The sequence below is a fragment of the Paramisgurnus dabryanus genome, chromosome 19 (genome assembly GCF_030506205.2).
Source record: "Paramisgurnus dabryanus chromosome 19, PD_genome_1.1, whole genome shotgun sequence".
In the NCBI taxonomy this organism is placed as follows: domain Eukaryota; kingdom Metazoa; phylum Chordata; class Actinopteri; order Cypriniformes; family Cobitidae; genus Paramisgurnus; species Paramisgurnus dabryanus.
Genome location: NC_133355.1, coordinates 31,074,268 through 31,310,510, shown reverse-complemented (window position 1 = coordinate 31,310,510; position 236,243 = coordinate 31,074,268). Strand labels below are relative to the sequence as shown.

Genomic DNA, 236,243 nt, shown 5'->3' with positions numbered 1-236,243 from the left:
AGGGAGTCGGCCATTTTAAGGGCTCTCTCAATCGCAAAATCCTTCCAGTACACTGAAACGTTCGTTCCCTAAAAATTCCAACAAACCAACGAAAAAACCAGTGAGCATTGATGGTCCCTATGTTCCCTTACTGGAAACACGTGACCTTTTCTGAAGCTCTCCAACTGAAAATCGTGCGAGACAACTCAGTAAACTTCATGAAATCCTTTATAAAGACAAAAATTTGTTTTAATTTTAAAATAAACACACATCAATAGACATGAAGGGACCACAATCAACTTAATATTTAAATGTAATATTCCTCCAAATTTAAGCCAATATACTTTAACACGTGTTTAAAAATTAAGTCAGAGAGATGTTGGTTTTTGCCGGTTGTTGATGAATAACAGCTGTGAATGATCACAACGTGCTAAAGCAGACATGTCACAGAAAAAAAAAACAAGTGAACAGTGTCCCAATGTGAAGTAAGCAAGGGTCCTTACCAGTGCCTGAACCTGTGTACACAAAATACTGATTCATGACCTAGGGAGCTAGGGAACAGGGAATTGAGACACAGGATGTGAAAGTAGGTACTAAATTAGAAGATGAATTTGGATGTACTACATCCGCCATGTCTTAATGAGGCAATATGTGTGTTCGAGTTCATGCGGCACTGCACAGACCGATCAGGGAGGTTTGCCGCTTGCAGTTGAGGGAGGAGTTGAAGACCATCGACAATTGCCCTGTCCCAAATGGCAAACTTCATGTGGAGTTTCGGTCTCATGGCGCCTTAAATTGGGCATGCTCCCTTAGTCTATGAGTCCGTAGGTTGTCCTATCTGTCATTTTTACGCTCCGAAGTGTGCTCGGTAGTGCCCCCTTTGCACCCTTGATGCGGTCTTCGGTGAAGGTCTGCACTACCTGATGTCATCACATTGTGAACTCCGAGAAATATAGGTAGACGCCTCATAGACTGATGCTGCCTATTGGATAAGGTATCAACGCGGCCGCCATCTTGGATGGGTCCCCAATCCCCCCCTGCATTTATTTCTACTGAGGAAGGTGTATCCCAACCACAATAATCATAACTCCCTGAATTTTTACCGGATTTTCACACGGTTTGGTTACACGTAAGTAATGTTAGTTACAATGACATAATGTTATAAATGGTAAAATAACCAAAATTATTATCCAATCTTGTGAAAGGTAATCCCATGCGATCTGGTATCAATACTGTGCCGTTATTGCAACCATAAACTGCACAAAATACAGGCATAGTTGCTCACTCTCCATGGACTTCTATTGACTCAGCACGTCATGAGGCGTCTATGTATATAAAGGCCCTGTCCCAAATGGCAAACTCCACAGAATCCACACTTTGATGACATCATGTAGTGCAGACCTAAGGGACCCTTTACGCGAGTCCACGAAGGTGCACCTGAGTCGTATTTTTCAGACAGACTCGAGTGTCACGCCTTAAATAGGAAGAGAAGTTGCCCATCAGTTTGAACTCCTCCCTTCCGTCATCTGATTGGTCTGATTGCTCTTTTGCTAGGACTTCTGGGTTGGTAGAGTGCACGAAGTCTGTTGCAGTGCAACCTTTGCTGAAGACCGCATCAAGAGTTAAAAGGGGCACTGATGAGCACACTTCGGAGCGTAAAAATTACAAATGGGACACCTTACGGACTCGTAGACTAAGCGAGCACGCGCAATTTAAGGCCGCGAGAACGAAAGTTCACATGAAGTGCACCATTTGGGACAGAGCCAACATCTATGTTGAAGACGGAGACGTCAAGTCGGACACCTGCTGCTTGCCGTAGTGAGGCGACCAATCACAAAGAGCTGTGTTGTCATCAAATTTCTGTGCAGCCGCTAGGGAAAAGATGCACCGGCTGAGGCAGTTATTGCCGCCAGCTCAAGTCGGACAAAATTTCTAACCTGCATGTAACTGCTTCAAGCCCGTTGCTGATAGGTCTGCACAGCGCGACATTAAGGCAAACACATCTAACGACTTCGGCAGCATAATGGCAGCTATGTGAAACACACAAAAGAGAGCACCTTTAATGACAAATTTGAAAACTGCAATACTAATTTCTGGCTAAAAATGCAATCAAAAGATGTAAAAAGTGAAAATATAAATTTATTTACACTAAATTTGTGCCTCAGCCGCTTTGTTGGCCACCATTTCATTTCTTCTATCTTGACCAGACTCGACCAATCACATTCTCCGCGCACACACACACACACATAAAATTGTGGGACAAGACGATAAAGGTATCTCAGTGGTCAGGAAGTAGGCAGTATTTTAGAGCTTTTGGACGCAGCCTTTAGGATCTTGCCGGAAGTAGTAGGTCATTTGGGTACTTTTTGGCTACTGTTTTTGGAATACTATAAATTCGGACTTACTACTCACCTCGCCTACTGTATTGTATGGAAGAAGGCGGTTACGGATGCATCGATGACTCTTCTTAGCAGCGGATATTTGGCACGATGGCTCCACTTAGTGGAGCAATGTTGAAGTTTTATGTCTTTTTACAAAAATAAAGCTCTATAATCTTGTATAATCAATTTGCCCATTGCATATCACAATGTTTAACTTCCTCTGTGCTGTTCTAGGTCAGTATGCTTATCTTATATTGTTTCGCAGTGTTTCATATAAATGCATTTATCGAATGCAAGGCGCTTTTAAAAGATAATGTAAAAAGCTGTCAAAAATTGGATATAGTCAACAAGTTGGAATTCGGCATCAAGATCTGCAGAGTAAATCCAGACTTAGTTGTTCAGTTGAGTCTTGTTTATGTAGCTGCATGGTTGAACGTTTTGAGCAGTAAAGAGTGTTATTGCTAAGAACAGTTGTGGTTATTAAGTCAATATTGGTAGCAAAGGATGGCTGCTGCCATTTGACGAGAAGACGATGTACAAAAATTGAAAAAATAGGTTCAAACTTGGAGATGTGTCACTGACCTGGACTAAAAGAAACAATCCTTGGCAGTTACCTTGTCACTTATGGGCAAAGCACACTTATAGCAAAATTGGACTCTGTGTTTTTATAAGAAGAAACAAATTGACAGTACAAGATGTACACAGAGTTTGACCGGACCACAAGAGAAAGCAGTGTTTCTATGGTGGAATACATTGTTGAGTTCGAACATCGATACAACAGACTATGTAAGTTCAAAATGGAACTCCCAAACGGGGTACTAGCCTTCAAGCTACTAGCTACTGCCGGACTTACCGTTGAAGAGTTGTAACTGTTAGGGTGGCAGTGCACTGCAGAGCGAGGTTCACAAGATACTCAGGAAAACAGGGGACTAAGTCATACACCACACAACAACCCCAAACCGTGGCTCAAGGCACAAACCCCTTTGATAAATATGGAAGAAGAATGAAATGTGCAATTTGCCAAAGCACTTATCAATGGGCAAAGGACTGTCCAAACAAAAAGAAACATGTGAGACTAACAAAAGATGAAGAACTAAAAGATGATGTTGAAGAATGTAACATCACTTTGTTTTCAAATGAATCTTTGTCTAACTCAGAAATCTTCATGGTGGAGGCTTTAGGATCAGCTGTGATTTACACAGTCTGTACAAGAACAGTGTGTGGAGAAAAAGTTTTTGAGGATTACAAAAGTGGGCTGACACAGTGTTACTGAAAATAGATTACAAAGTTTAAGACTTTCCAGATTTGGTGACGGCAAAGCTGTTCACTCTACAAGTAAAGTTACCATTCAAACTAATATAGGACAAACAAGATGCAAAAAGATGCACAGACCCTAACTAAAATGTTGCTAAAAGTTAAGAGAGACAACAACTGGTACTGAAAGACAGTCCTAGATTGGGCACTAATGGCAAAGAACTATATACACAATGTCCATGATTATAGTCCCTACCAGTTAGTGCCCCACAGTAACACCAGTAGCAGATCTTATTAACACTGAAAGTAAAAATGAGGAAGTGATGCCAGCAAACGGTTGACCTCAGTGAATTTAGATAAATTGCAGTACAGTGAGCCTGAGGTAATTGCTGGGACTACTGGATCAGTCGATCCTGGACAAGTGGACAGTGTTCAAGTGATTTCATCCGAACATGCTAAGTTGAGCACTGACTACAATGAGGAAAAAATACTGATAGTACATGATGATCTCTTCATGACTGCAAAAAAATACAGAACTCATTTTTATGAAGAAGTGGAACATGAAGGGCAGAAATGCATCTCCACAACAAGGGTGTGCACATTAAAAGAAACAACTGCTGGAGTTCTTTACAGATGCATTCTCCACAACTATCATTCCTCAATTGAAAGATGCCTTTCAAGTTGGACGAGCATGTCAGTTTTAGCTATATTGGAATTGAAGTACATTCTCTGAAGGAAGAAATGCACGTACAAGGAACCTACATTAAAAAAATGTAACCGATTCTAGTGGACTTCACCAGAGCAACACAAGCGTGAAGCTTGACAGACTAAGATCAAAGATTGGACAAATATTGTGGGTTGCAAGGCAAAGCAGACCTCACATAATGTGTGACATATCCATCTTGGCATCTAACACAAAACATGCTATTGTTCAGATTCTGCATTGTGCAAATAAACTATGGGACACGTGGTGGACATTTCATCATGATTATAAGAGAAAAAACATGGATCCTGGCAGTCAAAACGCATTAGGGGAGTTGTACAGAGTACCTCAGCAGGAAAAACTTTGGCTCTTTCAGATGGGATTGACCGTGCAGTTTTTTTCGCTATACTCTACTCTGAGATTATCACTAATGGCTGCTCATGCAACAACTTCCCCATTGTGTGTATAACAGACAATCATTCCCTTCTCAATGCTCTCAAATCTACATAATCTGTCACCAAAAAGAGATTGCGCCTAGAAATCAGCAGTATGAAGGAGCTTATACACTATGAAACTCTTCAGCAGATCTTGTGGTCAGCCACGAAAGCTAGCCAACTGCTGGACAAAAAAAGGGGGCATCTGCACTTAATAATAAGAATAATTTGTAGCGCTTTTCTGCAGACCTCTAAACACTTTACATATGAAAGGGGGAATCTTCTCAACAACCACCAATGTGCAGCATCCACCTGGATGATGCGAAGACAACCATATTGCACCAGAACGAACACCACACACCAGCTTATAAGTGGCCTACTAAAAGCTCTCAGCACAGGCATTTGTCATCTTAAAGACTTAAAAGATTTTATAATGATATATAATAAAAAAATGGGAGATTGTTAAGTTGTATTTTCTGCGCATGTGCAAAGAGGTCTGTAAGGGTGGTTCAACAGGTCTGAACCATAGACTGTAAAAAAAAGATGGACGACGCCCGTTCGCTCTCTTCCATTGGTGAAAAGTGAAGCCGTCAGTGTCGGCGCTGACATGATCTTGGGTGTTGAGTCTGCGCAGTAGCGATTTCGGGACCAGTCCTGCGCAGTAATGAGCAGATGGTAAAGCCGCGAAATCAAGGCCCTGCCCTCGCTCTCGCAGAATGCGCATATCACAGCTGTCAATCATGACGTGACACCACTGTTTTTATATAATTAAATAACTAACTAAAACCAAACTTATTTAAAAAAAACAAACACTTGAATTTACACCAGCATGATAAAAACTACAGTAAATGACAGAAACCAGCTTCGGAAAAAAGATAATTAAAGTGTAATTAAATTGTTTAGTTGGTCTCAAGTCCCAATGAATAACATGGGGGAGGCGGGGTTTATGACCTATACTTGGACCAGTCCCTTGGGGGCGATCAAGACATTTTGGCTTCACTTTTCAGGGCTTGTGCAGCACACTTGGTCTGAACTTTCTGAATGCATTGTATATTGGAAATTCACTGAAATGACATGGTCTGAATGGAATGGGAAACAGTTTGAAGTAGCCTTCTTAAAATCCCCTTATTGGTTGGGTAACACTTATATTTTAGAATTTGATATATTTTTATATTTTGTAATTATATACTGTATAAAGTGTATAAACTCTGACACCCCTCTGGCTCCATTGTTCACTTCACTTTTTGCTTTGCATTCACATATGAATGCACATTAAGATGTCTATTATCTTGAATACCAAAATACTAAAAACCTTCAATCAGTTACAGACAAAAAGTGAAATTTTTTATCTTGAATTAAGCATCCTTAAGATTTGAAAAGCGCCAGCATGTCTTTGAGTGACTTATGAAAATTAACAATGGTTTTATTGTGGTAAAAGTGTAGTAACCATGGTTTTGATGTATTGGTTACTATAAGCAAAACCATGGTTTTACTACTCTAACCATGTTTTTTTGGTTTTACCTGTAGTAAAACCATGGTTAATTTTTTAAGGGGTTGGTTTTAAAGGAAAGTCTTATGGTCTCTACTGGTTATGTGTTAGGTTTTACTAGTGAAGTGTTTTATGTGGTGGATGGAAACCAATTCAACAGCATTAAAGCCTGCTGAATTAGCTGTTTCTTGACAACAGTGCCACCTGCTGGTCCAAACAGCACTGTACTGTTTAACAACACCACACATAAAGATTAGCTTCATATCACACCTGTTTTTCTTCTTTCTTTCTTTCTTCTTTCTTTCTTTATTCTTCACGCCATTCCAGCCTCTATATTATATCATATTCATGTCAACAACCGGTTAATCTATACACAAGTTGATCCATACACAGGTTAGGGGAGGGGCAATTTGGTATCTCCAGTTGACCTAACCTGCATGTTTTTGGCGTGTGGGAGGAAATCTATGCTGATATAAGGAGAACATGCAAACTCCACACAGTATCTGGGGCTCGAACCAGGGACCTTCTTTGCTGTAAGTGCCACTGGGCCAGTGTGCCGTCACCCACACCTGTTTTTAGCGGATTAAACAACGAGTGAAATGTGCGGTTATTTACCACAGGCAGATAAAATATGTTGTGCTGGGAAACACATTAGTATTGCTACTAATCCAATCTATTTAATATGTAAAGTAAAACTTTTCTGATCAAACAGATTAGAGGCTTAGCCCCCTCACACCACTGCATAAGGGTAACATCATTTATTTGTACAATTATACAAATACAATTTTAAAAACTAAATTTAAAAGCTGTCATAAATGCTCTATTACAAGGGCTTCCACCTGGATGTCTGCATTTCATTGGTGTTTGCTCATCCTTTACTCATGTTAATTATTGACATGTTTTTTCTGCAGAATCAAGTAGGAAATTATGTACCACTCTCTGTAGTCTCACTAAGAAATTGATGTACATTGGAAGGACATTGCTAATACTGGATAATCAAGATAATGATGTTATTACATTATATGGGGTAAGATGTCAAATTAAAATCAGGAATTATGCTTTAGTTAAAAACATTGAAACAATTATGAAACGCATATCTATTCATACAGCAATAATAATAATATTAATAACCCAACAAACACTAATAGCCTATTTATACATTTCATATACATTTATAACATCGCTGACACTGACTTAAAATAACTACAGAAACTTTAAAAACTAGGCTACAGAAAAATGTGACTTTATAATGGACCCTTGCCTGGATGCTGGTGTAGTTTGTTTAACAGCTATTATTGTAGTTTGAAGAATTCACAACAATTGAAAACTTCCTTTTTTAACCAGATGTTTAAAGCCAACAAGCAAATTGCAAAACCTATGTATTCATAAAAAAGTTGACTTTAGTAAGTTTATTTCTTAGTCTGCTTTACTTAATCTGAATTACGTTGGTATTTAAATCATGATACAAATGTTTGACGGTAAGATATCATCACACATCAGTTTAAAAAGCAGCACTTCCTTTATTTGACTGTTAGATGCTGAAGCGCCGAACACAAACCACATTCAGCTCGGGAGGAATGGAGCAGCTGAAGATCATGAGAATCCTGCAAATCATCTGTCTCTCTCTCTGGCTGGGTAATACAATATTTTGCAAACATGTTTTTAAATTACTTTTATCTAATTAATAACTATGCAACAAAACAGACAAACTATTAATTTAGTTTCATTATTTTGGTATCAGTTGATGTTGTAGTAATGTCAGTCTTAAAATATAAATGTATAACATGTTATATTACACATATATTTAAATGAATGTACATGTACTGTTTTATGTTCATCAATTACTAAGTTAATATTTCGAAAATATTTAACAAATGAGGGGTCACATCCACAGGTTATATCTGGAACATTCGGGTTTAAATCAAAAGTACAAATCCAAAAATGTTTGTTGTATATCAGTGGTCTTTGGATTCAATCTCATGTTTCCAAATATTTTTAAATTGAGACATTTTTGTACATTTTATGCTGCAGACTAAAATTCCAGTGTGATTTTATTTGTAATAGTTGTTGGACAAATACAGGAAAATCATTAAACTACACTGACAAAAATAAAACAAGAGTTAATAAGATATAAAGGTAGATGCTAACTAGTGGGTTGTTATTATTTTTATAAATTTGATATAATTTTTATAATATATAATCTGTTGTGTATGAGTCTTTTAATTGTCTTCAATGTGAAAAGATGCATCTCAACATCATACAGTCACTATTAAGGGTTCAAATATGCATAAGAGGCTGAAAAGCTAAGATTCTGCTGGACCTGAAGGATTTTTCTGAAGATCAGTGGACAGTTTAATGGCTCAGGACAAACAAGAAACCTTTAAACAACCTTCACAAAACATAAATACTTTCATCGATTGTCTGTAAACTTGGGTTCTTTTTTAAGAAACTTGGTGTTGCAAACTTTCTAGAAACTTTTCCCATGTGAAATAACTTCTTTAGGGCAGGACTAAATTAAAAACAAATCATATTTATCAATATAAGACAAATGTATCGGTGACAACAAAATCATGTCCAGCACACTGTGTAATGAAATGTAAAACATGCAATGTTAATATTACCATTGTTTCAGTACCAATAAAAACAACAGCCTAGAAAACAGTTAAATAATTATTATTGTCTTTGTTTTTCAGGATATAACAGCGTAATCTCTGCAAAGGATCCAAATGTTACAGTCAATGTAAAATGTAAGGATTTTCTTTTAGTAAACTGCATTTCAAACCCTTTTTAAAAGAAAAATGTATGGCGTATACATAAACATTTAAATCACTAACAGAAAACCTCTTTTCACATAAAGGATATTTTCACATTTTGAACTTCTGAGTAACAGGATGTGGCGGCACTGCAGCGGCGTTATGCACTCATTGTACAAACCACGCAAATGTGCACACTTCCATTGTTATGCACCATAACAGGTGTCCCACCAAAAAGCATGCAGATGTTAATCCTGTTTCTAGCTAAATATTGCAAGGACATTGCAGTTATTGTGTTCATTGTAAATACATGGTTTGTTGTGTTGAAATGTTACACATCTGCTTATTTTGCATTTTGTAAGTGGCTTTGGTTAAAAGCATGGTTTGTTGTGTTGAAATGTTACACGTCTGCTGATTTTGCGTTTTCGCTTTGGTTAAGAGCGTCTGCTAAACGCATAAATGTAAAAGAAAAAAGTAGTATTTTTTAAGTTTCATTTGAATTTCATATTAAGTTTAATTTAATACTTAATTACAAGTTTCTTTAAATGTAAGTAAAAGTTTTATTTGAGTGTAAGAAACTGCTAGGTTCTGATGTATTTAAGTATTAAAATTTATTTTTTAAACATTGTAGAGTAAAAAGTATGATTTTGTTTTGGAATGAAATGAAGCTTTGCCAAAGAAAAAAGCACAAATACACAATTCACTACTTTCTAACTCTGTATTTAAAAACACTTTTTGAACATGGAATATTTTTAACCTATAATTTGAAATTATTTGATTTGTTTTATCTTTCTCGTCTTAGTTGTGTCTGAATTAAATGAGCATTCTGGATCGTGCTCCTGGACGCTGAGCAGCTCTGAAAACAGGACCACACTTATAGTGATGGATGACATTAGCAGGCTGTCCTCTGACATCTGTCTGTCTCTGGGATGTGGGGATGAGTTTAAAATCACAGCAGCTGATCATGCATATAACAGTACCTGTCTCACAGGCTGTTCGTACAATAACTCTAAACTCAGCTGCAGTGAAAGTGTGGGAAATGTCTGCAAGGCGCTCACCAAGGTTGTTTGTGGTAAGAACATGAAACGAAATATATTGACGATCCTTTTGCTTTTTACTATGACTTTTGTGAAGAGTGAAATGAAAAAGCACAACATGTATACAACAGACTTAACCTATTTTATATAGGTCACTGATGAGGTCTTAAAAAAATGATTTGGAAAGATTACTGCTGAACTTACAGAATAACGAGAATAAAGAGTTTAGAGGGGCAGGAAGTCACAACATTAGGAAAAACTACTACACATTGATGTTAAAAGCATGATATTCTTATTTTGAAAACCTAATAACAAACTTTAATGAACAATAATTAAAATAACTGCATGCATAGACTAATATTCTGATTAATTTCAAAAGGAAATTATTTTTTGTATTTTAACATTTCTATTGTGTAAATACAGTAACAGGGTTTAAATATTAAATAGTCTGTCTAGTCGAGTGGGGGAGAGCGGGGCACAACCTAACGCTTTTTGACTTTGGTTCTATCATAAAAAAATATTTAAGTTAGATTAATAATTTTTTACACAATCAACACACACCTCTCTGCTACAAATGAACACATAAAGTTTGTTTGTGGGACCCACCGTTATCGTACAATTACACCGAAAGTGACCCATAGGTGGGTTAACTTAATTGTAACAAATGGTTTGTTGTAATACCTGCTAGAAAATTTGGTTTAAAAAAAAAACAAATAATTCAATAAAATTCTGTCTATATCTTAAAGGTGGATATTGTTTATATATCTGCCTATAATAGATAGATATCCACACATTCATCCATCAATGATCCTTCATCTAACCATCCTTGTATTATATTTTTTAAGACAAACATCATAATTGTGAGTTATTTCCCCTGATATTGTATTAACAGTTATCATCTTGATGAATAATATTTACATTGTTTCCATTCCATTATTGTATATTGGAGGCTTAGTTGTAACGCTGTGTTACAACTAACCCCACTGTATAAAAATGTTTTCAATCCCAGCTATCAGTTATTAAGAGTTGTTGACATGTTTCGAAATGGTGTTATGTTTTAGGTAACAAGACCGTGATTAAAATAATATAAGGTTGGATTTGGTGACTTACACCCAACTCAGAAATCGAAAAAAAAAACATAAGATGAAGAAATTTACTTTTATGCGTTCAAAAAAGAGTTAGTTGGGGTTATTTGTTCTATATCTTAACCAAAACACATCAAAACTTTTCACAAATTCACAGTAAGAGAAAAAGACCAAAAGCACAGATTGCTCGGCCTTGTATAAATATGTAAAGTAGTTGTGCCCCACTCACCCCTACATTGTAAAAAATGCTGGCTTATTTTCAACACAGAGCTGGGTCAAAAAGGGACGAACTCAACCCGTTGTAATTTAACCTATGCTGGGTTGTTTTAGTTGTTGGGGCGGCAGTGGCTCAGTGGTTCGTGTAGGTTGTCTACATACCGGAAGGTTGGTGGTTCAATCCCGGGTTTCACCTGACCACATGTCGAGGTGTCCTTAAGCAAGACACCAAACCTCAACTGCTCCCGACGAGCTGGATGGTGCCTTGCATGGCTGACGCTGTTGGTGTATGAATATGTAAAGCGCTTTGGATGGCCATGGGTCTGTTGAAAGCGCTATATAAATGCAGTCCATTTACCATTAGTTTTAACCCATTGTTGGGTCGAACATATAAACATTCTTTTGGGTAAATTTAACTCAACGGCTGTGTTCGTCCATTTTGACCCAACCATGGGTTGAAAATAACCTAACATAATTTTTATAGTGTATGCTGATGACATATTTATCCTTTTGTTGTTGTGATTTGAATGTTTATTTTTCTATTTCACTTTAGGTTCACCATATCTGACTCAGACTCGTTCATGTTCATGGACTATCAAATCTCCTGGCAAGGACTCATCAGTGTTTGTGACTGAAGATGTGCTTCACAGTTTGTCCAATGACATATGCCATAAGCTGGGCTGTGGAGAGCTCTACAATCTCACAAAGAGCAGTGTGGGTTTCAGCGAGACCTGTTTAACAAACTGTGTTTATCACGACTATCATTTAAAGAACTGCACTGAGATTAAAAGCTCTAACTGCTCACTGCTTTCTGAACTTCAATGCGGTAAGTCAATCATGCATTTAAAGGCAATATTTATCTAAAGATATGGTGGTGAATTGTAAACTAGCCATAGGTGTAAGAGTGTGTTAGCTCTCTGATGAAAAGATCACCTGTCCAGAGCATTGTTTTGAATGATATAAAATCTTAAAATGTCTGAATTGTATAAATGATGAAATGTCCTAACTCAGGCAACGCTGCTGTCCGATTGGTTGGGGGTGGTCACCGCTGTGGGGGTCGTGTAGAGGTGTGGCGGGGATCCTGGGGCACAGTGTGTGATGATGGCTGGGATGAAAAAGATGCAGGTGTGGTGTGCGCACAGCTGGGCTGTGGGTACGCTGTGTCTGTCAGTGGAGAAGGTGTGCCGTATGGTCAGGGAATAGGCCCTATACACCTGGATGAATTAAACTGCACTGGAAAAGAGAGGAGCTTGTGGGAATGTCCGGCAGTTTCGCAAGGACACGACTGTGGACATAAAGAGGATGCAGGTGTGGTGTGCTCAGGTACGTGTCATTAGATGCACTGATGTTTTAGGCAGTATTGTTATACGGGGTTGTGAATCCCCGTAACACATTTTTAGAGAAAGTAAAGATGTTGAACATTACTAAAAACAATATTAATAACACTCATAATGTTTAGAATCTCTCTCTCTCTCTCTCTCTCTCTCACACTGACTGTTAGATGATTTGTATTAATTGAAATAATTTAGTTTTTTTTCTTTGCATGTGTTTTCTCCGCTCATTACTTGACTAATGAAGAGTACAAATCTCTAAGACTGACGGGAGGTCTGGACCGTTGCTCTGGGAGAGTTGAAATCCACCGCAATGGCACATGGGGGACAGTGTGTGACACATGCTGGCATAAGGATGAAGCTGCAATGGCCTGTGACATGCTGAGTTGCGGGGCGCTCAAACAATTTACAGCCTTTGATCCTCCTTTCACACATAACAATGAAACACACTGGTTTTTTTTGTGTAATCGTGGTACCAAAAGCCTGTGGGATTGTGGTGAATATAGAAACAACCCATATGCATGCAAAGATTCAAAGGCTGCTGGGTTGATTTGTAACAGTAAGTAAAGTTACTTTTTTAATCTTGCCATAATATGCTATTTTGCTTTCTAATTTGATTTCTGATAGGAAATAATATTTAGATTAGTGGTTTAAAAATGTTCTTATTCCCTATACATTAGCATCTTTCACCTTTAATCGTAAACGCAATATGTGCCTTGATAAGAATGAATCATCAACATATTTATTCTGTATAACCCTAAGTCTACGCTCTATTTAATTTCTAAACTGTCACAGTAGATATGGAATTATTTTTAAACTTTCAGGTGTCCTCACGCCTAACTTGTTTGTAGCATTTTTTTTCACAAGCTGGTGTGTTTTCTGTCATTATGTTCCTGTATAGCTCAGTGGTATAGCATTGCGTTTGCAGCACAAAAGGTCATGGGTTTGAACCCAGGAAACACACATACAGATAAAATGGTTACCTTGTAGTGCACTGCAAGTCGCTTTGGATAAAAGTGTTGGCCAAATGCATAAAAAAATTAACACAGCACACGTTGTTCACCACTGTGTTTTAAAAGGATCATTCACCCAAAAATGAAAATTCATAATTAACTCAGCCTCATGTTGTTCTAAACTTGAATTATTTATTTATTTATTTTGATGAACAAAAAAAAGGAGATAATTTGATAAATGATGGTAAGCACACAGTTGATGGTACCCATTGAATTACATAATATATGTTTTCATACTATGGAAGTCAATGGTTACAATCAGCTGTGTGCTTCATCATTTATCAAAATATCTTCATTTTTGGTTCATAAAAAAAAACTCATACAAGTTTAAAACAACATGAGGATGAGAAAATGATGACAGAGTTTTCAGTATTGGGTGAACAAACCCTTTAAGAATGAAAGATATAACATTGTTGCTTGTTATTTGCTCTGTTTGGCAGGTGCGAAAGTACCTTAGATCTGTTTTCTAAGATTTTTCTTTTATTTGTAGACTCAAGAGGTATGCCTGTTCCCAGTCCAGTGTCAACATCAGCACCAGCGACCACAGGTATATATATATGTAATGAGTTTCCATTAGACTAAATTTGAATAAACTGTAGACTGTGTTAAAGAGATAGTCATCTCAAAAATGAAAGTTCTGTTATCATTTACCTTCAAGTTGTTCCAAACTTGTATATATTTCTTGGTTTTGCTGAACACAAATGAGGCTATTTTTGTAATGAAAAAGAACTGGGGAAACATTGAATTCCATAGTATCATTTTTTCCTACTATGAAAGTTAATGGTGCCCCAGATCTGCTTGTTTGCATTTTCAAAATATCTTCATTTGTGTTTAGCAAATAAAGAAATGTATACAAGTTTGGGTGAGTAAATGATGACGTTTCATTTCCCTTTAAGTTTACCGCAAAATGAAAATCATGTCGTCATACCATCCAGACTTATATGACTTTGTCTTCTAAGCACAAAAGAAGATAAATCAAATACAATACAGCAGAAGTACATGCAATGACCAAATGTTCATTTTTTGGGTGATTGTTCCTTCTATGCATGAGATTTGTTATGGCAAAAGCAGATGTTAAAGGGGTCCAATTATGCTTTATTAAGTTAGTGTGTTACCTTACTGTTTAAGCAAAAAAAGACCTTCAAAAAGAAAGTTATCAAGCCCAAAGTCAACTCCAAAAGAAAAATTTTCTTTAACAGAAAACATTTTTAAGTGCTACAAAAAACGGCTCATAGCTTGTTTGCACATGACGTCATCGTCACTTGTGTTGCTGTGGCACAAAATGAAAATGGAGGGCAGGAAGTGTTTTGCATGATTTATGATTGCTCAGAACCAAGAAAGCAGGGAGCTTTTAAAGTGCACCAAAAGTTGTTCATAAGGAGGAAATATGCAAGAAATTGACTGAAAGGCGGGAAAAAGTGGTTTGTAAACATGCGATTGAAGTTGGGAAGGGGCCAATTCAGATATTATTGTTGTATTAACGTATAACATATAATAAAGATAAGATCAATTTTAAAAATTTCATCAAAGAGCATAATAGGACCCCTTTAAACCAAAGAAAATTGATAACACTCTTTAATCACTCCTGGGAATATTTGTTTTTTTTTTCTGCAGTGACAATGAAAATAGATGATTCACAAGGAGGATTCAACTATTTCCCATCTCCAGAACTTATTGCGTGTTTCGTTTTGGGATTGTTGCTTCTGATTGCAGTAATCACAAATATCATCCTGTGTCACCACTATCAAAAGAAGAAAGGTGCATTTAAACCTTCAGACCAACATAATTCACAACAAAACCCTTTCAGTTAGCCAACCAGAACACATTGGGGAACATTTTGTTATATCCTGATCTTTATTTGGGTGAATTCAATGTAACCTGTCAAGAATATGACGCATTACTATTATGCTGTTTTTATACAAATACTACCAAATCCTATGGATCTGTCCTCCTCTGAAAGATGTAAAAATAAAGCAGATCAAGGTGTATGATGGGCAAACAATTCATTGTAGTTTTTCCATCCAATAATGATAAGGTGGGAATGGGCCCCTGATCTTATTAAATTGTTTTAGAGGAAACAATCTTACAAAATCGCATCTTTTCAAACTTGAGGAAAGCAACCAATTTTGCCAGTTGTTACATTATTTTCATGGCAATTCACCAAGCATATTTTCCACTATTTAATTCCAATGACTGCAATGCTAATGCAATGTGACAAAAATCTTATTAGTATTTGATGCACTTTTAATGAGAATCATTCAGAATAATTACACATTAAGACATAATAATGAGATTTTTTCTTGTAAAGTCTTTAAAAATGTTGTTTTTTTAAACACCTGACATGCTTAAAAGTACTTGGTAGGCAATGTTATATAAGATTTTTAAGCATATCTCTATTCTGGAATGCCAATGACCTTTAGCATATTTAGCATATAGACGCTTTCATCAGACGCACGTGTTGTCACGGTTACGTGTCTGGATGGAACTTAACTTCCAGTCTCTGTTTGTTTAAGGGTCTGGCTAGTGCCTAAACTAAACTTTAAAACAAATACCTCGTCGAAAATAACAATGTTTTGATTTCTGAAAGACGAGGGGAGACGGCGATCATGGATCACCTCTATGTGAAGGGAGGTTTGGCAGCCAATCTGTAGTTAACATTGTATACAGTAATTTTACACAGTATTGTTAGCTCAATGTAGTTTTTGATATGCTTTAAAAAAATAAACTACTCTTAAAGGACTCTATTGTTATTGATTCTTTGCAGAATTTACCAGAAGTTACGTTTGTTTCACAAAAACAAAATTAGTCTATAGACGAGTAGTACATACTGAGATATAATGTTTGTTTCTTGTCACTCTCAGCCGTTGTGGTCCAGCAGAGATTTGTAAACCTTCAGGCTATTCAAGAAGCAGAGGAAAATAACTACAGAGATTCTGTCCATCTCACCAAAGTCACAAACAACTGCAGTGATTCTGAAGGTGAGCGAGTTTAACCCTGACTGAACTCATAGCATCTTTCAGGAATACAGTACACACAGGAACTGTTAAACACTTATTTCTGACTGGTCGAAAATATGTTATACATCTATGACATAGTTCCAGGTTTGTTAATTTCAACGTTTTTTATTTTTATTTCAATAGCCATAAATACAGCATGGTGTCCGTTCACACAAGGCCTCAACCACGTCTTGAACATTGGTGGGACCAAATATTTTGGGGTGCACATTATAATAATATATTTATTTATTATGAAAAATAATTAAATTACAACCGACAATATTCCACAAAATAAGTTTTTTTCACCTAATTTTATCTTTAAATTTTTCTTTCTATAGATCTATTTTTAAAATCTAATTCAAGGTTTCCGTAAGATCTTAAAAAATCTAAAATTTCAAATTCAAAATTTTAGGCCTTCAAAGGTCTTAAATTGACTGAAGTAGAAATCATCCTATCAGTAACTGACAAAATATGGATGATGGCTTCAGTCCCTTTGGTAGTCTTTTCCAAAAATTACTCATCGTTTGAATAAAAGAGGGTTTTCAACTTTGTCGCATCACTGGACACTGGACGCATTAAATGGCCAACTGAGAAATTAGAATCCAAAAATCCAGCAAACTACAGGAGAGATTTTTAAAGTAACTGGTGCCACCTCACCATCTGGGTCTTCCATTTTTCCCTGATCTCCACCACTAAATAATGGAAAAGTCCACTCCATTCTTTCATAACATGAGAAGTTTCTAAGGTTTGCTTTTGGGTGCAAAGCATATTGGGTGCTTTCTTTTGGCCTAGCTCTTTGTCCTCACATGTTCACAAAATGCATGGATTCAGTGCTTGCTCCAATAAGACTTCAGGGGATTTGCATACTAAATTATATAGATGACTGATTGATGTTAGCAAAGTATCAAAGTTTGGCAGTTCAGCATCGCCATGTGCAATGTCTGGGGTTACGGCTCAGTGCCAAGAACAACAACTTAACCCCCCAGCAAAGAACAACTTTTCTCAGTGTGGTTTGGAATTGACTGACGATGCAGGCACAACTTTCCCCTGTGCACATCAAGTGAAATCTAGCAACATTGTCCAGGATCATTTAGGCTGTGTTCACACTGTGAAGTTTTTTCAGAAAATATTAGGTCTGATGGTGCCAACATCCTACCTGATTCCTTTTGGCCTGCTGCACAAAATACCTTTTCAGTTGTGGCTCAAAAGCCAAGGGTTCTCCCCGAGAGGAAATGTATATTCAGGAGGATGTATATTCCAGGAGCCTAGATTGTGGGAGCAGACATTTTGTCAAGGCAGGGGCTGAGGTCCAGGGAATGGAGAGACCACTATTAGGTGATGGAGCCGATTTGGATAAAATATGGTAGAGCGCAGATAGACTTGTTCGCATCACAAAAGACAACTCTTTGCCCACTATGGTTTGCTCTGACACACCCAGCTCCATTAGGACTGGATGCTATGGTACAAACTTGGTCTAGGTGATACCTGTACGCTTTTCCCCCAATAGCTCTGCTCCCGGGTGTTCTAGAGAGTCAGAAGGGAGGGTATCCCCCCTTACTGATAGCCCCATTTTGGCCAGCCAAAGTTTGGTTCTCAGACCTTCTAGCTCTCCTAGCAGGTCAACCATGGGAGATTCCTTTGATGAGGAAGCTTCTTACCCAGGCCGGGGGTGTGATATTTCACCCGTGCCCAGAAATGAGGAAATTGTGGGTTTGGCCCGAGGGGGATCAGTTTGTGCAAAGGGTGTCTCAGCCGAGGTTGTTGAGACCATCTTTAATTCTAGAGCTTCCTCCATCATTAAACTATATAGTTTGAAGTGGAGACTTTTTTACTTTATGGTGTAATGAAAGGAATGCTGACCCGGTGAACTACCCAGTGGCTTCAATACTGGAGTTTCTGCAAGACCGATTTTCTTTAGGCCATGACCTTCTACTCTATACCGCAGCTATAGCTGCTTTTCACTCCTCTCTGAATGAGGGGTCTTTGGGAAGTCGACCAGCTGACATTCAATTTTTTTAAAGGCCCTGAACGTTTTTGCCATTATAAGATTTCCAGCAGAGCAAGTCAGGTTTTGACTTTATAATCCATGATGGCATATCCTAATAAGATGTCCAGAATCTCTGGTAAAAGGTAGTTTCATAATAGTAAAGTTCCAGTGGTATATTTAATTGTAGACATGGAGAACTTTTTAATCCCTGTGTGCACCAGAGCCGTCTTGTTTTCCTGCTGCCAAAAACAGCTTTCATATAGCCGCAGAACCCAGTCATGTTTAAAGTTCCAGTACAGCAAATTAATATTCTGGAGTTTGTTTTGCATGAGAGCAGATGATTTGTTTCTTTAAGGGCGCACTCACATTATCCAAACCAAACCATGCCCCAGCGCGATTGTCACCCCTCCCTACTCCCCCAGGTGCACGCACTCACACTGTACTTTTTATTGATCCGAGTCCGGGCGCACTTACGTCATTAAGATGCGATTGTTTTGAAAAAAGCAGGAAGTAAAGCGCTCTCTTACCACTGTAATGATTGATAAGTCTGTGTTTTTTATTCGGAGTCGTTTGGTCCGTGATTACAGACAGCCCTCTCACATGTCATCATATTGCTTAGTTGATCTGTCACGTGTGCAGCTCGGACATTTATGTAACCCCGCTGCTCGCATCAAAAGGTTTTTACAGAGGCAGATGAAGGTGAGTGGTCACGCAACTGACGTCTTCACCTTTTGAATCGGGCCCCGGCACGATTGCGCTCACACCACAGCCCAAGTGAACCGCGCTCCGGCCCACCTCTGCAACCCGGCCGCGGCGGTTTGGTTTGGATAGTGTGAGTGCGCCCTACAGTAACTGTGTCCCAAACCACTTGTGGTGATGAAGGGGCTGGCTTCCTTTATTTTTAAAAGCTTTCTGCCCCGAAGATTCAACTGATTTTTGAAGTTCTTCATCTGTTATCCTTGGAGAGTCTTTGGCCACTCAAATTATTCTCCCTGCTAAACATCAAGACAATATAGACACACATCCCCTTTTAGGCAGATTTTCAAAATCTCCAGTCCATTAAAACGTCTTCATTTTTGCATTGACTGTGGAAATTTATTTTATTTTTAAATATTGCTGTCTTTACTTGCAGTTCCCATAATCCCTCAGCAGCATATTTGGCCTCAGAGTAGCATTGAAAGTGGATCATATGATACAGACTATGAACAACATGACTTCAGTCCAGAAACAGCTTTTCCGTTATCTACTTTTCGAAGTAAGTAATTTTAAGTTTTATGTATGATACTGATGAAGAATACGCCATACTAGAATGGATTTCTGTGCAGGTCATCTGAGGTAGGAATTGACATCCTCAAAGTGAGTCAGATGGAAACTGAAAAACAGAATGTGATAAGCAGGATGTTTAACCATTCTTCCCTCTTCTGTTTAATATAGATTCAATGCGGCATAGTGCAGATGGCAAAACTTCCACTGTAAATGCCACAAACCTAAACATTGTGACTGAGGAGGGTAAGATCCTAAAATATATTTTGTAACCAGCATAGACTAGATTAATTGTTTTATAAAAATGTATTACTCCATTTAAAGTCCACCACTGCTCATTCACATTAAATGTTGGCTCGATTGTAGCATATGGTGCACCCCTAATTTGCACCATATAATAATCTTTAAAGATACAATCAACTCTTTATCTACCCATATTTATATTGTTAAAAACCCTGTTTCATGAAGAAATATGTCACATTACAATGGTAAACCTGGTTGTGACTTTAAACAAAGGCACAGTCTGCACATTAGACTGAAAAAAGGCCCATTATACTTCCACGTAAGAACTATGGTGTAGGATTGATTGCTGTAGGCTACATTCCGGTTTTCATTTATACATCTGCGTTGTTGTACGTCGACATACAATTGCACATGTGGATCGCTAGTAGGCAATGTCCACACCGGGCATTTCATGGTGTACACATAGTAACAGTGACTTTTATTGCAACATGAGTTAAATATTACTCCTTAACTTGGCCCATCTTTGTTTTACCATCGCAAGTGGAAATGCGTATGAGGAAATGCAACATGTTTTTTTTACCTGACAGAAGCGGACCAATCACAGCACTTGCGGCCCATGTGTACATACACATTGTTACATTTTTGGACAGCTGTGCATCAAGCTACGCACAGCATACATATAGACTACGCCATAGGTTTTAAGCGGAACCATGAATTACTCTTAAAGGGGTAGTTCTGCTGAAAATGAAAATTACCCCATGATTTAATCACCCGCCAACGAGTTACATATGTCCATCCTTTTTTATACAAACACATATTAAGATATTTTTAATAAAATGTCCTAGCTCTTCTAATCTTTACAATAAATGAATATGGGGTTCGCACCTCCAAGTCTAAATAATGTGCATCAATCCTTCGCAAAAGTAATCCACACAGCTCCAGAGGATAAATAAAGGCCTTCTAAGGGTAATCGATTAGATTTTGTAAGAGAAGTAAACAGTACATATTTAAAACTTTACAAACGAAAATAACTAGCTTCCGATAATGCTGCTATCTACACTCCTGTGCATTTAAGAGAGAGTATCAGCAGTGTACGCACTTTTCATATGTGGAGGTACAGAGCAGGGAGCAAAACAATGCTCCAAATTCGTCATAGGTCACTACGAAAAGTGCATACACTATGCTGATACTCTCTCTTGAATGTGGAGGGGTCTAAGATGGCGCCGTTATCGGAAGCTAGTTATTTTCGTTTGTAAAGTTTTAAATATGAAATTTTTTCTTTTCTTATTACTTTTGTGAAGGATTGATGCACATTCTTTGGACTTGAAAGAGCGGACCCCATATTAATTTGAACAAGGATTTTTGGCCAAACTATCCCTTTAAGTAATTATGACAAAGGTTTAGATACACATTTTTTTACAACAGAACATACAAAACAACAGCATTATACATCAGGGAAAGAAAGTATATCTATTAAAAATAATAGTATTTATACTGTTCTTAAAGCAACACTATGTAGTTTTTTTACCTTTAAATAATGTCTCTAAAATTATTTCAGTGATAGAACAACTTTTAACTGGACAAATTGTACTGTTGCTGCAACCTGAGCAGCCTCCTAGCTGCTACAAGCACACTCTGAAAGTGGCGGTGGAGGGTAGGAAACACAGCTCCGCCCCTTCCCCTGCCTGCAGAAGAGTGTCTGATATCAGGCACTGTTGCGCTTTTCAATCACATGGGGGAGCTGTAAGTCATTTTTACATGGAAACTACATAGTGTTGCTTTAATAGAGAAAATCAAGTTTATGTAATTATTTACATTTAAAATGTAAAGGTTAAAGTAATGTTTAATGTTATTAAAGTAATTTTGTCAGAAGAAAGAAAAAACTCCATCAGCCTCTTCTATTCTAATCTATGAAAGAAATGTGTGTTCAAATGTTAAAGAAATGCAAAGAATAATAGAAGCCTAAATATCAAATGTTTTTAAAGACATTACCAAACAAACAATTCAGTTATCAAAAGGCTAGGAATAATGATTTAACTAAATGATTTTAAGAGAAAAAAATTAAATATTTGAAAAAGTATATTATGTTTCATTTAAAACAACTCTGACACATAACTTTTTTAAATACAAATAAAGTCCTTCTTTAGGCTCTACAGTCAGTATTGTAAATCTTCTCGCATTATAATCTTCACACAGTGGACTCATTTGAGGCATCATCCACTTCATCAGAAGAATGTTGTGAGACAGGAATAAATGAAAAGGACATGGGCTCTCTGGATTCTACTGAATGCTATGAGAATACAGGACTAATACCTGCAGGTATGACACATCACAAAGCTATGAATGTATTAAGATAAAGAGGGGGCACACAAAGTTCCATGTTCTTCGGAATGGGTTTCTATGCAGAGATTTGAATTCTGTCTTAAGTTGATTTCAGTTCATTTGACTCGTGACTGCTCATCTGAGGGGCGCTAATTCAAAATATGTGTTCAGAGTGTCATGTGTGTTGCTTGCGTTTTCAAAATATGTGTTTGTTGCGTCATGTAAACCATGAGCAATCACGTGTTTTGTCAAAATAAGTGCATGCTGCGCAGGCGTCAAAACCGTTTATGATAAAAGAGACGCTCACGTTCACAAGATACATGCAAGGCACTCCCTTAACATTATACTCTAATTATACAACAGTTCTTTCTGGTTCTCGAATCTGATTGGCTAAGAGCTATGCGATATTGTGCTGATAACGGCACTGTAACCGCATCACCTTTCGTATTATTCCGCCACCTAGTGAATGGAGGTCCTAAGCAGGCTCATCTCTGAATGGAAAAACACAGACGCGCTGTTTTGAATCACTCTCCGTGTGTCTCATTAGTTTACTAGCTCATAAATCAGTCTGTGAATCCCCAATCGGAAGTAATTATTCCGTCAAAGATCAGCGCTCTTGGATGTTACGTTAAAGTTAATGGGAGAAATGTCTTGTCACATCGTGTGGACGATTAACACTTGGAAAGAGGAATATAAACACTCGTTTTTTTCTGGAGCTATATCTTTTATCAGAACGCGAAAACACCGTGGAACTGCAGGTAAGCACCGCAGCTTTTAAATGTGGACATTGATCATTTACTTTATCGTGATGTGACTATTAAAACATGTTATGAGATATCGCCACTGGTATATTTATAAGCAGCATGCAAAAACATCTCTCTGACACTTATAAAAAACCGTTTTGTATAGTACTGACAAGAACAAAGTTTAATAATAATAATCGAGTGCTCGTATCACGTTAAGAATAAATGAGAAAGCAATAGTAACGTTATACAAGTATAGTTTTATTAACTTTTACCTCGCGCCAAAACAATAACAACACAAAAGACACTAAATATGAATAAAAAAACAAGTAATCGTTTGATCATGACACCACATACTGCTGATTTGATCTCATTTTGACGATCATAAACAAACAAGGCCAACATGAGAGCCAGGGAATCCCTGTCAGAGATGTAGCCCAGAGAGGGCGGTGGTCAGCGGGGCGAGTGAACACTCACGTCCGCTCATGCTTTGGTTCTCATTCGTACCGAATCTCAGTAAGCACTCGTTCAAACAGGCGCTATCTTTACTAATCGACTGCAGATTTAAATATAATACATATACATTCTCGACTAAACTAATCTTAAAACTACACTTTGTGACCAAGAAACGGTAATATAAAGAAACGGCTTTTCCGTCCATTGAGTTGTTATGAGCTTCAAAGCAGCCGAAAGTTTTACCTGTCATTCTGGCCGCCCTCAAATCCGTGGCGGAAGAAGTAGTTCTCAAACAAAGAGGCTTTTAAAATGACTCCGTTGTTGTTTTTTAGTTTTCGTTTTTCAAACGTGTGCCGTCGAACTGTTGTATAAAAGCAATATCGCTCTCGGAGTCGTGTGATATAGCTCTATATCATCACGGCTGTGATTGCCTCCGGCACTCGGCCTACGGCCTCGTGCCTCTGGCCTAATCACAGCCGTGATGATATAGAGCTATATCACACTCCTACTCGAGCGATATTGCTTAATTACGCATGAGATTATTTGAGTATTTGGCAAAAGCGATAAACCCTTTAGACGCATCTGCAGCAGGCACTTATTTTGACAAGACAAAAAATGCACACACGATCTCTAAATGCGCATAACACATATTTTGAAAAAAGGAACCACACACATGACAGGCTACATACATGTTGTGATGAATTTTGCATTGAGCGCCCTAGAAAAAAAAATCACCGGCTGCCACTGTGAATGTGATTAAGATTTATAAATGGTGGCAAAACTATTTAGATCATTGTAAATTTATATTAGCTGACATGTTTACTAAAGTCAACAAATACAATCTTGGAAAGTGTTGCAAATGCTATTTACATAAACATAAGAAAATAGAGTTTACAAGCAAGAATTTACATGGGAAAAACTGTGTATTTCATTTGTTAAGGCTTTAAAAATAGCATTATGCAAATCTTTAACTGTAAGCCCTAGCCAAAATATTACATGCTAGTGATGATTATAACACATACAGAAATGCTTTCTTTTCTCATTGTCAGAACTGGATAATGGAGGCAGCACTAGAGAGGACTCCCCGCTTTACTCCCCCGTCTGCTATGATAATGAGCCTATCTCCTCCGAAAGTGAATATGATGACATTGGCAACTATCTACATCAACCTTTACAATGACATTAGCTGGAGCACCGTATAAACTATGATGCCATGAAAGCAACATAACAGTCTGAAATGTTTTCGAAATGACCATCCAGCACCTGAGAATCATTTTCATATTCTTTAGACATTTCAATGTCGTTTCTTTGTTCATGCAATCACACATGCATATAGTTCAAGCTTTATCATAATTGTTTCAGTAAGTTTAATAAGTTTACATACATAATGTACACATGTAAAGAAAGACAATTACATATAATTACACAAGTGCTTTACTTCATAATGTTGTAGTTTAACCAAAACACTGATGGATATGAATGTTGAGTATGTGTTTATGTTTAAAACTGTTAATATGAATGTTCAAAGTAAAAACTGATATTTTATTAAATACATTTGTGTTTTTTTTTGCAACTGGTGCAAGGAGCTGTTTATTGTACAGCTACAGTACTGCAAGTGAAAATGAATCTTTTTACATTTTTGAATTTAGAAATTTTAAACCAAAGCGAAATATAATTAATTCAGGCTATATATTTTATTACATTATTATTGTAGTAGAGAATGTTCCTTCCCTAGTAGTCAAACTTATGGCCTTGGTGCTATAATACAATGTTCTAAAATGTTACACAGTATGTTGTTTTTTGTTCATTACTATTTAGAAAGCCAGGTATCATTGTAAAACATGTTAACATCCCGTTAAAACATGCTAGCATCATTATAAAACATGTTAAAACATTATGTCTCATGCTAAAACCTACCCATTCTCATGTAGATGCGTATAAATAGCACAAAATGGGAAATTATGCAATACATACACCACATTCCACTTTGGCATGCATATGATACGCCAGTCCTTCCCATTCACTTAAACGACGCATCTTTTTTTGTAGTTTTATTTATTGCTTTTTTACTAATTTTTTTGTTTTTTCGTTATTTTTGAATGACATGCGCATAGCATTTTCAGATATATGAATAGAGAGAAGAAGAATAAAATAAGACAAAGGTCAGCATGCTAAGAAATATCATATATTGGTTTACAGTTGTATTAGTTAACATTAGTAGATGCACTAACATGAATCAGTTTTAATTTCGCTTCATTGGTTACCTGTCAAGTACAGGATTGATTTTAAAGTTTTGCTTTTTGTTTATAAGTCTTTGAGGAACCAGGCACCACAGTACTTATCAGAACTTCTGCACCGGCCATCTCAGTCTAGAGCTCTTAGATCTGGACATTCTGATTTATTGTTTGTCCCTAGAACTAGGCTTAAAAACAGGGGTGACCGCGCTTTCGCGGTCATTGGTCCGAAGTTATGGAACAGTCTCCCGGCCCACATAAAAGCTGCTCAAACACTCTCTGTTTTTAAATCTGCCCTGAAAACTTACTTTTTCTCGTTGGCATTTAATGTTATTTGATACTAGCTGTTGTGTTTTACCTTATTTTTAATTTTAAATTGTTTTATCTAATTTTGTTCTCGTCTCTGTAAAGCACTTTGGTCAATTTTAAATTGTTTTTAAATGTGCTATACAAATAAACTTGTATTGTATTGTATTGTAACAAACAATGAACAATAAAGTTTTTTTTTTCATTTATTAATTCTTGTTAATGTAGGTTAATGTCAATAAGCTACAGTTATTAAAATTCAGATTAGTTCATGGTACATTAATGTAAACAGTTTAAACGTTTGAATGTAATAATATATTAGTTAATGCTAAACTTAATATGAACCAAGATTAATAAAGGCCATAAAAGTATATTGTTTATTGATAGGTTACGTTAGTAATGGATTACATTTACTAGTTGTTAACAAATACAACCTTATTGTAAAGTGTTACAAAATATTATATAAAAGAATACCTGTACACTCTAAAACTTTGGTGCTAAATAGTACCAAATGGTTGTAACCATAGGGAACTATTTTTACCATTTTAGCACTACATAGCAACTATAGCACCTCTGTAGAGTGGTCCTAAGCTGTAAAGCATGACTATAGCACCACTTATGGGTTAACATAGCACATATGGTTCTACACAGGTGCTTCACAGGTTCTACATAGGTGCGGTTTAGCATTGAAAATGGTTCCCCTATTATTAAGAGCCATTGAACCACTTTTAGTGCTATTTAGAATCATTTTCTAAGAGTGTAGAATCAAAGCTTTCAGTTTCATTCTGGTACTTTACCATTGTGTATTAATTATTTTTAAAAACAGAGAAGCATGGTATCTTGCAAAAAACTCCAACTAACACCAACCAATGTTAGTGTTAGAATGTTTTCGATCTTATTATATTTTCATATTACAATTATATAATTTTTTAAGAAATATTTACCATATGATGCATTGCATGTGCTCTTGGTTCGCAACCGATCGTCAAGTAGGGAAAGTTAAGAAAGAGGGTGCGTAAAATGCAATGATACGAATATTTTGTCACAAATGTTTTATTTTTTGACGCAAATATTTATTTTCTTCAAAATTTAAAGGGCATGACGTCACACGACGTCGATCACATTATTATTGGTTGACACGCCGGTGCCTTATATTCTTATTGGTCGGGTGGAGCTGTGGGGGCGTGTCTCCGTGCAGATAGTGCAGCCGGACTGACGCCGCGGCTGTGCGTTATTGAATTAAATTCCTTTTTTATGTGGCATTAATTGTACTTCGCACACGACGAAATTAAGTTTATTTGTTTGTGTAACGTATTAACTTATTTTTTTCCTTTATTAGAATTTAATTAAGCCATTTTAACATTATTTAATATTTAAGAGCTAGTGAAAAATTCTAGGCCTTGAACAGGCGGCGGCGATCGATTTTAACAATAGCCGACAATCATTGAGACTAAAGCCGCACACTGCCTGCATGAGAGTCGGTATCAGAAGCTCGGCTTTGTTACAGCAGTAAATAAACAAAGGACAGAGGAACCGCAGCAGACCGGATGGTGGCGGGTGTTTGAGCGATTTGCAGATCACATATGGACGATTTCTGATTGTTTTTCTGGGCAGACTTAAACAATAGAAAATGTCTAACGGTGCAGCGGGAAGCGGGGGCTTAACATGGGTGGTAAGTCATAACTTGAATTTTAATGTGATAATTCATGCGTTATTACACACACATAAGCATTACGAGTGTGATTGTTAGCACACACACTGCGCTGTAGCGTTTTAACAGTGAGATTCATCCAGACATGAGCTCATAGACTGCGTCTGCATTCATTCATTTACTCTGCTTTAGAAAAGAATAACGTTGCATCCCATTATAAAACTCTTTATTTATCTATTTTAAGCACATTTACTCAACTTCTTTGTGTATGATTTGTGAAACACGCCGTTTAGAAAGTTATTTTCTATTGATTCACTCAATTGTGAATGACTCCTAAATTGTTACTTTTTCATCTTTGTTGAGTCAAACTCAAACTATTGGGATGTTTAAACAGAGAGGCCGTAGGTTTATTTTATTCAACACTGAAACCTACAACTAGTTAAACCTTAAAATTACTTAAGCCACAACAAAGGAGCAAATGCTGCTGAGAAATAGGGGGGTTTGTTGATGTTACTACTGATCCCAGAGCTGTGCAGATGAATTACAAATCATACCAGACAAATGTGCAGATGGTAGCATACTGTGTTGTTAAATAAAATACATAATTAACATGTACTAAACTAACTAAATAATTAAAATGAAATAACAATGAAAAACATAAATGCTTATACAGCATGTATTATTAGTGCATATTATTTTCAAATATTTTTAGTGCTAATGCAATTTTTTAAAACATTGTATCTCTTCAAAACAGTGGAAAAACACGAACAAATAATAAACAATTGTTGTATTAACTAACATTTAAAAGGTGTAATAAATACTGAAAAAATATAGGCCTATTTCTAAGTATACATACTTATTGTATTAGATAGGTAATGTTAAATGAACTCATATTGTAAAGTGACATATGGCAATTCACAGAAGTAGAAAACGTGAAGAGTCACATCTTTGGGCAACTTAAAAGAATAAAAATGTAACCATAATGTTTGACATTCTGTTTATTGCATTGCTAGAACTGTATATGCTATAATAAGAGTATTTTCTGATTTTTTTTTTTAAATCGCATATTATTTTTGTACTTTGAGTAGTTGAAACTGTAGTTGATTTATTTTAAATACTTTACCAACTATGAATAAATCATTAATTCACCATTTAACATTTTCTGTCATGTGATTTCCAAAGAATAATCTGAAAATTTAATATAAACAAAGAATACCACATCAACAAACTTGTGAGTGGTTTGATAGTTGTGTATAAGTTTAACAAAGCTGCATAAATGTATCTAACAACAGACCCTTTTTGACAAGAACAATGGTTCGAAGAAAGAGGAGGTGAATGGCCGAGGGGATTCGGGAAAGGGTGAGGCGGTGAAGAAAGAAAGTTCAAAGAAGATGTCAGTGGAGAGGATCTATCAGAAGAAGACTCAACTTGAACACATCCTCCTTCGTCCAGACACTTACATCGGTTCGGTGGAACCTGTCACTCAGGTAAGAGGGCACACACATTCATTATAACACTGATGTTTTATTAGGGATCTCTTCTGTAATATAGACCAACCTGTCATGAAAATCACTGCAGGATAGAAATGAGTTATTTGTCTGTAGTACTTGTTTTGCTGATGTATTTATTACATTGTTTTGTTTTAGTTTTATTCAATTGTCACAAGTGACATAGCTTCTGTAAATAATACTAAATGTTTATGTGTGTTCTTTAGCAAATGTGGGTTTTTGATGAGGACATTGGAATGAACTTGAGGGAAATTACGTACGTCCCTGGACTGTATAAAATCTTTGATGAGATTCTTGGTAAGATTATTTCTTCTCTTTTGCTCTCTATGCTTCATACTTTGTCTGGCAAATGTTTTATTTCCAGCCCAGTCTCACGAAATTACGTACCTATAGTCACGTAATTTTTTTGATTCTTTTTCGTGATACTGTCACTAATTTCCGCGTTTTTTTCGTAATCGTATCATGAATTTCTGTTTATGTCTCATTGTCACGTATTGTTTACTCAACTATTTTGTCCTAATTTCATACCATTTTCGCTTTGGTTTAGGGTTAGATTTAGGGATCGACCGATATGGATTTTTTTTTTTTAGTGCCGATACGGATTTTTGTTTCATCAGCCTTAGCCGATGACCGATACATCCTGCCGATTTTCTTGAGCCGATATTTGGAGCCGATACTGCTTTTACTCACTCAATTTACATCTTAAAAATGACACGATGATACCAAATGTTACAAATCTCAATTTAAAAAAAGTAACATTTATTAAACTTAATAAAACTATATTTAACAATAATATTGCCGGGCAATATATTGGTTTATCACTAGTAAGATGTACATAAAATAACATGCTTACCCAAACCCAACTCTAACCCTAACGCCAGGCGACAATGTTTTTAAAATTTAGAAAATATGACAAAAAAATCAGAAAAAATAGTATAAAACAATACTTCAAGTGACATCCTAATGCAAACACCAAATCTAACCCTAAACCGAAGCGAAAATGGTTTGAAAATAGTAAAAAGCAGTTGAGTAACCAATACGTGACAATGACACATAAACAGAAAAAACGCGGAAATTCGTAACAGTATCACGAAAAAGAATAAAAAATTACGTGACTAAAGGTACAAAATTTTGTGAGAATGGGTAGTTTATTTCACTTCACAGTAGTTTTTTTACCAAACTTAGTCAACATGAAAATGGAGCAACTAAAATCTAACCTTTATACGTTTTACAATTTACTTTATTAAAACAATGTTTCTGGTTTTATTATTTATAGTTTGTTACTTGCCATTTCCTAAGAAGAAACTTAAAGTATGTCTTTGTAATCTGTCATTAAAATGTTTGCCTCAAAGGCTTGACTTTGAAAACTGTTTACATGTAATATTTAGCAACTTATTCGTTTTATAATAATTTTATTATGATATATTTTTTGGCCATTGACTGCTATTGTAGGAAAGGAAAGTTTTTAATTTCACATCCAGATAAAAGACTGAACTGCTACCATAACAAAATTTGGGGTCTCTTTCACACAACCTTGTAGAAACACAAACATTGAAAGCTTTGCTATATATTTTTTTCAGTAAGCTAATAGGTCTGAATGATAATTTTCAAAATCTTTCATGCTGTAACAATTTGTTTTCTTTTTCAACAGTCAATGCAGCTGATAACAAACAAAGAGACAAGAACATGACCACCATCAAAATTAACCTCGACCCGTGAGTGATGCCATAACATCTTAATTCTTATCTGCTTACTTAGGGGTTGTATGCACACAGTTTTAAAATAAAACAAAAATGAAAGAGGCAGAGAGAGCAGCCTCATGAATTTTTTTTAAACGTGGGGTGCACAATTTTTGAAAAACGCTTTGGAAAAGGGAGTCGGGCTGAGTATCAGCCAATCAGCAGTTAGAGTCGTTGCCTTGGTTGTGTATGTGTGTGGTGGGTCTATCAAAGAAGGTCCAGATTCTATTGGGGTAGGGGCGTGTTTGTTTAGGTGATTTCAGATGTCAACATTGGCTTTCAGAGATCATGCACCCCACATTTAATGAAAGCCTAAAGAACACACTGAACACTGGGTTCGTGCTAAAAGTCCGGTACGATGTAAAAACATTGTGCTCGGAACATCACAATAGATCAATAGATGGAGAGCAGGCTGCCTTTGTTGCTGCTCGGACACATTCGACCACATGCATTTAGTGTCGTCCACTTGTGATCCTATTGACCAAACGCATCTTTATACCAGGTGTAAACATCCTCTTACAACAGTCGACACGATCTCATGTGCTAAATAAACATTAGTATTACGAGTTAACAGTGTTGCAATCAATAACTTTACTGATTCCTGTAACATCGCAATGAAAATAACAAAATTTTAAGTGTAGTAATGGGCTGGATTTTTATGCATGTCTATTTGGGTCGTGATTTAAAGTTTTCCCCATTCAAACAGAGATTCCAACACCATATCTGTGTGGAATAATGGGAAGGGCATTCCTGTGGTGGAACACAAAGATGAGAAGATGTTTGTGCCTGCACTGATCTTTGGACACCTGCTCACCTCCAGCAACTATGATGACAATGAAAAGAAAGTCACAGGTATGTAAAACAAGCATATATGCAAATCTCGAAAAGGAACTGCCAAATATAAATGGGGCAGTGTATGTCAATTAACTTGGAAATAGTAATTAGTTACTGATTACTTCTCCAAGAAAGTAATCCAGTTACTTTACTGATTACTTATTTTCAAACGTAATTAGTTAGTTTCTTTACTAGTTTCTTTACTAAGTTACTTTTCAAAAACATGATGCACAACCTGAATATGCTTCAAAGCAAGAGACCTTTCAGCCTAATTCTATTCTTTCTGCATATTCCATCATCTAAAATTGAATCAAATGAAACATTCTCTTTTTTAACCTCTCGACACGCACTAATTTGTGGGCATGATGATGTCGTTTTTTTTTTAATGTTGCAACAACATCTATATAGCCTACTGTTTACAAACATTAATAATATTAATATTACTATACATCGTTTAAAAGGTCTACGGGTTTAGCATCAGTGTATGGTCTCTGTTTTGAGATACAGATTCTCTATAATCATAAATGTAGTATTTTGTGACAGAAGTCCAGATGACAACATGCAAAATATAAACAGGACTTCTTCCCTTGTGTTGATATAACGATCGCGAGTCAAATCCAGTCTGTTTCAGATGTGTGAATATCCCATGAAATTCGTCTAATAGAATTTATCAAATGACCATTTTCATCCACAAATGCGTATAATCCATGAAATATAGATATATAGTCTGTTGTTTACATCAGATTTCACATGAACGTCTTATATAATATACAATCTGAGGACTATTTACATCTTAACACTGTATGAGATGGAGTCGCAGCGGTCACGTCAGCTGGGGGTTCAGGTTTTTTTCAGTAAGTTTCACATTCATGTGCCGGCTTGCTAGGTGTTTGCTCAGATTTTTTGCTGTAGATAAAAGTTTTATTCCAACGCAGAGTGTACAACGGACACTGATGTTTTTATCACCTTTAACTGAGTTAAACTCATAGGAATGTAGGTACTTTCAAGCATTAAACGCTGCATGATTGTTCTCTGCGCTTCGTTGTCTCTTCATCTTTAACACTACACTGACTGACGGCACCACGCTCATACGTCATTGTCACTCGACTTACGTCACGAGACAGTCTCACGAAACAAAATCAAGGTTAAATAACACAGTAACGCAGCCTGCTTATGGGGAAGTAACAGTAATCTATTTACTGTTTTTGCAATTGTAATCCCTTACTTTACCCGTTACTTTAAAAAAGTAATCCGATTACAGTGACGCGTTACTTCTAACGGGTTACTGCCCATCACTGACATTGGGCAAATTGTTATAGATATCATTTGTGTTTTTAGGGGTCTAAGCACAAAATTTTGGACCCCTAGTGTTAGGCTTGTTGCGATAGTCGGTGAAACGGTGATTACCGGTGCTTCAGCCTCTCACCGGTTAGATCACTTGCCCACCGCGACACCGTCTTTCACCGTCGTTTTGATATTTTCTTGTAATTAAATCATTTAGTTTCGTTAGAGAGAGCAAACACTTACAACTGTATGTCTGCTGTCTGAATCTAGCGGAGCTGAACGCGCGTCATCACAGAGCAGCGGCTGCGATTGTCAGATTTCATTCCTGTCAGACTGCGGCGAGCAGACAATGGCAGAAGCCGCGTGCTTACTCGTTTTTGTTATAAGATACATATGATGTTTAATATAGGCGAGATTGTTTTGTTGTTGTGTTTTTCATTAAGAATAATAATAAACCCATCATTCAAGCAGCGCTTTATGGAGGAATAGCCGGTTGCTCTGCTTGGGACTGGCGGGTTTCTGTCAGAAGTACCTGCGCACATTGACTCAAGCACTTAAACCAGCTGTTGCACTCACATTTGCACGCAAATTCATACGCGATTTAACGCAGCGTACGCAAGCGCTGGATTTAAACAACAGTTGCATCTAACTCAAAAGTGAAAGTAAAATGCGCACTTCTGTGCATTTGTAAGCCCCTCCCACCCAGTGAAACCGGTAAAACCGGGTTTGTCACGCGCTGATTAACCGGTGGGAAAATTCTGTCACCGCAACAACCCTACCTAGTGTACTTGTTCTCGTTTAGTGGGAGCTAAGGGTGGGTGGTATGACTAAAAACCTGTTTTTACCTGTTTTCACAATTTCACAGTACCAATATATACCACAACTGACTGATTACTTTAAATATTTTTATTGTGTGATAGGCTGTTTTATTTTATCCATATCATGTAAAAATGTCCAGTTTTTTGTTGTTATCAACATACATTTTATTGCAATCACTTTAGGAGTTTTATTGCAATCGTTTTATTGCCCAAGCCTTAGCCAATTCTGTTAAATGGTGATTAGTGCAACAGCCCTTGGAATGCGCCACTGGGCTATATACAGTATGAAGGCGATAACAAATTTTTCCTCCTTCAGGCTAGTTTTAAACTTTTAGCTGCAAAAATCACCACCCTCTTGCTGAACTCAGAGGTCTTGCTATGCAATGTGAATTGACACACAGCATTTCTGTTATTTTGAGAGTAGCTATGTACATACTGCACACCCAGACTTTACTCTTTAATCTTATACCTCCAGGTGGGAGAAATGGATATGGTGCTAAACTCTGCAACATATTTAGCACAAAGTTTACAGTGGAGACGGCCTGCAAAGAGTACAAACGCAGCTTCAAACAGGTACAGACATTTTGCTGAACAGCAATTTGAAACATATATAAGATCTATAAGGAGACTTAACTTTGAACACATGTCTTTCTCCCATAGACATGGCAGGAGAACATGGCAAAGACTAACGATGCAAAGATAAAGTTTTTTGACGGTGAAGATTTCACATGTGTTACATTCCAACCTGACCTGGCCAAATTTAAAATGGAGAAACTGGACAAGGACATTTTGGCCCTGCTGACCCGCAGGGCGTATGATGTTGCCGGCTCCTGCAGGGGTGTTAAAGTCATGCTCAATGGAAAGAAACTACCTGTAAGTCATCTGCAATTCAGTTCAAGTCACTAAGAAGTGTTTATCGACTTCTAATGTTGTGTTTTTATATTAAATTTTTTTATCTTTCACATATATTTCTAAACATTGATCATCTGTTTGTTTGTCACTGCAGGTAACTGGGTTCCGGAGTTATGTGGACCTGTATGTGAAGGATAAACTGGACGAGACAGGGGTCGCTCTGAAGGTGGTGAATGAAACTGTGAATGAGCGCTGGGAAGTTTGTCTCACCATGAGCGAGAAGGGATTTCAGCAGATTAGCTTTGTCAACAGCATTGCCACCACCAAGGTTTCTGAAATGCACTTTTATTTATTCTGTTTCAATAAGCCACATAAGGCCTCATACTCTCCAGAGACAGTGTTATGTTTATGAAACAAAATCACAAGATCATGCTACACATCAAAGCTAACTAAAACTAAACGTAATAATAACAGGGCTGCTAAATTGCTGCATTAATTAACTACGTTCTGCATATAATAGTTTTCTTGAATGTTACATCATTTAGATAAAAAAACAGTGGCTTCTGGTGACTTCTCTTCCGAGGGCGCAAATTTGGAATATGTGTTCATGTAAACTATGTGCATCATGTGTCTTGTCCAAATAAGTGCCTGCTCCACACAAAATACTCACAAGACACTTCAATGAGATTAAGGGACTATCTGGCAAACGCGAGTTTTAATTCTATCATAATCCCTTTAGACCAGGGGTGTCAAACATACGGCCCGCGGGCCGCATACGGCCCACAAAGGTGTCCAATCCGGCCCGCGTGATGATTTATACAGTATTATTAAATATTAAATACATATTTAAAAAACCCTTTCAGGCGGGTGTCTAGTTCGTTTTTAATATGAGAGACTTGCGGAAAGCAGCAAAACGCGGAACATAGACTAAACACGGTGCCCAAAATCTTGCTGTTACTGCTCCGCTAAAGATCCACTGATTCCAGTAATCCACTTCGTGTTTTCCCGCCCGCTCCGCAGCATCTCTGTGCACTCTCTGCCTGAAGAGCGAAGACAACAGTTTCCGAAGTTCGTTGCATTAACAGGTAGATTCAATACATTAAATCAGTTGTTAAACAACAGAATTAGTAATTTGGAAGTTTGTTTATGTATTTCTTCCGGTAATGATTTGCTGTCGGTGTTTTAAAAGTGCTAACAACTTAGCAAGCAAAATAGCCTCATTCTTAGTATTAACGTTACAATACTTGTCTAATCGATTTAATCTTCCCGATCAGATCTAAGTTAATATAAACACTAAATTTGCTGTTGTTGGCACACTTTGTAGACAAAAACACCAATGCCTTGACAAAATAACGACAGAGAACGGAAAGAGAGGCTTTTAGCAGCAATTCAACATTGCAAACATGGATTCAAAGCTCCATCAGGCAAGCAGGTAAATCATATATGAATATTTAGCAGATCGTCACATTTTAATTTTTGTTATTATATTTCCCATTATAATCACATGCTAGTAATATAACACATCATATTTATAATACTTTATTAAAACCATAATAATAGTACCACCCCCCTTAGTGCCCTTTTTGGTTTGGGCCACTGCCCCATCTAGCATTCTCATTTTCTAAATGACTGTTCTCATTACAAATATATTCCAAAGAAAAGTGAATGGTTTATAAATAATTTTGGCATTAAGGCAAAAGAAGTTAAATTAAGGCTTTTCAACCTAAGGCCAGTGGATTTTGTACAGTTGTAAATTTGTGTGTATAATATACAGTATGAGTGTGACCTTATGAAATGTAGTTTTCACAAAGCTGTGTGTTTCTCTAGTTTTCTTGCTAAACAAACTAATGAATTGGTTTGTTTAGTTAATATTAACACAATTATCAGCACACTAAGGTTTAAAAAAAATTATCCGGCCCTCACATCATGGCGTTATTAACCATCCGGCCCTCAGCCTAAAATGAGTTTGACACCCCTGCTTTAGACGCTTGTGCAGCAGGCACTTATTTTGAAAAAGACGCATGATGCACATGGTTCACACGTCATTTTGAAATGACGAACCACACATGATGGGCTACATGCATGTTGTGATGAGCTTCGCATCGTGCACCCTTGGAAAAGAAGTCAGTGGCCGCCACTGATAAAAAAAGCTCTTAATATTGATTGTTGCATAGAAATAAATGAAGAATATTTAGTATTGTTTTATTTTTGTCCAGTTTTTGGGTGCTACTTTACAAAAAGGTGATTATTTTATTGATTTGTAGTTTTTTCATATAATTAATACATTAAACAGAGTGGCCAATATATCTGTAGTAAAACCTTGATAGTAAAATAATTTGTATTAAGGTAGATACAAGTCAGTCCGCCAAAACATGGAACTAAAACTTTACTAAAATTAAACAAAATAATTTATTTTTATTTTATTGTTTGCATTGCACCTGCTTTCTGTACGTGACTCCTTTTCATTCATCTCATTCAGTAGACGAAATGAGAAATGTACTAAAGTTTACTAAGGTTTACTAACTAGATGTACTGTACCAGATATTCAGTTATTTTACAAACGTGATTTCTCTCGATCAATCTCAAAGCAGCGACTCGTTCAGTGAAGGCTGTATTCGTTCAGCACATTGAGCCAATCATATGCACTCTCACAGCTCATATAGACCATTTTGCAAGGTGTAAACAACACTGGTCCAGAAACACTTCCTGTTTCAGTTTGTAACTGTTTTTTTTTATTTCACATATATCTTAAAGATGTTTGTTGAACCTTTTGATTCAGTTATATATGTTCTGTTGATTGTATTTATCCTACCATGTATGTAGTGTTAAAAAACTGAAACAGGAAGTGCTTCTGGACCAGTGTTGTTTACATCTTGCAAAATGGTTTATTTGAACGCCATTGGCTTGTGCTATTGTCACTGTTTAAAGGCAGAAAGAAGCCTGCATGTCATTGTACACACTCCGCGAGAAGGGTGGGAGATTTCATATGGGTCAATAGATTGCGTGAATGAAAACAATTTGTTCACCTAAAAGATTTTTTTTTTAAAAATCGATTCGTTCACCAACATTATATCAATACGAACTAGTATATTTACAGATAAATTATGTTCATGTGATTAAACAGTCAAATATAATTTTGACTGAAAAAAGCAAACAATATACAGATAATTGACTGCTATTTAAAAATGCTGTTTTGTACTCATAAATGGGAAATTCTTTCTGCCGCTCTTTCTGTTTTCCTACAGTGGGACATTATGACCTTGCACTTGCTTGGCAGTCTTGCAGACAGTAGATAAAGTTTTTCCAAAACGTCGCTAGATTTGTCACCACCACGCGGTTTTAAAAATGACACTTAAGGGCTTTGAAAAGTCACTATATCTTAGATAAAATCTCAGTATAGAGCCCCTCCTCCAGACAGTTGTCAGTTTTTGATGATTGATTGCAAATTAGCGTTTATACTAAGTGTTGCATTCAAATATCCATTATTCTTGTTGCTGTCTCAGGGTGGAAGACATGTTGACTATGTTGTGGACCAAATAGTGGGAAAACTGATTGAAGTCGTGAAGAAGAAGAACAAAGCTGGAGTCTCAGTGAAACCATTCCAGGTGAGCATTGACTTGTCAGCAGATTTCTCTAATACAGGGTTTTTTAAACGTTTCTGTCAGCCAAACCCTTGACCTAAATTACTTCCTTTAAGTATACCATTGAGATTTTAAGTAAATATTTAAATAATTCAATTGCACATTTGTATGTTTAACTTCAAAAACATTTGTTTTAAAGTTTTTTATCAATATTATTTTACATTGTTAATGTAATTATTACCTGTTAATTTGGACCTTCATCCAGTAATTTGCACAGTTTGAAACCTGCACCTTGTCTTTTTCATTTTCAGGTTAAAAACCATGTGTGGGTATTTGTGAACGCCCTGATCGAAAACCCAACTTTTGATTCCCAGACCAAGGAAAACATGACCCTACAGACCAAAAGCTTTGGCTCCAAATGTCTTCTCTCTGAGAAATTCGTCAGAGCTGTAAGCATGTTAAAATCTCTCATACGTACTCTTATGTTACCGCTATTTTGCAGTTATTTAATCCATCATGGTTATCAAATGCTTTTGGTTTTTAAAATTGCTTTTGGCAAATTTTGAAGTGTGATTTGTCTCATTACAGGCCACAAACTGTGGGATTGTGGAGAGCATACTGAACTGGGTAAAGTTTAAGGCTCAGACACAGCTAAACAAGAAATGTTCCTCTGTCAAACACAGCAAGATTAAAGGAATCCCTAAACTGGACGACGCCAATGATGCTGGTGAGTCCATGACACCTGAAGTTATCTGCTGTCATCAGCTGTTACAGGTCTTACATGTTATCATGAGATCTTTATAACAGTATTTGGGCGTTTTTAATGTGCCCACATGCCTTGTTTGACTTATACTTTTTCAAATGCTCGATTTAGCAGTGCCATAACTCTTTCTCTGTGTTATGTAGGTGGTAAGCACTCTTCTGATTGTACCCTAATCCTGACTGAAGGAGATTCGGCCAAGTCTCTGGCTGTATCTGGATTAGGAGTGATTGGGCGAGATCGATACGGTGTGTTCCCTCTCAGGGGAAAGATTCTCAATGTGAGGGAGGCCACACACAAACAGGTAAGATCAAAATCAAAAGAAATTATATATTGCATAATGCATGTCAAACCTATTTTAAGACCATTAAGAATCTTCTGCTGTGGCATTATTTTTATGACATTTATTATAATGCATAAATGTCTAATTTTTGTTAATGTAATGAATAAAAAGTATATTTTTATACATCGTGATAATATTTGTTGTAATGCCTTTAATAAAGTTGCGGTAAATTGTTTGTTCACATTATGAAGAATAAATACATTTAAGAAAAACAAACATGAGTTTTAATTATATGGCTGTTTAAATATATTTCGATCCGTGTTTTGATCATAGATCATGGAGAATGCAGAAATCAACAACATCATTAAAATTGTGGGTCTTCAGTACAAGAAGAGCTACGAAGATCCAGAGTCTCTCAAGAGTTTACGCTATGGAAAAATTATGATCATGACCGATCAGGTACCATAATCTGATTTATCTATCTATTTATTTATTATACGTTATCTATTTAGTCAGGATGCAGACATGTTGTTTATGTTAGTGAACAGTGATTTCATTATCCATACTCAGGATCAAGATGGCTCTCACATCAAGGGTCTACTCATTAACTTCTTCCATCACAACTGGCCATCTCTGCTTAAGCACACCTTCCTGGAGGAGTTCATCACACCCATCGTAAAGGTACAACATGTTTTGTTTACAGTCGCAGAAGAAAACTCACTTGGCAAACGTATTTCCGTCCTGCTTTTTCAGCATTACTTCCCTTTATTTTTACCTTATTTAAGCAAAAATTACATGTCACCACAGAGGCTTATGGTGGGCATCAGCCTAAAGGGGGTCGCACACCGGACGTGCAGCTCAGCACCCCGGCGTTCTAAAAAACAGAACACATTGTTTTCTATGAGTGTACGCACACAGGCGCCACCTGGCGGCGTCTGTCCACTGTGACTCAGGACACTGCTCAAATCCCTGTCGCGCCACTCACATAGTTTAACATTAAATAACATCATTTTTGTCCCAAATCATTAGTGATTAACATTGGCTGCTAACGTATATTTTGCATTTTGAAGTAGACGCTATCTGACTAAGCTCGAGTTATTTAATGTGCACTTCCGGTGTCCGATACCTCCGAGTTGTCCTAGATGCGACTCGACGTGGTGCTGAGCTGTGCGTCTGGTGTGTGACCCCTGTAAATACAGTCTAGTCTTTCTTCCTGTTTGCTAAGGTGGAAGGAAAAGTGAATTATTAAAACTTAAAAAATCTAAACATTCACTAGGAAAGATATTACAGTAAGGTTCAACATTACTTAAAGGTGCAGTGTGTAGATTAAAGCTGCATCTAGCAGTGATATTGTGAATTGCAACCAACGGCTCAGTCCACTGTTCACCGAAAAGCATAAGAAGCTACGGTTGCCGCCACATGACAAACATGTTGTATACAGACAAAATACATTAGTGACAAAACACGCTCTGTAGAGCAGTTTGTCCGTTTAGGGCTACTGTAGAAACATGGCGGCACAAAATGGTGACTTCCATGTAAGGGGACCTGCAGTGTATGTAGAAAAAAAACACCTCATTATATGGTTTTAAATACATAACAGTTCATTATGTAGGGTCTTTATACACCACTGATTGTAATATAGTAATATAGTCACACTGCACCTTTAATGCAAAAGCTTATATAAACCAATGCAGTTCACCAATGATAAAAAACGTATTTGAGTCCAGGTACAATATATTTTGTCACATCTGGTAAGCTACATGTTTGCTTGTCACAAAATGTCATCAATCACATTTGTTACAATGTTATTATCATATTACTTCCTTTACAGGCCAATAAGAATAAGCAACAGGTGGCGTTTTACAGCATCCCAGAGTTCGAAGAATGGAAGAAACATACTGAAAATTATAAAACGTGGCACATAAAGTACTACAAAGGTTTGCGTTGTTTGGCTTTATTATTTGAAAGATACCGTCTCTTATAACTGGCATTTACAACTATATGCTTGTATCATATATTTAAGGTTTGGGTACCAGCACAAGCAAAGAAGCAAAGGAGTATTTTGCCGACATGGAGAGGCATCGAATTATGTTCAAGTACAATGGCACTGAAGATGATGCTGCCATAACGCTGGTTAGTTTTAAGCTTCCGCTCTATTTCCGTACAGCAGTACGCTTAAATTGACACAAGTTGCATTTTGTTTCCATATACAGCATTGCATTTATTAAGATGACTGTGTCTATGAAATTCAGGCCTAAGTCTAATAATAAAATTATGGAGATTGATTTCAGTCTTTGGCATGACCTTACGCAGTTAATAATAAAGATATCAAGCTTATATTTTCACAGAATGTTCTTTACATTATATAGGATGATTTTATGTAGAAACCACAAATAAAAGACTTAAGCTAAAGATAAAGCTTTTAATGAAATTATCAGACAGCTGGTTAAACTAATGTGTGGCCTGTGCTCAGGCGTTCAGCAAGAAGAAGACAGATGACAGGAAAGAGTGGCTTACTAATTTCATGGAGGACAGACGGCAGAGGAGAATGCACGGACTGCCAGAGGTACACAAACACAATTTATTCTGGACACACTGATAAAATGCACCTTGAATTTACTGTATGCTGCTTTGGATGAAAGGTCCTTTAAATGTATAGCAAAATGTAAATCAGAATTTTGTACCCAAACAATTTTCTGGATACATTAGGAACAATATCCTTGGGTAGATGTATGCATATATGATGTAATTTACTAATGTACAGTTTTTTAAATCTTTTATTCACATTGGTCATTTATTTCACAGCAATACCTGTATGGCACCATGACACATCACCTTTCCTACAATGACTTCATCAACAAAGAACTGATTCTTTTCTCAAACTCAGACAACGAGAGATCTATTCCTTCACTTGTTGATGGTGTGTATCTTCAGTCTTGCATCTACATCCTCTTTGCTCTGGAGTTGCAGCAACAAACTACTCTAAAACCGAACATGAACAAAACTATTTAAAACCAATGCAGTCCTGATAATGTTTAAAGGCTAATTCACACTCATCTGACAAACCTCAGAAAACACAGACGAACACCAGCAAACTTAACTAGAATTGCGGTGTTTGGTGGATCAGTGTGAATTAGCCTTAAACACAAAGGATAGTAAATTCAATATTAAGTTTGTGTAGTTAAGTGTTTGTTATTCTTTAAATTGTGCAGGTCTGAAGCCGGGTCAGAGGAAGGTCTTGTTCACTTGTATGAAGAGAAATGACAAGAGGGAAGTTAAGGTGGCCCAGCTTGCCGGATCCGTGGCTGAGATGTCTGCGTACCATCATGGCGAAGTTTGTAGCAACCATTTCATTACATTTGTTTACAATATTACAACAGTGCAATTTAATATTTCTTGTGTGGAGATATTGGGTCCGTAAGTGATAAAAACATGATGCAACATGACAGATCGATGTTAATGAGTCTGAGTAAGAATGCAAACATGGCAGAAGGTAAAGAAATATGTTGTTTAGATGATGAAGATAAAAGGACCCAGGATAAAACCCTGCTGTACCCCTGTTATACTTATTACAATGTCCTGATATTTTTCAAAAAGCTCTACAGATTTAGAAAATACACTGGGATACACTGAATTTACCCAAAGACACAATGATAAACACTATAAACTTATGAAATAAACTGCTCACCAGTTTAAAAAAAAAAATTGCCTAATGCAATTTTTAAGCAGACATTTATGACCTCCAGATGTGGCTTTTGTGACGTTTTGTATATATTGCAGGAGGGCGTAAGTATTATAGCTCTTATTAAGTCTTATAAACATTAAAATGTCACTTTCAATTTGCAGTGATGAAATAGTAAACTATTTATCTTTTGCTTTGGTGGCAGTGAAAAGTTTAGGCAGAGCAAAAAAATTCTGTTGAGCTTTGATGTTTTGAAGCTAAATGTATGTTTTCTTTCGGAAAAACGCATGATATTGTTATTTAAATTGGGAAAATTACGGAATTGTTTTTAAAGAGATGTTATGTTATCTGCAGCAAGCTCTGATGATGACCATCGTGAATCTAGCCCAGAATTTTGTGGGCAGCAACAACATCAATATTCTTCAGCCGCTTGGTCAGTTTGGTACTCGTATCAATGGTGGTAAAGATGCTGCCAGCCCACGTTACATTTTCACTATGCTCAGGTAAGACTTGGTTTCTTCATTGGCATTAGTGATCAAAGCAAGTATACTAGTGCATGCTGGTCCTTTTCTAAAGATATATTATAGTTCTAAGGTCTTCAGGTTGCCTTTATTTGTTTTAATCTTCTCTTAGCCCACTGGCCAAACTCCTGTTTTCCGCTGTGGACTCCAGTCTGCTGAAGTTCTTGTATGATGACAACCAGAAGGTGGAGCCAGAGTGGTACATACCCATAATACCTATGGTGCTGGTGAACGGAGCCGAGGGCATCGGAACTGGCTGGGCCTGCAAGATCCCCAACTATGACCCACGAGAGATTGTCAACAACATCAACCGTATGCTTAACCACCAGGAACCCCTGCCCATTGTAAAGTCTTTGACACATTTATACTTTTTGAACAAGCCTAATATTGTATGTCTGTAAAGACAATATTACATACATTAAAACATTAAGGAGAGTAATGTGTCTCACAATTCATTACGTCTTTACTTATTCTGTGCATCTCTATCTTTTCCTCAGCTGCCTAGCTACAAGAACTTTAAAGGCATTATTCATGAGCTGGGACAAAACCAATATTTGGTCAGTGGGGAAGTGTCCGTCCTGGACAAAAACACTATTGAGATTACTGAACTTCCTGTTCGTACCTGGACTCAGGTAATCTATGGAGATTCTATAGTCACTTAAAGATTTTGTTACTGCACTATTGTTGTACTCATGAGTTTTTTTTGTCTCTGACAGGCGTATAAGGAGTCTGTTCTAGAGCCCATGCTTCAGGGAACAGATAAAACACCTCCTTTGATCTCTGACTATAAAGAGTATCACACAGACAGCACAGTAAAGTTTGTGGTGCGTATGACAGAGGAGAAGTTGGCACAGGCCGAGGCAGCCGGTCTTCACAAGGTCTTCAAACTGCAGTCCTCTCTCACATGCAACTCCATGGTAAGTGTTGTGTTCTCGTTTAATCAATTTTTATTGACACTCTCCTGCATAGTTGGTCTGAAAGAGATGGCCTGTCATCAAATAAGGCACTGCTTAGTCCTGAAATCTGTGATATAAATGACACATTTCTGTTGCACATTTTAAAATTTAAAATCAAGACATTTAAGTACTTTTATATAATACCTTGCAGGTGCTGTTTGATCACATGGGCTGTCTGAAGCGCTATGATTCCGTGCAGGACATCTTGAAGGAGTTTTTTGAACTACGTCTGCACTATTATAAGCTAAGGAAAGACTGGCTGATAGGTAGTCTGGGTGCTGAAGCAGCCAAACTCTCTAACCAGGCTCGATTTGTGCTGGAAAAGATTGAAGGGAAAATTTCAATTGGTAAGATTTTTTTTTTTTACATTTTCATCCGCTTTTAAGATGCTTTTTTAAAGGCCCTTCCTGAAATGACCTGTGTCCCTTTCTTGTGTTTCTGGTTGTTGATTAGGATTTATTTTAAAGTATTAAAATAGTATTTATGCACTTAAAGTAAAGCCATTTTCAAACATTACAATGTATATCTTTCTGTATGTTTTAATGGTTTACATTATTTTTGCAGAGAACAAGTCAAAGAGAGATTTGATCCGAATGCTTGTGCAGAAGGGATATGAATCGGACCCTGTCGTGGCGTGGAATAAAGCCCAGGAGAAGGTAATTGTGGTAAAAGACTCAGTGATGAGTATGCAAATTTGGCATTTCCATTTGTTTACTTCAATGAAATTATGGGTGTGCCATATCATACCATTCACGATAATACCGGTATAATGCTTTACATGATTAAAAAAAAGTGATATCATGATTTCAATAATATAGCGACACGATGACGTATGTCCCATTTACGTAACGCGCAGAGCAACAACACCCACCTGAGAGCAAGAGCAGCGAGGGTGATGTGCGGCCAAAAAGTTAACTAATGACTCCACGAGCATCGCTGTGCAAATTACTTTAGTTACTGTTAAACTAAAGTGTTAAAGAGTTGTGTTATATACCATATTAGTTTTTCAAATAAACGCCGGGCCTCTGATAGTGGCTGGGGGCGTGGTCATCGCGGACAAATAAAGGCCGGTCTCAAATTAAGGCTGGGGAAAGATGAGTTCTATTCTTTTTCCATTAAATTATGTGATCTGATTAGTTTAAATCTCTATTTGTTTCTTCTGCGAGTGCTGCATCGTCCGCTACTGGGTCCTAAAGTACACCCGATTTCTCACAACATACAGACCATAGACAAAGATGACTTGCCGATTTCTCCTGTGTTTATATGAAAATCTGATTTATTCACTTGTGTTTTATCTGAACTGGATTAACATTTATCTTACGACCCCAAATGTGCCATGATTAATGTTATTTATTTAATGTTTATGCGAACAAAAGTGCACGTACATGTAAAATTATTTTAAAATTAAAATTTTAAATTGTTAGCTAATGACTAAGATTAAGTTTCTGGGATCTGTAGAAATCTTCGGTAGTGTCATAGTGATGTCAAATATTCATACCATTTCATCTCTAGTTTGTACTTTGTTTACATTTGACTCATGTGCGATCGTGTCACTACTTTTGCACTTTAATGTCACCTTAAGACAATGGATTTAAACTTCACATTAGGTATTCTGTCATCAACGACAGCTCATTGGATGGAAATTGCCCTTGCTTTTGCATAATTTTTTTAATACCATCATAAATATCATTACCACAAAAATTCTTAAAATATCATGAGTTTGTATTGCCCATCCCTAAATGAAATGTTCGATTTTTGAATGATCGATCAATAGGAGGAGCGACACAGATTTGTTGACAGCCTTCAATGTTCATATTTACCTCATATTTTTGATCAGGACTGTATTTACCTACTTAATCATTATTTTATTCATTACAAACCCACACTTAAAGCTACACTTAAAAAAAGGTTGGGAAGCAGATCATTAATAGACCATTTGTAGTCTTTTAATGATAAAAAGTTTTTGGTTGTTCATAGTTGTACCATTCGCTTATTGTTCATTTCTTTCTGATTGGTCGGGCAAATGATCTCAGTCATTGGAGGATGAGGATGGTGGTGGTAATGACAGTGACAGCTCAGTGGACTCTGGCTCGTCCTCCGGGCCTAATTTTAACTACATTCTGAACATGCCACTGTGGTGTTTGACCAAGGAGAAGGTGGATGAGCTTCTCAGACAGAGAGACCTTAAGGTACATCAATATAGTTATCACTTTTTCATTGTCAATAATATATAAAGTTATAGTCCAAGCCACTAAAGACACATTGATGGATGATTACAGCAGGTTCCAGTATTAACTGTGAGTGTGTGCTTTTTAATGTGTCATACAGAAAGGAGAATTGAATGAATTGCAGAGAAAGAATCCAGAGGATCTCTGGAGAGAAGATCTTGCCGTCTTCATAGAGGAGCTGGACGTGAGTTTCCTAAAAAGCACGAAAGAGAGGTTTTAAGAAAACGACACATGTGAGAGATCTCCATCTTTGTTTTTCAGCGTCTGGAGGAGCAGGAGAGGGAGAGCGCGAACTCTGGAAATGCCGTGAAGCTAGTGAAGGGGAAGGTGGGCAAACCTAAAGTGAAGAAAATGCATTTGGAGGAAACTCAGCCCTCTCCTTACGGCCGCAGGATAGAGCCACAGGTCACACAGGCCATGAAAGCTGACGCTTCCAAGAAACTCACCAAGAAAAAGAAGGGGGTAAATGTTAGTGTGTTTGTGTTTAACTTGATCCTTGTGTGAATTATTCAAGGACTTTCAGAGACATTGAATATAATTATGTCTTGATATGTGTTAATGTTTGTGTGTTTGTGTCAGGCTGAAGTGGATCCAGCAGTGAAGTTGGAGTTTGATGAGGACAGCGCGCTTGGCTCAAACGGAGGCACCACAGAAAATTCCCTAACTTCACCATCTGGCCTACCCAACCCAGCAACAAAACCCAAAGCCCCGCGGGTCAAGAGAGAGAACAAGGAACCAGGTAAGAACAAAACCACCATTTTACTGTGAAACTCTTTAGCATTAGCATCACATCATTATATATCACACAAATGTCAACCTGTCTGTGACAAAAGCCCCATTCGCACAGCGGGAACCTTTTCATAGTAGATATTTGTGGAGCTACCTACTTTTTGTAGCACTGCAAGTTATGGGAGATTTCATAAGCCTATAAGTTGTTTTTTTACATGTATGCAAACGTATGCTCACGGTCTAATGCACAGCTTTGCAAAGCATAGTTTATTTGACTTGTACGCGTAGACAGACGTTTGATGCATGAGCACTGCGTCAAAATCTGACCAAGCACACATCCACCTTTTACAAACAGTTGGTAAGTTTAGTCTTTAAGTTGTTATTTTGTGTCGAATTCTCCTTGCGCACCTTTCAGCTATAATCCAGTACTCTGTATATTGTCTTTCTTTTGTGACAACAGTGTGCATGTAATTGTGTATTATAAAAAAGCTTTTGTTTGGGGCAGATTGTTGTCTTTGTGCTGTATGTTCAGCCCATTCTTGAGTAACCATCCCAGTATTAGTTCCTATAAATAAGTACTGGATTTAAAGAGTAACTTAACCCTAAACCAACTTTTTTTAGTTAATGATCTGTAAGAATGATGCTTTATTAGTGTAATTTTTTTGACATTTGGATATAAAGTTTTTCAATACTACAATATATGGTGTAAAAACGTCTAAGTGCTGCCCTCTTCAGGTTGAACGGTGGGTACTGCAGTTGAATTTTCCTATTGGATGTTGGGTCCAAAAAATAACTCGTGACGTAAGCAGGTTCAAGCTCACCACGCCCTTGTTATGATCTCACCACACACTTGGTACGAGCTTAGTTCGTCCCCTCTATCTCTGTTGGGATCTGCCCACTTTTCTTGCATTTTTCAAATATTGCAGTGGGTGGAGTCAGGCTCTGACCAGGGGTTTAGTTACGCTTTGAGCAGTTCAAAAGCAGCTATAGGTGTTCTGTTTGTCTTTTCAGGTGCTCCAAGACAAAGGAAGCCTGCTGGTGTTAAAGGCTCAGCTAAGAAAGTGAAAAAGAGGAACCCATGGTCAGACGATAATGAAAGTGATGATGAAAAATCTGACATTGAGCCGGATGTAAACGAACCTGTCATTCCCAGAGATACCACATCCAGGAGAGCATCAGGTGTGTGGGAGTTTACCTATAAATATGTCCTAAAAAAATGATGTAATCATGAAATATCCTGAAATGGTGTGTGTTGTGTTGTCATCTTTTCAGCGGTGAAGGCCAAGTACACATTTGACTTCTCTGAGGAGGAAGATGCAGATGATGATGAGGAACAAGAAAATTATGCTTCAAGCTCTCCGGTTCAATCATACAGACCAACTCCCACAGAGCAAAACAATAATGTTGATGAAGATGATGATGATGATGATATATTCCCTCCAAAAACAACATTACCTTCGTATGTGCATCTATATCTGTTCTTTGACATATATACAGAATATATGCATATATCAAATTTTTAAAGACTATTCCTTACAGTTAAAGGGATACTCTGACATATAATGAAAATTACCTCATGATTTACTCACCCCAAGCCATCCAAGATACATATGCCCATCTTCTTTAAGACAAACATAATCAAAGTTATATTAAAAAATGTCCTTGCTCATCTTTATAACAGTGGTAAACAGGAACCAGTGAACCAAGTTCTGACTATAAAGCCCAAAAAAGTGCATTCATCCTTCACAAACATAATCCACATGGCCATATAAACAATAATAACTAGCATCCAATACGCATAGATAGTAGCATAGCGTATAATGCGGTAAGAACAGACTCTCATAAGAACCGTGCGTTGTGAGTCGTTTAAAGTACAGATGGGGATAACTCAATATCCTCTTATATTGAAATCCTCCGCAATTTTCTTTGCGTTCTTCACTATGCCACTACATCACTATAAAGCATATATACTAGGGTTGTTGCGGTGACAGAATTTTCCTACCGGTTAATCAGTGCGTGACAAACCCAGTGATACCGGTATCACCGGGTGGGAGGGGCTTATAAATGCGCATGCAGACGTTTAAAAGCAACGTTTGCGTACCCTGCGTTAAATCGCGTATGAATTCGCGTGCAATGCGTGGGCAACAGCTGGTTTTAATATAGTCAGTGTGCGCAGGCACTTGTGACGGAAATCCGCCAGTCCCAAGCAGAGCAACCGGCTACTCTTCCATAAAGCGCTGCTTGAATGATGGGTTTATTATTATTCTTAATGGGAAAACACAACAACAAAATATTGCTTATATTAAACATCATATATGTATATTATAACAAAAATGAGTAAAAACACGTCTTTTGTCATCGTCTGGTCAGTCAGCTTGCAACAGGAATAAATGAAAACTGACACCTGCTGCTCTGTGATGTGACGCGCGTTCAGCTCCGCTGAATTCAGGCAGAAGACACATTCAGTAGTTGTGTTTGCTCTCTCTAGCGAAACTAAATGATTTAATTACAAGAAAATATCAAAACAACAGTGAAAGACGGTGGGCAAATGATCTAACCGGTGAGAGGCTGAAGCACCGTGTATCACCAGTTATACCGACTATCGCAACAAGCCTAATATCTACATGGCAAAAATGACTTTCTTACTTTGTATTTTTGTCTTGTTTTAAGTACAAATATATAAAGATTCTTCAATCAAGATGCATTTTCTTAATTTGCAAAATGACCTAAGAAAATAAATCTAGTTTGTGGACAAAAAAAAATCACATTTAAGTGAATTTGTGCATGAAACAGATTAAACAAATCTCAAATTGAAGTGAATTTGTGCATAAAACAAGGAAAAATCCCATTGGAAAACAATCTGCCAATGGGGTAGGCAAAAAACTTGAACTTTTTTCTTAAACACTAAATTCAAGAAAAATTAAATGTAAAATTTCTTACCCCATTGGCAGATTTGTATGCCTGTTTTAAGCCCAAATTCACCTAAATTTAATATTTTTGTCTTAAAATTAGACTTATTTACTTAGGTAATTTTGCCCTTTAAGAAAATAAATGTTGATTTAAGAATTTTTAGACATCTGTACTACAAAAAGTAGGGATGCACCGAATATTCGGCCGCCGAAAATACGTTCAAAATGTTGAGATAACGCAAACCGCGACCTGCACGTGCTTGTCTGAAGCAATTTTTGCAGTGTATGGCAACATTAGCTCACTATGCTTAAACTCTCTCGCTAAAACATGACATAGACAAGATATGGATAGAAGTCCTTTATTAACCCCCTGGAGTCATGCTGTTTACATTAATCAAAATTGGATGCACTTTTTCTGGGCTTCAAAGTCAGAATTTGTTCTGAGATTGTTGTGTAATAATCTCGAATAATCTGCTTTGTAGGACTGCCTCACCAGTGAAAAAAGAAACAAAGAGTGTGTTCTCATCTAAAGCTGCCTATGCTGACAAGAGCAGCGGTGACGGTGCGTGCGTGTGTTTACAACAGGGGTCTCCAACCATGCTCCTGGTGAGCTACCGTCCTGCATATTTAAGTTCCAGACCCAGCTGAAGCAGCTGATCAAGGTGTTCAGGGTTGCTTGATAATTGGTTGGAACTGATGTCTGCAGGACGGTAGCTCACTTTATGAGCAGGGTTGGAGACATCTGGTTTACATTTCTAAAAACATGCTATTCAGGTATGGTTAGTATAGTAAATGTTGTTTATAATGGGTTCATTTGTTGATCAGATGTGAAGTCAGACAGCGATGATGACCCGGCTCCAGTCTTCTCATCATATTCCAGCAGTTCTGCATTTGAGAAACCATCACCTAAGAAAGGTAAATTCCTGACCTGTGATCAGTGAATATAAAATCTGTCATGTTTAATTTTCTCATTAATACATATTTTTTGTACCTTCAGCTAAGAAACCTACAGATGCAGCACCAAAACAGAAGAAATCTTCAGCAAAAGCCAAAAGGCCCAATCCAGCCACCTGGGACTCGGACTCAGAAGCAACTGCTAAAAAAGCACCAGCAACCCCAAAGGCAGGCAGCAAAGGGCGTGGCAGAAAGAGGAAACAGTCCAGCTCAGAGGAGGAGACTTATAATCCTGTGAAGAAGACAGGAAAATCTACCACAAGCAGGGTAAGTGGTATATCCTCTAATAATGAATCCTCAAGCCTTGTTTGTGTTACGTAATAGTTACGCCTACTGTCTTTTAGAAAATGAAGAAAGCATCTGACGATGAAGATGTCGATGCAGACACGAACACCTTCTCCCGATTAGACTCGAGCAGAGATCGGGCTGGTCGAGCTAAGAAGGAGGTTAAATACTTTGATGAATCTGATCATGGCGAAGACGATGACATGTTTGACTAGAAAACACCTTCGCACACTCAGTCCAGGGGCCTCATTTATAAAGCCTGCGTACGCACAGATTTAATCGTAGAGCAAAAATCCACAGCAACGTTCAGATTTGTAAAAACGGTCTTTGGCGTGGAAAAGTGCTTAGCGCAACGTCAGGGCCTGATTGTTTGTCCGATTGCTGCAGGTTTTTGAAAATATAAGATATTATTGCTCCTGGAAAAGGATTTAAACATTGACGGGTGCTCTTTTATATGTCAATGACATTAATTCGGCAACTGTTCAGCTGCGCACAATTTCAAGATCATTTGCGATTAACAGTTTCTCTTCTGTGCGTTCGTTCTATGAATCACACGTACACGCTTTTGAGAAATGATCAAATTTAAGACTGTTTCTACGCAGCATTTTATAAATAAGGCCCCAGAAACATGCTTGTTGAAGTTACCTGTCCTCTGCCCAGCAGAACTTTTGTACATTTCCTCTCCATTTTATTATTATTTTTTTTTATTGTGATGTTCAATTCTTTCTACTGTGTAGCTGTTTTAATCTTTTTCTTATTGTTATTATTATTGTTGGTATTATTGTTATGATACATTTACAGTTTTTTTATCATTGAAATGTATCTGTCTTGAGCAGCTTTTAGATGTGTAGGCCACTGTGCTTTAGCACCTTTTAATGATCTAAAAATAGAGGTGATTTACCTTTTTGAGACGACTTGGAAATAAACATGAAATGTAAATTACTTGTGGTGTCTGAAACATTTGTTCAGCAACTTAAGACTAGTGTGATAAAAAGTCACTTGCTTACCATGTAAGGTTATACACTAGTCAACAATTGAAGTGGATCAAAACATTTGTCTTAAAACCAATACCCAATACTTGTTTTTGTATTAGGACAACTTTGATCAACGTTTTCGATCCACTTCAAATGTTGACTAGTATATTTAAACCACATCATAGCCTAGGTTTCCTTTGATGAGCAAAAGGACTGTGAAGAGAAATTACTTTGCTAGAGAAAACTTTGTTCCCAGAAATACCACATCCACTTTTTTAATCCGTCAAAACAAGTTTCACAAGTTTACACGTACATGAAATCGCAAATGGGTAATTCGTATATGTTAATTTATGTGTATTTGGCGTACTGTCCGGGGAGGGCTCCGAGCTCAGAATATGACCCGAACCCAGAGAACCCTTCAGTTATCAGAAATCTTTTCATTTATCTCATGATTTCATATGAAGCTTTTAGTTTAAGTCAATGGTATGACCTCCTTTATTGTTTGGGAATTGCAAAAAACTAGAATAAACTACTTAATTTAGTGAGTATACAATGATTGACAACGTGTGATTTGATACTTTCCAGCAGAAATTTTGAAAAATGCAGTTTTCATGAAAATTGTCACTGGTGTTAATGTCACTGGTGTTACCTTTCTTATGGGTAACTGTTTTTTTTTCTTTCACATTAAATAAAATCTTTCACATGTGACATGATAAAGTTTAATTCATTGAATTCTGCTACATTTAAGAAATAAGCTTTCAAGCTGAAAAATTAAAATAATATTTCATAAACACCTTTAATATTGCTAAAGAAGTAAGGTAACACCAGTCACAAAAAACATGGTCTATGCAGTCTTCAAGTACATGCACACAAAAAATAAAAAATCATTAAGCTGTCATTTATGTGTACTTATAAAGTCAAAGAGTAATCTAATAATATGGTCTAAGTTTAAATGTTAGAAAAAGAAATACATTTTAAGACATCTTGCCATACCAAAAGTGGACTTTTCTGTAGAATTACCCATTTATATACATGACACAGACAAGATATTGAAAGTTAAATGTTGAAATACCTTCACACATCTTTATTTTAAAATAAATACATTTGTAATTGTTTTGCCAAAAGGTTTGGTGGTAAAGGTAGTTACATGAATAAAAGTACTGTTATTATACAAGACAGAAGCAAAACAGAAATGTACAAACACATGTTCAGAAATGACACAAACAATGCCATAAAATGTTCTTAAATTGTCATTATTTGAACCCTTCGGGTCCATAAATTCATTAACAAGCAGATTGCACACCTAAGAGCATGAACACTGTAAAAGGTTATTTGAAAAAAAAAAGGTTGGTGTTTCCAGACTCGTGTTTTCTGAATTTTGTTTAAATACTGTATTTTGTTTACTGAATTTTTCTATTAGAAATAATGATTTTTAAATGTTAAAGGAGTAATCCATCAGGTTAACGCAGAGCGAAATGACTGTTGCCATTATTTCATGCGATTGACAACTGACAGTTTTTCTGAATTGATAAACTAAATCCCAATTTCTAAACAAAAGTGTCAAATGTAAAAACGGCTTTATTGATAGAATTACACAGTTTGCACAATTTTAAACACTCCTCGTGTGGTTAAGACACAATTTACAAATCTGAATCACCCATTTTGCAAACCTGTAAATACATTCTAATTAAAAAAAAACACATTTAGCAGTGTGGTGCACTTCAACTCAGAATGGCACAACACAGGCCCCAAAAGTAACACAACTAACACATCGTTAACACACAACCATTCAAAAGTTAGCAGACATGTGTCCAATCAGCAATGTGTTGAACCTAATCAGTAATCAGAATATAAAGTCAGGTCAAATACAAATAGCATTGTGTGATTTCCAGAAGAATCAAATGAAATTAGAGCATCAATTATACACCCATGTTCTGGTTTATAAAATGAATATGAGAATGTAGTCCTGCTTCCCTCATATTCATTCAACCTACAGTGCAGTAATATAAACAGGTCCTCATTGGCATCCATAGTCGGGACATTCAGGAAACCCTTAGGAACATCTCCAATCAATGGATGCAGCATGTGACAACATACAGTAGGAGTGGAACCTGTTAAATGTTAGATTCGGCATGCTAAAGGATTCTTTCCCTTTCTTTAGCAGGAGCGATGATGGCCTATGATGTAGATGAGGTCCAGTGGCCTATCCATGCCCAGAGGCATGATGATGAGGCAGAATAAATGACAAATTGCTTGCTATATTTCTGCTGCAGATTTTCTTTGTGGTAGGTTTTGATAATTGCAGAAATGTGCAAGTACATTATAAAAAAAATATTTTTTCCCCTGCTCTGCCCAGAGTGTAGTGTTTTGCATTTATCCATGTAGTGTGTTGATGCGTAGTGTTTATGCATTGGCTGTGTGTGTTATTTGACAACAGTGTTTGGTTTTGTGTAAAGATAATATAATTTCGGAGCAACTGTTTGATTTAGCAAGTCAGGCCCAATGTTTTGACAGTCTGGCTTGAATTTTGTGGTTTGTGTTTACTGTTTTGCAAAAGCGAGAGTTAATTTCAAGAAATGTGTTTAAGCTATTCAGAAAAACTGTGACATGAAAATAAATAGTTGACAAATCTCTTTTTCTGACAGACTTTTGGATATTTGTTGGAATTTACTCACCCTGCTGTTTGATTAGTTTCAAATTTTTAATCTGTTTTTCTTATAAACAGATGAATTGGATTGATTGATATTGTCCTTTGCAGCGTTTGAAACCAGCAGGACAGTATGGCAACAGGAACAACATAATTAATAAATAAAGATATATTAGCACACTGTTGTGTGCCTGCTGTGACACTAATGACAAACATAAAACAACATCACATTCAACACAACAATAAAGGCAAGATGTACAGAGTTGACTATACAAGATCTATCTAAACAAGAAACATCAGATGACCAATTGTTTCCAATTAAGACTTTTCAAAAGCAAGTTTGAACATATGGAGTAAAACAAAATATTAATAAAAAATAATAATATTCTGCATGCACTCCCATATAATGTGTTCCTATAGTTCAATTGGTAATGCAGTTTGTGAGCAATGCAATCGGGTCATAGATTAGATCCCAAGAACACAGTGTATAACAAGATATACAGTATTTTATCAGCATGTTAGTCACTTTGGATAAAACGACACCAAATGCATGAATGTAAATGTAAAATATAAATTGCAACCAGTAAAATTACCAGTAAAAAAATTCTCCTTTTGTGTTCTACAAGAGAATGTCATACTGGTTTGTGGTACTGAAAATTATGATAATTGATGACTTTTTGTGAACTAAGTCTTTCTAAATGCCAATGGATAATGGTTCCATAACTTACAGCACTGATTGTATGCATACTATAATAGAACTATAATGGGTCATGTTTAAAAAGACATCCATGAGCTGCTTCATTTCACTGCAGCGTCAGAAAAAACAAAAAGCTTTCATTGTGAAAGACAAAATATGGATACAGAACTCCTTCCTAAAATACATGTGATGACGTACTGAGAGTACTGAGAGCCAGAAAGATAAATCATATCATATATATATATACTTAAACATTCACCTCTTCCACTTGTGTGAACATTAAGAACATTAAGTTCACCCCAAAATGGCATTTGCAAACCTATTTTAAGTGGAACCCAAAGTAGAACACAATATGAGATGTTCATGCTGATGTTTTCCATTAAATTAAAGCAGACAGTGAACACAGCTGTCATGCTCCAAAGAGGGAATAATGATAAACGAGATTTAATTTTGTTTTCTGAAAATCCATTTTGAAAAAAAAATTCTCAAATGACATTCACGTGGATACAGTTCTGATTAGAATTATTAGCAGCCTTTATGATCAGTGCCATCACAATTTCAAAGTGGAAAAGTAAAAGATAAAAAAAATAAACAATACAGATTTATTTTCACAGCCTTTTTTCTCATATCGAAGAGTGCCAAGTGATATTGATATCTAAAAGCAAAAGTGCTTTTTGTCTTTTTGTCAAATCTCCATTCCCATTACATAGAAAAGACACTGAACAAGTAAGCTAAACTATCTTTTAAATAAATTCAGTTATACAGGTTGTGAAAGAACAATGTCTCAGTTACAGATGTAACCCTATATATGTATAGATGTCATGTCGGTGACCAATGAATTGGGAACTCGCTTAAAGGGACCAATCTGCTTTGTGTGTTTAAAAAAAGCCAATGAATATTGGCATGCAGTATTTGCATCTGCTGGCAACGCCCCACTGTGCAGCAGGTGCAATGCATTAGTACTTTTTCGCTGAGGAGCCGAGCCTGGGAGCTCTGGCCAACTCAGCAATGGTACAACAACCGTGGTGACGGGACGTGACACCTCCGTTTCCTTTCCTTTAGGGAACTAGAGTTACATCCATAACCGAGACATTCCCTTTCAGTCGGTCACTCTGATGTCACGTCGGTGAGCGATGAATTGTGAATCTCTACCAAAGCACCATGGGGTACTTCCTCTTCCTTCTTTATCAAGGTCAATGCAAGCAGGATCAGAGTTTTCATAGGCAGAAACTTGATATGCGCTGAATGCAACAGCTCCAAGGGAAAGACTTCAGCACCATGGACAAGTCCCAAGAGGGTATAGAGGGGGGACAAGGTGGATTTAATCTCCACGCCCCTCTAATGGCGCTTTTCCATTGCATACTATCTCACGGTTTGGTTTGGGTCAGGTCGGATCACCTCACCTCACTTTGGCTTGGTTAGCTTTTCCATCGAGTTTAGTATCACTTTGGAGTGGGAGGGATTATAGGCGTGTCGTTATATTTGCGCTGCCTACTGCTGTGACATCATACAAGTGAGAGCGCTGTTGTACATTCCCATACATTTATGTATTTCTCAGTCCGCCACAAAATTAAAAGTGACCACTAAAAATAGATGTTTGAACATGGCGTTTATCCCTACCTCTGTCTCACATGAAAGTCTCTGTACAAACACCTGTAGCATCAGTCAACGGGCTCCACTGAGCCCTGTTTAAGTTGCATTTAAGCATATATGCAGACCTGCGGGTTGCGAATGTGCCAACGCAAACTGCAAGTCTGGAAAAAAATTTTTTATGGTGTCCCTGATTCTCAACATGTGGATGTTTTTCATCCCTAAAATGGAGTTTGGGAACTTACAGCAAAAAGCACAGATGACAACATGTTTGCTCGGGACAGCGCAACCTAGCATAAGGTAAAACTAATCTTTTACATTACAGCAATGACACTGTGTTTTAGCATCACGTTTTGGTATCAGCCGAGGTGGTACTAAAAAAGGTTGGGTACTACACACTGCACCCAGTGGAAAAGCCCCCAAAAGTAAGCAGACCCGACTCAAACAAAACCGTGGGGTACTATGCAATAAAAAGAGCCAAAAGAAACCTGATGACCAGGTTGTGCTGACGACCTACCTTCTATGGGGTCATGGTGGGTGGAGATTGCAGCGATGTAGACTTTAAGGGTGGAGGGGGACAGCCTCCTCTGCAACCGTTGCTGCAAAAAGAGCACAATACTGACCAGGCATCTTCTGGGGTCTCCTCGTAGAGAAGTACACCACTCAAAGAACAGGTTTCAATTTGGTGCATAAGCGTGTCTCATAGATGGTGCTCGTGCCGAAGTAATTGTGTTTACTACCTCCTGGGGTAAGCACTTAACCTTCCCATCCTGTCCAAGGACTAGGATGCGGGTGCCATATAGGGAATCATAGGGCTGTCGCGAGGAGTAGAAGTTCTGTTAACCAAGTCCTGGTTGGCCAGTAAGGAGCCACTAGTATGATGCGCTCCCCGTCTTCTCTGACTTTGCACAGCATCTGTGCAAACAGGCCCACTGGGGGAAACACATATTTGTGCAGACCAGCTGTGTGCCAGCGCATCTGTGCCAAGAGTTTCCTCAGTCAGAGAATGAAACCGGTGGCAGTGGGAAGTTTCTGTGGATGCAATCAGGTCTACCTGCGCTGTCCCAAAACATCTCCAGCTGGACTGCCTGGGGGGACAGCCTCTGCGAAGACACGGGGAGAGGGGGACAGCCCGGAATTTAAGACTGTGTCAGGGAAGAATTGAGACAATAAAGTATGCGTCCTTAAGGTCGATGGCTGCAAACCAATCTTGGGGATGGACGCATTGGAAAATACATTTTTGCAAAAGCATCTTGAACGGCATCTTGTGTAGTAAACGATTCAGACGAAGCAGATCCCAGATCCATGGAACCCACCACCTTTCTTGGGTACTATGAAGTAAGGGCTGTAAAACCCAGACCACATGTCGGCTAGAGGGACCGGCTCTATTACGCCCTACGCCAGTAAGGTCGCGACCTCCACCCACAAGATGTGGGCATCTGCAGCTTTCACTAAAGGGAAGTGGATGCTGGCAAACTGATGGGGACACCAGGCGAACTAAATCGCATAGCCGAGTTTGATGATGTGGATGAGCCATAGCGACGGGCTGGGTAGCTCTAACCAAGCTCCTACAAATTGTGCGAGCGGAACTAGGGGCACCACAGATGTACCCACATTTTGGCAGCCAAGCAGAGCAGGGGTGCTGGTCGCATGTGTTGTGTTGTAAGAGGCCCACCAAGAACTGTTGGAAGAGGCTGGCATGGGAGTTGCGTTCTCAGATCGGCAGTGGGCATCTTCCCCTATTGGGAACATGACCGTCCACGAAAGCCACCTCGGCGTGCTGAACTCGATTAACCGGCTGCACCCAGAAACACGTGGGTGGAAAGGCATCTTTAAAAAGACTGTGTACACAGGAGAAAAAGTCTTAAAAGGCTTAAATCAGACCGTGCAAGCTCTTTAGGGAAAGCTGTCTTTGTGATCACTGAGGCAGACAGTGGAAATGGCCACCGCAAACTTGATGTTAAAATCCGCCCGCAGTAGAGCCTAAGATCAGTTTTTTAGACAGCAGAGAAAAGCTTCCAGCTCACACGGTTCTACTTAGCAGAGACACTCGGCTCCGAAGCCAAAGAGAAGATGCATTGCACCTGCTGCTCAGTTTATACTCACCCGGCGGGGCGTTGCCAGCAGATGCCAATACTGCATGCCATTATATACTGCCTCTTTTTTTAGACACACGAAGCAGATTGGTCTCTCTAAGCAAGTTCCCAAAGAGTTCGCCGTGACATCGGAGTGACCGACTGAAAGGGAACAGAGAAAACATGTCAATCATTCACCCTTAGAAGGCAAAAGAAAGGTCAAATAAGGACAGAAATTTATGTTAAGTAATATTAAGTTACATGTCTCCTGTCCCCTCAAGAGTTCGGTTTAAGTGCAGTGAGAGATAAGAAACCAAATTGTCTTGATGCAGAAAAACAGGACGACCCATTCCAAAGCCTTTATATTATATATAAAGATGCTTTGCATTGACTCTAGTCATAAATCAGCCAATGATTGTAACCCAGAAACACTTGCATTTCATTAAGAGGTATTTTACAAACTCACAATCAGTTTAAATAAAGCTCTTTGGTTAAGAGCCACAGCTTACTGATCAGAGCTACAGTAAAGTCTGTCGTATCACCCTGTCAGAAAATGTCCCAAAAAATGATCCACTTAAGAATAAAATAAAAACATCTCTGTTCATGAAACCAGGTTCCCAACAGAATGAACACAGACGTTAATGTACAATCCGCTCGCCGGGTGGGTTTTTAGGCATGATGCAAATCACTGCAATGACCCGTTGATTTACTGCAAATAAAGACACTTATGTAAATGATATACAGTAGACGATTCTGGTCAAAGGACCCTGAATCCATGTGCGTTTAGAGTGATGAAATGAGCCTTAACCATTCCAAAATACTTAAATAAGACTTCCAGTATCCACTGCACTGGAATCATCTGAAAACACACATCAGACCATGACAAGTATTTCTTATCCAAACAAAAGGAACAATTTCACTTCTTGACATTCTTATTTAAAGGACAGTTCAAAATCTGAAATGTATTTGTATAGGTATAAATCTGGATTTACATGACCGTTTTCATTTTTAATAATAGTTATAGTTAATTCTTTAAATGAATAAAACTGTAAAACCAGAGTTTTTTCTACAGTAACACTGATTAAGTGTTTGGATTTGTTGCAGTGAAACAAAACCCAGACTTAAGAGTTAATCTACTACATGACTGGTTGGTTACAGTCTAAAGTCTTCTTCCATATAAAGGCCTAAAACCATTATAAATAAAAAAGAATAGAGTGCAATCTCAGCATTAAATATACAAACAAATGTGAAATATTAAGACTTGCCAATATGCAAGAAAATCTAAATAGTAGCATTTATATACGTGTATCAGTAAGTTTAAATTGAATGTATTGCAGTTTTAAAGATGATGCAAAAGCACCACCAAATTTATCATAAAAACAGAGACATGACTGCATGATGATATGTACAATGTACGCAGCAACAGCAAAAATCACTTATTTAAAGTAAGAGCTTATCATGCACATGAAGAAATCCATACAGGGGACCTGAGGAGCTTCACATTTGTCACAGCTGTTAAAACCAGTAGGTCATTATTTGTTCTCAAAGCAGGATAAAGGGTCAAATAATTCAATTAGAAAAACACTGAAGGCTTAAGAGGCACACCTCCAGTTCACCTGTACTGTGCAAAGTAATATCTCTGACAGTCTGAAGGGATGGTTCTAGTGTTCCTCATTAGAGGAAGCCGCATCGGAGCCGTCCGTGGGCTTTGGAAAAGGGGCGGAGGGCTTTGAGCTGCTTTTCCTCTTATCCGGGCCACTCCGCTCTGTGGAGTTCTGCCCATCCTGTTGTCCCTCGGAGTTCTCCAGCATCTCCTGAATCAGAGGAGGCATTGATCCAGGAATCTCCATCTTTAGAGAAATCACACGCTCTGCACCTAGAGGAAACAGTCATTGTTATATTGCTTTGTTTATTTAACTGTGAGTGGCTTATTCACAGCTTACGTTGACATTCCTTATACTACTAAACATGCCTTATTTAAACAATATGGTTTAGCACATACTCAGGTGCTTTCTTATATATTTACATTTACATTTTGTCATTTGGCAGACGCTTTTGTCCAAAGCGACATACAAGTGAGGTAAGCAATAGAAGCAATTATAGCAACATAAGAACAGCAATACATAAGTGCACTGGAAATCTTATCAAGTCCAACACAATATATATAGCCAAGGGTTTGTTAGTAATTGTGTTTTTTTTGAGAAATGTAGAGATAAAGAGAAAGGTAAATAGAGAAAGAGATAAAGAGAAAGGTAAATAGAGAAAGATAGTAAGTCCGTTATTAGGAAGTGAGGTAATGGCGGAAGAGATGGGTTTTTAACCGAGTCTTAAAGACAACTACAGTGTCAGCAGATCGTGTCACGACTGGCAGATCATTCCACAGTTGTGGAAAAGGCCCCCGAGATGGTACGGGCTATTGTTTTTTTATGGGGGTAATTTTAGGCCAATATTATTGAAAATGGACAGAGTAAAAGTCATAAATAAATATTACAATTTGTAAACACAAAACGCAATCTACAAATAGATTAAAAATCCACAAACACAGTCCTTGTGATCCGCAAATGTAAAACAAGATCTACGAATCGTCTTTGTGATCCACAAATATAAAGCATGATTTACAAAAAGAAATCAGTGACTTGTACTTGAAAACCAGAATTTGAATGAATGTAAAGTGACTTCTTTGCAGATGAATATCATTTTCTATTTGTAGATTGTGTCACATTTGTTTTCAGAATTCTGACACTATTGTTTCGCTTTGGTGACAAAATAATGCCATAATCGTTGAAAATGAAGAGACTACAATTTGTAAACACGAAACAAATCTGCAAATAGGTTCCAAATCTGCAAACAAACTCCTCATGATCCGCAAATGTAAAACGAGATCTACAAATATATAAAAATCCACGAACAGACTCTTCATGACATACAAATATAAAATGCGATTTACAAATAGATTTAAAATCCGCAAACCAACTCTTTATGATTCACAAATAGAAATCATCGACTTGTACTTGACAAACAGAATTTAAATGAATGCAAAGTGATTTGTCTGCGCATGAGGGTCATTATTTGGTTGTAGATTGTGTTGCATTTGTTTTCAGAATTTTGGCACAACTGTTTCGCTGTTTTCCATTAAAAAAATCTACAAATGCCCTCCTCACAATTTGCAAACAAACACAGTCTAACTTGTATTTTCCAACCATTGTAAAAAGACATTCTTACACATTCTGTGCAAAGTTCAGCATGCAAGTGTTGAATCTGTGTTTGCAGATCACAGGGCATTCACGAATCCTTCTGCACAAGTCTACAGATCTTTTTGGCACTATCTTTCCGCAGAGTTTGTCACTACGATCCACGCGTGTAGTCAGCCAATCAGGGGTATTGCTTCAAAGTAATGCCACGCCCCCTCAATAAGCTCTTTTCAAAATAAAAGCTGGGCTCACTGCCATTTACCGTTGCCGGTGTTACAGCGCTGAAAGGCGGCCAGACCGCGTTATCGATATTATATTAATGATATTAAAGCATTTATGTATAGCATGGCAAATATGTAGCATTAACGTGAACTAGAACAACCCCTCGTTTAAGTTATTATCAGTGCCTGACAATTCAGCCGAGGTCATTAAATCGTTAAAAACACTGCATGAAGCGGTTTTATCATTAAAGTCGCAATGAAATTGAAATGAAAAACTATATATGTATTTTTAATAGTGTGGTATTATTAACAAATGACTTATCTGTGAGCTTCATTATTTTTTAAAAATTCGTGTGTGCTCATAATCTTTAATCAAAAATGCAAATCTCCTCCCCTCCTCAAAACGATCTCTCTTCACTTCCGGTCAAAAGTATGGCAGGTGGGCGGGGTCCGGGAGAAGATCGCAGTGATTAGCAATTAGCAACACGACCCAACTTCAAACGATCCAATCAGATCTCGATGGACAAATTCAAATCCAGCCCTGCCTTATTTCATCTCAAAAGCCGTTTCATTCGGATATACGTCACCACGGGGAAAATAAGGCAATCGCTACTTCCGTTTCATGGCGACTTTAAAACATCAGTGTCTCTTCAACGAACATTTGCCGAATGTCAGCGAGCCAGCTGGATGGAGTGGAGCTGCTAAGGTGACGCAGCTAAAATAAAGCAAGCGGGTGCAACGATAATATTGGATGTAACTTGCCGTAATTAACAAAAACATGAGCCTTATTTGACAGCAGCACTAATTGAACTATTTGACCATATGCATTTGATATACATACCGTGACCGGAATGCACTTACAAATCGCGCTGTTATTAGAAACATTTAACTGTTTCCAGACTGAGCATGGAGACAAACAAGCGCAAGCCGTTTATAGAAGCAGCTGCCTGTCAGCGTGTACGGAATGAAGTCGTTACGGTCTCGGTTTTTAGACCGGCAGTCTGCCTGTGCCATTCCACCCTAATCCGGACTGCAAATTACATGTTAATATTATATCCACCATTTACAATCCTTCCTTTAAGGTCTGTTCTGCTTTTAACAGCTCAAAGCTATTACTCTCTGTAGCTTTCGAGTCCGTTGTAGGCTACAGGTAAATTTTGCAGTTGTTTTAGTTAACTTTGCAGAGCATTTTATTGTCGGAAATGGTCCTGGGCTGGGTTTTCCTATAACGATTGAACTTAGCACTCAAGAGCGCTTTCTACACGGTAAAACGATCGCTCGCAGCTGGGTTTTAAGTGCTACTAACGAGTCGCTGTAGTGGAGGATTTTATTATGCTTTTATTTTCATATTATTATGCTTTATTTTTCATCCTATTTTTCATTTTTTAATTACAAAGTTCATTGAGTGTGTTTCACATGAGAATCATGTTTTTCTGCTAACGTACAGAATTATGCTCTTTCTGTCTTTTCAGCAAGTACAAATGTCCAAGGACTTAAACATCATGTGCAGTCCTATATGATAAGATAACGAATGAATCATTAAGCTAGAAACCCAGTAAACGGTAGAGTTTACTGAGAACAAGACATATGTTTTATGATGTCATTAGATTTATGTTTAACTGTTTGTTTCTTAATCAGTGACGAATTGAAGGTTGTTTCTCTAAATGACGTGGTAACTGATGATTATACGTGTTTCAGCATCTTGCTATAAATATGTGTTCAGCCTTGTAATCGGGGCTCTTAGGTTTTTAAACTTCTTGCACCATGGGGGTGAGAGCCTATTCTGCAGAATATATAAAATTCAGACAAAGAAAATTCTGTCGACAGTGTGTCTGTGTGATCCTTGACTTTGACTCTTAGTGAGTATTATTTGATGCGGCTAAAATTCCACGACAATAATGGCGACGAGGATGCGGATTCCACAGCTGTAGACTCCAGGTTTGGGAGAGACTGACTGATCACCCCTGAGACAAGAGGTCTCGGGCTCCGTACCCCAGGCCTAAGGGAAGGGAGAGTCTCAACCATTTCTGAAGTCAAAGCTGACGGAATCTGGAAAAGAACCGTTGTGGTGGCATCTGAATAGATAATACGGTAAGCGTTATTTCGTTCGTGACCATGGGTCAGGGTAATTCGAAAGGGAGTACAAAGTCAATGGATCTGGAAAATGGCGTGTATGCTCGAGTGATCAAATCAAAGGGCACGGGGGCGTTGGAAAGCGTAAAATCTGGGAGAAAAGGTATGATTTTCCTCCTAAAGGAACACTGAGTGTAAAAGCACTCATTTTATTAAGGGAAAAGATCATTGCGGATGGCAGAGAAATGAGAGCACAGAGTAAGATAAGAACCAAGGACAAACTGACTCAGACTAAGTCAGAGCTAAACATTAAGCAAATGTTTTTCCTACATCAGATTCATTACATGATGAACCTAACTTTCTTTTTTTTTCCTCCTCCATATGCACCTGCACGTACCCCACCTGGGGTACATTTCTCTTATACAAAGGTACCTCTTCTAGACGGTGATCTCCAACCCCCTCCAAGAAGACTCCCACAACCACCCGCACAAGAAGCATTACCAAAAATACCAACTGCACCCCCGCCACCGCCAGCACAAGAACTATCACCTGGGCTAAACCCACCAATCCTCCTCAACAGCATCTTGGAAGAGGAAGAGGAGGAAGTCCAGATAAAAACATCAACACAGGAGAGGTAACATCCTGGGAATCCTACCTAAAGCAAATGTTCCTCGGGGAACTTCAACCTGTAATTTCAACAAAGGTGAAGCAAACCTGCATCGGATGGGAATCAGGAAAGCTGAGTGAGGTCATTACACATTCTCTACATGCTGAACGCCTGCATGAAGAAAAACGAAAGCAGCAGAGAAAGGCAAATCAACAACTATCTTCAGCTTTTGTCAAGATAAGCGAATGGGGCCAGCAACGACATAATCAGCACAGTTTCCTTTCACAAGGACAACGTTTCCAGGAGAACTGGCAACAAAGAGAAAGAGAGAAAAAGAGCGAAAGCAGTGGCAAGAAAATCAGAGAGAGAAGATTTGCTGGTTTTGTTGACAGAAAGAACACTTGAAAAACCAATGTTTTCATTTCCTAAATTCTCAAAAGCAACCAGAATCCCAGGCGGACGCGGGAAACTTTGCGGGGTGTAAAGAAAAAGGGGACTGAAGCCAGGAGGGGGAAAGAGAGAATCGGACGGAAGGGGGTAAGTCCAATCTTGTTTTTTCTGCGGTTCAAATGCCATATTATCTGCTTGCTGATTCTGTTTTTTTCTGATGTGTGTGAAAGGGAAAGAAACGCTCTATGCAATGAAGAACTTGCTTTGCTTGATGTTAATCGAGAGGCATACTTTAAACTGCCTCTCGAAGAAATAATGGTTGAGGGACAGGTATTGTTGTTTATGGTAGACTCTGGATGCAACTAACTCTGTCATACGCAAAGATGAATTCCCATTTGTCACCTTGAGTGGGCAGTTTAACTCATCTATTAGTGCTACGGGGCATATAGTGAGGGAAGAATTTACTGCTCCACTCTGTTGTATGCATGACGGTAATGAGTTTATGCATATGTTCCTTTTATCCGACGCGTGTCCGGTAAACCTCATGGGGAGGGATTTGATGTGTAAAATGAATGCTAGCATCTTATGTAACAACCAAGGCCTGAATATTTCTTGTTGGGATCCCAGAATGTCATCTATGTGTTTGTCTCTGTTGTATGTGTGTTGTATGTGTATGAATGCATCTTTCAGAGTGAAGAGTTGCATGCTGAAGGGAAGATAAGATTGCCACAAGCCAGCGAGGTCATTCCAGCTGATAACATGCATTGCACAGCTCATAGAAATGGTTCTCTGTAAAAACAGAAGGTTTGACTACAACCCATATATGTTGGAATGACTCATGGTGTGTGGCACTCGTTAAATTGACAGAAAAGCAAGAACAAATTTTTGATGTTGAAAATTCGGTACCCCATGTTTCTATTGCCAAAAATACCAGTCAGCCATGGGAAAAAGCAGGTGAATTTGCAAAAGCCTGCAGCGAGGCTGTTGATTGGGAAATGTTGTCAGATAACGTGCAGTTCTCAGAGCAGATAACGGCACACAGGAGAAGTTGTGTTTCTTTTTTCATTGCTGAGAGAGAGAGAGTTGTAATTCAGAAAGCTGTCTCTGTAGACTCAAATTCACAAAACATTTTGCCAGCGCACATGACGTGTGCTAGCATTGATTTACCGCAAGAGGTTTTTGACAATGTACCTGACCACCTGTGGGCTAAAGATAAATACGATGTGGGTTTGATTAAAGGGTGTGAACCAGTAGTTATCACCCCAAAAAGTGATTACAGACCATGTAAACCTCAATACCCTCTGAAAAGGGAGGCGCTTGAGGGAATAAGGCCAGTATTTGAGGCCTTATTGGAGAAAGGGATAATTGTTCCCTGCCCAAACTCACCAGTGAGAACACCCATTTTTCCTGTACAAAAGGTCAGGGATGCAGGTCAGCCCACAGAGTGGAGGTTTGTTCAAGATCTCCAAGCAGGAAATGCTGTGGTACAAGCAAGAGCACCTCACGTGCCAAACCCTTACACAATTCTCTCACAGATACCAGCTGATGGCCAGTGGTTTTCAGTGTAGTGGATATTTCAAGTGCATTCTTCAGAGTTCTCTGTCCATTCTGATAGCCAGTTTTGGTTTGATTTTACATTTAAGGGGTATAGCGAGAGACGCACTATTTACAAACTCTGCATTGCATTGTTCATTACAGACACTTGTGTTGGATGATGATGTTGCTTTATTGCAGTACGTGGATGACCTCTTGGTGGCGGCACCAACTCAGCAGTCGTGCACAGACAACACCATACGGCTGCTCACTCATCTATCTGAGGAGGGCCACAAGGTCAACCCCAAAAAGGTACAGTGCTCTGTCCAGAAAGTAACCTTTCTAGGACACGAAATTACACCTATGGGTAAGTCTCTCTCTCCAAAGAGAATAGAGGCAATAGCTGACATACCAAAACCCATTACAAAGAAACAGGTGATGTCATTCTTGGGTATGACATCATATTGCAGGACTTTTATTGCTAATTATTCTGAGATGCAACAACCATTGCATGACATGATTTATGAGAAACCTTTGGCACCATCAGAGAAGGTAGAATGGACAGAGACGGCTGAAAGGGCATTTGTGGAACTAAAACAGACATTACAACAGGCACCCACTTTGGGGCTGCCATATCCAAAAGACCCTTTTGTTCAAACTGTGGATGAAAGAAATGGCTGTATGACATCTGTTTTGTTACAAGAACATGGTGACAAGTTGAGACCAGTTGCATATTTTTCAGGAAGCCTTGATGCGGTGGCCAGGGGCCTACCAGGATGTCTCAGGGCAGTGGCAGCTGCAGAGAAAGCTGTGCAAGCGAGCAGTGAGTTTGTGGGGTATGCACAGCTACGACTGTTGGTCTCACATACTGCTCGAACAGCGCACATCTCACTTGTCTGCAGCAAGGTGGCTGCGTTATTCCTGTGCATTGTTACAAATGTCTAATGTCACAGTTGAAAGATGTACAGTTCTGAACCCGGCGACATTGTTACCTACACCTGATGAAGGTACACCACATTGCTGTTTGTCTGCCCTACGGGAAGTATGTACACCAAGGCCAGACCTTACTGACACACCCATACCTAATTGCACCCTGACATATTATGTGGATGGGTTCTCTTCCAGAGACGACAGAGGTATAAACAGGGTGGGGTGGGCGGTCGTGTCTGACTTTGAAGTAGTGAAATCCGGATGCTTACCACCTCATAATTCTGCAAAGGTGGCTAAATTGCATGCACTAACACAAGCTTGTCAACTTGCTACTAATCAATCTATAACCATTTACATTGACTGCTGATTTTACTGACAGTTTCTCTCCTATAACAAATTTTACTCCTTTCTCAAATAGCTGTGTGCAAATGCAAAGCACACACCAAGGAACAGGACGTGATCTCCAGAGGAAATGCACGCACATGCGGAAGCGTCTCTCATGACTACTAACGTAGAGTTTTCTCTTACACAGATTTCCCAGGAAAAGGAAGCTGAGACAGCCCAGGAGTAATTAATAAGAATGCAAACATTTTCTCTCCCAACAGAAATAGCTCTATGGAAATCGTGTGGAGCTACCAAGACTCCTGAAGGGATTTGGATGGGTCCAAATCAAAAACTTTGTTTACCTTAACACTTTTATTCCCATTTTGCTAGGTTAACACATGGCTTAGACCACGTGTCCAAAGGAGGAATGCTGACAGCCATGACACAAAATTGTTTCACAAAGGGTTTTTCCCCTGTAGCACAGAGACATTGTGAAAATTGTCATATATGTCTGGGTAATAATGTTGCAAGAGGGGTAAAAACTGCACCTGTGGGGCATCCCAATCCTGACCATTCACACATGTAATGATGGATTACATTGAATTGACACCAGCAGAAGGTAAACGTTATTGTTTGGTGATGACAGACATATTTTCGAAGTGGACTGAAGCCACGCCCACCAAACATGCAGACAGTGCTGGGGTGACAAAAAATGCTGTTGAAAGACATTATTCCTAGATGGGGAATCCCAAACAAAATTTTCAGAGATAATGGAGCACACTTCACTGCTCAGGTGGTGAAAGATGTGGGTAAATTTTTGCAAATCAATTTGACCAATCACTGCGTCTACCACCCACAAAGTAGAGGTGCAGTGGAAAAAGAGAATGGCACCATCAAGGCAAAACTAAGCAAAATGTGTGAAGAAACAAAATTGAATTGGGTTCAGTGCTTACCACTGGTACTCATGTACATGAGAATGAGGGTCAGAGAGTATTTTTTTTTAAATACTTTTTGGAAGACCTCCACATATGGGGTGGGAACCACACAGGGTGACAGGTGATACCCTTCGAAATGAAAATGACATGTTGCAGTATTGTATTTCTATGCCTTCTATCCTTCAAAATATCTCAAAACAGGTTAAAGCAGCACTACCACGTCCAGTAGAAGAACCATTACACAACATCAAACCAGGGGATTACGTGGTGGTAAAGAACCTCAGGAGGAAATCCTGGAAAGCCAGACGGTGGGAGGGGCCATTTCAGGTTCTGCTGACGACTCACACCGCTGTGAAGGTCGCGGAGCGTGCCACCTGGGTGCACGCTGCCCATTGCCGGAGGGTTGGTCCTGGACTGCAAGGTGCAAACCAAAGGGAGGACGGCTAGTCGACTGCTACGGACCACTTTTTCGTATTGGTGGGAACCACAGATACCTGTATACTGCAAGTTTATACGAAGAACGACACGAGAGAACTGCAACAGCTCACAAGGTATTGGAGGACGACTCCAGTATTCTGGGTTTGGTTTGGACACGACACACACGACATCTTTAATTTCTTGGAGGTGCACGACGTATGCAGTTTGATATATGTAATAACAACACCGGCTCTGAGACCAAAAATCAACTTAGACACTAAGCTAATTTCATTCGAACAAGAAAGCAGGATAGCTTGGAACAATTGCACCGTGTGGTCATACCAAACCCGAACCTACACAGCAAATTGATCAACAAGGGCTCACGACCCCAACTCTAACTGTGCTCAGGGCTCACGACCCCAACTCTAACTGTGCTCAATCCGAAGTCATCAAGGGCTCACGACCCCAACTCTAACTGTGCTCAAATTTCTTCAAAGATATGAACTATTTTCCTTTTTCAACAATGAGGTTCATAGTAATGTTATGCATGTGCATTTTTGCTTTCGCAACTGCACAACATCCTGTATACACTATGCTTAAGGGTAATACTTCTTTCATAGACATCATATGTGACCCAATATCAGCACCGGGGCCAGAATACAATCCTGAAGGTATCCCTAAGTGGGGAAAACGAATGTATTTTTGCATAGCTCCATGTAGAGACTATACACATGTCATCACGGGTAACATAGACTACAAGGAAGGGAGTGAATACGAACATGTAAAAAGCTGGGATAGCAGGGAACCGTTATATCCACATAAAATGCTTGGTCCATTTGTTGATGTTTATGACATAGTTGAAGAGGGAAGACAAAAACTGAAGTTGACTATTAAAGGGGGGTGGAACAAATACTGGAATGCAGCTATAGATTGGAAAGGGACATTTTATTGTGCTTGGGAAATAACTGGGAAAGACATTTTTACTGAACCTTTTGAGATCCAAATTGTAGAACCATTGCCTAACCTTTTAACTTCAGTTATAGAGGACAATGAGCAGGAGGAAGAGAGAGAGTGGTTCTCTGACAGAGTAAGAGCAGGGAAGAAGCCTGAAGATATTCATGAAGCAGAGGTGGCTTGTGAAGGGAACAAAGCATGCATGTTAGCATTGTTGCAATGACAGACGCTGAATGTGACTAAGCCATGTTGGTGGTGTCTACAAATGAGCAGGGTATGGCAAGTGACCCCCTTGACAAAGCAACTCACAAAGGCCCTGGAAGGGGAAATTCCATGCGATATGACAGACCTCATAAATATCCAAGTAAGTAAGGCAGTTACAGGTTCCAACGCCACGTGCATACATCCTACGCAATACAGAGCAGAAGGAAGCACCAAGATGTGGTTAGTAAAGCCCCGGAAAGGAGAGATATGTGTGTGTAGACTTGAAGAGAACGATAGCATTGTAAATGTAGGTCATTCCCATTGTAATACCGAGGTCGAGTTTGATGACACAGAAAGCGTGTGTTGGCAGGATGACAGAGAGATAGCATGCCCTGTTGACGTAACCACACTACATACAACAACAGCTGCCACAGTATGGTTGTGTGGATCAGTAGCGTATCATGTTTTGCCCGCAGATTGGAGAGGTTGTTGTTATCCAGCCATTCTTGATGTAGGAACAACGATTTATGTCGAGGATGAGACAAGTCCGATGGAACACCACAGACAGAGACGAGAGCTTGGTGAAGGGATGCCTTATACATATCAGGGAGCAAAATTATGGAGTCCGTGGACTTCCAAGCCTGCAACGGTGGGGTGGGCACTGTTTCCAAGTGGAGGAACGGGTGCTGCACTTATGAAAATTAACGGTTTGGCTTGAGAAGTGCTACGTTTAGCAAATGAAACTGAGGATGCATTGGCATTGGTAAATAAAGAATTAAAGGCAATTAGAGAGATGGTGTTACAGAACAGATTGGCTTTGGATATGTTAACTGCGGAGAAAGGAGGTGTATGCAAATTATTGAAAACTTCTTGTTGTTTTAGCTTGCCAGATGTAAGCCAAAACGTATCTAACATCATTGAACATATGAAAAGAGCAGTAAAGACACCTGGATACATGACTAACCCCATTACAGAATGGTTTTCAGGATTAAACGACATGTGGCAATGGCTAGTTTCTACCGTATTGCCTGTTGGTGTGGGAATACTTCTAATCTTAATGCTAGTCCCATGTCTGATTAAGTGTGTAGGGGGGACCGTAAATAACACCGTTAGGTCGGTAGGAGATTTGTCTCACACGTTGGCAAGGATTGACACCACGCTTATAGAAATAATGACTTTAAACAACAGATTAAGTGATGATGAGGAAGATGATGATGATGACGAACCAGCAATTTATGAGTAATTCCATGCAAAATGACTTACGTGGGGAAAAGGTAAAAACCACAGCTACGTAATGATGACAGTAAATGGAGTTATGAATAAATCATAAAAAGGGAGGAGTGTAGTGGAGGATTTTATTATGCTTTTATTTTCATATTATTATGCTTTATTTTTCATCCTATTTTTCATTTTTTAATTACAAAGTTCATTGAGTGTGTTTCACATGAGAATCATGTTTTTCTGCTAACGTACAGAATTATGCTCTTTCTGTCTTTTCAGCAAGTACAAATGTCCAAGGACTTAAACATCATGTGCAGTCCTATATGATAAGATAACGAATGAATCATTAAGCTAGAAACCCAGTAAACGGTAGAGTTTACTGAGAACAAGACATATGTTTTATGATGTCATTAGATTTATGTTTAACTGTTTGTTTCTTAATCAGTGACGAATTGAAGGTTGTTTCTCTAAATGACGTGGTAACTGATGATTATACGTGTTTCAGCATCTTGCTATAAATATGTGTTCAGCCTTGTAATCGGGGCTCTTAGGTTTTTAAACTTCTTGCACCATGGGGGTGAGAGCCTATTCTGCAGAATATATAAAATTCAGACAAAGAAAATTCTGTCGACAGTGTGTCTGTGTGATCCTTGACTTTGACTCTTAGTGAGTATTATTTGATGCGGCTAAAATTCCACGACATCGCTATCCCTTTGTCAAGTGCTGAAATGTCACTTACTGAATGACTCGTAATTGTAGCAGAAGCTTGTTTAGGCTAATGATCTTCAGCCGATGTGCACTAATATTTTTTAAAATATTATTAATTATTTTTCAATGACTTATTAAATGTTTTAATAATTTGTGCATCATGAAATATTCTGTTTTCATATTTAGTTAGGACTCGTCCCACTGCGCAATGCCTTCTGCATTTTATAATATAGTTTAGATTTTTCTTTTTATTTGTTGTTTATTATCTATGTTTATTTATTATTAAGGATTATTGCATTGTACCGTAAATATTTATTTGGTTTCTTTAATCAGATGCCATACCCTTCAAAAAAATATTTTTTTACTGTAGCCTAGATGAATTATAGCAGCAATTGGTAGGAACCATTTATCAATTTGCTAGTACCAACTTTTACCAAAATTGTACCAAATACGTTTTCCTTCTTAATTAATTTATGTTTAGTCATTTAAATTTCATTTCTCGTTTGAATTTTAAATATATTATATTAAAGTATTTTAAACAAATAAACAAAGAAAAAAAAACAATAAATAAATATAGCCTACATTTAAAACATTACATTATCGTTATTGCAGGAGTGCAATTTGCTGGTTGTCCTGCAGGTGACCTTGTAACACTGCTGTCTTACGATGCACTTATAAATTAACGATTACTCCAGAGCACTCGTAGATCTACGATGATTTTCGAGTGCTACTTAAGCTACAAAGCTTTTGGGAAACGGCCCATAATTCTAAGATGAATTTTAAGATTGTTTTTACGATCTACTTAGCGATGCTTTTGGGAAACCCAGCCCTGCTCGTTTGGAATTTGCCTGGCGCACAGCTCTAGTCAGAAAGATTAAAAGGCGGGCTTTGTTTTTAAAAAATGTAATGCATTTCTTGATACTACAATAATGAACAAGTCACCCATTTATCAAGTATCGATTCATTATTTTCACTTAATCCTTTTTGCTTTTTACAAAAAGTAGAATAGGCACGCATATTCTGCATTTAGCCAAAATTATGACTGTGGCATGAAGAAACTTTCCTATTTTAGTGAAAAATAAATAAGTTCTTTTGCTATTATTACGTAGCATATATTGATGATTTTTAATAACAAATATGACCGTTTTAAACAAACTAAGTACACTGATAAAAATAATATGAAAAAAATTATACGCTGGATTTACTAAAAAAAAAAATACAGTGCATCATTTTTACATACACTTTTTAAAAGTAAGTTTTACATTGAATTTAAGCCTTTGCAATTTAAGCAATTGCAATGTTTAAGTAAGTTTTACATGGAGAAGCAATTAGGCCTACTAAAAATTCCATGTAAAATTTACTTTAAAAAGTGGATGCAAAAATGATGCACTATATTTTTAAGTTAATACAGCCTATTATTTTTTTATAATTATTTAATTTCCTTCTCACAAATTTTACATGATAAAATTTAGGAATTAACTAAATAATGTGTTAATCTAGAATTACTCACATTTTTGCATAATTTTCTACTCAAAAATAGTTTTTCTTTTAACCTATTTTTTATATAATTGACTAATTTTATTTAGTTAAATTTACTAAGCCACAAAACATTTTTTACGAAGTAGATAAAACCGCATACCCAGCTAGACACTCAAATCGAGCTAGGCACTCAAATCGAGTCAAAACAGTCTTGGCTTTTAGACCCGCAGTCTGCAATCCACCCTCACCCGGACTGCAGGTGACATGTTAAAATTATTCCACCCGTTACATCAAATTATTCCCCCCCTCCCCACTCATTGTCCCCCAACCCTACCACCAGTGAATAAATAAATACATTAAATAAAAACAAGCACTTTAAACAAAAAGCACACAGAATTCTTTTTTTGGTTTTTAACTGAATTCTAAACACTAAAGTTAATTCCTTAAAGTTAATTAAGGGTTAATCCCTAGTCCTCCCCTCGCGAGTTGTTTTTTGTTCAGGGCCTAAATGTGCATTGAAATATAGTTGATGTATTTCATAAAATTAATAAAAGATATACAATTATAAATTATTGTTGAATTATCCCTTTTTCCAAGTATGTCATTATGCACAATGTATCAAACTTTGAAAATGAAACAAAAACAATAAAAGTCCTTTTAAAAGCAGTAGTTATTAATGACATAACTGCATATACTGTACATTGTATATTTTGCACGTTTCTCATCCTCTTTTTAATCCTGCTTGACTGAAGGCTTCCGTTAGAACGTTTCTCGTTTGTCGTAAGGTTTTTGTACATTAAAGCTGTTGAGTTTCTCCCGCGGACTTTTCCCCCTCGCGCTCGGGCACGCTGTCTGCACGCTGTATATGAACTTGAACGCACCGCCTAAAGTCGAGGGCAGGGCGAACACTTCTAGTTCTAAACAGGTTAACTGAAAGCACAATGACATTAAATGAGCTGACGCCTATTTCGTTTTTTTTTTTTTTTTCGCAGACGCGCACAGCTCCAGTCAAGACATATTAGCCAGTTTTGTATATCAGTAGGTTCCAAACTATTGCAACCCCATACGTATTTACAAGACCTACATTTTTTTATAGAAATATAGGGGAAAACACATTTGTTCCCTTTTAGTAGTTTTTAAACAAGTTTACTTAAATAATATTAAAATATAGGGTTGCACAATTATGGCAAAATCATAATTGTTTAGGCTACTGTATTTGCACTGAATTGGAAATGATATATTAGAAAAATACAATGAATTTTCAAGGCTGCAGAGAACATTATAGCAGATATGGCTACTGAGGATTTAATTATATTATTTTAATAGTCAGCGAGTCCCACTCCGGCCCTCATTTTGAGTGTCTAGCTGGGTGCACATTTTTACCGACTTTCTTTTTCTTATTTTGGTAAAAAATTAACAAGTTTTATTATTATGTAGCATACATTGATTTTTTTTATAACAAATATGACTGACTTATTCATTGGCAAATGCAGAACAATGAGGAGAAAGCAAAGGTAGGCTACACCGCTTTCTCCCTTATATGATTAAAGGCTTAACTGTCATTTTTAAAACGAAAGCAGATGCTTGTCAAATTTATGCTTGGCTGGATAAATGCAGAATCAACAATATCTTAATTTTTTTTCGATTTATTTGTTCGTATTCATTGACCCTTTTTTTTCTTGTGCCAATAGCACGGTTGTCTTTTTCCTGTCACTCAGCACGAATTTCTATATTGTTTTCCATGAACACAAATACATATATCAAATACTGCCTGACGAAATTTTTTGACCGAGCCAGCATAAATTTGACAAGCATAAACAGTCCGCTTTCGGTTTAAATTTGTTTTTAAATTAAATACATTTTAAAATTACATTTAGCTTATGTTCCCCATGATTAATCTTCTCATCGCAAGGTAGAGGCGTGTCGCCTATGTTCTACATGTTCCTTGTTGTTCTGCATTTGCCAATAAATAAATAAATAAATAGGCTACTTAGTTTGTTTAAAACTGTCATATTTGCTAGATAATAATAGCAAAATAACTTATTTATTTATTACTAAAGGAAGGTTCCTTCAACGCCACAGTCATAATTTTGATTAAATTCAGAATATGCCTGCCTATTCTACTTTTTGTAAAATGCAAAAGGGATTAAGTGAAAATAATTACTTGATAAATGGATAGCCTAATCAGTCCTGACTAGAGCTGTGTGCCAGTCACATTCCAAACGAACAGGGCTGGGTTTCCCGATAACGATTAAACTTAGCACTTAAGAGCGCTTTCTACGAGCTACTTAACGAACATTCGTTGTTCATTTATGTGCGTTTCCCAAAGATGCACGTATAACGATCGCTCGCAACTGGGTAATGCAATAATCCTTAATAATAAATAAACATAGATAATAAACAACAAATAAATTAATAATCTAAACTATATTATAAAATGCAGAAGGCATTGCGCAGTGGGACGAGTCCTAACTAAATATGAAAAAAGAATATTTCATGATGCACAAATTATTAAAACATTTAATAAGTCACTGAAAAATAATTAATAATATTTTAAAAAATATTAGTGCACATCGGCTGAAGATCATTAGCCTAAACAAGCTTCTGCTACAATTACGAGTCATTCAGTAAGTGACATTTCAGCACTTGACAAAGGGATAGCGACTCGTTAGTAGCACTTAAAACCCAGCTGCGAGCGATCGTTTTACCGTGTAGAAAGCGCTCTTGAGTGCTAAGTTCAATCGTTATAGGAAAACCCAGCCCAGGACCATTTCCGACAATAAAATGCTCTGCAAAGTTAACTAAAACAACTGCAAAATTTACCTGTAGCCTACAACGGACTCGAAAGCTACAGAGAGTAATAGCTTTGAGCTGTTAAAAGCAGAACAGACCTTAAAGGAAGGATTGTAAATGGTGGATATAATATTAACATGTAATTTGCAGTCCGGATTAGGGTGGAATGGCACAGGCAGACTGCCGGTCTAAAAACCGAGACCGTAACGACTTCATTCCGTACACGCTGACAGGCAGCTGCTTCTATAAACGGCTTGCGCTTGTTTGTCTCCATGCTCAGTCTGGAAACAGTTAAATGTTTCTAATAACAGCGCGATTTGTAAGTGCATTCCGGTCACGGTATGTATATCAAATGCATATGGTCAAATAGTTCAATTAGTGCTGCTGTCAAATAAGGCTCATGTTTTTGTTAATTACGGCAAGTTACATCCAATATTATCGTTGCACCCGCTTGCTTTATTTTAGCTGCGTCACCTTAGCAGCTCCACTCCATCCAGCTGGCTCGCTGACATTCGGCAAATGTTCGTTGAAGAGACACTGATGTTTTAATGATAAAACCGCTTCATGCAGTGTTTTTAACGATTTAATGACCTCGGCTGAATTGTCAGGCACTGATAATAACTTAAACGAGGGGTTGTTCTAGTTCACGTTAATGCTACATATTTGCCATGCTATACATAAATGCTTTAATATCATTAATATAATATCGATAACGCGGTCTGGCCGCCTTTCAGCGCTGTAACACCGGCAACGGTAAATGGCAGTGAGCCCAGCTTTTATTTTGAAAAGAGCTTATTGAGGGGGCGTGGCATTACTTTGAAGCAATACCCCTGATTGGCTGACTACACGCGTGGATCGTAGTGACAAACTCTGCGGAAAGATAGTGCCAAAAAGATCTGTAGACTTGTGCAGAAGGATTCGTGAATGCCCTGTGATCTGCAAACACAGATTCAACACTTGCATGCTGAACTTTGCACAGAATGTGTAAGAATGTCTTTTTACAATGGTTGGAAAATACAAGTTAGACTGTGTTTGTTTGCAAATTGTGAGGAGGACATTTGTAGATTTTTTTAATGGAAAACAGCGAAACAGTTGTGCCAAAATTCTGAAAACAAATGCAACACAATCTACAACCAAATAATGACCCTCATGCGCAGACAAATCACTTTGCATTCATTTAAATTCTGTTTGTCAAGTACAAGTCGATGATTTCTATTTGTGAATCATAAAGAGTTGGTTTGCGGATTTTAAATCTATTTGTAAATCGCATTTTATATTTGTATGTCATGAAGAGTCTGTTCGTGGATTTTTATATATTTGTAGATCTCGTTTTACATTTGCGGATCATGAGGAGTTTGTTTGCAGATTTGGAACCTATTTGCAGATTTGTTTCGTGTTTACAAATTGTAGTCTCTTCATTTTCAACGATTATGGCATTATTTTGTCACCAAAGCGAAACAATAGTGTCAGAATTCTGAAAACAAATGTGACACAATCTACAAATAGAAAATGATATTCATCTGCAAAGAAGTCACTTTACATTCATTCAAATTCTGGTTTTCAAGTACAAGTCACTGATTTCTTTTTGTAAATCATGCTTTATATTTGTGGATCACAAAGACGATTCGTAGATCTTGTTTTACATTTGCGGATCACAAGGACTGTGTTTGTGGATTTTTAATCTATTTGTAGATTGCGTTTTGTGTTTACAAATTGTAATATTTATTTATGACTTTTACTCTGTCCATTTTCAATAATATTGGCCTAAAATTACCCCCATATTTTTTCCCTTTTTGAGATGGCACCACAAGACGTCGCTCGGTGGCAGAGCGCAGGGATCAAGAGGGTACATAAGGCTCTATAAGTATGTGAAGGTAAGGGGGTGCTGCTGACCCAGTGGTGGTTTTAAAGGCCAGGAGCAAAGCCTTAAATTTGATGCGAGCTGCTATAGGAAGCCAGTGTAACTTGACAAAGAGAGGAGTGACGTGCGCCCTCTTTGGCTCATTGAAGACCACTCTTGCCGCTGCGTTCTGAATCATCTGCAGGGGTTTGGTCGTGCAGGCTGGAAGCCCTGCCAGTAGCGCATTGCAGTAGTCCAGTCTGGACAGGACAAGAGCTTGGACCAGGACCTGCGTAGCATGCTCATCTAGGAAAGGTCTAATTTTCCTAATATTGTAGAGGATGAATCTACAGGAGCAAGCGGTGCTGGCAACATGGGCCGTGAAGCTAAGCTGATCATCAATGACCACTCCCAGGTTTTTGGCCGTCCTGGAAGGCGTGATGGTTGAGGAACCTAGCTGAATGGAAAGGTTGTGCTGAATCTTTGGTTCAGATGATATGACAAGCAGTTCTGTCTTTGCAAGGTTAAGCTGGAGATGGTGATCCTTCATCCACAGTGAGATGTCCCTCAGGCATGCCTAGAATCGGGCAGAAACCGTGGGATCATCAGGGTGGAACGACAAGTGGAGTTGATTGTCGTCCGCATAGCAGTGGTAGGAAAAGCCATGTTTTTGAATGACAGATCCCAGGGATGTCATGTATATTGAAAAGAGCAGCGGTACAAGCACAGAGCCTTGAGGCACCCCGGTATCGAGACGTTGGGGTTCGGAGACGTCCCCTCTCCAGGATACCCAAAATGACCTATCTGAGAGGTACGACTTGAACCATAGAAGCGCTGTGTCAGAGACACCCATAGACATGAGGGTCGAAAGGCGGATGCGGTGATTGACCGTGTACAAAAGCGGCAGATAGATCCAGTAAGATCAGCACAGATGATTTGCAGGCTGCCCTTGCCTTCCTTAGGGCTTCAATATATGTCACAATCTGGACTTTATTTCATAATTTAAAGAGCACCTATTGTCCGATTCACGATTTTAAATTTTCTTTGGTCTTTTGGGTGTTTATTAGTACATATTAATAATATGCAAAAGGTCAACAGCCCAAAGTAAATTATCATGGAAGTTATCATCTCCAATGTAAATCTCTTTTCTTGGACTACAACAAACACACGGATTGTAGGCAACAGTTTACTTGCTGGGCTCATCCTACAACAAACGTGACAGAAGAACCGACCCACCACTGTTTACAACGTTTATATATACATATATTTTTTTCCTGTCTCAGTATTCGTGTTTAGTTTAGTTTTCCCTGTCGCACATTATGGAAATCCCCACCTTTAAGATCCTGTGTCTTGACCAAGGGGATCGCTCTATAAAGGAACACTTACTAGACTTTCTAATTTTAGTTTAGCACACCCCTTCCCGGACTATTGCCTGTGCAAGTTTCTCCGCACCAGCCTTAACATCATCACATGTGCAGTTTTCCAGTGGGGGGCCTCGAGAGAGCTTCACCACATATGTGGAGTGGGTGCTGGTATCCTGTGGATAGTCATACACAGTTGAGAACAATGCCAGTCCCAATCCCGTACTAGAGACCAGCCTGCCTTTACCCGACTGATAAGAGCCCTTGCCCACGCAAACGGAGAGCCAGAGCCTGCAGCGACTGAGTTTTTCATCGCCCCAGAACCAGAGTCTCTCCACGTGTCTAACCAGGTGTGTGAGCCAGCAAAGGAGTCTTGGTGGAGTTTGAGAGCTTAGATGAAAGCCCCGCCTAGGGCTGTGACAATTGTCATAACCACCGCACCACCAGACTCATGAGCTTAAAGCCTACCTTCCATAGGTATGAATGAAAACAAGTTATTCCCTTTGGATCAGTGCACACACACCAGTGGCAGCGGGTACACTGGCAGGGAGCAAAGTGATACCTTCAGCCTATGGGCCACCACCACAGCCCTAGCCCGCTGCTTGATTATGAAGTCTTTCCGTGTCACAGGGCTCAAGTCCAAGTCAAGTCTCGAGTCATTGCTGTGTAAGTCTAAGTCTCAAGTCTTCTTTAATAATGTCAAGGCGAAAGTCATCAAATTTGGGACTCGAGTCTGAGACGAGTCGCAAGTCATGTGACTCAAGTCCACATCCCTGCTATAGTTACTGTAGCAAAAGCTGTTTATTTTTGGTAAACCATTGTAAACATGTTTTTATGCTATCTTTGATCTCCCTTACGAAAATTAACCATGGTTTTATTGTGGTAATAGTGTAGTAACCATGTGTTTTTTTTTGGTGTATCGATTATTATCAGCAAAACTATGGTTTTACTACACTAACCATGGTTTAACTATGGTTTTTGAAAACCATGATTGTCAAAACAATAATTATTTTGTGGTTACCACGGTTTTACTACAGTAACCATGTTTTTTTTGTAGTTTTAACTGTAGAAAATCCATGGTTCATTTTTGTAAGGGCTACACAAAAAGTTTTAACATCAACAATATTGAACATAATTTCCAAATAAATCCCTTGTTTATTCTCAGTATTTTGTTTTGGAAAAAAGATAAATAATATTTAGTAATATTAATATTAAGTGATTGATGTGTTATGCATTGTAACTGTATCAGCATCATTTACAAATGTTATAAAGGAAAGTGCCCTTTTTGCATTTTCTGCCCTTGAGGAGTCAACAACATATTAGTTAAGCTTAGCGTAGATTCAACTTGTATGAATCATACAGACCTTTAGCACTGATGCTGCGCAAGTCTGTGATCTTCATGAGTGTCTTGGGGAACATGTGTGGTTTACTGGGTCTGCGCTTCCTCACATAGATTTTTAGTGCCTCCAGTAAAGGTTCCTGGAGCTGGTCCACCTTAGAGGGCTCCTCCAATTCCTGCCGGTCTATACAGAGAGGCAGAGACATTATAAATAAATAAGCAATCAAACCCTAAGAGTATTGCTGAACAAAATATGAAACCTTCTGAAATTTAAATTGATCAACAATGCATTACCTCTTTGGATCAGAGGAGGGCAGTGTGTCTTTAAACATTATTAGTGTGTCTTCTCACATACATGTATATACACTGTATACTGCTAAGCTTAATATATTTAAAACAGAGTAATGCTACTAAAGTATTGTTGTTACATGTCCTCAAGTTTAATTGTGAAACCTGTTATCATTATAAAAATAAAAATGACGCAAGTCTTACTGAATGCATTTGGTTTATTCAACACACTGTAAATGGAAGGTCAAGTTGAATGCAGTGCATTATGGGATGCACTATCTTTATCTTGCTCATGTTTTATCGTACACAAGAGTGCTCATACTGGCTAAAATCTTGAGAATTAGAAGGAGTAGTAACTAGTAAAAGTAGAACATAACTTATTTCAGAATCCTTGACTATTAAGGCCTGCTTGAAGCAGCTTACATAAGCACGACGTTCATTCAGGTTTTAATTTTGTAACTGTTAGGAATGCACAGAAAAGAAAATTCTTGTCTGAAGCCGAATAAATGAAACACTCAGCTGAAGGACGAATTCTGAACATGTTTTTTTTTTTTTTTTTTGCATTATTTTGCCAATTTCTTGTAATTGCACAAGTTACATTCATAATGTCCTTGTTACTATATTGATTTCACAATATTTAACACTGGACTTTTCAGCAGACATTATAGGGCCTTTGTACACCTGCTCACTTCTCTGAACAGATAGTTATCAGACTTGTTGAAACAGTTCCAGTTACATTCTACAACATTAATGCGTCTTGGATAAACGGATATTAATCTGATCTTCTGTTCCCGCACAAAATGTAATTACTATGTCTTAAGAAACTTGCAACAATGCTTTTATGCAGCACTGTATGTTAAGCAGCAGACGCACCCCTGCGTGCACAGTTAAGCCTGAGCAGAGGGAGAAAGAAATGACAGGAGATTGACAAAGGAAAAAGCACTCAACAAAGCGCTTCGGTCTAACAAAAAGCTTTTGTTAATAAATGTTTTATTTCTTGTTTAATATAAGCGTGTTTGTCGTGACATCACTGGTTCTAGAAGTTTTTATTACATACTGCCGTTGGACTTCATCGTTCCTCTTCCATGCTAACAAATCTCGTTCTCTGTGCCCAGGACCGCCGCCGTATGCTGCACGGTGTTTAGGATGTCTTGATTTTAAAATGAAATAAATGAAACTTGTAGTGCTGTATGTTTTCGGCTCTTTCTCGGACACTTTAACTCACCAAAGTATTTAAAGTGAGAAGGATACATAAAAAACATGTATTTTAACGTTAGACTTTAAATTTTGATGATAAATCCACTATTGTATTATATATAATTGTTCTACAGTCCATTCACAATATTTAGTTCAATTACATCAGAAGTAATAATAATAATAATAATTCATTTTATTTATGGGCGCCTTTCACGACACTCAAGGACACCTTACAATAAAAACAATACAGTCAAAATACATAATACAAATAAGTCATACATCAGTTACACAAATAAAAAGCCTGCCTAAAAAAGGTCTTAAGTCTAGTTTTAAAAAGAGTCAGATTTTCACTGGATCTTAGTGCGCGAGATGGAGTGTAGTGCTGGATAAGATCAGTTAAATAAGAAGGTGCTTGATTGTTAAGTGCTTTGTAGGTGAGAAGGAGTAGTTTAAAATAAATGCAGTATTTAATTGGAAGCCAATGTAACTCTACTAATACTGGAGTAATATGATCAGCCAAACGGGACCTACTAACGATACGTGCGGCTGCGTTTTGGACCAATTGTAGTTTGTTCAGGACCCTTGCAGGTAGGCCATACAGTAGTGAATTACAAAAATCAATTCGCGAGGTGACAAAAGCATGAACCAAGGTCACAGTACTTTCTCTTGATAGAGCAGGCCACAGACGGTTTATGTTGCGAAGGTGAAAGTATGCAGTACATACCACGTTATTTATATGCGTTTCAAATGATAAAGTGACAGGGCTCAAAATTTACTTTTTTATTTGGTAGCACTGGTGCTCCCAACTTTAAAGAGTTAGGAGCACCAGCAAAAATGTAGGCGCATCCATCCAAAAATTAAAAGGCACCAAAACTACAATGTATATGTTAATAGATTTATTTTATTAAATATAAAACGCCACCATGGCAAGCATTTAAAATTTGGTCTTCTATTTATTTTATTTTATTTTTTGCTGCATAGATTCCAAAATTAATACCCAAATGCTGTTGAAATAGTATAGCAATAATAATTTAACAATTACAGGTAAAATGATTAAGATTACAATAGAAAATCTAGCAAACACGTAAAACACTGATTAATTGGAACATTACAAAAGTGTCCTTAATATAGAAGGCTAATATATATATATATTGTTATTGATAACTGCATTACCAGGATGCTATTACTACTAAATAGGCAATGTTTTAAAAAATACTATAAAAACATACCATCAGCATTGTCGTGTTTCACATCAACATGGACCACAAGAATGTTTGTCGGATGTCCATTCACCAGCGCATGCGCACATACACTATCAAACACTCTTTGACAGACAGGTCGGTGTCTCAGTGAACACATTTGTCATGACACTACTTGTGTTTTTGGCACTTTCGCCATGTTTAAGCAAGGTCTGGCGCTTAAAATGTTTTGATTACGCCACCAACGCCGTTTTATAGGATTTACAGTAAACACAGTAAGTTACATCGAGCCATTTTCATAGCGGAGACACTCGAAATCTTTAAGCCACTCTCTCTGAAAGGTTTAACGTCAAGTCTTATCTTCCGGTGGTGGAGCCGCATTTGAATCCGGATCGTCGTCATTTATTACAGTAGTAACATTGGCTGTAGTCGGCTCGTTCTCGTCATGCTCACGGTTCGTCTTTCACATTTTCGTACCAACGTAGCACGGCAACAAGGAATGACTGACGCTCATATTAGCCAATCTGCGGTCTTCATTAAACGTAAGAACTTAATGGTGAAATTTGATTGGTTATGTAACGTTGGAGAGAACACTGAACCTGGGACAGCAGCACGCAGCATCACAATCTAAATCAAGTCGCACCACACAACAAAATGGGCAGTCGCACAAATGCTCCCAAATATATTTTAAGGTCGCACAGATTAAATTCCGGTCGCATATGCGACCAAAATAGTCTCAATTTCGAGCCCTGAGTGCTATCGAAAATGACACCCAAGGTTTTAACCTTTGTAGATACTGGGACTAGTGAACCATCAACAAACATTGCGGTACATTTAGATTTTTCTAAATTGATTTTTGAGCCAATTAGCAAGATCTCAGTTTTTCCACTGTTTAATTTAAGAAAATTAAATGTAAACCACTGTTTGATCTAACAAGACAGTCTGTAAGTTTTGATAATGGAAAATTTGAAGTAGTTTCTGAAGAAAGATAAAGCTGGGTGTCATCAGCGTAACAATGAAATGGAATACCGTGCTTTCTAAAAATACTACCAAGGGGCAATAGATAAATAATAAACAAAAGAGGGCCGAGGACAGATCCCTGAGGGACTCCAGTGGCTACACAAGTGGGCTTTGATATATACTGTTTCAGCTGAACAAATTGGGAATGCCCAGTTAAGTAGGAAAGGAACCATGACATAACAGTACCTGTGATCCCAATAGACCCCAGTCTGCTCAGTAAAATGGCATGAGAAACCGTATTGAACGCTGCGGTCAAATCAAGTAGAACAAGTAATGTCAGACTCCCTGCGTCAACAGCAATCAATAAATCATTGGAGATCTTAATTAAAGCTGTCTCAACACTATGTGAAGGGCGAAAACCAGACTGAAACTGTTCGTTTAAGTTATTTGTGGAGAGATGTTCCTGGAGTTGATTAGCAAACAACCCGTTCAAGTATTTTAGAGAGAAACTGTAAATTTGAGATAGGATGGAAGTCATTGAAGTCGCTCAGGTCAGCCCCCGGTTTCTTGGGGATTGGAGAAATGACAGCTGTTTTAAAAGAGTCAGGGACTATACCAGACATAAGTGAGGCATGAATAATATCAGTGATTAAAGGTGAAAGGGAGGGTAGACAAGCTTTAACCAAATAAGTTGGGGTGGGATCTAGATGACAGGTAGTAGATTTAGCTGTCTTTATCATCCGAATTATATCCATAGTACTTTGGGCTTGGAAGTTAGATAGTAACGAAGGTACAGGCTGATCGTGATACTCATTAAAAGTACTAGGTCTCAAATTTAGGGATGCAATCTGTTGGTGAATATATATTGTATTTTGTCATTAAAAAAGGACAGAAAAGCCTCACAAAGGTCAACGGTTTTAAAATGTTATTCATCACAAAAAATAATTTTTTTGTATTCCCTTCGTTAGAACTAATTAGTCCTGCATAGTGTTCAGTTTTAGCTGTATGCAAAGCAGTTTTAAAAGTCTGCAAATGTTCAGCATATAGATCTTTATGTAACACAAGTTCAGTTTTTGAACACAGACGTTCCAGGCGACGGCCCTTGCGTTTTAGCTCACGTAGTTCCTGCGAAAACCACGGAGCGGAATTAACAAAGGTGACAGATCTAGTTTTCAATGGAGCAGAACCATCCAAAATACTCTGGAGACCAGTGTTGTAATGCAGTACTAATTCATTAGCAGACAACTGGGATTTTTTTCTTTCACTACCACACATATATTTATGCTTTATTTGTTGAAATTAATTAAATCTGTTATTTCAGTTAAACTCGGTGTAGTGATATGGAACTGTAATGCGGTCGACACACCTGGAGCTACTTCATAAGTGTGCATTGACTAAAATAATGCACATCCATAGCTTAACAGCTTCTTTAACAGCTCCGTGCTATAAAAATAAATAAATGAATGAATATAATTCTGGTTGAGTACCATCTGTAGTCAAAGATTAGTGTTGTATTTGCCAATAATGCCCCATTAAAACTACCTGAAAAATGCTTTTTTATTTAAGAAAAGGTGTTGCCCACCTCCTGAGATGAGGCAGATAGCAGACAGCAGTCCTGTCTCTGTGTCGTCCATCTCAATCGGCAGGAGTTGATTGGCGAAGGTAAACACCAGGTCAGTGAGTGGCCCGAAGCCAGCATTGTGCATCTGTGTGCGGTTTAGCGTCAACCCATCAGAGAACGTCATTGTATCCTGGTCAGGAGTATAGCGTGTGCAGATACGCAGGATCTACACACACACACATAAACATGTTATTATTATCAATGTAAAAAAAATGCATCTCAAGCTAGAAATGCTGTATTTATGCCAGGTTTCTTCAAATCATTTGGTCGTCATGGTATGTGTAATTTGTTAAACTGTGTGCCATCTGTAATATTTGAAATCTGTAGTTTCAGTCAGAACTCTCTGGTTCTTTGTTACAATTTGATTCAGTTCATTTGCCTTGAGTGTGTGTGTGTGTTTGTGTAATGTGTGTGTTTTTAGTTCGATAGGGTTCATCTGCAGCACACCGTTGGCTGCTGTGGATGATTGGCAGTACTGTCATGAAGATGAAACAGAATAAAACATGTCTGCTGCCAACAGCAGACTCTCTCCATCTCTCTCTCTCTCTACACACACATAGAGATGCCGTTTGATCTTCCTCTTCAACACTAACTCTATCCACAGCATAACGCCGAGCAACTATCACAGGACAAAAACTTTGACCCCTGGAGTTGGACAGTATGTATGTGTGGAGTTTCGAATGAGCTTTTCCGTTTTAGTTTATGGCAACGCATTAAAAAACACAATATCAGAATACAGTAATATGGGACAGGCCATTACATTAGCTTTCTGTTTTTGTATTTTTATTTTGTCCTATATGCATTGTTATGTGGTGAACTTTGCATTTTACAGACCTCTGCATGCAGGGTTTGAATTAAATGTTTGTCACATTTTTGTAATGTTTATATGGTTCTTTGTGAATTTTTTGTGAATGTGATTTTAAGACTATAGTGAGGTAAAATTGTTTTATCTGATTGCATTCGTTGGGCTTAATCATTAAATTCAAGAAAAATGGAAATATGCTTTCTTCAATTGATAAGAAATGTAAATATGTACCTTTGGCTAACAGTGTCAGTATACAATGTATATCATACATTATTGCATACATAAATAGCATAAAATAATATTTTTTCAAAGCTAAATATAGAAAATAAACTCAAAGCTAAGCCTCACCTTTTACTTATGATTTGTTGAACAAAAATCTGCTCACCATAGACATGAAATGTATAATTCATTTCAGCAATGCTTTGTTGTAATAACTGTAGCATTTATAGTATTTCTTCCATTCATATCAAACACACTGGAATGAGTTGCTTTCAACCAGGTGACATCCTTCCTTTTCACAGAATGCCCATCTGTCAGTTATGGACAGTCCAAATCATCCATTCTCATTCTGCTAGACCTGTCTGCAGCTTTCAACAATGTTAATCATGAATTATTCTGTCCATCCTCGCATCTTGGTACTTTCCTGTTTTAAATCCTACCTCACAGGTAGGCCCTAAAGGTTGCTTGGGGAGGTGAGGTATCTAAATCACATCAGCTGGTCACTGGGTTCCTCAAGGATTAGTTCTCGGGCCTCTCCTCTTCTCCATATACATTACATCACTGGGTCCCATCATACAGGCACGTGGTATCCCCCCTTTGCTATGCTGATGCTTTATTTCATCTTTTTGTCCACGGTATTGCTCTTCTGGCCAGACTCCCTACCTGCGCTTGCAAACCCCTGCAAATGATTCAAAATGCAGCTGCATAATTGGTCTCCAATGATCCCCAAAGAGCCCTCATCACATCTCTGTTTATCACTCTGCACTGGCTCAATTGTAAGGCATTGGTGCTTGCCTATAGGAGAGTCACTGGCTTAGCACGTCACTACCTCAACTCTCTCTAACAAGTTTACATCCCCTCCAGAAATCTGCAGTTGTTATAAGAGCGGCACCCCCTGGTACCATCACAAAGCACAAAGTCACTTTCAAGGATGTTTTTCCTTGCTAGTGGAATGATCTTCCCAAATTCCTTACAGACAGCCGAATCAAGCACACAGCTGAAAAATCAGATTGCACTTAACGGTCTCTTGCAAATAAAAAAATCATATGACTATAGGCATTTTCCGTACAGCATTTATGTTCCCTTTGTTGAGTAAAATGAAAAACATGTGTCCTACCTTTTGTGATATGTATTATGCTATTTTACTATATAACCATCAGAAACCCTTAGAAAACCTGTTATATGCTATATAACATTGAAAATGACTAATAACCTGTAGTTTGTTATTTTCTATTATGTACACCAAGTATTTTATATACAAAAGTATTGTAACCACAGAGTTTGAAAAGTATATGAATGAAAACTTATATCTTGGTTAGGAATTAAGAATGAAAATCTATACATGATAAATGCAAGAAAGACAATCACACAATATTGTATTAAGTGTTTATTGAGATAGAGTAGAGAAAAAAAACATGTATAAGAAAGAATAATGCATTTAACATATAAAAGATAGACAAAGGAACAAAGAGTAAGTTACCATCAGATAAGGCATGATGTCTTGCAGGTGAAGAGGATCATGAAGAGGATCGTGAAGAGGAGGACACGGAGAAAACGAAGACAAAGAACAAAGGAATTCAGAAGGCTTATATAGGATCTGAGAAGGGGATTTCCACGACTGTGATGTCATGGGGAATTTGGACTTGGCAACTAGGCTATAAAAGGATGACGAGTCTGACAGAAACTGGACGCGACCTCCGTTTACCCAGGGTCTGACAGTCTGAGTTAGGGTATTAGACTTTTTAATTTATACTTAATTTGAAAAACAATTTTTTGTACCATCACTAAATTGTATTAATAAAACATATAAAAGACAAGAAAAGGTCCGATTGCTTCTACTAGAACCTTAGCGGTAATTAACTTCCCACGAAGGAAGTCTCCTGACCGATTGGAGCGAGTATAATTTATCATTAGCTTGTCAGATAGATGGAGATATAGTGATTATTGTACTTACTGCAGACAAAAATTGGTAAGTTCGACTTTCCTAGCCTAACCTGAATAAAAAATAAGGCTAAAGGTGTTTTTAATACCGCAGCATAAAACACATTGTTGGGCAGTTCGCGAAGGGGCCTTCCAAACTAAAGTAAATCTGAATCCCTTCGCCAAGGGCCCTTCCAGAAGTCTGTTAGTGAAGTGTACATCCATGGAGTTTGTGATCACGTGATCTTGGGTAGCGAGTTCTCGCAATGCATTTTGAAGAAAATATGGCAGGGGAATTTGACTTTACATACTTTACATACATATTATTTTAGCAACATGATCTTACAAAGTTCCGTGGGATAGTCACGGAATTTTTTGCGTGACATTCTCAAGGATCTCTGCATGTTTCCGTAGCCCTGCCACGGACTTTCTTTTTTGTGGCATTCTCACGGATTGGTTACTCAACTGCTTTTTCCCATTTTCAACCATTGTCGCTTCGGTTTAGGGTTAGATTTGGTGTTTGCATTAGTTTGTCACTTTAAGTATTGGTTTATACTATTTTTTTCTGATGTATTCTTTTATATTTTCTAAACTTTAAACAATTGTCGCCTGGCATTGGGGTTAGAGTTGGGTTTGGGTAGGGATATCATTTTATGTAAATCTAACCCTAAACCGAAGCGACAATGGTAAGAAAATAGGACAAAACAGTTGAGTAACCAATCCGTGAGAATGCCATGGTAAAAGAAAGTCCGTGGTAGGGCCACGGAAAAATGCAGAGATCCGTGAGAATGCCACGGAAAAATGAGCTAAAAATTCTGTGACTATGCCATGGAAATTCGTGAGATCAGGTTTTATTTTAATGTATACCTAATATTGATCTGATGTTATAAGATAGTAAAGGCTAGTTTAGATTGTAGGAACGTGTTAAATAGTAGCTGCTGTGTTTATTTAATAGCTATATCCACACCAACAGAGCAAAACAAATCAGTTTGAAACTAGACAAAAATAAATATTTGAAAAGAAATATTAAAAATAATGTGTGCAATAACTGAATCCTAGTTTCCATGCAGACATGCAGTGTTGTCAAGGTGACATTTGTCTGTCAGTCATTTCACCAAGGGAGATCCAAACGCATAGATGAGACCATAAATCCCCTACACCCTCCAAAGAACTCACTTCAAGGGCTCTGTCCTACGAAGGGAGTAGGCATAGGGATGCTCTTTAATCTCTCCATGTACTGGCTTATACTATCTGAATGTTGTGACTGAAACTTTGTATTACTGACACTTTTCGGGGCCTATCATACACCCGGTGCAATGCGAAAGTGTTTTTTGCTAGTTTCAACCCGGTGCAATTATCATTTTCACATTTAGCGCCACGTTGTTTTAATAGCAAATTTGCACCCAATTTTGCACCCATGGTCTGCAAAGTCTGGTCTTAAGTCAATGACACAATATTGTTTTTGTTATTTAAAGAGTGTTAGTAATATGCTCCTATAAATAAGATGACAATGCTTCTTGCTTATTACACACATGGATGTGCAGCAGCACATAAACATTTTTAAATATAAAAATGAAAAGATTAAAATGTAAAAGATTATTATTGAGTCTCTTGTACATAAATGAGGATTGATTATGAGATGTTAGAAGGCGTAAAGAGCTGCTGTAACTGTAGCCTGGTAGGTAATTAAATGTTTTGCTTTAAACAAAAGCCAATATTACATTTATTTGGAAATGTTTTTTTTTAATGCTACCCCATAGATTTATTGTATATGATGACTTTGTACCTGTGGATATGATGAAAACCTTTTTTAAGTAATTATTTAAAAAAAAAAAACACTCACAGGGCTGTCTGAGTGCTGAAACGTTTCGGCTCTCAACACGTCTGTAAATTCTTTATCACCTGTTTGTTGGAAATAAAGTATTTTTACAGTACAAACCTTTTCTTGCATGTTTGTAATTTTTTTTTTTATATTACACTGATCATGTAGGCTATCCATTCTTTTACAGCAATTTAAAGCCTACAGCAAAGAAAATGACTTTTAAAGTCAATTTTAAAACCAATGAAAACAACACAATTTTTTAACATCAATCCTAAACTGGGGATCTTCTTCCTGCGTTTAGTTTGTCAGTTTACAAATTCCGCCAACTAAATAGGGAATCGGCATGGCACGAGCGCAGCTAGCTTTTAAAGGGGATGAGAGCTGAGAATCTCATGGTTTATTGCATGTTATGCCCAAAACACACTCATTACCAGAAGAGGAACAACCCTTTTAGACTGTGTGCTAGGCGCACAAACCATTTTTCCTGCCGTTAAATTAGCAAAAGTGGATTCAGACACTCCTGTTGAGACTGCATGTTGTGCACTTTAGACCATGTGCTGGTCTTTGGGAAAATAGGGCACTTCGTGTTTATTGTCTTTTTAAGATTAATCATTTGTTATATTCCACAACTGCAACGGTACATTCACACGGGGCTTGTCTGAAGCATGGCCAACAGCCAATCACAGTTGCCGCAGCACATGCTCCGTTCTTCCATAAGCGGTATTGGCTGGCTCTGTCTAGGATATTTGCATAATGCGATCTGATTGGCTGATGCACGTGTTGCCGCTTGAAAAGTTGAGAAATGTTCTTCTGCAACTTGGGCTGCTAACAACAGCAGTGACGCGGCGCTGACGTATCCACAATTCAGTTCAGCATCGCATGACGTCACCCATTAAAAGTGAATGGGAAGTGTTAACACTTATGCCCCGTGTGAACGTAGAGTTATAGTGTTGGATAAAAAAAGTTTGCTAAATGAATAAATGTAAATGTAATATACAAATGCACATACCAGTATGTCGAGGCAGGCGGCTTTGAGTAGCGTGATTTGATCAGCCATTGTGAGTCCAGTGAAACCAGGAACTCGTTTGGCAAACTCCACAATTTTAATGATGCATTTAGTAGCTAGTTCACTGAACTTATCCCAGAGACCCAGATCCAACCGCACACGATGATCTGAACTGGAGTTCTGCAGAAAACAAAAACAATCGATGAGCTAAAATTAAAGATTTTTCCACATGTGGCACATTAAAACAATACAATCTATGAGTTTTCTCTACTGTCAATAACAATCACATGACTTTATTATTTGTGTTTTGTTATTTTCCAATAATTGTTTTTGCATTATTATACAATGTTTTTTGGCAGTTCAGCCAAATGAGAAAGGTCTCTAAATGATGGATGTATACATACAACTTTTAAACATGATGTTCAGCGTCAATTGTTATTTGACAAAATAATAACAGTTTATACCAATCATTCTATTCAAAAGTTTACATAGTCCTGGCTTAACATATTGTGTTGTCCTCTTGAGCATCTGTGAATGTCTGCACCTTTTATAATAGTTGTGCTTGACTTGTCTAGTTGTCTAGGATGACTTTTAGTTGCCTTCAGTGTGAAAAGATGGATCTCATCATCATACAGTCACTGCTGGAAAGGGGTCAAATATTCAAAACCATTTGTAAACGTTTGAAAGGGTTATATCTGTAAATTCCTCCCTCTCCACTGTGCATGAAAATTTAAAATATATTACTGATTTAATTTTACTGTATAAATTCAGATGGAAACCAGCATTTTATGTTCATAACTATTGGTTGTGTTAGTTAACATGCTGGTGTTGTAAATGTAATGTTCAATTCAAAGGTACTTGGCATGATTGTGCAATATTGCCAAAGCATTATTAATCACAGGTCATTTTATTAGTATATATATATTAAATACAAGTTGGTATTGTGTTTATAGTCTGTATTAAAAGTTGGTGTCAATAAGTGAACTATTGGGTTCTGGCCCCCTGCACCCTAAAAGTTCACTTACAGTATGCCATCCTGTTAGATGGCTGGTTTTAGGTCTCATCTCTTGGGATTTAAGTGCTTCATACTGAAGTTTGTTGGGGAGGTTTGAATTTATGCTTTAGGCAGCGGTTCTGAATTTGTATCACATGAGGGTATCTGCTTAGTTCCCTTTCAGTCGGTCACTACGACGTCACGTCGTGACCGACGAATTGGGAACCGCTCCGCGGGTGACCTATCTACTTCGAGAAACTATAAAAACGCCAATGAACTTGGCATGCAGGTATTTGCATAATGCCGGCGCCGCCCCGCCAGGTGCGTATATAAGCCGCAGGTGCACAATACCAAATTAGCTTTTATTGCTTCGAAGCCGGCAGACATCTGCTCTCGAGAAGCTTTCTATCTGATCTTCGTAGATCCTGTTCTGGAAGGGAAGAAAATAAGATCTCAGCTTGCTGAAGTTGGTTGGGCAAAGACACCTCAGCGGAGGCTCGCAGTGTTTTTTCTCCACCCTTTCTCTCTCTCTCTCTGTCTCTTTAATTTAGGACTTGAGTTCGAGTGAGTGCGTTGCCTCTCCCTGTGTGTTTCACCAGCTCGCACAAAAGAGTGATTTCCCTAAAAGAGCAGCACGTTTGAGCTTTGTGTCTTTTTAAAGACAGCCACTCATTCGTGTCACGGTCGGGGTCGTCTTTTTAAAGATGGATTTCCGTCCGTGTTCGGTTTCTGGATGCGGTGTGTTCATCGCCCCCCGGGATGGCCACCAGCGTTGTCTTTCGTGTCTGGGGCTCCAGCACGCAGAGGCAGCGTTGCGTGATAGTTCATGCTCCATCTGTGAGGGCATGACTATGGCGGATTTGCGGAGACGGGTGTCGTTTCTCCGGGAACGGCGCCCGCCTTCCAAGTCTGGTGCTGCTAAGAGCGCAGCTACCAGACTTGCGAAGGATGATCTCCGTATAACGGTGCTGGGTCGGTCTGCTGGTTCGTCCAGCAGCTCCCAGCGCCCTGATCCGTTGCCAGCGGAGGTCCCGATGGAGACGAGCGGCCCGTGTTCTACGGTGTCCTCGCGCTCTGTCGAGCCTCCACCCGACGCGATGTCCACCGTAACATCGGAAGGGGGGTTGTCAGCCTCGGACGTCGATCCGGATCCGCTCCCGCCTTCGGGCCAGGTTGCGGCTTCTGCGTTCGACCCCGAGATGGCAGCCATGCTCGCCCGGGCGGCGGAGGCGGTCGGCTTGGAGTGGACTAAACCTCCCCCACCTGAACCGTCCCGCCTCGATGATTGGTTCTTCGGGGGTGCCAGGGCTTCTCAGTCCTCGCCCCCGGTGCCTTTCTTCCCCGAGGTGCATGAAGAGCTGACGCGGTCGTGGAAAACCCCGTTTTCCGCCCGGAACCGACCGTTTCAGCCTTCACCCCTCACCTCTCTCGAGGGTGGAGATGCCAAGGGGTACACTGGTATCCCGTCAGTGGAGCGGCCGGTCGCGATGCAGTTGTGTCCGGCCGGTGTCGCTTCCTCCTGGCGGGACCAGCCTACTCTCCCCTCACGGGCCTGTAAGCAGTCTTCGGCGCTGTCCGGTGCTGCTTACAAGGCTTGTGGGGAGGCAGCCTCTGCCCTGCATGCCATGGCATTGCTGCAGGTCCACCAGGCTAAGGCTCTGAGGGACCTGCACGCGGGAGGTCACGACTCGGCGGAGTTCTCTGAACTGCGTGCGGCTACGGATCTGGCGCTCCGTGCGACCAAGGTCACCGCACGCGCCGTCGGGCGTGCGATGTCTACCCTGGTAGTCCAGGAACGCCATCTCTGGCTGTGTCTGGCGGACATGAAGGATGCTGATAAGACCCGGCTCCTGAATGCTCCGGTTTCCCAGACCGGCCTGTTCGGCGAGACGGTCGAGGAGTTTGCCCAGCAATTCTCCGCGGCCAAGAAGCAGACTGAGGCCATCGCTCAGATCATGCCACGTCGGAAGCGTCCTGCGCCTGCCCCGTCCACGTCGGCACCTCAGCCTGCTCCTCGCCGAGGGCGTCCTGCGGCGGCCGCCTCCGTTCCTCCCCGGGGCTCTTCTAAGAAGCGAGGAACCGGTCGTCAGCAGCCCGCCCCGCCCGCTCAGCCCGCTTCAAAGGGTGGAAAAAGAAAATCGAAGCGGCCCTGAGACGGGCGACCTAGAGATGGAGGGGATCGCTCTTCGGGAGATGGTGAAAGCACCACTCCCCCCACCGGAGGAGGGCCGGTTGGGGAATCCTTTGTTTCAATTTTCTGTTCCGCCGACTTTTCAGTCGGCACCCACAATTCCACAAAAAGAGCGAATTCCACTTCCATCTCTAGGTCTTCAGATGAGCGCCGGAGACACGAGCGGGCTCATAACCCCCCCTCGTTCTCCGACTCATCAGAGGAGTACGAGAGCAACGCACGGGCTCATAACCCCATCGCGCTCTCTGACTTCTCAGGGGAAAGAAGACAATCACGGGCTCATAACCCATCGTCTTCCTCCCCCTTCGCCAGAGGGTGCATCGAGTGGCGTGAGGTGTCTTCAGCAGAGCCTCCCTTACTCACCCACCCAGCAGCGGACTCAGGTGAGTGTTATCATGCACAACACTGCTGTCGGTGCGGCCAATACGCACACACCGGCGATCACCTCCGTTGCGCCCGCCGCGGGTACACCGATCGTGCCTTTAGTCCCTCTCGCACGGTGTCTGGGGGCGTGGGAACAGCTTCCCAGCCCGTCGCGTTGGCTTTTACGCACGATTCGTCTCGGCTACGCGATCCAATTTGCCCGGCGTCCCCCCAAATTCTCCGGCGTTCGTTTCACTGCGGTGAGAGCTGCCGATGCGCACGTCCTCCGTGCGGAGATCGCTGTCCTACTGGCGAAGGACGCGATCGAGCCGGTCCCTCCAGCCGAGATGAGGTCGGGGTTTTACAGCCCTTACTTTATTGTACCCAAGAAAAGCGGCGGCTTGCGACCGATCCTGGACCTGCGTTCGCTGAACCGTGCACTTCACAGAATGCCGTTCAAGATGCTGACGCCCAAGCGCATATTTCCATGCATTCGTCCAAACGATTGGTTCGCATCCATCGACCTGAAGGACGCGTACTTCCACGTATCGATTCTCCCCCGGCACAGGCCGTTTCTCCGCTTTGCGTTCGAGGGGCGAGCATACCAGTACAAAGTCCTCCCATTCGGGCTCTCTCTGTCTCCCCGTGTATTCACCAAAGTAGTGGAGGGGGCTTTAAAACCCCTGAGAGAGAAAGGTGTGCGCATTCTCGCGTATTTAGACGATTGGCTCATAATAGCTCAAACACGTCAGACGCTGTGCGATCACAGAGATTTAACTCTAAAACACCTCGCTCGTTTGGGTCTTCGGGTCAACTGGGAAAAGAGCAAGCTTTGCCCCGTGCAGAGAATCTCTTTTCTCGGTATGGAACTGGACTCGATCGATTTGACAGCTCGTCTAACAGAAGCGCGTGTACAGTCGATTCTGACTTGCCTGACTACATTCAAGAGCAAGAGCGCGGTCCCGCTGAAACAATTTCAGAAGCTCCTGGGGCATATGGCAGCAGCCGCAGCTGTAACTCCGCTCGGACTGCTTCATATGCGACCGCTTCAGCATTGGCTTCACGATCGAGTCCCGAGGAGAGCGTGGCTGCGCGGCATTCACCGTGTTATCATTACACCTGCGTGTCGTCGCACTTTCACTCCGTGGTCAGACCGTGCGTTTCTCCGAGCCGGTGTGCCTCTGAGACAGGTCTCCAGGCATGCAATGGTATGCACAGATGCTTCGGACACGGGGTGGGGGGCCACGTACGATGGGCTTGCGGCTTCGGGGGTCTGGTCGGCACCCCAGCTGCATTGGCACATAAATTGCCGAGAAATGTGGGCTGTATATCTTGCGCTCGTCCGTTTCAGCAACGAGTTACAGGGCAAAGATGTATTAGTTCGCACAGACAACACTGCGACCGTGGCGTACATCAATCGTCAAGGCGGTTTACGCTCGCGTCACCTGTCGCATCTCGCCCGTCATCTCCTCACTTGGAGTCAGAAGAATTTGAGGTCTCTTCGTGCCATTTACATCCCGGGCGCGCTCAATGTAGAGGCGGATGCGCTCTCTCGGGCTGCGCGTCCCGGCGAATGGCGACTCCACCCCATTGCGGTTCAGCAGATTTGGAGACGTTTCGGCAAAGCGCAGATAGATCTGTTTGCTTCCCCAGAGACGACCCATTGTCGCCTGTTCTATTCACTAGCCGACGACTCGCTCGGCGTGGATGCATTGGCACACAGCTGGCCGCGAAACATGCGCAAATACGCGTTCCCTCCGGTGAGCCTCATTGCGCAAACCCTATGCAAAATCCGGGAGGACGAGGAGAGCGTGCTGTTGGTGGCACCGTATTGGACAACCAGGAGTTGGTTTCCAGAACTCTCTCTCCTCGCGACAGCCCCTCCGTGGAAGATTCCCCTGAGGAAGGACCTTCTTTCTCAACAAGAGGGCACATTATGGCACCCGCGCCCCGACCTGTGGAACCTCCATGTGTGGTCTCTGGACGGGGCACGGAGGATTTGAGTGATTTACCGCAAGAGGTATCTAACACTATTGCTGCAGCGCGAGCGCCGTCTACGAGACAGGCTTACGCGCTTAAATGGAACCTGTTTGTCGACTGGTGTTCTTCCCAAAGTGAAAACCCCCGAGAATGCCCGATTAGTGTTGTGCTTTTATATCTCCAGCGTCGTTTGGAGAATAGGCTGTCACCATCCACTATTAAGGTCGATATCGCTGCGATATCAGCTCACCATTTACCCGTAAACGGTAGGACAGTGGGTCAGCACGACCTGGTCATTAGATTTCTTAGAGGCGCTCGAAGACTGAATCCTTCGCGTCCTCCCTCTATTCCTCCGTGGGACCTGTCCTTGGTGCTGAAATCACTCCAGGAAGCCCCATTTGAGCCTCTGCATAGTGTGAGTGTTAAATTTCTTACAATGAAAACATTAACTCTCCTTGCTTTGGCTTCTGTTAAAAGGATAGGGGATATTCATGCATTTTCGGTCGACGAATCGTGCCTTCAGTTCGGGCCGGCTGCATCCAGCGTAACACTGAGACCCCGGCCCGGCTTTGTGCCCAAAGTTCCCACCACTCCTTTCAGAGATCAAGTGGTGAACCTCCAAGCGCTGCCTTTGGAGGAGGCAGACCCAGCCATGGCTTTGTTATGCCCTGTTCGTGCACTACGTGTGTATATAGACAGGACGCAAAGTTTTAGGACCTCAGATCAGCTCTTTGTTTGTTACGGTGGTCAGCAGAAAGGAAAAGCTGTCACCAAGCAGAGGATGTCCCATTGGATTGTGGATACTATAGCCCTTGCATATCAAAAGCAGAATGTGCCTTGTCCATTTAATTTACGTGCTCACTCTACACGCAGTGTGGCATCATCTTGGGCACTGGCTCGCGGATCCTCGCTAACAGATATTTGTAGAGCTGCAGGCTGGGCGACACCTAATACGTTCACAAGATTCTATAGTGTTCGTGTCGAACCGGTTTCCACTCGGGTTCTTTCTACTAACTAGTTAAGAATGCCGAGGGTCGGCTCGTGTGTCGGCTTGGAGCCTCTATTTTGGTGCTGCACATCTGCACCAATATGGAAGGCCATCGGGGCAAAAACGTCTAAAAAACTGTTTTTGCCTCTCCTCCACCGCCCTGATAGCTGGTGTTGCGGAGCATCCGCTGTCAACCTATCACTGATGTATTCTCTGTAAACCTGTGTAGGCTAGGCGTCCACATTTGTCCCCTACGTGGGGTTCATTTGTGTGTATACTCCGTGGGGTACTAATCCTCCACGTTTTCCTTAGCAGAGCCTGCTCTGCATCTCTCTGCATACTATGTTTTGTTCAGAGACTTTTTATGAGCAACCTATCGGTTGTTTCATATTTTATGTCATCCATTCAACCTTCTTAGGGGATGGCTTCCGCAGTGTTCTAGCTCCGCTCAGTTTAGACGCTTCCCCAGTTCGCTGCTTCACTATCGTGGGTTAAGGAACAGGTAGTGACCGGCCTTCTGCATTTCGCCTTAGGTCCGCCCCTTACGTGGAGGGCGGAGGGCTTTTACAGACACTGGAAGGGTTCAGCTGCAGTGGCGTTTTGGTAGGGATTCCCAATTCGTCGGTCACGACGTGACGTCGTAGTGACCGACTGAAAGGGAACGTCTCGGTTACGTATGTAACCCTCGTTCCCTGAAGGAAGGGAACGGAGACGTCACGTCCCGTCGCCACAGTTTGCTGTTCCATTGCTGTTTTTTAGGCCGGGCACTGTTGCTCGGCTTCTCAGCAATAATATAGCTAATTTGGTATTGTGCACCTGCGGCTTATATACGCACCTGGCGGGGCGGCGCCGGCATTATGCAAATACCTGCATGCCAAGTTCATTGGCGTTTTTATAGTTTCTCGAAGTAGATAGGTCACCCGCGGAGCGGTTCCCAATTCGTCGGTCACGACGTGACGTCTCCGTTCCCTTCCTTCAGGGAACGAGGGTTACATACGTAACCGAGACGTTCTACCCTTCATGCACACTGCAGAGTGAATGTCAGACATGGGGCTTGTGACTTGGTGACTCGAGTCGCTATTTTTGTGACTTGTGACTTGACAAAAAATAAAATACTTGAGACTCGCCTCGGACTTGGAAGTTAAAGACTCGGGACTTGACTTGACTTGAGACACGATGACTTGAATGACTTGAGTGTTAATCACATCATGTTTTCAGTTTAAATATAAAATATATAAATTATTTAAAAAAATAAAGTCGACCCAGCTGGAGCGCAGGCTGAGAATGGTGTTGTCATGACTGAATCACGACACTATCATTCGCCATGCCCTCTCGTACCTTACGCACACCACGCCCACTTAGATCAGATATCAACATGTCAGCCGGAGGGGTACGGAGGGTCATCACTTTTGGCTTCAACAAGATGGCAAAAGACGAACAGTGCTTTGCAAGACATGCAACATTAAAATCACAAGCAGCCAGAAGGCAACCTCCAATTTTGGTCGTCATTTAAAGAGCCATTATGCCCAGTAAGTACTTGTCAATTTGTTAATATCTGGTTAGTTGGTAGTTAGCTAATGTAATAATAGCTAATGTAGCCATCATCATACTGTGTTGGGGAGGGGAGAAATGTAACAAAGTTTAATGTTGTACGTGAACTGTGTTTGAGAGAGAGGGAGGTGTTCAGAGAGGGGTCTGTTGGATGTTAAGCTGTTATTTGTTTTATGGACTCAATGTGGAAAATTTCAAACACGGTTGGCAGAAGTGAAAAATTAATAATTTATGAAGTTACAATTTTGTTTGATTCCAAGATGTATTTTACTGAACATGAGTATTTACAATGCAAATCCAAATTATTGTAATTTACTGATAGTTACTTACTGTATATCTTATCACTTTATTAAGATCAGATTCTGCAGGTAAAATTACAATAATAAGGTGACTTGACTTGGACTTGACTTGACCTACTACAGGACTTGACTTGACTTGACATAGCCTGTGACTCGACTTGACTTGACTTGCCCAAGAAAAAAAATACTTGGGACTTACTTGAGACTTGAAGGTTCAGACTTGAGACTTACTTGAGACTTGCACATGTGTGACTTGGTCCCATCTCTGGTGAATGTATAACTGTTATGGTGTAATCTGCTTTATTTCTGGAAAATCATGATTTTGCTTTGTTTCAGATTGAATGTTAGGGCCCAATTTTGCCAGTATTTATCCAACACGTCCAGATGTTGCAGTAAACCTTGTATTGAGTTGTTAGAATGAGACCAGGTGTCGTGTTTTTTTCCAGTAACACTGCTAACTCATTAATATACTAGTTAAAAAGAGTTGGACTCAAGTTGCAGCCCTGTCTTAAGGTCTTTACACACTGGGACGTTTTCCGTGCGCGTTTATCGTCGACGTTTAACGTCTCGTGACTCAAGCACGAGCGCCAATGTGAGTGCGCACACCCACGCGAAAAGCGCGAGGCGCAAATGCGTCATTTTCAGAAAAACGCGTGGGACACGTTTTTTTGGTTTGACGCGGCGCGTTAAAAGTTGGCCGACCAATGAGATTGGCGCTTTTGTTCACATGCCTGGCGCTGCTGAAGTTCCAGTAAAACACGACTTGGTGGCACTCAAGCACAAAATGGTCTTGCGGAGCACGTGGAACAGGTAAACACACAAGGAAGCATCGAGGCTGTGGAGGTTTATGAAGGTGTCGGAGTTCCTCACAACATCGACTGAATTTCGAAGGTAACGTGATATATATAAGAACATAACAATACATAGCTGTGTGGGCTATATGATAAGATTAGATTCAACTTTATTGTCATTACACAAGTACAAGGCAACAAAATGCAGTTTAACGTTAGGTCTAACCAGAAGTGCAAAAGCAGTATAAAAAGTGCAGGATATCAGTATTTGCATAGGTGCAGGATTATGTAATACGATGGAACAATTTACTGTGGGTGGTGCTATGAACATAATATACAGAAATTTACAAATGGATATGTACATAATAAATTAAACTATACAGAACAGGAGTGAAATTAATATTTAGGTAGTGCATGAATGAATTTGGATTGTAACTTGTCAGTTAAGAGTGCAATGGCATAAGTTATTGTGCAGTGAATTGTTATTCTAATATTCATTACATAGTACAGGGGTGTAAACGATGCAATTCAAGTAGTCCAGCAGTGCAAATGAACGGGGAGTATGAAATAGACAGTCCAGTAGTGTATTGAACGGACCAGTAGTGCAAATTTACATTATAACTGCAAGTAATAAAAATGAATATTGGTGCATTACATTATGATATGTAATGCACTGACATTGAACAGTGATTAACTTCATACCATGGCATGTTCCCTGTACACCGTGTGATATCACGTTTTGTTGTTTGCACCATAATACTTTGTGTGTAACTGGAACCTGTTGTACACAAACGTGGACAATTACACTGCTTCATGTTCAAAGAAAAATATTTGGTTATTATATTCATTGCTTCTTCCTAACCCCAAAATAACTGGAAGAAATCTAAAATGCAAGCCAAACCAAAGGTCGGGTTTTAGGAGGTTAATTTGTGTTCTGTGTATAGGTAACCTAGTTTGTTTAGTCAGATGAAATACCATGAATCTAAATTACATTTGTAATCAAATATTGACCTCATGGATATCGTGGCATGGCCCTCAGTGTGAAAGATTGATTCTGATGAAAACTACATTTATCTTTACAGTGTTCACAGCAATATTTCTGCTAAAAATGATGTGAGCAAAAGTGAGGAGGCCCCAGCAAGCACGTCTTCAGGATCATCCAGCACCAGCCGTGACAAGGTCCAATCTAAACAAAAGAAAACAGTCCGAGACAAACCTCTGGAGAGGTCCCTCTTATTAAAAGATGCTAAAGGTAAAAAATTTAAAGCAGTGCACAGAAGAAAGAGGAGCACAGGAGGAGCGCTCTGCCAGTTTTTGGTCACACCTATAGATGTTTATTATATATCATTTTATTTAGTTTTTTTTTATGTTTATACATTCAAGAAATACAGTTGAACATGTACATTTCATACATATGTTTATTTGCACTACAGTTCACTTAGACTTCTATCATTGTGACTTTTTTGCTCTACAGCTCTGCCAGTTCTTGTTCACACAAATTAATGTTTATTATATACCAATTTACTTATGTATTTTAAGTGATTATACATTTAAGAAATTCATTTGAAAATGTCTAATTTCTAAATGTTGATTTGCACTACCGTTCAGTTGCACTAAAGTCATTGTGACTTTTCTGGACCAACATTTCTGACTCCTGTTTTATTTGATTTTACTGTCATGTCTCTGATTGTTATTGCAAACTGCAGTTCATTCACAAAAATAAATGTTTGATTAAAAAACGAATTGTAAATAACGTGCCATTTTGACACTATGCATATATTTGTACATCAGTATTGTTGACCTCTTTTTATAATAACTACATACCTACTTCTTTAGCCAAATCACAAAATACAATACATTTGGGAGGAAATGTGAGAAAATTGTTAACAAGAGAAAGTGCTTGTAAAAGATTAGTTAAAAATACACACATCGGATCACCCATTACCTAATATTTTGTGAAAGAGCTTTAATTTTGATATAACGTGTTCTATCAAAATAGTTAATTTTATGTGGAGAGTGCTGATAATAGAATCGAATTATTTGATCAAATAGATTTGATTTAACAAATGTATTTAAGTTCACAGAGATATTGTTTGTACAAAGAATATATATATATATATATATATATATATATATATATATATATATATATATATATATTATAAACACACCGTTTTCAAAATGGCAATTATAATGACTATAACACGAATGCACAGTTTCCTTTTATCTGAGAAGATCATGTTTCACATGATCATACTGTCAAGTAGCTGATGGTGAGTCCTGATGGTGAGTTGAAGTAGTCTTTGTATAGTTGCTGCTACTAGTAATATCCATGTTTTGTTAAAAGCAAGCATATGACTTGTTATTGACTAGCGTGTGGCTTTCTTCTTCTGTGTGACAAGTGAGTGTCAGAACAGAAGCATAAAGTTTTGCTGCGCCCCCTTGTGTACCGGCATAAATCTGTTTTGTATTAAGCGCCATCTAACGTCCAGGGGTGAATTTGCACCTCACTCGGCTCAGCGCCAGTAAAAATCGTCTGGGTGTGAAAGCAAAAAAACGTCACGTTAAACGCAGACGATAAACGCGCACGAAAAACGTCCCGGTGTGTCAAGACCTTTACTCTACGTCCTTGATTGAATAATTATTTGGTTTAAATGGAAACTCTTAAATATACAACCCCAAATCAGAAAAAGTTGGGACACTGTAGAAATTGTGAGTAAAAAAGTAATGGAAAAATGTACTTATCTCATAAACTTATATTTTATTCACAATAGAATATAGATAACATATCAAATGTTGGAAGTGAGATATTTTGAAATGTCATGCCAAATATTGGCTCATTTTGGATTTCATGAGAGCTACACATTTCAATAAAAGTTGGGACAGGTAGAAGTAGGAGGCCAAAAAATGTGAATATACATATAAGGAACAGCTAAAGGACCAATTAGCAACTTTTTAGATCAATTTGCATCATAATTGGGTATAAAAAAGGCTGTCAGAGTGGCAGTGTCTCTCAGAGGTCAAGATGGGCAGAGAATCACCAATTCCCCCAATGCTGCAGTGAAAAATAGTTTTCTGAGCTTCTCAGAGAAAAATTGTAAAGAGATTAAAGTTATCAGCATCTACAGTGCATAATATCATCTAAAGATTCAGAGAATATGGAAAAATCTCTTGTGCGTAAGGGTCAAGGCCGGAAAACCATACTGGATGCCGTGATCTTCAGGCTCTTAGATGGCACTGCATCACATACAGGAATGCTACTGTAATGGAAATCACAACATGGGCTCAGGAATACTTCCAGAAAACATTGTCGGTGAACACAATCCACCGTGTCATTTGCCGTTGCCAGCTAAAACTCTATAGGTCAAAAAAGATGCCATATCTAAACATGATCCAGAAGCACAGGCGTTTTCCCTGGGCAACGCTCATTTAAAATGGACTTTGGCAAAGTGAAAAACTGTTCTGTGGTCCAACGAATTAAAATTTGAAGTTCTTTTTGGAAAACTGGGACGCCATTTCATCCGGAATAAAGAGGACAAGGACATCCCAAGTTGTTATCAGCGCTCAGTTCAGAAGCCTGCATCTCTGATGGTTTGGGGTTGCATGAGTGTGTGTGGCACGGGCAGCTTACACATCTGGAAAGGCACCATCAATGCTGAAAGGTTTATCCAAGTTCTAGATACATATGATCCCATTCAGACGTCATCTCTTTCATGGAAGACCTTGCATTTTCCAACATGACAATGCAAGACCACATACTGCATCAATTACAACATCATGGCTGCGTAAAAGAAGGATCTGATTACTAAAATGACCAGCCAGCAGTCCAGATCTTTCACCCACAGAAAACATTCGGCGCATCATAAAGAGGAAGATGCGACAAAGAAGACCTAAGACAGTTGAGCAACTAGAAGCCTGGGCCCGTATGTATAAAACATCTCAGAAATGCTCTTAAGAATAGTCTTAAGCTATGACTTAAGTGTCAAAAAATTCTTAGTAAGGAGTAGGACCAGTTTGAGAATAGAAAACGTTTATAAAGAAGCTGAAAGCAACTTTCAGTAAAGTGTAAGACTCATTCTTAAGTGCTGACTTAAGTGCCGCAAACTGAGGACTACAATGATTTCAACCTAAAATGGCCGCCCTTAACCTCTGAATCAGCCAATGAAGAAAGCCGGCAATGTTATACAGTCACAGCAGCATGTGACACCATACATTTATGAATCATGAAGACATTCAATTTCTATTAGTATTTAGATATTTTAATTTAAATTTGCTTCAAAAAATGTTTAACAATATTACAAATAACCATTTGGCACCATTTTGATTAAGTTTTTAACATGTTAATGAAATAGACAAACATAATGTTATTTAAAAAATTAAGATGATTAATCACATTATCTTAACTTTACTCACAAGCTGTTTATAAAGAAAATACTAAAGTTTGCAAACACTTAGATAAAAAAATACTTTGATGATCAAGCCTGAACAAGATGATCAAGTTAAGTTGGATTTCTCCACTTAAACACAATTGTAATATTTGCCATCTTTGTCACTTTCACCTTTGGCTTGCTCACTGCTAACATTGCTAACATTATGTTTTGGGTCAGGGTTTTATACTCTAATATCACTTTACATGTAATGATGTCACTGCAATCTTGTACTTCACATTTTTTATTGTAGATTTTATTTAAATTTTATGGTATTTTATTTACCTATCATAAACTGTAAAATGTAAAAGCGGCCCTACTTAAAAAACTTACATCAATTGTTAACACCTAAGATTTAAACATTTTTAAATTTAATTACTTCACTTAAACTGAGAAATTTAAGTTGAAAAAACATTACATTTTAGACATTATCAATAATTTGATCCAACTTTTTACAGTGTATATTATTCAAATTTATAAACATTATACCATTGCTGTCTTGATAATCCCATAAAAAATACTGGTACTGTGCAAGCACTTGAATGTGCTTTTTTTACTAATATACATCTTATACTGTATATTATATTGTGTAATATAATATACATTGTAAAAAAAAACTATATCTTTATATTTCATAATGTTATATTAATTCCTGTCTACTGTCTATATACTACTAACATGTATTTATTGTACATTTTCTGCCCTGCAACAATGCAACAATCATTTTTTTTCAAAAGTGCTATAGAAATACATTTGAATTAAAGTAATTCTAACACATTCTTTGTTGTAAATGATCTTCGCCTCTCTGCTGCCCTCTTGTTACTCTTAACTAGGTTAAGAGACCTCTCCAGCTCTCTTAAATAATTTAGGAGCTAAGACCTAGTCTTAACACTTAGGAGGATTTATAAATCAAACTTATTCTTAAGTCTAGGAATAAGAGTAAAATGACATCATTCTTAGAATTTTGACACACTTAAGACTAAAATTTTACTCTGAGCGGCTTTATACATATGGGCCCTGTTTTAGACAAGAATAGGACAACATTCCTATTCCTAAACATTGGTCCTCCTCCAGCTGTTCCTTATATGTACATGTAACTTTTCCGGCCTCTTATTGCTACCTGTCCCAACTTTTTTTGGAATGTGTAGCTCTCATGAAATCCAAAATGAGCCAATATTTGGCATGACATTTCAAAATGCATCACTTTCAACATTTGATGTGTTATCTATATTCTATTGTGAATATAATATACGTTTATGAGATTTGCAAATTATTCCATTACTTTTTTACTCACAATTTCTACAATGTCCCAACTTTTTCTAATTTGGGGTTGTAATATTTCTGTTTACATATTGAATTTTGACATTTTAAAGGGATAGTTGGGCCAAAAATGTTCGGCCCATGATTTACTCACTCTCAAGCCATCCGAGATGCATATGTCCATAATTTTTCAGACAAACATATTTTCAGTTATTTTAGAAAATGTCCTAGATCTTTCCATTTTTAAAATATAAGGATATGGGGTCCACTACAATCGCGCCAAAGCAGATTACCTATTTACATGGCGGAGTTTGTAAGTGGAAAAACTGTAAGCAGATGAAGAAGACCACCAGTTTAAGATTGATGTTAAAAAATTGCATTGTGTTTTATTGAATTTTTTTATTTTTGTAATTAAAGGTTTGGTTCCCTTTAAAAGTCTTTATTTTAGTAATGGAGTAATAAGTTAAATACGCAGTGTTTTAATTGCTGATAAAGTATAATGCATGATCACTGTAATCTCAAGTTTTTTATAAGAATAATTTACAAATATGCAAAAAAGTTTCCATAAGTAAAAATACTTTATGTCTTGTTTGTTACAAAGTAAGAATTTACAAACGTTTTAACAAACAGGAGACAAAGAATAAACAAACGTGAAGAGAGCGTAGAAAGCATTTCAGCACTCGGACAGCGCCCTGGGTGTTTTAAAAAATACTTACAAATGTTTCTCATCTCACCATATACAAAGGTACGAAGACATCATATACAATAAATCAGTGGTGTGGCATAAAAAATTAAATAAATGCAATATTAGCACTTTTTAAAAGCAAAAAAAAAATAATAATACCAGGCTACAGGTGAAGCAGCTCATGCCTTCTTAAGTCTGTAATCTGTCCTCATTTATGATCAAGAGACTCAATAATAAACATTTGTGTGCTGCTGCACATCCATGTGTGTAATAAGCCAACGCAGATTGTCGTTCCGTTTATAGGCGCATATTACTAACAACAATATTGCGCCGTTGACTTTATACTAGGTTTTAGTTAGTCTATTTTAGTTGCCTCAAAATAGCAACAATGCGCCTGAACACACCTCATTTTCAAGCCAGTATGCCCATGGGCACACAAATGGGTGCAAATGCATTTTCCTATTTAAACCATGTGATGCTGGATGTGGAAATTATAACTGCACACGGCTCAAACTAGCAAAGAACACTTAGATCACGATTCATTGTGCAGGATGTAATCCAGTACCTGGCCTGTAGACCCGTTCGCAATTTGGTGTTGGGGGAATTTCTCATTTAAACTGAGTTAGTGGGTCCCTAGACATGAAAAATCACCAAGGTGCTCATCCGCCATAGTGCCACGAATTACGTAATAGTCAAGTCAAATATGGCTGCCGATGAATGGTGATGAAAATCCAACTTCTTTGTTTCTAAATGTATATACACATATAATATCTCCATTTAGACTTATTATTGTATCTGAAATACATTTCTGATAATGTTGTGGCCATATTGGGTGATTTTTGACCTTAAGTCATGGTCAAGGTCTTTTTTTATTCTGAAGACCTTGACCATAACTTGGCCATTATTAGGAATAAAAACCAGATGCAATAAGTCAAATTCTACTTAATATGACATTTAACTATCATTGCTAATACTGTTTTTAACATTAACTCTCTCGCCGCCAGCATTTTTTTAAAAAGTTGCCAGCCAGCGCCAGCATTTTTCATGATTTTTACAAAAATTGAATGCCTTCCTGAAACTGTTCCATCCTACCTTCTTTTGTTCTCTTTTTATCACCTCTCAAACATGGGTAGGTTTCTTCAAAAACACAAAATTTTGAGCAAAAAGCTGAGATAATTTGTGTGAACGACTTTTGATAGAGATCAGATTCAGAGCAATCCTTAAAACATACACGGACATGCAGCTGCTTGGCCTAGGGCGATACTTCCGGGTTTTATAAGTTGTGGATAATAGCTGTATTGCGGAAAGCCGGAAAAACTTGTCATTTGGCAGGGAAGCTTTTTCTCTTAATTGACGTGATAACCTCCCTGATATAAAATAAAACAATTGGGTGCAAATAAAATAATGTAGCTATAAAAGTGATACAAATTACATGATACCAAATTAACTAAAATTGCACATATAGTCTGATTTCTCTCAAAGTGTACTGTGGGTGTGCATGCATGTTAGTGGGATGGGTTTTTACAGGATGACTTTCCATGGCAGGATACGGTGCATGAATCTCCAGCAGCATGAAAGCCACATCGGTGATAGTCACACTTGCCTGCACACTTACATACTGTGAGCAGAATTCCTGATAAGGGCTTCAGACATTTTGATGGCAGGAGTTTGCCAAAGTGCTCCTTCCATCCATGTTCCGTTGGCTCTAGTCTTGCTTTAGGTTCCTTGGCTGTTGCAAGCAAGTGGCATTTTTTATGAACCAGAAAAGCCATTCGGATGTGGCATCTGATCCCACTACTTGTGGGAGGGAGAGCATCAATTCCAGTACTTCCACTGGTGCAGATTTCTACTCTGAAGTCATCAAATCTCTTAGCTGTTGTTGTTGACATGGCCCCGGCCCAGACACACACAAAGTACTTCTCAGCCAACGCTGCATCTTGCTCTGTTAAGGTGTCTGCCTCTCCAATGTTGGCCAAGTATTGAACTGGGTCAGATATCATAGCAGCATGTTTAGTCCCCACCTTGCTCATACAGTCATCTTCAGTCAGGATATCTGGTTTAATCACTGTCTTTGACAGTGACGCTCCAAGACACAAGACTGCTTGATGGTGCCTCTCACCAGTGGCATTTTGTCTGTTTCAAAGTGTGGTTGTTGGTGAGATAATTGAGGATATCAGTGATCATCCCAATCTCATGGAACAAGACCTAAAACTCTGCTACAGCATTTGTATTGTGTGTGGCTCCTACTATATAGTGACGTACAGGACCCTTTGACACTCGCTGAATGGTCTGCTTGACCTTCATGACATGTCCCTCTCACAGCACAGAACCAGCCAGGGCAATCCTGCACAACCCAATGGCCTATAGAGAAGCGCCAATACAGCTCAGGATGTCTGAACTTTAGCACATTGCTATTTTCAAGATACCATGTCTTCTTATTTTCTGTGAACTCTGTCTAGTGTTGTACAAATACACAGTATAAGGGCAGACATGTACAACCCCAAATCAGAAAAAGTTGGGACACTGTAGAAATTGTGAGTAAAAAAGGAATGGAATAATTTACAAATCTCATAAACTTATTTTTTTATTCACAATAGAATATAAATAACATATCAAATGTAGAAAGTGAGACATTTTGAAATGTCATGCCAAATATTGGCTCATTTTAGTTTTCATGAGAGCTACACATTCCAAAAAAAGTTGGGACAGGTAGCAATAAGAGGCCGGAAAAGTTAAATGTACATATAAGGAACAGCTGGAGGAGGACCAATGTTTAGGAATAGGAACGTTGTCCCATTCTTGTCTAAAACAGGCTTCTAGTTGCTCAACTGTCTTAGGTCTTCTCTGTCGCATCTTCCTCTTTATGATGCACATTATGTTTTCTGTGGGTGACAGATCTGGACTGCAGGCTGGCCGTTTCAGTACCCGGATCCTTCTTCTACACAGCCATGATGTTGTAATTGATGAAGTATGTGTTCTGGCATTGTCATGTTGGAATATGCAAGGTCTTCCCTGAAAGAGACGATGTCTGAATGGGAGCATATGATCCTTGTCCTCTTTAATCTGGATGAAATGATGTCCCAGTTTTCCAAAAAGATCTTCAAATTTTGATTCGTCTGACCACAGAACAGTTTTCCACATTGCCAAAGTCCATTTTAAATGAGCCTTGGCCCAGAGAAAACACCTGTGCTTCTGGATCATGTATAGATATGGCTTCTTGTTTGACCTATAGAGTTTTAGCTGGCAACTGTGAATGGCACGGTGGTTTGTGTTCACCAACAATGTTTTTAGGAAGTATTCCAGAGCCCATGTTATGATTTCCATTACAGTAGCATTCCTCTATGTGATGCAGTGCAGTCTAAGGGCCCGAAGATCACGGGCATCAAGTATGGTTTTCCGGCCTTGACACTTACGCCCAGAGATTGTTCCAGATTCTCTGAATCTTTGGATGATATTTTGCACCGTAGATGATGATAACTTTAAACTCTTTGCAATTTTTCTCTGAGAAACTCAGAAAACAATTTTTCACCGTAGCATTGGGGGAATTGGTGATTCTCTGCCTATCTTGACTTCTGACAGACACTGCCACTCTGACAGGCTTTTTTTATACCCAATCATGTTGCCAATTGACCTAATAAGTTGCAAATTGGTCCTTCAACTGTTCCTAATATGTATATTAAAATTTTCTGGCCTCTTATTGCTACCTGTCCCAACTTTTTTTGGAATGTGTAGCTCTCATGAAATCCAAAATGAGCCAATATTTGGCATGACATTTCAAAATATCTTACTTTCAACATTTGATATGTTATTTATATTCTACTGTGAATAAAATATAAGTTTATGAGATTTGTAAATTATTCCATTCCTTTTTTACTCACAATTTCTACAGTGTCCCATCTTTTTCTGATTTGGGGTAGTAGTTCACATGTACATGTCTTTTGAGATTCTTCAGAATAGGAAAACGACCTTGACCATGCCCTTTCAAGGTCAGAATCACCCAATATGATCATATCATTGGCTGAAATGAATTCTACATACCATAATTAGTCAAATTAGTGGTATTACATGTGTATTAACAATCAGAAACAAAGAAGTTAGATTTTCATCATCATCCGATGGCGGACATATTTGACTTGACTATTATGTAATTCGTGGCACTATGGCGGATGAGCACCTCAGTGATATTTCATGTCTAGGGACCCACTAGCTCAGTTCAAGTGAGAAATTCCCCCAACACCAAATTGCGAACGGGTCTACAGGCCAGGTCCAGGACTAATGTATGATAGGGCGCTTTGGATCAAGTCTCTAGTCAAGTCCAGAGTCAAGACAGACAAGTCCCAAGTTGAGTTGCAAGTCCTCAAGTCATAAGTCATTCATGCTCTGTCAACATTGATTTCAATCTTTGACATGGCCTTACTCAGTCAATATTAAACATTTCAAGGTTATATATAGAATGTTCTTTACATCTAGTAAATCTAAAAAAAGACTTTAGCTGGGTTTTTACAAGTAGGGTCACATTTTTATTTTAATTGTCTATAGTCAAGAAAGGCAAAGCCAATCCTATTAAAGATGTGAGTTAGGGGGTCAGGACTCTGAGAACGAGATCTGTTAACCGTTTACGTACGACTATTTTTACAGAAGCGTTTGTTTTTTATTTTTAATCTAATTAAAATTATTCTTGGATACATTAAGGTTAAGCGAAATAAGTAACAAGTAAAAACACAAGACAAAGAAGGAATATATATAGAAATACATAGATTTAACTGTGTGGTCAAAATTATTGCCATGTAGAACTCAGCGTTCCCTGGATATTGGTAGGGACATGTCCCTATCCAAACCTAGCTCTTTAATAATTTGTGCGAAGGGATTTTTCCTGCACTTGAAGAAATTCTTCTAAGTTATAGAGTAATAACTCCTGATCATTTAAGACTGTTGGCAGGAACGAAGTTGGAAATGTCGATTTAGTTGCTAGACATCTAGAAATAAGGTCAAAATGCCCTGATGACCTAATTACTCAAGAAATTGAGGTATGTTCTTACACCCAAAGAAACTCATCCACTGGAGAATCACTCGAAGAACTCAGTTAATACAAACTGTGAGGAACATTTTTCCAATATGTGGTTTTACCGGATCTGAAGGAGGGTAATGGGCTTTTTAAAATGTTGAAACTGTAATGTTATTACTGTAAGACCAGACTCAGCCTCTGGAAAAGCTTTGTACAAAAGTTTTAAGTCTTTAAGATGCTGAAGAAGAAAACTAAGTTGTATGTTGTTCATGTTATTTAGAACATTTTGAAATATTGGTATCCACTGAGATACGTTGCCAGGTTTGTATTTTGAGTTTAAAAAATTAAACAAATGATACAATGTGCATGTTAAACTAAAATTTGTATATTTAGGTGACTGCATCTTATCATTTTTAACTGATTATTTTCTTTGTGATGAAGATACAGTTATTGTGACAGTGCAGCAGTGTAATAGAACCAAGAAACACATATAGTTTACATTGAGGGGTACTTGAGGTAGTATACAAAATGAATCAATTGCTAAATAATTTACCAAATTGTTATTGTATTATCTAAAAGAGTGGAAGAAGAGCACCAATGAAGCCAATGAAGACATTCAGATCTGCTCATTATTAGTTAGACCTACTTACATTTAGTTATTTACATTTATTGTTACTTATAAACCTGTTGTTTATACTGTTTAAAATGGATGAAAGAATGTGTATGGCATGTTTTAGAACAAGAGGGGAAGGCAGAATCACATAATTTTTGCTGCAAATAATAACAGAAATATTGATGACTTGGTCCTTTTTTATAGCTTAATAAGGCAACGTATTGTGGAAGCAGAGCTGATCCTGGCCTTCTGTGGGCCCTAAGCAACTTTGTAAGGGGGGCCCTGTCATCTTGTTCATAAAAAAACATTCAGTGTCCTCTGCTTACATGTAGCTATAAACAAAATGTTAACTAAAACACGTATTATCTTATAGCTGTAAAATTTTTGCTCATCAGAATACATCCTAATTATAACATTGACATGACACATGTTTTCTGAAAAGTCCTTAATCTGTTACATTAGTACTTAGAAAACAAGGTCTACTGCCAAATATATGTAGATTATTAGGGAAACAAATTTAAAATTATGAATAAATAAAACCAAAATAGCTGTCAGATCAACTATAACAAATAAATCAACAGATTTTCCAATTTGTTTAAAAATTAGGGCATGATCAGACTCCACAGATAAACACACCAAAATACATCAATCTTTCTTTAAATATGCAAACAATAGACCTAATGTGCATTGTTTTAAAATGTTAACAGGAGTGACACAACATCTTGCATAAATAAATGTTTATTTTTTTAACGCCTAAGATTTGATTACTAATGTGTGAAAGCATTTCTAACAAAACACACTGGACTAAAACTGAATTTAGCGATTTGGACTGCAGTGTTTGTTATAAATCCATTGCATGGTTAGTCAAGACTAAATAGGAATTTTGTGCTCTTAATCTTTTTACTTCACATTCATGGCGCTTGTCTTTCCTGCTCCGGGCATATAGCTTTAATATCCGAATGAAGACGCATGGTGAAAAGCGCATGCAGAGCTGCATAGATGGACTGACAACATCCCCAGCACAATGATGTCACTCGCCAGCAGTGATGGGAATAACGGCGTTATAAGTAATTGGCGTTAGTAACTGCGTTATTTTTTTCAGTAACGAGTAATCAAATAAATTACTGTTCCCCTCGTTATAACGCCGTTATCGTTACTGACATTAAAATGCGGCGCGTTACTAAAATTGATCTTCCTGTAGTGATTTTCAGCCGCGTATGCTCACTCTCTCAGCCAAACACTGTTATTCTCTTGTGTGTGTTGTGAGAAACATAACGAATGATGATTGGCTTAATTTCCATCGGTAGCCAACCAGAGGCAGAGTTCACAAAAAGGCCCGCCCACACGCGCAGTCCAAGTCAGAGGAGCGAGCAGCAGTGTTAAAAAGTCTGAGCAACTTGGTCACTTTGTCGCTAGATTTAGCAACTTTCTATCACTTTAGCGACTTTATAGGACAAATCTAGCTATCTTTTCTGACGTGGTTGGAGACTTTTGTAGACTGACATGAAAATACGCGTCGTTTTCTCTTCTCAACGAGCAGCGGTGCTGCTGCTGACTGTGCCCCATCTCAAAGCACAGACATGCAGCCCGGTCATCGCGCATCAATCACTCCGAAAACACCGGCGACAGGGCGATGGCAAGTACAACAAGCTCAAAGGTAGCGGTCGCAAACACGAAGTATAAAGCACTACTTTTCCATTGTTGAGGTGAAAGGCAAGAATGTTTGTGTAATGTGCAACTTATGCCCATGAAGAAAAAGTCTCTCCACGTCTGTGGCAAGTAATTCTGATCTAATAAAGCACATGACACCGTCACATGCTGCCACAAAATTAGTGATTTCTCTTTAGTATCCATTTTATTAATTTAACATATTTAATTTTGTAAGGGGCATTCAAGTTATTTGAAATATTTTTTTTTTAAGTAACGCAGTAATTACTTTTCCTGGTAATTAATTACTTTTATAATAATGTAACGCAGTTACTAACTCAGTTACTATTTGTGAGAAGTAATTAGTAACTATAACTAATTACTTTTTTAAAGTAACGTTCCCAACACTGCTCGCCAGCTGGTCTGTGCAGTGCTGCATGAAGTAAAGAACAAGGGCAACCCCTAGTGGTGCGGGGCCCTACACAGCTTGCGTAGCCTGCGTATTGGGTGGATCGGCTCTGTCTGGAAGATACAACTCATGAAATCCTAAATATATAAAATATTTAAAAATTTCCATTGAATATTTTTGTCCAAATGCAACAAAAAATTACATGAATTTATTTTTTGCTCATCATTTTCTATGAAGGTATATTTGGTGCAAAACAACTGCACACCTGTGACAGTGGAATTTGTATTTGTAGAGATTATTCACACATGTGTATCACTAAATTTGAAGTCACAGATGAAGAGTTGCAAACTTGTAGATTTTTTTTCTTTCCCTCAAATACAACACAACAGTTACACATACACAAATCCTTCAGTGCAGCTGCACAAATCCCATTTTACAAATTACAGATTAAGAAACTCACAAACTCACATTTTTTGCTACAATTGCTGCAGTAAATATGGTGCATAACCTACTTGAACACCTGCATCAAAATATGTGAAGTCACACACAAATTTTGTACATTCGCAAATCAGTTTGTGCATCTGTGCGATGAGAGTTGCATGTGCGTAATAAAATTTTTTTCACAAATATTTTTTATTTTTTTTAATATTATCTAGCCCAAACACAAGTACATAAATACAACTGCTTGAATCTGCTGCTACGAGTTTCAAACACTCTTTTTCGTGTGCTCTCTGTTTTGCACCAAATATCTCGATATAAATAGTGCGAAAGTGATTTGTATACCTGTAGGCTATGGCGAGCACTGTTAAGCACTGCCCACCAGGTGGCGCCCGACACTCACTGAAGCAGAGTTTATTAATTACCACCAATGTTTCAGCAAGGTAAATCACCTTTATCAAGGTATTATTTTCACCAAGTGGAGAACAATATAAATGGGAGTGCTAATTATACACAGATGAAGGTAATTACATACAATATTCCAATGATTCATTAGTAAACAAAATATAAATTCCATACATTTCAAACCATCAATATAAGTAGATTAAAAAATACAAGCAGCAAATACACACATAGGCCTACATTTAAAGCTCACGTAACACACGCTGTTTCTGCATTTCTGATATTAATCTGGAGTACCTATGGAGTAGTATGACATCCTTTATATCTCTGAAGAGTCTTTAGTTTAATCAGATTTATAAAAGAAAGATTAGCTTTACCGAATCTTTCCGATAACGTACGAAAAAATGAAGAAGGAGGAGTTATAACACGGGAGGAGCGAGTACGAGTCATGCAACACTATACAACACTGTTTTAACTTATGATTCACTACATGTTCGTGTCATTTATATAATATACACGCGCCTGTTTCCAACATAATACAGAAGTCTTACTTACCGCGTGTAACTCGTCATGAAAATCCACCGCATCAAACACACACACGCAAAACTCCGCTGCTAATCCGGATAATAAACTATATCCATTGTTTCCATAAGGCTGGATGTCTTCTCCTTACATCCAAAAACACACTTCTTGTTGTGCCATTGTTGACTTTTGAAATTAAACAAAGCTGAGTGGCGTGATAAGCTGTTAGCAAGCTCTAGCGTCTCCCGCTGACTGACACTGGGCGGGGTTTTCCAGGGGAAGTTTTCCGGCGGAAGCCCATATAAAGAAGTGATACGTATCGAAAACCCCTGAAACGTCAGTTAGAACCGTAATCGAAAAAAATTAGCCGAAACTTGTACGAACCCTGGCGAAGTGCATTCGGCACAGAAATACTCTGAAACACGCCCAACTGCATTTTTGACACTTTGCCTACGTTTAGCATGAGGAAACAACTCTATAACTGTGTTAATAAGTCAGAATGCTTGAAATACCATTAAACCCCCCCTTTAAATAAGATACATGCTTTTTCTTCTAATATACTAATTTGGATGATTATTTCTGTCTTTTTGAATCGGGTTACTGAACAACTAAATTCTTTTTATTATTATCTAAACAGTTGTTCTGATTTCTTAACATTTACTTTGGATGCTAACCCAAATCAAATCAGCTTTTTAGACTTGTGGGTAGCTCGTAATTTTTTATATAGGGATCCGATTAAAAAACCTTCAGCTCATAATACACTATTGAGAGTGGATTCTTATTGTCATGAGCAGGGCCGTACAGAGGATTTTATAAATACCAAGGTCCATATGTATTTTTCTAGGGCATGCACCCCAGGAAAAAATTTCTTATTTCTCTGCTCTACACATATGACTTCTAACACATCAGAAAAAAAACAATCAAATAAATATAGATGTCAGTATGCACAAGACTTGTGTTGTTTATTAGTAATACATTGAAATAATTATTTTACCATCCTGGGCACACTGCTGTGTCAGTAAAGTAAGCATAGGCTAACTAAATATAGGATAATTTTAGTGAATTAACTAAAGGCTATCAAGAATTTGTTTATTAAATTCATTCACAATATGCACACACTCATTATACACTTAATATGCTGAAATACAACATCAATAATGCAGTGGCAGAACTAGAATTTTATAAATGGAGTGTCCAAGGCTTTTTTAGGGGGTCCATATCCCATGAAAGAAAACTATGTGTAATTATTATAATACTTCACATTACCCCATATTAGATAAATATTCTTCTTGCCCTGAATTCATTACATGCATTATACTAACTGTAAGATACAAACATAATGCAAGACTGAACTTGCATAATAAACCAATAATAAACCAACTTACTTAAAAGAGCAGGACTCAACATTAAGGATTGTTGGCAAAAAAAGGTATTTATTTAAAAGTAAATATGGATTATTTTTTTTAAGAAGTTACAGTCAGGACCAGTGAGTGATTTTCTCTTCTTTTGTTATTTAAGTAACTTTAATGACTTCACCAGGTAATGTTTATTAGGCTTTAAAACAGAATGTAATAAAATGTTTACATTCGGAAGACATATTAAGACATAATCAGTAGTTTACTATGATACTCACTAAAACAGCTAAATTCACAAATAATGTGAATTTGTCAGTTTAAGCCAAGCCGAACATGGGCTCATTTAGACTCTACCTGTGGATGAAGCGTTGTGCTGCACACATGATGTGTTGCGTTTTCAAGTTCAAGGCAGCAGACAAGTACAATACAGTGAATCTAATCAATATACAGTAAAAGAAATCTTCAAAAAATAAAGGGTGGCATTGAATTTTGTTCAACCTGATCTCACGAATTTCTGTGGCATAGTCACAGAATTTTTGGCTAATTTTTCCTTGGCATTCTCACGGATCCCCGCATATTTCCGTGGCCCTGCCACAGACTTTCTTTTCCGTGGCATTCTCACGGATTGGTTACTCAACTGTTTTGTCCTATTTTCTTACCATTGTTGCTTCGGTTTAGGGTTAGTCAAAAGCTGGCTTTCATATAGCAGTTTAATGATGAGAAATATGAAACCGCAGTGACTGTCAAGGTGATAGGACAAGAAACATTACTGCAGCTGAGCCAGATGGGTGTCCAGATAGGAATTGACAGGGTATTTCCATCTAGAAGGTGAGGTGAGTTGGACCAATTTTTACTTAGACAGGAGGCCTATTAGGTATATTAAATGCGAACATTGGCCACACATGGTTTAAACATAGATTTTGATTTGGGTTGTTTTTATAGGTATTATGATATTAAAAATGAATGGGACTTCATTTGGTATCTTATTTATATGTAGGCCTATGTGTGTATTTGCTGCTTGTATTTTTTAATCTACTTATATTGATGGTTTGAGATTTAAGGAATTTATATTTTGTTTACTAATGAATCATTGGAATATTGTATGTAATTACCTTCATCTGTGTATAATTAGCACTCCCATTTGTATTGTTCTCCACTTGGTGAAAATAATACCTTGATTTACCTTGCTGAAACATTGGTGGTAATTAATAAACTCTGCTTCAGTGAGTGTCGGGCGCCACCTGGTGGGCAGTGCTGAACAGTGCTCGCCATAGCCTACAGGTATACAAATCACTTTCGCACCATTTATCTCGAGATATTTGGTGCAAAACAGAGAGCACACGAAAAAGAGTGTTTGTAACTCGTAGAATCAGATTCAAGCAGTTGTATTTATGTACTTGTGTTTGGGCTAGAAAATATTTTAAACATTAAAAAATATTTGTGAAAAAAAATGAACACACATGCAACTCTCATCGCACAGATGCACAAACTGATTTGCGAATGTACAAAATTTGTGTGTGACTTCACATATTTTGATGCAGGTGTTCAAGTAGGTTATGCACCATATTTACTGCAGCAATTGTAGCAAAAAACGTGAGCTTGTGAGTTTCTTAATCTGTGATTTGTAAAATGGGATTTGTGCAGCTGCACTGAAGGATTTGTGAATGTGTAACTGTTGTGTTGTATTTGAGGGAAAGAAAAAAATTCTACAAGTTTGCAACTCTTCATCTGTGACTTCAAATTTAGTGATACACATGTGTGAATAATCTCTACAAATACAAATTCCACTGTCACAGGTGTGCAGTTGTTTTGCACCAAATATACCTTCATAATTTTCTCCTCTTGCCTGTTTAAGGGTTACATTAAAAGTTTTTAGTTTAGCAAGATTGATACACCCTGGTGCATTATACTTCATTTGAGGGAGGACATAAAACCAGAATGGGGAACCTTATGCAGTAGAGTATAAGTCACCATTAACAAAGAAAGGAGGAGACTTACAATGTAGAATTTTATTTTGGTTTAAAATCCAGATACAAGTCATGATTGTCCTTTTTATTTCAGAGAGAAACAGTGTGTCATGCTTTTATGCATTGCTTTAGGCTAAAGTCTTTATTTATTGTTTTGGCAATTTTATTTTTATTGTTTGGTAAATTGTTCTCTTTTAAAGTTTTTATTTGTGGTTTCAAATATACTCAAAGACATCGATTTCGGTGTCATGTGTTGGACTTTGTTTTAGGTCAAGCTAAGATGGCAATTGATAGGTAAAATGTATAGAACATTTCCTTTATTTAATTTCAAGACAAACTCTGGAATGAGCTGCAAGTACAATTTCTCTCATTTTACAGAAGTTTCTATACAGTTGGTATAGCATTAAATATCTCAAAGTGCCAATTTTACTGTAGGTACACCATTGAAACATAGAAAGTCTTTATTGTAATGTAAATGTAACTTCCTATATTTGTATTAATGTTGCAAATGTTTATGCATTAGTTTTGTTTTTTTCTTCAGGTATTGGCTGTTTTTGTGCTAAAATGTTTTCTGTAAACCTGCTTTGCATCAAAGCATACTGCAAAATGCACTAAAAAAATCTCAGTGGTCCTCAAAATAGGCTGTTTCTCGTGGTTTCCAATATCCTTATTTTCTTTTGAATTTAGGGTAATTATAGAGCTAGAGATATTTTTAGCAGGTTCCTAAAATATAGCAAAAATATGCTTTGAGAGGCTTGCTAAAAGTATTTGTCCTGTTTATAATCATATTAAATTCCAAAGAAACAAAAAATGTCTTTATGCTTTCCACTAGAGTAAAACTGAATCCCGCAGGCTGAGAGATGCTCTGCATGGACGTTGGGCAGGAGATCTATTGTCTCTGGCTTAGATCAGTAAATATGATCTCTGCTTAAAAGAAAATCATATCACAGCTGGCATTAAATCACTCTTAAGTGAACAACAGCACATTTCACTGAGAGACCTCCCCAGTGATCCTCAAACCAACCGCAGAGACATAAATGGACAGGCGAGAATATTAAACCTACTTGTCTTCTTTCTCCCCGGGGCAAAGAGGATGCTGTTTGATTTTCCATCCAATCTCAGTCAATTACCGCACAGCCATTATTCAATAGAGCCAAGGAAGTGGCCAGGGAATTTTAATTTAATATAAAAGCATTTATACTAAAAACAGACAACTTGTGACATTAGAAAATAAGCTGCCGATGTTCAAAATAATGTAACAGCTTCCATCAGACAAATATTAAAGCAGAGGCTCCGAATGACAATAGCTTGAGTCTGTTTTAACATTCAGCCATCTTAAAACTCCTCCTTGATTCAAAGGCCACATATTGACGCTAATTTGTTTTGCCTTTAACTGTTAACTGAGCAATGATGTCCCAACAGCTTTATTTATTAAAGCTTTATTCATTGTGACTGAAGACTGACTGTCTCTCTCTCTCTCTCTCCAGCTCTAAACTCCTCAAGGTCTCAATGTTTAACTATTTTACAGATTAATGCTTTAACCTAATCTGAGAAGAACAAAGGATTCTTCTCTGTTGCCTATTAAAAGCCTGCCGAGCAGAATTGTGTGTGATGATGAGGACTGTCTTTCTGGTGGCATGTGATTATAATCCTGATCCAGTTTAAAGCTGTGTCAGAAGACTCATTGATGCTGTTCAGCAAGTGCTTCTTTCAGTGTGCATTGTTGCAAAGCTGACTAAAATAAAAGAGTAACTAAAATTAAAAGACAGCTTTGCCAAGGAATCAATATTGTCTAGGCTTTATGGTCTCTAGGCAGGCCCTGGGGCGAGAAAAATCATTACAACAGAAATGAGAATAGTCCTCCCTAAAATGTAAACAATAAATGTCTAAAAGTTGCTCAAATGTTAGAGTTTATCTTAGTCGCTTTGGAGCATTCATGTTATGTAGCTGTACATTGATATTTATTTTAAAGTTTCTAGATGGTGTTGAGGGGGAATCTCCAATCTATTAAAACAATGTCATCAGGGATTCCAGATAAAAGAACCATAATGGCGGTCTCTCTTTTTTTTAGTAAGAACTGCTGCAGCTGTAGTCAGGCTTCTGTTTCCTTAGCTGTCCCTACCTGTTTATTGATATTTTTGTTATTATGATTCTTAAGACTGTGTTTGTAAAATTATTTGTGAATTATGTAGAGTTTATTGATTCGTTGAATCATGGTTCCTGTTGCAAAGTAAATGGATGCATTTGGCATTAAGTGTGTGTGACTCATTCATATTTAATTTAATTTAATTACTAAATTTAATTTTGTTATTTTGGTTATGGGCCGTAACAATTCATCACAATTTTTAAAACACTTCAACCTCCACATCATCAAGGCAGTTGTGCACAACATAAAAGCAGTATTATGTTTTATAAAAATTACATAAGCAATTATGGTTATCTCAGTTTTTCTCTCTCTTCATATCATCCAAATTATGGTTGTCCCATTTCAGTTATTGATATGAACATATGTGTACAAATAGGATTTTGCAAGCTCTTATCTGCATCACCATTGTTTTATGAATATATGCAAAGAAAAAACTGATTCGTTCAAGAATCAGACATCACTATGCACGTAGATTCTACTTGCTCGAACTGATTTTTCCAAGTGGTTGATGTCCTCAAGGCAACATATTTTTCTAAATAAAACCTAAACCCACCCCAAACCCCAACCCTAACCATAACCAAACCCTAAAATCAGAGGGACATCACCCTAAGTGAAAAACATTGGTCTAGAAACAGCTAATCCTAGTTGTAAGCTTAAACTTAAAACAAACTGTAAACTTATTTCTGAAATCTGATTGGTTGATTGAAATGTTGTCCCAGGGTCAACATAATGTTGCCCTGAGGACATCAACCACTTGGCAAAATCAGGAGAGCCAATTCTACTTATGTCTTATATTTGGACAAAATGTTAAATCAGCAATTTAATCTTAAGCCTGGTTTCCTTTACATATTTGCATTTCACAAGATTTTTGCAACACTTTTGCAACATTTTCTAAAAGGTGAAAAAAATACTATTGTAAAATGAAGGTTTTCCATTAACCAACTTTATGCAAATAACGTACCGTCATAAAAAACTGAACCAACCTCGCTGATGCAACATTTTGTCCAAATATAAGACAGAAGTTGAATCTATGTGCATAGTGATGTTCGATTCTTGAATGGTTTTTAGGTTGTAACCACTGATCTATATAAATGACTGGATTGCGCATAGAACGCTTAACGTAACAGCGTGAGGTGAAGCCAGCACAGAGTTCGAGCGGCCATCTTGGTATACCCAACCAGCAGAGGGCGTCATTGACTTCCATTCAAAAACATGATCTAATTTCACCCGCTTTACAACGTCACGCAAGGTTAATTTTTAGGATATGTGTACGTAAAATAATAGTTAATTCTGGTGTTATTTGCAATGCTTATGTTTAAATCGGGCAGGATAATGGATTTATAAAAAAATGTTAAGGTGAGTGTGTTTGCTGCATTCTGTTTATGACACGGGTATAAATAAAGTTTTTTTTTACATTAAGCTGCACAGTCAGCATTTTTCTCTGAATACGTTTAGGTAACTTGTAAAGATAACAATTACAAAACCAGCAAATTATTGCATGCACATACGGTACAAAGCATGGTTATTTATTTAGATTTCAGAATGAGCACATTTGTCAATAATACTAAATGCTGCGGTCTGTCAGCTGATACTGTAACAAAGATGAATGTATAATAACTGTTTAAAAAGCAAAATGTACAACTTTCAGTAAATAACTATGTACATGCTTAGGACGTTTGCGTTGTAATAATGTACAGGGAGACTTCAGATATAAAAACAGAGACGAGTAAAGTGATGTTTTATCATTAAAATCTGACCGCGTCCATTGATTAAATAGAACGTTTGGGTATACCAACATGGCGGGGGGTGGCTTCACAGTTGTGACGTCATGCGCAATCCAGTCATTTATATAGATCAGTGGTTGTAACCAGTCAAGCCAATTTACAAACTTGAACTGAATAAAAATTTAGTTCCAGGATGATGACAGAAGATGCACAGCCAAACCCTCCATCAAAGTTTTCTGAAGATTACTGTGTAGTCAGACATATATGAATCCACACATATAACCAAGGACTTAATGAGCCAAATGCACAATGCAAGTTTAAAAACGCAGTGGAAATATACTAATGACTACTTTTATTAAATACATTTTAAAACGTATAAAGGGAACAAAAAACCCCAAACATTATTAACTTAACTGAGAGAAAAGCATAGTTGTGTTTAACTTCCATGTGGCCCAGCACAGACTGACATGTGTATGACATCAAAGTAAAGTTTTTTACTGGTCAGTCTACGCAGTGCCACATGAAGTAGAACCCACCCTTTGTTTTACTGATATACAACATGAGAAAAAAATTGTCAAGGCATCATTGTGTTTACACAAAAAAACGACAGAGCCGTTTTTTGAACAGGTACATTAAATCCAATCATCCGAAAGAACCAGTTAGTGTAAATGAATCACACTTACCATCACTAATGCACAGTTAAGTGAAGATTTATTAATCCAAAGTGTGAGCAGTTATCCACAGTGTGATGAAAACCATTAGACATGAAACAGTACAAAAGCACATTCAATAGCTTTAGGTTTTAGGTGGTCTCCCAGCCTGGTTTTATACCCTCTGTACCCTCATTCACTATTTCCTACTTTAGTTCACTGATATTGTTCACTCAAATAAGTTAATAAAAATGAGAGTACATTCGGACACTTGAGCTTGAAGGAAGCACTGCAGTGTGGGTGCCATCTTTAGCCAAAACGCGTAAATTAATTTGATGCGAACCTCAGTGGACCCTTATTTTTTCCCTTTTTATGCAGAAGTGAAAGCAATATAGTGGCCAGGGCACTGCAGCAATAGCTGACCACTGCTCCGGATGTGTGTGTGTGTGTGTGTGTGTGTGTGTGTGTGTGTGTGTGTGTGTGTGTGTGTGTGTGTGTGTGTGTGTGTGTGTGTGTGTGTGTGTGTGTGTGTGTGTGTGTGTGTGTGTGTGTGTGTGTGTGTGTGTGTGTGTGTGTGTGTACTACTCACTGGGATGAGTTAAATTCCAAGTATGTAAGATGGAAAGGCTTGTCTTGTTTAATTTGATACCTGTCATCTATCATATTAATTGATGAAATGTCCTATAGTATCAGCAAAATATATACTGTTTTATATTTAATGATTTTGTGATTTTGATACCCGTTTCTGTGTTTGAATATAAAGCTGCTTTGAAACCACTCAACATTGTAAAAAGTGCTATATAATTCAATTTTACTCTAAAAATGGCTGGGTCATGTTTTACCCATAATGGGTAACTACTGGAGAGAACACATGCTGGGTTAAAAATTAACCAATGTCGGGTCGTTGTTATGCAACCATGGGGTATTATAACCCAGCAGTTGGTTTAAACAACCCAGCATTGGGTCAATTTTTACCCAGTTGAGTGTTCTGTCCAATATAACTATTATGGGTCAAAAGTAACCCAGTCATTTTTACAGTGTTAAATTATAGTGCACTGTAATTGTGTTCTATTAAATGAGATAAAAACAGGCCTGTGAGGGTCATACCGTGGTGTACTTGCCCAGCTGACAGAGTGAAGGGAATGTCTCCTGATGTGCTTTTCTTATCTTCTCAATTACGATCTCCATCTCTGCGGTCAGTTCATAACTCTCAGTTAAGTCCTGCTTTGGAATCTCCTTCTTCCTTTTATTCCTGTCATTCCGAACAGCTAGGAGAAAAAAAATTCAAGGAAGCTCAGCGATACTTCAAGGTACACTGTAGAAATTACAGTATTACTGGCAACTAGCCAGATTTTGCATTCATGTTATTTACTGGCAACAGCTTGTTCAAAGTTAAATGGACATGAAACATTTTCAGTCTTTATCTTCTACAGTAAGTTACTGGCAACCAGCTATACAGCAAATTTTATACAGTGTAGGGGTGTCAAACTCAATTTCATCCAGGGCTAGGTCAGTATTACAAATTATTTACAGACTATTCATTTATTAGACACAGATACATGTCATCATTTCTTGCTCTCTTTGCAAAAAAAAAGTATTTTTTACCTGCCTTTAAGTGACCAATTGACAGACGTCTCATTAGTTCAGTGTTGTACAGATCAGTAGTTTCAATCGTTCATTAAAATTAATCGGTTCAAATGAGTCATTAGTTCACGAATCAAACATTAGCTAAAATAGAGGTGTTGTGTGCTAATGCCAGCTGGACATCGCAAAACATTGTGTAAACAAGACGAAAAACATTTCCTCACTGGATAGAATTTTAAATCATTCTGTATCTGTTTTTATGAATACGCGCAAAAGCGCGCAGGAGAGAGAGTTTGGAGAGTGCGCGCATGCGGGGTGTGACTCCTGCAATCATCAACTTTATCACTCCTTAATTACAATAAATTATCAAAAACACTTTTGTTTTGGTGGCGGCTAAAAAAAATCAATGCAGGAAAAATAATAACAACAATAAAATAATTTGTAAGCTCTCTTGGGTCACATAAAATGAGGGAGCTTGTCGGATTTGACACCCCTGCTTTAAGGTCAGTTTAAGTAACCATTTCACCCAGAAATATGCATTCTTTCCTATCTAATCAAAAGAATTTAAAACAGTTGTGTTATTAAAACAAACAAACAAACAAACAAACAAACAAACAAACAAACAAGCAAACAGGATATTAGTTAAGCTTCTTTAGTGCACGTAGATGGACTTTCCCAGCCCTGGTGTCCTTGTGATGGATTTCATTGATAGACTTTAAAATGGGCCTTAAAATGTGTTAAAAAGGATTAAAAATAACTGGACTTAAAAGTGCAGTCAGTGTGAAGCAGCACAGTGCTCATTCAGTAAATGCAGAGTTAAACAGATGTGTTTTTTATCTAGATAATCTAGACTTTAAGATTTACAATTGTCTACTGTTGAAGCACATCTGATCTTTTCTGAAAGCTGATTCCAGCTAGAGGTGGCATAACAGCTAAATGCTGACGCACCTTGTTTTAAGTAAACCCTTGGTATTTCCGACTGACCTCCTAATGATCTGTTAGGTTTATACTCAATTAGCATATCTGTCATGTATTTCGGTCCTAAGCCATGAAGTGATTTATAAACGAGTAACAATACTTTAAAATCTATTCTAAATGTAACAGGAAGCCACTGTAAGGATCTGAGGACTGGAGTGATGTGATCAGATTTTTGGTTCTGGTCAGAATTCTGTCAGCAGCGTTTTGTATGAGCTGTAGCTGTCTAATGGTCTTTTTGGGGATCCCAGTAAGAAGTCCATTGCAGTTATCCACCCTGCTGGTGATGAAAGCATGAACAAGTTTCTCCAAGTCCCATCTTGAGACAAAACAGCTAATTCTGGCAATATTTCTGAGATGGTAGTAAGCTGATTTGGTTATCGCTTTCACCTGACTATTGAAATTAAGGTCAGACTCTAAAATTACATCAAAAGATTTCTGACTTTATTTTGTGTCTTTAGACCCCAAGAGTCAAGGTATGTGTTAAACTTGAGAGTTTCATCTTTATTTCCAAATACAATGACTTCAGTTTTGTCTTTGTTTCACTGGAGGAAGTTTTGACGCATCCAACAGTTAATTTCCTCAATGCATTTACATAGAGAGTCAATGGGGCTGTAGTCATTGGGTGACAGGGCTAAGTATATCTGGGTGTCATCTGCATAGCTGTGGTAAGCAATTTGGTTCTTTTTCATTATTTGACCAAGTGGGAGCATATACAAATTAAACAGACGCGGTGCAAGAATTGAACCCTGTGGGACCCCACATGTCATGGATGTCCACTCAGATTTATGGTTACCTATGTTCACATAGTAACCTCTCCCTTTTAGGTATGATTAAACTATTTGAGGACCATCCCAGAGAGCCCTAGCCAGTTTTCCAGACTATGTATGAGTATGGTGAGATCTACTGTGTCAAAGGCAGCACTAAGATCTAGTAACACCAGCATTGATATTTTACCTAAATCAGAGTTTAAGGGAATATTATTTATTATCTTTATGAGCACTGTCTCTATGCTGTGATGCTGACGGAAACCAGATTGACAATTGTCCAGATAGCCATTTGACTTCAAGAATTTGTTCAGCTGACTGAAAACAACATTTTCAATGATCTTGCCTATAAAAAGAAGATTTGAGATTGGTCTGAAGTTGCTAAGTGTGGTTTTGTCTAGGTTACTCTTTTTAGGAGAGGCTTAACAACTGCCATTTTTAGAGAATATGAAAAAGTGTCTGTGATTAGAGAGGTTTTTTATTATTTTAAGGAGATCAGTTTCTAAACAGTTAAGTACCTTTTTGAGAAAGATTGTGGGGAGCGTGTCAAGGCTGCAAGTTGATGCTTTAAGATGTTGTACTCCAAGGTTTTCATATCAATTATGTCAAATTCTGAGAGAATGATTAATTCCTGAGGTTGTTGTAATGATATCTGACTGACCACAGAACAATATGAGGCCCTTTTGATCGCCATTCTAATATTGATCTTCTCCTAGGAAAAGGTTGCAAACTCATTGCATTTGTTGTCAGGGAGCATTTCACTAGGAACTTGATTTGGGGGTTTGTTCTTAGTCTCTCTACAGTAGCAAAAAGAGTGTGAGGGCCCTATTTTAACGATCTGAAACGCAAGTGCGAAGCGCAAAGCGCAAGTGACTTTGTGGTTGGACCTTGGGCGCTGTTGCTATTTTCCCAGCGGGAGAAATAACTCTTGTGCCAGGCGCAAATCAATAAGGGGTTGGTCTGAAGTAGGTTTATTATTCATAGGTGTGGTTTGGGCGTAACGTCAAATAAACCAATCAGAACGTCATCCAACATTCCCTTTAAACACAAAAGTGTGCAAGTTCCATAGCGGGTTGCTATTATTATGACAGATTTACCAGGCGCACGCCAGGAGCGGTTTACAGCCGAGGAGACCCACGTTCTTGTAAGAGCGGTCAAAGACAGAGAAGTTGTTTTGTATGGGGATGGGAGAAAGCCCCCCAAATCAGCTTGGTTAAACAGGCGTGGGAGGAAATAGCCACAGTCTCATCAGCTGGCATCCCCAGGACATTGCGCTGCAAGCACTACAATGATATCAGGAGACAGGGGAATCCCAAGCTTGCCAGCATAAATTAGCACGCCATGTAGCGGGAGGTGGTTCTGCCTTTACACAGACGCCAGCAGAGGACATCGCTGCGTCCACCCTCACCGCTGAAAGCCAAGAAACGCAAGCAGTCCAACCCCAAAGTACACTTACAAATCAAATTCACATACATTAAGGTTTCTTATGAAAACATTTTAATTATTATTTACATAAAATAAACATAATTCAGCCACACAACAAACTTGTGAAAATATTTTTATCGTTATTTGCATGATAATTTTTTAACGCAGCCACACAAAAAAATAAAAATCTCATGTGTTAATATTTTTTTTAATTTGCCGACGTGCATCTGTGGAGGGAAAAACCCACTAATTTATAGTTCTTTTTTCCCATATTATTTTTTAAAATGATTGCCATTATAGCCCATATAGAACCACAGACAGCAATTATTTTATCAGTTTTAACACTGAATCTAAATACGTCAGATTTCATCTTCATATCCAACTTTTAATCCTTATCCAACCATGGTTTACATTAGCATTGACTGTCTTTACATTTTTGTATTTGCTTGCACATACCTTGAAAGGCTAGCTGGGTGCTTTCAGGGGGGTCGCACACTGAGCAAGAAGCGCTGGGCGGCGTCGCATCTAGGACAACTTGCAGGTATCGCACACCGCATGTGCACGTTAAATAGCGTGAGGTTAGTCAGAGTCTATTTCAATATCCAAAATATGCATAAGCAGCCTATGTTAATCGGTAACGATTTGGGACAAATATGATGTTATTTGATGTTAAACTATGTGAGTGGCGCTCTGTGGTGCGGCAGGGATTTCAGCAGCGTCCAGAGTCAGTGTGTGTGTACATTTATAGAACATAATATGTTGGATTTTTAGATACATGACACGATGCGTTGCTTCTCGTCCTATGTGCGACCACCTAAAGTTCAATGTGCCGTTTCAGGTTTGCTGTGGATGTGACTAAAGTTTGCACAGAAATGTAAGATTTTTCCCATCCTCATCCTCACCGACCTTGTCATAAAACTCATTGCTGCTTTGTCGCCTACACTTTGCTGTTACCTCCATGCTGCTGTTTGTTTTGATGAAGCATGCAGCGGTGAAACACTGGTGGGTAGTCGCCTGGAAGACTCTATAGAAATCTGGAACCCTATTGAACAACGTTAAACTGAGAGAGTGTGCCTTTCACAAACACCAAAATGAAGGAGTTCACAGTAACGTTCATCAGGCAGTAATACAGTATGTTCAGTAATACAGTATGCTGTAACATACATAGCATCCTTAACTTTTAAGTTACAATTTTCAAGAAGAACATCAACAGAGTCTGCTGATATGCATGGCAACATTCATATAGCATTCATAAATATCTCACTGGCGTTCTCCTTTAGTATAAAGGATAACAACATTGTTTAAGTATTGAGTCCATAATTAAGCAATATCGCTCAAGAAGGATTGTGATATAGCTCTTTATTACACGGCTCTCTGGAATGCTTGATTCTGATTGGTCAGTTGAGACATTTGCAGGTTCGATCTTTTCAAATAATAAACGCTCCAAAGTAATAACGCATAGCTGGTACTACTTGTACGATTAAAATCGCTCCGCGCCAATAAAGATTACTGTTTGGCGCCATCTTATCAAATTATCACTGACAATAAGCTTGACATTTTTCTTCTCACTGAAACTTGGCAAGCCCCGGATGATTTTCTGCAGTTGAATCTCCTTACACCCGTCGGATATTATTATCTGTCCAGACCTCGCCTCCATGGTAAAGTGGGTGGTCTCGCTGTTATTTACCGCGACAATCTCCGACTAACGCAACAGAATTTTCATGACATCCATTCATTTGAATATATGGTATTGAAGGCTCACTCTCTTATAATCATCCTGCTCTATCGTCCTCCTAAAACTCTGTCGAACTTCTTTTCTGAACTCAGTGAACTATTAACCCTTGTGTGTTCATTGTCATTTCCCATCGTCCTGCTTGGTGACTTTAATATTCATGTTGATACTGTTTGTTCTAACACTAATCAATTAATGTCAGTTTTTGAATGTTTTAATTTGACTCAGCATGTTCATTTTCCTACCCATACTCGCGGCCATACTCTTGATCTAATTTGTACATCAATGTCTGATAACTGTTCCATTTCTTGCTCTGACACTGGTATCTCTGATCATAAACTCCTTGATTTCAGTCTAAGTCTGCCTATACATAAGAAATGTCTTAAAACTGTTATTTCATACCGCAATTTGAAAGATATTGATACTGATTCATTCTGCAGCTCTATTGTTTCTTCAAACCTCTCCAATGTCTCCAATATTTCCTCTGCCTCCACTATATTTTCTACATACCACTCTACAATTTCTTCTATCTTCCAGCAACATGCCCCTATTAAGATTAGGCGTGTCCCTTCCACCCATTCCTCTCCTTGGTATACCTCTGAGCTTCGTATTCTAAAGGCTACTGGTAGACGGCTCGAGCGTTTTTACAGGAAAACTGGTCTTACTGTACATTATTTAGCTTTTCTGGATCATCTCAAAATTTACAAATCTGCTCTTATCTCAGCTCGCTCTAGTTTTGTCTCCGCCACAATTAACCAATCAAGTAATAGGCCAAAAGCATTATTTAACACCGTAAATAAACTTACTAAACCTCCACCACGAGACTCCCTAGCTTCTAATGAGCTCTGCCGCTCTTTCTTGAATTATTTGCTCGAAAAGACAGATGCTGTCCACCAATGCTTTTCTGCTGATACAATGCTCAACCATCCACCAAATCTATCTAATCAAAATATGTCCAGCTTTTCTCTGACAACCCCATCTTCAGTCTCTAAGTTAATTATGAAATCTAACTCTTCTACATGTCATCTTGATCCTGCTCCTACTTCTCTCCTGAAACTTTGTCATTCTTTCATCTCTGCACCTATCTCTCACTTCATCAATACTTCACTTACATCTGCTGCATTTCCTCTGCCACTAAAAACTGCTGCAGTTACCCCTGTTCTTAAGAAACCCAACCTCAACCCCTCAGTTTTATCTAACTACCGCCCTATTTCAAATCTACCGTTCATAGCTAAATTGCTGGAAAGCACTGTAGCCTCCCAACTCCAGTCTTTTCTGGTTAAAAATAATCTCCTTGATCCCTTTTAATCTGGTTTTCGCCCCCTCCATAGTACTGAAACTGCGCTGGTAAAGGTAGTGAATGATCTACTGCTGTCAGCTGATTCTGGCTCTCTTTCCATACTTTTGCTACTAGATCTCAGCTCTGCCTTTGACACAGTCTCTCATGAATTACTCATAACCCGTCTCTCTAATTTGGGTATTTCTGGTTCTGCTCTTTCCTGGTTTTCCTCCTATCTCACAGACAGACAGTTTTTCATCTCAGTTAAGGACTCTAAGTCACCAACTGTCCCCCTGAAGCAAGGTGTTCCCCAGGGATCCGTTCTTGGGCCACTATTATTCATAATCTATATCATACCACTCGGTCAGATTTTACTACGCCATGGTCTCAACTATCACTTTTATGCTGATGATATTCAGTTATACTCTATCTTCACACCCACCCTACCTCCCCAAATTGACAAAATTTCAGCTTGTGTAAAGGACATAAAAGATTGGCTTAATTCAAATTTTCTTAAACTTAACATGGATAAAACTGAGATCATTTTCATTGGAACCCCGTCACTAACCACCAATATTTCTTCAAATTTCACCTGTGAAATTGCTGGTTCCCACATCAAAATATCCAATACTGTTAAAAACCTAGGTGTAATCATTGACTCAACGCTTTCTTTTCAGTCCCATATTAATTCACTGGCAAAATCTGCATTTTTTCACCTCCGTCGCATTGCCCAACTCCGCCCATTCATCAGTACTAAAGACGCTGAAACTGTCATCCATGCATTTGTATCATCACGTCTCGATTACTGTAATGCCCTTTTCATTGGTCTACCTGTCAGCTCCATCACCAGGTTACAATATATCCAAAACTCAGCTGCTAGACTTCTCACTCACACTAAGCGTTCTGCTCACATCACTCCAATTTTGAAAGACCTCCACTGGCTTCCGGTAGTCCATCGTATTAAATTCAAAATCCTACTGCTTACCTTTAAATCTCTGCATGGTTTGGCTCCCCCTTATCTCTGCAATATGCTCGTTCCCTACACCCCAGCTCGCTCACTACGTTCCTCTGACTCTAGTCTTCTTGTTATCCCTCGGTATCGCCTTTCTTCAATGGGGGGCAGGTCTTTCTCTACTATTGCACCCAAACTTTGGAATTCTCTTCCCCGCTCTCTCTGCAGTGTAAATAATATAACTGAATTTAAATCACTACTCAAAACACACCTGTTTTCTGAATGCTACTCTTGCTGATTTGATTACGCTGTATTTATCCCAATATCTCCCTGAATGTTATGTTATGCATCTTAATTTCTGTTTTGTATTGTTGGACTTGTCTTTGTCTCTTCTGTACTTATGTGTCCCTTATCATTGTCACTTTGTTAACATCGCATTTTTTGATGTAAAGCGTCCTTGAGCTCTGGAAAGGCGCTATATAAATAAAACTTATTATTATTATTATTATTATTATCTTGTGACAAACACTGGACAACCACAATTAATATTTTAAAATTTTGACATTAATTTTAACATGTACGGAAAAAACAAAACATTTAAACAGTGGATAGAAGAATGAACAACGACAATACACAGAGAGCTTACTATGACTGAACTTGACAAAATAGAGCATGACAGCTACGAAGCCAACACACAAAAATACAGAATGGGCATTAAAACTTCTCAAAGACTGACTAAAAGAGAAAAAATGGAGACAAACAAGTATGAAGCAGAGGATCTTAATAAGGTATTACGATCATTTTATGCATCTGTGCAAAGTTTCGCGTAAGGATAAAAATGTTAATTTAAAACAAATATGCCAATAAAATGTTTCAAATTCATATTCATGTCCAGTTTTTTTTCTTATGTGGCAAGTTGCCGTGTAATAAGCGGGATAATGTAGAGGCAGCCGGTAGTTATCGGGAAATAAGCCCCTTCAGTGTGATACAAGACCCTCCGCTTCGCGTCGGGTCCTGATCACACTGTCGGGGATTATTTCCCGATAACTACCGGCTGCCTCTATATTATCCCTTACATATCTGGCCTTATCACAGCCTTAATGATAACGAGCTATTGCTTTTATACAACCATTTGACAGCACAAGTTTGAAAAAAGAAAACTAGAAACAACAACATTTTAAAAGTTATTTTAAAAGCCTCTTTGATGAGGAATTACCTTTTTCTGCCACGGATTGAAGGCTAGAATGACAGGTAACCCTTTCGGCTTTCGGTTTGTTTTGAATGTCATAACTCAATAGATGGAATAACAGTTTCTCAATATTACCGTTTCTTGATCACAAAGTGTAGTTTTAAGATAAGGATTAGGCGAGAATATATGTAAAATATTCAAATCTGCAGTCATTTAAAGATAGCGCCTATTTGAATATTTTCTGAGAAATATTCCGACGTGAGATCCAGACTCGGCCAGCCGGCGTCAGTGTTCACTCACCCCGCTGACCACAGCCTGATTTCCGACACTTATAATTTCCTGCAGGCTCTGATGTATCTGTGTCTAATGGTCAAAAATTTGGTTTTATTTGTTTTGGGTTGTTAAAACCAGCAGTATTTGGTGTCATGAACCTATTACTTTTTTCTTTAATTCATGTTTAGTGTCTTTTGTGTCGTTATTGTTTTGGCGCAAGGTCAAAATTAATAGAACTAAATTTGATATATTGTTGATTTTCCATTTATTTTGACGCGGTACAATCACTCGTTTACAGCAGCCCAGTCTCACGATTCTTGATTCTTTTTCCGTGATATTATCACGAATTTTCTGCGTTTTTTCGTGATCGTATAACGAATTCCTGTTTTTGTGTTTTCGGTTTAGGGTTAGATTTACATAAAATGACATCCCTACCCAAACCCAACTTCAACCCGACGCCAGGCGACATATAAAAAATAATTCTGAAAAAAAATAGTATAAACCAATGTATAAAGTGACATTCTAATGCAAGCACAAAATCGAACCCTAAACCGAAGCAACGATGGTTTAAAAATAGGAAAAAGCAGTTGAGTAAACAATACGTGATAATCACACAAAAACAGGAATTCGTTATACGATCACGAAAAAACGTGGAAATTCGTGATATCATCACAAAAAAAAGAATTAAAAAAATACGTGACTATATCACGAAACTTTGTGAGACTGGGTAGTTTACAGATAAGTCACTTACAAAAACACTATAATATGTTTTCATTTCAATTCCATAATGACTTAAAGCCAAAAAATAAAAACACTAGAAATGATGACACTATTTCATTCATAACATTCTCTTGCACTTCCTGTAAGATCTCTTACAGTATGCACATAATGTCACTTAACAGACAGCTAAGAAACAATCTGGGCAACATAAAAAATATGTAGCTTCTGTGTAGATGGCATCGCTTTGAAGAAACAAAAGAAAGTGTGGCAATGTGTCAAGGTCAGTGAAGCACACTGCTCTATTATTCAACTGCATGCTGGAGCCTAGCCATCATCCAGCATTATTAATACAGGAGAGGCTGATGAAGTTTGCAGTGCTGTACAAGATCATTAAGAAAAGAACACCTGGTGTTGTGGAGGGCCGTCTGGGGACCATCATGTTTTATTAAGCCTTGGAGGGCTCATCTTTGAAGCGGCTCTCTGCAGAAGGGGAGTCTCGGATAATGCTTCCAAACAAGGCCAAGATATTTTTCAATAACACCAATCCTGAAACAGACCTCTGCATACAATCCTGATGAAATGTAAAGCAACCTCAGCCCACTGCTGTTCCTATTATGGTCCCACGGTGAGCTTGTATTGTCCATGGCTTGATAATGACTCCCTGCCCTAGATTAATGTACATCACTTTCAAAGTACCATTGCAAACCTAACCAGAAAGGAAGACTTGCATTAGAAGAGATTCATTTATAAAGGCTCTAACAAGCACTGATGTAATTATTTACCAATTCTTCAAGAGGCATTTTAAGTACGAGGTTATTGTATTAGGGAAAATACAAATTTGACAGATGTTAATACACAGCAGACATATAGTAGCTTTAGAAAATGTACCATAAATTAGTACTGCACATGTTAAATTGTGTAAAAAGTGCTTTAGATAAATATTTCCAAGTTAGATTCAAGTTTCTAGATAGCTTTCCCCAAATAAGGGCTCCCTGAAACCATACCTAACCCAACAGAACTGTGCCCGAGCGCGATTGTCCCTTCTCCATAACCATCCAGAAGCATGCACTCCCATTGTACTTTTACCTGTCCGAGCCCAGCCCGCTTTCGTCATTATAATGCGATTGTTTTGAAGAAAACAGCACTCTCTTAACCCTGGAGCCCATCGTAATGCTAAGTCTGTGTTTTTTTATGTGAAGTAGTTGGTGCCCGATGACACACAGCCCTCTCACATGCATATAATATTGCTTAGTTGGTCTGTCGCGTGTGCAGCTTCAGAAGATGCTAGTTAAGAACGCAGATGAAGATGAGTGGTCGCGCAATCGTACCATGCTCTGATATGATTTGCGATCACAGTGCACGTTCCGTGAAAGTGAAAAAAAGGATCTTTAAAATATAAATCAGATAATTTAACGCATCATTATCTTAAACATAATAATATAAAACATAATATAAAACCAAATAATATTTATAGTAAAACATCACAAAAATAGGCCCTTTAATCCTTTCTAAGGTCCCGTACACCCTGCATATTAATTTGGTTGTCACTTCAATTTTAATATTTAATCCTGTACACACACAGTTCAGTCATTTATGGGACTGAAAACCGCATTCTACAACCGAATTAACTCCTGCAAAATGCAGGTAGTGACAACCACATTTACAGAAACTCTGTACATAACCAAACTGAACAACTAGTAGTTAATAAAGTGTTTAAACCTGCATCATGGACATGACCGGTATCTCTTTTGAAAAATTCATAGAAAGGAAAAAAGTCTTCTGTATGCACGGTGCAGAAAATGAGAGGCACGAGTGTTTGCTGACTAGTGTTGCCAGATCTTGCACAAAAAAAACAGCGAACAAGAAAATTCCAATGGTAAACCGAAAGAAATCCAAATGCTTTACCTCAAAGATCAAATTATTGGGACCGGCACCTTCACACTTTAATAACATCAAAAACGTGATTGCTTCATAAGCTAACAGCCATAAAACGGCAAAATGGTTTGTAAGTACAAAAAAGATGAGCACCTGGCAACACTGCAAGACAGCGCTCTGTGGAGCAGCCTCACAAATGTGAACAACACAACACCAAGGTTTATAATCAAAATAATGCTGTTAAATTATTTTGGTCGATTTGTTTCTCACTTTATAAAATGTGCCCCCCCCCCATAAAAACAAAATGCCACCCAATCTGTATGTTCTGGCGATGGCCCTGGTTCATCTTGGCAAGCTAGCTAGGGCATGATTAACCGGGCCGCGGTTTGTTTGAGATAATGGGAGCGTGCCCTAGCTAGTGCTGTTTATAGATGGGGGGCTACCTTGTGACTCCCAACTGTGTAAAGTCCATATGATCTCACACCACCACCAAGCCCTATGATATAAAATGCACCCCTCTATTCTACATCTCATAATAATCAGGCACTCAAACATAGCTGAAAATAAAGCTGAAATTGTTTGCTTTGTCTTACAGAGTCAAGTGTACCAAGAATGCTCAACAATAGCTCAATATGTAAACAGTATAATTACACTTTATTTTATTTCAGTTCATAAAAATGTTTTTTTCAACCGATAAGTTTAGTCTTTTATCTAGAATTCTGCAATATAGTAATTATAATAATAATAATCTTTTCACAGCCATTAAATCTGAAGCCTAGCAGTGAGGTCATTATGAACTCGTAATGGCTGCTAAACTAGCAGTGTAAATCAGCAGTCTGTCTCAGAGTAAAATAATGGAGCGAGAAAGAGATGGTTCACTGTCGTTCACTTTTAGTGTCTTATAGCTTGACAGCAACATCTTTAATGACTTAGTCAGTTTACCTGAAAATTAGGGATGCACCGAATCCAGGATTCGGATTCGTCAGAATACTGAGCTTTTTGGCAGGGTTTGATTCGGCCGAACCTTAGATTTTTTCCATTGAACCCTAGGCTCGCCCGCGTTATGTGTCTACGTAACGCGGGCGTTGATTACGTGGAGGCGTTTACATGTGGAATGTTCAACTGATATTAAGTATTTATATCTGAAACGTATAAAATGGCAGGCGTGTCTGTACAAACTAAGACAACTATTAAAAATGGTGTTTAAATAATAAAATATGTTGTCATTGTTTACGTCCAAAACCTTTTCATATGAGCTGTTGGGATAATGTAAAAACTTCTGTCCAACAATTTGGATGTTAGGGTGGTACAAGTGACAAGCATGCAATGCATACTTGAAATGTGACCTCTGCATTTAACCCATCCCAGTGAGTAGGGAACACACGCACTGCAAGTCATAAACACACACACACACACACACACACACACTGAGCAGTGAGCAGTTATCCCAGCATCCAGAAAGCAATTAGGATAAGGTGCTCAAAGGCACTACAGTCGCAACCTGCCAGCTGCGAGACTCAAACCGGCAACTCTCAGGTTACAAACCCGACTCTATAACCACTAGGCTACAACTATCCCAATATAAGTATAAATAGTAATCATGGGTATCGAGAACCGGTTCCATTTTAGAACCGTTACAAAACAACAACAACAACAGGGGAATCAATTTGACGTGCGCATTTCTATTCTGTTTATCAATTTCTGACTTTTCAGTCATTCTCGCATGGCGAACAGCAGTAAGCATTTTACAGTTGTATCTATCTGCCAAGACCTGCGACAAACCTTCTCTCACCATACACACATGCGCAGTTCATCACACTCTGCACTATGACTGACCATAGCAAAGTAAGAAAAAGACAATAAAAATTAGGCAGTTACAGGACAACATAGTTTATTTAAAATTATTACACGGCTCTCTGAAATGCTTGATTCTGATTGGTCAGTTGAGATATTTGCAGGTTTGTTCTTTTCAAATAATAACCGCTCCAAAGTAATAACGCATAGCCGGTACTACTTGTACGATTAAAATCGCTCCGCGCCAATAAAGATTACTGTTTGGCGCCATCTTGTGACAAACACTGGACAACCATAATTTTAACATGTACGGAAAAAACTAAACATTTAAACAGTGGATAGAAGAACGAACAACGACAAGACACAGAGAGCTTACTGAGACTGAACTTGACAAAATAGAGCATGACAGCTATGAAGCCAACACACAAAAAAATACAGAATGGGGATTAAAACTTCTCAAAGACTGGTTAAAAGAGAAAAAAATGGAGACAGACAAGTATGAAGCAGAGGATCTTAATAAGGTATTACGATCATTTTATGCATCTGTGCAAAGTTTCGCGGAAGGATAAAAATGTTAATTTAAAACAAATATGCCAATAAAATGTTTCAAATTCATATTCATGTCCAGTTTTTTTCTTATGTGGCAAGTAGCCGTGTAATAAGCGGGATAATGTAGAGGCAGCCGGTAGTTATCGGGTAAATAAGCCACTTCAGTGTGATACAAGACCCTCCGCTTCACGTCTACCGGCTGCCTATACATTATCCCTTACTTATTTCAATTTGCAGGGCTCTCAATGTCACACGCCACACCTTGTATTTCTCATGCTGAAAAGAAAAAAAAACCTTTTTCTCCTATATACAAATAATGGATACGCATGCGCAGGAATACGTAGGAAGTTCTCTACCGGGAGTTCATAGCGGTCTCGAAAATTTTAGATGTGCTCAACTTTATGCAGCGCTGCAAGAACTGAGACACACATGACATCAAAGTACGGTGAGAACTATTTGTGAAATCATACAGAGAAGTCTGATTTCAAATCTCGCGCTACTCTAATGTCACACTGATGGCAAGTTCTGCTTGTGTGTACAGTATGTACATTGGGCAGCGCTGTTTAGTTGTCTTGTTTGAGGACAGATTTCATTTTAAATTGGATACATTTGTATTTTTTTTTATTTAAATATTTTAGTTGGATGAATTTGTTTGTCTTTTATCAGACTTACCAATTGTTAGATTTTCTATTTGTGCTTGTCAGTTATGAAAAAAATATAAATTGAATTGCTAGCACAAACTTGAAAAAATGTGTGGGGCTGAGGGGCCACTGCTGCAAATACATTATTGTCCCTGTCCTAATCTCACTCCAAACTTCTGATAAAACTTGAGAGCCCTGCAATTTGTATCATTCATTCTGGAACTTTTTAAAATTTTATTTTTTAGACGAGTTGTCATGGTTAACAGTTACAGCCAACAGGTTATAGACTTAATGTAGCAAGAGTACAAAAAATCTTGAAAGTGTTTGCTAATTTTTTCTCTCACTAAAAATATTGGAATTGGAACCCGGATTCGATAAGCAGAACTGGCATCGGAATCTCTAAAATTAAAATGATACCCAACCCATTTTATGTCTCAATGAAAGGATTTTAGATTTCTCTGAAATACCAAAAAAATTTTGTTTTACATATTAATTGTATTTAAAAATTAAGTTTATGAACTTAACTCTTTCCCCGCCATTGACGAGTTATCTCGTCAATCCGCAATACAGCTACTATCCGCAACTTAAATACAAGGCCAAACTACGACTGCTGCACATCTGTCTCCGGCCCGTGCAATAATTTAAAGGTCCCGTTTTTTCTGTGCTTTTGAAGCTTTGATTGTGTTTACAGTACACAATATAACATGTGTTCATGTTTCACGTGTAAAAAACAAGTTTTTCACACAATTTACTTATCTGTATGGCACTTTTTTACTGTCCTCAAAACAGGCTGATGTCTTCCTTGTTCTATGAAGTCCCTCCTTCAGAAATACGTTACGAGTTCTGATTGTGCAGCCTAGTTTGTTTATTGTTTTGTGATTCAAAAGCAGCTTAGCTTGCCTTTAGCTTAGCTGGCGACTGACGTATTCCTGTGGGCGGAGTTTAGTCAAAAAACTGTTCTATTGCCGTCATTAAAGCAGGAAGTAGAGGAAAAACCGGCCGTTCGCTGTAGTCTTTGAAAGGCGAATTCTGTTAAAGAAAAATATTGCCTGCCAGTGAAATTTTGCTTTATCGTTTTGCAGGTATTATTTATGCTCTAACAGCAACATTACACACTAACTAGGGTTTGAAAAATGGGATCAGAAAGAACGTGACCTTTAAGTTTTTTAATTGATTTTGCCCCGCATCCATTCAGAATGAGCAGCATTGCACTACAAATCTCAGCAAGCATTGTGGATGGCTGCACATTTACAAGAATATATGTCAGTTGCAGTTGGAGGTTTTTGTATCTGAGACTCTGGACTCATCACAGTCATGATGATATCACATAAAATTGTGTTTATACAACAGTTTGATGGAACAAGTGTGTAGATAAATCAAGAACAATAACGGATTGTCTTTAAAAGCCTCTTTTGTGCGATACTATAGCACTTCCTCCAGTCATGTATTCCACTTCGCATCATGCCACTATTTTTCGAATAATTCAATGGCCTGTTGTCATTTACTCCTTACATATATACTTTATATATTAACATCATTAAGCTCTATAAAACATTTCACTGTATATTAGACAAACATGGTGGTATTTTGCAAAAGTGCAGATCCATCTCCAAGTGCACAAATACCAAAAAAAATTCCTGCAGATATTTTGGCCTTTCATCTAAATCTATCAGGTGCCACACACATCTCCAGCTATACACTGCTAAAAAGGACAGACAACTGTGAGATAAGCGTAATATCTGTACAATGAGTATTCTTTTGTTCTGACAAAGAATGAGGAAGAGAGTTGCCCTTTTCTTGCAGTAAATGGGGTGTGAAGTCAACCTAAACCATATTGTGCTGATGCAATCAAACAATGGCAATGTGGTGTGAAATGCAAACGCTCCAAATGACAGTAAATGCAGTCACAAATGACAGTATACTGAAGCTAAAGCAATGATGCATTAAACATGCCACAGCCCTTGATTTCCAGGGTGATTCCTATTGAAAGTCTCCAGGTGCATCTTTTGGGTTGTTTGATAATTTAATTAAGGAAAATTATGACATTTTTGCGATTGGTGTAACAATTTTATTACCCAATTTTTTATTAGTTTTTGAAAGAACTTTTAATATATCTTAACATGATAATGCAAAGAAAGTATATTTCACACTGTAAAAATAATTATGTTACTTAGTAGATTTAAGAAAATTAAATGAGTAAACTATATTTAAATTATTGTTTTATCTTACCAAAATTTGAGTTTCAATAACATAAACATGTTTGAAATTGTTTTGAATATTAATCATTTATTTTGAGTTATTCTAAATTAACACATTATTGTGTAATTCAACTAAATTTTATTGTTAAATACCCTTAAAGAAAGAAGTTAACTTAAAAATAATTTTGTGTTGAAATTACATGAATGATTTTATGTTTTTGCAGGTTTTATAAAATGTTATTTAATAACATTAGTAATAAGCATATGTCCAGTACGTGCCTTCGGCTTGAACAGTATCATTGACTCATAAGAATCCTTGGTAATCCTCTGCAATATTCAACAGTTGGTTGAATCAGCTAATTCCATTCTTTTTTTGAGTCTGACGAGCTATTTTGGCTGTTCGTCCTTACACAAATTTGACGCTGTGAGAATGAAAGGGAAATGTTTTTATATTGACCAAATTAAATGTGTTAATGTATCTTTTGCGCTCTATAGCAGGCAGGGTGGACAGATAAATACTCGACATGTTTAATCTGAGTGATTTCATAAGTTATTTACGCCTGCCGGCTGTGTACAAACGTTCCGCTATTTTGTATGGAAGTCAATGGGAAGTCTGGTTTGTTTTCCCCCAAAAAGGGGCGGTGACGAAATTTACAGTCAAGTTCCCGGATGTGCCGGTAGTCCGTATGATAACATCAACATGGCGGATGATGTCCATACTTAAACAATACATTTTTTTTGTTTGTTTTTCACTAAAAAGAGATGTTTGAGATTTAGAATTTCTGTTTCTTCTTTACATTTTGTGGTTACTGTTGTACAAAGTTTCTGTGAAATAACTGTGCTACTTCCAGGACTGAGACCAGCAGAGGCGATTCTAGGGTTAGAGCTTTAGGGGTGCTGAGCACCCAATGAGCTTCGCTGCCACCACCCACTCTTTTTTCCTACAGAAACCAATAATATGTCTATTGTACAATAGCTATCATTTTAACATTGGTTAAACTAACTCCAAAATTAAGATTTTTTTGGAGACCTTTCAGGCATGAAAATGGGTCAGGGGTGAAAAAGATGAGAAGAATATTACCCCTCTAGGGTCTGGGAGCATGCTCCCCCTTAGAATTTTTTTAAAATAACATTTTAAAGCATCAATCTGATGAGTTTTCAAATGCATTTTTTTGCCAACCTTTTTATTTCTAATTAATGGTGAGCTAGCACATTTTTGCCATTAATGCCATATTAAAGTCTCAGGACAAAAGGTGGGCTACACCAGCAGTGAATATACAGTGTATCGTTTTAAGCCTTTGTCAAAATGACAAATCTCCTAATTTATAACTTTTATGCCTACAACATATGGTAGGTTTATTAATAGTTTGTTAATTTGCAGCTTTTCTTTTAACATTCCTTTAATTGAACCATTACCTTTACTATATGTCTAAAACAAAACACTTGTGACTCCTGCACTAAGGGTTAAAAACGTTATCCCCTTCATATTAATCTACATGTGACAAAATAAAAAAATATTTATTGTCTAGTTTGATAGTCAGACAGTTAGTGCTTTCACACATAACTTACCGGTACTGGTGGTATACAGTGATATGTAGTTTGTTTTCACTCTGTTCCAAACGCCATGTTTTCATGACGACTGACCAGAAAAGACGCACGTGATTTCATGTTTACATGACTCCCGATTGTTAAAATAAGTCTCAAATTAACGATAAATCATACAATAAACTTTAACAACGGAGACACACGCATGCAACTACCCTCTGAGACGCACTGCATGCGTCTTGCGGAAGAACATTGTAACCGGCGCTACTTCTCTCCGTTTAAGTCTATGGACGAGTCACCCAGGTACTTTGCTACTCCGCAGCGCGCGGGTACCCTCCGGACTAATCCAAAAATAAACACTTATTATACGTGTACCATGGTGATTCATTATAAGACAAAAACACGGCTTGAAAGATTGATTCGTGATGTACTCGCTCATTATAAACATAACGTAAACATTTTGTAAGATTTGAACAAAAAAGTTGCATCACAACACTTTTAACTGATTCTCACTCTGCGTGTGTTTCCCACTGAATGGTCGGGCTAAGTGATGCAGGTACAGCGAAGTAGAAGAAGAGGATGACACCATTTGCTAAGCGGGGAGGTTTTCATTTTCTATCTTATTATTCATTTTAAACCACAAACTACGGAGTATGTTTTGGACATTATTTAACCTGGTCAAAGACGAACGAACATTTTAGAGTAATTAAATTTCTTGCCCCAAGTTTTAGAGGTGCTGAGCTCATTTTTAGGGGTGCTGAAGCACCCCTAAAAATGGGCTAGCCTCGCCCATGGAGACCAGTCTTTTCCTAACTGCAAGAATATCAATTAATCATATTGTGGTATATAATAATAAATATGTTTTAAGCTAAAGAAAGCTAAAGAAAAGCAGTTAACTTTAGGTTAACAGTTCACATAATTTTATTGAGTAGATACAGTATAGCATATATTTTAGGTTAATTAAGCAATATCGCTCGAGTAGGAGTGTGATATAGCTCTATATCATCACGGCTGTGATTAGGCCAGAGGCACGAGGCCGTAGGCCGAGTGCCGGAGGCAATCACAGCCGTGATGATATAGAGCTATATCACACGACTCCGAGAGCGATATTGCTTTTATACAACAGTTCGACGGCACACGTTTGAAAAACGAAAACTAAAAAACAACAACGGAGTTATTTTAAAAGCCTCTTTGTTTGAGAACTACTTCTTCCGCCACGGATTTGAGGGCGGCCAGAATGACAGGTAAAACTTCCGGCTGCTTTGAATCTCATAATAACTCAATGGACGGAAAAGCCGTTACTTTATATTACAGTTTCTTGGTCACAAAGTGTAGTTTTAAGATTAGTTCAGTCGAGAATGTATATGTATTATATTTAAATCTGCAGTCGATTAGTAAAGATAGCGCCTGTTTGAACGTTTGCTTACTGAGATTCGGTACGAATGAGAACCAAAGCATGAGCGGACGTGAGTGTTCACTCGCCCCGCTGACCACCGCCCTCTCTGGGCTACATCTCTGACTGGCATTCCCTGGCTCTCGTGTTGGCCTTGTTTGTTTATGATCGTCAAAATGAGACCAAATCAGCAGTATTTGGTGTCATGATCAAACTATTACTTGTTTTTTTATTCATATTTAGTGTCTTTTGTGTTGTTATTGTTTTGGCGCGAGGTAAAAGTTAATAAAACTATACTTGTATAACGTTACTATTGCTTTCTCGTTTAATCTCAACGCGATACGAGCACTCGATTATTATTAAACTTTGTTCTTGTCAGTACTATACAAAACGGTTTTTTATAAGTGTCAGAGAGATGTTTTTGCATGCTGCTTATAAATATACCAGTGGCGATATCTCATAACATGTTTTAATAGTCACGTCACGATAAAGTAAATGATCAATGTCCACATTTAAAAGCTGCGGTGCTTACCTGCAGTTCCACGGTGTTTTCGCGTTCTGATAAAAGATATAGCTCCAGAAAAAAACGAGTGTTTATATTCCTCTTTCCAAGTGTTAATCGTCCACACGATGTGACAAGACATTTCTCCCATTAACTTTAACATAACATCCAAGAGCGCTGATCTTTGACAGAATAATTACTTCCGATTGGGGATTCACAGACTGATTTATGAGCAAGTAAACTAATGAGACACACGGAGAGTGATTCAAAACAGCGCGTCTGTGTTTTTCCATTCAGAGATGAGCCTGCTTAGGACCTCCATTCACTAGGTGGCGGAATGATACGAAAGGTGATGCGGTTACAGTGCCGTTATCAGCACAATATCGCATAGCTCTTAGCCAATTAGATTCGAGAACCAGAAAGAACTGTTGTATAAACTAATATAACATTTTAGGTAATTATACATGATTAAATCAGGAAGATTCCATTAAAAAAATCCTCAAATAGTACTTAAATATTTGTACATACTAAACATGTAATATTGTTACTAAACTTTTTTAAGTAGATATCACATCATTTTTTACAGTTCAGCTAATGTGGTCATAGAGAAATTTGATATGAAGTAGGAGAGCAGCTATGGGCAAATTTCAGTAATAGTAAAAAGTCCTTGCACTCACATTCTTTGGACATTCCCACAGCAAAGCACTTCTGCAGGCGACAATACTGACAACGGTTTCGCGTCACCTTGTTGATAATGCAGTTCTTCTCCCTGTGACATGTGTACACCATGTTCTTCTGGATGCTTCTGCGAAAGAAACCCTTAGAAGAGAGAAAATAAAAGAGTGAATAAGACCTCAACAAACACAATTGTCATTCTGAGTCTTGTGATTTGGTCTTGAGGCCTCTGTGTATCTGAATGGCTTGTGACAGGCAAGAACATGTTAAGTGACCAACTACAGGTAATTTTGTTTAACATCTCATTGTAAATGAGCACTGTGTCTTACCAGCTATTGTAAAATTTGTTGCCACATTTTAGGAGGTTGTTGCTCGGCAAAAGGTTACATATTTTTATCTAATCTCTCAGAAAACGTATTGTCCAAAGTAGGGATGTTAACAATTAAGCGATCTTCGATAATTGTCGATAAGAATTCAATTGATAAAACTTAATGATGGCCGAATAAGCAAGAGCATGCACGTGTGTGCAGCGCCTGCGAAAAAACACATACAGCAGGAGAAAAAAATGAAGCGATCGCACAGAAGTTAAACTAGCCATGATCACAAAGATGCTCGATTCCAAGCACACACCTGGGCTTTTTAACATTATGCGAGACAAGGCTGGCTGTCAACACAACAAAATAGCATAAGCAGTGGATCTGATAGCGGCTGATACAAAAAATGCAAATACGGTTAGCATACTGAAAGCAGTGACTTTCTTTAGGAAGCCTGCAAGCCTAGCATAGCAATGCTGTTAACGTTGCTACAGTATACAAAGGGAAGGAGACCAGAGGCTGTTTTTTAATGAACAGATTTAAATGTAATCTTAAGTTCTGGCTAGTAACTGTAATATGTAAACTGTAATTGAGACTGAACGACCACAACAGATGTCACAGATCATTATTGACTGTCTGAGGCGCTGTTGCAGGTTTTCTAACGGAAGGTTGCCATCTCCATAATTAAAGTATCTTTGCTGAAAGTATGACGCAGGTCTAAGCTGAGGTGACGAAGGGAAAAGTGCCCTTCGTATGCTTCTTGGATATGATTACAACAACAGTGTATAAAGGACTCGGAAAGCGAGGTAAACAAATAGAAAAAAATAACACTCTATGACAAAGAAACCTTTATTCTTACATGGGTTACCAGAGTGCCCATGTGAGGCGGAGTTATACACCGTGTCTATAAGTCATTATATTTCATTACGAGATTAGTTTAAATTGATGATTTTATCAAAACATCAACTAAATTCACTTATTTTACAATCCCACTAGCATGTTATTTAGACATAAAAATGTATTTGTGTAAGGAAGCTGGCATTTTTACGCACACTTTCATGTCATTGGTTATATGCCACTGCAGTAAAGGCTTAATATTACAATTAACGATTATTCCATTGAATGATGGTTAATTTAAACAATCCTCGAATATGGAAAATTGCATAAATTGACATCCCTTGTCCCAAGTTTTTGTCTTCCAAGTTTTTGTAGCTTTTTTAAAAACAAAATCATACACATTAAATCTCTTAACTTGAAACGTTGTTTCTCACCCACAAGCTCATTCAACTTTTCACATTTGACATGCTATTTTACACTCAAAGTTACTTGATATTATATCTAATTTAAGATCAAACACTTGCTCTCTTCATACCATCCCCAATATGTTGCTTAAGGATGTTTTAGACTCTGTTGCATCTAACATCATCTCTCTTATAAACAGTTTTCTGTAACAAGGCTCTGTTCTTTCTTGTTTTAAACCTACAGTTCATCTCATCATTTGTTGCTTAAAATGTTAATCTTGATCTGTCTGATTTCAACAATTACAGACCCATTTAAAAATTGCCATTTTTGTCAAGAATTTGTGAAGGCTGTTCTAAATCAGTTGTCCCCTTACTTAATTGCAAATTATTTACTGGATTCCTTTTTAAGCAATAAGGATAGCACTGATTCAGTGTTAAATAATCCGTATTCGGGGTTAATTGTGTTTTTCTGATATTGTGAGACTTCAGTGCTGTTTTTTACCTCATTGTTTTAAATTGACAGCTCTTCTCGTTGGTCTATTCGTAAAGATTTTTTATTTATGTTTGCAAGTATGTTACAATCTCACAAAGTCTTTTTAAAGTAGTTTATTAATATTTAGTAAAATAAAGTCTTATGTAAAGTCTTATTTTAAAAAACTTAAAAAAGCCGCTAAACGCTACCACCGAATGCTCTCGCCATGTACAGTATTTTTATCAAATACTTTCTCTTCAAATCTGCTTAATTCCAGCCTCACACCTTCATAAATATCAGTTTGTTGTCAAAATCCACTAAACGCCACATTAATTTTTTGGCAGAATTGGCTAAACATTCTGTTAGACAGAATACCTTCACTTAAAGTGGACTTGGAGTGAAGTAAATCTTTTTTATACTCAAACATTATACACTAAGGCTGAAAAAGCACAATAATTATAATAATAATAATAATTATTATTATTATTATTATTTTCTAACACCAATGGTTTACATTTGTTGTACCAATGATCCAGTGTCTTTATCCAAATCATCATCTTTCAAATCATCATCGTTACTCAATAATGATTTGTCTTCATCATCATTTTAACTCTGAACTGTCTGATCCATGTGTCCTGCTGCTCATTTGGCTGTAGTTGTCCTGTAGCTGCTTCTATTCTCATACTTACAGCAGGTGGCATATAAAAGTTAGATAAATGGAGAAGATATTATGTATTTGTGTGTGCGTGTGTGTGTGTGTGTGGGTTGGTCTATGTGGTTTACGAGGACATGAATAGTGTATAATAACATGTTTATTATGCTATAAAGGTGGTTTACGGGGACACAGACAGTGTCCTCATAAACGGAAAAGCTAAAAAAACATACTAAATGGTAGTTTTTCATAGATTAAAGACTGGCAACAGGTTTTTGTGACATTGGGGTTAGGGATTGGGGTAGGTAAGGGGAATAGAATATAACAGTTTGGACAGTATAAAATGCATTGTGTCTATGGAGATGTCCCCGTAAACCACATACACCAACATGTGTGTGTGTGTGTGTGTGTGTGTGTGTGTGTGTGTGTGTGTGTGTGTGTGTGTGTGTGTGTGTGTGTGTGTGTGTGTGTGTGTGTGTGTGTGTGCGTGCGTGTGTGTGTGTGTGTGTGTGTGTGTGTGTGTGTGTGTGCATAAGGATCTTTAATGATTGTCTAGTCTGTAATGATGTAGAGATAAGTGCAGGCAGGTTCACTTCACCTGGTTTATCTATCAACAAAAGTGGTTAACAAAATACTTTACAATGCCTCTCTCTCTCTCTCTATCTCTCTCTCTCTCTCTCTCTCTCTCTCTCTCTCTCTCTCTCTCTCTCTCTCTCTCTCTCTCTCTCTCTCTCTCTCTCTCTCTCTCTCTCTCTCTCTCTTAACTAGGATCATTATCCTCCATCTTGTTATCTTAATGGGGTACAGATAGGGTGTCAGGGCTTCTCATTTACAGATTAAAAGAAACGAAAGTGCCACTCATCAATTATTTACCTCAAAGCCTTCCCCACAACTTCTCTTCCTAACTTTATTCTGTGTTATATGGGTATCAACTTTCATCCCTAATCGCATAGGCTTTTTTAATAAGTAATGAAAACTGAGGAGACACAGGAAACGGAAACAAATACAGAATATACAGAACTATAAAACAGTGAGACACAAGATGTAAAAGTTTTGCTGTGTGGTTGCTAGGGTGTTCTGATTACTTTGACATTGCTATGTGGCTGCTTGGGTATTTTGGGTGGTTGTTCTGATGTTGCTCTGAGGGACAGAGACTCATTGTTATGCAGTTGCAGTGATCTGGAAGCATGTTGATATGACATTTCTAGGGTGTTATAGGTGGTGTTACAGCTTCCAAGTGATTGCCTACTGGTTTCTTACTGTAATTACCTGGATTAGGGATTGTTTAAATACCATATCCTTCCATAAGCAACAGCACTGCACACTTAGTCAACCAGCTTGTATAGACCCCTTCACAGTTCACGTCACAGGCAGTTCCCACTGTGCATGTCAGGGTCAGAAAAGTCATAACAGCAGGTTGAGTTGCGTATTATTCCGTACCGTCAAAAATGCCTACTTGCGTCGTGGGCTGTGAAAATCGATGCAGGTCTGCCGTTAAGTTTTTAAGGATTCCCGCAGAATCTCATCCATTAAAAACACAAAAATATTGTGGCTGCAAGCAATTAAACGTGCAGACTGGAACAATGCAAAGATCAAAGAGGCTTGTGTTTGTAGTGCTCACTTCTTTCAGGTGAGTCATCATTTATCAGACCTGTTAGATTCAACTAAAAAGCCTGAATGGTATGAACAGTTTGAACATTGAAGGGGTCTATAACAGAGGGCAAGTTACAGAAAGAGGCAGGAAGTGGCAAATATCCCCCTTCTCTGCCTTTCAGCATTTAATTTATGACAGTCTGGAAATTGTAATACATTTTTTGTTATTAATAACTAATGTAGGGATGCACGATCTTGATTTTTCATGGCCGGTTTTTATATCGATTTTCTTAACAAGCAAATTGGCCGATTCTGATCCGATTTCCGATTTTTTTTCTTATCAAGCAACAAACAAGAAAGAATGAAAGTAAACATAAACAATATGTTTATTTGGTATTTAAAAGGCTAAACTTGGTTTGGCTATTGAAAACAATAACTGTAACCATCTAAAATTAACAGCAGTAACTGTGCAGTAGGCTACGTTCAATACAAACATAAGTGGTTAAATGAGACCATGACATGGATGGTTGAGTGAGTGAGGGTTGATGGTCTTGCCTGTTTTGCATTATCAACAGACTTTTGATACTTATTGTGTTCTATCAGGTGATGAACTTAAATGTCTGATCAAGTTTGTTGTGGCGAATGCAGGGCTCTCAGGTTTTATTTAAAAGTTTGGAGTGAGATAACGGACCCCATCTTGCACCCAGCGCAATTGACTTTCTCAGTGACACATGTATCATTTGTATTTTGCACTGGCGCACAGCGGGTTTTTCCCTCCACAGACGCACGTCGGCAAACTAGGGAATGAACTTGCACTCCCTGGGCGGTTCAGCGCAAAAAAGGAGGCGTGTTGCGGCGCAAACCATCCCTGATGCTATTTTGCAGTTTCAAAAAACAATTGCGCCACTGACCAAAAAAACTAGTCTAAAGTCATTTTCATAAGTTTGTTGTGTGGCTGTATTACGTTTATTTTATGTAAATAATAATTAAAATGTTTTCATAAGAAACCTTAATGTATATGAACTTGATTTGTAAGTTTACTTTGGGGTTGGACCTTGCTTGCGTTTCTTGGGTCCGATTTCAAAGCCCCCAAACCCTTTCAGTGGTGAGGGTGGATGCAGCGATGTCCTCTGCTGGCTTCTGTGTAGAGGCAGATCCACCTCCCGTTACACTGCGTGCCCGAATTATGCTGGCAAGCTTGGGATTCCCCAGTCTCCTGACATCATTGTAGCGCTTGGCGCAACAATGGGGATGCCAGCTGATGAGACAATTGTGGCTATTTCCTCTCACGCCTGTTTAACCGACGCTGATTTGGGCGGGTTTCTCCTATCCCCATACAAAACAACTTCTCTGTCTTTGACTGCTCTTACAAGAACATGGGTCTCCTCGGCTGTGAACCGCTCCTGGCGTGCGCCTGTTAAATCCATCATAATAATAGCAACCCGCCATGGAACTTGTCCAGAAAATGCAAAAACATTAAGCATACTGAAAGCAAAGACCCTCTCTATGAAGCCTGCAAGCTTAGCATAGCAACGGTGCAAATGGTATTATACACAGGGAAGGAGACCAGAGGCCGTTTTTTAATTAACAGATTTAAATGTAATCTTGTAGGACTGGCCGTATGAGTGTTAATGTTTATGTCTTAGACACATTTCAGATGCACATAGTGTAACATGTCATGAACATGGCTCGGATCTGACATTTGAACTAAAGTGTCAGGCCAGCTGGGTGACAGTCAGGCGGCATAGCACCACTCTCCTGCTCCTGTTATCATTTCAAACAGGTTCTCCCCACTCAGCAGCACACCGTCTGAGACACCTGTAACAAGTGCCATGGTTATAGGTGATTTTATTTTACGGAATGTGGAAATAGAGACAACAGCCACCATTGTTGAATGTGTACCGGTATCCTCTGACATTAGATTTAAAGTAAAAGTGCTGGCTAATGCTAAACGTAAATATTCTAAGGTTGTTAATCACGTCAGCACAAATGTAACTAGACGCTGCTAGTCAGAGATCACTAAAGATAATATTAAAGATAAATTATTCAAGATGCTAAATAGCGAACATGTCTTTGATAACTTGAATGCTGTTGCCAATGCAAGGCAATACATTGATGATGAGAAAGGGAAACAGTAAATGTCTTGTATTATTTGCATGCATAAAGTCTATCAGGGTGATAAGATTTACAGTAAATTATTATTACTACATGGTTGGATGTTGTAGCAATCCAACCGCATTTGTCATACGTCACTATGAAAAGTGCGTACACTACGCTGATACTCTATCCTTTTTAATACAGTTGCAAAACTGACAACAAAGCGTCAGAAACAAATACTAAAATATGACATGATAACAATAATTTTCACAAACAAAATCGAGCTAATTGAAGATATTATCAAAGCTATGCAATTAGCCACCATAATATCCAATAGTACACCGATGTAATGAGAGCAATTAAAAGCAGTATAGGATTCAAAATGTATTAATCCAAGCAAGGCAGACAAATCCAAATAGCAAGAAAACAAACATAGTCGAGGAACAGGCAAATAAATCCAAGAAAAGATAGTCCAACTAGGCAAATAGAGCAAAAATGTAATCCTATAAACAGTAATCCAATGGAACAGACACAATGGTCATAACATGAAACATGAACAATGGTTACACTCAGTACGCAGTAAACTAACAATACTTTGCAAAGTAAACATGGAACATAAGCGTATAAGATGGTAGCGGCGCCTTCTTAATCGCGTCCGCATGCAAGATCAGAGCTTTACGCAGCTTACAGAGTTTCGGAAAGTAAACTTTTTCTGCTGCTGCTCTGTGCCCCCGCTATCCGAATTTGTCATAAGAAAAGTGGGTACACTACGCTAATACTCTCTCCTGAATACAGAGGAGTCTAAGATGGCGGCGCTACCGGAAGATAGTTATTTTCGTTTATAAAGTTTTCAATATGGATATTTCTACAACAACACAGCGCGGATTACCCTCAGAAGACCTTCGTTTATCATCCTGGAGCCGTTTGGATTTAATTTGTGAAGGATGGATGCACTTTTTTTGGACTTGAAGGTCGTGGACCCCATAACTTCACATTTAATTAACTGAAAGATCTAAAACATTTTCTAAAATATCTGAAAATGTGTTTGTCTGAAAAACTATGGACATATGCATCTCGGACAGCTTGGGGATGAGTAAATCATGGGTTTAATATCATTTTTGGCCGAACTATCCCTTTAATATCATCAAGTCATCACTAGAACTAGGGTACATTCCAGCAACCTTCAAATTTGTAGGAATTGGGCCCCTCATTACAAAAACTAATCTTTGCCAGGGAGAGCTAACTCATTTTAGGCCAATTTCTCTAAATCTCCACAGAGTTGTTTTTTTATTAGAATTGGGGGACCAGTTATCAGAATGTTGGTTTTACCTAGATTTGAATGTAACCATAGTTTTAACTCATTAACACAAGAGAAGAGTGGGGATTTTATGTAAATGGGATCTGGTTGACAAGCAGTATATAACTGAATATCATCGGCATAAAAGTGATAGCTAGCACCATGTCGTCAAATGATGTTGCCAAGCGACTGAATATACAGAATGAATAGTAGTGGGCCAAGAACAGAGCCCTGTGGGACACCCTGTTTAAGTAAGACAGTAGAAGATTTGGAATTGTGTAAGGAGATTTGATATTGCCTGCCCGTGAGATAGGAGGAAAACCAGGATAGTGCAGAGCCTGATATGCCAAACTCCGCTAAGCAGGAAAGTAATATCTTATGACAGACAGTATCAAAGGCAGAGCTGAGGTCTAATAACAGAGGTATAGAGAGACTGCCTAAGTCCCCAGAGAGTAAAAGATCATTAACAACCTTTACTAACAAGGTCTCCGTGCTATGCTATTGGCGGAAGCCAGATTGAAAAATATTGAAGAGACTGTTACCAGCTAGAAATTACTGTAGCTGAGAGGCCACAGCCTTTTCCATGATCTCGAATGAGAGGTAACTGTGTTAACTTTTTACCCGCCATTGAGAAAACATTTGCAAAAAAACTTTGTTCTTGATGAATCCACTAGATGGCACACTTACCCAATAAAAAAAAAACAGAAGCAAAAACGTTAATTACTAATTTTAAACACTGTGTATGTTTTAATAATCGTTCTGAATCTGATCTCTGAGAAAATTGCAATTATTTCAGCTTTTTGCTTTTTTTCGTTTTGTTTGTTTGTTTATTGTTGATTGTTTGAAAGCAGAGTGTCTGTTCTTTCAGTTGATATATTTGTTTGTTTATATATTTTTAGAAGAACATTTTCCTGGAAGGCATTTTGTGAAAATCACAAAAAATGCTGGCGGGCAACTTTTCAAAAAAATGGCTGGTGATGAACGAGTTACCAGTCAGAATGCATAAAGTGGACACATTAAACATTCTATCCATAACAAAAAATCACGGGTTGTCATGATTTTAGTAAGAATATATTTGCAAACTTGAGCATTTTATATTTTTAATTAATTAACACAACCTTGTCACAAGTGTGATATGGTTGTGTTTTTTTTTCTCTGTGTCTAATTTACACTTAGTGAAAACTGTGCCCCTTGATGGCAAATGCTATTTACACTAGCTCTGCACACCAAAATTATTTTTAAGTCCTGAATTTTTAATGTCAAAGTTTTTTAAAAGTTGTGAGTGCACATTCAAAGTTCAATCAACAGATTTGCAGGGGACACGTCAAAAGAACCCAATGTCAAAAAGGATTACAGAGACAAAGCAAACAGACCTTAGCAAATCTGTCGTCTTTACTCAGCTTTGCCTCATGTGTCTTTTTGTATGCATATGTATGCTCAGGCATATGTTTCCTAGCCACCTTATCAATTCAAATTAGACTTCGGGTTTAATATCATACAAAGAATGCTCATGTCAAATGATGCAAATAAGCAGATTTTGTGGTTTTGAAGCAGAAGGTATACAGGTTCGGAGCACAGCTCACAATCTTTCAAGATTGTGTGTAAATCTAGTTGAGAAATAAGATTTGGAAATTATGACCAGTCCTCAATTAATGCTTGTAAAAGTGATTTTACATAATGCCAATATCTAGACAGCAGCATGACCAATGACTAATATAACATACTATAGTTAAATCCTAACACCTTGAACATAGGCTTCACATACAGTGGCAAGAAAACCTTTTTGTGAACCTTTTTGTATGAAAAAATTTGTCATAAATTGTGATTTATTTTCCTCTACGTCAAGAGTATTGACAAAACTTGATGGGGCGGTTTCCCTGACAGAGATTCTCTTAAGCCAGGACTAGGCCTTAGTTAAATTAGGAAAATATAGCTAGTTTTAACAAACATGCCTTACTAAAAACATTACTGCAAAAACATAACTGTGTGCATTTTGAGGCAAAATAAAGTGTATTGATTTATTTTAAGATATGTAAAAATCAATAAACCGGCTATGCAGACAACAGCATTTACATGGGACTTGGAGATATGCCAGGTTTCTCACAGGTAGTGACGTCACCACCTATAGTACATAAAAGTCGTTCAAAAAGCCTATGGCATATCTGTCTTAAGCTATACTGTTTTATTCTTGTGTCTGCAGAACCTGTAAATGTAGCATGAGCTTTTATTTTCACAGTTTCTCTGCCAACTGCTTTAGTCGAGTGGAGACTTTTATGCGTTACTTTGCACTTACTTCCACGTGTGACGTTTATCATGGACAAAACCAGGAGAAAGCCGGTTAAGGTGCCACACAAAATCGGAGCAATGAGCAAAAAATGACCTGTGCCGATCTTTTTTGCTTACACCGATTATAGGCTTTACACAATAAAAGAAAACTGTTTTTTACAGTTTTTTACGTTTTTTAAAAGTGTTTACATGACCCCACGTGTTATCAGTTTATTAAGCAAAATCGGCATCAGACTGTGCATGTAAATGCACCCAATAACTGGTTGCCCCCCATTCTGTTGTGGACTTGCTCCAGTGTTTTGGGTTGTTGTCCTGTTGCATCACCCACCTTCTACATAGTTTCAGATGATGTACAGACACTCTCACAATATCCTGGAGACTTGTCTGATGTCCTTAATCTCACCCTCAATCACTACTGGCCAGGCCCTGATGCAGCAAATCAGGCCCAAATCATGATGTTTCCTACACCATACTTTACAGTTGGGATGATATTTATCTGATGATATGCGGTGCCCTTTCTACGCCAGATGTAGCACTGTGTGTTTTTCCAAATAGTTCAATCTTAGTTTCATCAGTGCACAAAACAGTATGCCAATATCGCTGTGGAGTGTCAATGTGCTCCTTTGCAGTGACTTCCTTCGTGGTCTCATGCTGCGGATACCCTGCATGTTCAGTGTTTTACGTATTGTAGACTCATGAACAAAAATGTTATCAAGTTCCAATGATGCCTTCAAATTTTTAGCTGTCATTCGGCATTGTTTCTTTACCTCATTGAGGAGTCTTAATTGTGGTCTTAGTGTTATGTTAACTGGGGGCCCAGTTCCTGGTAGAGTAGCAACAGTCCCAAAGCATCTCCATTTGTAGATTGCTTGCCTAACTGTAGACTGGTGAGTTTCTCAAGTCTTTGAAATAACTTTGTAACCCTTTCCAGCTTTATGTAAAGCAATTCTTGATCGTAGCTCCTCTGAAAGCTTTTTTGGTGAGGCATGGCATACATAAGTGTGTTGTTCTTGTGCAGAGCAAACTCCAAAAGTTTGAGGGGTTTTTATTGGTCAAAGTAGCTGTAGTCCACACCTCCAAACGTATTATCTTAACTAGACTCCAGGTGTTCTAAAATTTGACTCCAATGTTTTGAGTTTTTTTGGTTGTTCTTAATCAAGACATGAAAGATCAGAATTTTTTGTGTTATTTTTAGACACATTATGCTTGTCAATACCCTTGACTTAGATGAAGATCAGGGCCCGTATTCATAAAGAATCTTAAAGCAAAAAGTAGTTCCTAGTGACGCAATTCTAAGAAAATTCTTAGAAATGTGGGCGTTTATTCTTAAAATTAAAGAACATTAGATTGTACAGGAATCATGTTTGTGACCGATCTTATTAGAGACATAATAATATAATATAGCGCCAGAATTAAAAGTAATCACTACATTAACTACAGTGACAGTTTCGGTAACTAGAAAAAAATGCAACTATGTAGCAAAGATGATTTAGGTCTGTTACAGACGTCTATAAAACAAAGTAATCACACAAACTTATATATATATATAGATAGATAGATAGATAGATAGATAGATAGATAGATAGATAGATAGATAGATAGATAGATAGATAGATAGATAGATAGATAGATATAGATATAGATGTATATAGATATATATAGATATAGATGTATATAGATATATATAGATATAGATAGATATAGATATAGATGTATATAGATATAGATAGATAGATAGACCGAATCGCTCTTAAGCTAAGACTCCAACGTAAAAGTTTTAAAGCTAAATTAAGAGTTTTCTGAGAGGACACTTAGAATCTTTAAGAATACGGGCCCTGATCACATTTAATGACAAATTTATTTAGAAAACTATGAAATTCCATTAGGTTTACATAGTTTTTCTTGCCACTGTATATGTTTTGTTGACCTTGCTGGAAACCAAAACACTAAATGTCAAACACAAGCTTAATCAGGGCTTCAAATTCTACTTGATCTAAATGTATAACAAGAGATGCCGCAATGTCTGTGTTACTAAGGCAGTTTTTTTTCACCTGCAAACATGTAAATGAAGTCCATGCTGATTGTAACCATAACAACATCCTGTCAAACTGAACCTGACTGCAACTTGTGTATGATGTTTAAATGCGCTTCCAGAGTCAAGTGGCTGTATTACTGTATATCCAAGCCTTAACAACAACTTGGTGTAATGTGTAACAGTCATATTAGTCATACACACAATAAGCCCTATTTTAATGATCTAAGCACATGGTCTAAAACGCACGGCGCAAGTGCACTTAAGGGCATGTCCCAATCCACTTTTGCTAGTCGCCTGGAAAAATGGTCAGCACGCCCGGCGTATGGCCTAAAAGGGTTGTCCATATACTCTTAGGAATGGTTTCCCGGACAGGGATTAGACTAGTTCTAGACAAATTAAAGTCTAGAAACTGAAAACAACTTTCACTTATATAGCTTAAAATACATCAGTGCCCTTTGTTTTGCCTCAAAATGCACACAATTATAACAGTATAAGCATAAGATTTATAATGTTTCTGTTTCTCTAAAGGTTATTAAGAAAGCTGAGGAATCATTAAGTGCTGGGCATAGAGTGAATGACTGCGCAAGTCTTCTTCAGCGCTGCTTCTGGTACGCGACATATGCGGTGGGCATGCTCTAACTTGTTAACACGGGCGCCAAAAAATACATGTGCTGCTTACACACTGCTCAACCAGGGTACTGTGTTGTAGAACATGTTAGCAGAGAAAACCAGAACATCAATTGTCAAGGTTTTATTTGATTTTGAAGAGATGGATAGAATACTTACCTTGCAGCCTTCACAAGCGCTGACACCATAGTGGTACCCCGAGGACTTGTCCTGACAGACAAAACAGGGTTTGTAGACTCGTGGAGGAGGAAGAGGAGATGGGGGACTAGGAACCAACTCCTCAGAACTGGTGCTCTGAGTCTCAATGGCTAAAATGCAAAAAGAGGTAAGAAACCAGATTGATGATGAGTGTGACAGGAGCAAAACATTTACTTAAAGGTGAAATAGAATGATTGAACAGGGTATTTATCTTTGTTCTGTGATGTGACATGTAGACAAACATTTTTTGTTTGGGTCTGTAATATCTTAGAAGCTTCCTAAAAACCTCTCTCAGATAGCTCTATTAGGGTGGGGGATTTTAAACAAGTGGTTTTCAAAATTCAAAAGGTGTTCTTATCAAAATAGTTCATTCATTTAATTCATTTAAACCATTAAAGATGGCAAAAAAAAATTTCCTACTGTGTTTGTTACCCAAAGTACAGTCCATACACTTAATGATGCTAGTTTAAAAATAACCCAACAAGTAACCTAGCTATGGGTTAGTATAGCACCTTCCCAACTGTGGGTTATTTATCCCTACTCAGCCAATTGGGTACCCAACAGTTTACCTTTTCATTATTTAATATTTAAACAATCATTTCATAAATTATTTAATACTTTAATTAAATACTAAATGCAGATGTTTTTTGAGGTACAAAACGTATTTTAAATAGTATTTTAAATTGTAAAAAAATGCAGTGTATTTTAAATTAAAACAGCAAATCCGTACTGTGAATCAATTTATTCTGTTGACAAATTCTTAAAAAATTACATGAGTAGATTTGTTTCATTAGTACAGAAAGATAAGATTAACATAACATCAGTAAAACAACATTACAGTACACTTCATGCCTTTACATGCATGTATTTTTAACAGGAGCCAAGCCGGGATTTGAACTCGGGTTAGCAGTACCACAACATCTACAGACAACTGGACCACAGGTTATGATCCCAGCCTATGAAAAACAGAAGAAAAACATAACTGAAAACAAACTTCAATGCAAAAATTAAACAACTAAGGACAGATTTCAGTGAGGCAGGCAGATTCATACATAACATTGTCAGAATCCTGCCAGATCCTGTTTGTATTTAGATCTAGTTTAGCATGGCAGGGTTCTGACAGTACATATGTTTTATGTGGGAGATGCGTGGTTTTAGTATTGGTTTATTCTGACCACGCATTTCCCGGGTCTTGTCACTTTTTCCCCTGATCCCTTACTTGTAATGATTTCCAGGTGTATGTAATTTACTTTGTCCCTATTTATTGTCCTTGTGTTTGCTGTTCTGTGCACGTTCATCTTGTCACATATCCTGTTGGTTCCTGTGAGAGTTTGGTGAAGTCTTTGCTTGTTTTATGTTTGAAAGTTTATTGTTAGTTTTGTTAAGTTTAGTATCAGTTTAGTGTTGTGTTTCCCTTGTCTTGTTTTGCCCCCTCGTGGGTTTTGTTTTCCCTGTTTACCCTGTTATTTAATAAATTCCTTTGTCGTCAATTGTCCGCATTTGGGTTCGTGTCTTGTGTCTCCAAAACCCTGACAGAACGAACGTGCCAAAACAGAACCCAGCGGACTATGGCCGAGGATCCAGAGTGGTGGAATGGCCTCATCGCTGATTCACGTTCTGGATTTGGGATGTTTCCTCCCCAGAGGGGGCGTAGTCTGCAGGACTATGCCCAGAAGGTATTGGACAGAAGGGGGTGCTTTTCTGACCGGATGGTCAACAGGTACCTCCTGGCCGGTCTTGATAATCCTCCTCCCATCTCAGAACGAGCGGCTCTCATCTCTCTGCCGTTTTGGGAGGTGGTGGGCCGTCTCGACCCACAGCAACAACCCCGGGATGATGATTCGGCAGTCGGCCTGCAGCTATCGGTCCCTAGGGGTTTCATCACAGGGTCAGTAAGGCTGGTGAGTTTGGTTCTTGCCCTTCCAACCCCAGGGGTCTCTCTCACATCTGCCTCACCCACGCCTACTCCTGTTATCTCCTCTGCACCTTCCACACCCTGGAGCAGAAAGAAGAAGAAGAGGAGGAAAGAAGTGGTGGGGTCCCCCCACATCCTTCATTCTTCCAGCTTCAGCTTCCTGGTCTGCCAGCCCAGCCTATGCCATCTCAGCCCCTAACGCAGCCGCCAGTGCGTCCCGAGCCGGCGACGCAGACACTCCTATTTCATTGACATGAGGAAATATATCCCAGGGGCTGTTACACTTGGTATTAAGATGTGTTTTTGTCGATCTGATCACAAGTGGACGAGAGAGACCCATTACGTTTACACTTGGTGTTTAAATCGGTCTCTTTTTGTCCATTTTCAACCGCTTCTCTCCAGATTACTGAGGGGATGGTCTGTGGACGAGTCCCTCTCATGTCAGTTAATCATGAGCGGGAGTAATGACGGGTTTAAATGGACGCAAACTAATATTATGTCAGAGTTCAATGCTTATGTTTTACGTAAACATGTTACATGTCCATGTATATGTAAGAGCTTTCTCTGATATTGGTGAAATAAGATCACTCAACTTTCACACGCTTGTAAAATGAAACGAAAGACGCGCAGATCAGCGGCGTTAGTTTTATCAATGAAAGGCTAAAAATAGGGCTGTCACCGTGTGTTTGTGCTAGAGGTCAGATAAGATGAAAAACATTTATCTCAGTACCTCAGATTACATAAATGGGTGGAGAGACGGCGTGTGGCTGTTCGAACACATTAAACCACATGCATGTTTACACTAACAAGTGTTATGCATAATCATGCTATAGTTAGCCAAGGAACTATAAAACTTCAAGTTTACAACATAGACTGTATAGATGTAAACGAATATGCTGAATTACCTGTGGAGAAGATAGAAAGTACAGGTAGGCAACTTCGGTGTCCCTTGAGTCCCATCTTGGAAAACTAACATTACTCCAATATTGACTTTGGTCTTGTTGTTTTTTCTGTCGCGTTGTCGTTTTAAATCCCCTTTTCGCTTCCTTGGCGATGTGTTTTAATGTCCTCAAAAATAGGTCTTCAACAGGCTTTCAAATCTGCCTCAAATCAAAGATCGCGGGATAATCACGGTTTGCAGCTGTTGCAGCCGAAGGATTCAGGTCGCATATGTGGGCTGCATATGTCATCAAACCTGGTTTATTTAAATTAACTGAGCATTACATTCACATGTACAAGTCATAATCATATTACATAAATTTACAATTAATTAAGAATTGTCAGCTTTATAATTATTAATATTCTGAAATAAGACTGTCTTGATGACGTATACCGCCTACACATGCAACCTTGGGAGGCTTCAGCTAGCGGCCAGCGTGAGTGTAGTCTGAAAGCGCGAAAGGCGGAGCTTGAATTTCAGGAATGTCCCTCGTCGGCGAATGTATTTCAAAGATGGAGGCACAACATGGATGCGCCAGTCGAGCGATTCGACCGTATGTATTTTAAATAGCAGATTCTACACTTACAAGAATACTTTGATTAGTGGGTGGGAAGTAATTAGAAATGAATGAGCACATACTTTTGAAAGAATACATGGGTTTTGCTAAGAATTAACTCAAAAAAGTACACAGTGAGCTTTAATAATCTAATTTTGGCGGTTCTGTGACATCATCAGCTCATTCAGGTCATGTCTGAGTAAAACTCTTGTGCAAAAATCTACTTGAAAGGAAAGATTAAAGTTCTTATGACATTTTACTCCTGCGATTAGGTGAGTACACTTTTATATGCTGCAGATCACGTTAATATTCTTATTATACACTTTATACACCTTTGAGTGATCCCTGTATTTAATATGGTCTGGGCTAAGCCCCGAATGTCCTTCAATGCTGGAAACGCCTCTGCTTAAGCATATAGCTAACTTAATGATTCTTTAATTGATTTATTAAAATAATTTATGAATGACAGGCAACACTGAAAGTGACAAGGCAATCTTTATTTGAACTAATCATGTCATTTATTTATGTAAAGTGTGAAATAAAACCGGCACACTTTAAAGAGATACGCACTTACGTCTCTCTCGCTCGCTCTGTCTCTCTCTGCAAGTGTAACTGTGTTACTATGGTTACCAATGTTTATAGTAGCGGATTAACTTCTAACTGTAATCAAACTGACTGGAACCACCTGTGCATTAAACGGTTGTAATGCACACCTTCCAGCCAATCAGAATCAAGTATTTAAACAGACCATGGTATAATGTACCTAGAAGCCTCTAGCAAAGTTACATCCCATTCAGAATCCTGCAGTCAGCAAATGAATGACGCCTTGTGGTAACTTCAATAAAGGGCACAAAATCACTTTACTGATCATTCGCCTTCACTATTTATTGTTAAAAAGTGTCTGCTAAACAATATATGTAAATGTGAACAATCTGAAAAGTTTATCAGTGACCTCAATTCAATATTGAAAACAGCATAATTTTAGTAAATAAGAACATTTCAGTGAATAGGTGCACTGTAAAAAAAATCAGTAGAAATTTGCAGCTGGGTTGCCGGTAATTTACCGTAGATTTAAATTTATGTTATTTACTGGCAACATTTTGTTCAAAGTTAAATAAACATTAAACATTTACAAGTCTTTGTCTTTAAAAAATAAAACTGCATCAAGCAAAACATTCTGAGAAACAAAATCTGAAGCAAAAAATAGAAAAAGGTTGATGATGATTTCTGGTTCCCAGAATGCTTTGCATGAGGCTGTTATTGTATAGTTTTGTTCTGTAAAGATTAAGAATTGATATTATTTAAAATGTATTTAACTTTGAACAAACTATTGCCAGTTAATAACATAAATTTAAATCTACGGTAATTTACCGGCAACCCAGCTGCAATAACATTGTAATTTCTACTGATTTTTTTACAGTGTGGCAGATATTTGCTCTAAAATGGACTTACAAAATAACTCACATGAATTTCCCCTCAATGGCCAAATACAAAGCATTTTTAAAAACACTGCAATGTTCACAGTGGTGACTGAGAATGTATTGTAACAAAATCAATTAGGAAATATTTGATCAATATGTACTATATAGCTGGTACAGTTTTAGCATACACATTAAATTAGGAAAAAGTTTGTCAGACATGATAGTTTCAGTCATGGCATCTCAGTACTGCATCATTGGCATTTACACATCAAATATTTTTTAATACACATAAGGACAGCGAATAACATTAGTTTGAGAAGGTTACAGGATAAAGAGTCTATGCCTATTGTTAGTGGATCAGACTGATTCATCAGACAAAGAGCTGTGTATGTTTGTGGAGATAAACAAGAATAAGTTGTTGAAGTTCAATTAGCCATGTCCAGGCTGACTTAATTTTCAAAAAAAAAAAAAAAACTTGAAAAGTACACATTTTTATTTGATTGATTCTGCGGTTTCTTTATTCTTGGCAATCTGCAAAATGCGTGACTTCCTCTTTTTAACTTTTCTGTTAAAAAAATTTATTTAAAGAGCTCCTATGGTCTGATTCACGATTTTACATTTCCTTTGGTGTGTAACCCCAAAGTAAATGATGATGCGGGTTACCGGGTTCCCACACCTTAGTTAACTTCAAATTCAAAGACCTTTCAAGGACTTTCCTGGTCCAATACCCTTAAATTCAAGGACTAAATGTGGGGACACATTACAAGTGAGAGCAAGGTTACATCGTGTTACCTTTTTAGATAGGGTAAGTGTGTCTGAATGTGTATATCAAATTCAACCAATGGTTAGGCTTGACTACAAAGACAGGGTGACGCGGGAGCCAGGAAGTATATCGCTATCTGAAATATTGCCAAAGACGCCGTTACAGGGACAGTTACATTCGTAACCCAAGACGTTTTCATGTGTCAAACACAACTATGCCAAAAAGCATTTTGGTATGAATCAACATTGGCATACAGAAGTTATAAGCATTTAAAGTGAGAAGTTTAGCACGTGTGCTTACGTGTGCTTACTTCTTGCATAAAATAGATTCAAGCACTTTCAATGATCTGTATCTATGTACTGTACGTATATTTTCAAAAACTTCCCAGGGCCTTAAAATTTTTCCCCCAGATTCACAAACTTTCAAGGATTTCAAGGACCCATGGGAACCCTGCAGTTATCGTCTTAAACGTAAATCTTTTTTCTTGGAAAAACAAGAAACACACGGATTGTAGGCAACAGCTATCCTGGGCCTGTTGACATGGACAAGACCGACATCATCATAATTCCTATCGCTTCCGACTCAGCCTGTAAGTTAACTCCTGTTAGCATTGTAAGCAAATCTTTCATGGTAAGGAGCGTCACATTTCTGGCTGACATCAGAGCTATTCAGACAATCAGAATGTACAGATTTGCTGGCCAATCAGTAACGCACACTTTTCAAATCGTTGAGTTTTGTACAAAATTGCGCGTTTTAACAATAAACCACGCAAACACATCTGATCTTTTGTCAAGAAACATTGTCTTTATTTCCTATTTAAAAGACGAAAGACAGCATTAAAAGTTGCTAAAAACATGGTTATGGATCCGTGTATCATTCGTTTTTTCAAATTAAAAACAAAAATGAAAAAATAACCACCACGGGTTTTCTGATTGTGTGCTCAGATCAAAAAATGAATTACTGGATTAGACACATTTTTTATTTAACACCTTTACAGGCATAATATATCAATAAAAACATTTTAAACAGACCAAGTAGGCTACTATAGTGGTAACATATTACAGGCATTTATGCTCTCATGAAAGACTCTTACAGTCCAACTTTTGAACTTTATTTATTTTTTTATTAATATTTATACAGGACCTAAGGTTAATGGAGGTCTGCGCTGGACTGTTTTTTTTGTCCAGCTCCCACAAGATTCTATTCAGTAAACCGCTTAAAATACACTCTGTGTTCACTTGCTTTATTTCCCGACCTGACGGTTCCGCAAAACTTAACGTTAGATCTCGTTTCCAGAATCTCACATTCAAATGTCTCTAAAGAAAAGAGAGAGATGAAGTAACCTATAACAATTATAAATGCTATACCAAAATTGTGTTCGTGCCAATATAAATATTATATTAACATTGTACTGTCAGCAGAGAAAAAAAATAATGAAATATAAATAATAAATTAAAAAGGACAAAGCCTCTCAGTCAAATTTCTTACCAGCATAAACCGAAACCATTGTTGGTTGCAGAGTTGCTGTTCAAACAAATTGCTCCTTTGCCAAATGTATAGCGTATTAAACGGATGCAAAGATCAAAGAACTATCCGTTAGGAAAATTAATAATGGCTTTATTTTAATAGACATGTAAAACCATATTTTGGCGGATTACTTTAATTTTTTAACGAATTTGCCTGCCCATTTAGTCTTAATAAGTAACGTTAAACGAACTTGACTTGCAGTTCTCGAAGGCAGGTCGGACCTTAAGGTCGGGCTCGAGCCCCAAGTTAAGTAACAGAACAGAAGAGAAAAAAAGAGTAGTGAATGAGACGATGAGAAGAAGGAGTTGCAGCTATGCGCCCAGGCATGGAGACTCCCGTTTACCATATGTTTTTAATAGTGACACAGGACTGTTTCCTTTCAAATCTACGTTAAAAGTGAACTAGTTAAAATATTACTGCAGTAAAAGAGTTAATTTTGTATCATATTTTGTTGTGGTTTCTAAAAGCCTGCAGTCATTTGCGATGTCAAGGAGTTTAATGTCTTCACGCGTGACGCATTGACATGATTTGCAAGGTAAATTTGCAAATGATTCATGAATTCATACCTCTGCAATTATTATAGTTATGATCGGGGATGCGCTGGTAGAGAAAGAGAACGAGAAACAGCGGCCCGTTAAGATTAAACTATTACGTAGCAATTATACGCATTTTTGGGCTAGACCTCTGGGCTAGAGGAAGAGTTTTGTGCAGAATTTAATGCAAATATTTTTTTTATCTAATACATATTATTTATCAGTGTGTTATACGCGAAAAATAATAATGAACAAATTCAAAAGTCGGACTGTAAGCGAATGAGACCAACAGGAAAGCATGGTTGCTATTAAAACCCTTAATTAAATGTAATCTGTTAGTACCTGATCTGTTTTAAATTATTTCATTGGTATATGTCTGCTAAGGTGTTCAATTAAAATTTGTCCGAACCCGTTTTCATTCATTTTTCTATTTTTGATCTGAGCGCACATTCGGAAAAAAAGGCGTTTGATTTTAGTTCAGGAAATAAATAATAGAAAAACAAGTCGTTTCTCTTTATTTTCTTTTTGGTTTTGATTTAAAAAAAAAATGAAGGAATGATACACGTGGCCATTTTTGTAAACTGTTATTGTAAAATAAAAGTAGTATTTGATAAAAAAAGAAAAAATCAAATTTTTTTTTTCAAAATAATCCGACGGGCCAGAAAATATTGCTGGCGGGCCACTTTTGGCCCGCGGGCTGCCTGTTGCCGACCCCTGATCTAAAGGGTCATAAAACAAACAACAAAAGAGGTAAACAGAACAAACAAAACCCCACAGCTCTCAGACTGAATTGAATGCCAAAGAATAAAAATATGTTTTAAGACAGATTTGGGGCCATTCTCACAGACAATGACAGCTACATCAAAGGCACGATCACCCCTGTGCTTCAGTCTAACTCTAGGGACCTTCAGCAGCATATGGTCAGCAGACCTCAGAGACTTTGATGGGACGTGCAGCTGTATAAGGTCAGAAAGGTAAGTTGGGGCCAGGCCATTTGCAAGCAAACATTAAAACCTTAAAATCAATTGTAAAATGGACCGGAATCCAGTGTAGCGAAGACAATATGGGCGACATATGTTCCCGTTTACGTGTTCGTGTTAAAAGTTGAGCTGCAGCATTGTGCACTAACTGCAAGCGTGAGAGAGAGGCCTGGTTAACACCAACATAGAAGGCATTACAATAGTCTAAACACACTTTTTTGAAAATATGCTTATTTTCCAGCTCCCCTAGAGTTAAACATTTGATTCTTACCGTTTTGGAATCCATTCAGCCGATCTCAGGGTCTGGCGGTACCACTTTTTACATAGCTTAGCATAATTCATTGAATCTGATTAGACCATTAGCATCGTGCTAAAAAATTATCAAAGAGTTTCAATATCTTTTCTATTTAAAACTTGAAACTATGGCTAGGAACTATACTCTCAAACTGGCGTAATAATCAAGGACTTTGCTGCCGTAACATGGCGGCACCAGGAGAAGTAGATATTTTACGCAGTGCCCAAAACTAGTCTACTTGGTTACTCTCAATAGCAGGGGACTATTTTCAGGCACAACTTTTAATTTTGTGTCGTCTTAGTACACGATGTAACTACAGAGGAGTCAAGTTTTAAATAGGAAAAATATCGAAACTCTGGTTATTTTTAGCGCAATGCTAATGGTCTAATTAGATTCAATTGATTGTACTTAGCTATGCTAAAAGTGCTAGCGCCAGACCCGGAGATCAGCTGAATGGATTCCAAAACGGTAAGAATCAAATGTTTAACTCTAGGGGGGCTGGAAAATGAGCATATTTTCAAAAAGTGGAGTGTCCCTTTTAAATGGCAAAAAAAGGCTTTACTTCGGATAAAAGCCTTAACTGACAAAAACGTGACCTGACAACCGAGTTTATCTGTTTGTCAGGTTTAAAATCTATATCCATTATTACCCCTAGATTTTTAACAGTGGATTTAACATAGGGAAGCAAAGGGTCCAAATCAATGATCGAGGTCTTATTTTTTCAGTTTGACCCAAATTTAGCAAGGAAATAGTTGCACTGGGTTTACCAGTGGTTCTTAAACTGGGGGCTGTGAAATGGTGGCGGGAGGCCTTAGTTTTATTTTATTATATACATTAATTTATCATAAATTCTGTGTAATTACACCTCAGAAAAATAAGGCTACACAACAGCAATATGTTGAATAATTGAATTTGTTTTGTTTCATTAAAATGTTAAGTCTTGTAATGCGTTAATGAAAAATGTATTAGAATGTATGACATAAAACAATATAAATAAATCCATTTACAGTCTCTAAGAAAGCACTGATTTTGTTATCTCTCTGTTATGTGGTTGTTTTGGTGCTTTGCATGGATCTGGGGCATGACAGGGAACACTTAGGGTGGGTTGCAGTCTTTTTCTCTCTGTTAAAGTTTTGGCCGTCTGGACAGATACATGACTTATATTGATCTCATGTATCACTCCTGCCCCTCCCAACATCCCCAGCAAAGGAAAGCTGATTAAATTAATGATGACGGGTTCATTTGTTTTCATTAAATTGGCATGAGGTAGAACAAACTTAAATGGCCTCCATCTGGAAAAGGAAGTATGTAGTAACGTCCATATCTGTGTGCTCGCAACATTGCTTGTCTCTTCTATTCAGAAAGAATAGAAGATAGAGATTAGCTGACTTCTGCAACAATAAAAAACATCAAATATAGAAGATTCGTGAGATAATTTTATCAACCCTCAAGTACTGAAGATTATTACAGCCACAGTAACATAAAACATTTACATTTTTGTAATTGTTAGTGCCACGATAAGCAACAGAACACACTACTGCATTCATTCACAATAGAACTGTATGCTTTCAATGTTTTGGTCTAGTATTTTTTATGCATTTGGGTTCTCACACACAGCATTTCTTTCCCCTAAGGTGTGATGGCTAATTATGGTGTAACATTACAAGAAAAGCATACAGTATTCTTCTATTGTGTGCACAAAACATGGGTTATTATAGCAGATAAAGCTTAAGTTAAATGTGCAAAATATCAACATTATCAACTCATTGCTATTGTGTATTTGACAATCAAGACAGAGACGAGAGGTTCGGGCCACCTGCTGACACATGAGGCATATAAAGACATTTCCATTTACTCTTTCTGGTGGTGGGCAGCGTTCACCGCATGAGGCACATGGGAGTATTTTTCCATTTTCTGGGTGATTTAACCTAAGCTTGGTGGCCAGGTGACTTCTCACGTGTTAACATACACAGAGCAGCCATCAGACAAATAAGGGACAATGACAGACAGGCCAAAGAATGGGAGCTGTGCTATAAAAGAATGTCACATGGCTTATCTTCCTGAACTTTTAGCCTCTGGCTGAACCCCCAGCGTGGACTAACAGGAAACTTTAAAACCCCTTACAGGCCATTCGCTCAATACGGGGAAAACAAACAGAAAACAGCTCTGAGGATTCACAAGTTTTTCAGTGCGACAAAAGAAAACAACAAATCTCCATATCCCAAAACTTGTACTGTAGCAATGTGTATGTTTCCTTTTGGGATTTGGAACCACCCTGCAAGATACTAGCGGGAAGTATCAAATAGTATTCCAGCGTAACACACAATGAAATCTTTTAGAACACCTAAATCATTCAAATAATTTTTATTTTATTTCTATAGCATTTATTATACGATTTTGGATTGTTGTACAAAAACACACCGAAAAGTACATAGTAAGAGCAATTCCACTCACACACAAGGTCAGAAATGTATTGGTATTTCTAAATGTCCCCACAACGTTATAATATATCTGAGTTTCCTTAACTGTCCTTTAAAGACTTAATTCCAATATAGTCCTGTATAGGTCCTGTAGGAACTTTAATAAGACAAAAATATTTTAATAACATGCTAACAAAAAATCTCTTGCAGAGAAATTTCTATTTCCTGTTTTTCTTTTGTTACATAACATAATTGTATTATGTTCTGTTCTTTGATCTTACTATTTATTTGGGCTTTTAAGCGATCTTTATATTAACTCAGAGGCTGTATGGTATTAACATGCGTTTTCGTTGATTGGATCACAAGTGGACGACAGAGACCCAGTGTAAACAGTGTTCAAAATGTTTTGAGCTTGTCCACTTTCAACCACAAGGTAGTCGAAACCCCTTTCGATCAGATTGCTTTTGTAGTGTTAACACACATGTGGTTGAATGTGTACGAACAGCCTCATGCGACCGCCTTCTCTCCACCCATTTATGTAATCTGAGGTACTGAACACAATGTTTTACGTCTTTTCTGACTTCTGGCGCAAACAGCGCTATTTTTACCCTTTCATTGATAAAACTAAAGCGATGTTGTGAAAGGGTGTAAAAGTTGTGCAATCTTAAGCCCTATTTGGACGGGATTAGTTTTACACGGGGACCTCTGAGAAAATCGTGCTTCTCAGAGGTCCTCTGTGTTTTTAATCCCGTCCGAATTGGCCATGTCTGTGTTTTTCTCTGACGACCTCCGTAAGAATTCCAGAGTAATTTACCTACTGTTTTTTGTCGAACTCAGAGAAATTTAACCCCGTCCGGATGCAAATGTCTGTGTTTCCCCGCAATATCTTTTGAAAACGCAGTTCATTTCGTGTTTTGGCCAACTTGATCTGCCGTAAGGTCTTACTAATGTGCGTATATTGTCTTTCCTGAGTCCCAATCATTCAGATATGGATGTTTTTTTCGCATTAGGCAAAATAAAATAATTAAATTAAGATGAGCTGAATATCAAACACTGTTAAGACTGGGCACTGTAATATCATTAACGTTATAAGAAACTCCGTTTAAAGTTGTTCAACTCAGGAATGGTAATGTTAATTTATAAAGATAATAAATAGTTATTAATCATTATTTCTTCATTTGGGTTTATAATAAGCAGACAGTTATATAAAACACGTAGGCTAACGTTACTTTATTAGGATTTATATATTTTATTTTGATTTGTTAAAATTAAATTAATATATTACATGTTCTGTCATAATTTTACATTTAAAGCAAAATATTAAACATTACAAACACGCGTATCCAGAGCGTGTGCTCTTCTGCAACGCCCAAATGCATGAAACAGACACTCCCATCTCTGGAATAGCCTACATCATCTTAATCTCGTCCGAATCGGTACATAAAATCACAGACGTCCTGGGGGACACGTTGAAACTCAAACGAAAACTAATCCCGTCCGAATAGTGCTTTATTTCATCAATTGCGCTGAAATATCAGAGGAAGCTCTAACATATATACATACAAAACACTGTGCAGCATGTTTACTTACAACACAAGCAGTGGACATAATATTAGTTTGTGTCCATATAAACTCGTCTTTTCTCCGATCGCATTTAAATGACAGCAGAGAGACTCGCCCACCGTCTCGACAGGCCACCCCCTCACAGTATTCAGGACAGAAGCGGTTAAAAGTGGACAAAAGAGACGGATTTCAATACCAGGTGTAAACGAAATGTGTCTCTCTTGTCCACTTGTGATCCGATCAACGAAAACACATCTTAATACAAAGTGTAAACAGCCCCTCAGTGGTTCTCAAACTGTGGCTGACCAGGCTCCATTAGGAAGATCATTCCACCAACAGGGAGTAGTGGAGGAAAATGAGCGGGAAAGTGATTTAGTGCCCTTTTGTAAAGGTATCACAAGGCACTGCTCATTTGCTGAACATATGGATCTAGACAGGGTGTAAGAATGTAGGAAGGTGTAAAAGTATGCCGGTGCAGTGCCAGTAAAAGTTCTGTAAAAGTGAGCAGTAGTAACTTATACCTGACATAATCGGTAACCAGTGGAGAGAGAAGTTAATTGACTTGATGCTATGACGCTAACTGAATATTGGAATGCAGATGTCTTCAGGCCATCTTATATTGGAATCTTAAATCTAGAATCCTCTCTTATTAAACATGAAGTCTGGCACAAATTGGAAATTGTAATAAAAGAAAAATGCCTATTTCATAGCAAAATATCAAACGTTGTCAAGTAGAAACTGCACAAAAACTGTTAAAGAAATACACAATGATTGACATCCTCTTGCATTACTGTATGACACTGTTCACACTGTCAATTTAAATCCAACTTTTGTGTATGTCCAATTTGAAGGACTGACTCTCCACACTATGTATCACAACTGTTGATATCTGATTTGTGTATCGTGTGGTGCTTTTTTTCTGGAATAGCTGCATTGGTTTTTTTACATTGAAGTTGCGTGGAGGTGTTTGAAATAGATGTGCTTAACTGCAGATGATTGGTGTTTTGTCCACTTCTGATCGCTTCTGTCCTGATTACTTTGAGGGGATGCTCTGTGGAGACTGTGGGCGAGTCCCTTTCCTTTTTATTTAAATGCTAGCAGGATAAATGACGGGTTTAAATGAACACAAACTAATATTATGTCATATTAGTCTGCTACTTATGTTGCTGGTAAACATGCTGCACAGTGTTTTGCAGGCCGCAACTGTTGTGAATGAGACACCTGCTTCGCCTCCCGATCACCACCAGAGGGAGCCATCCCCTGAATATTAGCGTTGGTCAAACTACACTACCCACAAACCCACATACCAGGACTGATTGCTTGCCACCTGATCCAAATCAAAGACTGCCTATTTAAGCCAGACTCAAATGCCACCTCAATGCGAAGTCTTGATTTGCTCTGTCTGTCATTTCTGAGCGTTTACCCTGTCTGTGTTTATTTGGTTACCGGTTCTGATCTGTTATTTGTTATTACGATTACTTGCTGCCTGCCCTGACCTTTTGGATTGTTTATTGACTACGAGACTGCCTTATCTATATTGTGGTGTATGCTGGTGTTGATATTCTGCCTGTCTGACAACGAGAGTAATAAAGCCTGCAAATGGATCTTCCATCTCAAGGTGCTTCATTACAGCAACATGCTGCATACGTCATATAGACCAGTGTTTCCCAATCCTGGTCCTTGAGGACCCCCTCCCAGAAAGTTTTAGATGTCTTCTAATTTAAAACACCTGAATTCAACGTATTAGCACCTTCCAAAATGGTAAACATGTCTCCTTAACCAGCTGATGAGGTAAGTCAGGTGTGTTGAATAAGTAGACATCTAAAACATAGTGGGAGGGGGTCCTCGAGGTCCAGGATTGGAAAACACTGATATAGACATATTTCAGAATGTTAACAATTAAAAAGTTGACTAATGTTATTATTAGTTCATCGTAAATTATTATAACATGTTTATGACTGGCAAATGAAATGCTCAGGTAACTTAAATAAACCAAGCTTGATTACATATGCAGTGTACATATGCAGCCTTCGTACTGAGAAATGGCCGTGTGCATGACGCAGTGATGTGCTAACAATGCGCATATCATTTGCCCACCATGGCTTCAAAGCGGAGCTATTTGTCTGTATCCGAATGTATGAGTTTGTAATATTTTAAATCTTTGTAAGTATTGCCAAAAAAAGCAATGCAATATTTTCAAAATAACACTCTACTACAGATTTCCACATTCTTTCGTTTGCCCTTTATGATAAGTAATTTTTAGTAATTAAGTAATCATTTATGTCAATAAATATAATAAACCACATTTATGCACTTGAATGTGTTTGTCTTTTAGTTTGTTTAAGTTTGGTAAATGGGTAATTTTTTAACTCATACTGTATTAACATTATGTATTTATATTTAATTTGATTCATTAAATTAATTTAAATTTAAATCAGGTTTATTTTTTAGTCCTTCTCACAACAAATAATGATTCAAAACAGCTTTACAACAAATGCATGTTTCATATTATAATCAGCAAGTTTATCAGTGTAAAAGTAATGTCCATATAGGAATAATATACAGATTTAGATAATACAATATTCAGTTAGTTAACAACTAAAGCCCGATTTATAGTCATGCATAAGCTCTGCGTAGCCTGACGTGCACCTCGCAAAATATTTAACAGCCCGTCAGTTCTACGCGGACCGTAAGCACTGAGATTGGTCCACCTCCTTCGTTTGTGGGTTAACTTGCCAAGCTGCTTCTTCTTTAACGGTCGCGGTGCTACTATGGTTACACGCATGGATACTGCCTACCAGCGGTCTGCTGGTGTGTTTGCACATCGATGCGGACGACGTCGCAAAAGTATAAATGAAAACCAACGCGGAACCTACGCCGTAGGACCTACTCACAACTATAACAGGGCATTCAGACCGCCACCGGCGAGAGCGTCAAAGTGGCCGGAAGTCATTCATTTTCAATGAGAGCCGGTGGCGAGCTCCAGCGAGCAGCGGCGCGCCGCGTCATGTACAGCGTGAGCGTCGAGGAGAGTTGAAATCAGCTCAACTTTATGGTAATGAGATATGACGCGGTTCGGCGGCAACCAATCGGAAGGCGGAAATGTTCAACGGCAGCCAATCGGAAGGCGGAAAGCTCCGTGTTGAGAGAATGCATTCGAGCGTCAGAGCGTCCACTACAACTTTTCTGTAGCGTCGTTGTCTGGGCAGCCAGAGCTTTTATTGACGCTCTCGCCGGTGGCGGTCTGAATGCACAGTAACGAGCCCTTAAGCAGTAACAATGAATGGGTTGAATTCACTGACAGAGGGCCCCTCACAAAGGTTTGCTTAGGGCCCCCCAGCATCTAAGATCGGCACTGCCTACCAAATTTTGTACATGTGCAAATTTGTACAAAGAGGCCTGGGGGGTGAATTGTTGAAATTTTGTAAGGAGACGTTTTTCCAAAGTCTTCATACTAATTCAGTTGTATATTTTCCTTCTGACGTGTATAATTTCAAGAGTTTAAAAAAATTATTTCTTTTAAACCTTAAAATTGATTTGTTTGGAGAAGAAGGATATAGCTGCTTCAGCGATGATGGGCCCAAGCACTGCAGCACCACTGCATCATGGTGGCTGTCAGAAAACAATGTATAACAAGGACGTGCATTTCAGTGAAATTTTCGGTGGATTTTCAGTTGTAAGTGATAAACTTCCTGCTGCCAGCTGGTGTCCCGCATCCATGTGATTAGCTCCTATGACCAAACCTATAACTCAATTTAGCATTTTCAATATATTGGTGTAATGTTAGTTATGTCTTTCCAGAACCAGAGGGCCACTGGTGATACCACATAATGCCACTGAAAATTGCTTGATGCTTTTCCCTGTGACATACATCCTCACTGCCACATCTTTATGTATCAAATTTGGTGACTGTAGGTAAAACTAACCCCATAATTTTAGACAAAATGGGATGCTACAGAGCCCCACCACCATGCCCATGTTTAAGCTAATGTAAACGCCTAATTTTATTTCATGCCAAATTTTGTGACATTTAATCATGCTCCAAGCTTCAAATACACCAGAAAATACTGTAGTACTGAAGTTTTACTTGTTACCATGGCAGCATTATTTAAGGTATAAACTCTTTTACAATTTTACATCTGTCATGTCTCTGCATTATTCTGACAAGGTTTGAAGAATCTTATAAATATAGATATACTATTTTAAAGTATGTTTTAAGTGCAACACTTCCTGCTACTAGTTACAGTAGTGGCTCTATGACTGAGGATGATTAGACTCCATGACCAAACATACAGCTCAGGTCTGACTGAAATAAATCAATATATAATTAAATTTTAAGACACTTCCCATTTTTTCTGATTTAGCCATACATTTGTTGTTTCACCATAGCAACATCATTCAAGATGTCAGAAATCTTAAATATTTTTGCATAATGTTGACCAAGTTTGATGGTAATTACATAAATACCCTAAAAGAAATAAAAAGTTCATAGCATGCACTTTTAACATTTTTAAAATATCTTAATTCCTGTTGGGCAGAGCTAAACGTCTATAGAAATAATGTCTGTAGAAATTACAGTATTAACTTACTGTAGATTTTACATTTATGTTATTTACTGGCAAAAGTTTGTTCAAAGTTAAATGAACATGAAACATTTCAATCTTTATCTTTTACAGTAAGTTACTGGCAACCAGCTGCATAATTACAGCACATTTTTTACAATGTATGTGTATCAATGTCCATACATGTATGTATGTTTTCTTCTACCTATTAAAGGGGGCACTGCAATTTTTTACATTTTTTTTTTTATTTTGAGTTTTTAGCATGTTAAGGGCTTCAAAATGCCCCAAACAACAATATAGAAAATATATTAATCCTGAGAAATACAACAGGGCACTTTGCACGTGCTTAGGCCCTAATGAAACACAATTTCAACAAAAATTATGCTAGATGGCATGACAGAAACCAAGTCTCCTCTGAAAAAAACTTTATAGAGAGCTAACACTAAGAAATGCAAAGTGCAATATTTGCAGTGACTTTGTGAAAATGGAAGCTGCAGTAAAGAAAAAAAACAACAACACGAACATGTGGAGTCACCTGAAGTCTCAGCACTTGCCTGTGTATGAAGAATCCCAGAATAAAAGTGATCCTGCTGCTAGCTCTTCCTTATTTGTTTTCATTTTGTTTGTTTAGGTTTTCATAAATATTTCACTTTGTGAAGCAGATACAAAGATAGAATGCACTAAAACTATTGTCTTGTGAAAAATTATGAAGTACTCAAAAGTGTATAGCACAATTATTATAATTATTACGCAAAATAAATGTTTTTTTTATTTTATTTAGTTTGTCTGCTAATATAGTAATTTAGTATGTTTCTCAATTATTGTAATTCCATTTGTGTTATATCAGCTTCATAGCATCCATTTGGCCTGTCACAGACTGCACAAGAGATAACGGCTGCGGATCCAAATGCAATTCTTTTATAAAGAGATCCACAATATTCAAAAGGGGTAATCCAACAATCATAGTCCAAGAACAGGCAGAGTTCATAAACACAGGTAAACGGTCCATAAAGAAGAACAGGAAATAAACCAACAAATCCTCAGGCAGAAACAAGAACAGGTATGTCTAGGTAGCAGATGAAATCAACAAGACTAGGCAATGAATGAATAACAAGACAGGGTTTCAATTGGCAGGGGTAAAAATCATAATGAGATACAGGTGCAAACAAAGAGGGGTAATGAGTCCATAAAATGGGTTTTGGGAAATCTAGGCTGCATCTGATATCTCTAAAAGGCTGCCTTCGTTTCAGTATTACAAGGCAGTAGTCTCAATCCCCTCCCTAGCTCCTGAGGTGGTGAATCAGTATATTGTGTATTCAGGTTCGGGCAATCGTAATGACCCTTGCTCACTTCACATTGGGACACTGTTCACTTATTTCCCTGTGACGTGGCTGCTTAAGCTTTATAAAGACGTTTGTCACATTTCATGAGTTTTTTTGAGTTGGCTTTAGGGGTGTCCTCGACTAAGGATTTACATATTCGAATCAGAATTGTCGAATCTTTCCATAGTCGACCGATAGTCGAATCAACTATGTGTGTGTGCATGGGTTGGGAGGGGGCCAGACCAGGTACAAATTGATAACTTTTATTTTCTTTCACAAGCAGCACACATAAACAACTTTCTGATAAAGTGACCAAAACTGTCTTTCAAGTAATAAACGAAGACAAAACTGGCTTGCATGATTTTCAGTTTGAGAGCTTAAAAAAATCACGTGATTTCCGGTGAGGGAACACAAGGACTATCAATGCTCACTGGTTTTTGCATTGTATTGTGGGACAGCCCTTAAAATGGCCGACTCCCTGATCAGTGCCCAAAGACTGAACAAGGGAGCTGATTTAGACACAGCCAGTGTTTGCTTTGCATTATCGTTTTGCATACTTTCATCATCTTGTCCCACAATTCTATGCAGTGGTGGCCAAGAAAGCGGCTGGAGCACAAATTTAGTGTAAATAAGGTTATATTTTCACTCTGACTGCATTTCCAGCAAGAAATTGGTATAGCAGTTATTAATTATGGGATTAGTTATTACAAAGCTGCTCTCTGTTTATATTTCAAACAAACCCCATTACGCGGTTTATGAAGGCTGACCCAATGTGTTTCCCAGAGCTACCTTCATGTTGCCGAAGTCATTGCCTTATGATGAAGCGAGACAACAAATCAGACGGATGTTACACGGCCACACTACTTTCTCAAAATTTTTCTGGTCGCAGTTCAATTTCTCAGAGAACTCTGCACTTGTCAATAGCCTCTTTCACACAGTAATACTGGTAAATTACCATGAATTTACCAGAATGAATTTACCAGTAACATGTGCTGTTCACACACGCAGTGACATTCCGTCTTTTTACCAGTAAGACATCATTCACACATCAGTATCAAATTACCGGTAAATTCATTGAGAAAGCGGAAGTACCTGTGGTGCGCGGTGAGCTCAGTGTGGTATTTGTAAACAATCCACGTCGTGGATGGCGTTTTAAACAGTACTTTTTGCACATTAGGCTTCACATAGGGCGTGCTAAGGACGTCGTCAATTCGGCAAGTAGGTGGTAAGATGTTTTAAACAACTTTGGTGAAGAAATGTGGACGTAAACTTCAGGTGTGCTCGACTTTCAAGCACCGCATGTGTGGAAACGTCCGTAAACAGTCTGGGCGTAAACGCGTCATCTGTTTTAAAAAATTATGATTGGCCCGAAGCTGTCAGCGCGGTCTGACGTCGTCCGTTCTAAATGCCGATAATCCTATATTTTTCGTTCACACATAGCGCTTACCGGTAAATTACTGGTAATCTAACAACCTGTCTTACTGGTAAATTGGGAGTACTGATTTACCGGAAAGGTTCTGTTCACACATGATCTGTTAACTGCAATTTACCAGTAAATTACCAGTAAAGACTTACTGTGTGAAAGGGACTAATGTCAGTTTTTACTTAGCCATCCAATTGCAGGGGATGAAGGGCGGGACAAATACTACACCGACCAAGCGACACCTGGTAATTGTATATTGCTGGTATTTGAGTCTTTGATGTGTCAGAAGTGTTAAACAGATGAGTTACACAGACTACCAAAACAATGTGAAATAAAATGATATGAAAAACTATAACATCTAATACTAGGAACATATTTTTCCATGGATATTTCGTATCGTAGCAACCAAAGCATCTTCTCTGATATTGCTGTGCGGTCAAAAGCGCTCTCAAGTGCCCAAACCTGCAATTTTTGAATGAGAGCCTAGCATTTTCAACCAAAAATGCCTTTAATGACGTCTGTTGGACACATGGCAACAAAATGATGCTGTGCATTTATGTTAGTATGTTAGGCAGGGTTTCGTGTTTGTGCTTGGGGGGCACCTAACAGCAAACAAGTGTACTGCAATATTTTGAGATTAGAGAGTGAGACTTCATGGTTTTTAAATATGGTTTAAATGTATTAAAACTATTTTAGCTGTATGTTACTCAGTCTACCTATTAAAATATTGAGATTAGACAAATAAAATATAAATTCTTATATTTCTATTTTATTAACCGTTCCATTAATAGTGCCCTCCAAACTATGCCTATATGATTATGTTATATTGAGCATTATTAATCATGGTAATATGTGGATTTTAGTCACTGTAATCTGGCCGATTGGTATGAAGGAGGAAAATGCTGGCCCTTCTCGCTATCAAACTTGCCCGTCCCTAATTTAGGGTAAGAGGTTTGTTCAATTTATTAACCAACTCAACAATAGTAGTGACATTGTTGCTAGCAAACACCACTACAATGAGATTTTGAGCTAGGAAATCTTTAAATAAAGATACTACATAATAACTGTGAACTTCATATGTATTATATTGTGATATCACTTTTACACACAAGGCTTACATGCCCACCATCACACCACCAAAGCTTCTCCATTTTACTTGCAACCTGCCATTAAAAATTGTTTTGGAGCTAGTTTTGGGAAAAGATTAATCGCGAATAACCGCATTCCAGGGCTCCAGACTAACTTTTTTCACTAGAAGCACAGTGGCCCCAAGCTGAAAATTTTAGGGGCGCAACCAGAAAATGTAGGGGCACACACTGTAAATCAACATGCTAACCAAATATTCATATTTCTACTAATTTCCACTGTATTACTAATAAATACTTTAAAGGACAAGTTCGGTATTTTACACTTAAAGCCCTGTTAGAACAGATAGAACGGTTTTGACTGAAATTTCAACATATGCGGGTGCCCCGAGAATTTTGGGGGGTTTGTGTTTCACCTCCCACCTTTACAATGGGCTTAATGGTGCACTGGAACAATCCTTCCTAAAATGCATTGAACTTTCGTTTACAAAGACGTGAAACCCACCAAATGGTCAGGGGTGTTCACTGGTATGCGCACACAAAAATCGCTCCAAAATACGCATTCCAACAGGTTTTATCGTAGTTTTTGCCAACTCCACTGACTTGTATTAGTTGTGCTGTGAGGTACGGTATTACTCCGCCCCGGGAACTTTGTTTCTATTCTTGCAATTGGCAATGGCAGATTAGCGCCACCACCTGGGCTGGAGTGTCTATTATTCAAGCTCTAAGCGGAAGAATGTACGGGTGTGAGGCGTTTGGAATAATAGGTCCACAACCGGAAGAATGTACGGGTGTGAGGCGTTTGGAATAATATGTCCACAAGTTAACAACGAATGCTAAAACAGCTGTTGGAAATAGGGCTGGGACAACGCGTCGACGTAATCAACGACGTCGACGCAAAAAATACGTCGACGCAAAATATGCGCGTTGATTCGTCAGACCCAAAAAGACGGCGCCGTTGAGCAACGCGAGTGGCTCCAGTCCACGCCGGCTTCACAGCAAGTGTGAACAGTGCGTAAGCGGCGCATGTTTTTTCAGCGCCCATGTTAACAAGCATGCACCCTGCCGCATGAGGAGCGCAAGCTCGCGGCTCTGTAGCAACTGTGCTGCAATCGTGTCTGCGTGGGTTCTGCTGCGCTGCTCACGCTCATTTAAAGTGAAAGTGCTTTGTTTATGGTTTAAATGCTCGTGGATTGACGCGAAAGAGTGCCATTTTACCATAAAATCATGAATGTGATGCCAAGTGTGTTTTAAACAGAGCAATTTAACAAAAAGCAATGAAATCTGTAAAAACACACTGTTGCCAGAAGACTGCGTTTTCATTCACTCTCTGTACAGCAGTAAATGAGTCCTCATCTATCTTAATAAACTTAAGAGAAAGAGATTTAATAATGTATGTGCTTCTTATGTTTAATTGTGTTTATATCTGTCATTACATGGACTAGAACAGCACAAAAACAATGTGGATTAAACAAATCAAGTTATAAAAATTACACTGTGTGACCATCAAAAGGCACATTGAAGAGGTTTTGCTCATTAATGCATGCAAAATAAAGTCATTTGAACTTGAGATTTTTATACTGTTACTAAACAGCACAGAATGAGCTGCAAACGCTTTATGAAATGCTACCTCTCACTAAGAATGCATTATTTTGCACTTGTATAGTCTTTTTTTATTTTGAAATTTCAAGAGCAATCAACATATATTGAAATGTTTACATTCAGATATGTAAATCAACTTGTGTAAATTGCTATTAGTTAATTAATGGGGAGATAATCGATAATCTAATCGAATCGAAGTCGAATCGGACTGATAAAATGAATCGTTAGATTAATCGATGCATCGAAAAAAGAATCGCTAGATTAATCGTTTAAAAAATAATCGTTTATCCCAGCCCTAGTTGGAAAGCATCTTTTGCAGCGATTTTTGTGTGAGCATATCAGTGAACACCCCTGACCACTCGGTGAGTTTCACGTCTTTGTAAACGAAAGTTTAATGCATTTTAGAAAGGATTGTTCCAGTGCACCATTAAACCCATTGTAGAGGTGTGAGGTGAAACACAAACATCCGAAAATTCTCAGGGCAGCCGCATATGTAGAAATTTCAGTCAAAACCGTTCTATTTCACCATAAACAATCTGAAAACAGGGCTTTAAGTGTAAAATACCGAACTTGTCCTTTAATGATAGATGCAGAAAGTACAATGTGCTGTTTTCAAATTCAGTGTCACATCACAAAAAAAGTTCAAATTTACTGGTCGCACATGTGCAAAATTTATGTCATCTGTGAAAGGCGTAAGACCAAAACATTTTCATACAATAATAGATCTCGGTCCGAACGGACTTTGCCTTTTTTGCCCCTCATTTGTTAGCATAATTTGAATGCCACTGCACAGCCTGTTCACACAGACACCATACATCATCGGTACATTTACGAGCGCTCACCTCCCATCTCTAAACAAAGGGAGAATGGCAAACTTTTCTGCTGAATTGACAACTTGCACAGGAGCCACAAGACGAAAGACATCTTTTATAACATCAACAGCAAAAACTCCATGGATCAGCAAAGAGCAAAAACCCAAATTAACATCAATAACTTTACTGCTTTAACACAATATGCAAACAGCTGCAAAGGGTCTGAAAGGGTCGTTGCACTGTTTATTTTGGTAAGGTAGGTTAGGTACGCGATATGGTTGTATTGAGATGGATTCAGATATTCTACTTTGATGAAACATTTTGTTGCTTATGAAATTTGTGTTCGTTTACAGATTAGCGTAACGATATAGTTACTACGTCTACACAACCTAAAGTGTGCATACTAATTCTAATGTAAACCAGTTGTTTATGTTGGTTATTTTGATAAAGTTATTCACTTTGTACTGCAAAGCTTTTTCACTGGTGAATGAGGGCCTGTTTACACGAGTACGCTCGAGGGTGAAAACGTAAAAATATTTTATTGGATGTGCCTTTCGTTTACACGGCGACGGCATTTTGGGGGCTTAAAAACGCAAAAAAGTGAAACCACCCTTCAGAGTGGAATTCTTAAAAACGATCTACCATCGCGTTCTCGTCTAAAGAGTAAAAACGCAAAAGTCTGCTCACGGTGGCTCTCGTCGCATACGCGATTACGTCACAGGCATGCGCCAGTTCAGGAAAATAACAACAAACATGTCAGATTATTTCCATACGTCGGACCTTCAAGTTGCCATAGCAGCTCTGATAAATATACAAGTCTTTCCAGCAGTTGTACGAATTATTCACAGCAAGTATTACTGATCAGAGAAGGCGCATTAATTACCTCAGTGAAACTGTTGATGCGCCAATTCGTCGGAGGCAAACCAGACGGCTTTGGACGAGACCTGGGAAAACCAGGAAGAAGGTTGTACGCAGGCACATGGACTTGGTGTTGTTGTGTGTCAGTGCTTCACATTGCCACCTAGCCGCCTGGAGTGCATACTACATCGAATATCACACACTTTTGCGTCACCATATGCACGCAGATTTCCCCCTCAAAATGCTCGTATAGACGTGGAATAAAAAGTGATAACGCAACGCCACTTTTGCGGTTTCTTTTCAGATCGTTTCCATGTAAACGTAGCCTGAGACATGAGATGTAAACGTCTGATCTGTGCGTGTTCATGTGTTTTGAAAAAGGCGTGACTTTGGATGGCATTTTGAATGGAAGGTGGGATCGTGATTTCATTGCTAGTCTAATTTTTCAAAATAAGATACCCTACCTTTAAGTCTGTCTCATTATGATCGGACAACACAGTGTTAACAAGATCATCACTGTAAAAGGTTTCTATTATGTAAAATTAATACATTAAAAACTACAGTCTGAATAACAGTGCACAAAGGTTCTTGAAATATACTCCACAGCCATGGGATCATATTTTGTAACTGAATAACCTTCAAATTACATGTGAATAACCTTCTAATGTGATAGCACAGACAGAAAGACAACATAAAATAGAGAGCGAAAAAGAAAGGTCCCATTTATGCTCCACATTTGCTGAAAATTATTATTTTTATTTTTTTATAATAAAATACTATAAAATAAATAATACGTTTGTGACACATAATACAAACGCACATGAGAACAAAACCACTTATGTTCAAAACATGCATTGTAATCTCATGCTTATTTTAAACATTGTCATATTTTTCTGATATTCAGAAGCACTGTAGTTTCACTCGCTACTCTTTATTATTATGCCTTAACTGATGCATACAAATAACCACAATAATATACAGTTATTTATTCAGAACATATTTAAATTAATATAATAAATATATATAATAATATACATTTCTTACAAAGTGTGTGTGCTGTGTCTGAAATGTCTCTTCTAAAACATTTTATGATTAACAATTTTTTTATTAAACTTTCATTGGACCAGTATCTACTGTGTAACCCTGCATGGTAAATACTTCCTATTATAAAAGCTGCAATTGTATTTTAAATGGACCTCAATTCAGATCAGACAAAAGTTCAAAATATTGAACAGTTCATGCAGAAAACATGATTTTAGTCGTAAATAAAATGTTATCTTGTCACAGTTACTGGATGGAGCATGGTAACGCTTCAGTACTGCCTGCGCTTGTTCGGAAACACAGGCATATCTGAAATTGTTAGTGGGCTGATAGGACCACTTTCTTTTGATTTGTGTCCACTGAGCAAATATAGACAGCGCTATGACAACTGAGTGGGTACTCTGTGCTGTTTTTGTGAGGGTCATTAGGATGTAAAAATAAATGATGATTACGGTGCTAAAGGACTGAATGGACACTTGGGTGACATAGAATGCACTTCCACAATAAATGAGAGCTCAAACAAACAAAAAAAACACAGATATCTCAATGTTACAAAGTTACAATGTTTTAAAGTCCTTTAACTGTGTTTGTGAATCAGTCTGGGATCACAAGTCATGAGCATTAACACAGTGCATTCCTAAAGCTGCCATAATGACCTTAAATCATTCAAGGAAAAAACTACCGCACAGCATCTGCAAATAGGTATGTTTTAAGCATGCCGTATTTACAGCATTAACTTGGTTATGTGCACCACATTCTATTATATTCATAATTAGCCTTTAAGGTAACATGACCACAAGTAGTGTAAAGAACAACCATTTGTTCCTATATCCTTATAAGATGGTATTGAAACAGTACTATATATACTATAAAAATGACATCATAAGTACCTACCATTGCAGTGAATGTTATTTATATACTATGGTATCTTCAAGAAACTATACAGTAGCCTACATTTAAAAAGCATGATACTTTTGGGTAATTTACAATAATTTAAGTAAATTATTGCTTTTTGTATGTCATTACTATGATTACAATAATGTTTACAATAATTACAATTATTGTGCACTGTATTTTAGATGGTACTGTATGATTAAACTATGTATATTGGTTCTCTAAAGTGCTTTAAAGAATATTAGGCTACACCATGGTTCTCATGTTTAAGAATTTGTCCTATTACTATAGTACACTAAAAAGAGGCTATAGCATGACATTGAATTATTAACACATTCAACGTACCGTGTACTTATAAAGTAGATATTGTCTATTTGTTTGTGTCTAATTAACATTATTTTAAAAGCGTTTAAAAGTTTAAATATCAATAAAAGGCTCATTAGCAACGCGACATACAAATGTAAATACTGCAATATAAAAATAAGGGAATAATATCGACATACATTGTTTGGTGCGGCGCTGATGCCAGCTGAAGCACGCGCTCAGCGCTTTCTCCTGTAACATACATGATGAAGGACTGGAAGAGTAAAACTCCAGCATGTGTCCCGATAAAACATCCATGCAGTCAAACATCATCTACTTTATCACTGAAAAAGACGAAATTGACTTTGATTGTCCTTGAACCCTTTACAGAAACTCCATCAAACTCTCAATGAGCTTTGGCACGTTCTAATCGCTTTCGGTTTCCACAGACGATCGCCAGACAACACGGCAAAAATCCCAAACACATCCCGTTCATCACTAGCGCTTCTCCGCTTTTGCTAAATGAAAACATTTGTCGTTTAACGCATGGAAATGTCGTTTCGCTCGGTGTTGTGGTCGGTCCGGTTCATGTTACCGATAGCAGTTCAACATAATGAGTGATATTGTTAGGAATATATCGCGTTTAAAAGCGCAATGACTGATCTGCGCTAATGCCCGAACGCTGCCCATTTCGCACTAGTTCATTCCAACACAATGAAAGACTGAGTTGCCTAATATATGCGAGTGAACTTTCTGTGAACCCTTCTGAGGCTGCTAACCTTCAAATGACCCACACCAGTGTGACATCACCAGCGTTCACACACGCGCGGCCGCGCGCACACACACAAGTAGGTCCGCGTCTGACGGGAGGTAGAAGAGCAACTCAGCAAAAGAAACAACTCAACGCGGTTTTAATCTCAAAAGAATATTTTCTGTATAGCCCAATGTACGTGTCAGATTAAATTTCATACTATTAAAGCAAAACTAATCGCAGGCAAGAAGAGTAAGAAAAAACATTAAAGAACTGAGTACTACACACGAGCATGAAAATGAGTGCATTGAAGAGCCTAGTGATGTCTCATTTACAAAACAGTTTCAAATGACTCAAACAAACATTTGTAGTGCATGTAAAGTGTAACATATTTTCTCTCATGTGGTGTCTTTTGTATTTATAGTGAATGTCTTAACACGTTTTGTTTCTCTTTATATTTTGAATAGAATAATTTTAATTCTTTGCACACTTATCAGAATTATCAGTAACTTCAAATGAGATTTAAGTATATTTAGGGGCAAATTAGTGATGGAAAATTTGGGTCTTTCTAGAGATTGGTTCGTATTTTAGTTTGTTCATCAAAAGGGGTGTTTATACTTGGTATTGAGATGTGTTTTCGTTGATCGGATCACAAGTGGATGACCCTAAAGACAGGTGTAAACGGTGTTCAAAATGTTTTGAGCTCGTCCACTTTCGACCACTTTCAACCACATTCAGAGGTAGTCAAAAACCCTTTTAATCAGATTGCTTTTGTAGTGTAAATGTGCATGTGGTTGAATGTGCTCAAACAGCCACACAAGGCCGCCTACTCTCCGCTTATTTATGAAAACGTGTAGATGTTCTTTAACCGTTATTTGTTTTATTGTTTTTATTTTAAAGTTTTGTGGGACATGTTTGGTGTTTTGGACTGGTGAAGGTTAGAGCAGCGTTACCCTGGCAACCAGAACATGAAGAGGACAGCAACTCTCTTACTTTCTCTGTCTGAACACTATGCCTGCACACTTCAGAAATGACATCATCGTTTAAATTATATGGAGAATCAATTTAAATGTTTGTTTTAAGATGTTTATTTAAATGTTTGTAATGTAATGTTAAAAAAATTTATTCCAACTGCCATTCATATGCTATGGTAAGTCTTTTAGTTATGGGCAAAAAAGGAGAAGTTAAATTAGTTGTACCGCAGATGTGTGCCCAAAGAATATTAAATAAAAGATTTAAATTACTAACTGTTTACCAACATAAAACGACAGGCAGATTACGTTGGGAAGTTACGTCAAGTCAACGAATCTAGGAATTTCACTTTTCCGGTCGCCACGACATTAATTTGGTCATCATATTAGGTCAACGTTACGTAATAGTTACATATTTTTGTTAGCTGGATTATTTTATCAATTGCGCTAAAATATCAGAGAAAGCACTTACAGATACATGTACAAAACACTGCAGCATGTTTACTTACAACAAAAGCAGTGGACTCTGATTAGTTTGTGTCCATTTAAACCCATCATTACTCCCACTCGCGATTAAATGACATAAGAGGGACTCGCCCACAGTCTCCACAGACCATCCCCTCAAATGTAATCAGGACAGAAGCGGTCGAAAGTGGACCAAAAGGACGGATTTAAATACCAGGTGTAAACAGAATGTGTCTCTCTTGTCCACTTGTAATCTGATCGACGAAAACATATCTTAATACCAAGTGTAAACAGCCCCAAAATTATTAGTTCAGATTTTTTCACTGAAAGCTCAGTGACCATTTTTTCAAATTACAAATCACCCAGCAGGGGTGAAAAAAAGTGTCTTATGTGCATGTGTCTTGTATGTGTGCCGCTACTTTTGACACGATCAATCACCACATCCTCTTTTCAAACCCTCAAGGCTATGGGTGTCTCTGGTATGGCACTACTATGGTTCAATTCTTACCTCTCAGGTAGGTCATTTAGGGTATCCTATAGATGTGACATCTACGAACCACAACGTCTTAAAGGGGACAGAGAATGAAAAACCATTTTTACCTTTTCTCTGTTGAATAATGGTAGTCTACCCACATTCACAAACATACAAAAAGTGCTATACATGCTAAACATCTCAGTCTCATAAAATTCCTCTTTTAGAAATGTCAGCCAGAAAACGGCCTAATCTGAAAAACTGATGCTTATGACATCACAGGCATCTCTCTGCCCCTCCACTTTAAAATAATTGGCTACATTTTTTGAGAGGCAGCAAAGTCAGCCAATCAGTAATGAGATTGCAAGTTAAGCCAGTAGGGGGAGCCAAATAGGTGCAAAACCACTTGTTTAAAATCCCCCACCCTAATAGAGCTATCTGAGAGAGGTTTTTAGGAAGCTTCTAAGGCATTACAGACCCAAACAAAAACATTTTTTGTCTACATGTCACATCACAGAACAAGGATAATTACTCCGTTCAATCATTCTATGTCAGCTTTAATACTGGGGTGCTTGGACCACTGTTCTTTTCAATATGACATCCCTGGGTTTTGTCATTTGGAAACATGGCTTTTTCTACCACTGCTATGCGGATGATACACAACTCCACTTGTCGATTAACCCTGAAGATGCTCCTCAGTTGCAGAACGCTTGGAGCGCGCAACATCAGCACCACAGACATTGCAAATGAAAATGTGGAGAGGGGGAATTCCAGCTAACAAAGTAAAAGCACACTAATAACCAGAGGCCAAAAATGAAAGGTTACAAGAAATTTTGAAACAAAATACAACAATGCGACTTCTCGTGACTCCTCTTTTCTTCAGCAAATTAAACATATTATGGCTTGGTGAACAATATTTTTGAAAAATATGCTTCTCTGGCAAACTAAATTGAAATGCCCTCCTCCAATTAATGTTGCATCTGAAAGGAAAAACATCTACAAATGCATATGCAATAAGGTCAGTCGCAAAAAATAACACCTTTTCAGAGCTAATTTTAGTAAATGCTGTCAGTCATTATTTAACACCAAAATGATGGTTTATTCTGCAAGCTGTTAATAAATCTGGCCCTAAATATTTTAATAGTGTGACAAGTTTTGGAGATTAAAGTTTTCTTATTTGCAGATCAATGTTTTTTAAATGTCTGCATCCACAAATATTACAAATTGTTCAGAACATTTTAACCAGGTGCTTTCAAAAAGTGGTGGAGACAAAATCAGCCATTTCAAAAAGTGGCGTCCGCAGTGTAAATGACACCTATGGGTTTCTTCAAAAATACCAAAAATACACTGAGGACTACAATGATTTCAACCTAAAATGGCCGCCCTTAACCTCTGAATCAGCCAATAGAAAGCTGGCAATGTTATACAGTCACAGCACCATGTGACACCATACATTTATGAATCATGAAGACATTATATTAGTATTTAAATATTTTTATTTAAATTTGCCTCACAAAATGTTTAACAATATTATAAATAAGTACATGCATTTATTTTACATGATTTTGCACCATTTTGATTAAGTTTCAACATGTTAATGAAATATACAAATGTAATGCTATTTAAAAAGTTAAGATGATGAATCACATCATTTGATTTCACTCACAAGCTGTTTATAAAGAAAAGACTAAAGTTTGCAAACACTTAGATAAAAAAATACTTTGATGATCAAGTCTGAAAAAGATGATCAAGTTAAGTTTTGGATTTCTCCACTTAAACACAATTGTAATTTTTGCCATCTTTGTCACTTTTACCTTTGGCTTGCTCACTGCTAACATTGCTAACATTATGTTTTGGGTCAGGGTTGTACAGTATACTCTATTAATATCACTTTACATGTAATGGTGACACTGCAATTTTGTAGATACTTCACATTTGTTATTGTAGATTTTATTTACATTTTATGGTATTTTATTTACCTATCATAAACTGTAAAATGTAAAAGTGGCTCTACTAAAAAAACTTACTTCAATTGGTAGCACCTAATATTACATTTTTTTATTTTAATTATTTCATTTAAACTGAGAAATTTAAGGTGAAAAAACATTACATGTTTAGGCATTATCAATAATTTGATCCAACTTTAACTTTTTACAATGTATATTATTCAAATTTATAAACATTTAAGTGTATACAATTGCTGTCTTGATTATCCCATAAAATTCTTGGTACTGTGAAAGCACTTGAATAAGTTTCACTAATATACCTTTTATACTGTATATTATATTGTATAGAAAACCCTATACTCTTTATATTTCATGTTACATTAATTCGTCTCTACTGTCTATAAACTATTAACATGTATTTATTGTACATTTTCCGCTCTGCAACAATGCAACCATATTTTTTTTCAAAAGTGCTATAGAAATACATTTGAATTAAAGTAATTCTAACACATTCTTTGTTGTAAAGTGCATGATCTCCGACTCTCTGCTGCCCTCTTGTTACTCTTAACTAGGTTAGGAGACCTCTCCAGCTCTCTTAAATAGTTTAGGAGCTGAGACCTAGTCTAAACACTTAGGAGGATTTATAAATCAAACTTATTCTTAAGTCTAAGAATAAGAGTAAAATGACGTCATTCTTAGGGCCCTGATTCAAAGTAATTCTCAAAACATTCACAGAGTTTTACCCGTTTGCCCTAAAGGAATCCTTCCGGGTTCTATAAGTTGAGTAAGAGTGCCATCTGGTGGATAATAGTGGGAATATGTATTGCTTGAAAAATTTGTCATTGGCAGGGAAGCATTTTTTCTTATGGCGGAAATGAGTTGTAGAGTATCTACACTTATCTGAAACAGAAATCTTTGCACCTTGAAAAACAGTTTATTGGTTACTCAGTAGTCCCTAAATAAACAACATAATTAATGTTGCGAATAAAAGCAGTTAAATACATAACATTTGCACTAATGAAATGTGCAACACTTTCCATTTTACTACCAAAATATGTAGTATCTTTTTATTAACTTACAATTACTGTAAAAGTTTCCATGACATCTTGAGAGGTCTGGGCAAAAGTCTCATGATTTACATTCAGATCATGATGGGATATGCTTAATACCACTCTGAAGCAGTATTCAAGATATTGTGGGTTTGATGTGCGTTAGGGGCACTGTACTTTCAAGTGAGTCATATAATGTGTATTACATTTCCTACATAAAATCAACATATACATTCCAACTAGGCAAAGGCATGAGTACAAACATACATAATTAATCAGTTCAGAAACATTCAGCATAAATTCAGTTTTTCAATGAATTTATGAATTCAGTCCCTTGAATATTAAGGTGGTCAGTGATTCAAGGTAATAGTTAAACAGTACTTAAGCATAACAGCTTGCTCCTGGAATTGAAGAGTTGACATCATCATGTGTTGAATACCCTCTGTATTAAACACACAAAAAAAGTGCTTGTGCTACCAATTTACAACACTAAATCATCTACAGATATACAAAATGTACTTACAATCAGTGGGGGCTGGTGCCAAAAACATTTGGGGGGGGGGGGGGCTTATACAAACTTGAAATTAAACTTTTACTGTACAGTAGTAATGCAGGTCTGTAGTAAATAGCCATTTATCAGTTGATGAATATCATTACTGCTTAGCTAGAATGCTGAAAATGTTACTGTTGAAGTCAACTAAATCATGAAATAAATTAACTATGAATGTGTAAATCTGAGTATAATGACAAGGCTGAAGTTAGGACTAGATTCAGACTTTGGCGTTTGTGAAGAGAACAGATGAAAAGAGACCTTGCATCACTATACATTTAACATCATGAAGCAGATTAATAAATAATTTTTTCTCGCAGTGACAGACAGCTAAGGCGATAAAACACACGAACTTTGTGCTGAACAGGCTAATATGAACAAATCAAATCACAAAATACTATTGCGATTAAAATAGCAACAGACGTGTAAAAATCTGAATTGAATTAATACACTGTGTATCTGAAACCATCTTGTGTAATCAACGCTTGAAGGCAGATAAATGCAGACTAATTAGATTTTGTGTTTTTACCTCAGATAGACGACACAGTTTTACTTTTGTTCTGGAGATTGATCATTCTTACTTTACGCTTCGGGTAACGTGGTCTGACACACACTCGCACGCAAACACACGCACACACATACACACAGTAAAGTTGCCGTATCACAGATCGGTACGTTGCAACAAAGTTGACACAGCCACGGAAAATAACGGATTATCTGAGCATTCTGTCCAAGCAAAGGCAGCTCAAGTGCGGCACAAAATTTTGCCCACTATATCACGCAGACTTATAAACAACAAACAGGGAAATAATAAAATAAATATATGACTTACATAGCATCCAGCTAACATTAGCCAACTCCGTTTACCATAAGTCCTGGAAAAGCATGTAAACTCCACCATTATAATTTCCTGATGCTCAATCTGGTCCAAGCTCCAATCCTTTATTTATTCTTCAACTGAACCCTTGTAAAGGGTGATTTTGTAAGCATAAAATCATATTTTCTTTAATCAAGGTATTTCACTTGCTTTCAATGATCAGTACTGTATCTAACAGTTACATGGCAATCTAAAAACGCTATTATGAGACTCTGAAAAAGATCAAATCACATAGAAATAAAAAACAATATTGATTCACTTACAACAGTGGGAGGGTTTGGCGGATCCGAAACCAGCCAATTAGAGCTAAGCCTCAGGTCACATGTTTTACCCTTTTTACTGACATACATAGACACTCATTAGGAGTGTGCCCCAGACACACAAACATGACACACACAACTAACTCAGTTTTTATTTTATTTTTTATTTTAATAAGAGACTGAAGGCGGTGACTGTGTTTTGGTGACACAGCAACTTTACAGAAGTACAAACGAACCGTTTTAACTCACAGCAACTTTAAGCAGGCTGTGTGCAATTGACTCTTAAATGAGTGTTTTGAAACTTATATGGTACTTACATAGCCCCTAGACCTTAGTTATCATAAAAAAGCCAAAACATTTCAGATCTGACAATATGTGACCTTTAAATTTTCTGAAAAATGGTCATTTCCCCTGCTCTCCCCTAATATTGTATTCTTTCTAGGCCATTTCCATGTAAGATGGAATGGCATGTCTAGTTTAATATGATGACTCATTTATCATATTAATTGACTAAATGTTTGATAGTTGAAGATAAAGTATACATAATTTTTTAAGATTATATTTTATTTATAAATACAACAAAATACTCTAAATTCTATATATTTCATATTTTTTTCAGTTTGTTGGGTTTATTTTTCTTTCATGTAAAGCTCTAAAACAATGCAACATTGTAAAAAATACTATGTAAATTCATTTTACTTGACTTGGACTGTTTAGGATCAGCAAAAGGGATGCTAGTCTTAACCCCCACTACCGCCTAATGATTAAGTGGGTTTTTATGGTCCCACAAAACACTACACCTGTTTCATAACTTCACTATGTACAATTCTATGGGCTGCCATAGACTCAAGAGTAGAATAGAATAATAAGACAACTAACATTTGGGGATTAACCCCAATACAAATACAATAGGCTTCCAGCACTTGTCCAGCATTTGTATGAGTCAGATGAATAAATCATTTGTACTAAACTAAAAGAAAACATTACAGCAAATCCTTTTATTACAGTAAATTGTACATTCTAAATTTAAAATGTTCCCGCATTCATTATGTTGAGGTTATGGCGGTAACTCATTGTGGCAGACACTGCAGGTGTTTGGTAGGAATGCAATTACACACTAACAGGGGATAATAAGCAGCACTCATTTGAAGCAAAAGGCTTAAGCACTATGCAATGGCTCCCACGTTGAATGTAGAATACATGAAAACATAATTACACTTCACTGTAATTATCTACATCATGGAAGAAACACTACAAGGTACTTTACAATTAGACTGGTGAATCATTTATTGGTATTTACATTAAACCGGTATTTACATCATTATTGCCTCAGTTTGATTAGCTGTGAAGGCATAGGCTCAATGTAGCATGACAAAGAGATAAGAGATGTGTTGATTGTCACAAAACACTTGTTTTGTGGACTTTTGTATTGATTTTGACACAGGCAACAATTAATGGGCACCAATTGGATAGTATGACAGTATGACATACACAGCACACTAAAGGTAAGTTTCACTAGAGGTGTGTCAGATGTCCCCTTCCTCCTTCTACTTCAGGGCGCCAGCTAAAGAATTTCACTATAACAATAAGAAATATCCAAAATAGATCATTCAACAAATAAAAAAATATGTATGTTGGAGGGAGTTTGTCATCTAATTTATCTGAAGGATGTTGTGAGCTTCTGGCTTGTAGAACTTTTAACGGTATCATCAACACAAGGAAGACACAGTGGAAATAAAATTGAATTTATTAACAAAAGATAAACAAGAATAACTAAAAACACTATTGAATGATACTAAAATACTAAAGGATAAAAAAGATGGAAACTAAAGTGCAAAAAATAGGAGTGACTGAGTTGAATCTCTTTCTGATAAGTGTGACCGGTCTGCACCTTCGCTCTGTGTTGTGATGATAAATAAGGAGACCGGAAAACAGACGTTCCTTAGACCACGTTTTCCTATTTTATTCTGAATGAGAATGAAATGAATAAAAAAACTCAATCCATGGCCTTTTTCCTCACACTTAACACAGACCTGCCAGTCAAAGGGATTATATTAGCCACGGAGCTAACAAATACAGTTAATAAACTCACTTTATAAAGTACGTACTTACACAATCTCATCAAACAATTTGTGTTTCAGTAACATTATAAAGCATTTTTTAACACAAATACATGCTTATTACAAGAAATAGACTCAAATTAAACTGTTTTTAGTTAGAACTTAGCGCGAACTGAAGGAGAGCAACAGGAACCAAAACATACTCCCACTCTTAAAGGAATAGTCTACTCATTTTCAATATTAAAATATGTTATTACCCAACATGATCTCACGGATAGTCACGGAATTAGTCACGGAATTTTTTGCTCATTTTTCCGTGGCATTCTCATGGATCTCCGCATATTTCCGTGGCCCTGCCACGGACTTTCTTTTCCGTGGCATTCTCACGGATTGGTTACTCAACTGCTTTTTCCTATTTTCAAACCATTGTCGCTTCGGTTTAGGGTTAGATTTGGTGTTTGCATTAGTTTGTCACTTTAAGTATTGGTTTATACTATTTTTTCTGATGTATTCTTTTATATTTTCTAAACTTTAATCAATTGTTGCCTGGCGTTGGGGTTAGAGTTGGGTTTGGGTAGGGATGTCATTTTATGTAAATCTAACCCTAAACCGAAGCGACAATGGTAAGAAAATAGGACAAAACAGTTGAGTTACCAATCCGTGAGAATGCCACGGAAAAGAAAGTCCGTGGCAGGGCCACGGAAATATGCGGAGATCCGTGAGAATGCCACGGAAAAATGAGCAAAAAATTCCGTGACTATGCCACGGAAATTCGTGAGATCATGTGAGTTGATACATCCCTCTATCATCTTAGTGCGTGCACATAAGCGCTGGGGCGCATAGGTTCAATGGTACCACTCAGAGATAAAGTTAGAAGTGACCAAACACATCAACGTTTTTCCTATTTAAGACGAGTAGTTATACGAGCAAGTTTGGTGGTACAAAATAAAATGTAGCGCTTTTCTAAGCGGATTTAAAAGAGGAACTATATAGACAAGTTTTTGAGCCGTTTCCGCTCTACATCTTAAACTCCTCCCATCAATGCAACTCACTTCCGTTCTGGCCGGCTGGGTTTGTTTTGTTAGCTAGCTCTGTTGTGCTGACAAAGCACTGATATCGCAGTGACAAAGAGGATATAACAACATTGCAACATGAAAAAAAGTGGTTTGGGAACGACGTGTGCGGTAGTTGGTTGCAAACAATCGAGAAAGCACCTGAACGAGTGGTTAGATAGAGAGTGCTACGACCACAAACCAGCAACGAAGAGGAAATGTCCATGCGCTCCATTGTTTACATTTTTTCGCAAGCCTGATACCGACTCGGAATCAAGGGCCTGGCTGAAGGCATTGAATCTAAAGAAACCACCCCGCAACGTTTTTGTTTGTTCGTATCACTTTGTTGACCGAAAACCTACCAAGGATAATCCTTTCCCAGAGTTGTGGTTGGGATACCATCGCACTCCCCAGCCAAAGAGGCGTCAACTCACCCAGCGGACCACTGCCTCCCCCCAGATAAAGAAACACAGACTTGAATCTGAGGGTAAGTTTAGCAAATTTTGTGTGTGTTTGTGTGTGCCTCAGTCTACGTCATAAATACAATGCAAGGTGGCAGGCTGTTGTGTTAATGTGTGTGTGTGTGCGTGCGCGTGTTTGTGTGTGCGTGTGCGTGTAATGCTGTAGTACAAAATTGGCCATTTTGATGTTTGTAGTGAGAGGACTCTATGCCTGCATTAATTTTGCTCCATCCATGTTTTCTCTTCCCCTTTTTAGATGCTCATGAAACCTGTCAGCCTGCCTGTGAGGCCGAGACTTTTACACCAAAATTTCGAGATGCCCAGACCCAATGGGAGGATCCAACACATGTTGACCACATGTACTATTCAACAAAACAGTCTGTTAAAGTAGACAAGGCCACACAAAGCGAGTCACAAATGGGTCCTACTGTGACTAGTACCACGGTCATTGATGATGCTGGGTCCCGGCTGTATACAGGAGTGCGTATGGTTCAATTTTTCACCATGGTGAAGCCTTTCAGTAAGCCATCAATTACCATTCCTGTCGTTGACCAAATCCTGATGACTCTGATGAAGCTAAAACTAAACCTAATGTGGTGAGATGCAGTGTTGTGTGTAATGTCGAGGTTCACGCCCATTATTGATGAGCTTGTGAGTGAACGTGTATATAAAGGCGTTGCTAAGGACACGGAAGGCTGCGTCATTTCTCAGCTGACTGAGGGTTCCGCTTTCTGGTGTGTCGCTGCTTTGTGGTAGAGGTATGTGTTTGGCGTTTGCGTCTGTCTGATGTAGTTTCGTTTTTAACTGTTCTTTGTTCTGGAAGGCTGGTGTCTGTTCTGTGCTCTCCCGGGTCGCATAGTGCTACTGTTTTCCATTTCATGGGGTGGTATCTCGGCGTGTCTGTTTATTCATAACGCTGAGTGCGCGAATGACTGTGCGAGTGACTGCTGTCCTACTGCTCGGTAAGTAAATGATATTGATTTAATAACGCAAAATATCGAGATGTTCTCTAATTATGTTTATTTGGGGAATAGTGTTTAGGCTGTGAGCTGCCAGATGGGAGACGTAGTTCCTGCATTCTGGTAGGAAAACCCACTTGTTGTTCCTATAATCGGTTTACAGGTATGTTTATTTATTGTATGTGTTTGCTTTTTGATCTAGATGTAAACTAGGCAGCTAATGCTCTTTCCAGTGCTGCTTTTTGCTGAGCTCTATCGCTGCATGGCTTGACGCTTCAACGCTGCTGTTTTGCTTCGCTTATTTTTCCCTTTTGTTTTGTTTGTGGTAGCTGGTGGTCGGGGGGTGCTATTGCATCTTATCTGTTACTAGCATTCGCTTGGCTACCTTGCTATTTGTTTAGCTTTTTTTGGGACTGTGGCTTTAATAACAGCCTTGTTGTGCTATTAGTGCTGAATTTTGTTTCTATAGCACATTCCAGCGTTCCTTTCCAAAGGAGTTAAGGGGCTTATTGCCTGAGTTGGGTTGGAATTGCTTCTCACAAAGCTAAGTGTCCATTTTGTGGTTTTGTATTTCTTTATTTTTTTCTTGTTATATTTGTGTGTATTTGAACTTAAGTTTCCTTTTCATAATTTGACTTTGTGCTTTTGTTTTTGTCCATCATTCTTTTGTTTCATTTTGAATAATTGTATTTCCTTTTCTCCTCAGGAGCTGGGTGTTCCAGGGTGGCCAGGTTGTTATCGAGTGCTGTACCTCTCGTACTGATCGTGTAGTTTTCTCTTTTTTTGCTGTGACGTTCACTAGTGTGAGTGATTTTTGGTGCACATTTATTTTTTTGCTGTGGGTCTCTTGGAGGTCCAGCACTCGGCCTGGCCTATTGCTGGGAAATCCCAGCTCCTTGAGTTTGTTGGTGTCCTTATTTCTTTGGGGCATACTCGGCGCATGTTGCAATTTCTAACTGCCATTTAATTGGCATTTTATTATTACTTGGCCAATTTTTAAGCTTTTGAATATTTAATAAAGTGTATATTTTCAATAAAAATTGTGTATTGCCATATCCACGTCTCATTGTCCATTTTTCAGGTCAGGGGAACTGTGAACCTGTGTGTCCTGTATTAATAGGTCCCCAGACATAAAACTGGGGTGGCGTAGTCGTGTTTTGTTAAGATCAGTGATAAGTCTTTTAGTGTTATTCCCAAACCTTTCTCATGCCACACTAATATTAGGAGATATTGCTCACCGCTTCAATGTGTCTACATCCATGGCAAGCATTGTGATTAGTCACTGGATTGACGTGATGGGTGAACAGTTCAAAGTCCTGATCCCATGGCTTCCAAGAGAGACCATTCGTGCCACCATGCCCTTGCCGTTTCAGAGGAACTACCCTTGAACCACCTGCATCATTGACTATGCCGAAAGCGCCATGCAGAGAGCCACAAACCACAACTCAAGGAGTGACACTTTCAGCCAGTACAAATCACGCAACACTGTGAAATATCTTGTCGCTGTGGCCCCTAATGGGCTAATCATGTTTATATCTGATGCCTATGCTGGCAGAAGCAGCGATAAGTTTATCATCATGGACAGTGGGTTCCTAGACTATCTGAGGGCTGGTGATGAGGTCATGGCGGACAGTGGGTTCACCATTCGAGACTTGCTTGATGAGAGAAGGGTCAGTTTGAACATACCTGCATTCACCTACAGGCGCAATCAGTTGACTAATGAGGAGACGACACGCACCAGGCGAGTAGCCAATGTCCGCATACACGTGAAAAGAGCAATCCAGAGACTGAAGGTCTTTAAGATTTTATCACAGACTGTTCCCATCAGCATGGCATCGAAACTGGACAACATCTTAACCATCTGTGCTGCCCTAGTTAACCTGAAGAGTCCATTGATCAATGAGGTTTAGAATCTTGCCTTGTGTCCCTGTCTACTAACACCCAGCCATGTTGTTCCTGAAATACAGATAAACACAACAAATACTGCATGCATTGTATTTTTTAATATTATATATCAATATTTTCGTAGTGATGTAATTGTATGGGCTGCTTTTGTATTTTACTTTTTAATACCTGTTACGATTAAACAATTAAACAATTAATTCATCCAGTGTTATTTATGTACAGTATGAGCTTACTATGAATGATGAACAGTGTTTAAAGAAATTGTAGCACTCTAAGGAACATAAGGCATAGCATTCACCAGGTGAAAAAGAAGTAAACTTCCATAGTGTACATAAAGTGTTCTAGTTTCACGCACTAATTTTGTACTTAATATACTAAAAATTCTTCTTTAGTACTCCTTAAGATAATCTTAAGAACATCTAAGTGTACTTCACTGTGCTATTTTGAGACACCATAAATATGAAGTAAAACATGCTAAAAGGTACCATTTGTAGTAAACTTGAACACATATTTTTATGTGTAAGTAAGTTCAAGTTAAATACTATCTCTGTATTAAAAATGTATATTATAAGGGCATTTTAGTTCATATTCATGGTGTCTCAAAATAGCACAAATGAAATGAGTACACTTAGATAATCTTAAGAACATCTTAATAAGTACTAAAGATGAACTTTTAGTATATTAAGTACGAAAGTAGTGTGCAAAAATAGAGCACTTTAAGTATATTATGAAAGTGTACTTCATGATGTAGGTCAGTGAAATAATGAAATGAAATGACATTACTTAAAATTATTTTCAGACAAACAGTACAGGCATTCTGAATATTTCATAGCATAAAGAGGTAATGTAAATTGTGCATTAGGTTAACAACAAACACCTGTTGGCTCCTGTGAACAAGACCTATATAAGGCAGTTTATTTTGTTTTTAAAACTATGAGATATTTACTGCAGAACTGTAACTTTCCCTCCACAAAATCATCAACAATTTTCGGGAGCATGTGGGTAAAGTAGAATGTGTGCAGCCTTATGATATGCCCCTGGACAAAGGCTTGGTCGTAGGGTACTTCAATTTCTAGGTGCTCAGTTTTGTTCCAGATCACCAATTTGGAATGCTGAAGCCCTGTGCAGTGCATCCCAATTTGTACCTGCATGTAGTAGCCTTTTGGACCATTGCAGGCAATATGGTAATCTACCCTATGTCCGTTTTCCACAGTTGTGATTTCACAGTTTTTTGTTTCCAAAAATTCTGTAAGTGACTTGTTTCCCATAACAGATGATTTCGCCTGAAAAATCCGCTCCCCTTCTTCCTCTCATTATGGAAGAGGGAGGGTGTTACTGCGCCGGGTCAAAGTACTCCCAAAAGTGCTGTTCCGCCATACAATATAGTTCCTCTTTTAAATCCGCTTAGAAAAGCGCTACGTTTTATTTTGTACCACCAAACTTGCTCGTATAACTACTCGTCTTAAATAGGAAAAACGTTGATGTGTTTGGTCACTTCTAACTTTATCTCTGAGTGGTACCATTGAATGAATGGGGCTAAGCTAAATGCTACCGAAGTGTCGCAGCGCGCTCCAGCGCTTACGTGCACGCACTAAGATGATAGAGGGATGTATCAACTCTTCTTAGTTAAGGTAATAACATATTTTAATATTGAAAATGAGTAGACTATTCCTTTAAAGGGGCCACGTACCAATTTTAACAATTACAACAAACACTGAAGAAATGCACATATAGGCATAGAAAACATCTCAAATAACATAAATTAGTATTAGAAGATTTGCCAGAATACAAAATGAATATATAATTTGATAAAGAGGGAGATTTTGTGCAAAATTAATACATTTATATAATATCTGTTACATTCACCTCCCCTAATTTCAACAAATTTTTTCATGTACATAAAGAGGATGCCCTTAAAAAAACACAATGCAAAAATAGTTACATAGTTACAGCAATGAAAGCTATCTGTCTTAACAGATACAGAGAAATCTGAGGGTGATCAGGCCTCAAAGCCTCTTAGTAAAGTATGTTGCCAAATACACCATACCACAATTAACCTTTGCAACAAATCCTCATACACATATTTCATATTTCACATTACTCTTAACGAAAAAAAAAACCCAAAAATGTATACACATAAAGTTAACTTCCTACACAATCATGAACATTAGAATAGGCTTAAAAGTGACTAAGGGCTCTATTTTAACGATCTAAGCGCATTGTCTAAAGCGCACAGCGCAACGTCTAAATGGGCGTGTCCGAATCCACTTTTGCTAATTTAACGACGGGAAAAATTGTTTTTGCGCCGAGCGCATGGTCGAAAAGGGTAGGTCCTTTTGTAATGGGAGTATTTTGGGCGTAACGTGCAGTAAACCAATGAGAGTCACAGCTCTCATCCCCTTTAAAAGCAAGTTGCGCTGGCGCTATGTCTAATCCCTATTTAAATGACGGACTTTGTAAACTGAAAAACTAAGCGGAGGAAGACGATCCCCAGTTTAAGATTAATGTTAAATAATTGTGTTGTTTTTCACTTGTATTGAAATTGTTATTTTTTATTAAAACCTTTAAAACCCGTTTTCTTTTAGTCATGGAAGTAAAAAGCAGGCTTGTAATTGCTTTAAATGTATGGCTATCCAATATCATCAAAACATAATTTACAAGTATGTAAGAAAAGGTTTGTACTCTAAAAATACTTTATTTGTAACAAACAGGAGATAAAGAAATTACAAACGGCTCTCCTCACGTTTCAGCACTTTGGACAGCGTTTTTTTTAGCAAAGAGTTTTTTAAGCATTACTTACAAATGTTTCTCATCTCACCATATCCACAGGTACATTATATACAATAAATCCGTGAGGTAGCATTAAAAAAAACATTTAAAAACAGACGCATTTGTTCAAAGCAAAGCATTTATTTACTTACCAGGCTGGTGAAGCAGCTCTTTGCGCCTTAACGTCTCATAATCAGTCCTCATTTATAAATATGTCCAAGAGACTCAATAATAATCTTTTACATTCAATCCTTTAATCTTTCATATTTAAAAGCATTTTTGTGCTGCTGCGCATTCATGTAGCCTACTTTGTGATAAGCAAACCCGCGTTGTCCTCCCGTTTATAGGCGCATTTTACTAATGCGCTCTTTAAATAACATAAAACACATTGCGCCATTGACTTTAGACTTTAGACCAGGTTTTTGTTGGTCAATGGCGTAGTCTATTTTAGTTGCCTCAAAATAGCAACGCGCCAACAATGCGCCTGAACACACCTCATTTTCAGACCAGAACGCCCATGGGCGCAAAAGGGGGCGCAAATGCATTTGCTATTTAAACAACGCGGCGCTAAACGTGAAAATTAGGGTGGAAACTAGCGAAAGACACTTGCGTCGCGCATTGCGCTGCATTGCGCCGGGTGTAAGATAGAGCCCTTAGACTTTGTCTGGAACCTGTCTGACAAATTTGCCATTTTAAATTATTTTTGGGCCATGGTCTTGATCTTTACTCCCTTGATCTTGCAGTTATACATCTTTGTCTGTTTCCTTTGCTCTTGTGCAGCATGTTTCTGAGCAATTTCAGCTGCTTCGTGAAGATGAGACAGTAAAGTTGCAACATAGTTGCTGTAATCAACAATCACTGGATCCTTTGATACTTGTTTAAACATTACATCCACAGGCAATCGTGGGACACGTCCAAACATCAGCTTGAAGGGTGCGTAACCTGTCGTCTCATGTATTGTTGAGTTGTATGCAAAAGTCAGGGTCTGAATTTGTTGTGGCCACTTATCCTTGGATCTCAGGGGCAAGGACCGAAGCATATTTCCTAAGGTTCTGTTGAACCGCTCCGTGATTCAATTTCCCATAGGGTGATAGGCAGTTGTGTGAGATTTGGAGACCCCTGAAAGTTTTAGCAACTCAGCAATGAGCTCACTCTCGAAATGTGTCCCTTGATCCGTGTGGATCCGCTCAGGGAAACCATATACACAAAACACATGGTCCCATAACTTCCGTGCAACTTGCTTAGCCGTCTGGTTGATGCGAGGAAAGGCGTGTGCAAATTTAGTGAAATGGTCTGTCAAGACCAATACATCCACTGAACGCTGTCTGTTATCTTCTGCACTCCAAAAGTCAAGACAAACCAACTCCATTGGTGCAGAAGTTTGAATGTTTTCCAGTGGAGCACGAGCAGCTGGCTTAAGTGTTTTTGCCAGAATACACCTCCTGCAACACTTCACGTATTCTCTGATCTCACGTTCCATCTTAGGCCAGAAGAAGCACTGTCTTGCTAAATGAACCGCTCTGGCCTGTCCTTGGTGACCAGCAAGATTGTGGAGACCATGTAGAACTTTCTCCACCATACACTGAGGCAGAACATACTGATGCCTTCTTGTCTGCTTACTGGGTCCTTAGTTACCCTGTACAGAATCCCATCACACATTTTTAGGTGATCCCATTGCTTCACACGAGCCAATGCCCTGTGACCGAGCTTTTCTCTCTCTCGTCTTGAATTCGTCTTTTACGAATTATGAAAGGGGGAACCACTGAAATGGTGTGGTCTTGCTCTTGACTTGTTCCCAACTCATCATGAGATAACATAGGTAGAAGCTGTTCACTTTGGCTATTGGCTGCAACCTGCTGACGTAACTGCACCAACTGAACTGCCCACGTCACTGCTGCTGTTTCCCAGTCATCTTGGACGTAGAAAAGCGTCTTGACGGCTGCTGGATCACATGAATGTGTGTGACAGTTTGATTGAAATCCATCTGACATCTGATCACTTATCTTGTGACACTCAACCTTCAGACGAAACACATCCTGTATTCCTTCTTCATCCACAGCATTAGCTTCAGTGAGTAGGTGTTTGTAACTCTCATTCATGAGCCAATGACTAATTGACCTTGCAAATTCAATTCAATTCAATTCAATTTTATTTATATAGCGCTTTTCACAATTGTTAATTGTTGCAAAGCAGCTTTACATGAGTAGATGTAGAGGAGAACATTGAAAATCAATACATAGTATAAGAAGTAGAATATAGAGGCTAAGGATAAAAAACCGTGTAAGCGAGCATATTAATAATGTAACGTATACAGTAAAGTGCTAAGTTAAGCCAAAGTTGGCTGACTCTCCCTGGGACTAAAAAACCCCCTAGGAGAAAACCCGGTGGGAAAAACTCCTAGAAGGACAAAAAACCCTAGGGAGAAATTAATATTTATATTTATAATATATAGACACGGTAGGGATAGGAAGCGTGTAAGCGGATTAAACTGGTTCAGCCGGTGGCCGTTGGTCGCGCATCGGTTGGGCGTCACGTTGAAGGACAGCCAGTAGATCAGTGGTGCGATGACCTTCACAGCAATAGGAACTGGGTCTGTTTGTCTCATTGTCCTCAGGGTCGAGGAAGAGACAGGGAGACAAAAACAGAATTCTATTAGCGTAGGGGCCGTTCGCATGTAATGCAAGTGTCATACATTATAGTGGTTTAATTCAGCTCGGTTCCAGACAGGCTAACTATTGCGGCAAGAGTAAATTACCCATATGAGGTATGTGAGTGCTTTGTTCTAGACAAAATAACTACTGCGGGAAAAGTACATTTACTGGACATTCTATGTGAATGCTTTGTTAAAGAAGAATGTCTTAAGTTTAGATTTAAATTGTTCGACTGTGTCTGATACTCGAACATTATTTGGTAAATCATTCCAGAGCTTAGGGGCTAAGTAGGAAAAGGATCTACCACCTTTAGACACTTTTGATATTCTAGGGATAATTAAGTAACCCGAATTTTGTGATCGCAGTTTACGTGGTGGATTATATTCTGATAGTAGTTCTTTAATATACGAGGGCGCTAGGCCATTTAAGGCTTTGTAGGTGATTAGTAATATTTTAAATTGTATGCGATATTTACCTGGTAGCCAGTGTAAAGATGCCAGAATTGGACTAATGTGGTCATACTTTTTAGATCGAGTAAGCACTCTTGCGGCGGCGTTTTGAACCAGCTGTAGCTTGTTTACCTGATTTGCATGGCATCCCCCGAGTAACGAGTTACAATAGTCTATTCTACAGGTCATAAAAGCATGGATAAGCTTTTCTGCATCTGATGCAGACAGCATATGGCGTATTTTTGAGATATTTCTAAGATGGAAGAATGCTGTGCGGCAGACGTTGGAGATATGACTATCGAAAGATAGATTGCTGGCAAATGGATCTCTGCTTAAAGTGTCAGCCACAATGTTCTTAACTCCTGCAATATGCTTTATGTCAAAAGAGTAAGAGGCTAACTTTGAAACCCACCTTTGTTCACAGGCATCGTGTTTTGGCTTTGTCATGATGTGCGTAAGTGGATTGTTGTCAGTCCAAACGGTGAAGCTGTGCCCCTTGAGCCAGTGGCTAAACATTTCGTACAAAAACTCGAGCCTGTGTGCAGGGTACTTCTTCTATAACATGGACAGGGTTTTGCTGGCGAAAGCAATTGGCCGAGCTATTTCTTCCCCAGCTGAAACTTGGGATAGCACAGCACCTAACCCACCCAGAGATGCGTCAATTGAAAGAATCAAAGGCCTGGAGAAATCAGGATGTGCAAGTATAGCACAGTTCAACAACTTCTCCTTGAGTGTTTCGAAAGCGGCATTGCATTCTTCTGTCCAATCAGACGGATTCAGCTTTCCTCAATTTACCTCTTCTATTCTGACCCGCAGTTAGAGCAAAGAGTGGCTTGGCGATTGAAGAACAATTAGGAATAAAATGTTGATAGTAGAAAATCATTCCTAGAAATGACTTGATTCTTCGGGCTGATGGAGTGCAACCATCATCCTCCATAAGTTGCAATTTGCTCATTTTGGATATAACATCCACCTTTGTGATGTCCACAGAGACACCATGGGCAGAAATAATATGACCCAAGAACTTCACTGAGTCACGCAAGAAATGAGACTTTTTGGGACTCAGTTTGAGGTGATGTAATCGAAGCCGTTGAATAAACATTTCAAGCCTGTTAAAAGCCTCTTGCTCCGTGGGCGCGAACACAAGCAGATCATCCAAATAGCAAAGTAAACTGCTAAAGTTCATATCCCCAAAAATGCACAGCATCATCCGCATGAAGGAGGCTGGACTGTTGCACAGGCCTTGCGGCATGCAGTTGTACTCATGTAGTCCTAGGGGGGTTATGAATGCAGTGTATTTTTTGTCTTGTTCATGCATGGGCAGATTGTAGAATCCGGAGGTTAAGTCCAGGGTGCTGAAGTAATTGTTACTCCCTAAAGCAGCAAGGCAGTCGGACTGATGCGGGAGTGGGTGAGCATCTTTGAGTGTCCTAGCATTAAGCCACCTGAAGTCTGTACAAATGCGGAGGCTTCCATCTTTTTTCCACACAAGCACCAAGGGCGATGCGTATTCACTGACTGATTGTCTGATTATCCCTTGCTCCTCCATTTCCGTTAATACTTAAAGCAATTTTTGGTAATGAGCAGGAGGGATCCTCCGATATGGTAAACGGAAAGGCCTCTCATCCGTAAGGCGGATACGGTGTTCAAATTCCTTAGCCTCTACACAGTCCAAGGGATGCTTGGAAAACACATCAGTGTAATTTACCAATAACTGTACAAGTTTCTCTTTGGATGCATCAGTGACTTTGCAGAGATCATTGTCAATTTCGCTTAACCCAATATCTTGCAGTGTCATATTTAAAGCACAAGTTGTAGTAGCTTGTATCTCTGAACTAACCTCCTTTATCTTTCCAGTGCCCTGCAAGAGTGAGAAATCTTCTGCGGCCAGACAGGGAGAAACATCTGCCAATTTTCGATTCTTTCTTAGTGTGACAGGTTGGTCAGACAAATTGGTTATTTTCATAGGTATCCACCTATCATCCCACATAGATGTTATCACACGAGCCACCATTATGTTTCTTGGCATAGTTTTGGAAGAAGTTGGTTCAACAAGAATGGTGCTCCCAAGGAACAATGGAGTGTTGCTGGGCAGTCTTCCCCACACTAAATGTTCTTGTCTAGCAGCGAGGGGACAGCATGCTGGAGTTTTACGGTTCCAATTTTGCTAGGGATCTCATCATGTCTCAAACGTGTGAGATTAGACATCACATCCAAAAAGTGTTCACTGTCCGGTGATAACTGTGTAGCACTTTGCGATATGAAGTCCCAATACACATCTGTGCTTTGATTTACAATGTGCTTAATCAGGTTGGTGCCAAGAATGTTGTCCCGGAACAACGAGAACTGGAACTCGACAGCTGATGCCATACACCTTCATGTTAACATCGTACAAACCTTTTGGCTGTGCGGTCCTTCCCCCAACACCAACAAGAATGATATTCTCAGGTAGTGTTTTTTTGTCCAGGGAGACATTTTCAGCAAGCAGCTTTTGTTCAGATGTTTCACTGATGGTACAAGACATGGATCCAGTGTCAAGCATTCCTCTCATGTGGAACTGGTCATTTACAAGCACAGAAGTATAGAAAAGATCATCAAAAGTCTTTATTTTTTGCATGTTTTGAGCGTATATCACACAAGTACCATCAGACGCAGTATGGCATGCATTCTTGTACTGTTGTTCCAGATCACTTATGAGGGTTTGATTTTCACCCACACATCCCCTCTCCAAATGCAGGTTTAATGATTTAAAGAACCAGCTCCTTGTGGCGAGTAAGTTACCTCCAGACTGTCATGACTACTCCACTTACGGCACTCTCGTTTTCTGTGTCCATGTTCAAAACAAAACAAACATAAACTGTCTCTTCTACAATGTGCGACTGTAGAATGGTCCATGCCTCTGCAAACTTTGCAAAATTTCCTGCTCACATTTCCATGTCTAAATGAATTTACAGGTGCAGAGGGGCTTTGCATGTTTTGTTTCAGCACACGATCGAGCAAATTGATAAAAGACTGAGTACAGCTGTCACTTGTCTGAACTTGGGGTGTAACTGGTAACCCACCTTGACATGCTGATGCTTTCGACTCATTAACAAATGCTTCATCATCTAAATTCGGCATTTGGACGTTAGTAGGTACAGTTTTCACATAGGCAGGACGATTGGACTGTGCCTTCATTTGAGCTCTTTTCTCAGCTTGATATTCATCAAGACATTCTTGTATTTCAGCAGCCGTCTACCTATCAGCAGACTTGAACTTCAGGATAGCAGAAAGAGATTGGTTGGGGCAATGTTTAACAAACATCTGTGGGTAGGATCTTCAATACTTCTGCCCTGTCTCCTCAAACACTCATCAGCGACATCAACAGCTTTATGAAGCCGAATCCAATATTCCATCGCATTATCTCCTGCTACAGGTAGAATGCCATAAAAATCAGCAAGCGGCATAGATGAATATGTCAATTCGCTGAAGTGCTGTTTGAGTATGTCTGTGACAATTCTTGGGTTTGTTTTCGGGTTCAGTGATGGATTGCTACATAGTGCTATCTTGATTACATCTTTAGCCCTCCCCATTAAGTTTGACATCATTTCATCAGCTTGTTCAGCTAAATTAACACCTTTCTTCCTCAAATAAACATCCATGAGTTCTTCCCATTCATGTACTAATAATTTATCAGATCCATCCCCTCTGAAACAGGGAGGTGCTTTAACATCAGGCTTCATCACTAACTTCATGGCAGTCAAATTCAGAGAAGGTGTTTCCATGAAAATCTGGCTTGTCTCTATGCTCTGCTTTTGAGTATCAGAACACGCATTTTTTTCACTGCCTTGTTTCAACTGATCAGATATTGACTGCCCTATTTGTTGAGCAAGCTGTGTGATTAAACTACTCAAATCAGCATTACTGTAATCTTGTCTGTCTGAAGTAGCACCTACACACTTTTCTGATTCAGTAGCATGCACTCTATTGGGGTTATGGGTAGAACAGAAATCAAGAGAACCAATTTTAACTGTCCTTCTGAGTGGTGTCTGTTCAAATTCACCAAAGAGACGCCCCCTGGCAGAACCCAATTCAAACCCATCACTAGGGGAGTAACTTGCCTTCTCACTATTTTGTGACAAATTGAATATGTGCAAATCAAAAGTAAATTAAAACAAATAATGACTACAAAATTAACCAGTACACGTGTAAATAGTTAAAATATCATACACTTTCAAACAAAAATTTTATTATATTACAAATAAATTTTCTTCTTTTTTTCTGAAAATATGAGCTTTCAACCTTTTTTCTGAATTATGTACAGACTAATGTCCAACCTTTAATCTTTTTTATCTTTTCTCCTCGACACAGGTACAGGCAAAGTTTGAATGTTCCAGAAAACAGCAAACCCTGGCGACCAAGCTGACGTTGATCAAATAGGATCCATGATAACTTGCATCAGAGAAAAGTCACGGCACCATTGTGACCGGTCTGCACCTTCGCTCTGCGTTGTGATGATAAATAAGGAGACCGGACAACAGACGTTCCTTAGACCACGTTTTCCTATTTTATTCTGAATGAGAATGAAAATGAAATGAATAAAAAACTCAATCCATGGCCTTTTTCCTCACACTTAACACAGACCTCTCCTTCACCGCACTTAGAGCGAACTGAATTTATATTACAATTTTCAAATAAACTGTATGTGATTAGAGATCAAAAGTCTTTAACATTTCGTCCCCTTGGAATTATAAGGTTCTATCTGCGTTCTGAGCAGTTTTGAGATATTGAGCTTCAAAGTTTTTGCATTACATATAGGAAAACTTACATGGGGAAGAAGTTTCTTTCAAACATGAAAATAACAGGGACCCTAAATGCATTCTAAATATACAATATCAAAATCCTCTCAAATTTCTAAATGTGAATTTTTGGAAGGGGTCAAATGCAGATAGAACCTTCTAATTCTAAAACAACACTTTTCGCTAAGAATTATAAGGTTCTATCTGCCAAAACATTATTTAAACATTAAATATAAAATTAATGTTGTAACAATTTTTTAACATGTGTTTGAAAGTAACATTTTAATCCTTTCTATGAAATTTTATATTTTTATTTGAGCACTTTTATCTCTAAAAGTCTGATTTTACATTGCTCCTTTACAACATTGCTTCTTCCCTTTTCTGCATCAGTTTCTCTACCATCCTCCTGTATATGTCGGGTTCATTACAAAATAGACAATTTTGTTTTAGCATGTTATACCATTCCCTACTGAAAAATCCAGCTAAGACCAGCATAAGCTGGTGAGCTGGTTTTAGCAGGTCTCCCAGTTTGGTTTTAGCAGGTATTGCTGGTGTAGTAAGCTGGTCTAGCTGTGTTTTGGTCACTTTTTAAGCTGGTCTAGCTGGACTTAGCTACTGCCACCTTAAACCAGCTAAAACCAGCTACCAGCTTATGCTGGTCTTTGCTGGATTTTTCAGTAGGATTGAGCAGCTACAGGCTACAATCATTCTGAAATCATTTTAATACTGAGGTAACTGCTTTAACAATCTTTCACATGTTTACATTTTGACATAACAATCATAACTTACTGTAAACACACTTTTTTGGGTAGGATAGGTTAGTTTGTTTTTTCTGTATTTTTATCTTAGTGCTTGCCTAAATATGAGGAACTAAGAAGCTAGCACTGCTGGCTAGTGTGGTGTCTAACTATGAAAACAATCTCCTCAGCAAGACCTAAAAAAAAGACTGCCCCTACTGAAAAATCCAGCAAAGACCAGCATAAGCTGGTAGCTGGTTTTAGCTGGTTTGAGGTGGCAGTAGCTGGTGTAAGCTGGTCCAACCAGCCTGGCAAAGCTGGTCAAGCTGGTGGGTCAACTGGTCTTCCAGCATGACCAGATAAGTCCAGCTAGACCAACTTAAAAAGTGACCAAAACACAGCTAGACCAGCTTAAAAAGTGACCAAAACACAGCTAGACCAGCTTAAAAAGTGACCAAAACACAGCTAGACCAGCTTAAAAAGTGGCCAAAACACAGCTAGACCAGCTTAAAAAATGACCAAAACACAGCTAGACCAGCTTAAAAAGTGACCAAAACACGGCTAGACCAGCTTAAAAAATGACCAAAACACAGCTAGACCAGCTTAAAAAGTGACCAAAACATAGCTAGACCAGCTTGCTATACCAGCAATACCAGCAAAAACCAAGATGGGAGACCAGCTAAAACCATCTCACCAGCTTAAGCTGTATTTTACAGTAGGGTGAACTTGCCTAAAATTCGGGCAGTCGATCTTAAGGTTTCTTAAAAACTTTGCGTTGCGATTTTGTAGATAGAACGTTTTTGTTTTTTTAATAAAACGTCCCAAAATGTACAAAACTTAAAATAAAACATCACATAATGTAAATAAATTGTCACAGAGTAAGAATATGTGAATAACTCAATTTTGACAAAAATGTCAGATAGAACCTTATAATTCCAAGGGGACGATTTCTCTCAATATAAGATATTTTACATGAATTCAAAACAACAGCATTAACGTAACCATGGATAGAAAACATACCTGAATGAGAATGAAAATGAAATGAATAAAAAAACTCAATCCATGGCCTTTTTCCTCACACAGACCTGCCAGTCAAAAGGATTATATTAGCCCGGAGCTAACAAATACAGTTAATAAACTCACTTTATAAAGTACTTACACAATCTAATCAAACATTTTGTGTTTCAGTAAGATTATAAAGCATTTTTTTAACACAAATACATGCTTATTACAAGAAATAGACTCAAATTAAACAGTTTTTAGTGAGAACTTCAGCATAACTCACCTCTCCTGAATAGACCTGTTTGAGTCGTGACTCACTCTGATTTTTACCCCGGATCTTTAAATTAACTCGCGAGTCTCTAGTGTCATTAACCCGGATCAGTTGAATCCTACTACAATTCAATGTAAAACCATAAACAGCGGCACCACACACACAAACCTCTTTCAACATTATTGATGAGACTTCGCTCGCACTACAGATCCACTCGTAACCGGCTGATCTGCACGAGAACTATCCCGAGATTCTCACTCAGAGCCGAAAAAATTGCAAACTCAAGAGACCTGCGAATCCACGCGAGCCGCAAATTGACCAGAGATTCTCACTCAGAGCCGAAAGCAATGCGGACTCGAGAGACATGCTAATCTACTCTGACTCGAGAATCTCTCAACTCGTAACCGGCTGATCCGTAACCGGCTGATCTGCGCGAACTGTCTCTCCGGCTCTGGAGGCTACATAAGCAGGACAGTATTTTCTATATTTTCTCTATATTATTATGCTATTGTTATTAGGCTTATTTTTTAAATGGTCGACCATACACACCAAACCTAAAACATATAAGCATGTTATTTCAGAAGTTAAAGGCTTTTGCAGGGATTAAAGTGAAAAAAATTCTTCTGACTGAAATTTTTTTAAGGCCAAGTCAAATTCCTTTAACACTTTATGTAGGCGAGACCAATAACATTTTAAGGGGAGATTTTTTGCCATTAATTCCATATTAAAGTCTCCTGTGGTATATAGGTAGCTGTAGTTTGCATGGCATTTAAGATGAAGGCGAAACAGCTAAATAACCCACTATATAAAAAGAAAACATGAATATCACCACCTTTAATGAATCTTTTATTAATTATTTATTAATTGTAAATGTATTTATTTTAGCATTTACTAATAATTTTTTTAATCAAAGTTGAAACTGTTAACATTAGTGAATGCACCATGAACTACCGTCAATTACTGTAATGACATAAACAAGAATGCTTATATACTCTATATTTTCATTGTTTGTTCATGTTATATAATGCATGTACTAATGTAAACAAATACAAATTTTTTCATATCATATTATTTAGTACACATAAACGAATAATCCAGGGTCTGCTCCGTTCACAAAACAGCTTACATTCACAGCTCTAATACAGTAACGTTATGTATGAATATAAATCCTAAACGAGTAACTCGAGTCAAACTCGTGTACAATACCCACAGGATGTCTGTAACCATAGTGAAAGATGTACAATGAATGACTGTACCTTTATCAACAAATTATTATGTTACAATAGAGGCAGCGCTGATGTGCTATTTTGTGCGCAATGTTTCTGCTGTTTACTTTCTCCTAAGACCTAAATGGTCGTGTTTATATGAGGATACTTGCAAAGACTGGATTTTTGACGCATATGTTTATTGAAGGCCAATAAAGCGGCAAAAATACTCACACAATGAGAAGCGAATGCGTGACTTTGCGTGCCCATCTGACACAGAAACAGCGGCCGCATTTTGCACTGTTGTTTGACTTTGAATGGCTTAAAATCACTTGTTTTTAAACTGCGGTGCTTAAATATGTGTACAAATGTTAAGTTTTTGTGACCACACGCAAATGCAACTGCAAGAACCGACATGTGGTTGACATCAAAGTGCCGCGAGAGCATTTCGGAAGCAGTCTCCTCTTATGATTCCTCGAATCGCTCTAACGGGATTTGGATGTCATCTGCCTCCTGGTTCTTGTGGCGCCACATGAAGTTTACCCACGAGTTTAACAAACCCGTTGTATCAGCCACTGGTTAGATCAGCATAGCAGTCAAAAACGGGACGCGGGTGATCACGTACGGGAGAAATCATTTACCCCCAAAATACAGGACCCCTAGTCATACTGTGCAAAGACCAGCAAGTTACCTGGCTTTTTGGTTTTCTTAGCCCACGAACTGAAAGCCTTGCCAATCTTCATCATTTCGCTAAGCCAAGTCAATCTCCAGGTCTTTTACACCTTTATCGATCTCTAAAACATCGGAGCCTTCCTGCATTATAAATTTGACCATGCTAGCTTAAATAAAGTTTTACCTCAGCTTAACGTGATACAGCCAGAAAACCCGGAGTGGATCCGGTGCGTAGTGATTACAGAACGCTTACAGTGGATAGAGGAACGTGATTTGGCTCCGCTCCAGGCTTTGATCACATCCCACTTAAAAAGGTGAATACACGTCGTCTTTATGAAAAGTGAATTTAATAATTTTTCAATTGACGGAAATCCGTCTAGCGACGGAAAACTTTAATCCATGCTTTTGTTATGGATTTGCTTTTGAGGAGACTTCAATCGCTCTATAGATCCACTAACCGGCTCCGGCTGATCCACGCGAATCAGCCGGTTAGCAGATCTGTAGAGCGAGTCTCATGTCCATGGTCTGCGAGTCTGCAATGTTTCCGGCTCTGAGAATCTCGAGTCGCGTGGATCAGCCGGTTACAAGTGGGTCTGTACTGAGTTTCCTTGGCAATTTATCAATACTGAATCAAGTGACTCAAGTGACTCACACAACCCGGATCACTTTAGTGAGTGACTCACAATAACCCGGATCCTTAAAAGGAATCGAGTTTGCCAGGCCTAGAACTGAGGGAGAGCAACCGGAACCAAAACATACTCCCACTCTTAAAGGGGCCATGTGTCATGGGCTTGTCAGACCTTTTGTACTAATTAAGGTCTGAGTACATTTGGCAAGTCCATGACAGTACTATGTTCTGTGTGGGGACATGTGGAGTCATATTGTGTGTGTGGCTTCCACGTGTTCCCAGTGTCTTGTGGCTGTCATGGTCTTGCCAGACCTTCGTGTTTGATTCAGGTCTGACTTCTGAGGGCAGGGCCATGGCAGCATTGTGGTTTGTGTGGGGACACGTGTTTTTCACATCATGTATGTGTGTCACGTGTTCACAGTGTCTTGTCACTTTCACCCTACTCCCTTATGTACTCGTGTCTTACGTCATTAATTATGTTCACCTGTTCCCCATTGATGTGGTGTCTTTATAATGCCCTCGCGTTCTCTGTGGTGTGCGCGTTCGTTGTCTAAAGTTGTCTTACTTCAGTGTTTCATGTTCCCTGTGTTACTGAAGACCTGTTTCTGTATTAGTGTTTATTTGTTCCAGTGTTTGTTTCTGAGTCCGTGTTCATCATTGTGTTTATTACCTGTTTTACCCCCACGTGGGTTTTTGTGTTTATTCATTAAATAAACTTTCAGTTTATTTATTATTTAAGTCGTGTCTGCATTTGGGTTCTTCTTTGTAAAACCGTACCGTGACACCACGTACAATTTTGTTTTAACAATTACAACAAACACTGAAGAAATGCACATATAGGCATAGAAAACATCTCAAATAACATAAATTAGACTAAGAAGATTTGCCAGAATACAACATTAATATATAATTTGATAAAGAGGGAGATTTTGTGTGAAATGAATACATTTATATAACATCTGTTACATAAGGTAAAAACTTTATTTCTCATTAAAGAATGATCTGTTAAACATTTAAAAATCAGTAATGCAATATTGAGAAGCATCTATGGTAAACAGTTACTGACAGAATACACCAATGCCAAGGTCTCTGGAGAGAGGTTTGGTTAGTGATATTTAGGTTTTTTTTGCAGTCGAATGAGCAGTGAAGTCCGGTGGTGGCATTTCATTCACTGTCAGGCTTTGCCGTGCTACTGGGGAGAAAGGAGTCAGATTCTGTTCAACAGCCTTGAACATAAAGTGCTGTGAGATACTAATCTCCTGGAGCACCGAGAGGATCCTAGTAATCTGAAACACGGAGACTCAGAAAGATGCCATTACTGTTATTGTCTCTCAGTGGGAGACTCAGAACTTGGGTGCTCTGTTGCAATTTTTGGCACCCAGGGTGAAGATTCAGAACAAGGAATGTCTGTAGAAAAGGTACTTTTATCACTTTTCAGATAAGGAGGAGTTTAAATATTGGCGCTTTCCAGCTGCAGAACTGTTATTGGCTGCTGATGTCAGAAGAAGCCTACAGATTGTCCAGCAAGGGGCTGGATTGCTTTTTAATTACTGATATTTTTCAGCTGTTGTCTTGGCTTTCCATGCCTTTTTGTATCTCCCTTTCTTCTTGTGTTCAATACTTCTTCACTGTGTCATTTCACATTATTAAACATAACTTCATTTCTGAAATTATTTGTTTTGTTTTCTTTGTATGTATGGATTACTTGGGTTGTTACCAATAGCTGGTGAAAATATAATGTCAATAGAAATATATTTACTGAGAAAAATGGTGACATGTTCAATACTTAATTCACACACTGTATGTGAGAATACTCTCAATGAAGCAGCAGTAGAAAGATACTAGGAGCCATTTTGTAAGGTTTATTTTCCTTAACATCTGTAGGAAGTATAGCCTATTCTGTGGCTTCTTAACTAGTGCCTAGATATTTATCATCCATATGAGTTCCTCTGAGATGTGTGTTCCTAGATATTTTAAACTGGACACTCTCTCCACCATCTCCTCATTGATGTACAGTGATATATGTACATCATATTTTCTTCTGAAATCGATAATAAGTTTGTTTTCTTGATGTTCAAGGTCAGATTGTTTTCTGTGCACCAATCCATAAGTTTCTTTACCTCCTCTCTGTAGGCAGACTCATCATTTTTGGTGATCAACCCCACCAGAGTTGTGTCATCTGTGAATTGAATAATGGTGTTGTTACTACGCAATGAGATACAGTCATGTGTATAAAGAGAATAGAGAAACGGGCTTAACACACATCCCTGTGGGACTCCTGTGCTCACTGTCAGGGGTGAGGAAATACGTGGCCCCATTTTCACTGACTGTGGCCGTTCAGTTAAAAAGTCCTTAATCCACAGACAGGTGTTATGCTTTGAATTCAAAAAGTTTATTAACTAAAATAATGTTAAAATTATGATATTCATTCCCGCTGCCATAGCAGTTTCAAATGACGCAAACAAACATTTGAATTATTTTTAAAGTGGCTAACATATTATGTTCAATGTAATGTATTTTGTATTTATAGGGAATGTTTATAAAAAACACATTTTGTTTCTCTTTATGTTTTGAATACAATAATTTCAATTCAGTAACTTCAATTGAGATTTTAGTAAATTTAAGGCCAGATTTACTAAACCGGGCAAACTGGCGTGAGAGCACAATTCCAAACAAGTGCCGAAGTGAAGCTGAAATATCTGCAGGTGATTTACTAAAATAACACGGGCACAATAATGATGCAGGCACATTTCCATAATAACCACTGCAATCTAATAAGAGCAGCGCAAATTAGTACAGGGTCACAAATAAGCAGAGCTGATGCTCCTCAGTTAATGCGCTTGAGTTCAGGTCTATGAACATTGCAATGAAAAATTCAGCTAACAAAGTTAAAGTACACTAAGATGAACCGAAGGCAAAAGATGAATGGTTACAAAGAAGTTTTGAAACACCTGATTTGATTTCTCTGTCCTCGTGACTTCTCATCCTCTTTTCTCCAGCAAATTAAACATATCATGGCTTGGCAAACTATATTTTTGAAAAATATGTTTTTCTGGCAAACTAATTTGATTTGCAGATCAATGTATATTAAATGTCTCCATCCACTAATCTTTCCGAATGACTTCATGACAATTTATAATAATGTCAGACTGAGCTCTAACCTAAGCTTGATCCCTGATTTCAAACCTCAAGACAAATAAACATGCTTCATCAGGCAGTGCTTTTTACTTTTTTGTTTAAAATTAATTATTGAATTAATATTACTAATTATTTGTGTTTAAAACACAACTTTGGTTTAGTTTCGATAAAGGGGCACTTGAGCCTTACTGATGTGGCTGTGGGGGTTCTTAGGGCTAAAAAGGTTGGGAACCACTGTTCTAGATGCCCCAGCACAGTGTGAAGGGTGGTGCAGATGGCATCATCTGTTGGCCCTGTATGCATATTGGTAAGGGTCCAAGGTAAGTGGCAGAGCAGCCTTGATGTGATATAAAACCTATCCAGGCATTTCATGATAAGAGATGTCAATGCAATAGGTTTGTAATCATTAAGAGATGTTATCACAGCTTGTTTTGGCACTGGCACTATTATGGACATCTTCAGGCAAGTTGGGATGATGCACTGTAGCTAGGGTTGGCAAATTTCTCACTCTGAAATACATGACAAAAGATCGCGCAGCAGTGTGAATATGACTTTGTACAGTGTATTTAAGCCATTTGTCAAAATTATAGCTAATCCCCTAATTAAATATTAATTTACAACTCTTATGCCTTGGCAACATATGGTAGTTTTATTAAAAGTTTGTTCATTGACAGCAGGTTCTTTTAACACAGTCATTTAATTGAACCATTACCTTTAATTACCTTTAATATCTGTCTAAAACAAATCACTTGTGAGTGACTCCACATTGCTGCTGTTGCTGCTTGTGGCGGAGCAAGAACTGATAGGTGAATGACATCAAAATACTGGTGAGAGCAGTCTTGTCTGTATGATTTGTAGCGATTCAGCGGGAGGAGGGGAATAATGTTATTTCAAACACTATGAACCTCCGACCGACACACTACAGGGATTCCCAAGGGAATCTTAGATTTTAGCTCAAAAGGGAATTTTATGTATAATTAACTGTAATTAACTATGCAAATTTATCAGGTTTTACCTGGCGTAGCAGAATTAATAATAACGATTAATTAATATGGCCTTTAAAATTAACTTTCTTACTGATATACATTGCTACTCGCAGGTTGTAGCTGAATCAAAAGGCAGAAATAGTGACACTGATTTCATGAGCATTGAACACAGAAACAACTCAATTGTGAAATGCAAAACCGGTTTATTAAACTACGTTACACTACAAAAACATACGATACAAACAAACGAGAAACATAAATGAAAGGGAAAGAATGGAAAATTGAGAGAGAGAGAGAGAGAGAGAGAGAGAGAGAGAGAGAGAGAGAGAGAGAGAGAGAGAGAGAGAGTAAAATAAGGGCAATATCACTATAGACATAACTTCTGCACAAACCATCAGAACTCTAAGAATCACCTTAATTAAAAGGGGCAATAACTTTTTACAGCGAATGAACAAGCGATACTTGCGTTGGCTTTTGTGAGGCACGTGTGTACGTCCAGCTGTATGGGCGCGTATGCGAGGAAGAGAGTTCCTGAGTTTGTGGTCACGTGACGGAGTCCTTGGAGATGTCCGTAGGAGTTGAAGTTTAAGTCCAAGTGGCAGGGTGCCAAAAACTATCAGAGAGAGGGATAGGTCTCACAGCGAGCCCGGCTGGGTGCCGCAGCCTCGCTGTTGAGCAGCCGTGTGGTGTGCTGTAAGCTGTGAGCATTGATGAATTGGTGTGGAGGCCTCTTAACCTGAGTTTAGACCAACCCCTTGAAGTTCAGATGACCAATCCCAAAGGGTGTTGATAGAGTAGGAAAACTTTGTCTTTGTTTTACCAGACTCATTTGCATAGATGGACTATGCTAAAGATTTTATTACAATAATCATTTGGATTAATATTGAACAAGTTTGATATCAGTTATGGTAAGATGATGCACATCATTGATCAGGAAAGGAAAAGGGGATTATTAAGAGTGTAAACAAGGTATAGTTTGAAACACACATCAAATTGTAATCTCATAAATGTGAATTATGAGACATGCTAAGATGAACAAAGCATCCATATAGTGTTACAAGAAAGTGGTACATTACAGGTACAAACATGCAATACAAGGATATATAATATATACAATTTTAACCGCTTATTGTGATCTTTAGTTGTGATCTTTAGACGCAGACACATTTCTGTGTCATCCTGTAGGCACATAGTCTGAGCTACCCCACTGTGTTTATCCAGCTGATTGTCTCAAACAAATGGTCACTTAAAGTCTATAGGTCTCACGTTTTGAAGTTTGCATTTGTAAAGATTGCATTTTAATTAGATTGTCACCAAAAAGGCAGACAGAGAGGACTCAGAAGAAGAGCATATCTTCTGATCAAAGCATTATGTTGGGGCCAGGTGCTAAACTCAAACTAAATTCACAGCGTGAAGTAAGTTAACGATCCAGACTATTGGAAAAGACCGGTCAGTCGTTGTAAATCCCCCCCTTCACGATCGTGAAAGTCCGGAGAGACTTTGGCGGGCGATGATCAGGCAGGTCATGAAGTCTGGATGGCAGGTGTTTCTTAATTGTCTGCAGCTTTGGTCAAACAGGCAAAAGGTGATTTGAATGATGTTGGGCTCTGGCTCTGCCTGGGTGTCCAACGGTTCCGTTTGAAATGTCCGACAGGAGGGCAGCTGTGCACCTGTTCAATTAACTCTTGGATCTCGTTGACTCTTCGTTATGGGATGAAGGCTAGGCTGAGAGTAAGGACGTATCCTATTCCTGTGGAGAGGCACAGTACCGTGTCAGTGGCAATCCAAGATCAGACAACACAAAGGCTGTCTGTATTGGGCATCTGAGCGAGGCTCTGGAGGACAGTGTCGAAGGCTGTGACATCAACTAGTTGGGTCCCTCCTTACGCAATCCTCATTTACAGTTCAGGGTTAACGATTAAGTGGTGCTCCCTGAAGAAAGTTGAGATTTCCAGTTTGATGTGGTACTACTCACTGGGAAGGTGATCAAGTGCCAGGTCATCGATGTGGAGAATCCCATCCTTTGGAGTTTGAATCCATTTTGTCTGGTTGTGCAGACTGATGTGGGTGGTGGTGTAGGTTAACGCGTTTGTGTAGGCTGGGGTGTTGAACAGCCACCTACGAGTGTTAGTGGCATCAGCTAGTGGTTTAACCGAAGCGCAACACTGGGAGTTGATCTTGGGCTGCAACCCACAGATGTCATCAGTGTTGTCCTTAGAAAGGAATGCTGGGGCAGAGATAGTGAATGTCTTTAGTGTGGCTGCACCTGTGCGGGTTCGATGCAAGATGCAGCTATTTGTTTGGTGGTGAGGCAGTAAGGAGGCGGTTTGGTCTAGTTGGAACTAGTCCCCCCTTTTCTGTTATGCCTCAATGTTTAGTGTGTTGGTTGTGTTATGATGGACCCATCTGAAGATTGTTTCTTTCTGCTCCCTGTCCATCCTGGTCTGGTTTGCAACTAAGGGTGTCACGATTTCGATCGAAATTAAGTCACAACCTCGAACTTCGAATTAAAAAATGGGATCGACGATGCTGCCATGCCCCCATGTCATGTCCGGTCGGCTTGTCAAGCGGGGAAAAATAAACCCCTCTAAGGTGCCTTTAAAAACATCGGTCCCGCGGAACGCAATTTATATTTTAAAAATGAGGGACGGATTGCTACAACTCCTTGTTTGTCTCAGCTTGCATGGAACGCATAAAACTGAACAAATACGTAAGGATTACTACTTTAATTTATGTTTAGACTTTGGACAGATGCGAGAGCGCGTGCACGTGAGACAGAGAGAAGCGCAGCTGCTTATGATGCACCGTTTTATTTCAGATGCTAGGAGGAGTCCAAGACGCGCGCATTAAGTCCACCTGGGTGCAAGAAGGAATCCTCTCTCTACAAGCTCTCTCGCGTAAGTAAAGCCCACAAACCCCCATGCGAGGAAAAGCACGCAATGCGCATGTTAATGTGAAACTATAATAATAATAAAGGCATATAATTTTTTTGTCTTAAAAAAAAATAAAAAACCCGAGAATCGAATTGAATCGAATCATGGCCTTAGAATCGAAAATGTAATCGAATCGAGGATTTTGAGAATCGTGACACCCCTATATGCAACAGCAGAGATTTTGTCCACAATCTGATGAGGTCCTGTCCAGTGTGGCAGAACTTTCTTTGACAGTCACTGGTGAGTTGTGTGAAGTGGCTGTGCAAAGCTGTTGTACCAAACATCTTCATCCACGTCCAGTTGCTCTCATGATGACTCCCAGTTGTAGTAAGCCTTCTAGCCCTCAGCCATCTTCTGTAGCTGTTCCTGGGCGAAGCGAAGGGTTCCAGATGCCTGTGAAGATCATTTGGATTCTGGTGAGTGGTGTTGGCTGTGATGAGATTAGAATCTCAAGGTTGGTACATCAGGTGTACTGGCAGTGTCATTTGCCGTCCCGTCACTGGTTTGAAGGGAGACACACAAGTAGATTAACTTGGGGTCGATCTGATGGCCATAAGCACTAAGGGGAGTTTCTGATCCCAGTCCATATGGTTTGCCGAGACACATTTCTTTAACATGCTAGCCACAGTCTGTTTGGTCCGTTTCACTTGGTCCGATGAGGAGGGATGATGGCGGATGTGGAGTTGGGCGTGTGCGCCTAGGGGTTTTCACACATCTTTACTAATTTCAGCAGTGAAATGGGTACCTCTATTTGAATTGACTCTCAGTGGCAGTTCGAACCGGCCGAAGATGTGGATCATGTGTAGATGCTGTGTTTTGAGCCGTGTCGTTGGGTGCTAGGAGGTACTCGACCCACTGTGTGAATTGGCAAATGACCATGAGTAAATGTTTGCCCCTCGTCGACCTGGGTAGCAGTTTACCCAGTCTTAAAGTCTGACCAAAATTGGCACCTGTTCTTTGCAGTGGTGCTCTGTGGTTTAGCCGATTGTAGTTGGCAGCAAACCAGGCATCCTTTGATGCATTCTGCTAAGTCCTGCTGCATCTAGGGCCAGTATGCCACCTGTTTCAGTGGTTCGTACGTGGCTCTTGTCACTTGGCATACATCTGTAGGACCCCCCAATGTCATTGAAGAACCACAAGCTTAGGTGTAGTGCGGTCATCAGGGACATATCAGAGGCTGTTGTGTTGTATATGCAGCAGGTGTTCAATGTCGTTAAGACATTTAAGGCTGGAGCAGCAGTGAGGTCAGAGTTAATGATAGGGCAGGTGGAGGGGTCTTAGAGGTGGTTGACATAGCTTGTATGGTGGTGTTGGAGGCATGTAATGCAGCTATGTCATTGTTGAGCTATGTGGAGCCAGTGTAAGTGGCTGTGTGATGGGCACTGTGGTGGTGGGCGTGTGTTGGCCTCAGGTCAGTGCAATCACAGTTAGGTAGGTGGGGTTTTTTTGTAACGTGCACAACAGTGAACTTGAACTTTTGGTCTGAGATGATGTTCTCGCGACTGGCTGCTGGGTAATCCATAACTTTGTGACTTGGCAATGTACTTCAGATGATTTTCTAAGTGAAAAGGTAGAAGTTCTCTCACCTGAGCCCAAATTTTCAACTTTTAAAGTCCATTAAAGGCTCAAAACTATCTAACAAGTCTTTGCCAATGAAAAGAGGATATGTGTCCATTGGTGAGATTCACACAGGGTGTAGAAGTCTCATAGGACCGATGGTCAGGTGGATGGAAAGCACCTGTTGCTGTTTTGCTGTGAGACTGCATATTCAGCATACACCTTTTGTGGGTTGAGGGTCAGATCTTGTGCTTCATCTTTGTTCTGGAGTCTTGTGAAAAGCTGGAATGACATCAGAATTAGATCAGCTCATGTGTTGGCGAGGGTTTCCAATTTGACCTTGGGCCCTATCTTGCACCCAGCGCAATTGACTTTGTCAGTGACGAATGTATCATTCGTATTTTGCTCCGGCGCACAGCGGGTTTTTCCCTCCACAGACGCACGTCGGCGCAAACCATCCCTGATGCTATTTTGCAGTTTCAAAAAACAATTGCGCCACTGACCAAAAAAAAAACTAGTCTAAAGTCAGTGGCGCGTTGCGCGTGGTTCATTATGCTTTTTTAAGGGCGCATGCTTGACCATAATGTATAGCGTGCACAACGCGCACACACTTTGCTTATCTAATCTACGCAGATGCAACAGTTACTTTTGCAAATCATAAATATTTTCATAAGAAACCTTAATGTATATGAACTTGATTTGTAAGTGTACTTTGGGGTTGGACCTTGCTTGCGTTTCTTGGGTCCTATTTCAAAGCCCCCAAACCCTTTCAGCGTTGAGGGTGGATGCAGCAATGTCCTCTGCTGGCGTCAGGTCCTGAGGCAGATCCACCTCCCGTTACACGGCGTGCCCGATTTATGCTGGCAAGCTTGGGATTCCCCCGTCTCCTGACATCATTGTAGCGCTTGGCACAACGATGGGGATACCAGCTGATGAGACTGTGGCTATTTCCTCTCACGCCTGTTTAACCTACGCTGATTTGGGCGGGTTTTTCCCATCCATCCCCATACAAAACAACTTCTCTGTCTTTGACTGCTCTTACAAGAACGTCGGTCTCCTCGGCTGTGAACCGCTCCTGGCGTGCGCCTGGTAAATCCGTCATAATAATAGCAACCCGCCATGGAACTTGCGCCATTGCGTTTAAAGGGAATGTTGGATAGCGTTCTGATTGGTTTATTTGAGGTTACGCCCAAACCACACCTATGAATAATGAACCTACTTCAGACCAACCCCTTATTGATTTGCGCCTGGCGCAAGAGTTATTTCTCACGCCGGGAAATTAGCAACAGCGCCCAAGATCCGCCCACAAAGTCACTTGCGCATTGCGCTTTGCACTTGCGTTTTAGATCGTTAAAATAGGGCCCCTTGTGTTTCACAGTGGTTGCTGGCTATGAAGTCCTTCGATCCTCTTGGCTCTCTGCTGAAATGTCCTTCACTGTGGTGCTGTTGTTCGCCCTCCAGTGGCCGTTTTGGGGTAATTTTCAGAGAAAGAAAGGATGACAGCCTTTTCAGAGGTGGCTTTTGTTTACCGTAGGCTTTATGGACGAAGTCCTGCAGCTGTCTGGTTGTCATCAGGCTAACACAGTCTCACCCCATTTCGTCAATATTTGACGACACTTGACCATTCGTCATATGTTGACGTGAAGGGTATACCTTTCGCGTCATTTTTTGACGAACTGGGGACTTCAATACTATTACGTCCGTTGCATTCTCTTTCCTATTTTATTACCATTTGCGCGTCGGTTTAGGGTTAGATTACGCAAAATTAAACAGTGTACGCGAAATTAAACAGTGTACGCGAAATTAAACAGTTGTCACCTGGCGTTGGGGTTAGAAACAGTTGTCACCTGGCGTTGGGGTTAGAGTTAGGTTTGGGTAGGGATGTCATTATGTAAATCTAACCCTAAACCGACGCGCAAATGGTAATAAAATAGGAAAGAGAATGCAACGGACGTAATAGTATTGAAGTCCCCAGTTCGTCAAAAAATGACGCGAAAGGTATACCCTTCACGTCAACATATGACGAATGGTCAAGTGTCGTCAAATATTGACGAAATGGGGTGAGACTGGGTTGATCAGGCAAGGGTAGGCCATAAATCCTAAGTGTTGCATTACGGTAAAATAAAGCTTTTGCAGAAAGAGTAGGGGTGGGCGGAATGACCAAAAATCTATTCCACGGAATGAGTCATTTTATTTCACGGAACGGAATATTTCACGGTATACATGTTTTTCAGTTTATATTGTTTTTTGATGATAAAAATGTACAGAAATACACCACTCACTATAGCTTTTAACTAAATGCTCACCACAGTTTTAAAATATGAGCATTGAATCTTGTTTTTAGTTGAGTAATTAACTTTATAGACTATTGAAGCTATAGTATGGCTTCATTGTATTTTGTATTTGCATACATTACATTAAACATATGCAATTTGTAAAATGAACAGGTATAAATATATGCAAAAACCTACAGACAGGATAAATACCTGTATATGAGAGAAGAAGCTCTAGATATTATAAATGTGACAGGTGCTATGATGTGATGATCATAAAGTTTGTTTTAAGGTCTTGACGCCCTTTACTTTCTATTAGACCTCAACACTTGCATCTCTTTCTCGTCTTTCCGATCAAATATGTTTGTACAAGCAAATGGCGTGTCAAAATCACTCCATCATCGCACGCGTCACTGATATAAATGCGAGTATTGTCTTAGCTTGCTTAAAGTTCAGAAAACGTTACAACTATTAGCATTATGTGCAAGAAGAACTCTTTATTTGGCGTCGCAGCTCCTTGCGCTTGCCTAGAGAGAACTCTGCACGCGAGAGACCGGCTGGCTGCTGCATGGAGAGAGAGCGCGCGCGAGAGAGAGTGAGCAAGCAAGAGTCTCGCTGCGTGACCCGCGGTGGATTCACTGGCACTTATTATAAACATTACACAAATAACTCGTTCATTTTTTATAAGTGAACTATTTTACATGTTTCTCCGTCACACTCAGTCTAACATGCTGGAGGGCAGAGTTAGCCACGCCCACTTATTTGCATTCCGCGGAATAGACAGAATAGAAAAATCTGTTACGTCTGACATTTTATTCCGCGGTAACGGAATATACCGTCATACCGCCCAGCCCTAAGAAATAGGATCTTGATGTTTTTCTCAATTCTTGGCTTGTTTCGTGAGCTGAAGTAGACTGAAAAGTCAGTTGTAGTAGTCGGCCTGTGGAGTTTCATTTCTGCTTTGTTTTAAGTCCATTGCAGCAATTAGTCCTCATCGTGATTCTGGATCTGAAAACTCTTCTATCAAGGCCATTTGCAGCTGCTTATAATCCAACTTGACGCTTTCTGACTGCCGGTATAGGAAGCTCCTCACCTCACTGCGGTAAGTAATCCATAGCAGATACAGCTGGTCTCTCGTGGTTACATTCGGCAGCGTGTGCACATAAAAGTCAATGTTCTGCAGGTAAGCGTGGATGTCATGGCCACCTGCAGTGTTTGGACTAAATGTTGGACTGTTTCTAGCCAGCTTGTCAAGGTATTTGGGCCACGCCGTGTGTCTGTAGACATCGTTGGGAAAGGTGTTGGCCCCACCCCCCTTGTGTTCTTGTGAGAGGGATGTGGACGCTGGCTGGCAAAGTTCTTAACAGTGGGCTCTCCTCCCCCCCCCTTTTTCCGCAGGAAACTTTGGTGGGGGAGTGCAGAGACACTGATTGGATGAGAGGAGAATGATGCTTTCTCTCTCAATGGTTCAGCTTGCATTCTGAAACCATAGAACAGTTCTTTTTGGACGGAATCACGTTCGTCCTTAGGTTGGTGATGTTGCTGAACAAGAACTTGAATTTCAGCTTGAGCAGCTTGCAGGCGGTTTTCGTAGGCCTTGGACTTGGCATCACGTTCTTTCTGTTCTGCCTTGGCTCTTATCAGAAGACTTTTGGCCTGCAGGAGCTTTCCCAGCTCTTCTTTGGCGGTCTTTTCCTGTTGCTCTCTGTGCTCGGTGTCTGTGTGGTGCCTTGTGAAGTTGTCTCGCCTCATTCTTTATCCTCTTGTGTTCCTCCTCAATCAGCTGCTGCTGATCCTTGGATTCCTGTGTCAGCCGATCTAGACGAGTCTGCGCATCCTCCTGATTCCTCCAGGCTTCCTTTGCTTGGAGCTTTAGCGTTGCTGCATCCTGTTCCAGGTGGGCGACGTTCCTTTCATCCCGCTTTAGCTGGATGATGAGGTTGTGAGCGATGGCACCTGTGATCCTTGCCATCTCCTTGTGGCTGTAGATCTGTGTTGAATCACGGGCTATGATCTCGTCCAGGTTGCCATCAAATCACAAAATCCTCACAAATCCTCATGTTGGCTGTCATGAAAATATGAAAGGATATTTAGCTGCTGGTCTCACTTATTTTAGGTTTGTTAACTTAATTGTGGAAGGAGCACTGAAAGCATTGTCGAAGTAAACCAATAAATTTGTTAACATGGCTAAAAAGTCTAGTGGCTTACTTGTTTTTGCTAAGATAGCGCTAGCTGCCAACTCTCACGCATTCACCGTGAAACTCACGCAATTGACCCCATTCTCACGCTCTCACGCCACACATCCATTTTCTCATGCAGGCTCGTGCCCACCATTGAGATTACCATTCAGTTTAATAAAAGACATGAAATAATTGCCTAATATACCTAACTGTAAATCCTGTAAAACTCCTATCTCTATCTGGCTTGCCTTAATCAGCATAAAGCGCTCCTCAAAATGATGCGAAGGCCAATCAAATCAAAGAAGGCGGAGTTATTGTTTACAGAAGCCGGAGCGAGCACCAGCTACAAACTACAGAGCGAGTGCGCGGCTGCGCGATGGTGAAAGAGCAACGCACGATGTAAGTAGCTAAATCAGTGCTCGCAGTACTGACACTTTTAGCGTACCTTCACTGTCTTTTGCGTGCAACCACTTCTCATGTTGCTGGTACTTTGCTGCAAAGAGTCAAAGAGCATTTCACTGTATGTTGCGCTGCGCGGCAGCGAGGCAATCAGAGTTCCGCGAGAGCTATTCGAAATGTTACAAAAGGGTCCGCCTTAACCTTTGCTCTCGCGTTACTCTGATGTCATACGCCGATCAGTCAGCTCCGCACCAGTCAAACACACAAAGTGTCAAGGTCTGGATGAAAAGCAGAGACCTGCTCGGATTCCACGCACACAGATACCCTCAGAAAACAGCAATTTTAATCAACCCTCACCCGTGTGTGCATGTTTGCAAGCAGTACAAGCCAGCGTGATATTTGCTGTGACAGTTTTTAAAAAAAGAGAAAAATTCAATTGATATTTGACATCTAAACAATAATATATACAAAATATAATTATATGGTCTTGACATGCACATTATCTGTTGCTTTAGTTTAATATAAAGTGCTAATTTGGTTTATTTGATTGTGACAGTCCCTCTATCACCAATCAATCACAAATCATCACTTTATGCTTCTCTTTCTCAGTGGATAAACTGAATCAAAGCTGCTGTTATCTGAAGTTATACATTTTACAGAGACCTGGGGCCGTATTCACAAAGAATTTTAAGGCTAAAAGTAGCTCCTAACTGGCGAATTTAGGAGCAACTCCTAAAAATAATGGGCGTGTCACTCCTAACTTTAGGACTCCTAATTTTTTTCACTAAAAGTAATTCACAAAGCATTTTAGCCCTAAAAGTAGCACCTAAGTCTGGGACAGCTTAAAAGAAGTCGAGAGGACTCCTAACTCACTAAGACCTATTCACAAAGGATCTTCAAATGTCTTAGGTGCTGTTGATCCTCCTTAACATGGACAGTTTCACCAACTCAAAAGCATTGCACATACTTAAAAGCACACTTTAACGTAAGCATACTGTTTATAAAAAAAATTCATAATTCATTACATTCATGGCAAGCAGGACGTTTTTTAGAATTACATGAAACAATAATGAAATTAAATATTTAATAGGCATACCTGTTGCCATGCTAGTCTGTTTAAATGCTGCAATCTCAACCCTCTACTGCGATTGTAATGCATACCACCGCCTCTCGCATTCGTCCGGGGTCCGCGACATAAGCGGGAATGCTGCATTGATCTGCAACAAATCCTCTCCCCAGTGATGCGCGGGTTGATCCGAAATGAGCGGATGCATGCGGTCACCCGCGGTTACGAGTCATCCAAAAATATTTTTTATGATATTCGGGTCGCGTTCGGTCGGGTCGTTTGAAATAAAGATGGCAATTAACTATTAAACAATTACTACTTAAAAAAAAATGCGGGCCAGGGAGCGGGTCGGGTACACTATTTATTTTTTATTTTTTGCGGTCCGAGTTGCGGGCGGGTTAGTTGAAAACGTTGGTCGGGTGCCAGTTGTTTTGTACATTGACCCGCGCATCACTTTCTCGCATGTCTCACGCTTAGTTTTGCTTGATATCTCAGTGCCGAATTTCCCGTTTATTACGTTTCTTTTTTCCAACACCAACTGGGCCAGCAGCAGTAACTGATCCTGCATCCATTTGGGCTTTCTTTTTCGTTTTGGCGAGTTCATAATCCACCATCATTTATTTATTACATTAGGCAGGCTTCTTTAATATGGGCAACATTTCCTTGCTTTAAGTAGTAGGCTAATAGGATGTACATTAATCAAGCAAGTGTTAATGCAATGTCGTTTTTTATTATTAGGCAATTGGCGGTTTTCATTTGTATTAGGCTACCTTGATTTAATTTAATTAAATTCACGACTTTTCTTTTATATATGCATTTTGATGGCATTACTATTATTATTTTGTATAGGACACAGACATATTTCGATATTGTAATTCCATGATTTGGTGCGTCTGTGTTATGTTCCGCATGACAGCCCTGTCATCTAACAACCAATCACTGTGGTCATTGCGAGGCAGCTCGTGCATGAGAATTGACGTCATCCGTAGCAACGAAAACTCACTCTTAGTTTAGGAGTAATCATTTTTCCTTACTAAAAGTAGGTCTGAAAGGCGTTGTGAATAACTTTTAAGAGAAAACTCCTAGCTAAAATCTTTTAGTGCGATTTAGGAGTACTCTTAGTGATAAGATAAAATGCTTTGTGAATACGGCCCCAGTAGCCTATTCATTAGATTATAAGAACTTTTTTGGCACTTTTATCAGAAGGAAAGCATAATAGAAGTGTATAAAATAATAATAAAGACTCTAATCTCAGGCATTTAAACTCAGTAAAAGCTTTTATTTCAATTTAATTTCTAAAATATGATTAGATTTGTAATGTAAACCATTTGTACGCAGTCTTTTCCAACTATTTAACACAGAAATAGCTAAAATCCGTATAAATAAATGAAAAAAAAAATAATTAAGAACTTTACTGGCTCATTTTTTATTAGAGTGTTTGATAAAGAAATGACTGCCAAAATGTATTTGCACCATACTGAATAAATTATTTAGTGTGCTTGAATGTACCCTGTGGCCCCTTAATGGCCCGTTACAGAAAAATCCTAGAACCACCACTGTCTTCTTCCCTTTTTCTTGCTTCATTTCTTGCTGCAGTGTTCTCATTTCCTTGTCTCTCCTTCATATATGTCCTCCCTTCTTTATTTTCTCCACACTCCCTTTTTTTTTAATTATAAACATCCTTCAATAATTGTAAACGTTGTCATCATGATATCTCCCAACCCTTCCCTCCAAAAGTCTTTTTTTTGGGGGGGCAGTATAAGGCTTTACTGAGGTGGTTTAAATTGAGCAAATCTGTTGATAACATTGACAGGGTTAATGTCATTGTACTTTTCAATTTTCATGATGGGTACAGTAGGCCTTTATACCTTGAGTCTTGGCTCATGGTGCTCCTAACCATGTGTGAAGACGGTGCACGGCATTGAAAGAACACTCTCAGCTGCTGACTGGAATTCCAAGGGCCACCTCAGGGAGGGAAACATATCTTCATCAAGCATTTTAAGTACCCTTGTTATATCAGGGACTGTCTATTTCTCCATCCTTTTCTAGATAAAACTTTTAGTTTCCAGGAATTATTTTTGCTATAACTAAATCTTGTTATGGGTAGCAAGAGTTTTGAGGGTTTCTTCAGACTGAAAGGTCCCTGTGGTTGGGTCACAGGCTTGAATCCCTGCCATCTTCTCTCCCACACCTGAAAATCGATTGGTGAGCTCTTGTTGCCATGGCCATACACAGAATTTTATAAATATAGAGGTCTGAATATTTATTGTGCTAGTGATTTTCCTGCTCTACCCAATAGGCAGGGAAACGTGAAATAATGTGTACATGTTCCTAGAATGAACACAAAACAACAAACTTTGATGTTTATGGAAACTCACCCCATAAAAAATTGGAAAAGTATTCTTGCAGATCTAGTTGCCTCAAATGAAATAAATCGTTCGGGCACACTTTCTCTTTGTTGGAGGCTTCTTTGTTGATGTATCCATCTCCGAAGTTTGCACTGTGTGTCTGCCTCTAAATGTCCATAAATTTGCATGTCATGTCCAGTGTTGGGTGTAACGCGTTACAAAGTAATAATATTACTTTTTTCAGTAACTAGTAGTGTAAGGCATTACTGGTCTGAAAATGGTAATATTATTACAGTTTTCCCGAGCTAGTTACTTGCGTTACATTTGCCAGTAGAACCTTCATCACACAAGGCACACAACACAGAGAACAAAAGGGAAGGGGAGGAGGGCGTGAATGGAACAGTGATTGGTCTAAGTTTGACACGAGGTATCATTACCATCATCGATTGGTCGACACCCGGCAGCCAGCAGCAGAGCGGCACACTCAGATGTGGGAAAATGGAAGCGTCTACAGCAAGCTGTTTTTCAGAGGAAGGTTCCCGGCAGCAACAGAAACCTAGTTTGGACGGGTGGAGATTTAGTCATTATTTTGAATATGTGCAAAGGAAGGAAAACAACATGACTGTAAAGTGCACACTCTGCCCGGGGAGAAAGCTGCTCTCCACCGCTTGTAACTATACCTCCAACTTGAAGAAGCACCTGGAGCGACAGCACGGACACATCAAGCTCGTTGCGAAGCGACAGAGTGACATGAACGAGCAGCCCCACAAGCTGCAAAAACTTTCATTTGAACATAAAGTACTACCAACATCAAAATCCGAGATAAATAAGCTTGTTGCCTCGTACGTAGTAGAAGAAATGTTACCTCTATCTACTGTTGAATCGCCGTCTTTTAGAAAGATACTCTGGAAAATACCGATAGCAGGGACAGACCAGCCGTTGTCCGATAGGAAAACCTTTGCAACGTACCTATATAAATGTTACGCCATGATGGAAAGTGAGCTGAAGAAAACGTTTGAGAGCACTGAGTATGTGTCAACGACCGCTGACATCTGGACTTGTCACAACAAAAGCTACATAGGCATGACTGCTCATTGGATTGATCCAAGCAACTTCCATCGTAAAAAAGCAGCCCTTGCCTGCAAAAGAATCAGAGGACGACAGACATATGACATTGTGGCCACTGAAATTGAGCAGGTTCACTCATCTTATGGACTGTCAGAGAAGGTCACAGCCACAGTCACAGACAATGGATCGAATTTTGTTAAGGCTTTCAGGTCAGTTGAATAATAGTTTACTTACTTGTACTTATTTGCAAATGTATAAGTTAATGCAGAGCTTCCCAAACTTCAATGTGGTAAGGCCCCCCAAAAATATATTTATATGCATATATTTTTAATAAAGCAGATTACTTTTTACAAAATTATCAACATTTATTTACCCGTTTTTAAGAATCTCATGTGAATTATGAGAACTACGAGAAAATGTTTAAAAATGATGAGTAATATTTTTATATTCTGGTATAAAATGACGTAAACATTCTTTACAAATTTGTTTAAATCCATAACACTAAATACTAAATACACAGTGTGTATTTAACCCTAACAGTTTATAAATCTATTTAAAAAAAAATTATAAAATCTAAAACCATTTACAAGCAATGTATCTCACATCACTATAATGGGCAAAATATTTTATATGCTTTATGTTTATAGGAAGGGGAAAAATAAAATTTTAGAACAATTTAAATATTTTAATTATTTTAATATTTTGATTTAGTCTAGCCAAGGCCCACCTGCAGTACCACACTGGGGGGCTGTGGACCACAGTTTGGGAAGCACAGAGTTAATGAAATTTTTACAAATGTAATTTTATTCTGTTTGTTAATGTTTTTATTCAACATTTGTGCTATTTGCTTTTTGACCACCTGAAAGATATCTTTTCACAAGTTGGATTTAGTTGGATTCATATCTAAATATTATAAAATCACAATTATAACAAAAATTTAATTTGAATTGAATAGGCCACACATTATAGTTTTTTTTCTTGCATTGCACTTTTCACATTCAGGGAGTATGAGCCCAAGCCAGCAGCAGCAGCAGCATCTGATTCAGAAGACGAGGGATCAGGGGAGGATGAAGAAGTGTCATTTACCGATGTACAAGAAGTGATCTCCATTGAACAAGAAGACCCAGGACACTTTACTCTCCCCCCTCACTTAAGATGTGCCTCGCACACACTTAATTTGATATCAACTGTTGATATTGAAAAATGGTTAACAGTGACAAACAAAACAATTTACAGAAGTGCCACTGCAAAGTGCTCTGCCCTCTGGACTAAGGCCAGCCGGTCTACAGTAGCTGCAGAGCTAGTGGAAAGCCTTTGTGGAAAAAAGCTCATGGTGCCTACAGTGACGAGATGGAACTCTTTCCACAATGCAGTTGCACGAATAACTGAGATATCCAGACCACAGTTCTCTGTACAACTCTCTGCAGTCAGTTAGGTGTACGAGCCTTTTCTGAGCGAGAGTACAAATTCCTTGTAGAATATTGCACAGTCACAAAACCACTTACAAAAGCTTTGGACTGTTTACAAGGTGAGATAAAGTATAGGTATATGTAAACCTGTGGCTTCTTGCCTTTCCTTTTTTTGAATGGTAAACATTTAAATCAAACAAGTAATTCATTCATTGATTCATATTCATTAATTCCAGGGGAAAATGATTGTTATTATGGGAATCTATTACCAACACTGGAGTCTCTGATGTCAAAGACCTTGGCATTGCGTCCCGACCTCTCCGAGATGATGGCAAATCTGCCTGATGTCATAGTGCAGGTAGGCTGTGAGTGTATATTTAAGACTTACTGACTGTAACTATGTGTGATATGAGAGAATCCTGTCATATGCACAATTGCACATCCCTCCACTATCACAGATGCTTCCATTATCACTGATACATTTCACACTGAAATAGGCTCTTAG

The 236,243-nt window shown here is 38.4% G+C and overlaps 4 protein-coding genes across 7 annotated transcripts in view; 3 read left to right on the top strand and 1 right to left on the bottom strand.

Moving 5' to 3' along the window:
- The first annotated feature begins 7,783 nt into the window (after positions 1 to 7,783).
- On the top strand, positions 7,784 to 25,224 carry LOC135779972 (uncharacterized). The gene is made up of 13 exons (XM_065290914.2): positions 7,784 to 7,875; positions 8,934 to 8,987; positions 9,796 to 10,065; positions 11,885 to 12,157; positions 12,343 to 12,654; positions 12,910 to 13,221; positions 14,166 to 14,222; positions 15,290 to 15,433; positions 16,537 to 16,653; positions 19,791 to 19,913; positions 20,093 to 20,167; positions 22,361 to 22,483; positions 24,735 to 25,224. The coding sequence occupies exons 1-13, from the start codon at positions 7,818 to 7,820 to the stop codon at positions 24,863 to 24,865; spliced, it is 2,049 nt and encodes a 682-aa protein (XP_065146986.1). The 5' UTR covers positions 7,784 to 7,817; the 3' UTR covers positions 24,866 to 25,224.
- Positions 25,225 to 27,408: 2,184 nt separating this feature from the next.
- On the top strand, positions 27,409 to 52,741 carry top2b (DNA topoisomerase II beta). Of its 3 annotated transcripts, none has more exons than XM_065290917.1 (35): positions 27,409 to 27,897; positions 29,184 to 29,363; positions 29,591 to 29,681; positions 31,036 to 31,099; positions 31,830 to 31,975; positions 34,535 to 34,632; positions 34,720 to 34,932; positions 35,066 to 35,239; positions 38,415 to 38,516; positions 38,804 to 38,941; positions 39,081 to 39,219; positions 39,399 to 39,556; positions 39,869 to 39,994; positions 40,106 to 40,216; positions 41,367 to 41,472; positions 41,559 to 41,668; positions 42,009 to 42,101; positions 42,341 to 42,455; positions 42,748 to 42,869; positions 43,572 to 43,720; positions 43,851 to 44,082; positions 44,236 to 44,370; positions 44,455 to 44,655; positions 44,846 to 45,041; positions 45,259 to 45,350; positions 46,728 to 46,883; positions 47,023 to 47,106; positions 47,184 to 47,390; positions 47,502 to 47,661; positions 48,663 to 48,830; positions 48,924 to 49,110; positions 51,043 to 51,122; positions 51,386 to 51,475; positions 51,558 to 51,781; positions 51,859 to 52,741. In XM_065290917.1, the coding sequence occupies exons 1-35, from the start codon at positions 27,856 to 27,858 to the stop codon at positions 52,012 to 52,014; spliced, it is 4,845 nt and encodes a 1,614-aa protein (XP_065146989.1). In that variant the 5' UTR covers positions 27,409 to 27,855; the 3' UTR covers positions 52,015 to 52,741. The 3 variants fall into 3 exon arrangements, with proteins under 3 accessions (XP_065146989.1, XP_065146988.1, XP_065146987.1); XM_065290916.1 differs by having other exon boundaries at positions 29,169 to 29,363; positions 47,184 to 47,384; XM_065290915.1 differs by having other exon boundaries at positions 29,169 to 29,363.
- Positions 52,742 to 54,012: 1,271 nt separating this feature from the next.
- Positions 54,013 to 188,165, bottom strand: LOC135785788 (retinoic acid receptor beta-like). The gene is made up of 8 exons (XM_073812667.1): positions 187,642 to 188,165; positions 160,588 to 160,736; positions 147,817 to 147,958; positions 126,854 to 127,014; positions 93,343 to 93,519; positions 87,529 to 87,733; positions 82,328 to 82,486; positions 54,013 to 61,658 (listed from the first exon to the last, which is right to left on the bottom strand). Exons 1-8 carry the CDS (start codon positions 187,772 to 187,774, stop codon positions 61,444 to 61,446), a joined length of 1,341 nt encoding a protein of 446 aa, XP_073668768.1. The 5' UTR covers positions 187,775 to 188,165; the 3' UTR covers positions 54,013 to 61,443.
- Positions 188,166 to 235,336: 47,171 nt separating this feature from the next.
- The window catches only part of LOC135780080 (uncharacterized), a 2,198-nt gene continuing 1,291 nt past the window's right edge, over positions 235,337 to 236,243 (top strand). The window contains exons 1-2 of one of the 2 annotated variants that reach the window (XM_065291014.2): positions 235,337 to 235,857; positions 235,975 to 236,096. In XM_065291014.2, the coding sequence (XP_065147086.1) occupies positions 236,025 to 236,096 (72 nt within the window). In that variant the 5' untranslated portion in view covers positions 235,337 to 235,857; positions 235,975 to 236,024. Of the gene's footprint in view, positions 236,097 to 236,243 lie in introns of both variants that reach the window. The other variant, XM_073812774.1, reaches the window with a different exon arrangement.

Bases quoted from the DNA above. Each gene is read 5' to 3' on its own strand.
- LOC135785788 (XM_073812667.1), bottom strand. From the start codon at position 187,774: ATGATGTTTGACTGCATGGATGTTTTATCGGGACACATGCTGGAGTTT. The intron at 160,737-187,641 runs GTATGTCGATAT...TTTGCATTTTAG, and splicing joins TCAGCGCCGCACCAAACAAT to CCATTGAGACTCAGAGCACC. The intron at 87,734-93,342 runs GTATGTGCATTT...GTGTGTGTGTAG, and splicing joins CCGCCTGCCTCGACATACTG to ATCCTGCGTATCTGCACACG.
- LOC135779972 (XM_065290914.2), top strand. From the start codon at position 7,818: ATGGAGCAGCTGAAGATCATGAGAATCCTGCAAATCATCTGTCTCTCT. The intron at 12,158-12,342 runs GTAAGTCAATCA...GTCCTAACTCAG, and splicing joins GCTTTCTGAACTTCAATGCG to GCAACGCTGCTGTCCGATTG. The intron at 20,168-22,360 runs GTAAGATCCTAA...ATCTTCACACAG, and splicing joins AAACATTGTGACTGAGGAGG to TGGACTCATTTGAGGCATCA.
- top2b (XM_065290915.1), top strand. From the start codon at position 27,856: ATGTCTAACGGTGCAGCGGGAAGCGGGGGCTTAACATGGGTG. The intron at 44,371-44,454 runs GTAATCTATGGA...TGTCTCTGACAG, and splicing joins CTGTTCGTACCTGGACTCAG to GCGTATAAGGAGTCTGTTCT. The intron at 51,476-51,557 runs GTAAATTCCTGA...TTGTACCTTCAG, and splicing joins GAAACCATCACCTAAGAAAG to CTAAGAAACCTACAGATGCA.